Source organism: Episyrphus balteatus, chromosome 4, assembly GCF_945859705.1.
Source record: "Episyrphus balteatus chromosome 4, idEpiBalt1.1, whole genome shotgun sequence".
In the NCBI taxonomy this organism is placed as follows: domain Eukaryota; kingdom Metazoa; phylum Arthropoda; class Insecta; order Diptera; family Syrphidae; genus Episyrphus; species Episyrphus balteatus.
The window spans coordinates 75,529,142-75,817,499 of record NC_079137.1 but is presented as its reverse complement, the minus strand read 5'-3'; the positions used below and the strand labels follow the sequence as shown (position 1 = coordinate 75,817,499).

The window sequence follows — 288,358 nt, the reverse complement described above, 5'->3', positions numbered from 1 at the left end:
CAAAGTGCATTACATATCGTCACCCCAGAATTGTTTTGTTCTATATGACATTGACACTTTTTCGAGAAAAATGCATTTAAAAGTTTGCGTATTTGCGTACCTACTTAGAACTCCGAAACCGTGCGATAGGAGTTTTTGAAGTGAAAACTTCTTTAGTATCGTAGTGATTTCAAACACGATAAAACGAAAAAGCGATAATAAAATTCAGTTTATTATAACTTTTTTGTTTTAATAGATAGATGAATGAATATATACTGTAGATATGTAATAGAATACTGTACAAAATTTCAATCAATTTCATATTCAAAATCCTGAGATAACAGTGAAAATATGTTCTTTTCCTAAACACGTTATATCTCTTGATCAAGCCCACATACAAATTTGATTTAACTTTAATACGCATGCTGGTAATATAACCTTTCATTTGATATATCACACATAACTGTACGTGCTTTAGAAATTACACAATCTAAAATTGAAAAACTTGAAAAATATCTCAAAGGACATGTGGAGATCTGTTGCCGATCTCAGTTTGAAATTTGGACTTTAAACAAATTCTTACTTTTTTCGTAGACATCGTAGAAATATGATTGAAGCATCATATTAAAGATGAAATAATAAGCTTTAAGATGATATTATGGGTTATCATTTAAAAAATGGATCTTATCGTGTTAGAAGGAAAAAAGATTGAATTTTTTTATGAAAACTGACTGGGTTCAAATAATTCTAGCTTTATTTGTAGAAATGTTGTATAGACATGGTCGATATAAATTTTTTGAGCTGGAACAATAAGCTTTCAGATGATATAAAATTTATTATAAGTTGTCATACAAAAATGGATATAATGGTGTTAGAAGAAAAAAACGATTTTTTGTTTGCTTTTTTCATGAAAAATGATCGTTGTAAAAATTGAATCGTTTGTTTCAGAAACGACATAAGTCCATGAGCATAAACTTTTCAGGAGCAACAAAAAACTGTTTTTTACTTAAAATTCTACAACACTTCAAATTTAGAGTATGCCGAGTTATAATCTAGCCTAAGATGCATTTAGAAACCTTTAAAATATAAACTTTTTTTTAGGTCTTTGCGGGTTTTTAAGCCTTTAAAGTCGGTGGACTTATGTCGTTTCTGAAATAAACGAAATTTTTTGCGTGTCAAGATTGCTGCCAAAATAATTTAAAACTGGTAAAAAGTCATGTATTTAACAGTCAAAAATGTTGTCACCGGGTGAAAATTTTCCATATATTTTGAACCCTTTTCTTTCAGTTTTCGTATTTTGGGGGGTCTGACGTCTGACATACTTAATTTTTTTTTCAGAAGATGAATAACTATACATAAATGAGAAATTACCAAAAAAAAAATTTTTTGGAAAAAGTGGACTTATGCTGTTTCTAAAATAAACGATTCAATTAAAGTATGGCTTTATGCTTTAGGGAAATTTGCAAGCTTTTTAATTGTGTATTTTTTTTTTCAAGAAAAATGATTTTTAAAAAATTGCCAAAAATTAGTTGTCCCAAACGCCAAAGAATTGTCTAAAAGCGAAAGAAATTCATCCTCCATAGCACAAGTTAATAGGTCAAAATGTAAACATTTATTTTCCTTTTTAAATTGCAACATAAACACTGGACATTTCCTTGGCCAAGGGTAAATTGTCCGTATTCATTTCCAAATCGATATACGACTTAAGTCTTAAACAAGGACATAAATAAATATCCTCGAGATATATGTATATATATTTATTTCCTTTTGACCCGTACTTTTGGCGATTTAATGGTTAATCCATCACGAGCATCACGTAAACTCTATCGAATTAAGTGGAAGAACATAAAAATAAAACAATATTCTTAGATCCTTTCCATTAATAGCATCCGACGAAAACAGAACAAAAATGAAAAAAAAAGAAAAAAATACGCACGTAGTATTTCTTCGCATTGTTGTTATACGTTCTTTCGGCATTCAAGCGCATTCTTTCAGTAAAGTCTGAAATTCTTTTTTCGTCAATTTATCTTCGATGAGTTTAACTGGATTAAGTGCTTGAATATATACAAAAAAATATATATTATATTAAAATATACAACAGTATGTTGCAGGATATAATATTAAAATAAATATTTTGCCGGGGATATTTTTCAAGGTTGTTTTCCTTTTTCGCATAAATACACAAACATATTATGATTCTGTCGCAACCAACATCGAAGCCACAGGAGGAATTCCTTTCCTATGAAAAAGCCAGATACTCTTCAGAAGAGTTTACCTTCGTTTTTAACAGAACCATCAGATAAACGAAAATATAAAGAATTTAATTTGCAATTCAAACCAAAAACATAGAAATCACGACGACAACGACTGGGTTGAATGCGGTTGCTCTTAAGTTTTTCGAACGAAAAATCTTCAATTTTTCAAATCACCATAACTCAAAGTTTGCTATTAGTGCAGACTCTAGCTAAAGTGTGATTTCTTATAAATTTTCGATTGAATACAAAAACGAAGAATTTTAAAAATTACCTTTACTAACGAATTGATCCAGAGTAGCAAGATTGATTTAATCTTTAATCATAGAAAATGCCGAAAAGTTTCACAATCATACAGGTTCATTAGCAACTCTGTCATCTACATCCTTGTTTCCAGGATCTAACTCATGCCATATTTGATTCCTCGAACTTCTGTATCCAAATAACAAGTTCGCAATTAATGTTGAACTTGCGAAGAAAATGTACTTCACACAAATTTTCATTCCTTAGCCTAAGTAGTTTCTAAAAAAAAGTAATGGATCCTTAAAAATAGTTTTTCACAATATCGTTGCACTTGAAAATTTTCCAAGTGGAATTTACAGAGTAAGGCAAAGTAGTAATGCATTCAAAGAAAAGGGCGCGAAGTTCTTTGCTACAATAAAGTAGTGAAATTTCGACAGAATTTTGGGTTATGCAAGGCTCACGGAAACAATCCTATTAGCGAATAAATATCAGAAAATTTTTTTGATCATACTTGAAAAACAATTTGTACATCACCGGGGTTGAACCTACGACTCTTTGCTTTTCGAGCTAGGCTTAATTCATTTTTGAGAGTGCAAGAGAAAGCATTGGCCTTCAAAAACTCCTTCCAAAATAGGACAAAATATGTAATTTCGTTATGACACTTTTAAATTAATTCTTCATAAGATGGTTTTAAATTTGAATGTAATTTATATAATGTAGCTTCTTTGTTCAGTATTCTTTATTAGGTATTCTTACTTATATCTTCTATTTGACCACCTTCTTCTTGCGCCTTATATTTAGGTACTTAATATGAACTTATAGTAGGAGAGCTGGGACCAATTTTTGGGTAGGTATTTTTATCAAGCTGAAAACTTGTCAGATAGCTCTTCTACTACAGCCTAACACGAAACTGCAGACCTGGTTGCGGGGTAGGGGGTCTAAATCAATATATAAATTTTTAAAAATAATTTTTTTTTTTTATTTTTACAAAAATGTATTTGAGGCAATGAGTAATTTATATATGTTGTAGTTTAAAGTATGAAGAATACGGGAAAAAATAAGCCAGACCATTTAGTCGGGACTTTATCGTCGCCAGGCCTCAGCGAAGATTTAAGAAAACGTTTACTTTGGTATACCTTTACTCATGTAAATGATCATTTCTCTGTTAATATTAATGGTAGAAACTTGGTAAAGGTCTTTATTTTTAGCAGAAATGTTATTCTTTATAAAAGCATTTCAAAAATGACAATATCTATTTCGGTTGATCAGATATTAATTTCGTAAGCTGTTCATTTTTTCTTACCCATGCTAATTTTTGACTTTCAGGCCAAGTTTCTTTGAAAATTGTGTAGTATACATATTTTTTTATTAACTTATTCTTATCAAAAAAGTAGTTATAAACAAAAAAATTGCTTCACAATAAAGTGATTATTGTTTTGGGAAAGGATATTTATTAAAATTCAAGTTTCTTTTTGTTTGAATCTTTTACGATTTTTTTCAGACTGCATCAAACCAAAAACTATACTTTTGACTTTATCTATCAACTGATCGTTTTATTGAAAATCTAAGGATACATTAATTTTAAATTTGCATTTAATTTTTTACAAAGAAATTAAGTTAACTTTGTAGACTTACAAATGACATATAAATTTAGAAAACACATCAAAAAAGTCCTTTTTAGGATTTTTTTTTACATAATTTACCGCCACTTTATAACTATGGACGATGAAATTTAGTTTGAAAGCTCAATATACCTGAATTAAATCTGCAAAAAAAAATTCTGTTTTGAGGGATAGAACTTTTGAGTTGAAATAAAATGCCATATTTGTACAGTTGTTAATGGTTTTTGTCTAATATCTATTTTATGAGCAAAATCAAATTTTTTTAAGTTTATTTGATCAAAATAAATGAAACAAAAATTAAAAGTTTTCAAAATAAAAGTAACATTTTAAAAAAAAAAAAATCTTATATATAAAAGAGAGTTCGTTTAGTGTGTGTGGCCGATAAACTCGCGTTTGGCTAGTCCGATTTTGGTAATTTTTTTTTATTTGAAAGGTATTATTATGAAGATGGTTTGTATAAAAAAAAATAATACCTTTTCTCGCACCTTTACATAGCTGCCAATTTGTACGAGTAAAAAAACACTCTCACTTTTTAAAAATTTTAACTAAGCTTAATTTGTAAGGCTTTCAAAATAATTAAAAAAGTCTGATTTTGAGTGAAACAAATAATTATTCTTCTTGTGACATTAAATTCACATTTGGACTGCACAAATAAAATGTATAATTGGACGCGGTAGGTGGCGCTGCTGTCAAGTTACATATATGCATATTTGCGATCGAATAACTGGACAGATTTTTGTGAAATTTTGTGTTAAGACAAGGTTCATTAGAGACAAGTTTTGTTTCATGATTGAACGCAGTAGTTGGCACTGCTGTCAAGTTTTAGGAAAATTGCATATTTTGAAGGAACGACTGGACAGATTTTTGTGAAATTTTTTGTGTCGGATAAAATTCATTCGAAAAATGTTTTGTTTCATAAATTGGACCCGGTAGGTGGCGCTGTTGCCGAAGTATGTATAGACAAATTTCATATTTGGAGTCCGAAAGACTTGACAGATTTTTGTGAAAGTTCGTTTGTGTGATAAGGTCCATCCATGTTTTGAAAATTATAATTGTATGCGGTAGGTGACGCTGTTGTCAAATTATAGGCAAATATTCCATATTTGGAGTTCGGAAGACTTGACGCTGTTGTCAAGTTATAGTTAAATTCCATATTTGGAATCCGAACGGCTGTATAGAATTTTATGAATTTTGTTGCGTTTGATAAGGTTCATTCGAGACAAGTTTTGTTTTATAGTTGGACCTGGTGTATGGCGCTGCTTCAAATGAGCAAATTCAATATATGGGGTTTAAAGAGCTCATATTTAAGGCTAATAAAAACAAACTCTTTAAAATGTTATTTCCACAAATAAAATTGTTTACCCAATTATTAATACGATTTCCGCATTAATTTAAAATGATTTAATTTTTTTAAGAAAATATTTTAATATTTAGACGTATGCATAGAATTAAGACGGAATCTTTTTTAAAATTTACAAAAAAAAGATCGCTACTTTTTGAATTTCCTAAATAGTCAAAAAATATCAAATTTTAGTAGCGATTGCAAGGAGCGATTGAAAGGAGTTCGAGGCACATAAGATTTTGTTTTTAAAAACATTTTTTTACTATTTGACGCAAAAAACCCGTGCCAATAACAGAAAAAAACAGTGGCATGCATACAACGTACATATCGCCTGGGAAAGCAAAATTATTGTAACTCCATAGGATCTGTTAAGGACATAGCACCATTTTGCTTTCCGCTGAAAATGTATGTTGTTATACCTTGATAATATTAATATTAATGAAACTTCGTACACATTCCAATCAAAATTATAATAGCTGTCAAACAAATGGTTTGCTTTTTTTAATACTTTATACAATTTTATGTTTGTGCTCCACATATCAAGTTGTGGCCCGATTTTTTGTATTGGAAAAGGTTAACACATTACAAAGCCAAAAATTGGAAATAAATACAAGAAAAATGAGGAACGAAGTCCGCCGGGTCAGGTAGTCTATTATATATATTAAAGTTTGGTTTTGTGTACGTTTGTTAACCGGCCATACCGACTGACTTATTTTCTTAATTTTTTTTGAATCAAAGAGGCATAAGAGGAGAAGGTTTAAGGCAAAAAAATTTAAGATTTTATAGGGTAAATAGGGGTAACACTGAAAAAAGAGGCTATTTTCTATACGTAAAGGCGTAAAGTGTTGACTTTTTTTTTAAATGATAGACAAATTTATTCAATAGTTAAAAAAGGTATTGAAAAAATTCAAAAAAATTTCAAAACCAAGTTGTGAAGGTTTTTTTTTGCAGACCTTCGACAAAAGACTAAAGGCTTGGCCACACCAGAGGGTACGCGGTAGCGGTACGGGTAGCGGCAACGATATTTGTATTAAAAAAATTCCACACCCGAACGTTGATGTGTCAGTTTGGAATTTTTTCCATACAAATACCCGTACCGTTACCTGTATCTCTACCGCGTACCCTCCGGTGTGGCCAAGCCTTAATTAGAAGTACGCAAAATTTTGCACAGTAATTTGAGTTACACCATTAGAAAGATATTAAAAAAAACGTCTAAAACGGATTTTTTTCATAGACCCTGTATTTTGAGTAGTTTTTTATTTTTTTTGGAATTTTTAAAAGTCTGCAAAAAATCTCAAACTTATAGGAAATATAGGTTTTAATCATGCGCCTGCATGAGTATTTTGCATAGGCTACTTTTGCTAAAAGTTTAAAAGTAAATATTTTTAAACTCATTTTATGAACTTTTCAAGTTTTGATCCTCTTTTTCATTTAAAAATTAAGTAATTACAGAGTCGAAAATAAGAAATAAATACAAGAAATGGCGGAACGAAGTCCGCCGGGTCAGCTAGTACTTTATAAAATTTGTGAACATTTGCCCTTTTTTTTGAAAACTTTAAATTTATTTTTAGCTCTATCTGAAATCTTAAGAATATTTATTTAATACAATGCTCAATAATCAGAAGAAAATTTGAATAGAAATAATAATGAAATTCCCTATAGGTATCACATACAAACCAACGAAAATGTCCACAACGGAAATAGCTGTAGTTGAAATGTAAGTAAGATTGTATGAGTTCGTAAAAAAACATACATAGAACATCAATTCTATAAATAAATGAATTGGTCAGCGATATAAAATTCATATTAGAGTCATTAAAAAAAAAATGTTACGTATACACCATAGTGAACCATTTTCACATTAAAGAGTTACCTACTTTTGTCTATGTGCTATATATTTGTGGGGTTGGTGTGTCTGTGCAACCGAAATCAAAGAATTAAACAATGACCACGTTAATTACATAGCAAGCTATTACGCTGAGCTATTAGTCTGAGGAGAAAAAAATATGGCCACTCAGTCGTATAATTGCCCTGGTTTGTTTTGTGTAAAGTATTTTATATTATTTCTTTATTTTCTTTTTAAAATTTAATTGGCCTTCAAAAGACAATTTGTTTCTAAGATAAATCTTTATTTGAAAATTACATATTGGTGCCCTCCAAATGGCCAGTGAGAAAATGTTTTCGAATCCAATACCTTTCCCTTAAATATCAAGGTATTTTACAATTGGAAAAAAAAAAAATATATCTCATTTTACGTTAAAAAAAAAATATATGTATCGTATATCACTCAAACTGTATGATTTTAACAAAGAAGAATTTCTTGTTTTTTTTTTCCAGGAAATCAAATACTCCATTGCTTCTGATGCAATTCACTTTGTGATGTTGTGTTGATATAGTGGAAAGGACGGTACACACGGACATGGCAAAATAATATCCTTCAGAGAGATGCACTACCATAACGCAATGACTTATACTGATGTAATAAATTTGTTGCAAAAGAACCAACATCAGAAAAGACGACACAGTCTTCGTGAATTGTGATGCTTTTTCGTCCTGGATATGGTGTTTGTTTGGTTCTCCGTGCTGAAAATTGGTGCAATGGATATATTCTTCCTTTGGCGACCATTGTACTATTTATTTCTAGCAAAATGAAAACTGAAATAAAATATCATTTTTCCTGGAATGTAACACCGCACAGAGAAAAAGAAAAAAATACTCAAAGAATATCGTTGTGTTGTGATGGTGTGAAATATAGTGTTGAATATAGCACATTTGGGTGTGAATTTTATACTCTCTGTGTGATATCCGGGTCTCATCTCCCATCGCCCAATGAAGCCAACAAATAAAAATATACATATCCTCCAGAGATTTTCTACGCTTTCTTTATTTCTTTTTTTAATTTTATTATTTTTTTTTTTTTTTTGTCGTATATAAGCCTTGATCATAGGGATGGATTTCAAAAACACATAAATCTAGAGGCCCGGAATGGTCTTAAGTGGAATTTTATTCAATTTAAGAATAAAGTGCGATATTTATTTTGAATTGTGTATAATAATATATAGCTGAAGGGCGTGTTGCAATGTTGCACAAGATGCATAAGAGACTTTGAATAGGTATATTGGAATGCATATTCAAGGAATGAGAATTTTACGGCTTAACTGTTTGAAGTTAAGCTAAGAAGATATAGGAAAAGTAATTTTACTGCACAACTTGTAGCAGTTGGGATTGAAATTATTGCTTTGCAGAGAAAGATAAAGTGATTTAGTTGAATTTGAAATACAAATTTGTACTGTTTTTGTGAGTTTGGACTCATTTAAAAAGTCTTCTTAACAATTTTTTTTTTAAAGGAAACATATTGGAGACAAGTTCGTCCTGGGAATCTTTATTATGGTTTCAAAATTGCTCTTTTATGTGGCTAAGATTATTTTAAAGTCTTTCAATTTCAAATAAAAAAAAAGAATCAAACGAAAAGCCATTAACGGATTAAAAAAAAATCGATGAGTCTATTAGTGATAGTCCTTTATTACTTAAAAAAAAAATACATTAACAATCAGACAGTAAATTTTCCTTAAAATTGATGTCAATGACCTCCTTTATTAAATAAATTCCTAGTATAACTTATCTTTATTGTCTTTTCTCTATACGGAGACAAAAAAAAAAAAACTACAAACAAATTAACTGAAAAACACGCAGTTAGAGGGTTTTTTGTTTTTGTAATTTTCCCTAGAAAGTATGAATAAATTATAGTTTCAACTTCATACATGTACATTTATGTACATACTCCATATTTTTAGTCAATTAGATTATTCGAAAAAGGAAATTACTGCGCATTTACAAAATTAAGGATTTATTATTTAAATTACGAAATAATTTACCCAGTTTTTTTGTATCGATTTCCAATTTATGATTTTTAGAAATATTGTTAGGCACAAATAATGTACATAAGCTCGTAATATGTAATTGGATTTTGTTCTTTATTCCATTTATAAATTGGACTATTTTATTGATTTGTAGAAAAAACTTAATTTAAGTTTTTAATCGAAATGATAAACCAATATTTTTCTACTCTGAGTGCTTGCTTCTTAATGATATATTGGAGCATAATTACTACTTTATGTAGCTCTGTTTCAAGAATCATGAACAAGCGGTTGATCCAAGAGGATCCAAATTCTTTTTGGAATATATCAGGAAAATACTAAGTACCCATAAAACACAGCAGTTAAAAGAAAACAAATCTTAAATCAAACCTTAAACGGGACGAACGAGCACGTACTTACCTATGCTATTATGTGAAAAGTAGCTAGCTTTAAAAATTCGTAAAAGATTTTTTTTTAAGAAAATTTAAAAAAAAATAAATTTAAAATACTAGTTCATAGTATGTATAAAGTTTGGCAAAAATTTACAAAAACCATCTCCATAAATGATTTAAAGTAGGAGTAGGAGCTTGGCATTTAATTTCTTGTATTGCAAAGAATTTTTAGAATTTTTTTTTTAAATCGTTAGATCCATTTAAATACATACCTACACATTTTTTTTTATATATACAAATTTCAAAAATAAAAAAAAAACTAATATAATAGGTATCTTCCTTTGTGCCATTAAAAAGGAAAAATTAATTGACTCATCAAAACAAAGTTTCAATAAAATTCATTCATCCGTTTTCAAATAAAATGCACGACTGGGGTCGCACGTACTTGCTCTTGCAGTTTAAAACACTTTTATGTTAGTTAACTTGTATATTTTAAGATCTGCCTCTATATAAATTTACAGAAATTTTGTTGATGTTGGGGAAGAGCCGACATTTAGGGCAAAATTTTGAAAAATTTGTGTGGGAGGTATACTTTTTTGACTTTTTTGAGAAAAACTAACGATGCAGTTTTATTGCAATTGCTTCAAATATTACGTCTGCACATTTTATTAAAATCGTTAGAGCCGTTTTTGAGTTATTTGGTTTGAATTGAAAAATTTGTATGGGAGGTACACTTTCTAAGCGAGATATAAAAAAAAAAACAAAAAAAAACCAACTTTCAGAATTCCATAAAAATCATCTGTACCAAATTTGAAGAAAATCCGTCCACCCGTTTAGGCTGTGGAAATGTGTACAGATGGACGTACAGACGCACAGACGCACGGACGGAATTGCGAGACCCACTTTTTTGGAATTCTCCATTATCGTAATGTTGGTTTTGACTAAAACCTCAAAATTTTTTAAAAATACCACAAATCACGTTGTTGCATTTATAGAAAACAACAATTCCTGCTTTTGTTGAATTAGGTACACAGAAAAAAGACATGCTTAAAAACAATTAGAATTTGTATTAAATCAATTGAATGCTTTTTTGTAAAAAAAAAAAAGACAGTCGTCTTAAAACAATCATCTACGGTGCAAAATGTATGCCAACAAAATTGAAAGTTTGTTTATTATTTACATTTTAATAAGAATGCACATAAAATTAATGAAAAATCATTTCAATCTTAGCAGGTATCTACACTTAAATTTTCTTAAGAAGAAAATTCTTGTTAAAATGAAGTTCACATTGATTTTTACAAAGTTTAAACAAATTTTACTTATTTTTATTAGAAATCTTATTAATTTAAGAGGATTGGAGGATTTGTCTCCATAAGTTAATTTGCTTCAAGTTAAAAAAAAAAGTTTTATTTAATGAAACTATTAATAGAAATAAACTAATATAATTGTAAAGATGAATAACGAAGAGTTCACTTCGGTTAGTAGAGTAAATAAATAAATACTCAATTTTCCAACTAAGTATTAAAAAAAAATAGTTAATTTTTGTTTAATATTTTTGTTTTTTGGGTACTAAGGTGAAAGCTGAATCTCGTTTGCAGTTGCTTTATCGTAGTATATCTTGCCATCGGATTTAGGTTTGTCCGAAGGTACCTTTTAGGTACTTTTTGAGTTTAAACTTCTTTTGTTTTAAGTTAAGGAATCTAAGTGTTTCTTTAACTTTTGCTTTATTTATACGAACTATGAAATTCCCAACCTCAATTATGAAAAAAAAAAGTTTTCAAAAAATCACTTCCAATTCTTGGTACACAAAAAACATTACTCTAATTTAATTATGATGTAAGAATATCTAGGTTAGGTAACCCGAATGAATTATTGCAAAAGTTAAGGTTGGATAGTACATATTTTGGTTTAAAGAGTACAGAACGAGATAAAAAAATTCTTTGCTGTTAAGCAAAAGCCCTGGAGTGAAATCCGCTAACTTGATAGTCGATAGTTGTCAGTCAAAAACGACGAATTATGGAGCAAAGTCGTCGTTTTTGACTGTCAAGTTAGCCGTTTCCACCCCTGTTGTTCAATACCAGCAAAAACATCAAAAGAGCTTTTATTTTTACTTTAGTTAAAAAAAAAAGATCATTTCCATAAGATTTCATTTTGAAAAATTTTGCGTAAAAAAGTTCTATGTAACTTAAATCAATGTACTTTTTTGTTTGAAATAAATCAGTAAAAGGGTTCTATGTAGCAATTTGAATAACATAGAACCTTATTATATTAATACATTTATGTGAAATCATGAAAGTTGTATGTCTTTTTTTACCTGTACCGTCGCCATTAATTTCTTTCTAATTTTTTTTTTTATCTGAAAGCCGTTGAAATTACGAAAATTTTGGTGTATAAAACTCATTTTTTGTATTTTGTATGAAATACACCCTTATAATTCTCAGCCAGCGATATGTATTTGACTGTTCTGTCTTTAAATCTTGTATCAATCTTATAAGTCCTTCTAATGTATTGTACATCTCAAGAAGCCCTATCGCAGTTGATAGTTCTCTTTTATAAAATGGTTCTCCTATGCCAATCATATTTTTCCTCCTGTAGTTTATTGATGATAGTTTAGGCATCATGACATTGAAAGGAATAGATACAATATTCGTCTCTAATTTACTTGTTCAATTTCTCAAATAAACTGCCCCAACTAAAAAAGTAAAAATTAAAAGCACTTTGAATTCAATACTATTCCCTCAAAAATTATATTGAAAGGCTGTCAAGCATGTCCTCAAAAGATCATTTTTCTTGGTGAGCCTTTCAAAAAAAAAAAAAAAGCAAAACAAAAAACAAAAAAACATCCTAACAGCACTTAAATCATTTCAGTCGGCTCCCTCACTTTTTAACATATTGATTCTTCTTGTCTATCTTGTTGTTTATATATTCTCTGTACCTACAAATATTTTATGTCCTTCAAATCCTTGAGTCTTCAAAAGACCTTTTGAAAGAAGGAAGATAGGTATAATTATATTGCTTCTGGGTTTTTCAATTTGAACTTTCTTTACGATATTTTAAGAGTGATTTTCAAAACTTATCCTCTTGAGTTAGATTCCATATTACTTTTCAAAACACACATTTAATTTCAATATTTACTAAATGTTTGCGATTAAATCCTATATTCTTGAAAGAATCTAATATATATTTTTGGCAAATTCCCTTTGTGGCACTTGCATCAATAAAATTTAAATTGTGGTTCTGATTACAAAATTTCCCTTAACCTAAAACCATCATTCAATAAATAATGTATAGATTGATTTCTCTTCTGAAATTCTTCTTCTGAGAATTTCTTATTTTGCCTTTTCCATATAAACGAGAGTAACTCTGCATAAAACTCATATCATATGCCATCCCTTTTATCAATAAATTTCATTTCCTTGTAAGTACTTTATATATCCTTGTTCAATCATTACAAAAACGAAGACACCAATATGCAAACATGGTGTAACCCCAATGTGTTAACATCAGTCAATATTTATACTCCCTCTTCTTCTTATACACACACAAATTCCACCTACGTAAAGGATAAGAATGCTTATCCAACATTGATGAACCATTTGTAATTTTAGGCATAAAGGGAAATGCGATTTGATCCTTTTTTAATTAACCCCCAAGAACGTGTCGTCATAACAAAATCCTCAAACAATGATGGCGGTAAAATTTGTTTTTGTTACCTTTTTTTTTAATACACACACGACATACACAACAACCCCACACACAACAAAACATATACAAAATACACAAACAAGAAAAACATAAACACACGCATTGCGGATTGTGTATGTTCGTACATATTATGTCGATAAATCCTTTTATCCATTTTTTTTTTTGCATTTTCCTTTCGTTCATGGTTAACCTTTCTTTGTGGCATGTAGAAGAGAGATATCTCAACAAAAAAAAAAAAGCTTGTAAGAAAAAGTATATAACGACAACATAGCTAAAGACTTAACTCAAACTTGTTGTGGATCTCTGGGGTTTTTCTTCTTCTTCTTTGGTTTTGATGTAGAGTAGAGATGTTGTGTTAGGGAGCTTATGCTGTACCTAACCCAGCCATCAGAGCCCTGGAGACATTATACGGCATTGCACAATGACAACACACTAACAAGTGCAAGGTTTCTTTGCATTAACGAAGACATATTGCAACAAATCCTGTACAAACACAAACGTGCAACTTAAAAAAAAAAAAAAAAAACAGAAACAAACAAGCAAACATTGAAGAAAAGTTTATTGGAAAGACGGATGGTTACGGTGAATATTACAAACACAATGCATCCGTAGAAAGGGAGACGCATTTTTATACAGGGTGTATATTAGACTTTTAAGACGGTGTTTTGAAGGTGTTGTAGTGGTGTTGTTACGGTGTTGTGACGGTGCTGTGATGGTGTTGTGAAGGTCTGTGATGGTAAAGTGACGGTGTTGTAATGATATTGTGGCGGTGTTGACACGGTGCTGTGACTGTGTTGTGAACTTGTTGTGGTTGTTTTGTGATGGTGTTGTGACTTGTGTTGTGACGATGTTGTGAAGGTGTTTTGATGGTAAAGTGACCGTGTTGTGACGATATTATGACGGTGTTGTGACATTGTTGTTGCGGTGTTGTGATAGTGTTGTGCAGGTGTTGCGATGGTAAAGTGTTGTGACGATATTGTGGCGGTTTTGTGAAGGTGCTGTGACGGTGTTGTGACGTTGCTGTACCGGTATTTTGGTCGTGTGGTGATGGTATTTTTAAGGTGTTGTGACGATTAAGTGACTTTATTGTGACGATGTTGTAACACTTTTCATATATTTTTAATGTGTTATCATTTTTGTTTTGTTTGTTTGCGATCCTTTTTAACATATATATGTATGTATTTTTGCATTGTAAAAAGTAATTTGAAATGGACTTATTTACAAAAAAAACGAATGTTTAGTCTTAAAAATAGACGAAAACGTGTGTGACATATTCAATCAGGAACACCCCGTGTGACAAAATGCCTCCTGAGGTTATTCAATGTGTAAAAATGTCTTAGAGAGAACACAAGTTGTCTACTGCACTCTCACTAAGACGTAGAAAATCACAAGTAAAGGTAAGAATGCTTGTTTGTTTCTATGTCTATCGTCAATAGTTTTTTTTTTTTGTATCCTGTGGCAACAACTGCGGTAGTAATGATATTAAGGTATCCTTTTCTTGTAGTTTTCAAAATCGATTTATAGATCCCTGACCATGTGCCCTAAGGAAGGTTAAGGTGCAGGTATTTTCTTAATATTCTTGCATAGGTACATACCGATTGAGATTAGGGGAATTAAATTGCATATTATTGGAGGAAGTTCTGCACAGAATTATACTCGACAGTAAGAATATTATAGTGTCCAGAAAAAAACTTTGCAGAGTATCAAGAGAGAGAATATCAGGTGCATGCCACCTGAGGTGATATCACAGTGGGTTGTAAGTATATAAGGATAATGCACAATAGAGATTGAGCAATTTTCTATTTTCTTGCTAAATGCAGAATAGTTGCCCTCTTTCGATGGAAATGGTTTTTCCTTAGCTATAAAAATGTGATTATAGATTGGTCATTTGAGATTAAGAAAATATTGGCAAGATATCTATAAAGTGGGAAATGGGACTATCAATTGAATCAGGGAGGGAAAACTTGCAATTTGTCAATGAAAATAAGGATAAGAAGGATTGTTATCAGATAATTGGCCTGTAGCTTATAAAACTACGTTTGAATTTCAAGTAAGTAAATGAATTAAAGTGGAAATTCAAAATCAGTGGCCTGAAGGTATGTATTTCCGCAAGTATTTGAGCAAAACAAAAATTTACATTATTGGAATTTAATGACATTCGCATATTTCACCCATAAAACACTTTCTTAAGCACATTTAATTAAAATTGGCATTCGTTTTTTTTTTCACTTACCTGAAGGCTAAAAGAAACGAAATTTTGTTTGGAACTTAAAACGAGCTTAACTAAAATTCATTAGAGATTATTTTTGACATTATATTGGCCAATATTGAAATATTTTAATTTCTTAAAAAGGATTGAGTTAAATAAGGCTTGAATATTCAAAGACAGACAAAAATAAACACTTGGAGCTTTCAGATTAAGGTGGGTCACGGTGACGTATACGTAACTTTTTTTTTAAGGAATACATTATACAGAAATATTGATAATATAGAACTTCTTTCGTTATTATCTTTGAACAACATCAAAAACTTGAAGGCACTTCCACCAAGTCTAATAGTTAGATTAAAAGTTTTTCACAGATGCCAATCCAATATTAGACTTCTTAATTCCATTTATTTGTGGTACTTTTTCTAATGCTTTTTCTAGTAATTTTTCATTTTATTTGAAAAACTTTTTCCGTCCCACATGAGTATTGAACCTAGACATAGCGAATTCAAAGGCTGTTTATTCTCATTTCAAAAATATTGAATTGTTTTTTTATTTAATAAGTATAAAAAATAACATTTGATTACACATCTGTAAAATAATAAATAAAACCTACTGAAAAAAAATTGTTTTTTTTTTGTCAAGGCAAAAAATAATTCTAGTCATCAGACAAAATCTTTTCTTCTACTCCGTCTAAAAATCAGTTCTTTCTCTTCTTGAAAAAAGAGAAGAACAAAGATACTATTTAGAAAACCCAAATTGATTTTAAGTAGATACATCCAAATCTAGAGCAAACTTGTTTCACAATTCAAGTTTTGAGTGATTTTATCGACTAGTCTTTTATGAAAACCTGCAGCTAAACAACATTACTTTTCTCTAGTTCCTTTTGTAAGCTTTTGAAGGGCCTTTTTCAATACCTTAAATTTTTGCATTAAGGGACAAAAAACTATTTTCAGACCTTCGTCAACTTCCAGCTGATTTTCATTTTTAAACCAGTTTTTAAAAGAAGAGATTTAGACCTTCGCAACAATGTACAGTGTACAAGTACATATACAATGTATGGGGTTGCGAACCAAAGATTTTTTTTAATGACGGAATGTCTAAATCCAGGTTTTGGGAAGTGTATGGAAAAAAAGAACAAAGTATTCAAAATAATCAAAATAATCAAAAAGCCCAACAAAACCTAATTAGGTTCTTAAAAAAGTATTTTAAAATTTTTGAAAAAGTTTTATATTTTGAAAAGAAGTAAAAAAAAGTTAAATTAAAAATTTGACAGATACGTGCCAGTTATTTTAAATTAAATTGGAATAATTTTCATTCTGATTTTTGTTGACCTTAAAAACGTCTAATAAATGCAGTTTGTAGATTTTTAACATTTTTACTTGCTCTATAGGGCAAGTATTGGTTTCGTGTAGAAAAAAAGATTTTAAATTTTAATCAAAGCCAACATTACGATGATGGAGAAGATCTAAAAAGTGGTTTTCGTCATGCCGTCCGTCGGTCTGTGCGTCTGTGCGTCCATCTGTACATCGAGCTAGGGCCTAAACGGATGAATGGATTTGCTTGAAACTTATTACAGATGCTTTTTAGGTTATTCCCTAGGACCGTTTTTTTTTATTTTTTTAATATCTCCTTTATAACGAAAACGGCTCTAACGATTTTGATTAAATTTGGTATACGTAATAGACTTATTGATTCTAACAAAACTGCGTTTTTAGTTTTTCTCAAAAAATGCGGAGAACGGAAATATGGCGTTGCCGTTTTTCAAAAATTGACATGTTTTTTAAGTTCATATATTTCACCAAAGCATAAGTCAATTTTATTAAAAATTTACAGACATCATTTTGAAGTATAAAATTAAAAAAAAAAAATATATTTTTAAAAACATTTTTGAAAAAATAAATTTTTAATTTAATTTTTAAACTTTCGATTTTTTTTTTTCTCGACACTAAATAAAATCTTAAATTTCCAATAGACATTTAAGATAAAGATACTGTGAACTACAAGAGCAAGTACGTGGGACCCAGTCGTGTATTTTATTTTTTTTTTGTATGTGTGACTTTCATATATTTATTCGATTCCAGAACCAATCTATCTTGATTAATTAAAAAAAAAAAAAGAATAGTTTTTTTTATCCTTTTACCTACTCAGATAAAAAATTTCTAATAATCCTGAGTATTGAAATTCTTAGTTAGTTGCTGCTAAAATATTTATACAAATCGCTACATCTGACAATTTAAAGCTGTCATCACCACATTTTAACGATTTCACTTGAGCAGAGAAAATTGTACCTATTTGTTCACAATACCCTTTAAAGCCCGAAAAAGGTTAAATGAGTACGAAATCAAAATGTAACTTCTTTAATACCTTATCGAACTTAGAATGATTGTTGGGATATGTGGCCTAAAAGTAATTCCATAATAGAAATTCGCTTAAATGTTTTTAAATAACGTCAAATATCATTGTGCTTTCTATCTATTTTTTTAGACAGATAGCCAATAAGTAGTGTAGGTACATGAATACGATCTAGTAGTCTCTTGAACTTTGGATCTCGATTGTTAGGATGCACATGACTCGTGAATAATTTTGAACCTACAATTGTAAATAATTCATATCACAGTGTTGTTTTTACGGTACGTGATCACGTGTTATATTCCTTGACATGTATTCAGTTTAAAAGAAAAAACCTTCTAAAAGAACAAACTTTCTTGATAACTACATCCTTTCAAGTACATATTTCCCTTTTCTTTTAGAAATACTGCAAGTCTTTGAAGTAAATGTAAAATTTATAAGGTAAAGTGGATATAAACGAAACACGTAAGTAATATCTTAAAAGAAAATAGAGGGCAAAAAAGAAAAAACAAAACCCAATAGACTAACGCTATATCTACCCGCATCCCTTACATTTGCATTTTTCTCTAATCCCTAGACGACAGAACATATCTCTCAAAAGGAGAAAAAGTTCCAACAAGCTACCTACTCAAAAACTTTTCAAACCTTCAAGGAATGACAACTCCTTGTCGAAATCCCATTGCACCCAATTTGACAATACACCTTATACTGCAACTGGAATGTTTTTTTTTTTCCTCTAAGCAAATAACAAAGAGGAAAAAAATGAAAAACAGATGTAAAGGATAGCAAATAGGAAAAATACATCATCAACAAAAACAACAACAACGACACAAATTTGAAAAGTGCATATCCCACAGGAAATTTTCCTGGTGGAAAAAAAATGCTAAAAAAATAACACAGCAAAGTTTGATAAAAAAAGACGAAGGAATTTTCCTCAAAAACTTGAAATAAAAGTTTTGCTCGTCGAGGTAAACAAGTGTGTGAGTTTCCTTTTAGAAAATGTTCTCATCCTTAAAAAATCTATCCTTAGATATATGCATATATGGTGGCTCTTTATACCCAAATAAAAGTGATTGAATTTTTTGTACTGGTATTTATGATGAAAGTATTGGTGACACAAAAATAAGTATTATGATGGTTGGGACCTCCAAAATATTAGAACAGATGTTCCTCACTTAAAATTAAAAAATCTTGTTTTAGCCTATATCTTGAAAAGGACTTTATAAAAAAAATTGTGAAAATTATTCTAATGTCCAATTTGTCAGTATGAAAACAGCCTGGTTCCGGCGCTAAACCAGAGTTAAATCGAATTTTTAAAGAAAAAACAAAAACAAATTCTTGACCGCCGCGCCGCACCATACTCGCACCACAGCCGCACCACCGCCGTTTAGCGAAAAATTTCGCCGTACCACGTCCGCACCCTTTCATTTTACATGAATAATTTGGCATGATAATTTTGAATTGAAAAATACAAAAAAGGCCACCGACGAGAAGTAGATTCGAACCTGAGTGTGCAGATCACTTTCAATTAGCAACCCAACGCCTTAACTGCTCGACCACCGAATCATGTTTGTACGAATTGGCAGTTTGTTGTTTAAGTAAAAATTACTTCGAAATTTTTGTTCATGGTGCGGACCTGGTGCGGCGGATTTTTTCATACAAAGTGAAATGGTGCGGTGGTGGTGCAGCTGTTAAAAAATGTTTGATCATGGTGCGGACGTGGTGCGGCGTTTAAGAAATTTTTAAAATTGTGCTCACGTGGTGCGACGGTGGTGCGCCGTTTTAGAAATGTTTGATCATAGTGCGGACGGTGTGCGGCGGTGGTGCGGTGCAATAGAAATTTCTGGCAATGGTGCGGGCGTGGTGCGGTTGTGGTGCGGCGGTTAAAAAGCCGTGCGGACGTGGTGCAGCGGTGGTGTGGTGGAATTCCATTTTTACCCGGGATTCAAACCAATTTTCAACGACTTTGTGCAACCTAGAAGTTCACCTTTGTTATCACATTTAACTTTATTTCCCTACATACAAAACCAACAAAAAAATGACTAGCTGCAATTTTGTTAGTAAATTTTTCATAAGCACCTGCCTCGCAGGACCGTTTTCTCTTCTAGCTGGCTTGTTTCGTTCGTTTTACTCCTATTCGTTCTCCGCAATATATTTTAAAGATACTTTTGCTTTTGGAGAAGCCTTTTTTGTGGTTTGGAGCATCTTCTTTTTATTCGTCCTGTGTGAGTTTTAATTTTTTTTTTTTTTGTATTATTTTGTTGATTCAAATAAAATATACTGCAACCGCAACAGCTGCATAGACAACTTACGACCATCAAAAAGGTAGGCTGGCCCCATCCATGGAAGCAGCACTCACAAGAAGATACAGGATCTCCCATATACTCAACTCATACCATACATCAACAACTAAACCACTCAACTAGAAGAAGGATATACCATGGTTAAGCTTTGAAGTATCGATTTTTTATCCTTAAATGTGAAATAAATCCACATCTTTATGGAGTCGACGGAGATGGAGAGACACACAGGATGAGAATATCGAAGGAAAAAAAAAGTACATTTTGAAAGTACAGAGTACAGACCCATGATGATGATGAGGAGACGGAAATGGGAACGTCGACGACTATACTACGACAACCGACGAACGTGACGTGAAGCAATAAATTTATCAACCAAACTAAACTATTCAGGAGGATGTTGTTGTATACGATATAATGTTTCCTGGTAAAACAGTTTTTCCCTGTGGTCTTACCAGTGTGTTTTGAAAAAAAAAATAAAGATAAAAACAAATCTCAAATACATCGACACATATGGGAACAAATTGAAAATAATGTTGTTGATATAAGAAACTACTTATATTCTTAAAAAACAATTTTTTGCTATAAGGGAGCATAATCTTTGCTAAGGTGATGCTGAAAAGATCTAAATTGATTCTTTAAAGTTTAAACCAAAAACTTTTCTATTAAAACTGCAAGCAGTATTTTTTAGGGAACGTTTTTTAGTTCAACTTTTAGTCGTTTACTTAGCTTGTATGTTTAAGACTCTTAAATAATAAAGGGAGTTTTGAAACTTTGGTCTAACTTTTTTTAAAATTTTAAATGTCTTTTTTTAAGTTAAACCAAATCATTCAAAGTGGCACCCAAGTGGAATGATTTTTTAGAACCAATATAGTACCGATGGCGAAACGAAGGACAATATGCTTACCGGCTACCGTTTTTACTTACTAGCCACACCCATTCCGACTTCCGATAACGATAAACCTAAAGCCTTTAGAAAGTTTCACAGTACTTACGTCCCATAACAAGTCCCATGTCTACTCTGCCTATGTTTTCAAGCGCAAATTTTGCTTCTTCACATGAAATTATGACATCTCACAAATTGGCGCCCGAGCAGGGAACTTTTCAACCGAACTCCAACCACCAATGGACCTGGAATCTTAAAGGCAATGTCGAAAAATTCATTTAAAAAAGAGTTTGTCTGTAAAGCCGGTTTACGGACGATGATTTTACGTGATAACGTCGTAAGAAAACAGGTTGTGTGCTTTTAAAATGAGCCATTTGAAGGGTTTGTTTATTTCAAACAATCATAATTTACAAGAAGAAGCTAAAAAAAATACCTTTTTTCTTTTCTCATTATATTAATTTTTTTATTTTAAAAGCTCATGTGGAATTTCCAGACTGAGATTACGGTACTTCCCACACTGGTGGCTGTTCATGGCGCAACAGATCTCCACTGGTGGTATGATGTTTTTCGCAAGTTCCTTGATTTAACATTGTGTGGCTTGTAGTTAGTCTAGCGTTATGTGTGATATACCAATTGAAAGGTAATTTTATCAGGATGCTCATTAATGTTTAATCAAATTTCAATCTGCTCTTGGTAAAAAGTTATAACCTGTTGAATTCTAAAATTTTATTTTACCGTTATCTCAAAATTGTGTTCACGAAATTGATTAAAATTTCGCACACATATAGTCGTAGTCATGGTCTATCATTACTCCATATATAATATTCCTCTATCTATTAAAGAAAAAAAGGTAAAAATAAAAAACGATGAAAATCGTTTAAAAACGGCCAAAAAACCTGTTTTTTAAAACTTATTTTTCTCCGTATTCAGTCAAAACTCTTTTTTAACAATTCCAATTTTTTGCACATGTATGCGCATTTATCAGCCCTACATGTCCCATATAACTTGATTTTTTGAACTCTCCAAAAAAAAACTAATAATCAAAAACTACCCAAAAATACCTCTAAAAAAGTAGGTATTTTTCAAAAATTCATATTTCGAAACACAGAGTGTTGGAAAAAAATCCGTATGAGACGTCTAATTTTTTTTTCTTTCATCTTCCACCTGGCACCTTTAGAATTGTCAAAAAAAATGTCCCCTACACATAATCAACATTTTGTCATACCCACAACACCTGATCAACGTTCAAACAAAACGTTATAGCGGAGTTCCAGATTTTTTTAGAATTTTTTCTTAAATGCAGTTATCCTTAAATCAGTCTCCTCTATCTATAACAAAGTCAACTCTCTACGACCACGCGTTTAGATTTTAGAACAAATTTCATCTTTCCGTTTTACCCCTGTTTACCCTTTTAAATGACGGAATTTTTTAAAATCCTTCATTTGGATTAGGCTTTACATTATTATCTTTCAAATAAGCTTTAGGAGATTTTTGTATCTCTAATAGTTTATTTTTAATTTTGAATTTAAATTTTTGCCGCACTGCGAAAGTGCGAGAGTGTAACGCTAGAAAATGGCGTCACTTTTTGGTGGTGGCTACCATGCTTCATCGATTTATAAGACGTTATCACGTCAAAAAAATCATCAGCTACCGGTATATTTATTCCAAAAAGCTGAACAAAAGTCGAAAATTAAAAATGAAGTATAACATGAAAGTTTAGCAGTTAGATATGTTATAGATAAATAGGCACTGCATCATATTGTGAAAACCTTATTTAACACGCCATGTCGATCCATTTGATCATTTAAGGTGAGAGTTAGAAAGTTTTTCAACGAAAGCTGACAAAGAAGAATTAAAAAATAGTAATATAGTAGCCCTTGGGCCTTGGTACGTAAAAACTAAGTACATACTACATAATTTTCACAATATTTTTTCCTATCAGGCAAGAAAATAAAAAGTTCCGCAAAATTCCATCATTTTGTTTTATGATTTGTTTTCTGCATGGGTTAGTGGGTAAAAAATATTTTACCCATTTTCGCTAGCGATAGGTACTTAATTGGTCCGAAATCTTAGCATCCCGTATGAAAAATTTTGACATTTATTGAATGGTCAACAAAGGCGAACTGATGTAATTGTTTAGTCAGCTATAAATTTGTTTTCATTATTTTGTTTGCGTCCTAACATCGGGTCACTGTGGCGTATGTGTAACTTTTTTATATTGTAAATATCTTATTGGTTAATAAAAATTATTGTAAAAATATTAAAAATGGTAAGAGAATTTTGAATTTATTAATTATACTTTTGTAAGAACCTTTTTAATTTAAAAATACAAACAAATAATAACTTTGATCACTTTTTTGGGCCATTTTGCATAGAAGAATTGACACCGGTTTAACGAAGGTGATTGCTTTGGTAGCTATAACGGAGTGCTCTGATTATCTTCTGAGATTTATCTGAAAAGTACCTATAAGTTCCAATAAAAACATATTTCATTTATATTACTTCTAATTTGTATGTTTTTCCTCTCATTCACAAATCAAACTTCTTTCTATGCCCGCACGTTCTTTTTTCTTAAATCACATACTCGTCTAAATTAAAGAAAAGTGCCACTAGCTAAAATGCATTTAATCACCTTTTCATTAATTTAGATACATATATTTTCTACGCCTCATTACGACATTATTTGACATTAAACTACTTTACGTGGTAGGCTCAAGAGACTATACACTTACTCATTAAGGATTCCACAAGGTCCATCAAAAGCAACCACAGAAATTTCCACCAACAACGTGATGCCAATTAAGATACCATCTTTGGATGCCCTCAAAATTACACACACTTCTGCTCATTAAACCAACACGTTCTTGATAAGCGTCTCGTATATAAAAGTACTTTCATCAGACATATGAATAAAACACACGAAAGAACTGAAGGACCTGGAAGACTGAAGGACTTGTTGAGGTACTTGACTTGTTATTTCAACAAGACGCAAACTATACGTGGGTAGCTCTGAAAGCACCAGTAGCACTCATTGCTTGGAAAGAAAAACTTTCTTAGCTATTGCCGACCGGCTTTCAAATGCTTTTTCATATAATTATATCCTTAACCCCGCAACTCTTGTCTTTTGAGAGCGCAGCGCAAGATTCAAAAAATGCATGGGAAAAGAAAAAAATCTTAGAACTTTTTTGTAAGTACCATATAAAGCTACTTGCATATGTATGAGTGAGTGAATGAGTATGATGCTTGTGTGAATTTCAATAAAGTGTCCTTAATATTCACCATATTCATCGTCATCATTTCAGGAGATAATCCTTGTGACTTTGTTAAAAAAAAAACATTAAAAAAAAACTTGAATGAAATTTAAAATTAATTTGCGGGATACGAATTTTGTCCCCCTTTGAATCTGGGGATCTGTGATATCCTTCCTTCAACGTAGACGTAGAGGATAATGATTTATCTTTTTTTTTCTTTCTTTTCAGTGCAAGAATATTCAATGAGGACGATCATATCATTATGATGAGTCGTCCTATATTGAAATGGATTTATTGGAATTTTTTTTATTCCTTTTTTTATTTTAATTTCTTTGCGTTCATCTCGTAAAGCGGTTGAATGGGTTTTCTTAGAGATTATTATCACAAAAGGACACGGCAAGGATTTATTTTGGGGAAGTATTCAATCTGTTTTTTTTTTTTTGTATCCATGTATTCTTCACAAAATCAAGCAATGAAAGGAAAAAACCTTTAACAAATTCAATTGGAAAAAGGTGTACATTTCTTCTAAGAAGATTTTTGTTTTTTTTTTTTTGTTAATAAAAAATAAAGGTAAATTTCCGTCTTTTATTCTGAATAAGAGAATTAATTAAGTTAAGTAAGTTACAAAAAAGAAAAACAACAAAAATATTAATTTGTAAGAGCCACCTCTTTGAATTCACCAAGATTAATGGTTAGTAATTAGATAAGTTTTGTATGGGTGCTAAAACTGAAGAATTCTGTCGGGATATTTTATTATAATAATGATTCTTTGATGGGGTAATTATTATTTGAATAAATTGTTTTCGTGAAAACCTTTTTTCTTTAATTAGGTAAGTTAAAAAATGAAGTGAAAGGAATTTTTCCCTTTTGCAGAAATTGTATTGCGTGTTTAATAATATCAAAAAGAAATTTCAAGGAAGAAAGGATTCGGTAGATATTTGTTGTGTTTTTTTCTTCGGTTTGATAATGGTAGTAATATTTGGGAGCATATTGTTTTTAAATATCGATGGGAGTTTTCAGAACTTAAGATAAATCCATATTTTCCTTTTTATTTTAAAATCAATTTCAATTTTTAACAGTTTTTCAAATACAAAGGTACGAATTTCTTTAAAACCCGTTGTAAAATAAGGATCATTATGAGTTTTTTTTACTCCTTTTAAAATCCAAAAATGCTTCTTATCAACTTTGAACAACACTTCTAATAAGAAAACAATTTTTTTGACTTCTACTATACATTTTGTTTCAGTAGGCGTTATATGAATAATACCAGGAGAAATAAAAAAACCAGGAACCGCTTGAATACCCCGAGTAAAAATGGAATTCTGATTGACGTCCACACCATTATCAGAAATTTCTATGGCGCCACACCACCACCGCTGCACCACGTCCGCACCATTTCATTTAAAAAAAAAATGGAAAATATAAAAAAATTCACTGCACCACCGCCGAAATACGACTGCCCCACGTTCGCACCATTTCATTTTGAATGAAAAATTCAGTGCACCACCGTCGCACCACGATTGCACCATGATCAAAAATTCTATTCTCGTACTTATACAAATGCTAATGTCGTCTTCAAAGTCATTTTAACTTAAACAACAAATTGCCAGTTCGTAGGTACAAACATGACTTGGTGGTCGAGTGGTTGGACTTCTAATTGAAAGTGCTCTGGATACTAGGGTTCGAATCTACTTCTCGAAATGGTGCGGACGTGGTGCAGTCGTGGTGCGGCGTTTGTGCACCGAATTTTTCATTCAAAATGAAATGGTGTAGCTGTGGTGCGCTGAAATTTTCTGCCAAACGGCGGCGGTGGTGCAGCTGTGGTGCGGCGGTCAAGATTTTTTTTATTTTTTTCTTAAAAAATTCAATTATAACACATTTTATAGTACAAATCACAAAAATGCTTTATTTTTTGAATAACTTAAAGAGCATTTAAATCTACTTGGTATTTAAATTCAAGTCCGGAAATGACAACAAATGGCTTTTGGCTATTAGAAAATTGCGGTTTAATTTTAAATATTTATCTCTAAACTGGATGTTAAATTATATCGCACTGTCAAATACTGTCATTCTAATTTAACAAAAAAAGAGTCAATTAATTTGATTGATTGATAGACTTTTATCTTTCACACAATTTTTATTTGGTATTTTTAAATTTTTAATCTACCTTAATCAGTGTCAATCTGATAACCATCTTCATCATCACAGCTACCTATCCATTAAATGTCAACATCAACAAAAAAAAACTTAAACTGTCAAAAGTTATATTTGTTATATTTAGACGATTTCTTCTTATAAATTGGAAAACGCCTATACCCACAAGAGACCACTATAACAATAAGTCAACAAAATTCATGAAAACATTTTTCAAGTTCAAGAGTCTATCTATCTAATGTTTTCTTCATCTTTACACTGGTTTATTGTTGTCTTATCTTATTTGGGTGATGAAAATAAAACAAATAGGACATTATCGATTTGTTTATTTAGAAGAAACAAAAGTTTTCTTCAAAATACCTACTAACTTGGCCTTGAAATGTGAAATATTTACAAGAAGTATTTAATTTAACTCTAGAGAGTAATAAATTCTCTTACTTAAGGAAATTAAATGTCTACCGTCTGTTTTGTGTACAGCAGAGTGTCGAATAGAATTACGAAGAAAATATACCTAGGGAATAGCAAGTGGAATTATACTAAAACAGAATATAATGTTTGAGTGAATGGAGATAAAGCAATTAAAAAAAAAAGAGTGAAAAAGGACTGTGGAAATGGAATGTGGAATCAGTGGCGTATTGAGGGAGGGGGCTCGGGGGGCTGAAGCCCCCCCAAGCCTTCAAGATCATGTTATTATTTAGCTCATTTCATCAAAATGTACATGATTAACTGAATCTTTTTCGTAAATCTTAGAGATTAAGAGGTCGCTCAGATGCTCAAGCCCCCTCCAAATTCTGAATCGTCTGTTTTGTTTGAGTAAGAAGCTTAGCTGACTCTGAGGGTTGGGGTACATTTTTTTCGGATTTAAGTCCAATTCGGAGTTTTTCACATCATATTTTTAGTCGCGTCGATTTAAATCACCGTTGAATTTTACAAAACTTCTTATGCAATCTCAAAACGCCGTATTTTATCGTCTTAAGTATATTTATTTTTATTTTTTCAAAAATAATATTTTTCTCAAAATTATTGCAAATAGAAATTTTTGATATCTTAAAATCTTAGTTGACAACAAACTAATTGTTTTTTTAAGCAGTTCGCGCTTCTGATTTGGATTAAAAAAGCAGCACATTGCGAAAAAATATATATTTCGTATTAATCATCAAAAAAAAATTTATCTAAAATTCGTTTTTTCACTCATTTAGATTTTCTGATCGAATTCAATTTGGAATTTGGTGCTTTTCCAAAGAATGTGCAAATTTTGGGAAAACTATTTTATTGTTTTGTAATGTTTACTTGTTGCTAATTTAATACATATAATATAAATAAAACACATGAGGCATGAAAAATCATAATTCTCTGTGTTTCCAACCTCATTCGCATATCGTCCATGTTTTGCATTTCACTTACATATTTGATTTGTCTCGCAAAATGTGTCTTCTTATTTTTTCTTTTAACTTCTGCTTTTTTTCCATTAAAGTTACCAATAAAATTGCATCCATGTTCAAAGCAGCAGTAATTTTACTTTAGAAACTTAACAAAAATGGGTGATCCTTCAGTTTTGACATTTCGAAGCAATTTCGAAGTTTTCGAAATCGATCGAAATGAAGAAAATGATATTTCATTTCACGTGAAATTGAAAAGTGATTTCAATTCACTTTCGGTCAAATTGCGGAACATGGGCGTTTATATTGAATTAAGTTATGAGTTTAACTCAAAAACTAGACGTGATAGGAATAAATCTGTAAACTGTTTTGAATTCAGCACATGACAAAGTTCTAACGAAATAAAGCGATCATTTAACGATGACTCAACACCTTGCTGTTTGTGTAAAATGTTTGGGATACAAGAACTTTGAAAAAAACAATACTTTAAATATTAAAGGAGGAGACAGTAGTACGAAGCTGTCGATCGAGAGCAGTAAAATCCTACTATACCACTTTCAGTACCGCAGCACAGCGCTTCACTCTCGATTAAAGATTTATGAAGAAGAAAGAAAAAAATTTCGTAGGTACCCTCTAACAAATTTTTGAAATATTTTTCAGCCCCCTCCAAATTTTTTTCTGGATACGCCCCTGTGTGGAATTGGAAAGTTTGTTTTTAGGGATTAATTTTCAGAAACATGCTCTTACAGTTCTGAAAATTCTGAAGCTTAAATCATTTGATAGAAATAGAATTTATAAATGATAAAATAAACAAATAAACTTGTGGTGCAGCACGGAGCAAGTAATAGTGACTAATAACACTAACCATTCTTGAGTGCGTGTAATTAATTTGAAGGGATCTACAATTTACGGCCAAGTCTGAATGGCTAGGCAGAGATGAACTTTTGCATAACATAGATACTCCTAGAAACTTCGTCAATTCCTTGAAATAGTTCATACCCCTGAAAAATATATTTGTTTTAGACGTGATAACGTCTTATAAATCGATGAACCATGGCAGCCACCACAAAAAAGTGACGCCATTTTCTAGCGTTACACTCTCGCACTTTCGCAGTGCGGCAAAAAATTTCAATTCAAAATTAAAAATAAACTAGGTATTAGAGATACAAAAATCTTCTATAGCTTTTTTGAAAGATAATAACCTAAAGCTTAATCCAAATGAAGGATTTTTAAAAATTCCGTCATTTAATAGGGTAAACAGGGGTAAAACGGAAAGATGAAATTTGGGCTAAAATCTAAACGCGAAGTCGTAGAGAATTAATTTTTTTTCCTATAGATAGATGAGATTAATTTAAGAATAACTGCATTTAAGAAAAAATTCTAAAAAAAATTGAAACTTAGCTATAAAGTTTTGTTTGAATGTTGTGCACGTGTTGGGGCTATGACAAAATGATGATTTTGACTAAAGGAAATTTTTTTGACAATTCTAAATATGACAGGTGAAAGACGAAACACTCTGCGTTTTGAAATATGAATTTTTGAAAAACACCTTGTTTTTTAGGGGTATTTTTGGGTAGTTTTTGATTTTTAGCTTTTTTTTTTGAGCGTTCAAAAAATCTCAAACTTATAGGACATGTAGGTTTTATTTTTATGCATACATGTGCAAGAATTTAGAATCGTTTAGTGAGTTTTGACTGAAAAACGGAAGAAACAAATTTCTAAAAAACACGTTTTTTGACCGTTTTTAAACGAATTTCATCGTTTTTTATTTTTATCTTTTTTTCTTTAATAGATACAGGAATAAAGTATATGGAGTAATGATAGACCATGACTACGACTATATGTGTGCGAAGTTTCAATCATTTTTGGAAACACAATTTTGAGATAACGGTAAAATAAAATTTTAGAATTCAACAGGATATAACTTTTGACCAAGAGCAGATAGAAATTTTATTAAACTTTTATGAGCATCCTGATACAATTACATTTCATTTGGTATATCACAAATAACGGTAGACCAACTACAAGCTACACAATGTTAAAACAAGAAACTTGCGAAAAACCTCAAAACACCAGTGGAGATCTGTTGCCCCCCGAACAGCCACCAGTGTGGGAAGTACTGTAATCTCAGTCTGGAAATTCGACATGGTTGACTTTAAAAAATTCTAACTTCTCTTGTAGGCATCTTTGAAATGAGATTGATACGTCATATGAAATAAAAGCTTTCACATGGTATATATTTTTTATAGGTTGTCAAACAAAAAAATTGATTCCATAGCGTGAAAACATAATCATAAATGTTTTTTTTTTTGCTTTTTTTTAATGAAATTTGATCGAGTTCAAAAAATTCTAGCTCTTTTTGTAGATGTCTCATAGACCTGATCGATATATATATTTTGAGCTAAGACAATAAGCTTTCATGGTATAACATTTTTTATAGGTTGTTAGGAAAAAAAATGGAATTAATGACATGAGAAGATAAAAATTCATGTTTTTTTTTGCTTTTTTGATGAAAATGATTGTTTTCAATAAATTATTTTTATACTTTTTGCGCATTGTAAAAATTTAAAAATGGTTTTATTCTTAAGAAGAAATACTTGGCTTTTAAATTGCAATTTTTTTTTTAAGCTTTTAAAATAAAAAAATAATATAATGAGAAAATAAAAAAGGTATTTTTTTTTAGCTTTTTCTTGTAAATTATGATTGTTTGAAAAAAGTAAACGCTTCAATTGACTCATTTTAAACAAAAGCACACAACCTGTTTTCTGACGACGTTATCACGTAAAATCATCGTCCGTAAACCGGCTTTACAGACAAAGTCTTTTTTAGTAATAGAGGCTGGGATTCGAATCCAGAACCCTGGATTCATATTCCACAGCACTCTCCTTCGCGCAAAAATAACCATGTCATCAATTACATCAACGAATCGCTGTACTTAAGAGGTTTCTGTTCGTTGTTACCTACCACATGCCATTTGCCACTTGAAACTTACTCGTCACTGTCACTTTTTTCTTGTCAATTGCTACTTGTGTGCTGAAATTTTAAACTTGACAATTTTTGAACTTTTCACTTGGAAATTAGCAATTGCTATTTATAATTTGCCATTTATCACTTGGCTTTTACTTGCCACTATCCCAATTGCTAATACAACTTGAAAATTTCCACTTACCACTTACTTGTAAATTTCATGTCATTTGCCACTTATTACTTTCCAATTGTCATTTACTAATTATAATAAGCATAAATAGAACAAATAGAACAATAAGGCTGTATATAAAAAAAAAATTCAAAACACAAAATGTAGCTTAAAACGTTCTCCGAACTCTAAAAAAAAAACGTTGAAAAAAATGTTATACTTTGAGACTCAGCCCATACAATCTACACCCAATTTGGTTCTTGAGCATTATAAAAAAATATTTTCAAAAAGAACAAGTACTCCTCTGTTTAAAATTCTGAAATTGACCGAAAAATGGCTGTGTAAAAAATCGTTAAAATCTGAAAACATTAAAAACGAACGATAACTTGAAATTTTTAGGGTCTACGAAAAATTTCAAGTGCCGAAATATGATGTACTGAGTACATCATATTTTACCTACAACCTTAGCTTGTTCACTTCCAAAGTAATTGACATGATTTTTATTTTGTAACACAGTATTATCACTTGTCATTAGTTACTTTCAACTTGTCACTTGCCAATTGCAACCGACCATTTGAAAGTTGCCAGTTACGATTTGTAAGTTAAAACGTACGTAGTTAAATAGAAATCAAGACTCATATTTTACCAAAAAGTAAATCTAAGAAATAAAAACAAATAAAATAAACTCATAGGTATACGAACATAAGTTAAATCCTATTTGAGCTATACATATATCTAAATAAAAATCAACGAGCTTTTCATGGAATGTGGTTGAAAACAAGATGTGTAATTTTTTCCTCAAGAGGGTTTTCCCAGAGCAAAATTCAAATTAAGAAATGGACTGGAAAGTAAAATAAATCCAAGAAATCTCACGTTGGGCGCCATTAGAATTAAAACCATTAATAACCAAAAGTCTTATACATTATCTAATATAATATAAAAACTAAAACAATGTGACCAACATTGGGCGCCATTTAATGTTTAACTGAAAGCTTTAATGTATCTCTAAAAATTTTATTTAATTTACATTTGTGCTAACTTAGTTTGAGATCTAAAGAAGATAATATAAAAAATTGTTTTTTTTACCTATTTATATAGCTATTTGCTTATTTTAAAACTTGCCACTTGCAACATGTTCCTAGTAACTTGTAACTTGTCACTATCTCAGGAAAAAACTGAAGATTATTCAATTGCAAAACAAATCACATTAGTTTAAGACTAAGCACTTGCCAAACTTTAATATAATTTTCTCAGTAAATAAAAACAAACTTAAGTTGAATGGGATAGACACAAACCAATTAAAAAAAGTCCCATGAATAAACATTTTACACACAAAACATTTTACCCACAAAACGAAGCCAGTAAAAATTTTTTCCCAAATGTTATAGTCCTTGAATAAATCTTTTATTACTCCAGTTCGAGCTCAATTTCATCTCATAAAAAATGTGCTGAAAAAAAAAAATATGTAAATTGCATTAAGTAAAAATTCTCTATATTTCCATAATCTAACCACTCGTAAGTGTATAACGTTCCTTGAACTCACCCAAAATGCGGTCATTAGTCGGAAATACATATCTCGTTTTTATTTGTTTGTCGGGACTCTATTCGACTCGACTGAAATGATACCTTCACACAACACATCTCAATTTGTAAAGATATTTATCTAAATTTAGTATTGGAAGTATTTTATATTGAAACGTGCCAGAAATTGTAAGCCCTTTATTTTGATGGCTTCCAGCCCACATATAAAAACCCCATATTGCCATCGCTATATGGTGCGCGTCAATGCACCCCATCAGTCATCGCACCAAATCGCACACACAAAACGTGATGCTTGCGAGCTTGACGAACATCATATACATCATTGTCGCGTGATTCCAACATTCACATGTCACACGCGCCTTTGTTTTTGAAACATTGTTTTCGAAGACATTTTGTCGTAATGGAAACCGTCATGTAGTCAAGTCATATCGTTTTTGTTTGTGTGTGTCCTTGTGTTTTTTCAGCACATACAGAAACAGAGCATTGATGGTTGATCCTTGGATGGTTGATTGCTGGCTGGATGGTTGGTGGCATTTTGATTTGATTGAGGAATAAAGAAACTCGTCGTATCGTCATCGTCATTGTGTGTTGCTGTTTCCAACTATTGTTACTGAATTCATTTATGTGTGCAGAGTGGTGTTGCAAAGCCTTTTTGGATCCCAAACAATACCACCTTCGGTTTTGTCCTTTTTGCTAGCTGATGGCTTACAAAGAATTTTTGGTATTTTCTTCTTTTTTTTCGTTAAAAATATTTCACAAGCAAAAGGATGAATTTCTTCCTTTAGTTTACGAGGTTTTGATGGAGCATTTTCCTTATTGAAGCTTATCTTGTTGGTATTGGTAGAAGAAGGTGCCATTTGGTTTTTATGTGATGGTTTCACTAACAAAGATTTCCTGATTCGTATCATATGGTGACACCTATAAGACGAATTATGTGTGATATAGGATCGTAAATTTTGTAAAGGACTTTTTTCTTGGTTAAGTGAGGACCATATTTATTGATGGGAAAAAGTTATTCTACTCAGACTGAAAATGTATGGACAGCAGCAGGTGGTGGTAATATTGTTTGGATAACTTACTCTCTCGTGTGTCCATTGAATGATTTTGAAACTTGAAAAAAGTTTTTTTTTTGTAAAAAAGATTTTTTTTTTTTTTTTTTTTTTTTTTTTTTTTTCATAAAAATGAAAGAAAAATAAATATTGGAAAATCATTTTACTTCTTGGGGGCCACGATTGATGGTTGTTTGTAGATGCTGTTTTGAGAAGATAAATGTCATGGTTTATCAATCTTTTATATACTTTTTTCAAGGTTCTGTTTGTTCATTTATCTTTGTAGGATCTATAGGTAGAAATACACTTTGACACTTAACTTTCTTACAATGATACCAATTTAATAAAGTGAAGTTTACAAAAGGGCAATAAAATAAAGGTTTGGGTCTATATTTCAAACCATTATGTTGTTTTCTAAAATGTGTTTTTGCGAACGCAATGGTTTAAGTGGTCCTATTAAATATGTTTATATATATTTATAATTCTTACCCCTTACCCGAGTAAAAATAGATTTAACTGAGTGTTTTTGATTTTTTCAAATACATATATTTTAAAAAAATTGAATTAGGGTGTACCAAATTGTATTTTTGCGCAAAGCATTTTAAATTATTTTTCTTTTTGCTTCGGTAGAAAAAGTTTATTTATAAAAAAAAATTTAATTTACCAAATGTTTTGCTTATTTCTGCAATAATCAATTGGAAATAAACCCAAAATTAAGAAAATAATAAATTTTATCATATTTGTGCACATAAATACGGAGATAGGCAAAGCTAAAGTTAAATGTACTTTAAAAAGTACAATGGGATCATACGTACATTTTTCTTTCAAGTACTTTGAATGGATTTTATAACTATCCCCAGTATAAATTTTTATGGAATTTTTTTTCCAAAACTTTGGTGCTGCCCTAGAACAAGTTGATAACAATTGGGAAGTAGTCAACGCTTATATAGTTGGCTCAGATAAATAAGGCTCAAGGGCATTATGCCCACTTTTATGGGGCTTATGACCCACTCAAGTGGAACATTAGTCCCAAATAAAATTTCGATTTTGGTACTTATGTCCCACCATATTGGGACATCAGTCCATACCAGAATTTTATGGAGCTATACCCCACCTGGCAAATTTGTTTTCAAAAGGTATCCAACAAAAGGATTCTTTAAATCCAGATTCCTCAAATGCAACTTCGCACCTACCCCATATCCAATAGTGTGTCCAAGCAGGGGGTTGCGGGAAAGCAGTATGCCCTCCTTCCCCTCCTAAACATATTTCACTAATACTGAGTGCAAGCACTGTATAATATGTAAGCTGGTAATAATGGTGTGTAAACAATGGTGGACACACTATAGGATTTGTGGACGTGCGGGGTTATGTCCCCAGGCCTTATATCCCTAATTTCTTGACCATTGGACAGTATGACAGATAAAGAAGACACCGATATTGGCAACATAAAATAATAGAGCTACCATAATGTTCGACTTAAAATTACAACACCACTAACACTCCAATATCTCAAAAATCGCATTACCTATAGAGAGCGCTAGACAACAGTTTCTTAAAAAAAAAAACTGCCTAATCAACTAAAGTGTCGCAAATGTCATTTATGTATGGTAAAAATGTTGCTGTGAAATGTGTAATGTTACACTATGCATTGCGGAAGATTGTTTTGAAAATTTTCATACATATGTATTTATTAAAAATAATATGGTATCCATGATCCCATTGTACTAAAAAAAGTACACCCCCATAACTCCTTACCAACAATTTTTAAAAATAATTTTTCTTTCTGTATACATATTTTAACTTTTATCTAAATAAACAGAAAATATCATAAAAATATATTATTTTTCATTTTTACTATACTTGGGTGCTAATGGGTTAAGTCAAAATAACTTTGAAGTCGACTTAAGCATTTGTATAAGTACGAGAATAGAATTTTTGATCATGGTGCAATCATGGTGGGGCGGTGGTGCACCTTTTCATTCAAAATGAAATGGTGCGGACGAGGTGCAGTCGGTGGTGCACCGAATTTTTCATTCAAAATGAAATGGTGCAGACGTGAAGAGTCGTGTTGCGGCTGTGGTGCACCGAATTCTTAATTTAAAATTAAATGGTGTGGACGTGGTGCAGTAATGATGCGGCGGTGGTGCACCGAATTTTTCATTTAAAATGAAATGATGCGGACGTGGTGCGGCAATGGTGCACCGAAATTTGTATTCAAAATGAAATGGTGCGGCGGTGATGCATCGAATTTTTGTTTCATATTGTTTTTCATTTTTTCAAAATGAAATGGTGCAGACGTGATGCAGCGATGGTGGTGCAGAGAAATTCCATTTTTACTCTGGTATCGAGGAGGAAGTCTTCGGTATAAAGTCTTTTTCGCGAGAATTGCAAATAACTCAGCAATTAAACCTCAAAAATAATCTTTTAAAAAATATCTTAAAGAAAATATCTTAAAGAGACCTTTTTTTTTATGTATCACTTGATTTATTTGGAGGATTTTTTTTTAAATGCATTTTCTTCGGCAAGGGGTTAGTCTTGGATATTTTTCAAAAATCCAAAAAAAAAATTATTTTTTATTTTTTGAACCTAAATGCATTGCATAGGTCTGTTCACCTTTAAGTCGTATCTTTGAAAGTATACATACAGAATACAGCAACCAGACCTCAAAGAAACTTTTGGGCTTTATTTTTTTTAAATAAAAGAGTTGCCAAGTTTTTCGGATTGATATCTTTTAGTATGCTATATTTCATTAATTTTTGTCGGGAAATTTCGTTCATATTTTAGAGATACTAAATTCAGAGAAAGCTTCACTGACCCAATTATCAATATATCTGATATCTTGAGTAGCTCAAAACTCATTGTCTTGATACAATCAATTATGAGAAATAAAAATATATTTCCTTGCTTTAATAACTACTTCAACACCTCATTGAGTGATAAATGTTTGCATCCTCTTTCCTTCATTTAAATCCAAAACAAAACAGACCAGAGGAAAGTGTATATAATTCACACCGCAAGTTCAAGGATTTAATAAAATGGATTTTTTAAAAAAGTTAGTACCTACACCTAGCAGCGAAATCCAGTGTGAAACAATTTGTTTCACTATTTTTGTATTTCTTATATACTCTTTTTTTTTCCTGAGAATACAAATAAAAAATTATCCTGCTGAAAAGAAAAACACTATTTTGTTTTATTTATCTATTTAAAAAAAAATCCTTAACCTCTTTATAGAAGTACCACACGGCCGGGTTGATTCTTACTTTTTTATCCTTTTTTTTGCCCCATTTTTTTGTTAATGTTGGTTTAGATGAAGTACTTAGTCTGGCGTTGCATTATTTACGGTCCATTCCAGGTGAAGGACATTAGAAAAAGCAGGCAAAATGTTGGGATATATTTTTTAAGAAGCGCAACAAACACATGAACAAATCTGTATTCATCCTCATCCTCATCGCAGGCATAAAAATAAACTATAAATAGATGTGGTTTTCAAACTTGTAGGGTGAATTATATATTTTTGGATCCTTTTCATTTATAAAAAAAAAAACTCAACGATGAGAAACAGAAATAAACATAAAGTAGCGAATTTTTTCAGCTTTCATGATTTCTTTTTTTATATTCCTCGTAAATAGGGTGGAATGAGATGAGGATGATGATAATAATTTACCAGAAATCCGTCACCAACAACATCCTCTTCTTTCTCTGATGGACCACCACAATCCTTAATCCTTAAATTCGTCCAAACATTTCCTTTTTTGTTTTGTGAAACTTTTTTTTAATGTCTCACTTCAGGGAAAGAATTTTCAAAAATCATTGAAATTTCTCCTGAACGAACACCCCCCAAACTACTTTAACAAAAGAGTAATTTTGTAACTTGAAAAAGTTTATCCAAAAGATGAAGAAGTCATTAGTAAAAGTCTCTGTACCCTAAAGACATTTTTGATTAATGTTATTTCTCTCATCTAATTTTATAATTTACTTAAAGGAAACGACAACGATTATGTCTTGTCATCTCCTGTATCTACCTATTTCGAGTTCGAGGAAAAGCCAGTGACCTATTGAAAAAGATGATTTCAACAAAGGTATGATGATGCTTTAAGGATAAATATAAATTTCTTACAAAGCTATCATGAATTTAAAAGGGAAGATAACCTAAAAATGGTTTAGATCTTTTAAAGTTTGGTCTAGACGAACACCCGTGTTTGATAAACCTATACAACACGTGGGTCGTTTTTCATTTTTGAAGTTTTCCAACTGGCTTTTCACCTATCAAATAAAGTTAAGCCAGAAATTTAACACACGACACGTTTCGTGATGAAAAGTTAGAATATAAAGGATAAAAAAGGTAGTGAGTTTATTTGTTGCCATTAGTTTTTGAGGATATTTATGCAAAAACTTATGGCTGGAGGATGAATTTATAATTTTTTGAATCCTTATAAATTTTGTGTGGGGTTGCGAATGATTGACGATGAACTTGTTGATATACGGATATTTTTTTTAGTATATTTTGAAGAGTTTTAAGTTTGAGAAGAAATGATGCTGAACTCTTGTGTTTTAGGAATAATAAATTAAATATTATTTCTAAGAGTTCGTGGGAATGTGGACTCGTGTCAAAGTTTTAAGTAGGATATATAAAAGTGGGTGTTAGGAAAACGCCTTGACACACTACCTTATTTTTCAAACCATAAGCACGTGGCCCATTTTGTTTACTTTTTGTAGCAGATATCTTTGGATGAAAGGTTACACAAGTTAAGGTTCAAAGATATGAGTTTATCGTCAATTTTCTATGCATTTGGGTAAAAAAAATAAAAGTTTAATTTTTTTACTCAAAAAAAAAAAATACAAGGGTAACCCCGTTGAGGTATGGCTGCTACGTTATTTCCAAATTGTAAACGATGTAAAAGTAAATGATATTAGGTACATACATACGACTTCCAGCAAAAAATAGTAGTGCATTGAAAAATATTAAAGCGGTCGTGATACAGTAGGATGGGTCAAAAATCCACTTTTTCGAATTTCAATTCCTAATAGCGCGGAAAAGTGGCGAATGGTGATGACTAAGAAGGGTTTAAAAAATAATCAAAATCAGTTAATATCTTCTGCCTCCAATTTGACCTTGAAACTTGAAAAAAAAAAAAATTTAAAAAACTCTATTTTTAGAAAAAAAAATTTGACCACCTTAACGCCTTATTTTTTTTAATATAATAGCTTTAGGCAACTCTTTTATGAGCTAAATATTAAGTAGAAAGAAAAATTGTTCAAATTGGGTAAGGGATTTCAGACTTCTGGCGTTTTGAGATTTGTCGAAATAATGCAAAATCCCTATTTTTACGATATTTTTTTCATTTTTATGGACCATTTATGGTAAATTATTATTTTTATCAAAAAAGAGGTAAAAATGAAGTTGACACCATCAGGGAAAGTCATGAACTCGCTGAAAATTTAAAAATCTGGCACTCAAGCTGGCTTTGAGCACTTATCAGCAGGGATGAGAATGCTAAGCCCGAAAAGTGAAACATATTGCCCAAAAAAACGAAGTAGATTTGGAAAATATGTAGCAGATAATGAAAAAAAAAAATATACATATAAAACAAAGGAGAATGCCCATAAAATAAATATATTTTTAAAAAAGTCCAGCACCGATTTAAATGAGACCTATGTGGCTTGAAAGCGCATCACACGTACATAAAAAATATGAACTTTTTTTTCAAAAAGCCATCCCCGTAATTGCTGTAATGATTTTGAATTTCAAATTATAAAGTGTTTTTTATTGCAAAACTATTTTCGTTCAGGGAAGTCAGATTGACTTGGTCTTAGTTCCATGAGCAAAGATGTGCCATCTGCCATATAATAACCTAAAATTGTTTTTTTAATGCCGCTGTCTGCTTTATTTTATGCAAAATGCATGACCGGACCCACAGCCATTATGTGGATCTGGGCGGTTACATAAAATAATTGATATCTTGGATGGGTCTTTGATTTGGATGTATAAGATGTGAAATTCTTGCAGAGCCTAGTGAGCTAATTCAAAAATAAAGTGCACTAACAATGCATTTTTTAAATGACTTTTTCGATGAACAAAAAATGAAACAAGACGACACATCTTAAATGAAATTTTGATCGTTCGAAAAAATTTGTCAAACGAAGTAGAAATAGGTTGCTACGTAGCAGATACATCAAAATAAATTAATGAAGTAGATCTGCTACATATGAAGTAAATACTCATCTCTGCTTATCAGTGTCCTCGCCACACCAGTGGTGAATTTGGTGCTTTATGGCGTCAAAAATCATTTGCAAGGCCATTTCTTGACGAAAAGTCATGAAATTTGGTACACTGAAGCATATTAGTATAAGAATTACGAAAAATATTCCAACTTTTATTTTTTCAAAGTGGTGCGGTTCCAAAATGGCGGACAGAATAAGTGTTAATAGAATTTTCTTTTTCAAAACCGTACATAACCTAGAAATTTTGCTAAATGAATGTAAAATAGACGTTTGCTCTTGGATTTATGTAGAACTGTTCATATTCAATGAAAAAGAAATTTAAAAAAATTAAAACAAAGACCACAAAGTACCATAGTAGTAAAACACAATTTCTCACCTAATTATTTTAATAAAAAACATAGTTGGCAACAATGTTACACCAATAAAATCAATTTTGTATGAAGATAAATAGAAACGAAGTAAAAACGCTTCAATCATATTTCTACCGTGCCTACAAAATAAAGTAAGAATTTTTTAAAGCCAACCATGTCGAAATTTCAAACTGAGATTCTCTTCTGCTGGCTGGTCATATCGGCAACAAATGGGCACGTTCAAACAGCTTTCGGATAGGCTATCTGGGATACCCGTATCTGGAATATCTCTTTGAACGAAAAGCAGCTACAAAAAAAATGAAAATATTGAAAAGAGGAAATTGTTTCTTTTGAGCAAATTCCTGTTTTTTTTTATTGTTGCATAGTACTTGCACAATCGATTTAACTTTAATTCTTGCAAATTTATTTTATTTATAAGCTGAATAATCGCGCGAATAGAAATCAAAATAAATAAAATGCACGACTGGGTCGCACGTACTTGCTCTTGTAGTTCAAAGCATCTTTATCTTAAATATCTATTGGAAATTTAAGATTTTGTGAAGAAAAAAAAAAAATAAAAACAAAAAAAAATCGAAAGTTAAAAAAATTCAATTTTTTAAAAATTTTTTGAAAAACTTTGTTTTTTAATTTTTTTTTACATTTTACACTTCAATCCCTATGATGTCTGTAAATTTTGAAAAAATTGACTTATGCTTTGATGAAATATATGGACTTAAAAAACATGTCAATTTTTGAAAAACGGCAACGCCATATTTCCGCTCTTGGCATTTTTTGAGAAAAACTAAAAACGCAGTTTTGTTGGAATCAATAAGAGTACTGCGCACACCAAATTTAAACGAAATCGTTAGAGCCGTTTTCGAGAAATTTGAAATACCTCGAAAACGTTATATGGGAGATATGCGTTAAATTGGAGATATTAAAAAAATAAAAAAAACGGACATAGGGAATTACGTAAAAATCATCTGTACCAAGTTTCAAGCAAATCCATCCACCCGTTTAGGCGCTAGCTCGATGTACAGATGGACGCACAGACGCACAGACCGACGGACGGCATGACGAAAACCACTTTTTTGATCTTCTCCATCATCGATGGTTTTGATTAAAACCTCGATTTTTTTTTCTACACGAAACCAATACTTGCCCTATAGAGCAAGTAAAAATAGCCAAATCAAGGGGCACGGTAGTGCCCAGCCAAGTTCTCTAGCAACTTTGGCACTACACCCTTATTTACAGGAAACAACTCAGGCCATTTTCGACCCCCCTCTAACTTCCACACCAAAGATGCTAGAAATTTCAAACTCACTACATTTGTTGAGCTCGTAAAAACCAAACTCCTCACAAAATTTCAGCCTCCTACGATGAGTAGTTTCTGAGATATAGGGCTTCAAAAATCGCAAAAACCGTAACTGACTCACTGACTCACTGACAGATCATCAAAATTATGGAGAACTTCCCGATATCGTAGAAACTTGAAATTTTACACGGTGATAGGACTTGTGGTGTATACAAAGGAAAAAATCGAAAATTTGAGATTTTCAATTCAGGGGGCGTGGCATCCGCCCATTTCCGCTGAATTTTCATAAATTATTATAGAGCACTTCTGAATGTCGTAGAATCTTGAAATTTGGTAGAATAGTAGAGCTGGTAGTTAATACAAAGGAAAAAATTTAAAACTTGAGAATTTCAGCCAGGGGGCGTGGCAACCGGCATTCCCGCTGAATTTTCATAAATTATTATAGAGCACTTCTGATTGTTGTAGAATCTTGAAATTTGGTAGAATGGTAGAGCTGGTAGTTTATACAAAGGAAAAAATTTTAAATTTGAGAATTTCAGCCAGGGGACGTGGCAACCGGCCATTTCCGCTGAATTTTCATAAATTATTATAGAGCACTTCTGATTGTTGTAGAATCTTGAAATTTGGTAGAATGGTAGAGCTGGTAGTTTATACAAAGGAAAAAATTTAAAATTTGAGAATTTCAGCCAGGGGGCGTGGCAACCGCCCATTTCCGCTGAATTTTCATAAATTATTATAGAGCACTTCTGATTGTTGTAGAATCTTGAAATTTGGTAGAATGGTAGAGCTGGTAGTTTATACAAAGGAAAAAATTTAAAATTTGAGAATTTCAGCCAGGGGACGTGGCAACCGCCCATTTCCGCTGAATTTTCATAAATTATTATAGAGCACTTCTGATTGTTGTAGAATCTTGAAATTTGGTAGAATGGTAGAGCTGGTAGTTTATACAAAGGAAAAAATTTAAAATTTGAGAATTTCAGCCAGGGGACGTGGCAACCGCCCATTTCCGCTGAATTTTCATAAATTATTATAGAGCACTTCTGATTGTTGTAGAATCTTGAAATTTGGTAGAATGGTAGAGCTGGTAGTTTATACAAAGGAAAAAATTTAAAATTTGAGAATTTCAGCCAGGGGGCGTGGCAACCGCCCATTTCCGCTGAATTTTCATAAATTATTATAGAGCACTTCTGATTGTCGTAGAATCTTGTAATTTGGTAGAATGGTGGAGCTGGTAGTTTACACAAAGGAAAAAATTTAAAGTTTGAGAATTTCAGGCAGGGGGCGTGGCAACCACCCATTTTCACTGAATTTTCATCAAATATAGAGATTTTATATTCTACAGCCATACCTTGCAAAAAGTAGTGAAATCACAACAAAAACATTACTGTTAAAAAAAGAGCCAAGTTCTCCTATGTTGAAATTATGCTGGCACAAAAAGTACTGAGATGTAAAAGTGTACCAAGTTCTAAAGTTTGGGTGCAAATTCGTATCAATAAAATTTTGATTGTTTACTTGGCAATTTTTGAAATAACTTTAAAAATCGATAATTAAGAAAAATTGTCAAGAGAACAATCAAAATTGTATTGATACGAATTTGCACCCAAACTTTAGAACTTGGTACACTTTTACATCTCAGTACTTTTTGTGCCAGCATAATTTCAACATAGGAGAACTTGGCTCTTTTTTTAACAGTAATGTTTTTGTTGTGATATTTATCAGCTGATCACTCGAATACCTGAGGTATACCAAAAATTCTCGGATACCTTCAGATTATTTTTTGGCAGAAAATGGTTCGTTTCTTTGCTATTTTTTAACATTGTTTACAACAACAAAATGCTATCCGATAGCTTTATGTTAACTGTTTGAACGTGCCCAATCACAGGTATTTTGAGGTATTTTTAAATTTTTCAATTAAAGATTATAAAACTTGTAGAGCACGTACCGTTATGTGTGATATATTAAATGAAAGGTAATATTATCAGCATGCGTATTACAATTAAATAAATTTGTTATGTGCTCTAGATCAAAAGATATAAGTGTTTAGAAAAAGAAAATCTTTTCACCCACCGTTATCTCAGAATTTTGAATATGAAATTAATTGAAATTTTGCACAATCACAGTTTATTTAATTACCTATCAACTGTATAAATATCATTCATCTATCTATTAAAACAAAAAAGTTATGATCAATTGATTTTTCGTGTCGCTAAAAAATGTTTACAATTTCAGAAGATCTTATGGATTTATAGACACAGCAAGGCGTCTTATTTATCGAATATTCCTAGGTGCTAACTTTGGTTTCCTACCTGTACTTCGCTGAACTCCATTACTTTCCTTTAGATTTAAGTAATTTGCTATCATTGTTTTACTGCTTTGTAGAATAGCTTCAATTTGTCTAATTTTTTCCCCTGTTCCCTGTAAACTACTCGTGTTGCAGTTGCAGCTCCTCTCCGCTAAATGGCTTTTCACGGTACATTATAATTTAACAGTGTTAAATCATATATAGAATTGAAATTTCTTTTGATAAATTAATGAGCTATTTTTTACCGTTTTTCAGATTTTTTTTTAGTTTAATATGGTTTTTTTCGTTCAACAATGAAAATCACTCAAGCTAGAAGTAAATTTTGCACGAATGACATCAACATTATCATATTTTTGGACTTTTGTAATCTATTAAATCACAATCATAAACGGTAATAGGTACCTTGATAAAAAAGTTCAACGACTTTCTTAACAAAATCTTGGATAAACTGAAAAACCAAAATCTTTGCAAAGGACTTTTTTGAGCCCATTTTTCAGTTAAAATGTTGTGACCATTTCTAGTAGCAAAATCACGTTTTTAAAATAAAAATACCTCAATTTTATTCTAATGGTTGTCATTGTCATTTTTGTTTCCGCACCATAACTATCCAAGGCCCTTTCGTGTCATCTATTCTATTATTTGAAAATTCCAATCTGCATAAAGGTCATTTATTTAAACAAATCGCATTTTCACTGAACAAAATAATCACCCTGCACCACACAATATTACCCTAAAACATAATTTCTAAATCCAGATAGCTCTTTCAATTTGCTCTATATAATACAATATTGCCCTTTCCGCATAATCTGGCTCTTCTATCTCTCTAACATGAAACGCAAAAGTTTTAGTTATCCCTTAAATAAATTATATCCTTTTCCTCTTCACGCACTTTATCATTGTGTATACTTATACGTTGTCTGGCATAATCTACCCTTTCTCCAAAAAGCCTTAACACACCATCGCACACCAGAACCACCCAACTTTACCCCCCTTTTACACTATTTGTAACTGTACAACAGCTCTGTGTCCATAAAACATGTGTTGCATTTATTTAGACTGTAAAATTCTTGTTGTACACTTCCTATTCAACTAAAACACAACAGCTCATTGCTTCCTATACCTACTTTGTTATCCTGTTTCCCAGAGTCTTTTTCATTGGGTCTCTTTCCATTAGAAAATGGACGGGGTTACACAAGTAAAACACAGAGCGAAACAAAGTACGTAGTCGCATTAATTTCAAAAACTCACATGAATATTTCAAAAGCTTTGAAACTTAGAAGAACAAGCATCATCATGACTTGAGAATGAGGCAAAATGCTGGAGGTTTTGTATAGGTAGGAGGAAGAAAGTTAAAGTCGAATGTATATATCACTTGGTTAGAGACTAAACTACGTTTCGGAAAAGTTTTTTGAGTTGCTCGTAAAGTGTGTTGTGTGTTGAAGATTGTAGGAAGCAGAAGAAATTGATGTTAAGTGATGAAAAAAAGGGGTTTCGACAAAAAAAAACTAAGGAAGTAATCGCCCTGAAGTGTGTTTTGTTGGTGTACAATAGTACTTCATTTTTGTTAAAGGCCCCACTGATGGATAGTGTTGTAAAGGATGATGATTATCTTGATCCCCTAACGAAAATTCCTTAGCTGATTGAATGTAATTGAGTTAAATATTTATAAAACTCTTCACAGCCAAAAGGGATTTTCTCACTCGCACTCATTTATTACTGTTTTTTACCACACTTAACTTATACAAGTGCCTTGAGGTTTTAGTATACACTGATGAGACAAAATGGATTTTAATTAAATGTTATACTCAAATCCACTCAAGCTTCTTTAATTTAGCTGTGGGACATAAAAAAAAAGAAAAGTCAAACTACAAAACAAAAAGTGAAAAAAAAAGGTTACGTATACACCCCGTTGATCTAGAAATAAAGACAAAATGTACATTGAAACTTTTGTGTTTATATTCAGCCTTCAATTTCAACTTAACTTTTGAAAAATATTTTATTGTGATTTATTGTCACGCACAAAGCATTGAATTTAGAAAGTCTACGGAAATTCTTTTCAAAAGTGATTGTGATTAAAAAAAAGTTTGTTTTTTTTTCACTTTTTGTTAGAGGTTTTCTCTATCTCTTCAACAGTTACCTCTTTAATTTTTAAGACAATTAAATAATAGAAGTTTCTTTGTGAAAAATTATCTTTCAGTTCAAAAGGCAAATATCAAAATGTGAAACAGTAAAAGGGTCTTTATTTTATAGTTGCGGGTTGCAACTCATATCCGATGACTTTTAAAACTTAGAAAAGGCATTTATGTCCAGGCCGCAGTTTTATTAAAAAATAAATCATAACTAGGGATTAATTTGGCAGCAATACAACTTGAGAAAAGTGGTCATAATTCATTTTGGTATGCGGTAAAAAATTCTTTCGTAGTTTTTGAGACAACCTTTGGAATAAGGCCTTTTTCATTATATACAAAAGAAATTAGTTTTTAATATTGCAGTTTTAGTACACAGTTTTCAAATAAATTTTGTAATAATTTCAAATATTAACAAATAAAAAAGCTTATTTGGAAAAATATTAAAATGTAATGAAAAGTTTAAAAATATAAGAAATTTGAATTAAAAACTATTCTTCTAGCCATATCCCAGAGACTATATCTAATATGTTTGCTGATTATTTTAAAAGTGCCTTCGAAGATTTCTCTTCAACAAGCACTTCTTTTATCTCTCCTAACACACTAGAATATACACATCTTAATTCAATTAATTTTTCTATTTCTGAGGCTGCTATACGTGAAAATATTTTAAAACTAGATGAATGTTTTAGTCCTGGTCCAGATGGTATACCATCATTTATGTTAAAAAAAATGTGTGTCTTATATTTCTTATCCATTGTTTATTCTTTTCAACTAGTCTTTAAAATGTTGTAAATTCCCAAGTATTTGGAAATATTCTTATCTAGTACCAGTTCATAAAAAAGGCCCTATGAACTTAATAACAAATTATCGTCCTATAGCGAAACTTTCAGCTATTCCTAAACTGTTCGAGTCTCTTGTCTGTGAAATAATGTCTTTTAATTGTTCGTCAGTTATATGTGAAAATCAACATGGTTTCGTGAAGAAAAAATCAACGGTTACTAATTTATTACAGTTATCTACTTTTTGTTTGGATTCATTCGAAAATCATTCCCAAGTAGATTGCATCTTCACAGATTCTTCTTTTGAGTAAATTAAATAAAATTGGACTCAATGATCATTTTGTTATGTGGATTTCGTCTTACCTTAAAGATAGATATTATAGTGTTATGTTTAGAAGAAACCGTTCTTGTCAATTTAAAGTTAATTCTGGTGTTCCTCAAGGAAGTCACCTTGGCCCTTTGTTGTTCATTTTATTTATAAATGATCTTCCATCTGTATTGAAACATTCAATGACATTAATCTATGCTGATGATGTAAAAATATTTACAAAAATTAATTCCATTACGGACTGTGAACAACTACAAAATGATCTAAATACATTTTGGGAATGGTGCAACAACAATCGTTTAATTTTAAATATAGACAAGTGTAAGACAATGAGTTTTACACGCAAACGCAATTTAATTAATTATGACTATCGTTTAAATTCAACGCGTTTACATCGTGAATCTAGTTTTTCTGATCTCGGAATCGTATTAGACTCAAAATTAACATTTATTGACCACTTTAATTATATTATAAAGAAAGCTAATAAAATGCTTGGCTTTGTGTAAAGGTTTTCCCGTGATTTCCGTGATCCTTATGTAATTAAAATCCTTTATGTTTCTCTTGTCAGACCAATTCTTGAATACGGGTGCGTTATATGGGCGCCATACTACTCTATACACATAAATAGAATTGAAAGTATACAGCGTAAATTTTTAAGATTTTCTCTTCGCTTTTTGCCATGGACAGATAGGGTTATTTTGCCTCCATACACTTCAAGACTTCAATTGTTAAACTTGCCATCTCTTTCTGGTCACAGAGAGTACTTGCAGTTCTGCTTCATAACAGGTGTTATAAATGGATCTATTTCATGTCCATCAATTCTCCATCGAATATGTTTCAATGTGAGTCAGACTAACTTAAGAAGGAACTTACCACTTCGAACTATTTTCAGCAGATCAAACTACGGCACGAATAGTCCTCTTAATCAGTTAATTAAAATTTTTAATAAATTCTTTATTCTCATTGGTTCTACAAATGATAACTGTAAATCTGAAAGCTTTAGATGTAAATTTTTTGCTCTGAGTAGTTAAAATTTTGTTGTATTTATGTTTAGTTTTAAGTATTTTTTTTGTAATTTGTAACGTTAGTATTTAACGTATTAAATAAACAACTAATTCCTGGCCACGTAAAATATAACTTTATCTTGATTAGAATTAAAATTAATCACTCGTCTTTTTTTAACACTAGAATATTAAATTTTAATCAAATTGTATTATAAACTCCAGATAATTAGCCGGAGTTTACTTTTGCATCGACAAAAACAGTTGCTTAAGAATATACAAAGTTTTTTTTTTTAAATATAGCTACCTTCAAACTCTTATAACATGAAAACGCCGCAACTAATTTAAATTGTATGGCCTTAAAATGTAGCGTGTAGACTATACAAATTGTTTCGGCTTTTCTCAACAAAAAAAAATTTCTACTCATCATAGTCATCATAGTAAACGTACGAAACATACTGAAAGTGCCAAACATGCGAAACATACGAAATACACGAAATGTACGGAACATACGAAGCGTGCGAAAGTAACGTAACATACGAGTTACGATATTATTGATGCCAAAATAAGTAACTTATACATGCGGGTACTCATTTTGTCGTTACTTTTACAGCCTTATATCTATGAACCGTTTTTTGGAAACTCTCCAGAAGAGTTTTTGGAATAATTTTTATAAGACCAAAAGAACGGTATATACATACTTGCCTTACTTTGGCTTACACTTTGTGGTGGAATCAAAAAAAGTAATCTCATTGAATGTAGCTAATTAAATGCTACGTGGGTTGCCAAATTAATAGGGACAAACGAAATTTTTTTTTTGGTTTACTTTGCTCAATTTTTTTCGTTTTTGTCAAGGTACCTGAATTTTTATTTGTCTTATTTAGTTATACTAATCAAGTAGATATGAATTGACATAAAAAAAGTAAATAAATCATAATTTTGGTAAACAAAAATAGGGGAAATAGGGCAGAAGCACAAAAAGACCTTTCCTATGGAATTCATGCCCGGAAAATTGCCAGACCGGTTCAATACTTATTTTTTCTTATCGAGGAATAACATAATATTTTGAACGGTTTGGCAAGTACCCCATCTTGCATAAAAAAAATTAAGTATTGGATTGACGATCTGGCAATTTTCTGGGCATGAATTCCATGGGAACATCTTTTTGTGCTTCTGTCCTATTCTCCCCTATTTTTTAACCAAGATTATAATTTTTTTACTTTTTTTAAGTCGTTTCATATCTACTTAATAAGTATAACTGAATGAGACAAAAAAAATTTCAGGTACTTCGAAAAAAACGAACAAAATTGAGCAAAGTAAACCAAAAAAAAACGAAAAAAATTGAGCAAAGTAAACCAAAAAAAAATTTCGCTTGTCCCTATTAATTTGGCAACCCACTGTAATTTGATTCGCAGACCAAAAATTTGTAGCTCGCATGGGTTTTGAGTTATTGAATTTTCTGCCAAAAAAAAGTCTGAAGTTAGCGGCCAAAATCTGAAATGATTAAAAATAATAGGTTTGGCTGAGATACTTTGTAGCTTTAAGAGCTTTTCAATTCCATAAACTTCGTTTTCAACAGTTTTTTGTTTTTCAAAATTCCGCTAAAATAGTAATAGGGTTAACGATCTAAAAGAGAAATCATTATTGTGTTGATGTCTTAAATTGTAGCACAACCTAGTTATTTATCTTTTCAACTTAAAGTTTCAAAGAGCACTTCTGGTTTGAATTCTTTTCTTTTGCCAGTAATTGTAGCTTTTGAAAACAAATTTTTGTATGCAAACCTCAATTTTGTAGCTCCAACGCTTATAAAAATATTCAAGGTTTTCTTTAAAAAATTAAGTTACCTACCTCAAAAACCTTCCAAATAAAAAAAAAATGATAAACTAAAATTTTGTTTGCAGAAATTTAAAGTAACCTAGACTCAGATAAAACGCTAACACTTTGAGTTTATAGCTCGATCAGTTTTCTTGGTATTCGAAATTCCGCTAAAATAAGAGGAAACCTCATCAGTCATCATATAACGGTCACAATTTCAAAAAAAGCTGCGAATTCAAATTATTATCTTTTCTAGAAATTTTAGCTATACAAAACAAAATTAGTTACGAAAAAATGTGTAGCTCCCGTCAGTAATTTTCTATTTTAAATTGCAATTTTAAAAAGTCCACTTTTATTAGATCTCAAGAAAATGATCTGAAAAAATGCGAAAAAAGAGCACAATAATTTATTATTGAAGTAATATTATATCATCATAATGAATTAATAGACGCTTAGGTTTGAGAATGTAATATAATTACGTTTAAATTTTATATTAGTCTTAATAGAAAGTAATTATCTATTTATAACAAATTAAACACTATAAAAGCCATTCAACCATGCTATAAGCATTCTTATACTACTCATACCCTCATATTACAGTCCTAGCCTTACCCAAGGTAATTCACTTTACTATGTACCTACTGTATTTGTATATATTTTTATTTCCTTAATGACTTTGATTTGATTAAGCACTTTACGTATGTGTGCATGCCCGAGAGGGTATTTGCATACATTAAATTTGTCCGCTTGCATTGCGCTTCAATAAAATGGAAATTTCTAATTAGTTATTCACGTGAGTGTTAATTATTGTAACGAGAGTGCGTGCTTATAGGACATTTTAGAACATTTCAGCTCTTTGTTAACAAAATAATCATAATAATAATATGCAACGCATCAAGAAAAGGCTTTAGGGAATACCCACCACACTCCACACACATGTCTATACTAACTACCTACATTTGAATGTTAATTCCAGAGAATAGTTAGCTTTTCAAATGGATTTATTGATCATAATTCAAAATGTGCCTCAGAGTTAATATACCTATAGTGATTGCGTTGTCAAAGGAGGTAATGGTCATGGTCATATATCTACTATGTTGCCAAGAAGTAGTTTTAGTTATTGTCAAGGACAGTTAGTAGTTCTTTTGCATAAGGGTTCGTTTTGGAAAACGTTATAGTTTTCATTAAAATTATTTAATCTTGCCCACATACTTTTGTTGTTATTTAATTCTTTAAAGAATAAAGTCGAATATCCCTCCCACAGAATAAATGCTCGTGTGCCCCAGGGCTCCGTTTTGTCTCCCACCCTCTTCATTCCAAAACTATTATTTCTCTAAACTGTTCCGCTGACCACAGAAATCTCAGTTTTTTATATTCGTTTGTAATAGATTCTCACCCATGCGCTTCAGAACACTGATCTCCAACGCCAATGTATGATCCGAACATTAAATTCGAATCTTGAGGAATAAGAAACCGTGTGGAATTTATTGCTTCAAAAACTCAATGCTTTTTTTTTGTCGGCTAAGCCTAACTTACCTCTCTTGCCACTGGTCAATGAATAGCACTTGCATCGGGCAAACTGAACAACTCATGATTCTCGGTATGTACATACATCTTGGATGTTGCCAAAAATGACGGAAAGTGTTAAGATTTTCTCAGACGATGCAAGAAATTCTTTTCCCCTTCTGATCTGGCCACTATCTTTAAAATATATATCCGTACTTAGCTGGAGAAGGTTCAACTCCGATATTATTATGGATGGTATACAAAAAAGATAATTCAAAATGATTGGAGATGTGGTTAAATCTCTTACTTCGTTTAAACACTGCCCTACTAAAATTTCTTGTGTCGGACGTATAGTTGAGAAGAGAGATTCTATCTTGAGCCTTACAACAAGAATGTGGAACGCTTTAAGCAGCTCTGTTCATATGTTTAAAATCAATGCGCACCGATATCTCCTTTTTTTCTTCCCTAATTTCATAATGCAGGCACTGTGTTCCGAAACATTTAAAGGTAGTATATGCATTACGCAAAGTATAAAAAACAAATTCCCATGCAATGCCGAAACGTTTTTGCTGGCCAAACACCTGTATTCTAATATTCCATTCACGTGAATCGAAAGATTTCCTTCCTTTACCACGTCAACATGGGCTTTGAAAAAACCCTTAATTTCGAAAGCAAAACGTTGTTTCCGTCTGTTTTAGAAATTTTAACCCCCATTTAAACGCTTCTTTTTTTAGACTTTCTCGTGAATCGAATAGCAGAATACGGCCGAAAAGTTTGGTCCACTCTTGATTTTTAGAATGAAAGCCAAACACAATAACCAAAAAAAAAGATTTCAGAACACAAAAAATCTTCTATGTAAAATTTAAGACTAACATGTATAAAACCTAAGTAGTCACATAGGAAACTATTTACTAAAAGGGGAAAAAATGCCTTGAACCGATTTTTGGTTCAAAAAGTCTGCTTATAATCGTCTCGTCATACTTGACAACGGAACCATACACTCGGGAAGAATCTTTTGTTCACCGCTTCGACGAACGAAAAATCTCCGTTTTGTACCAAATACCTCGAATTTGGATTCATTGCTCCATAAGACTCTGCTTAAGTTTTCTTCCCTTTAATTTGTACACCTTCAGGCATACTCTAACCTATTCACCTTGTTTTGTGGTCGAAGAAAAGGTTTTCGAACAGAAACTCTTCCACTCTCAAAAATGATATAATGGCTTTCTGGCCTTAAAACAAGATATTCAAGGATATTTCATGCAATTCTACATAATATCTGCAGTCATGCGTAAATTTTTTGTAATAGTCTTTGATGAGCAAGATGAGCTTATCAAATCAAACTCCCTTGCAAAACTTTGTCTCAAATAAAACAAAACAACTTCATTGTACAGAATTATTTTTATTTAACAATAATTTTTGTGTATATTTCTTGCGACAAAAACCAAAAGTCCTGTCGTACCTAAAATTTTTAATATCTATGTATATAATAATGATTTTACTTTCTTTACAAAAACAAAAGAAAATATAGTATAGAATAATATCTTTTCTCTCTTTTACTAGATTAAAAATCAACAAAAAAAAAAATAAAAACAAAACTCAAAAAAAAAGTTTAATAGGCTGCATTCTTTTTTTAAAATTAATCACTCTTATTGCTTATTTTAAATGTTATTTCATAAAAATTAAAATTAAAAAAGAAAAAAGATACAACAAAATGTATTGAAAAAAAAAACAAAATAAACCTCTAAACTACATAATAATAAAATAATTATTATTTTGTACAAAGATATTGTTTTTTTTTTTTTTGCAGAAAATAAAAATAAATGTTTAATTTTGTTCTTTTTCTTTTTTAGTTATATACATACAAGCAATATAACTCGATTTCAATTACATATTTTTATACAATTAAAAATAAATATAGTAATTTGATTTTTATTTTGTATTTTACCTAACTATCAAGTAAAATATAATATTCAATTTCTTGTTTTTACTTTGAACTACCCGCTCTGTACAAAAAATATAATTCTATGTAAATCTAATTAAAAAAAAAATTATAAGAATAAAATTAAATGGAGCTTGGGATTGTTGGAAGAAAAAAGTGGCGGGTGGGTACGAGCGAGCTAAGCTTTGTTTTCGAAAAATATAAATGGTCTTCTTAGATTCTCTAATGACTTTAATGCTAAATAGTCTCTTTTACATTGTTGTTTTGTCATTCAAAATGTATGTCTCTTGATGGGTTTTTGTTTATGTTTTCAATTTTCGTTTTTGTTCTTTCATATCTTTATGATATAAATGCTTATAAAATAAAACTGCTTCCATCTCTTGTTGGATACTATTTTGATATCATTCAATCTTTTTTTGGTGAGCTCTTTGGTGATAGTTTTCCTAAATAAAATAAACAAAAAAGATTGAAAAAAAAAATCAAAAATTTTGGCAAAAATAAAGTTTTTATAAAAAATACAACACAACAGAAAACACACACATGCAAACGGAAAATATAGAATTCACACAGAATTTTTGTTTTTCTAATAAAGAAACTTTTCCGAAACGTTGTATACCTATATGTATAAAATTTTAGCACCAAAAAAATTGTTTCAACTAAATTTTCTATACAAAAATCGAATTTACGTATTAATTTTTCGGTTTTTGAAGAGGAATAAATAAAATATACATAAATCAATAGAAAAAAAATTAATTAATATTTACAATCTACTTCTTAATTCTTAATGTTAAAAATATTATTGTTATTTAGCTTTTTTTCTTTTTAATATAAAAAAATGTATTTATAATTGGTATAAAACTTTGTTGCTGTTTGCTAGACGATTTTTATTTTAATATCATACGATGTATCAACAACATCAACACGTGGTTTATTTAATTTTCCATGTGCATGTGCTATAATTTTAGGATGAACATAATAGATAGGACCTTTAAATGAAACACAAAAAAGAAAAAAACAAGAGAAATGATGTTTATTTAGTTTTTTTTTTTTCTTCTTTTATATTTTTTTTTATTTATAAGGGGCAAACAAATGAGGGCAAATTATATTTCAAACAAAAGAAACATTTTTGGCAAAAAAAGCAAATTTGGTAAAACTAAATTTTAAAATATAACGAGAAAAATTAATTCGTATTTTTCGCAATTATCCGACTCAAGAATTACGACACGGACACCTGAATCTTAACACTCAAACACTTAAATCTGTTCTCTCACTCCAAAAAGGAGATATAAATGCAGTCGAGGAACTGCACAGGATAGGATCCGATATTAAAAAGAAAATAACACTCGAGATAAGCTACCAAAAAAAAATCAATATGCGTCGATCCACATCGATGCAACTTTCCAGAGAATAAGTTTTAAATGTATACAAGGTTTACACCAACCGACGAGGCTCAATGCTCTATTACGGAAGATTCTGTTTAGAGTACGATGTAAAAATTGAGCTCGGGGATTTTAGTGCTCAAGTCTGAAAGAATACAACTTTGGTGGACAAGTACAGCGAAAAAGAAGACATATGAAGATGCAGCACTATTTAATAACAGTAGTAAAGGAAGGATAGGAAGGATATCGAGCCAGAAGAAATGAAGAAAAGTTTACAGTTTCCTACTTCAAAAATATTGAAAATTCTCACTCGAAGTGATCATGAAAAAATAAGATCGCGCTGCAGAATCTTAAACCAGAACGTAAGCTCTTAGAAAAATTGAATGTATGCTAGTAACTGAAAAAGTAGAGAAAAGAAGAAGTATTCAATATAAATTTCTGTCAACTGCTTAGTGCTTAGGGGAATCATGTAAAAAAGAGGAGTAAGAACAATAGTGTCCCCTAAATTCAAAAACAATCTATTCCACTTTTTCTTTTATTGAGTTATTTGAAAAAAAAAAACGTTCCTAAGCACTTTGCCCCGTTTTATTAAAAAAACAACTTCTGAATCGAATTAAACATGTATTTTTGATTTTAAACTGACTATGCTTTTCTTTGTCACCCAACGAGTTCCAAAAGTATTTAACAATTCATTTTAGAATAGAGTTGTTTTAAAAGTCATGCATAGGAATAGTTTAGTTTTGAAACTAAGCAATAAAATTATTTTGCTTTATATCAGGAATAGTGTTGTTTTGATTCTCAAAGAATATGGAATACATTCGTTTTGATGCAAACCATAATATTTTTATAATGTATAACTCTGGAACAAGTTGGCTTTGAAAGTGTTCAACCACACTCAAAGAAAGAGGTTGAAAAATTGAGATAAACTGCGTTTCTAACTCATTTTTCGCAAAAAATGGAATAGATTGTTTTTGATTCTAGGGGACACTTATATATTCCCATACAGCATACTGTGTAAACGTCTTAAACCACCATATCATTCCTCCAATCTGTCTTATGAGTAGCTACACTCATATGTATATACTATACATAGACTTCAGATCTTTAAGCTTAAGCGAATCTTGCAAAAGACCATCGACTTCAAAGCCGCTTGGACATACATATGATTAGAAACTTCTTATCATGGCTATGGATGAACTCCTGATTCCAGTAAAAACTGATAAGATGTCTTTTGTTATATTAACAACCTCGTAGTACGTAGTGTAATGTGCAACTGAAATAAAAGGCCGTATTCCCATCTAAGCAAATTTTTCAGAAATCGACAAAAATTGTGACAAATTCAAATAGCTTTGTATGAAATTAAGTTTTTGTAGGGTGGTTTTATATAATAAATAAGGCGTTTTAGCAGTTTTCAATGAAGGCAACATATGTAGTTCTGCCTTAAAAAGGCGATTCGAATAATTTTTTTTTTTTTTTTTTGAAAGAAAATATCTTCGACGAATATTTCGAATAATGAACTTCAATGATAGAATGATGAATTTCAATGATAGAATAATGAACTTCAAGAGCCTTATTGAGATGTGGATTTAATCCAAAATTTAAAACACGTATAAACTGCATGGAGCGACTGGACAAACAAAAAACAAGCGATAGCGAATCCTAGGGCACTTGTATTACACGACTGGAGGCAGCACGCCTTCATGTCTTACGCAGGTATCTTTCTTTAAGAGGAAATTAATAAAACACATTTTTTAAACAAAATATGAGCAAATGCAACTTGCTGTAACCCAGCAAACATTTTTGTGAATGTTCACTAAACGTCCAGTTTATGTGAAGAATATTCATTAGAAAAACATTCACTTTTCTGGATCAAATATGAATGTATGAACAAAGAATCAATTTTCCTTCACATAATGTGAATGCGCACATGTAAAACCTCAAAAAAGGAAGGTACATCTTGGATGCGTTCACATTTATTCACATTCAGTGAATTTTCTATTTACGTTCACTTAAGTGGAGAAATCCCTGATCATTTATGAACCATAAAAATGATTCGAATGTGTTGCCACGCTACTGAACTGAATTCATAAATGAAGGTTTTGTTCACTTATGTGAACGAATTATGATTGAGTTCTGAAGGGAAATGATTGCTGGGACATGATAGAATTGGGATAGAAATGTTGTCGATCTTTTTTTTTTAATTCCAGTTTGTCAGGCTTCTCTGTTAACTAACGTTTTGCCCTAAGAGACTATGGAAGTACTGGAAATGCCAAATCATTATATAATTTTTATTTCATTACAGTTTTCTTAAATGACTTTTCAAAATGTGTTTTATAAACATGGTTGAAATGTAGAACAAGTTACTGAAACTTATTCTCCAAAGCAATGCAATTTAAATTTCTCAGCAAACTAATGAAAATGAAAATAAATAAAAGATAAAATAAATAAAATATAAAATAAATAATATAAATATGCACCAATTAAGTGCATTAAAAATAAAATACAAAATAAAATATTTACACAAGACATCGAAACAAGAAATACAATAAATTACTCATTCGTATTTGCACATACCTTTTGAATCCCCTCTGAGGACAGCAGAATCTCTGAACTCTACATTTGCCTTCTTAGTTGGAGAATTTTGTTGTTTATTCTTTGCAGTTGTTTTCTAAAATAAAATCCAAATCAAATAAAAATGTAGACAAAATAAATTGAAAAAACAAACTCACCTGCCATAGTACACATCCATAAACGAATCCAATTGAAATGAAAACTTGTATCGACAGCCAAATAATAATGTTTGTTGCTTGTGTTCTTTCAAATAGCTCTCGGCCATTCTTAATGCAAAGAATTGCCTCAGAAACCATAATGGCACCATAAACCCAACATTGAGTACCTACTCGCTTACAACGAGAATCAGTTGCGTATGTATAATATTGCCTTTAAATAACAATAAAAAACCATTTAAATTTTCAATTAAAAAATTGAGTAATTCTTAATCTCACCTCACAGAGGGTGCAACAAATAATCCAACAAACATCAACCGTCCAATCACAATATAATGATCGGGTGGCATTTCGAAGATATGCTTCAAAAAGAACGTATTCAATTCTGTTACCTGTTAAAATGCATACAAAACTCAATTAGCTTATTCTCAACTTAAAATTAAATGAAAATGTCAACGCAAATTTAGAATGAATCCCTTGCCTACCTGCCAGAATATAACTAGTTGACACACAGCAGCAAATCTCATATATGTCGAATTCGGATCCAACCATCGAATGCTAGTCCAACTCTCTGGAGTAAATTGCAACACAGCCCTCTTTATCTTGCCACTTGTCGACGAGATGTCACGTATACTCGCCCATTTGTACTCGCGCATTTCAAGTATTTTACAAATTTTCAAACCCACCCAAATGCCCAAGCCATTGCACACAAGCACATCCAATATCAGAGCATCCCACCAGCATTCGATGAAGTTGGGCAACAAATGTGCGAATGTGATTTCTGTGATTTCCCACATAACTGAAATGGCCCACAATATTCCCATGTGTCGGACGAGAATTGCCTTGAAAGCCCAACCCAAGAAATGACCCCAGGCAAAGACATCCAGATGGCTTTTGATACGTTCAAATGAGATGTCCGAACAGTTGACTCCATATTCCTGGAAGAGATGATGGGAATGATGAATATTTTATAAGGGATTTTTGATTTTTTTTTTTGTGTGGTTTTATACCTTATCCATATTTATGTGAAAATCTTTTAGCTTTGGATCCAGCCAATAGAAGATATTCATGATTGTTTTGTAATTTTGGAACATAAGGAATTGCAACGCCAGCAGATAGAGCACAGAACATCCAAATAGGATTCGCCAAACGGCCGGATGCGGTCGTGTGAATGGTCCATTCGGGAATGCTAGCACTGAGATAATGAGGAAGAAGAATATAACACATAGCATGCCAGCCCAAATGTTGTCCTCGAAATTTGCTTCGTCCCTGGAAAAAATATTAATAAATGCAATTAAATTTTGATATTTGGAAAAATGGTAAGAATTTAGAAGGAGTCGATTAAGAATGTTGGAGAAATCAGAGTATTTGAACATTTTTCAATTTTTCATTAAGTCCGTTGTTCCTTACAATCTAAATTTGAGGCCTTGAAATTCCCGTTCACTTCACTTCGCTCCTGGTAATAATTTAAAAATTCATACATTTTGAGTGAAACTCATGAAATTGAGTGAAATATTAAAGAGATAATAGTTCATTCCTCTCCTTTATAAATCTACATCCATGAGCAGAGAAGTGGTGTGATATGTTACTACATCAAGAGTGGGTATATGATTCGGGGGTATTGGGTAATTCCAATGAAAATATTTTATTTATTAAAGCAAAAGAAACGCATACAAAACAATTGCAAACGAGAGATAAAGCCTTTACGAGAAATTTGTTTTGTTTTTGGTTTTTTGTTTATAAATGGCCGGCAGCAGAGGGGACTGGAAAGTCTTCTGCCATTGTTGTTATTTTCTTGTTCGAAATGATTTTTTTCGTTTTTTCTACTGACGTGTATGAACTTTAACCATAATAAGCTTAGTAATAAAAAAAAAAAGTAAATTCGTGTGAAAAATGTTGTGAGGGTAAAAACGTAAATTTTAAATAGAATGTTTCATCACTTTAGGTTATTATTATCACATTTTATACCTGCGATTAAATATGAAATGAAAGTTATGCACACATAGAAATCGAACTCAGGATAACAAGCAATTATGTCGGTATGATAATAGAGAGTGTAAAAATTTCGATCTAGACTTTGTTTCGACTATCAATTGAATTTTTAAAATTATCAGGCAATCCACTTTTGCTTTTACTTTTGCATTTAATTGTATGTTAAGAAGATCCCTAAGTATTTTAAACAGGTATAAATTGAATGAAGTGTTTTTGAAAAAAGAAAATGAATACAAAAAAAATTACAAAAATTCTGCTTTATCAAAAGAATTCAATAAAATGAAGTAATTTTTTATAATTGTTCTTAAACAATTCGACAACAAAGGCAATTTTTAAACTTAAAGAAGTTAAAGTTTTTTTTGTTGAATTTTCCGACGTTTAAACATAAAAAATATAATCAAAATCGGAGCTTTTCGTTCAAGTTCCCTCTTATTGCCTTTTTTTGAATTTTAGTTAGGAGTAACTAATTTGTGTAACCTCTTTTTTATCTTATACAATTCTATCACATTTTTAAGTTCGTAAATTTTTTGATTTTGTTTTTTTTTTTCATTGCATTACAGGCTTTCAAGATTAAGGTAGTTTTTTCGAAAAATGAAAATTTCTAAGAAAAATACTGAATCGTGATGAAAAAAAATAGTGAGTTTAATAAATTAACATAAAAATACTTAACTACAACAAAAACTTAGAGCTCCTATCACATTTTATTTTCACAGTCTTAATTTTTAAACTTTATAAGGACCGGTCTAATGTAAATACATACATATGTGCGTTCTAAATTTCCATTTATTTAATCTAAAAATGTAAAAAAAATTAAATAAATAAATTTAAGATAAATGACATTAACTCTTTTCGGGGCAGTGGTATGAAAATCTTACCACTTTTTTTTTAGCATTTTTTCAAGCTTTAATGTGCAATGGCATTAAATTAATACCACGTTTCTATTTAAGTTTAAACCAATGTCTTTAAGAAAAAAGAAATATATACAAATGTGGTATTAATTTAAAAAAAGGTGGTAGGATTTTCATACCACTGCCCCGGAAACAGTTAAATCACCCATCAAAAAAGTTATTCTGTTATTCTACCGTTAAAATAAAAACCATCATAAGTGGAAATCCATGAATCTTGTAAAGAACAATCATCAAACGCAATCGTTTGCAAAATTTGTTCTTTTGTGCATATATTAGGTTACTTTTCATGCAAATATTTTTTCCAGTCACTGTGAGCAAAGCAGCTCTGTATGGTACTGTATTTAAAGTTCGTTCATCAGTTAATTAAAGTTTGCTTTCGTAAGCTCTCGACTCGAAATGTGCTGAAGTTTATGAATCTTTGGTGAAATGAGATAAGATATTCACCTTAAGCTTATATCAATCAATTTCTTACATTTTGTGAAAAGAGAACATCACAGCAAGTTGTTTATTTTGGAAAGTTTCAAGTAAAATCTAACATTTTTTAATTTATTATCATCTTTACACTAAATATTTCCTTTGTTAGGTAAAAACATTGAAGCTAGTGTTAACACTCTAAATCTATTTAATTGTTTTTTCTATTATTAACTTCAATGCAATAAGTCAAAGTTTATTTTTCTACTTTTTGCTTTGTGACAAAACAGTAAAAAAAAAAATCCATGAAAAACACGATTTTCCTAATTACAACGTGCCTCAAGCTTTATCTTCTCTTAAAAAAAAAATGTCTATTTTTATGCATTTACCTTGCCTAACACCAGGTAGTATTAAATTTATTTACCTACCTATTTCTGGAAAACGAGAATTGCTATTGTTTGTTAACCCCAGCCAAAACAAACATTTTACCCAGCAATTTAAATTAATTTTATTGATAGATTTAGAATTATATCATCTACTTCCAAATAAACTTGGCACAAAATCAATTCAAATAAAACCCCATACAAACGAGTATAATAACGTTAGTTGACTTCCTCATAAACCATAAATGGCTAATCAATTTAAATCACAACAAGTTGCAATAATCATCACATCGCATCGCACCAACAATCAATTCATTACTAAACTCATTTTTGTTATTAGAAACACAAATCAAATTGAAATATAAAATAATTTATGCACTCTTTTGGTGTCTCTCTTCTAATTCTAACTCAAAACTAAATAACTCCCAATAAGACAAGACAAAAACAACAAAAAACACGTGTAGATTAGCTAAGAATTCTATGAGTCAGGGGGGGAAAGAACAGAGATGAAACCGAAGTAGATAAATATAAAAGAGGAGTATAAAAAGTAAAAGAAACACACGAGAATAACCACGAGAGAGAACAAAAATAAGAAAACAAATTCTTTAAAAAAAAAAAAATCGAAGAAAAAAATAAAAAGATGACACCCTCATTCTCTCTCCCCAATCGTGTATTCTATCATCATCCAGCCTAACAGCATGTTAAATCGATAATCCACAATGTGAAATCAAAGAAAACCACTTTTGGTCAAAGTGAGGAAGAAAAAATCCAAATACTATCAATGACTTACTCCTCCATTTGTTTAACGATCCAATTACAATCCGCATTCCCAATTAGTTGCAATTTAATAAAAAAAATCAAGCCTCCCCACGTTGTTTTTTTGTGTGTATAGTTTTACTTTCGGAGCATTTTCAGGCAATTCATTGTCAAAGGACCCTTCCTAGAAACTTTTACCACAACACTGAACAAATCGATTTCCATTCACTTCTCATTTAAACTAACGCCGCTGTCTTTGTACTTTGTCAAGGTTTTTTGTTTGTTATTTTACTAAATAAAATAAAGAAAATTAGAAAGAAAATAGAAAAAACGCCGCTAAATTAAAAGAGGGAGGTTATTCTTCTTGCATAACCAAATTCGCAGTTGTTTTTCTTAAATTGGAAAAAATTTTGTTTAGAGACAAATTACATTTAACCAAAACACGAGACAGACACAAAGTAAAAAGCTCGCACCGCGACGATCTTTATGGAAGACCAGAGTACAATTAATGTGGAGAAGAACCAAACTGATGGCGATGACAAAGGCAAAGAAAAAAAAAAAAAAGGACAACCAACGACGAGAGACAAAAAAGAGATGTGCCCCAATTTCCGGTGGATTTGAAATCCTGCGCAAAATCTATTCCTTCCCTGATAAATGTCAGTGTCAAGATTTTGTTTATAATGAATGTTCTCAGCTCCTGCTCCTGTTGTCTTCCTCCTAGATACATGATTTGTCATCATAAAACAGAAAAAAAAAATAGGCAAACACTCACCTGACAAAAGCAAAATACATCACACTGATAACGGAGACAGCAAACAAAGTTATTGTGTGTGGTTTGTAGAAAAAGTCCAATGAAATATCATCGACTGGACGTTCATTGACAATCACAAAGGTGTCAGTGATGTTGTCGCGATATGAGGACGATTTGGTTTTCATTTCGGATGGAGTTGATTTTGTTTGTGATGAAGATGATTCTTGTTGTTGGGAGGATGCTGTTGGTAATGGAGCTGGAATTGATGATGACGATTCTCCTGTTGTTTCTGTGGTAGTGTCATGTTCATCCTCGGCGGTGCCACTGCCCGGCGTACGCGCACTAATGCGTTTTTTCATGATTTCCGAACCAACAAAAAAGTTGGTTATAAATCTTTTATAAGCTAAGTTGAACTCTTTTTCTATTCGGAGGTGTTTTCTTTGTAAGAAATCAAAAGTGGACGGGTAGTAAGTGTTTACACTTTACACTATTATATTGATTTTAATTGAAAAATTTAAATTTTTTTCTTTTTCTCTACAAATAATTATGCAAAAACCAAACCGTACTGTGCAAATGATGGGGGGAAAATGATATGAAAAATGAGAAAAGTCAAAAATTGACGTTTGGGGAAAGAAAAAAAATGTGGGTGTGGTGAATTTCGAACAAAGAGTGCGTTCAGTAAAGAGAAATGTTTCGGAACAAAATTTTTTAAATGGAATGGTTTGGTCAGAGATTTCTATCGATTACGGCGTGATTTGTACATCTCGAATTTGTAGTAAAAAAAAGACGTGATGTGCTGAAAATATTAAGGCCCAGTTGTAGCAACTTTTACCTTATTTAATCGTTGATAAAGCTTAGGTTTAGCACTGGTTCAAGACCCATTTATGTATGTTTAAATATAGCCAAATCCATGATTGAACCAAAGTTGAACCACAGTTACTCCACCGAAGTTGGCAAGTTAATTTAATCTGAATTTAAAGAATTTAAAGATCTGCATTGAAAGGAGACACAGTATTTAAGAACCACAGATGTTGGATAGAGAGAGTAGATTAAAATGCAGATATCTTCACAAAATGCAGATTATAGGAAGATTATGGTGAAGACGAATATGTTCGTCTTCATGAATATCTCTCCTTCATACCTACGGATTGCTAATATTGTATCTATCACCCTTACTTTTCTGCATGCAGACGTATGTAAATCCAGCATAAATCATAACTACAACGGCCACTTTTAGGCTTAATTACATACACCACTTTTTGAAAAAGTACAAAAGTGAAAATGTTTTTTTTTCTGCTTAGCGACATTGTTTTGTGAAAAAGAGTATACAATTTGTTTTTTTTATACCAAAAAATAAGCTTTCTGCATCATTTGTTTTAATTTTCTAGCCCGAAAAACTATTCAAAAATGCGTTTGAAAATTTACACTTTTGTACTTTTTCACTTTTTAAGCCAATGTAGTTAAGGCTTTTTGCAAAAAGTCAAAAAGTGAAAATTTTCAAACTCATTTTGTGACAGTTTTTCCTACCAGAAAATTAAAAATAATGATGCAGAAAGCTTATTTTTTCATTCTAAAAACAGTTTTTTTTTTAGTTTTTTCCAAAAATAAATAGCGCTAGAGAGAAATAAAATTTTTTTACTTTTGTAAATTTCCCACTTTTTCACTTTTTAGGCTATTGTAGTTAAGGCTTAAGTTTAAAAAAATGTTACACTTTTGCAATGATACAAGACCATTTGCATCGAATCGTGAATACCCCTAATAAAACTGTTACCTTTAGGGCCAGTTGTACAAATTTTTAATCCGTGGTTCAGCAACTTTTATCTTCGGAGATCGGTGGTAAGGTTCCGGTTTAGCACTGGTGCAAGGTCCACATATGTAAAAATAGCCACATACATGCTTGAACCGAAGTTGACCCGCAGCTAATCCGCCGAAATCGGTAGGTTAAATTCCTGATCCGAGGTTGAACCACCTTTGTACAACTGGTAGGGATGCAAAAGATACATCAATGTTTTCAAAACATCGATGTTTTTGTTAAAAACATCGATGTATACATCGATGTTTCTTAAGCCCATACATCGCCGATACATCGACGTTATATCTGCAAAACATCGACATCGTTCATTTTGTTACTCGTTTTTCTTTTTTTGCATAATAACAGAACTTGAACTCTCAAACTCAATCTTTTTTGTCTAGTGTTCAAAGCTTCAATGTTTTTTTTAATGTTTTCATTCAAAAGACTGTTTCTGTGTGTTCAGAAATCAGAACGCGACCATCAGAGGTGTACGTTGAGTTGCCGGGACTCCGGGACAATATTAATTTTAAGGGGCCATTCCGATATAGACATTTTTTTAAAAAGGATATGTATACGCCTTTCCCTTTTTTTGGGGGCCCCAGAAGTATTGTTTGTTGGTCGCTTAGATTATTTTAGTAGCATTTTTTGAGGTCCCTGAGGTAATATTTGTTCTACTTTATTTATAATAACAGTTTCCTTCTCTGCATTGTCTCCAGTCAGGGCCCTAGCGTCAGTTGGGGCCTCGGGGCACCGCCCCGCTTGGCCTAATGGTGTGTACGGCTATGGCGACCATTATTGACATGCTTGTGAGTTCCGTTCAGAGCTCTGAACGTTAAAAAAATTGATTCCATTTGATTAGAATTGATGGTATTTATATATAAATAAAAACGAAAATCGTATTGAGAAAATATGTTTCATTTTGTTGATAAATTTGTCTGTTTTGTGGTACCTAAAAATTGAATTCAACTTAGGTTTTTGGGTTTTAAACAGATAAGACATAAAAATATTTTGTTCTTTAGATACAGTAGAACGTATTTATGTCCAACAAAAATACATCGGGAAAACATCGATGTATCGAAGATAGAACCGATGTTTTTTTAACATCGATGTTGTAAATAAAACATCGATGTATTCAAACATCGATGTTTTTTTTAACGATGTTGCATCCCTAACAACTGGGCACTTACAAAAACACGCTGTTTTGAGAATTTTCAAAGGTTTGTTGTTTGGTTTAATGCGGGTAGTAGTTTTCAAACGTGTTCAAAGTCTTTTCTTTATTTTATTTTATATTATTTTATTTTATTTTATTTTATTTTATTTTATTCACTGTACAAGTCCATTTCACATCAAAACGTTCCATTATTTTTTTTATTCACCACGAATGACATTTCTCAAAACAGCTGATTCAAACTGTCAATTTTGACATTTCCCCCAAAAACCAAAAATTAAAAATTTAAAAAAATATCCCGACAAAAATGCTTTTTCTACGAATTTTCCGAAATATCTCCAAACTATCCAATCCACAAATAAATCTAAACTTCTCACAATGTCGTCAACTTCGTAAAATAACAAGACCCATAATAAAACCCGAACAATATGCTGTCACTACACAAAAACCAATTAAATCCACTGAAATCCAATCAGAAAGTTACACAAATCATCTTGAAAAGGTTCACGAACCGGAAGATCAATTACCGGCTCTTCCAAAAGCTGAAAAAGATTACGTACCAACATTTAATCTAGCTGCCTATGTAAATAAATCCGAATGTCTTCAACAGCTATTGAAATTAGGAGTCAATCTAAATAGCATTGAAAAACGTAAAGGTTTGGCCGAGTTTGTATTGAAATTAGATTTTGAGAAGAACATTAAACCACATTTAATGTTTCTTCATGATTTGGGTGTTCCACCAAAGCAATTTGGTGAATTAATCACAAAGAATCCTTTGATATTTAAAGAAAATTTAGATGATTTACAAGTTCGTGTGAATTATTTGCAAGCAAAGAAATTCAATGATCATCAAATCACTCGAATTGTTACTAAGAATCCTTATTGGCTAATGTTCTCGACAAAGAGAATAGATAAAAGGCTAGGTTATTTTCAAGAGAATTTTAAACTTAGCGGAGATGATGTTAGGTTTTTAGCAGCCAAACAACCGAGATTAATTACCTACAGTATGGAACACATTAGGAAGAATATGTTTTGTATAACCGAAGAAATGGGTTTTGAATTGGAAGAGTTGAGATGTCTTCTGTTGAATAAACCAAAGTTGTGGATGTTGAGTGAGTTGCTAGTCGGTTGTCATGATCATTTTTTTTTCTAATTCTCTTTTTCTTATTTTAGATTCTGATGAATTGATTGAACGCTTTGCATATGCCCACAATGAAATGAAGCTATCTCATGAGATGATTGTTCAATTTCCTGAAATTCTTTTATCACGGGAATTTAGGATACGAGAACGACATGAATTTTTGAAGACACTTGGTCGTGCTCAATATGATCCGCATAAAGATTTATATGTATCGCCAAAGACACTTGTCGAGGGTAATGATAGGGATTTTGTTGTTAATGTAGCTAAATGTGATATGGAAATGTATGAAATGTTTTTGAAGACAAGATAAAGTTTTGTTTTTTTAGAAAAATAAATAAAAATAAGTAAACGTGTTGTTATTCTTTTTATATGACCTTAAGAAAGAATTACGATGATATGCAATCAAGCTTACGCAAAGAGGAGTTATGGAGTCGAAAATAGTAGAAGGTCATTAAATCCCATTTAGGGAGGATTAAAAAAAAAAATATATTTTCAGTCGCCATAATTCTATTAAGGGCGTTCGGTATTAATCTAGTAAAAAAAATTCGAAATGTACTAACTGTTTCACTTTTTGAATATTTTTCCTCAACTACAACCGTTACAGGTCATCCCGCTCGGGGTAATCAACACTATGCTTGAAGGCTATGGTGTCTAAAAATTTTAATGTTTTCAAAAAAAAATTAGGAGCTTTTCTTTTTTATTTGAGTTATTTTATCCTTTTTCCCTTATTAAGAGGTTCAATGAATGGAATTTTCATTTTTGGGTCAATTTACCCAAATAAAGAATTTATCTATTTATAATAGCTTAGACCGTTACACCTAATTTAATCGAAATCTTTAGAGCGGTTCTCGAGAAAACTGTAATAACTCGAAAAGTACAAGTTCCTAGCGAAACATTAAAAAACAAAAAAAAAAAAAACATTGAAATTAAAAAAAAAATATCTATACAAAATTTCAAGCAAATCCATCCATTTATCTAATAGACTCTAGTTCGTTGTACGATCGGTATGATGAAAACCACGTTTTTAGACTTGCCCAACACCGTAAACCAATAATTGCCTTTTGTAGAGCATGTAAACAAAAACTACGTTAAAATTTTAATTTTCCTAGCACCTAAAATGTATGTCAATTTTAGTTGTGTACAACACGGCTGAAATTTTTGGATACATTTTAGGTCGGCCTAATTTTGGAAAGAAATTTGTATATAAGCTTAAATTAAGCTGGATCTGTATACAGGGCTTAAAAAACAAGAACAAGTGATAACAGTTCGACGTTGAACGGCATGAAGTCCGATAAATTGTATTTTTATAATATAGGCCGTGTGTGAATTGCGTTAAATAGTTAACACCGTGTAAAATTTTTGATACTATTGAGGTGAACAAAAAAATTTCAGCTGTATGGCTTATTGTTTAATACTTTTCTCTGCCTCTTTTCTTCCATAAAACTCCTTTTTATTATTTCCTTCTAATGATTTTATCTCAACTCTCTGAAAATTCACAGTTCCTAAATTCAGTGCAAAACATGTGTCATAACCAGACTTTGAAAAACATCAATGCAAAAGAAGAAAAAAGGACTTACTTTTACTTTTTACAATTCCAAGGCATTCTTTTCAGAATATTTCCAGTATTCTACCCTATTACAAGGAGCCAAAAATAAGTGCTTCTCATGTAAGCCTATCGCACTTGTTAAAAAATTGTAGGTCCCCAGAATTCGATAATGTGGTGATTGCAGCAGCTACGTAATGATTTTTAAGATTCCGGCATCTTGCATCTGCAAATCCTGGGAGTTTTAAAGATAAAATGGCTAAGGTGATATTGTTTTTGTAAGTATCAGCGTTTTTCCATTTTAACGAGCTATTAACTTGAGGTGAAGAAAATTCAAATATTGATTACAAAACGATTCTATAGTATCAAATTTTTAGGTGGGACCCATCCTCTAATTTTGATTCGTGATTATCTATCTCATTAATTAATCAACGGGAAATTGATTCAGTGTTCTTCTGTCAGTAAAAGGAAATTATCAAAATAGTAAATTAAAAAATCCAAATTTGTACTTTTAGTTCGATTCCTATAATAATTTATTTATACATTTTTTTTTTTGTTTTTAATGTTTTATATAGTAAAAACCTGTAATAATTATAACAAAAGCAAACAAAAAAAAATACTTAAAACGAACAATTCACAATATTTTTTTTTTGTTTAAATAAAAAATTCCTAAAACATCAATTTTTCATATATAAGAAGCTTATACATTTTCAGATCTCTTTTAACATCTTTCCATCATAAAAATTCAATTAATTTATTTATTTTTGTTTGTTTTTTTTTTTTCATGTAGGTATAAAAAAGAAGTAAATAGAATTTCAGTTAATTTTTTTTTTCTTTTCAAAAATCAAATAAAATACATCTATATATTTTTTTATATCATGTATTTTATTGATTTTTGTCTAATTTCTTTATATAATATTTTTGTATTATTATTCTATCGATTTGTTATTTATTGTTATATTTATATATCAAAAGTAATAAAATAGAAATGTAAGTTGGTATCCGATATTTCCGGTTTACTCATGGAACCATACAAATGCTCTTTTTCTCCTTCGAGCTTTCCTTATAATTATTCACTAAAAAAAAATTATAATTTTTTTTTTGTTTTTCTTTTTTTTTTTTAAAGAGAATAATAAAAAAAATTTAGTAAATAATTATTATTATATTATTATTTCTGATAATATGCATATTAATGTATGTGTTTTGTTTATAAATTGTTTATTTTTTTTCTTTCGAATATAATTTTTTTGTTTTAATTCATTCGTTTTTAAAAAATTCAGTCAATTACAACTCTTGTGAAGAGAATGCCGCGTTTGCTAAGCCACAATCTGTAAAAAGAAAACAAATATAAAGTTTAAAATTCTTGTGGATATTGATATTGATTTTAACTTACCCTAAACCAGCTCCCAAAAGGAGCGAAAGGACATTGCTCAATATAAGCGAATAAAGGATTTCCCTAGAGAATAGAGAATTTTTACCCAAACGAGTCAAACGAATAGAATAGCCAGCGCTCTTCTTCTTTGGATGTTCGAATTTCCAATCTCTGAAAAAAAGATAAACAAAATCATAATAACGAAGTTCCAATACAAATGTGAACGAAAGATATTGATTTATGAAGTTTAAAAAGTACAAAAATGAATTATGATTTTTATTGATGAATAATTCTTTGGCATACTAGATTTAGACATGATGGTTAGAACGTCGACACAGAGTCAAAAGCGCCCTCTGTTTGACGAGAAATTTCAAACAAAAAGATCAAGATCTATTTCTAGTCGAGCTTCATTTGTTACATCAGCTACATCAACGACTTAATACTTCTATATTTGTATGTCCTAACGCACTTAGCCGATAAAATTTCAGTATTACTGAATTATTCCGAGCACAAACAATAGTTCCCAGCTTCAATGGAGCTTTACTATACATTTTTAGGGTCGTTGGTTTAGTAAATGTAGCTTGATGAGAAATAGGCCCCAGATCACTGAAAAGAGCTGAACGCTACAATACCACGAATTTACAGAGAGCAGAGCTTCTTTGCCTTTTCGGAACGTTTTCCCTATGAAAGACTATAATCTAAGCTTTTTTTTTTTATAAAAATGAGCCCTAGAGTAATTTTCTATTTAGAACTCATTTGATGGAATGGAAGATAAAATAATAGTACTAAGGATAAAATAACTGCAAAGCTTTACGTCTAAATGACCGAACAGAATTGGAAGGTTCATATTTAACAATCCACGCAGTAATCTTTGCAAAACAATGTTAATACTTCTTACTCACATTTCGATGAAATCAATACATATTCATCAGATTTTTATTACTTCACTTAAATACTAATCGGTAGCTGTGTTTTATTTTCCTCTTGATCCAGATCAGAACATTGTACTTATTTGCGAAAAAAAAACAAAACAAAATCCTGGGGTCGAACTACGGCATACGGTCGTTAACATATGGTTGCTATGTGTCCCTATCTTTTTCTACTGATTAAATAGAGAGAGCAATAGTCAAAACGTAAACGTATGATCGTAATCGTGTGCGGTGATTCGACCCCTTCTTTTGTTGTAAAGCTAATAAAAACAATGATCTGATCTGGATCATGAGGAAAATAAAACACAGCTGGTATTTTTAATAAAAAACACCTCGGAAATAAAGTGTATAAAGTTGTTTTATCACCTTGGAATAGCAACTCATTTAAACAATGCGACATCATCTTTGAGAAATTTTAGCCTCAAATTCAGAAAAATTCATAAAACTATGACGAATAGAAAAGTTTTCTAACAACCGATTTCTTCACAAAGTCCTATCGCAAATACCAGTAAGAACCGTTTGATGAATCGAAACTTAAGCATTTAAGTTCAACATAAATCCTTATGTGACAATTTACGCAGAGGTAAAAGTAGATAATAAGAGTTTATGTTCAACATAAATTATTTAAGTTTCGATTCATCAAATAGCCCTAATAGACCCTAATAGCTTATTCCTACGAATAAAAGTTTTTTTTTTATTGAAAATTATTCTTCTAACTGACGATTGAAAAATCAGGGCTTAAAATAAGTACTCAAATCAGTGTCAACTCATTTCTTCACCCAAGTATTAGGTCTCCATCCTCGCAAACTCCTCAAAATCGATACCAAAAACTGAGTCAAATATGTTTTCAGAGCGTTTGTTAACCAGCTATTCCTACGTTCTTAGCAAGTGTTTTTAGCAAGTACAGATTATGCCATGATTTGGAATTAATTTGCAATAATTTTGTTTTTTATTTGCTTTCATGAAAGTATTGTTCAGGCTATCATTAAATAACTGGCATTGAATTGTAATCTTTTTTAAAATACTTTTGCTTATTTTTGTATATAACTGACTACCTTTTAAAGGCATTTGCAACTCTCTCTGTTATCTTTATAAAATGAAACAAGGGATTTGTCAATATTGGAATTACCTAAATATACATTATATGTATTATTAAAGTGCCGATAACAATAACAACGTATGCAATAATGCATTAATTGGATTTCCTTGTAATGTGTTGGATGAATCTATTTACCCAATCACATACCAAAAAATTAATGAATCTTTATTAATCCCTAAGCAAAGAGAAATGTAAGTAAATTATACTTACTTTGGTGGTTGTTGATCAGGTCGACTACTCCATTCACCAAACCAATCTGTGTCTTTTTGCGCTTCGCCCTCCTGCACAAAACAAAAAATGATTAAAATAAATTATTGCATTTTTGATAAGAGAGAAAAAATAAATAACAAAATGTATTTACTTTGCTCCAATAATTTATGTATACATGTTTGAGATCTTCATCAGGACAAAGTTCTGTATTTGGACTGTTTGGTGGTGATTTTGGACTAAAAAAAAAAATAACAATTTAATGAATATTATATTTAAATGGATATCAAATGTTGAATTTACCTATCCCTTGGGGTATCACGTCTAGAACTGGCAAGCGACACAACACGACTCGATTGATTCGATTCTCTTTGTGCTTCACGCAAAAGTCTCAAATATTCTTCGCCAGATGAAAATGGTAATGGGGTAATTCTATCGGGACTCTTGACACCAGCCATTGCGGCAGCAGTACTTAATTCAATCCATGATTCTGAAAAAATAAAAAACAAGAAAAATAAAATTTATTTAATATTCTCGGGAGGGGAAAGATTGAAAAACAAACAAAGAAAAATCATCAAAGCCACTTAACGAAAGCCTAAATAAACAGATTTGTATTTTAATTATGTTAAAAGGAGAAGACTTTTGTTTATGAAACGGAAATTAAGAAACCATATAGAAATGTGCACAAGCGTACATATGTAGCGATCTCTAGATCAAAGAAATTATAATCTAACTGATCATGTTGTTACTGGCGATAGTTATTCTTTCAGAATTCTGGACGTCTGCATATTACGATTCAGATTTACAAAATACCGAAACAATGAAAGTACGTGTAAGGAATATTAATTGTCAGTAAGCTTTCGTTAGAAGAGACTCCTCTATGTGTTCTCCGTCTCCGACCACGTTTGAGTCAATCTCCTCTCTGAGAGCCAGTGGAAACACTCTTAAGGGAACATCAGATCGATACTGATGGGCTGGGTTTCACAAGGATACTTGGTTCGGTGAAGAATGCAAATGGGTGCAAGTAACATAAGATGAAACCTTTAAATCGAGAGTTAAGGCTAGCATTAGAACTGCTGAGAGGGCAGAATGTGATATTAACGTGGAAAAAAAAGAAGAGCAGGAATCAAGCTGTGTGTTCGAAAGTGCTGAAATGCGATACCCAAGAAGATTTTAAAATGCAAAATCTAATCTAAATCTAATCAATACCGAAGAATACCACTTCAGAAAAGAAATTTTCCATCTGAGAAAACAAAAACACGGTAGAAAAGACGTAGTTATTACTGAGGATATACCAAATTGAAACCTATGAGAGCCTAAATAGGGACGAGCTATATAGAGCAATAACGCGTCTCGGCATCCCTGCCAAACCCATTTGCTTGTGCAGGATGGCCAGGGATAATTCTCGCTGCACCGTTAAACTCGGCCAATACATCACCGAAGTCCTTAATATCGAGAAAGGTCTGAATGCAGCTATATAGAAAAATCTGCTGGGTTAACAGATGACAAACTCTACGGGTCTTACATCGACGTCTTGCTGATCTAAAAATTTAAAAAAGTTTAACAGCTGCTGAGTTGAAGCAGGTGGAGTGTATAGACATCTAGGAACGTGTCGGAGAGTCTTGAATCCAACTCCAATTGGCAAAGGAAATCTTTTTTAGAAAAAATCCTAATCTTGGGTGAAGCGCAGATACCTAGAAACCAAGTTGACTGGAAAAAATTGTTTGAGGAAAAATAAACATCAACTCCCAGTATTTTTTTACCTACCCCGAAGCAAACAAGGTGAACAAAGAGCATAATACTCATAACACCTTCATTATTGATATTATTTGTTAAGATGATAACAACAAGAAAATCATTGTCAATAAGAATCAATGAACTCTTTCCATTCAGTAAGCAAAAGTTTTTATTATGTTTTTATTTTTGTGTGATATAAAAAATCAACAACAATAAGATTAACATCAACAAAAACAATTAACACCAGTTAAATTATATAAAAAAAAAACCCCTAAGTCGCATTTCCGGCAAGGTACGCCTTCTTTTTTTACGGTTTTTTAATGCGTTTCTTTTTTGTTATTCTTTCATTGCTGTCATCAATACAAAACAAAACAAAACTATACTCATGTTAACATAAACAAATTCAAAATGTTTACATAGTTTTTTTTAATATTTTCATTTTGAAAGTGGAATACATTCATCATGAGTCACACAAAATGATTATTTCTCCGGAATTGTTTTCAAAAACATTTTTCAACACGTGCTCTGTTCAAAAATGAAAGTATTTTTCTATCAAGTGTAAAAAAAATAACAAATATTTTTTTAACACCATGAGATTGATTTTGTTTTTGAATGAATGGCATGATCCACAAGTACAAGTATGAGTAAGGGGATACCCTTTTTATACAAAATTAAAAACATGTGCTCTTATCAAAAAACAAAAAAAAAAAAAAAAGAAATACCCTTGACGATTTTTTTTTAACAGGAAGTGGTAAACTTGTAAATGGAAACAAAATCCTCTACCTACGAGTAAAAATTAGTTGCACATTGCGCAATTTGAATTTCATTCTTTGTTATCATTTTTGTTTGATGTCGTAGTTGAGATACGAAAAACCTTTGATAAAATTGATTCTCTTGTAAATATTATTATTTAATGTTTACAATTATTATTATATTCATCTTATTGAAAGTCCTATGAAAGTGCAGTAAAATGTATTGCGTAGTTATTGAAAAATGTACGTTACGTGCATTTACTCATCTAGAAGAAAATAAAATAGACCTATGAATGAGTCAGGCACCATACTGTCTAGCAGAGGTTTAACATTCAGGTATCTGACATTGTTCGACCATGATGTTTTTCTTTGCCAAGAAGGTGGTGAAAGACCATTAGACCACACCGCCTACAACATAATCCATCGTAATCGGATTAAAATGGTTGTTCTGAAGAAATGGTTTGGAAATTTTGAGGAAAATTGTTTTGATTTTAGTTTTGCGAATGAGTGCGAACTAAGAATAAGGAATTGTGGATGGTGGCACTTTATACGATGTTGTTTTCGGTCGACCGGCTCGGTTTAACGGTTACTGAGAACACATTCTTAAAAAAACGAATGTATAGAAAACCGTTCGCCGGTGCCTGGCTTCGTATGAAATGGGCCTAAGGGTGAAGTAGGAAAAGTTATGCTCCCGGTCAGAATTATCATAATAATTGTCGAATTGATAAGTCGCTTCTTGATTGAGTTCTACCGTTGTCGGTCAAAGAAAAGACCGGTGTAGAAGTTCCTCTTCTTTTTTTTTTGGATTAGGGGATAAATGCGATGAAAGGCAAAGTTATATTTTCTGAGGACCAAACGAGATTGATTGTTAAATCTCAGGAGCTCGTTAGAATTGATTCCTAGATACTTTGCGTTGCGTTAAGTTGCCAATCTATTTTCATCTGAAAGTGCCAATGCGGTTGTTTTGGCATTCAAATCCACTGTTTTATTTATGATAGCGGAACTTTGTTACACTGGCAATCAAAGAGCTTACGCTGTCACCAAGCGTTTTATGGCAGCAAGCAAACAGCTTACAGTAAAAAAAAAAAATACTCCAGCATATACCGGCAAACAGTTAACTATATTCAAAGGCAATCAAACAGTTTTCATTAGCAATCAAACAGCTTACGCGGACTTCAAAGCCGCCAATCAAACAGTTAATGCTTCCATCAAACGGCTAAGGCCGGCAGTCAAACGATATACATACATATGTACACCGGCATTCAAACACCATGTGCTGACATTAAACGGCTCACACCGACAATCAAACAGTCTACACTGATAATCAAAAAGGTAACGCAGGTTTCAAACAGCGCAGCGTGAACTGGCGTGTAACACTTTGTTACTCATTGTTCAATTAAAAATGACGAAAATTGGCAATCATTAGTAATACAGTCAAATAAGGAGAACAAAGGGGTAAATCTCGGAATGAATGTTAATAGATTTTTGACATAAGATATAGAATATCCAAACAAAGATAGAAACAAAAAAATTAGCCTATTAGCACTAATTCCAAGATTGTACCAGGATGTTTTTAGTGCATATCCCAAAATTTCCCCTTTTTTCAAAAAATACCAATTTTTCATAGATATGAATGTTTTTTTCTTTGCATTTTTTTGATTCCTAATAATAATGAATATGAAAACCTTCATGCAAAATTTGGTTCCTCTACCATAACTTTTAAGGGTTTTTCGGTAGTAAGTTTGCAACTGTTATAATAATATGGGTTGACAAATGAAAAACTGGTATAACTTTTTTCAGAGACGTCAGATTGTCTAGATTTTAGATTTAGATTTTGGCATCAGCATTAAAAAATACCTAGAAAACATGTATCATATGTGTATATAATACCATAGCCTATTTTTGCTAATTTAGAAAATCTCCATTTCGCGATTTTACCTTGAAATCGCGACAAGCGGACATGAGATTTTTCTAGACTTTTGAAATATGTTATAGAATGGCAAAAGGAAGATATTGAGCAAAAAAAAATTTCTATTAACATTCATTCCGAGGTTAAACCCTTATTCGACTGGATTATAGGTCTGTTTGGGTATTGCCAAAAACAGAAATGTTTTTAAACTCCTTCAAATTTGACAGGTTTCATATTTTTGTCCAAAAAGAACCCAAACAGATGTATTTACTTCAAAACATAAACATGTGTCATAAGAAAACAGCTTCATGATGCAAGTAAAAACGAAGGTTTGAATACAATGCTGCAAAGTATATGTCAGAGTTTTACACACATTGAACATTAAGTTTATTTTAATACAAATAAAATGAAAAATATTTACTTTCGAAAAAAAAAAACAAAAATTATAAACTTTGCGTTTTCGCACATCAGCATCGTACCATTGACAGCTAAGCAAACAATAATTTCATTAACAATAAACGCAAGATCTAAGCAAAAAGCAAAATCATGTTCATAGAATATCTGTCAATGAACCGGTAGTGAAGTTTGCCTAAATTTCTTTGTCTATCTAACGAATTAACAGAATTTAAGATTCAAATATGAAGTGTCAGTTAAAGAGCAACACTTGAACAATCAAATTACGTCAATTCAAAGAGTATTTTTGAAACTTACTTAAATTCATTCAACTGTTTGTTTATCTTATATTTTTTGTATTAACACATTATGAAAACACATAACTTCGTTTGATACGTTTTAAACTTCATAATCTCATAAGTTGTGTTTGATTTAAAACCACGAAAAACTGCTGTCAAAACTAATTTATCAAAACTGGCTTTGAAATAGTTTCCAGTATATTAATTTACCACACAAATGACGTTGTGGTTAAAAAGAAAAAAAAAAAAAAAACAAAACAAAAAAAAAAAAATAAACTACTGATTAGCGAGTTGATTAATTCAAACATTTTTCACAATTTGCTCGTGTGTATCCATCCATATTTTAAAAAGGTGTGTGTACTCATGTAAAAGCCTTAGAACTTAGAAGTCATACTTCTTTATCAATGACTTATGTGAACGAAAGTATAGACGAACAGAACTTATTAACTACTAGGAATAATAAAAAAACAACAAACCTTATGTCTAAGTGTCAAATGGAAATTGACACAGCAAAAATAAGTCCATATTAGGTCTGTTCCAGACCATTTGTGCACTAAATTAGGCAGTCTGTCAAATTAATGAGAGTTGGAAGAGAATTCTCTCAGTAGGAAATAAAACTACGAAAAACTGCCAAAAAGTCTGGAACAAGTTGAACACCATTATACAACACAATTTCATATTTTATACTTAATTCGATAAACATTAACACTTTTTTAATGCAAAAAACACGTAAACGCGATTCAATTTAAAAATCACTACAATTTTATTTGTTTTCTTCTTTATTTATTTGTTTGACATACGTCAACTTTTCATTTGACAGAACTCATATTTCTGCCGGAAGAAATTCTTTGGGCTACATTTGTCAGGGTGGGGAAATTTTTTACTCTCTCGTGGGCGCTCTCTTCTACACAATTTTTGAAGTTGGGAACAGACTCTGACCAAAAATAACCAAATATTACTAAATTCGGCAGTTGCAAACTGAGTATGGAACGGACCTATTGAAAATTAAAAATGGCCTCTCAAATGTTAACTTCACTCGTGTATAACGCGCCAAAAGGAGTTTAACTTCAAAAGAAATTAGGCAATATTCATAGACACTGTCTAAGTCGCTTCTAAGAAAGACTGGAGTTTTTTCTATTCAAATAACATATAGGATAACCCCAGTCTAAGATAAACTGAAGTCTAAAAATGACTTTGAATTTTAACAAATGAAACTTTCAATTTTAAAGAACGACAGCTCATCAGTTTGTTAGATCGTTTAGAAAGCGTTTCGCCAAGGTACGACAGATCTAACTGATGAGCCCACTGTATGTCGGTCGTACCTGGGCGAAACACTTTTGGAGTTGAGGTCACTTGGACTTTAAAATTGAATTATATTGAATCGCTCCATTTAAAACATAAAGATTTAGATCAGGGTGAGAGTTGGGAATAATTCCCTTATCACTGCGGCATTTGATGGGCCTTTTATGATTTCACTATAATGGGTGAGAAAATGCGTGTTTTTAAAATAAGAATTTACGCAACTAGGAATATAATTTAAATAAATGCGCTTGCACTTCGTTACTTCCATTATTACCTGTTGAAAGGTGTTCTTTGAATTCTAATGAATGAGACGGTTAATTAATTTATTTCTTTACTTAAAACTGCTTTCAAATGAATATAATTCTAAAACATGACGTAAAAGTGTTTTTGACAGCACAAATATTTAGCGAACAAGTTAGTCTGTGAGTGGATTTTTGTTCCCAAACCTAAGAGCTTGCATAGAAAATATTATTCAACAACACTCAACACGTGTACCACCCACAAGTCAAGTGCTTTCGGGTATTTCAATTTTTTGTTAGTATATACAAGTACCAACACACTCGACACAATTTAAGTGGTTTTAAAATTTTCCATTTCATCAACTCGAGTCTGTTTGTTGTTAGTTCTATGGAAAATGAATGTCATGTCAATGCGTCAACCACAAAATAAACTGCATCCAATAACGAATTAATTTCAAACCCCTTTAATGATAATATAATTATTTTTCCATTATACCAATCTATTATTTCAAAATAATGTGCAATAAAATTTTAAAAATCAATAACTGACAGTTTAACCATATACAAATTGCACTATGACTGAGGTTGACTCATTGGCAACGAATATACGACAGGTCGTATACAACGATGGGGGATTAATAGAGGTTCTTGACCGTGCAATAAAAAAAGAAGAAAATAAAAGCAATCAATTAACAAATGACTATGAAAGTCAACAGTTTGTTTTTTTTTTTTTTATTTATTTCTTTCTCTTCTTCTTTTCATTTTTTGCCAAGTTTATACGGGTAAATTATTTTTCTTTGTTTTGATAGATTGCAATATTTAGAACTATGGTGAACTTTAGTCAATGAAAAAGGTAAATAAATAAACCATACAAATGATTAAAAGTGTCCATTCTGGTCTATTATCTAAAACGAAAGAACCAACAAAAGAAAATGATGACTTATAATAAAGTCACTGTTTTGGTCGCAATCACTTGTTCTTATAACGTGAGGAACAAACAACGGTTCTTGAGTAAACATGGGTTAAGGTAATTTTATTGACATTTAAAACGTTATGTAACGCTACGTTACTAACAAACTGTCAACTTAAGTTCAGATTTTTAAAAGGCTCAGATTGGGTAGTTATCATAAAAAAGCTAGAAGGCCATACAGTTTTTATGAACTCTAATTCAGATCCCTTTTTTACGAAAAAGATTACTTGAAAAATAATGAAAATGATACGTTACCTACGTAACGTTAAAAACTTTGTAAAGCTTAAATTTTTTTGTCAGTACACAATTTCCCTTTAAAACTCCCATATTATCCCCCAACCTCCAATAAAAAGAATGAGGATGACAATGTTATGTCTGCGTTTGTGGGTCTTTTATATTTATTCAGAGTCTAATGAACATTATAATCTTTTATTTGTTTGGGTGAGACAAGAAAATGACCTTTTTAAGAGGATTAAAATGAAGAAGAGAATTGGATGAGATAAGCAGTTTTTCTTGCACAAAGAAAATAGTAATAATAATGAAATGAGGTTTTTGTGTCTATGCCGCGGGAAAAAACCCTTAAAACCACTAGTTGGTTATATTTGTTGGATTGGAATAAGACAAGGACGTGAAATATGCCACGTATCTTCAGATAATTAAATATCGATTAGAAGAAAGTTTAATAAAATGCCATAAAGCACATCAATACAGGGCTAACCTCATCGACTAATAAGTTAATGTAAAATCATCGTATGAATAGCGCCAATCTTCTGTAACGCTATGGCCACATGTGCAAGTTCTCGTTTGCAAGTAGCCTACATGTATTACTTTTCAAGATTATATTTGTGAACATTTACATGCCAACTTGCACGGAAATTTCCAAACCACATGCAAGTAAGCCCAACAAAAAATTTCTTAAAATTTTAACTGACAATTAAGTTCATGCAAGTTTATTTGCAAGAAGGCAGTTATCCCAAAAAAAGTTTTAAAAATATAAACTTGCAAGTAATTTCACTTGCAAGTTTGTCTGGAAGTAGGCAGTTACCTCTAAAAAACACTGAAATTTAGACTTCCAAGCAAGGTCAAGTTACCTAGGGAACGTACTTGCAAGTTTAAATTCTTAAAACTTTTTTTATTTGTGATAAGTCTCTACTTTCTGGTTAACTTGGATGCGAACTTTCTTAAATTTGCAAGTAAGTTCAAATGCAAGTTTACCTGCAAGTAGGTAATTATTCCTAAAAAAAGTTGTTTCATGTTTTTCACATGCAAGTTTACAAGTTTTTCATATGCAACTTTATTTTCAAATACTTTTTTTTGGGGGCTTATTTGCTTGCGGTTTCAAAATTTGAATGCGAAAAGTATTTGCTTGCAAATCTTGAACTTGTAGAGTAACGAACTGAAAATCGATTGAAAAGAATAAAGAACTACAACTCGCAATGTTTTTTCTATAGTCTGTGCCAATTGGCTATTGGTTTTCATAATAATCGAGAAGAACGGGACATATGTCACTCATCTATTCAAATATTGATTTATACAAAGTTCACTTACATTTCATAAAGTGCATTAGTCATTTATGGTGTTAAGACATACATACAATAGCTTCTATAAAGCTTTAAAGAAGTTACAGTCGCATCTGTAAAATCTTATAGAAGCAAAATTCTTAGTTGGGGAGTGTGCATCGAATGTTTCAGCTTGAATAACGCAAATAACGTCAAGTGTAACGCTTCGCACCAAACAGAAATAGAAAAAAAAAATAATTTAAGTAATGACCTTATAGTATATAGGTTTTCTTTTGAATAGCTCAAAACCCCTTTTTGTTGAAAAGTTTTACTTTGCAAGCTCATAAGACTTTTAAGAATCCATATTTATTCTAAAATATTGATTGTTTTCGTAATTGAAATACAAATATCATTGAAAAAAAAAACTGTGAATCGAGTTTTCTTCATTTCACATCACCGAAAAGGCTTTTTACTCAAGGCCTACAAATAAATAAATTAAATTCCATAATGATGATATCTGTCTGAACCGTTAAACAACAATCATAAAAAAGCGCATCAATCACCTAACCCTCGAGAGTTTTGTTTGCAAAAATAAGACAACTTCACCTTGAACTGAGATGAGATTCTTTTTCTGTTCCATTAATTTTGCAATGAAACGATGTCAACAACACAAACCGGGATAGACAAGTTCTCAAAAAAAAAAATACAAAACAAAAACCGGCAAATGTGCCAGCCTCTCTTATCCATTTCCAAATAAAAAAATATAACCGTTGACGTTGCACGTCATTCAACAAAAATTAAATAAAGAAACACACAAAAAAAAACTGCGAATATAAACGCAACAGCAGTGCCAAATTTAGTAGCAATTTCGTCGCAATAACAACAAGCAACAGTTCATTCGCCTTTTATTTTATTTTTTAATGGGGAGGAAATTTCAATAATATAATAATCAAACAAAAACATCATCATCACTACAATTGCCGTCTGCGTTTGAAAGAATTTTTTTGTTTATCAATTTAATTTTAAAAATAGAGACAAGTTTTTTTTTTTAGGTTGCCTTTTTTTTTTCTTTTAATATTTTGATAATGAATTTAACTTTTGTGATAACAAAAGTTGTTATAAAAGAACAAAAAAAAAGTCATTAAACTTGGAATACAAGCAACATAAATAAACCTTTGTAAATCAATTTATTTATGGTTAGGTTTTAGCTCAAAGAAAAGCTAACATCCTCTGTCGTCAGAGGGCGCCCACGCAAGTAGTTTCAATTATGTGTATATTGTCTGGTTAAATTTAGCCTCGGTACATTTTAAATTGCTTTTTTTTTGTATTTACTCTAGTGGGAGGATATTGGTTTCGTGAGAGAAATTCAAGGTTTGACTCAAACAGGTTTATCAGTTTACACATCTGTCACGGATTCGGAGAGGTTATTTACATGCGATTGAAATTATCCTTCTCACTCACAGAAAATCACTTTCATCAAAACTTTTTTCGTGCTCGTGTCAACATGCCTTTTAAAATTCTATGTAATAGCTGTGCTGTATAATTCCCGCATTCAAAGAAGGCCATCTGAACTTAAGTTCTGAATTTTTAGAGACTCTGATTGGTCAGAACCAAATGTCAAATAAATGTCAGGTTTTTATGACATCTGACTAATGAGAGCCACTAAAAATTCAAAACTTAAGTTAAAAGTTGACCGCGGGAAATATAGGTAAATGCCATTTGACATTTGTGTCTAATGGCGTTTTTAATTGGCAATCTGGAACTAAAAAAAGCAATCTGAATGCGTTCAATTGGGCAAAACTGACAGTTCTGATTCTGAAAAAAAGAGAACACTCAAACTCAACCAATACATTCACACCAAACTTCAGATTCTTCGGAATAAAAAAAAAAAACTGTTCAATTGGGATTCCGAACCGAAGAACAATTCCGGATTGCCAATTAAAAATGCCATAAAGCACTATTCACATGAGCACGACCAACGAACGACGAATGAATGACACGTTTCAAGCCCTATTTCCTCACAAATTCTCAACAAATCAATAGAAATTTGATTTTATAATGCATTTATTCACTCTCATGTGAAAGAAATGTCAAAATCAATTAATTTTCGTTCATTCGTTGTTCGCTGGTCGTGCGCATGTGAATAGTGCTTAAAAGTAAATTTTCAAATTCGTAGAACGCACTTTTTCATGACTTTGTCAAATCTTTGCAAAGGTAGTATGTACCCTGAAAAAATGTTTACGTGGTGATAAACTGGAATTGAACCCAGACCCTCTGGGTGGTTACTACTTGGCTTTTATATAATTTAGGAAAGTCCGAAAATTAATTTTATTTGGCATCACTATTTGTTTCTTTAACAAATTTACAGTAAACAAGTTTATTTAATGCATGTGTAGACTACCCCAGAACATTCAAATGGTTTTACATATTTTGAGTTTTCATCAGAAATCAAAATTAGCCCATAACCTCTAATTTTTGAATGTCATTCCAAATTTTCGGGACTCAATTTTTTTTCTAATGATATTCATTCCTTTGCAAATCAAATTCACCTTCTTAATTTTTAAATGACATGACGTGGCTTTTGACAGCTAAGTTTTGTTCGTTTAAATATTTGTTCGGTCTGTTTGTTTACTTTTTTTATAAACAAAACTAATAAAAATCAGTATATTTTAATATAATACGCAGATTTGAATTCAATTTCGTTGAATTTGAAAACATTTTCAAATTGCTATGAGAATTGACGCATTTAAAAAATTATTCTCTGAAACTGCGTAATTTTCTGGATACTTTTACCTTTTTTCTTTTGCACTTATGATATGAGTAAAAAAAAAAATAGAGCTCAGTAAAACTTTATTTAAAATAAATAAGAAATTTAAATATTGTTTATTTCAAGACCTTACAACCCTTGCATGACATTTACTTTCTATACCTATCATTTGACAAAACTAGTTTGTTCCAATTCATTTCTTCCCCCCAAGCAAATGTTGCACTCATTGCTAAAAGATTTTTTACATACATATCACTTCCATCTTAGTTATTACAGAAATCACCTTATCACATCGTGAATAGAATTGCGTCGGACATGTTTTTTGTGTGCGCTGCTGGCGTGACGTGTCTGCCATATTTGATTATTATAATAAGTCTGAAGCGTAGACCCATTGAATCAGATTTAAGAATCTGATGAAAACTATACTACTCTATTATACCTTGCACCAGACAACTTATTATTTAGTTAAGTAATTCGTAAATTAGGTGCGATAAGGAAAATTTTACCTTAACGTGTCGTATGTCATTAGAACGAAAAAAAAAAAAATGACATCTAGACACGATGGTTTGTGTAATAATTGTAAATCATTATACAAATGTAAATAAATTTAATACGAAGCAAAAGTAATTGAACAGACAGAGAAAGATAAAGAGAGAAAGTCATCGTTGTAATTAATAACCAAAACTCTTTGTCTTGTCTTGAGCTTAAGTGGATTATTAAGTTTCCAGGTCAAGTTTGTATTTGTGTACATACGACGTTATTATTTATGCTTCTTTTTTGTTATTGTTTATTTTCCTAAGTATGAGCAGATTGTATGTATACAAAAAGAGACTCAACTCAAGGCCAATTTTGATATAGGAATTCCAGTTTTAATTAATGGAACTGACGATATAGAAATAAAAACAAAAATAGATATCGGACGATGCCATTTATACACAAATAGAGTAAATAAATATATTTAAATGAGGCAACTAATATGCGAAGTAAACAGATTTATCGACGCTTCGTTGCTCACACAAACACACACGTGTTGTGTATATATATTTTTTTATTTTTGCAGGAAGTTTGACTTTTAGTTATGGGCATTTGGAAATTATTGTTAGGCTTATTATGAGAATTTGAAAAATAGTTGGGTACAATGTTTTGCTATGCAGTTTCCATAATGGTATGATGTTATAAATGGACACCTGGAAAGTTATTAGAAACAAAAACAAAAATGCAAAATTATGACGCACAGATAGAACGGCCGGTAAAATGCAATTTAAGATCTGTGGCCTCATGATAATTATGGGTGGAACCAAATAATTGACAAAAGAAGAACTAAATTATCAAACATTGATAAGATAAGAGAGGTGGAATAAAATTCCTTTTTATTTTGTTTAAAAATCGATAATGTAATCGAAATGGCAGAGTTTGAATTCAATACTGTTAACATAAAAAATAAACATAATTTGTTGATGCCTTCTTTTATTTTTTTATTCCACCCCTCTCCCCTCTTTAAGTTACTACCAAAGAAATAGATCAAACAGAAGTCGTTAAGATTTCATATTTATACATATTTCAACTTACTTGTATATTTTAAAGACTTTTCTTCGACCAACAGAGGCAGAAATACTATAGCAACAAGCGACTCTACGAGGAAGCAAAAATCATACCATGGGACAAGTATCTACTGCAATGGGCAAAGAAACTTGTAGGAAATATTGCCAACCACCCCAATATTGCTGAGAAGGATGACTACCCAACAACGACTCCCCGAACCTAGGTACCTTTGTGCTTTGGATATCATGGATGAGTACATAATTTCAGTGGACAACAAGGAAGCAGTTAACTTTTACGCCGAAAACCATTTGACTTACTATACCGTGGCTAAACGCCAACGTAGCCAACCTAATATTGAAAAGAAATAATTTAGACACATAAAAAACAGTGTTTCAAAAAACTTAAAATCAAATAAAATTTTGATACCTCATTCCTCTAAAAAAAAGCACAATTTTTTATATTTGGAGGAACATCACAGTTGATAATTATCATACTTTTATTTCTTTAAGCCCTGATATTTCAATCGTCAGACTATCAGAAGAATAAATGTTAAAATAAATATAAAAAAAACTTTTAGCCTTAACTGGGGTTTATCTGGCTATTGAAAAATCGGCTCTTAAACCATAATTTTATGAAATTATAATCTTTGTGTTCAATTAATGGAAAAATTTGAATTTTCTAGTTTATTTAAAGACGACAAATGAAACCAATTAGAGCTACAGAAATTCTTAAAGTGCGTTGAACTTGTTAAAGCAATGTTATCCAATCAATTGCTTTTGAAATTTCAACTGCATCTGCTTTCCATGTTTTTTTCTACGAATCTCATTTATAGAATAAAGATGCAAATCGTCATGATATATGTAGTTCCATAAGCTTCGTGTGTAACATTTGTAATGTCAAACACGACATATATTTACGTCATTGATAGTAGAAATACGTTTCCATGTTCCAGATGTTTCATAACACTGTTGCACCCTAAAATCCTAAACGTCTAAATCTTTACAATTATATTTACCCAAATATCTACCTAAATAAAATTTTGAGCAGCTGCATAATGTTAAGTTTTCCCATACTATCTTTTTATCGAAAAAAGTTGCAACCGTTGAGATATTGTTCAAAAAAGATGCTTACAAGAACTACCATCTGTTTAAAAGAATAAAATGAAATCTGTTAATCTTCAAATGACAAAATCCAAATACAATGCGGTTTATCCATGATGATTCGTCTACCTTAACATTCATTCAAAAACCTGTTCCAAGTACATACGCAAGTTCTTAAAGTTCATTCAGGTCATCACAGATTTATTATTCAAACGCGGTTGGTTTTTTTTAATTAGCACTCATGTCATATGCATGACTTTTCAATAGAATACTACAGTCCACTAGAGATATTATTCGTACTACCTGACCATATCACCGTACGTAGATATTTGCAAAAAACTATTCATTCCAGTTCATTAAAAAAAATTCCCACAGATTAGTTCTCTAATTGTAAAACTTTGAGAAAGACAGAATAGTTCCATTCCATGTACCTCCACGCTCCACCACTAAACATCTGTGTTGATGTTTGCGGTCACGTCAGCACTTGACTTACGTCGTCGTCGTTTCTTGTCAACGTCAATCGAGCCTCTATGTACTCATTCTGTGCCTATATTACACAGTTGAATCCGTCGATCCGGTGGCGTTTTATATATTTATTCATTTTTCTTCAAATACAATCGATTGCATTATAGGTACTTACGTTCAATTCTTTGTGCATATGACAAAAATACAAGTTCACCTTCGTCTCTGTCTCTCACTCTGTGGGATGTATCTTAATTTTATTCAAGAAATTTATTTTTAGGCCTCACAATCATACAATGAGTGGGATTCAATTTAAAAATGGATTGAATGGATGGCTTTTTTAAATTCCTAGCGATCTCTGTTGACTCTCTTGTCAAGTATTTGCATAAAATGCGAAATTACATTTCTGTGAGTTGAGTGGTCCGATCTTTCTTTGCTTTATAGAGCGTAATTTTATTGTTCTCGTGTACATATATACGAAAGATGCGTCGTCTTGCATTCGACGATGTCGTGTCGTAAAACCTTGGAAAGAATTATCTTGATGGCAATATACCCACTTTTGTGGCTCAAACAAAGAAACTCGAACTAGCTGAATAAATATTTAAAGAATTCACATTTTTTTTTAATGCGAAAAAAAGCGGAAATTAAACAAAAAAAAAAATAAATAAAGAGTCCATTTCCGACCAGACAAGGAATTCCTGATGGAAACTTATTTTTTTATATTTTTGTGTTCTACTTTCATGTCTCTCCAAAGTGACCTCAATATTTTGCCATATTTAGGTGTACTCGTATGTGCCTTATCCCCTTGTCATTTTTGATATCTGATTTCTGTTTCAAGAGAACATTATAAAATATATCATGCAATTCCCCTGCGCGTTATGAAGCAAGCAAAAACCGAATCGAAACCATGCAATCAACCACATGGATGTCAATCACTTAGAACGCAGCTTTATTGTTGTTGTTCTGTTCTGTTTGGTTGGTTGGTTTGATTCAAATTTGCAAAAATAAAACCAACAAAATAAGAACAATAATAAAATTCAGTGGCAACAATAACAATAACCATGTATAAAGTACTTTTACTGTCTGTTTCAGCTGGAAGCCCAGATAATATAGAATCAGAAAAAAAAATTAATTATGAAAAAGGGGTGATAAAGAATTATATGACATTCGTACCTACGAGTAGAATATGATGATTGCCACATTGCATGCCGTCTGACCGTCTGACCCGATAAGGATTTTTTTTTTCAGCTAAATTGTAAAAGTTGAATATCTTTTAATATGCATATACTAAAAAAAAGGGGAAGATTTTCATAGATAAGCTTTTTATGGGTCACTGGGGCAATGAAATGGAAACAGAGCTTATTTGCCAAACACTCAAAATGTTATTTTTCTATTATTTGGTCAATGAAAACTAGAAGTGCTTAAATAAACACATAAAAATAAAATTTGTGGTAAGAACTTTTGGAGTAAGTTCATCGTTTTAAAATCGAAATGATAAATAACTTGTCATTTATCCGTAGTTGGGTGCTTAGTCTATTTAAAAAATTCTATATTTTTTCATTTTCAATTTTCCAGTCTTCTCATTTATTTTACAATTTCAGAGACAAAAAGGATCAGTTGATAAAAATTGTCTATTTTTTTCTAGATTGTCAAATTTAATTTCAGCAACATTTTCTTTCAAAGAAATTTCAAACTAAGGGCCATTTCACAAATCGCTGAAAACCGGCCCGGTACTTGGTAAACTTCGCTTTTAGATGGTGGCAAGGTACAAATTTAGCTGAAAGGGGCGTTTACCCGGTTCCGAGCCGGTTTTCACCGATGTGTGAAATGGCCCTAAAGGGTCATGGGAAATAGTTAGAAATGGCGGCCTTTAAAACACCTTCTCAGAACAGCCCAATTAGCGCTGACTTACGCTCTTTGAATACCATTGTTCTTCTGATCTTAATTGCCTGTGAAATGGTTAAATGTGGTTCTGGCCAAGGAAGACAAAAACTGGAATCATTGATCGTTTTGATTATGAGAGACGTCTGATCTGAACCTAACCAAACCTTTACTATTGTAAAGTTTTGTAAAGTTGTGTTTACATGCAAGTAGGATGCTGAATGTGTGTGTCAAAACGGCCGATATGCTTGGTTTCGACTCTTATTCAGCAATGCAGAACTCAAGTCCAAGTTCATCTATCATGGGACCCAGAGAGCATGTCTTTTGCTCGCAAGGGTACCTGTGAATGTCGCTCACTTTGAGCCTTACTGCTTCATTACAGTTATTGGACCTATTTCTGGAATAGCGCTGACATGTGGCGATGTTAAGTTACATCCATTGCCCAATATCCAGTGATATCCAGTGTACAAATCTCTTACTCAAAAGTGTTTTCATGAATTTCACTCGCTCATATCCTTTTTCCCGTTACGTTATGTAAAAGTTATTGAGTTTTGTATAGAAAAATGATTAGGTATTTAATTCTTTTATCTTGGGTCGTCTAGGAATGGATCACCTAAAGCATGGTGTCTTGATTCGAATAGTTCCAAGCAATTTTTTAGTGCGTCTTTCTCCTGTGTAGCCTTACAACTTCGACAATGGCCATCGTACAGTCTAGTTGTTTGAGCACCTTTCATGCATAGTCAGTTAAATCAAGGCCTTACATAGGCAAAATAATAGCTGTAATTATTTTGCCTATAGCTTCATAAATCTGCTTTTGTCATGGGTGAACCATATCTTCTTTGTAATTTTACAGTTTGTCCCAATATTTCAAATTCGATTTTATGGAGAAAGGTAGGTGGTCTTTCCAACCCTTAGGAGGAGTTCGGCTCTTTCTGCCTTGGAGACATGTAGGGCTCAACCTTGCCTTTGCCTGACACATTTGTAGCCTTGAATTTCAATGACGGGTCATATTTTATAAAAAAAAAAAAAACATTAAAACGTAAAGAAAAATATCTTTTGTGACAAATACATAACAAACAACATGTGACGTACACCGAAATTCCCCAGGGCTCCCGGGAACTGCAAATGAAAATTATCGAACAAATCTAATCTCTCAAAAGTTTTCGTTCTAAAATTTGAAATTGAAAATTGGGTCGCATTTGTTATTTTTTTTTTGTCTCGAATTCCCATAAACATATATGTATGTAATGTATAGACAATAAACATAAACAATAATAATTATTTTGTCATAAATGTTATCTAAATTACGTTTTGCTAATTTTTTGGCAGCAACAATTTATAAACAAATAATTTTAATAAACTAATCAAGCTTTTAATATATTACTCATAAAATAATATTGCGGTAAATGAATGAGTACAAGCACAAAGTGAAACCTCATTTTGTTTACTTTGTGGCTGAGGCAATATTATCAATATTATCGCAATCAAAATAAAATTTTAAAAAATTCAAGTTCTAATTTTAAGTAATACGATAAACAAACTTTATTAAATACGTAGGCAAGAAACCTACTTGAAAAACGCAAATGATAATTTTGTAATTGTGTCGATGTTAATTATTGTACCTTAGAAATGCATAACTAATACGTACGTGATGATTAACATGTCTACTAGCTCACAAGTTTAAATAAACTCGCAAATAATGGGAGATTTTATTTTGTTTTTTTTTTTTTTTTTTTTTAATTTTTAACGTAATCCCAGACAAATTCGTTTCCTTGGTTTACACGTTTGATGTTGACTAAAATACATAAATACATAAATAATTCCTTATTGGTAATTCCTGACCAGGGACACGCCAGTAATAGCTCTAAAGCAAGTATACACGATTGCAAGATCTTCCAATATTAGCCGATTTTTCCCAACAAATTTTAACCAATTTTTTATAAACCATGTAAACATCTTAATTTAATATGTCAAAAGTGACAAACAATTGGAAGGCAATCTTTTGCCAATTTTCCATCAAAAAATTGGGCGACTTCTTACAATCGTATGAAATCGTCTTAACACACAATTTTTCTTATTTTTTAAATAATTGGACGATTGTTGACTAATTGGTCGTTGGATAATGTTCTTATTAAAAACATAGTCCAATTTTAATTGGGAGATAATTTTGTATTCATTATTGAGAAATAATTTAAAAAGGAGTTTTGTTTTCTTTTTTAATTTCTTAAAAATGACAAAACATTTTCGCATCCGGTTTCTGTTTTTTGAATAAAAACTAATGAGAGCATTGAAAACAGCGTTAATACTCAATTGCATAAAAATAATTTTTATTTCAAAATATTGAAATTGAAAATAAATTTTTCAAGCACTATTCCATAAAACAGCTTTATTTAAAAATAATATAAAGGAAAAATGTATTGGCTTTTAATACAGTCAAATACGGTGATAACACTGTTCAACAAGGTTTTTGCCACAAGAACCAAAATATACTTTTCTAGTAGTTTTTGGGGTGCTGAATCCGAATCCACAATCAGAAAAATTCTATTAGCCTTCGTTCTTAAAATATTACCGTTATAAAATGCAAAAAAGGGTTTTTTTTATAACGGTTATATTTCAAGAACGGAGGCTAATAGAATTTTTCCGATTGCGGATTTGAGTTCAGCAACTCAAAAACCTTCAGAAAAGTATATTTTGGTTCTTGTGGCAAAAATTCTGTGGCCAGTGACTTAAACTTTAGATTGAGTTTAGTTTCTCTTTGACTTATTAAATGAAACTAAAGATATCTCGAGCAATAAAAGAGATATCGGGAAAATTAAACAGTTTTTGAAAGAAGAATATCTGTTCTTATAATAACCATTACAAATTTGTTTATAATGAATTACCCCACATAAAAACAGAACCTCGAAAACAGCCAAAAATACGTTTTTTGACATCTTCTAATGGTAATATTTCAAAAACGAAGGCCAATCAAATTTTTCTGACTTCAGATTCGGGTTCAGCACCCCAAAAACTACTAGAAAAGTATATTTGGGTTCTTGTGGCAAAAAAAAAGTTAAATTTTGTTGACCAGTGTAATTTTTAATTGGATGACAAAAAATTGGCGGCAGATGGCAGCAGATTTTCTCCCAATTATTTGTCTTATATTTGAATAAAATGATTCTACCGTATAAACAGAAAATTTTCACTTAGTAGAAAATTTATAATTGGCATCTAATTGGTTGCTATTGGAAGACTTTTGACAGTTCGGCCAATATTGGAAGATCTTCAAATCGTGTATACTTAGCTTAAGTTTGTGAGCTCTTTTTTGATTTAAAAATAGTGTATGTTTCTACATTTTAGAGCAAGGCCGGCATGAAGAGTAAAAATCTGTATTTATTTGGTACGCTACGTTTTTAGGTACTTGGTATTGATAGAAACTTAACCGGTGAAAGAGCTTTCCCAATTTCTTAGGTAGATAAAGAGTTTCCAAAAATGTTAATTCTTTCCAAAAGACTTTCTTTTGTTTAGGGATCTATGAATATTGCCAATTTGGGCTAAATTGGTCGTCTTCACATTTTTGTCATGAAAATTATTTTCGGTATTTATATTTTTATGAAAAGACAGATATCACAAAAATATCCTGATTCATTTCAAAGGCTTTGAACTTCTTCCACAAAAAAAAAATAACATTTTCTACAGCCCACTGATTTTCAAATGAAACAGTTCCAGTTTTATTGTGTTTCTTCTCCTTGTTTATTAATCATCTTTTGCATTCATTGAAATCCCAACAACGAGCAAAATTATTATATACCAGAGGTGCGTTCTTTTTCTAACAATAGTCAACTATCGTTGTTATGTCAAAAAATATTGTTGATGTGTCATTGTTAGAAATTGTTGGGTTTTTTACAAATTATTTAGGAACGATTTATTGTTAGATATTGTTAAACTGTCAAACACCAAAAAAAAATTGTTTTGAAAATATTTTTATTTGCATAATTATAACAAAAATAATGTTTTTTAGTCAAAATAAATTCTCTTGCTTCATAAAATTGCAAAACTCTGTTTTTATTTTCATTTTATTCCGCTTATTTCCAAAAGAAAAAAATCCTTAAGTTGGTTTTGTAAACAAAACATCCACTTTGACACATCAACAATCTCATGAGTCTTCAACTCATATCATGGAGGTGAGTTGGAAATAGTTACGATTTGTAACTATTTGACACTTCAAAACGAGTTTAGGAACGATGTTCATCTGTCAAATAGTTACAAATCGTAACTATTTTGTAGTTTAGGAACGACAAAAGTTAACGATAGTTAACAAAAGTTAACTATTGTTAGAAAAAGAACGCACCTCAGGGCAAACAATAATCACCTATGCGTGAACAAACACGTTCCTCAGCATCATCATCATCATTCCAATGAAATAGAAATCCGGTCTCGTGTATCTGTTTATATACATTTTTCTGCCATTCATACCAAAATATTTTTATATTCAGCAAACGTGACAACACTGGTTTGGAGAGAGAAAAATATCAATGTGGTGCTGAAGCTGGGAATGGAGGCAAACCAAAAAACATCCACATCCACACACAAACCAAAACCAAGAAAAATTTCATGGGCTACGTGACCTTTTGCATGACGCCCCTCGGACAAAGAGACGAAGAACTGGATAAACAAAAACAACAACACCAAGTCATTGAAGGGAAACTTAAGTTTGCTTACTGCCTTTTATACTAACAAACCTACCCACCCTAACCCTACCACTCTTTAACTCAAGCAAAGCAAAAATGGCCTTAAAAATGAACCTTCTTGGTTAACCTGTCTTATAGCTTGCCTTCATGTCTGGCACTGACTTTTTTTGTTTATAAATAAAGAAGAAACATGTTGACGTAGATATATCTACAATACAAACATGTTAGCTCCCTTTTGTGCATCAATAACATGGTGCAATGAAGCTAGAGAGTGAGTTGAATTGAAACCGAATATGCATTGCATTCCGAGGATTGATTACTAAACAATGATCTACATAATTTTTTGAAGAATAAAGTAGATTTTGTTTGAAAAACAGCCGGTCTTGAATAGAGAAACTGAAACAAGTCGAAAAAAAAACCCTAGTTGCATGTCTAAAAATGCATATCAGAGTAGAGAAGAGAAACAAACAATAATTACAAAAGATAATAAAATAATAAAGAAGCTCTAGCTTAGTGTAGTTGAGTATAATCCATAAAAATATTTCCAAACAATGAATTGTATATTTTTTTTATGAAAAAATAAAAAAAAATTACAACAACTTTGTGTGTTTGCATTTTGCGCAGGAAATAAACAGAAATAATTCATGCAAATAGTTAAGTACACACTTCTTTGTTGTTGTTGTTGTTAAATTGTGTGACTATGAGAAGAAGATGCATTCGAGAATGAACAATGATGGTGGTACAAAGAGTAGTGTACCTAGTTGGTAGAAATAATAAAAAATAATTGCTATTTGTCTATGAGAAAAAAAAAATAAACAATGGTCGTCATAATCAAAAGATGGAAAATAATGATGGTTTTGAAAAAAAAAATCTCTGCAAAATGAGAGGAACAAAAAAAGAGAAAAGAAATGCAAACGGAGAGGTAAAAAATAGATAAACATAATAAAATAGGTGAGAATGTGGTAGCAGATTACGAAGAATGGCAAGGTTTATTGCAGGTGTAAAGAGATTTACAATAGAGGTTAGATAGAACCTATCCTCTGTATAACAATGAATAACAAACAAAACCCAACAAAATTGGTTATTTCATTTTTTGCAGTTTATAGCAGCTGTTTACATACTGTAGTTGTGTCCAGAGTTCGAATTTTAAGATTGAATAGTTTAAACATAGAAAAAGGTTCAAAAACATCATTTTTCTAAAGAAATATGTAAGACACTCACTTTTTTTATTGTTATCTGTCATCTGTCACCTCTCATCTGTCGCCTGTCATGTCCCCTGTCATATGTCAACTGTCACTTGTTATCTGTCACCTTTCAGTCATGTCACCTTTCAGTCATGTCACCTGTCAGTCATGTCACCTGTCAGTCATGTCCTCTGTCAGTCATGTCACATGTCAGTCATGTCCTCTGTCAGTCATGTCCTCTGTCAGTCATGTCCTCTGTCAGTCATGTCCTCTGTCAGTCATGTCCTCTGTCAGTCATGTCACCTATCAGTCATGTCACCTATCAGTCATGTCACCTGTCAGTCATGTCACTTGTCAGTCATGTCCTCTGTCAGTCATATTCTCTGTCAGTCATGTTCTGTCAGTCATGTCCTCTGTCAATCATGCCATCTGTCACCTGTCATTGGTCACTTGCTATCGGTCATCTGTAACTTGTCATGCCACCTCCCAACTTTTGTTACCTCCCAACTGTTGTCCACTATCACTTCACTTGGTAAAAAAATGTTCCAATAAAAAGAAAAAACAAAGCATGCGTTATAATTCACATTCACTTATTGCAAAAAAGTTTACTTAAGTAATGAAATCGACGAGAAATTTTAGTGTCGATTGACTATAAAAAAGCAAAAAAATATTCTACAAAAAAAAAAAAAAATAGAAAATAGAAAAAATTTCAAGAAAAAATAAGAATTGAACTAAAAAATGAATAATTTGTTGGAGAATGCGTTTTTTAGAAACGTAAGTTTTGAAAATTCATGTTGGTAAACTTTTATAAAATAAAAGAATTTTGTTTTAGTTTGGATTCGGAGCGTGGACCAATCCAAGAAACTGGTTCAGGAGGCAAAATAATTTGGTAAGCTAAATTAGATTAAATTTTGTTATAAATATATTTAATTTTTAAATATTTAAATGGATAGCAAATTACCACACCAGAATTACCACAATTGATTCCAATAGAACTTATTGGCGATGGACCCCATGTCTTCGTAAGTTGAAAAAAAATTTGTCTTTAATCTTGAATTTATTTTCTTTTTTTTTTTCAGCCAAACCTTGGCTTTTTATATGTTCCACAAGAACATGTAATAATGACGAGGAGAACTGCTTTCCAATTGTCCAGAAGACGTGAGAGAAGAAGAGTCCAATTTTCCGTAAGAATGAAATTTAATTTTTAATTTTTATAATATTTTTTTTTTTTATTGACTTATCAAATATTGATTGCTTTGTTTTTTTCTTTTATTTTCAGAAATTCAATTTATTCCTACAGTGGATAAAATTGAAATTTTGGAAAATACAAAAGAGAATAAAGAGATATAAGGATGTGGTGTGGAATTTTGTTTGTAATTTGTTTTATTACATTGTTATTATTTTAACAATGTATTTGATTGTTATATTTAATTAATTTAATTTTGTTTCTATTTTCAGGTTTAATATTTTTTAATAATAAAGATAATTATTTATTTTCCAGCTTTTTTTGGACCTAAAAATTGTTGTTTTATTTTTGCACTTTTAGCTGAATCGATGAGTTGTTGTTTTTTCTGGTTTAGAGGTTTGGTTCAGGATTCTGTTTTACTTTCGGAAAAGGTGAAAATAAATATTAAATAAATAATCTATTTAGATTTAGGGAACCCGGCCGATACTTAATTAGTATGAAAAATGTATGAAAGTTCCCATTAGGAACGATTAAGTATCGGCTGGCAAAGCAAATAGGTAGAGGAAAAAATTATTCTCAGACACCTGCATTCCAACGAGTAGAAATTGGTACTTAAATGGGTTGGCGTGCTGTATTGGTGGAAGAACCGTTGTTTTTCTTTTTAGATTTTAAGGTTTGTTATAGGATTCCGTTTTGGTGTTTTGGCTCTTGGAAAAGGTAAAAATAAATGTTAAAGAAATAATTTATTTAGATTTAGGGAACCCGGCCGATACTTAATTAGTATGAAAAATGTATGAAAGTTCCTATTAGGAACGATTAAGTATCGGCCGATAAATGACACAAAGCAGTATTTAGAGCAAACAACTATTCAGTCAAACCCACCTGCATTTCTAGCTACAATAAAACTTAACCAAGATTGAAAGGTTGTATCAAAATCACAATATTAGATAAAAAATACATGTTGATGGTAAATAAATCCCTTTTTATCTTTTATGATTGCAGAGATAAAATGGAGTGGAAATTGCTACTTAAATGGACGTGCTTTTTTGGTTTAAGAAGGGTTGTTTTTTAGGTTTGTTACAGGTTTCTGTTTTGTCGTTTTGGATCTCGGAAAAGGTTAAAATAAATATTAAATAAATAATTTATTTTGAGTTAAGGGCAGCCGGCCGATACTTAATAAGTTTGAAAATGTATGAAAGTTCTTAACAGGAACGATAAGTATCGCCCGATAAAGCAATAGTTAGAGCAAAAAATTAAACTCTATCTAGAGCGGGGTTCACATTGACCAACTTAACGGACAGACCAGCTGCCATTTGACCTGATCGGATGGTATTTTGATAATGTGAACACTCAACCGACGGCCAACACTATGGTTAAAATACTTCACCAAGTTTTTCAAAATCCGAATTTTGTACAATATTTTCCATTTTATTAGAACAAGTGAATGTCGATAAAGATTTTATTATCGTTGGTGATTTTAATATCGATTGGTTTAGTGTCAGAACTTACAGAAGCAGAATGCATTCTATATGTTTTGAAAATAATTTGTGGGTCATTAATGATCAACCGACCAGAATAACGAGCAGTTCTTCCACACTTAGGTCCAATTTATTCACACTCCATTAAATTTAAAGTCACCATTAAAAAAGGAAAATTTTAAAATTTGTATGCGATTTGACAGTTTTATAATTTTTAATGGAGCCTTTAAAAATAATGGAGAGTGAATAAATTGGACCTTATAGATTATGTGATATCAAATTCAAAGAAAATTATGGCAGGAACTAATTCTAAGCTTTAAAAAACAGACTATTAATAATAAAGACATACATAATTGAAATTTTAAAGACTATGGGCAAAAAGAAACACTATAAATTTATGAGTGCGAATATGATTTTAGACGATTTTGAAATCCTTGGTTCCTTGATATTAAGGGAAATTTTCAATAAATCCATGTTGACGGGCTGTTTTCCAAGTAAATGGATTTAGACGTTGGTAATACAAATCCAAAAATTTGAAAAACTTGTGGAAAAACAATTTAGGAATTATATGGAAAATAATAATTTAACAACAACCGGGTTTTGGAAAGGGTTATTCGTGTGAAACGGCTAAATTTTATGATAGAGAGTTGAAAGAATGAATGGAATGGACAGTAAAAATTTTGTCATTGCAGTTTTCTTGGATTTGAAGAGAGCTTTTGAGACTGTAGACCGCGGGATAAAAGCTCTCCAAATATGGAATCAAAAATAATCAATTGAAATGGTTGGAACACAACGAACCTACATATATGTAAACAATAATGTATTTAGAGCGAATGAAGTTAAAACAAGTGTGCTTCAGGGTTCGGTGTTAGCAGTTTTAAAGTTCTTAATCCATTTTCTGGATATAAAAGTATTTAAAACTCGCTATTATTTTCGATTTTTAAAAGTTGAAAGTAAAGTACATCTGGCAATACTTTTCCTCTGTCATCGTACCATTTCATTTGTTTTGCAACGTCATTCATCGCATCAAATGGAGTGGTTTTGCTTTGCTTTTCTTGGTTTTGGTTGATGATGTTGTTGGCTTTTGGGTGGGATGTAAATGTGGGCAGAAAAATCCATACCAAAATCGCCCTCTTTTTGTTTTCCTTTCTTTCTTTTTCTTCAAAGAAGTTATTTGTTGAACAAAAAAAAGAAAACAAACACATCTTTTTTACTTTCAACCCACCAGAGAATAAACAAAAAGTAATAAGAACGCAGAAAAAAAAGAAAACGAAGAAAAAAACATGCCTACATAAAAAGTATGTTTACTTTTTTTTTGTATCATGTTTATACGCTCTGTGCATAAAAACACAAACTATTATACATACACACGTCATACAATCAAAAAAATCAACAATACCAACATCTTTCCCCTCATGCGTATTTATTATCGAAATTTCGAATCAAAATCGAAAAACCCAAAACAAAAACAAAAACAATTGAGAAAAAAAGTACCTACTTACAAATTTTGGAGAAAAACAAAAACACAAAGGAAATAAATATACGCTTCAATTTTTACCTACCTATAAAATGGGTGGCATGATTTTTCTTTATTTTTCCATACAAAATAAAAATAAATTTTTTTCTTAATAAAAATTACTCACTGATGCATTTTTAAACTTTTAAACTTACCGCCAAGCAAATCTTCACCAGTCTTTGGTGGTGTTGAGGTCATTTTGCCTGATTGAACCTGTTTTCTTTCTTTCACAGAAAAAAATATCTCTTCACTCCTTTTTACTTGTGTGTGATAAAAAAAACGAGTTTTTCTACCTCTTAGTTATAAATACAGTTCGTGTTGACAAAATAAGAAAAAAAAAACTCGTCTATCTGCAACAGCAATTAGTTTTAATTCCTTTTTGCGAGAGAGACTAGAGGAAAAAAACAAATTGCAATCGGAATTTATTCCAATAAAGGGTTACACCGACTGACCAAAAGGGGGCGGGTTGGTGGTGTTGGGGTTTTTTCGATAAAGAGAAATGAAAAACGTAAATAAATATGAAAAATGTGTTGTTTTTGCTTTTGCGTTTTTAATGAAAAATTGCACTTTTTCACACGGTAAATAGGGAGAACAAATTACTGTAAAATAGAGATAACTTTACAGATGTTTTTTTTCCTTCTTTTCTTTGTATTTAAATGTACCGTTTTTTTTATGGAATTTCCAAATGAAATTCAATTCAAAATTGGGTAGTCAATAATTTAATTGAATTTTATTGGTCTTTTTGGGAGAAAATGTACACAAATTTTAACAAAGACAACGAACAAACGGCAACAGGATACTCTTTTTCTTCTTTAACTTTTTTTTTGTTCAAAGCTACTGAACGAGCAGACAAGCGATAAACTCGCGAACAGAATGAAAACTGCGTATATTTTTTGAATTCGTCAACAAAGCAAAAGTAGGCACCTCTCGACTAAGGCAAATAGGTAAATTTTTCCTGTGCGTTTTGTTGTTGGTTTCGCGGCACAAAAGTGGGTGGTTTTTTGTTGTTTCTTTTGAATGTTGGCTGCATTGTGAATCGCTCTTAAGTTAACCGAGTGCCATCTATCTGTGAAAATTTAAGTTGTATATTTGTAAGGCCTTTAACTCACTTTCCAAATAGGCAATACAAGCAGCGACAACAAGAACAAAATGTTTTTACAGCGTTTTTGTATAAAAAAAACATAAGTTAATTAATTTTTATAGCGTTAATATGTTAACAGCCCTATTCTGGCAAACCTCACAATTTATGAGAACCTCACAAGATGAGCCGAATTTGATTTTTTAAGGTTCTCGTGTCATAAAAACTTTCGAATTTGTGATCTGCTCTGAAGGAGGTCACAACTCACATGTTGGATTTTTGCTAGTAATAAGTTTGTGAGAAATAAATTCTCAAAAAATCGAGTTATGATCACCTTGTGAGGTGTTTGTGACTTGTGAGGTTAGCCAGAATATTGGAGTAAAATGAATTTATCAGACTTATAAACTGACGTTTCTTGAATATTTAAAAGGGCTTTGGCCATTGTTTATTTATTATTTGAAAGGTAGACAGGTTATTTTTGTCACAAAAATAGAATGTTATATATAATTTCAGTTAAAAGATAAAATTCATGATATAAAATCAGATCAAAACTAATCAAAAATCCAAAAGAGAATAGGGGTATTCACGATCCGATGCAACTGGTCTTGTATCATTGCAAAAGTGTAAAATCTTTTTTTTTTTTAATTTCGATAATACTTGTATTAAAGAGCTATACAAGCTCTTTCGAAGCCATCTATAAAAATTCAAAGATTCGATAGGGCTTCGGTAAAGCTTCTAAACTATCACAAAATGAGCTTGAAAATTTTCAATTTTTGACTTTTTACAAAAAGTTATACCTTTGCCAAACATGTTTGCACATACCTTACAAAAATGAAGAAGAATTCCTACCAACCTACACTTTCGCCATCTGCTTCTCAAACACTACCAACTGTTCTGACACAACAGACAACAAAAAATCCTTTTTTTTTTGTTCATCTCGCGATAAAACAAAAAAAAAAGAATATTTTTTATTTATTTATCTTGACCAAATCCTAGTTATACACACACATATTTTACACAAATGTAATCCCTTTAAAACACCTGACAATACGATCCAACAAAAAAAAACACGTGCCAATTATAATTATTTTATAATTTTATTCTTGTTTTATCGAAAAAAAAACACGTCGCCACCAAAGACAAAAAATCTAAAGTTTTTTGTTGACATGTCAAATCCACAAAATTGAATAGACAACGAGAAGATTACGACGAGCGAAAAGCCAAATATTTTTTTACTAATTTCTTACAATTTTTATGCTTATTTTTAACTAAAAAAATAGCACTTTTATGTTCAATTTAATGTTTGTGGCACAATAAATTAATAAACATGAGAGTTGCGGATATTTTACGTCGGCTAGACGCTTACCCGCGTACACTTGAAGATTTCAGTGTTAGAACTGTTAGCGGTGCAGCCGGTAAATATTTATAACCTTTTCTATCATTACAGACCTTGTAATTAATTTGTTTTCATGTTTTTTAGTTACAATTATTAGCACAAGCATTGTATTTTTCCTAATATGTTTGGAATTGTATGCGTACCTAACGCCGAATCTCACCGAAGAGCTATTTGTCGATACGACAAGAGGGCACAAACTTCGCATTAATTTAGACTTAACTGTAGCCAATTTAGCGTGCAATTGTAAGTTAGGGATAAAGTTGTTTAATTCGAATGATTGTTTGCAAGTCTTTTTGTTTAAGATCTTTCTCTCGATGCAATGGACTCTTCGGGTGATCAACATTTGAGAGTTGATCATCATGTTTTGAAGCATCGCTTGGATTTGCAAGGCAATCCAATAAGCGAAGCTGAACCAATTAAAGAAATAATCTCAGTTTCCACGTCACCGGTTAATAAGACTTGTGGCAGTTGTTATGGAGCCGAACATAATTCAACTCAGTAGGTTCTACATTATCTTCTTCGTCTTCCGTCGGTCTCTTATCTTAATTGTTTAATTATAGATGCTGTAATACTTGTGACGAAGTTATGGAGGCGTATCGCTTGAAAAAATGGAATGTTCAACTTGATAAGATTGAACAGTGTAAAGATAAATTCAAGAGATCGGACAAGGATGCTTTGAAAGAAGGATGTAGAGTTCAGGGACATTTGGAAGTTAATCGGGTAGGTTTCTGTTTTATTGTAAATTTTTTATCATTAGTGTTTTACCTATTATAAATGTTGTTCTATTTGGTTTTTAGATGGCTGGCAGTTTTCATATTGCACCTGGAAATAGCTTTTCTATTCGACAATTCCATATTCATGATTTTCAACTGACCGATGTTAAACTAACGCATACTATTAATCATTTATCGTTTGGTGATAAAATTGAATTTGCCAATACACATCCACTGGATGGACTTAAGGTCGAGAGTGATGAAGGTAAATTATAAAAATTTAATTGTTGGTTAAGCACTAGATTTTTTCCATTTTTCCAAAGAGAATTAGGACATTTTGCCTAATTTAATTAATAAATTTATGGCCTAGCGACTAACAAACCCTCAACCATTTTTGCAATAGAAAGAATCTCACGAAAGGTGGAATTAATTATGAAAGAACCTTCAATTTATCGCCGAGTCTTAACGAGGGAATCTAAAAATAGCCAAAGATTCCTACGGTACGGTTGGATAATGGCCTCACTGCAACAAAATCTGCCCTCTCGAGATGTCAATAGCACGGTGCGACACTGAAAATACACCCGAGAAATAACATAGTGTAGGCTGTTCGTATGGTCGAATAATGCTTAAAAATATTTTTTTTATATTTTTGGAACCCTCCATTTTTTTTTTTTATTTACGAAAAACCGTTTTTACAGACCTTACGATGTAATCTATCAATATTTCAGTCATTTTTCTAACAACTCTCAATATGTTATATGTTTTTGGAAAAAGGATTTCCAGACCTTTTGAATGATGTATATAAGTCTATTGTTTAAACAAATTAAGTGTAGGTTTTTATCCCACAAATCTTGAAAAAGTGATTTTTTTCCCAATTTTTTCAACTTTACCCATTTTTTTTTGCAAAATAAAACAAACAACAAAATAAAGTAAGGTTATATTCTGAAAGAATATACATTTAGGCACAAATTGGCGTTTTTTTTTATTGAATTTGACCAAAACTGCGGAATCTATGCTATTTTTTCGTAAATAGAAAATGTGGCTTTTCATGATGTGAATTGCAAGGTACACAATAGGGTGTTCATTATTTTAAAATAATAAGAATTTCTATGCTCCTAGAATCTTATATGGTTGGAAATAAACTAAAAAAAATATTTTCCAAGTTTCAAGTCTCTAACTTAATTCTAACCTGTGCCGCCAAGCGGTTGAAGTTTCTTATGGGAATAACATGGGGTTTCTTGGACCTTGTTCGATCAATTTTAAATTCCAGCCAAACCATTCGTTCAAAAAACTTAAAACTTTACAGACTCAAATTTAATAAGTGTAGCTATCACGTGAAAATTTTTCAGAATTTTAATTGTTATAATTTTAGAGATTTAGCTTGGTAAAAAAAGTCATTTTTTCAGACTTTTTCAAAAATCGCTTTTTACACGTTTAATGCCAAAAAATTAAAAAAACATACATTTTTAGTCACAAATAAGCGTAGTATGTATATTTAAAATCTATATTCAATTCAAAGTTATATAATTAAATAGTTTTTTATTTATTTACTACAGTACTTTTTCTTAAACCGGGAACACGTTTTTTGAATATCGATGTGATTTGAGAATGAATACAAAACTAATTTTTTATATAACTATGAACTATATTTGCATTTTAAATATACATGCTATGCTTATTTGTGAATAAAAATGTATGTTTTTTAAATTTTTGGCATTAAACGTGTAAAAAGCGATTTTTGAAAAAGTCTGAAAAAATGACTTTTTTTACCAAGCTAAATCTCTAAAATTATAACAATTAAAAATCTTAAAAATTTTCACATGATAGCTACACTTATTAAATTTGAGTCTGTAAAGTTTTAAATTTTTTGAACGAATGGTTTGGCTGGAATTTAAAATTGATCGAACAAGGTCCAAGAAACCCCATGTTATTCCCATAAGAAACTTCAACCGCTTGGCGGCACAGGTTAGAATTAAGTTAGAGACTTGAAACTTGGAAAATATTTTTTTTAGTTTATTTCCAACCATATAAGATCCTAGGAGCATAGATATTCTTATTATTTTAAAATAATGAACACCCTATTGTGCACCTTGCAATTCACATCATGAAAAGCCACATTTTCTATTTACGAAAAAATAACATAGATTCCGCAGTTTTGGTCAATTTTAATAAAAAAAATACGCCAATTTGTGCCTAAATGTATATTCTTTCAGAATATAACCTTACTTTATTTTTTTGTTAGTTTTATTTTGCAAAAAAAATTGGGTAAAGTTGAAAAAATTGGGAAAAAATCACTTTTTCAAGATTTGTGGGATAAAAACCTACACTTAATTTGTTTAAACAATAGACTTATATACATCATTCAAAAGGTCTGGAAATCCTCTTTCCAAAAACATATAACATATTGAGAGTTGTTAGAAAAATGACTGAAATATTGATAGATTACATCGTAAGGTCTGTAAAAACGGTTTTTCGTAAATTAAAAAAAAAATGGAGGGTTCCAAAAATATAGCAAAAATATTTTTATGCATTATTCGACCATACGAACAGCCTACACTATGTTATTTCTCGGGTGTATTTCTTTTTTTTTATTTTGTAGCACAGTGTAGTCTTTCCGATTTCTCTAGTCCGACAATTTTGTTGTGTTGTAATTTCCTCTCCTGATTTATGTTTTTGTCTACAGGAGTAGTTAAGGGAAAAAATCCCCCTCCCCTCCCGACGAGATAGCGCTATTCATCGCTGGCAGGTCACGTCATCAAAACTTTACATTCCCTCTGATTTTCTAACACTTCATTTTTCAATTTCCTACCTCATATTTTTTCTTATCCATCTACCATATCGATACCTTATCCGCCCTTCTTGCTTCGCAATAGAGATGTACTTTTTCATGACAAACGTAAGAGGCAGTACTCTAGGCTGGGATTTGAACCCAGACGTCTGGCATCATATTCCGTCGGACTAACCATTGCCCCACAGGGTACTTCGTTGAATAGATTATTTGGTAAACTAATTATCGAGCTTTAGTTTTCAGGAAATTAAAGGAATTTTTTGTAATAGAAAGTGAGTAGAGAATCAAATTTGGTCTATCGTGCTAATTCTGTAGCTGGGTTCACACCTTACTTTGTATAAGTGAGGGTGGTCGATACAAGCGAGTGGTTTTAGCACCAATGTGAATCAATCAAAAGTTTTCAATGGATGGAGTTCATTAAGTGCACCGGGGTTCCAAATTAAAGATTGCAGTTGCTTGATTAAATAGAGTTAGCCCAATTTAACTTCTAGAGACTTGAACTTGAAATAAGAAGCAAAATAGTATTTTAAAATATTTTTTATAGTTATTGTGGTGTACATAGAACAAAATTAATAACAACAAAATTTAAAAAAAAAAATAAAAAAAAAAATAAAAAAAAAAAACAATTTAATTTTCAGCTTTAAAAAGAAAAACAAAATGTACTAGAAAATTATATTTCAAATGAATCTATGGATTTATTTACAAAAAAAAAACAGAACAATAATGTATCTAATTTTAATACAATTCAATTATAGGTCGATTTTCAAGTCGCGATTTTCATACAAAATTTTGAATTTTAGCGCCTTCCTTTCAATTAAAAAGGCAGATACCTCTCAATGACTTCAGTTGGATATCTATCTTAAGTCACCTCCATCATTCAATTCCATAACTATCCGATCCATTTTCAGAGATCAATTAACACGATATGCTCTAAGAGGCAATGTTTTTCAAACTTTTTGAGTTCGCGACCCCTTTGATAAGAAAAACTATTTTGGCGACCCCCGCACTATATTGTGTAAGTTATTAAAAAAAACTATACAACATATACAAATTTTGCATTGCAACTAGATGAGTCTACAGATGTTTCTAAGTGTGCTCAGTTTGTGGTATTTTTTCGTTTTGACACAGATGAAACCATTGAAGAAGATATTTTATTTTATAAAGTCTTCCTGGTAACACTACTAGCCAGTGTTTATAAGACATGTATTTTGTAATTTGTCGCTACTACGAATTGGATTGGCCAATATGTGTTTTTTTTTTTTTTTTGTAGTTGTGTTGCCAAAAATTTGACCGAAAAAAGGGGACTAATTGCAATATTGAAACTCAAAATTTATGTGCTTAAAGATCAAAGTAGTGAATGGAAAGTTGACTGACTATTTAAAACTGTATGCAATGAAATGAGTTCACTCTTCTTCTTCTTATTCACACGGAGGTTATAGATTCCCTGGTGTAAGAGAGAAAAGTATTCATAGAAGTTTTAGAATTAAGAGCTGTGATTTTTCATAAAACAAAAAATTCTTTTTTATAAATTTGCAGATTTTTTAAGATTTGACCTTGTCCTATCCTACAAAATGTTGAAACTTTTGAAAGTTAGCAAAAGGTATTATACAAACTTTGCAATTCCGCTAACCAAAATACATATTACAATTAAAAATTCTGCTATATTTTCTAAACATTTTTCAAAAGCGTAACCAGTATGTAAAAAATGCCATAAAAGTAAGCATTATGCTGGATCCCGCATACTTTGTGCCGTACTCTTTTCTTCCTTATAAACTTGTTATATAGAATTTGAAATTGAAGCTTCACCCTTTTCCCTATCCAAAATACAATTTTACTCTCCCAAAACTTTTTGTGTATTCGCTCTTACAAACTTCTATGAAGAGCAAGTAGAATTTCTGGGATATGGTCTATCGAAATATCACTTTTTAATATTTAATGCGAGATTTCATGAAACAAAATAATAATACACACATGTTCATACTTAAGACGTCAAAGTAATGAAATTTCATTTTTTGTTGTTTATTTCTCAATTTTAAGTTTTTAAAATATGCACAAACTTTAAACTATGTATATTGAAATAAAGTGAAGAAAACAAAAAAAATAAAATGCACGACTGGGGTCGCACGAACTTGCTCTTAGAGTTAAAGTTGCTTAAATTTTTAAGACTTTTTATATAGAAATTTGGAAAAAAGATAAAATTCGTTTAAAAAAAAAAAAATAAAATAAAATCTGAAATTAAATTGCCCTCCAAAACAAGTATGCAGTTTTGATTGATATATTAACATGCATTTTTAGAAAAAAATTTTTCAAAATCGTTAGAGCCGTTTTTTAAAAAACTAATTTTTTATAAATAATTTTTTGGAAAAAAAGTTTAAAAATAAAATTGGTATGCCATTTTGTAGAAATCACTAATCAACATCTAAAAACAAAATTTCAAAAAAATTAAATGTCCCGTTTTCGAAAATTTGATTTTTCAAAAAAAAAATTTCAAAATTTTTTTAAAAATCCAAAAACTATTTTTTTCAAAATTTTATTTTTGGCTTATATTAAAATTATATAAATGCTTCTTCACAAAAAGTTTCGTTGAAATCGAATAAGCACTTTCGGAGATAATCGGATTTTAAAAAAACGGTTCTATGGCAGGTACCGTTAATAATGATTTTCAAAAAAAAAATTTTTTATTAGAAGATAGACCTTAACTTTAAACTAACTCTTGAATTTTTTAAACAAAATCGTTAGAGCCGTTTTTGAGATATTTCAATTTTACTAAAATCGGTATATGACAAGTACCGTTATTTTTGGTCCAAAAAAATTAATTCCAAAAACCCCTCTGGAGAGTCGCCAAATAACGCTGCATACCAGGTTTGACATCAATCGGTCCATCCGTTTAGGCTCTAGTTCCTTATACAGACAGACAGACTGACAGACAGACAGACGGACTTCCGGGACCCACTTTTTTGGCATTGTCTACCATCGTAATGTCATGGAAAAATGTTATCTCAACTTTTTTTTTGTACGAATGCATAACTTGATATATAGTACCTATATCGCAAGTAAAAATAGATAACTTAATAATAATAAAAAAAAAAATAAACAAAACAAAAGTTTCATCAGACGTTCGCATTTGACGTTTCACAAATACAAAAAGAAACCCAAACTTCAGAATCAAAAAAAGTATCCAACTCTGATCGTTTGGCATTCCGGATCGGACAGTTCTAAGAATTCCCAAACGAAAACGCTATAACTTTCCTTTAATCATCAATTTAAGGACATCAAACGGTCTCTAGATTTCGAAATGGTCAACACGATGCCTAAAAGCTCTTCCACAATGATTATATCGATTCCATTTATAAGAACCCTTTTCCGTTCCATTGAAGAATATCTTTTTGGCTTTTGTAAAGTAACCATAAAATTAACTGTTTCCTTTGTTCGATCTTTTCGTTTCTTGGACATCCAAAATGTTCACTCACATTCTTTCAATCATTTCTTCAAGCTCTGAACTTCGACTTCCATTCCAACAATAAAATTCAAACAAATATAACTTTTCTAACTCCTACTTAAACTTTTATTAGCTTCAAATAAAAAATCCTAAATAATTATAAGTGGGAGAAAAAATCAAAGTCCAAAATAAAGCCGCACTAGGTACATAGTAATATAATTCTTCTTAGTTTCTCTTACATCTTCTGATTTAAGTGTGTTTCTCAAAATATAACAACATTTCTCGAATAAGAAATAACTCGCTAGCATCGAATTCCAGTTCCGATTGCCATAAACGTACCAAAAGTACCACCACCTTGCAACATTACTTTGCCAACATTATTGATTAGTTCTCGTCCACGGAGACCATATCTAAAAAATATAAAATAAATAAATTCAATGTGTCAAGAGATAAGAATCCAATTGCAATTAATTTCTTATGTTTACCCCATGCCGGGTAAATGTTACATAATTAAAACACGCAAAATGATACAGATTCGTCATTTGCAAAGTATTTACTTCTATAATTACCTCAATGCAGAGAAGCCACCAAATAATGCTCCACTGGCCATGCCAACACAAAATCCAATTGTAAATCCAGTCTTCATTTTATCAAAACATGATGGACCTTGATGGCCATAAACTCCACTTGGCATTGGCATTTTGTCGTTTGAATTTAATAAACAATTACCTACAAATAGAATTAAATGATTATTGTTATCGAATTGATGTATATTTAATAGAAAACACACCGTTTTACAAAAGAAAACAATTGGAATTTTGTATTTATAAAATTCCACGAACTTGCTTGCAATCACAAATGGATTCGATGTAATTTTTTTCTTTCCACGAAAATTTTTACATTTGACAGCTCAAAAAAAAATGTGACAGATGACAGTTTAGTATGTCTTTTATTCGATTTGATGGCCATCTGGATGTAGAATATATGAACTAATTGGGTATTGTTGATTTGTTGGAATTTGGGTGGATGAAATGCAAGCGGCTCAATGGTCTAGGGGTATGATTCTCGCTTTGGGTGCGAGAGGTCCCGGGTTCAAATCCCGGTTGAGCCCAATTTTTTTTTTTATTTTTATTTTTTTTTATTAATGAATTTAAATTGTAAAGAGAAGCAAACAATTTTCTTTCAATATCGAAGGCACAGCTATTCCATTGAAACAAAATTATAAAGTAGTAAAGGAGTATCATTGGACGAGAAACTTAAAGCTAACAAACATACTAGACAAGGAATTTTGAAAGGAAAGGCATCTGCAGCCCTTCTTAAACGCTTACGGCCAATTTCTTCACATGAGTACTAAGCGAGCTTAGTACCCGGTCTAGCTAGACCAGGTCCTAGCACTGGTACTCGGTCCTAACGAAAAGTTAGTACCTGAGCATTTCTTCACATTTATAGGACCTGATCTAAGTTCACAACGCGGTCCTAAGAATTTAATCGTATAAAACTGGTCTAACTGTCATTTTGACAATATTTTGATGTTTGAAATTATTTTATTTTGAAATTTCAACAAATAAAAGAAAACAAATAGACATAAAACGTTAAATTAATGGTATCACTGATTTTCTCATTAAAAAAATTATAATAAATTTTAAGAAGACCCAACAAAAAAATGAAATTTAAGTTCAATCAAGAAGTTTCACAATCAAAAATAGAATGTTATGATCTAAATAAAATTGGCAAATGACGAGGGATTTCTTTAATAATCTGGGCTGGCAAAGGATGAACCACCAGTCCACCAACATTAAGAAATAACATAAACAGTGTAACAGATGTGTAAATCAACATATTTCAATAAAAATAACAGTTTTTTAAGGCGCATTTTTTTTTTTTTTTTTTGTGTTTCTCATAGAAGTCATCGGTGCAAGTCGCATTATTTTAACATTACTTGTAGACGAGCTTGCACATAGCCTTCAAAAAAATTTGTTAATGGAACGAACATATTAGTTTGTGTTCGAAACAAGAACATTGATGTCGAACATCCATCTGTGATACTGTGGTTCAAAACTTGTTCCACCCAAAAAAATGGAGTCGAAAGATCATACTTTGAGTAGTCGTAGGCTACTATTTTCCAAGTCTAAGTATAACCTTAATCGTAAATGGTTTCAGCATTGTCGGGCGTCTAGAAATGTAAATGCAGAGTGCCTACGCAAAGATCATCTTTTTTGACTTAGTTTTCACTTTTAGAAAGTTCAATATACATTTTTGTTACTTTTTCATCCAGAAGTATTCTTTTCTTCATTCTTCGCGTTCTAGGATTGCATTTCTCATTTCAGGTGTTTTTGGTGAATTTTAAAAAATCATTAATTTCACTAAAATCAACATAAAAAGCCGGAAATAACACCCAAGAAATTAAAAAATCTGTAAGATATTTCTTAAAAAGCATGAAATTCATTGCTTTGTTTCAAGTACTAACCGCTAGACTACCGATTTCGAGGTCCTAACAAATACCGAGTCCTAACTAATACTCGGTACCAATTTGACAGTACTAAGGCTTAGGACTTTTGTGAAGAAATCACTTGGTACCGATTTGAGTACTAACGATTGGTATAATAACGGTACCATCCGATTTTGAGGAGCTAGCTAGGACCTAGTCCTAACTAGTACTCGGTCCTAAATTGACAGTTTTAGGACCTAGTACTTGGGTGAAGAAATGAGTTGATACCGATTTGAGTACTAACTTTAGGACTAGGACCGGTACTAGCGCTAGGACTCTGTGAAGAAATCGGCCGTTATTTAATTCATCTGAAATAATGACACTAAATTATACTGGTCTGCATGGAAATCCACCTTTTAATGTGAGGTGTTAAGAATCCGATGTCAAAATTGGCCTACCACTTCACGTTTTTTATTCCCGTTAGAAAATCTCGAAAACCCAATTTTTTGCTGTTTTCGAAACAATATTTTGGGGTAATGTTTTCAACTAAACTTGTCACGGTTTATGAAAGAACTTGTTTTTTTTTTTTCTTTCAAATTCAGTTTCAATCTTCTCAATATCTCTTTTCTTCTCCGAGATATTTAAATTTAAGTATGTTAAGTAGGTTTGGCATATCTTACCATAAAGAAACTGATTACACTGGTCGGCAAAAAACAAAAAAAAAGTCGGGAGCAAAAACTCTGTAAGTTGATTTTGATTAACTTGAATGTGCAGAATTCAAAACTGTTTACAGATTCATTTCATCACGTCTAGTTTTTGAGCTCTGCTCATCACTATTTTCGCTATAAGGTCCCAAAAAACTTATTTTAAATGAAACATTTTTTGACATTTGATTTAAAATATATATTTTTAGGTAATATTTTACTTTTTTTTCATCCAAATCAGGAGTCGAAAACTTGAATTGACTTAAAATCTGTTTCAAAAAACAATAAGTTACCTTAACCACCAAGATTTTCAGATATCATACATTTCTATATCAAATAACTTTTAGAGCCAATTTTTCAATCTTCTAATAAATGGTCAGTTAACTGTTCGACGAATAAAGTTATTAGACTCATAAACAATCAGATAAAAACATTGAATTTTTCAATCGAGAATAATTTATTCTACAGAATAACAAAAAAAAATTGTCAAATTCAAAAATATTTAAAATTAAACGTCATTTTTATTCAAGATTGTTTTTGTTTTCTTGTGTTCCACTGTATTTTTTTTTAAATTCTTTCAAAACAGCTTTGACAACTGACACAATATTTTTTTTGAGATTATTCCTTAGAATAATTTTTATTCGTCTCTGAAAGAAGCAGATAGTTTTATTTTAAGGAATAAGCTACATCTGCTGGTTGAAAAATTGATTTTTTCTCTATCCTTAGGAATAAGTACTAACTGACTGTTTAACTGACTATTGAAAAATTGGCCCTTAGAAAAATATTATTTTGAAAAAAAAATTTAAATATTTAAGACGATAAAATATGGCTTTTGGAGATTGCATAAGTAGTTTTGCAGAAAAAATTTTTACGGTAATGAAATTCAACGTCAAAAGTACCAAAAAACGCGTTTTTGACCTGTTTATATTAAAATATTTCGAAAACGTGCCAGTGAAATTTGGATTTTGTATTCGGAATCAGCACACAAAAATCCTTTAGAAAAGTATGGTTTGGTTCAAGCTCTATTTTCGTTGCCGACCAGTGTTATTAAAAAATCATATTTCTTTCTCCCAAGAACAAAAGTATACTTTTCTAATGGATTTTAGTATGCTGATTCTGAATTTTAAAAAATTTCGATCAGCTCTGGCCTTTGAGATATAGTAGTTTTTTTGAGATTTTCTAAAGAAAAACTTAATTTTGTGATCCTCTTACGCGTATATCTCAAAATCCTGACGTGCTAGAATTTTTTTGATTTCGGATTCGAACTCAGCACATTAAAAACCGTAAAAAAAAGTATACTTTTGTTCCTAGGAGAAACAAATCTGAAGCTTTACTAGGTTTATCACAAATAACATATTTCTTAATAGCAAAATGCATAGTATATAAAATTACAAAACACGTACAAATTTGTTTTAATGTATTTTATTATAGTTTTCTTTACATATTCGACTTTTTAAATATAACGGGCCTTGAGATTTTACATTTCCCTTAATTAAGATGTTTTTATTCATGTGGGATTTACTAAAAACTGCAGGATTTCAATATTTTCGATTTTTTTGTGAATTATTATCTTAAAATGTGTGTAAACTTTGATTAATCAATACAAATTTGGTCTCATATGATAGATCATGTTATGAGAAATAATTCCTCCGAATTTGAGCTGAATACGAATAATACTTTTATACAAGGTCAACCGAATCTAAAAAAGGTTATTTTCTAGAAACTTCTCATATTTTCAAAAATCATTTAAAAAAAATGGTACGTGCTAGAATTTTTCTGAAACCAGACTTAGATTCAGGAAAGTCAAATCTTTCACATTTTCAAAAAAATATTTGAAGGAGAAAAAAAAGATAAACTTTGCAGACCCTGAAGACATCAATCTTGACAATGGGATGAATAGAAAACAAAAAATTTAACAGGAAAGTCTCCAAAACATAGCCGTTTAAAAAGCTTATCAGCCCTATTCTGCTATTCGATTCACGTGGATCGAAAAATTTATCTTGAGTTCTATTCATCGCATCGTCAAGATTGATATCTTCATGGGGTCTATTATCAACGATACTGAAGTAAACGATAGTCACGACAAAGAGCGATTATGTAAAACGAGAAAGTCGTTTGGCCAAACTAAACTGAAAAAAATATTTTTTTTAGACTCACATGAATTCTACCAGCAAACGCAATAATATTGTGACAGCTGAACGAAAACGAAAGTTAAACGATAGGTAAATGGCAGTCGTAAAGATTAACGAATATCGTTGAAGTAAAACGATTATCGTAATACGTAGTCGCATTTCAACGAAAACGAAGTAGTTTTAACGATAATCGTTTTACAAAATAGGGCCCCAGGGTTAGGGGAAATGACATAGCATCAATCAGAATGGAATTTTGTGTTAATTTAGCCAAATCACATTAATTGGAAAACTCGCGATATTTAACCCGTCGGAAACCATATAAAGCCGCGATTTAAAGCTACCAGACTTTTGAATTCGTTATTAGAATGCATAAGGCTATAAAACTGCATACTCACATTTTGGTTATACCTCCACTCCCAAAATCTGCTGTAGGCTCTTAGACTACTAGTTTTAAGTATTAATTTCTACGAATGTGAAATTTATGTGTTAATATTGAGCAAACACTTGTCTTACTAATTTATTTTGTATGTTATTTGAGAATTAATATCTATATATGTTTTATCTCCTGAATATTATACAAAAATATTATACCAGACCAATTCTAAGTCGGTAATTTTATTAACTTAGAATTTTTGTACAAAATGAAAAATTCTTATTTTTTTTTGTTTTGTTATTTAAGCCTTACTAAAATTTATTCATTCATTCATTTATTTTTTTCAGCAACGAAAAGTGAAATGTACAATTATTATTTAAAAATCGTTCCAACTATGTATGTGAAATTGAATCAAACATCCATCCATACAAATCAATTTTCGGTTACTCGGTACAGGAAAGACCTAACCGATAAGGAACGTGGAATGCCTGGTATATTCTTTTCCTATGAACTCTCTCCACTTATGGTTAAATATGAAGAAAAATCACGGTAATTTTGTTTGGTTTTCTTAATTTTGAACTTTTGAACTGATAAAAATTTATTTTTTTACAGATCCTTTGGTCATTTTGCAACAAATTGTTGTTCAATTATTGGTGGAGTATTTACTGTTGCTGGTATAATAGCTGTCTTCCTTAATAATTCACTCGAGGTGATAAAAAGAAAATTTGAAATTGGTAAATTAAGTTAACAAACAAAAAGAAGATGAAGAGAAAAGTCTGTTCTATTGCTCGCGTGCCTCATTCCATGATTAGAATTAGAATTTCAGCTCAAAGACAAAAAATACAAACAAAAAAAAAACGACAAAAGAGAAGACAAATAGAAGACAAATGGGAAAGAAAAGAGAGAGTATTTATTAAAAAAAAAAAAATATTGAAGAAAAACGAAAAATCTCAAAGTTAAAAATATGTAATGTAAAGTGTATTTTTCTTGTTTTTTATAATTTTTTTATTTAAATTTTATTTGCGAGTCTGTGGCTTTTTTTTACATAAACAAAATGCGTAATTGTGTAATTTCTTTTTAGAAGAAAATTAAAAATTTTAAAAATAAATTAAAAACGATATTTTATTTAAGTTGTTCTTTTGCCAACAGATAAGAATCCAGAAGTATTTGAGAAATATTTAGCATTCATTTCAGAGATTGATCTTTCAGCTGCTTGTGGATTTACAATCTCAAGACCTTGCAGAGGAGTGAAAGCAACACTTGAAGCAGTACCGGAAATTTGTCGTTTGACTGTAGTACTGCCTCCGTAGACTTGTTGTTTTTGCAGGTTCTTTTGGAGAGTTTTGCTAATTCGTACTTTGGTTTTTTCATCAACTTGGGGTAGACGAATTCGGCCAGTTCCAGTTTTGCCAATTGTACCACGGGTGTAGCCTAAATCACCTTGGTAAGCGTCTTCTTCGATCTAATAGAGAAATATTTATAAAATTGATTTTTATTGAATTCATTATAATTTAAACTTACATCACCGAAATTCATTCGATTTGCATGTTTTCTAAATTCAGTCAGAGCATAGCGTTCCTTCATTTTTCGCACTCGTTTACCACCACGTTTCTTTTTGCTACCTTCAATCGGCTTGGGTAGGGGTTTGATGAATTTTACTGGCGGTGGTTCTTGAAGTTTGTCGAGTTTCTTTTCGATGTCTTCTTTGAATCGAAGACCGATTTCTCCATGAACCGATTCGTGACAAGCATCAACACGGGCTGCGAGGACGCTTTTGGCAGCAACTAATCGGGCTGCTTTGCGCCGAACGTCCTGAGAATGAAGAATTTATAAAATTTGTAATGAAAGGGGTTTGTTAATGCAAATTTTTTTAAGGGTAGAAATAAGATTCTTCCTATGGTGTAAATATTAAAGTAGAGATTAAAAAAATATATTTTTTTTTATAAATAAATTCAACAATTTTTTAATGACGAAAATTTCACAAATAAAACCCTCTTTATAACTTAGACACAATGCTAGTATAGATACATATCTACGCTGAACCCTAGAAGGCCGAGACCCTGAGCAGCAAGCGGCTGAAATGCAATCTTGGTATTGAACTAACACTTACATTTTTGAACCTGCTATATAGGACGATTCGTCTGTGCGTCCATCTGTACATGAAGCTGCAGATTAAACGATTTGACAGATTTTTTTGAAATTTCCAACGTTGTTTTTTTTTTTGTTTTTTAATATCTCCCATACAAATTTTCAATCTATTGCAGTGTTTTCAATCATTGTGTGCGAAAAAGAGGAACGAAATTTTTCGTTTACGATTTTATTGCATCATTTTTGTTTGGGATTTCCCGTTTCGCATCAGCAGCGTAAAAGGCTTTTTAATAAAGAATATTCCCCACAATTTGAAAAAAAAAGTTAAATAGTGTCTTAGTAGACAAAAATCTAGTGAATACGACTGTAAGGGTTATTGTTATCACTGAAGTGCATCATTCTAACATACTTAAGCAAGAATAATGTTTATTTATGTTTATTGACATTGGATAAACAACATTAACGTAAAAAATAATAGAATATTTCTCCTAAAAAAAGAAAATTCAATTTGATTGAGACTTTTCTTGAAATAAAAATTATATTTTAAAAACAATGTTTATCAAAATCGAAGAATATTTTAGTTACAGTATTCTATTTTCTATTACCTTCATGTTACCCAATTAAAACCATTTTTGCTTAAAAGCGGAAACAAAAATTTTCAATGATGCATTTCAATGACAGCTATAACTGACAAAAATTGGCACCGACAGGAATCGAAACTAGGACTCCAGCGTGAGAGTCGCGAACTCATCGGATTTTTAAAATTAGTAATGTTGCCGCTAAGAAAACGGGGCACCTTTTCGCTCGAAATTGCCGCTCATAAGACTGTGATAAATGAACGGGAAAGGGGCAGTTGAGATTTACTGATCTATGCGACATTCTTCCCTAGATTTTATAAAGTACATTATGTATATGATATAAATTCACACAGGTGTCGTCAGTAAAAGGTTGTTTGGTAAAGGATTATATTGACATCTTTAATTTTCATTTATTTAGGTCTCGTTATTCAAAGAAAGGAAGTGAAGAAAATTTTCTTTCGCCGAGAGAGTGCAACTTGCAATTATACAAAGGTGGGAAAAATAGTCTTAAATCGTAAAGAGAGGGTACCAAGATAAATAGAATTAATTATACCTTATCTTCAAAGTGGAAAGGAACTCTATTTAGATATTCATAAATTTGCGGTAAATTCACTTTATGGTTAGGTAAATTTAGGTAAATTTCCTAGCATTTGGAAACAAGCGTTTATTACTCCTTTTATTAAAAAAGGAGATAAATCCAATATAGTCAATTACAGACCCATATCTAAGCTGTCTTGTATTCCAAAGCTTTTTGAGCAAGTTGTTTGCGATAGCTTGGCGTTCCACTGTAAAAGAATTATATGAAGTTCAGAGACGCTCTCTCAAAATCGTTCATCGCAAAATCAGGTGTTTCGCAAGGAAGTCATTTAGGACCTCTTCTTTTTATTCTAGCTATAAATGATGCCCCATTATGTATTCAACATAGCGAAATTCTCATTTTTGCAGATGACATGAAAATTTATAAAAGTATCAAATCGGTTAATGATCGGAGGCTTCTGCAAGAGGACATTAATCATTTTTCTATATGGTTTAGTAAGAATAGCTTACGTGTTCCTAGTTTGTATGAATATAAAATATCCCAACACACATTACAGCGTGTTCAGAGCTTTAAAGACCTAGGGGTTAATTTTAGTTATAATCTTGATTTTTCCAACCATATCAACGTCATAGTGAATAAGGCCTTCTCTATGCTAGGTTTTGTGAAGCGTTGGTCAAAAGAATTTCAAGATCCTTATGTGACTCTTTCCCTATACAATTGTTTAGTACGCCCCCACCTTAAGTACGCATCGCAAGTCTGGACTCCTTTTTACGATACCCATAATGTAAGACTGGAATCAGTACAATGTAATTTAATTCGTTTCGCTTTAAAAGGACTGCCATGGTCTGATCCTTATAATCTTCCTCCTTATGAACATCGGATTAATCTCCTTCAGATTCAAACTTTGGCTCAAAGGAGGGTTAACAATGACATAATCTTCATTCACCAGTTAATCACAGGCGTAATTGATGCACCAAATTTACTTAATTCTGTTAGTTTTAACTATAGAGGGGGTGCTTATAGCCTCCGATGCTTGGACTTAATGAATATTCCACCACACCGAACAAATTATGGCTTGCTTGAACCTTTTACACGCATGTGCAAACTTTTAAATTTAAATTCAAACCTTTTTGATTTAAACTTTAATAAAAATAGATTAAAAACTGTCTTAAAAACCAGTGTAACACGCTCATAAATGTTTGTGTTTATTTTCATGTCTTTTTTTGTTTGTATTTCTTTAATGTATGTTTCATTTAATATTGAATTCAATGTTTTTTTCTTAGTGTACGTTTTTTGTAGTTATTATTTGCTTACTAACTGCTAACACTGCACTAAGTGATGAGCCGGATAACACAGTTTTGTGTTGGCCAATGGTCGCAAGACGGTACTTGCTATAAGCGCTCTTCGGCTATGAAAAAATGATAAAAAGGTATAACCACTGGAGAAAAGGTATATTAGAGTGATGGAAGAATAAGAAACAGAAAGGAAGATAATTAACCAGCTGATTGTTTACACCCTAATAGAGGAGAAAGATTACGTAACCTCAAGCATCCTACTATCTTGTAAAGAAGGCTTATGGAAGCTGCTTCAAATATGATATTATCATTAGCTCAAAGGGCAACGACCAACCATCTGCTTTAAGGAAAAAAAATTCGCTAAAGGCCCAACCGACAAGGAGTTAAAAGCGATACCCAGACCTAAGTCGCACAAGCGTGCTGGTAGGGATGGACTACTGTTTGAGACAGCGAGCGAATGAAAGCTTAGGGACGTGAATCGCATTTATACATATATTGTTACGTTACACATATCCGTAAACAGTTAACTAAGTTAGAAATTTATGGCACCATAGATGACGGTTGAAAAGCTTAAAAAAATGAAATTTATATAAAAGTATATTGTTTTATACTAACCGGTGGATTGTCCTGAACAATTTGTGAATAATAAATGTATCCAGTGTGTGGTAACATTTGTGTCTTTGAGAATCCTGAGAGTGTTTTCTTCTCCGACCCAAGAACTTGTACATTACAAGCCGGCATTTTGGAGAGTTTAGTAAGTCCACCAGCAATTCCAAGAATTTTAGCAGCAGTTGATGCACCTAACAAAAATAAAGATGTTTTAATGTAATAATAAAAAATACTACCAAAATCCTCACCAATAATCATAGACAAGTTGGGTGCAATAAATGTCATGCGACTTTCGACATATTCATAGATCTTCGATTTATAGTTGTTGAGTTGAAATGCCATCTCACAAGCTTCATCAATTTGTGCCTTTTCCGCTGGAGTTAAATTTGTTCTGAAAATTCAACATAAATCAAAGGAACCTGTTGAAAGAACTAAATTAAGGAATAACTTACCCTTGCGTAGTTGAAGCTGTAACTGAGACAATCATAATAGTTGCTTGAGTCAATATAGCTTGAAGTTTTTCATTATTTTTAACTTGATCAAGTTCATTGCCAAGTTCTCTCACAGCCAACAAATATTCCATTTCACCAACAATCAAAGAATCTAATTCAGGGAATCTTTTCTGATATTTGTCTTTGGTGAATTTATGAATAATAGCTAAAAAAGAAATTAAGTGTGTCATTGACCAAACTAATTGGAAACTTGCTCGCTTACATATTTCATTATCAATTTCAACAGCAATTGCATTTGCTTCAACAATTAGCCGATATTCTGGATCAGATTCAACATTTCCAATCATCTCGGCAGCAGATCTTTGTCTCGATGCATAATCTTCAATTTGTTTTAGGATAGTCTGTAGTCTTTCGGAATCACGAAGTTTGCATAATTCACGAACTGATTGAACTTTAACATCGACTTCCATAAGATTTATCGAAGGTTTTAGGAATTTTTCAGATAATTCAGCTGTAGCCTCATCATCTTCATCCATTTCTTCTTTGATAGTGTCATTTAGATCTTCGTTATCATTTTCTTCTAAATCAGCTAAAAGTTCATCGGCTAGAGACATTTTTATTGAAGATTATTGGAGTTTTTTTTTTTGTTTTTAAAATGAAATATTTTTTTCTTTAATCGTTTACAAGACGGGCATGAAAACAAATTTTTTGTGATAAATGTCAAAAATGACAGGAGGGTTTTTTTGTTGACATCATAAAGTGACAGAAGTTGGTAGTTCTACTATTCAACACCAGGGAACCGAAATAGAAAAACAACATCCGGTTGATGAAAGTTTAAGGGGGCGAACACACTAGAAAGGTAGATCATAAACAAAAAATACCAAGACTGGAAACTCGGCGGTCAACTGACGTTTGCCTACAAGCTGCGAGGTGTGGTGAATGTCGTGAACCTATCGTTGTGTTCGTGTCCGATGTGTGGTGAATGTCGTGAATCTATAAATGTGTGCGTGTTAACGTCATTTACCAACGTGGTGGCTTTCACATATATTCACAGACAACACTGTACACAAAAGGGTTTTGGGGGGAAAGACGTACGAAATTTTCCAGTCTTGGTATTTTTTGTTTATGAGGTAGATTGTAACGGTGTTGGAGGTGAAAATAGTCGAGAAAAATTGTGAATTGGAACGAGTCGGGGAAAGTGGCCTAAAATGGCACCCCAAGGTAAAATGGCCCCCTTGCTGTAAATCGTAGAATTGAACATAATTAGAAGGTTTCATGAATGCGATTCTATAGTTTATCTGGCAAAACCGACATATACGAAACTGTAGCAACTTTAAGCAATTATTTTCAATTTGACAGGTACAACTGTATCTAGCCACCTCAAAAAGTACACTCCTTAAAATTTCGTGAAATTTTTTTGCGAAAAAAGTATATAAAACATTGTATATTGGAAAAAGAAGTTATGGGCATGAAGTATTTCTTATTAATTTACTGAAATGAGTTGGCTTAGAACGATTTTTCGGTATAAAACTTAAATTCAAAAAAAACCTAAAATGGACAAAATGGCCTACTTAGTACTCGGATAAAATGGCATACTTACACTTTCACATTTTCATTTTTTTTATAGTTAAAATGGTTGCTTAAATATAAACGATCTACAGAGAGGCAGTCCTGGACTGAGGAAAGCCCTTGAATCCGTCCAAAATCTGGAAAAAAAAAAAATATCCAAAACATTCAAAATTGCAAAAACTACAGTAAGAATGGAAAAGGAGCCCTTTGACTCTATTTTGCATTTAAAATCACTACATGTTTGGACAGTATGTGCAATTTTCCCGGGTAAATTTGATCAGTGAAATTTGAAAATTAAAAAATTTAAATACTTTTAGGAATTTTTTTAACTCGCAAAGCAAAAAAATGTGATAGCAATATATTGAACTTTGAAAAGTGTATAGCATTTAGTATAACGTTACTTTTTTTTCGAGGTATGGGACATTTTCCTTAAAATTTTTTTATTGTTCTTCCGGCTCGAAAACTTACAAAATAATGCTGAAAGCATAAAATTTTTGTTTGAAAAATAATTTGTAAACTCATTTTTTAAAACCAAATGCGTTATCGAGAACATTTTTTTGACTTTTGTGCTTTTGCAAAAGTAAAATTTATACTGATATACGAAGATCGAAATAAATTTTAGGTCCCATACAAATTTTTGAAAAAAATTATCCGAACTAAAATTTATTTGAGCATCTTAAGCCTTGTACGCAACTGAATCGAAGAAGGCCCTACTAACAATTTTGCTTCTATAATGCTTTACAGAAGCAACAATTGCATCTGTAAAGCTTTATAGAACCAAAATTGTTTGTCGGGGGGAGTAACATACCCGCTGTTAACTAAATAATTCGATAAATAGGCGGTTATTTTGTGAATAACAAATTTGAGCCACTCTTCCATTTTCGTTTTTCTCATTAAGTTTTAACCCATGAAAAATGACAATCCCTTGTATCTTTCTTCTCATTTGTTGCAAACCCAAAAACCACATGTCTCCCATTTTTATAGCTTTGCTATTCAGAACTTCTGTTTTTAATATCTTTGACGAGCAATATTAAACTTGAGCCGTTTCCCGATAAAAAAAAAAACATAATTTCTCACGCTTTTAAATTTGTTTATGGCATTCTCAAAAGCCTTATAGTCGCTCCTGTAAAGCTTTATTGTAGTAAAATTGTTAGTCGATTTTATACTCAACTTTATCCTTTAGTAACCTTTAGTAAACTTCACCTTCCATAAAATGTCTGCACAAGTAAATATAAAAAAGAGAAAAATTTGCAACAACCCTAAGTAGTCTTGTAAGATTTTTATTTTTAAATTCTCAATTACATAGGTACATTAAAAATATAAATTTTTTGGTAAGTGTTGTTTTACTTTTATTTTATTTTTATCTTTAAATTAATGTTTAAGAGAGAATTTGTAATTTTATTTTATTATGAAAATTTACGAAACATATATTTTGATTTTATTTTCTCATACATCAATACAAATATGAAAAAAAAAAAATACATTTAAAAACAACACTTTGAATAATACACTAGCAACAATACAAATATGTATTATTTAAATATATATGCATTGCATATAGTTTATTATAAGACTAAATTTGTTGAAAAAATATTTGTTCATATTTCTTTTTACATTCAAAAGAGTTATGAAATATTTAAATTATTTGAACATACATACATATGTATATATTTATTGGAAAAGACTCCAAGCAATCAAGTCAGGTCCTGACACCTTCAAGAAAATCAACAGTGTTATCGGGAAGAAGCCTCCTATGCCAGTCATCATCACAACACCTAATGGCGAAGTTACAACTAGCGAAGATAAAGCGAAAGCGTTTGCCGACTATTTTGAAAATCACTTCAAGCCGAACCCGCCTTTGGACCCTGAGTTTTTAGAAAAAGTCAACACTTCAGTGCAACGCGCCAAAACTGTCACTGAGACCAGGCAATTCAGCGACAACAATATTGCCAGCGACCCCACAGACAACTCCGAGCTTACCAACCCAGATGAAATAAAGGAAATTCTACAAAGAAGCCATCAAAAGAAGTCAACAGGACCAGATAACATCTCTAATTTTATTCTTAAAAGAATACCTCATTCAGCGATAATTTTCTTGGCAATTATCTTAAACAACTGTGTTGTCAATTGCTACTTTCCCAGCAAATGGAAAAAAGCTAAAGTCGTGGCCATACCAAAGAAGGAAAACAACAAGGACGTCTCTGGATATAGGCCCATTTCACTTCTAAGCAATATGAGCAAGATACTCGAGGAGCTAATACTTAGGCGGCTGAAATCTTTTTGCAGCGACAACTGCATAGTGCCAGATATGCAGTTTGGATTCCGTCAAAAGCACTCTACACTCCATCCACTCCTAAAACTCCAACACGATGTTGCCGCCTCCCTAAACGGAAACCAAGTCACTGTCGGATGTTTTCTCGACATAGAAAAAGCATTTGACAGTGTCTGGATTGAAGGACTTATTCACAAACTATTCCAGCTGAGATTTCCAATTTCACTAATCAAAATTATTTACAGCTTTCTTCATTCCAGATCGTTCTTTGTACAATTAGGAAACAGCCAATCAACAATGAGGACAATCAATGCCGGAGTTGCACAAGGATCGAAGCTAGGACCATTCCTCTTCAACATTTACACATCCGATCAGCCCCAACCAGAATTAGCTCAGAATCTCTTGTTTGCAGACGACTCTCTCACGTACGCGAAGTCGAAGTCACCCATATTAGCCGCAAGGAAAGTGGAAGCCCACATAAGACAACTTTACGAGTTTTATAAGCGCTGGGGCTTCAAAATCAACACAGCCAAATCGGAACTAATATGCTTTAGACGACCAGCCACCCCAGGAAATCCTAGAATACGCTCAGCCAGGAACTGCAGGAACATCAAGATAAGCCTTCCCGATGGAACACAAATTTCAGCAAAAAATAACGTCAAATATCTGGGAATACAATTCGATGAGAAGAACCGATTTAACCCTCAAGCAGCAGCCGTTTTGAAAAAAGCCAATTTCGCCTTTCATCGCATTCATCCGCTTATGCGGAAAAGAAACGGACTCAGCCAAAAGACAAAGCTTCTCCTGTACAAGCAGCTCATCAGGCCTATCATCACCTACTGTTTTCCTATCTGGTTCACGGTGACAAAATCCCATCTAAACAAGTTAGCAATACTGGAGAGGAAGATCTTAAGGATCTGTACAGGCATGCACTACGACAGGATACGCAAGAAACACGTCAGCAACAAGAGACTGTATGAAGAAGCCAAAATTATAAAACTCGACAAATATCTTATCCAATCAAGCAGAAGATGCCTACAGAACCTGAGCAATCATCCAAACCCAATAATAGGAAGAGTAATAAACCAGCCAAGACATCCTAACCAGCGGTACCTAGAAGCTAAGGAACTTTTGGATGAGGATCTTATATCAACCAACGACGAAGAGAACATCCCCTTCTACGCTGATCCTGGATCAGCTCACTATCGTGGCTGAAAGCCTCACCTCTCCCTAATCCAACCTTTACAATGACAACCGGACCTGAACAACCCGAGTTAAGAAGCTGCCAACAGAATTAATATTTAAAACAAACACAATGACAATTAACTGTAAATTTAGCTTAAAAAAAAAACAATGTAAAAACGTTAGGCCCCTTTTGTGCCAACATATTACTAATATAATCAATGTACATTTTTAGATTACTAGCTTTAAGCAAATTGTATATATAATAACTGTTCAATAAAAATATCGTTATATCGTTATATGATGTTATATCGTTATTGGAAAAATATATAAATTTCTTAAAAATAATTATATTTCTTATTAAAACTTAAAATTATATTTATTTGTGAATTGTTACATTCTGTACAAGTAACAATTTCTTTCAAATAAATGTCTAAACTATTACGGTATTTCCTTCGTCGATTTGTATTTTCTGTTTTAACAGCAGCGTTTAAAAGCTCTGAATATGTCACAACTCAAAGATCTAATGTTTGTGCGAAATAGTTTTTGGTTTAAATTTAAAATTATTGTCCAATACTAAAAAATTACATTTTGTAAAAATTATAATATAATTACTCTCAAAAATATTTTTTTTTAGTTTTTGTTTTTTAAACAATAAAGTTTTGTTATCAAATGCATACAATAATAATAGGTTTATTTATGTATTTGGTATTTTATTTATTATTTATTTAAATAAAAGTAAAAAATTAAAAAAAAAATTAGTAATTTTAATTTATTAATAATATTTTTAAGCCATAAATGAAGCTTTTTAAAATATATATAAATTAAATGAAATTAATTTTCTTTTTGTAATCTCTTTCATTTATTATTTTTGGTTTATGTTTATCTTAAGTATACTTATACTTTAAATGAATATTATAAATCTCTTAACCTTTCCTTTAATTTTTTATAAATTTTTAAGTATTGCCTTAAATATTTTTTTTTTTTCACTTGATGAAATTTTACTACACTAGAATGATCCCTTAATCATGATTTGTTCTTACAAAATATTTTTACAAATATTTATCCTTACAGAGTACTATAAGTTTAATATTGCCTTTTATAAATATTTACTGGGCAAAGTTATTATGTAAGGTAATAATTGATAAGATGAACATTTATTTTTTACCACAACCATGTAAGCTTTTTGGCTGTATTAATTTAAATACATTTATTTAATGTTACTTACAAAACAATATATAATTAAACAAAATATTTTTTTTTTTATCTACGAATTTAAACAATCATGAAATATTTTTATTCCACATTTTTGTTTATAGGTAATTATCAACAAAACTTAAAAGGATAGCTTAACATAAAAAGTTTAGCTTAGCTCTTAAACATTTTTTTTTTGTTTTTTTTTTGTAAAATAGAAATAAAAAGTTAACATTAAACTTTTAAAAATTAATTTTAATGAAAAAAAAAAAAATAATTTTATCACATTGGTTGCAATGAGCCCAAAAATAAAATTTAATAACTTTTAAGATATTTGGTAATCTCATTTCTTATTTTATAATTTAAAACATTCTTGAGCATTAAACAAAGAAATATGTAAAATTTGTATATTTTTATACAAGAAACTATGAAAAATATAATATTTTTTTTAAATAGATTTCAAATACTTTTATTTTATAAAATATACAACCAACGTAATATTTTTTTTAATTGGACTTTAATATTATGTATAATTAAATATAAGTTTGCTTATGCCTATAACTACAATGATAGAAAATATTAAAAATATTTTTTTAAATATTTAAATTTGTGTTTATATTTTTATGTATTTTTATACATGTGAATTTAAACAACATTATATATTAATATTATAGACAAAAATAATTTGTATATTGTTGTTTTATTTGGTATCAAAAGAATGAACATACATTTACGATAAGGATAAAGCTTACATTGAAATTACTCTGGTTTGAGAAAAAATCTGTGATCTTCACAATGAAACTTCTTCCACAAAAACTTAATTAACTTTAAAAAAAAGTTGTATGAGGCTGTAGAGTTGGTATTTTTATATGAAATCTGTAAGTCTCTAAGGGTATTTTTGATGTAACGAAACTGAAATATTTAAGTTTAACATAAATTGCTTATACCTATTCTACTTATTTCTCCAGCGTAAACTGTCACATATGGACTTAAGTTGATGCTAACTAAACATTAAAGCTTCGATTAAGCAAAAGCCAAACGCCTCTGAGACTCTTGAAACAAAACCTTTCAGAATAACTTCTTTTTTAGGTAGATTTGGGCAACAATTTATTAATTATAATAGAAACGTATTCATTCTTTGAACTTGTAACTTAGGCTGGAAAAAAAGGTGAAGTAGTTTCTAGTAAGTTGTTATATTGTTGAAATCTGTGTCAAATTTTTGCTGACTGAATTTCAAGCTGAGTATTGTTTTTGTAATAGGTAGGGGAGAGGTGCGGACAGTGAGACACCCTTGGTATATCTTAGAATGTTTTCAAGATAGCTTAACGAAACTTTGAAGACAGTTTAAGACATATTTTATCTTAATGTTGCAAAAAAAATTGTAGTTAAAGAATGAATGAGAGCATCACATTGGACTAAAATGTAGAAAAAGTCAAAACGTCTCACTGTTTGCAAGGGGTGCGATCAGTGAGACATTCTTAGGTGAAAAAATAAATTAATAAATTTACGAAAACGTCAAATAATTAGGTAATTGACAAGTATGTAATTAATTAATTTATGTTACTGTAACCCATTTTTTCAAAAAAAAATAACAAAAAGCCAAAAAAAAAACGAAAGAAAAAATACTACGAAATCATATTGAAGTCATGCTAAAATAATAGATTTTTTTTTTAAATCTATATGTCTCACTGTTTGCTTTTACATAATGTCTCACTGTTTACTTTTTGCCATTTTTCGGAAAAATATAAATTACAAAAAACGAGAAGGAATTATAATTACATGATATTTTTTTATGAAAGAACATATAAATATAATACATATGTAAAAAAAAGTTCTGTCCACTAATCAGATTTTTTTGTGTTATACACTGTTTTTATAACACTCCAAAAACTACTTTCACCTGATTTTGTGTGATATTTTACGGTGTAGGAAAATGGACAGCTTTAATTAAGTCGGGACAAAATTAAAAGACGCAGACAGGGAAATAAACGTTTTGACCCAAACTAGAGTTACTGTGCTTATTTTCAGAAAAGAGAAAAATGGATTGTCTCACTGTTTGCACTGTCTCACTGTTCGCACCTTTCCCCTACATGCAATTTTTTTACTGGGGATACGAATAGCTATGCAATAAAAACACAGAGAATCGCTTTAAATTTTTGTTGTTGGAATCTGTGTTAGATTTTTACTGACTGAACTTCAAAGTTTCACAAAAACACAGCTAATATCTGTTTCTTGTTTGGGTTTTTGATGGTGAGAAATGCAATTGAAAATCAACATTAACACCCTCAAATAAGAAACCGTTTTCGACGAAATATGAAAAGCAAAAGCATTTTTTCAAAACTTTCAAACACTATTAAGATTTGTTTTAAAAATTGTCTTTTATTGAGACAATGCAGTAAAGTCAGTAAAAATCTAATAGGAAGCCAAAACACCAGGAATTACTGGAATTTTGCCGAAAAAAGTAATATGAGAGGTTGTTTCATAATATTGTTTGTTAAAAAAATTATATACCTACTATAAAAATATGTAATGAGAAATAATACCTATATAAAAAATAATAAAAATAATAATTAATTATATCATACAAAAATATGTATGTTATACTTAAGATTAAATTAATACAAATTATTATAGTGTTCTGGTAGTGGCGGAAAAGGATTTGATTGTTCATTATTAAAATGCTGATTTGATCGAAATGATCTTAATGGATTGAATTCTAATGAATTTGAGTTTCCACCAGTTGTAGAGTCTGCAGCATTAATTTGATGTGTATAAATATGTTGTTGTAAACGTTGTTGTTGGTTTACTGAAATAAAATGTTTTTATATTATAATTTATTGAGAAATAGTCTTTTAGAAAGAGCACAATATTTGGTTTAGCCAAGGTGCAAAAAATCTAATATAGAACTAGTGAGTTAAAAAAGGCCGAACCTCTCCAACAAACAATATTGCTTCTATAAAGCTTTACAGATGCTTATATAGATTCTATAGAGCTTTATAGAAGCAACATTTGTTAGTTGGGTAATTTTGATAACTGGCTCTTAATCAAAATGAAGTAAAAACTAAAAAAAAAAAGCTTTTCTTACCTAGGTTGTTTTCCATCCTCGTAGAGTGCTGTTGTAGGTTAACATTGTTCCTTTGATAACCTGTTTTGAAATCAAACATTAACCAAGTTTAATCTAACTATAAAAACTTTAGACTCTTACCTGTATTTCCCTCCATTTCCCTTTGATGATTATATTGTCCCCAACCCATACCTTTAAAAAATATGTCGTATTTAAAAGCTTGGTTAACTTAAAAACATCAATAAAATTCTTACCCGAATTTGTTGGATGTTGCATTGGATTATTTCCAATTGTTGGTTGTTGTTGGACATTATTTGTCATTTGTTGCCATGGTTGATAAGGCTGAGAATTTTGTCTAGGTATCGGTTCTGAAGGCTGCTGATTGCCCTTCAACATAAACTCTTTAAGATTACATAGCACTAAATCAATACTCCTTTCATTATATGCATATGGAGGTGGAGCAGGTCTAGTTGCTTGTTCAGCTCTTGCTCTCATCCAGGCGTCCGTATTAACTGCACCTGTTCCACTTGTTCCCACATTTGCCTCTTGAGGTCTTGGCTGATTAGAAACCGTTTCATTTCTATCACCACCGCCGCCGGTTTTCAAATAGTTTTGATATCTAGCATTTATCCATTGATTAGTTTCAACACCACGATGTTGTTGTTGTTGTTCATTTGATGATTGATGATGATGATTTCGTGATGGCTCAGCTATTAACGAATTATACTGACTCAAGTAAGGATTTTGATTATTCAAATTATATCTCGAAAGGTTATTGTTAATTGAGTTAGGACATTGGTAGTTTCTAGAATCTTGAAAAACTTGTCCATTTCCTGTTCCTTGATAACCAAATGGATGTTGATGGTTTTGGTGATATTGATGAGAAGATTGATGATGTTGATGATTTCCATAAATATTAGAAGATTCATTATTTTGTGAATAACCATAATATTCTGATTGACCATTATATGGATTATTATTTGGAAACATATTCTGTTGCTGAATTGTTGGATAGGGAGCAAATCGATGTTGATTTCTTGAATTAGAAGGACTTATAAACACATTAGGTTGAGGCGAATGATTGGGCCTACGAAAAGATTGATTGTTGTTGATATTTGGTGTCATTGGACGAGAATCTGGTTTAGGACTTTCTGATGTTGCTGTTGATGTGGATACATTTGTTTTACTTTTTCTATTTCGCCTACGACGTTTTGGTGTTGGTTCTATTTCTGGAGGAGGTGGAGGAGTATTATTGAGAGCATTGGCGTGGTTGATTGTAAGTTTAGTTAAACAACATTTAGTTGGATCGACACAAGCATGTAAATTATGATGTGGACAACCTATTCCACAAGCTCTCGGGGCATCAATTTGTGGTGCTTCTTCTTGAAAACTTCTTGGTGGTGTTAGTTGCTGTCTACTTTGATGTGCTTCATTTGTTGCAACTTGAATTGGTTCTCTTGGTTGTTGATTAATGATTGAAGGTCGCATTGGCTGTGGTGACCTTATATTGGTTTCATTATTTGTAACTTGCATGGACGGTTTTCCGAAATGATGTCCAAAAGTTTCAACTTGCATGTTTGGTGGTTCTCTAACATGCTGTCTAATAGTTGCAACTTGCGATTGCGATGGTTCCCTAAAATGCTGCCCAAATGTAGCAAGTTGCATGGAATTTGGTGGTTCATTTGTTGCAACTTGCATAGATTGTGATGGTTTCCTTAGATGCTGTCGAATCGTTGCAAGTTGCAAGCCAAAGTGTGGTGGTTCCCTTGGAACTGTTTCATTGGTTGCATCTTGCATGGATTGTATTGGCTGCCTAAAATACATATCATTACTTGCAACTTGCACGGTTCGGTGTAGGCTCCTTAGATGGGATTCATTGCTACCAACTTGCATGGATTGTTCAGTTGTAACTTGCACCGGTGGATTCTGTTGAATATACTGCCTATTCCACAAAGTTTGTGGCTGAACACCTGCACCATTGCCAGCAACTGGCATGGATTGTGGACTTGCAACTTGCACCGGTGGTTTTTCTTGAGCAACTTGCATGTGTTGTGCAATTGGAACTTGCATCTGTGAATTCTGTTGAACATACTGCCTATTGAACGAAGTTGATTTATTAACATTTGCATCATTGCTAGCCACTTGCATGGATTGTTGAGTTGGAACTTGCCTATTCCACAAAGTTTGTGACTTAACATCTGCCCCAATAACTTGTGATCTTTGCAAGTAAAACGGTTCAAAATATCTGTTAGTACTTGGTAGAGTGTTCATTCTTCTTTCGAAATTCTGTAGTTTAGATTGTTGTTGAATTTCAGAGCTTTGATTTGTAGAAGCACTTGAACTCTGAAGTGAATTATATTCTACTTTGGAGGAGGCTTCGTTACCATTTTTAGTAACTGAATTTTTCGTATCAGTGTTCATTCGATGTAATCCTGCAAGATGAGACCTTCCTTTTTCAGGACTTGGCCTGTGAAATGATGTTGATGCTTGACTGACATCTTGGCCATTCGAAACATTAGATTCGTCATGATGACGGATTTGAGGTATTGAACCTGAAGTTGTTTGTTGTTCAGCAGTCCATCTAAACATAGTTGTTGCTGATGAAGTTCCTGACCCCGATGTGTTACTAGTTGAACTTTTCTGAGAAAATGAAGCAAAAAATCTGCTAAAATTAGGCATATCTGGGGTTTCAGAAGACTTCGATTCAATGGGAGTTGAAGTTCCTCGATTCAATGCAAAATTTTCACTGACCTTTGTGGGTGTTTGCAACACAGATTGTTGCTGAGTGTTCGAAACTGATCTTCTGGCTTCTTCTTGCTTAGACATATCAAGTGGTTCGTTGTTATTATACCGAACATTTGTCGATGGAGTAGTACTTTGAATATAAGAATCTTGGAGTAAAAGAGACCTTCTTGGTGTAAATTTGTTAGGCAAAATTTCACTGCGTACAACGTAACCAAATGGTTCCGGAGCTGTTGCTCTCAATAGTTCGACTCTCTTTGGCTCTATTGGATGTTGAACTTTTGGGGTATTTATATTCACATTGTTAGCGATGTTGGAAACTATTTTTGGAGGCTCTGCTGGTGTTTCCAAACATTCAGACGATACCGAAGCGCATTGACTGTTTTCAGCAGATTGCATTAAAAATTCCATGCTATTGGAATAATTTGATGGTAAGCTTGGAGAACTACTGTGAATGGTTATTACTGAAGCTGATCGAGCTAACAACTTTGAGTAAGCGTTTGAAATTATTTTCGGTTCAGATGAGGCTTGAGGTTTTTCCAAAACGAATTCTACTGTGGACGGTGTAGATGTTTCGATAGATCGTAAATCATCTTCTTTTTCGGTAATGGATTCTGGTGTTGATGATGTTAAAACTTCTGTCAAATCAATTATTTCGTCTGCTAATGAAATTTGATTTTGATCATTTGTCAGAACCGCAGCACTTTTACTTCCACTTGGTTTCGATGATGACTCATCAGGGACTTCATCGGAATTTTCTGAAGAAAATGATGAAACATTGAATTTATCTAGTTCCTGACTCGTAGATTTTAACTCTTCTGATGATTGTTCAAGTTCGCTAGAGCTAGTTGATTCATTAGTTTTTTTATCAGACTTATTTTGCACAAGTTTGATTGTATTTCCTTTAGTTCGAAATGAAACATAGCTGGGAAATGGATTGTCATCAGTTGATTTTTTTAAAGAAGTTTTCTTGTTTTCTATGATTTTTTCTTTAATTTCTTTGATTTTTTCTTCAACTCTTTCTTTTTTTTCTAATGCAACAATTTCTTTGTTGCATTTTTCTGAATTCACAGAATTTTTGTCCTTCATTGAAGAGCTTTTATCAGCTTTATCAGAAGTTTTTGATAAAGAATCAGTTTGTTTGGTAGTTGATTGATTTTGTACAGGTAGTTTATTTAATGATTTGGTAACAAATTTTGGCACAGTTTTTTTTGCATACGATTTGGTTTTTGTGTTGAATTTTTTTAGAACGTCTTTGCGTTTTTTGTTGTTCTGAAATGATATTGGTTTTGTAAAATTTTTGTACTTAAAAATATGAGTTTGCTTCATAAGTTCTCTAAGAAAAACGTTCTCACAAAAAACGACTTTTTTATTTTTAATGTTTAACTTAGTTTTCAGTTTATTTAGAGCCAATTTTTCAATCTTCTAATAAACAGTCAGTTAACTGTTCGACGAATAAAGTTATTAGGCTCATAAACAATCAGATAAAAACATTGAATTTTTCAATCAAGAATTATTTATTCTACAGAATAACAAAAAAAAATTGTCAAATTCAAAAATATTTAAAATAAAACGTCATTTTTATTCATGATTGTTTTTGTTTTCTTGAGTTCCACTGTACTTTTTTCAAAATTCTTTCAAAACAGCTTTGACAACTGACACAATATTTTTATTGAGATTATTCCTTAGAATAATTTTTATTCGTCTCTGAAAGAAGCAGATAGTTTTATTCTTAGGAATAAGCTTTATCTGCCTGTTGAAAAATTGATTTTTTCTCTATCCTTAGGAATAAGTACTAACTGACTGTTTAACTGACTATTGAAAAATTGGCCCTTAATGGAAAATAATAGTTAAAAAAATTAAAACTTTTCTTGCAAGAATATTATTTGTTATATCGGTTTCAAAAAAAACAAGTTCAAATACTTACTGGCAAAAATAGACTATTTTCAAATTGTTGTCGTTTCTTTTTGGATTGTTCTCTGAAAACAGTAAAACATATTTTTTTAAATTAAAAACTAAATTTTTAAGTAATTTTTTGAACAATTTATTTAATTACATTTCGGTGTTAGTAAAACTAAATAAATTAACCACTTGTAGAGCTGAACAATTAAAGAAATATTTTTGATAATTTAAAAATTCTCTTTTGGGCCTGGGGTTAGAGTAGAATCATACTTTTTAATAACAAGACAGATAAGACAGAACATTAAACTTACAGACTTTTTTATAAAATTACAAAACAGACAACACATGTAACTTACAGACTTAGTGTATGCCTGGCTTCAATTGTAAGATTTTTCATTTGCCGGATTGGCGAAATTTCCATGTTCAACTTGTCCCTATAGAAAACATTTTTATATTAACTTAAATTTAAAAGAATATATTTTTTTCAATTTTAAATTTAAGAGGAAAACATCGAAATTTGGTGCATATTTTTATGAGTATGAGGATGACTTTTCGATGAGGACATAAAGAGTAGCTGATAAAAAATGTGAGAAAATTTAAATCTAAAAAAGTTTCACAGCTAAAAGAAAATAAATTCTGTTTTTTTAACAAAAAGATAGAATGTGAAATATAAAAGTAGGTACTATCACTCATAACAGTAAAAGTTAACTAATTTTTTACCATTTATTTTATATATCTTGAAAAATAAGAAAACAATTAATAATAACACATTTTTTCTTTGCACAATAATTACATATATGTATGTGTGTTCGAACATGAATTCATTCATTGTTTACAGAAACAGATTTTACAGAGAAAAGGACAATTTTCTAAATGTTTTTTTTGTATACACAATTTTGTATTTTGGGCAATATAAATTAATAGCAAGATTTTGAACAAAAATCGATTCAAACCGATTTTACAACCGTTTTTTTTTTGTATTTGACTTTAAAAACAAATTTCTTCAAAAAAAAAAAACAATCCATAAAAAAAATTCATTTGGTAAGGTTAAATAATTGAGGCCTAATAATGTAAGTGTTGCCGTTGAATATTAATCCTTTTTTCATATATTTTCCCTTTTATAAAACTACGCCCTCACCCCCTAAATGGGAAACATATCCCTTTCTCATGGGATTGTTTTCGAGTTTTGATTCAAAACAGGCTCTAATCAATCATTTTGTTTAAACAATATAAATAAAAGTTTCCATGCTTCAAAAGTTTCGTATTTTAATAAACATAAAACAAAAATTTAGAAAAAAGCAAAATCCTATCAGTTTCTGAAGTTAAACTTTATTGAGACAAAAATTACATTATTATTATTTAATTTTTATATAATGAAATAAAAAAATAATTAAAAAAAAAAAAAACATTTTAAAAAATGTTAAAATAATTAATTGTTAATTAATTTTTAAAAAAGTTCCAAATGCCCAACGAAAAGCATGAGACAAATCCTCTTATAACAAGAAACAATGAAAACAACCCCTCTCACTGAGAACTATTATTCTACTTATAAACAAGGGAAATTTTTTTAAATTTTCTTACGGAATGATGCTTTCTTAAAATTATAATAACTCGGCTCGTGTGGGTCGTAGTGAGCTAATTTTTTTTTTGTAGATAATTTAAAGGACTTCAACAGTATTTTATTTTATTAGCCAATACTTGCACTTTTTACAAAATAATAAGGCAAGAGTTTGCTAAACAAAAAAACGTTTTTGACTTAATATAACTTATTTTTTATTTGTTTCAACAAAAATAATGTGCACCATATCGATAGAAAATGTTGTAACGAACAATTAATAGCTTTATTTTTTGTCGTAGGACATTCTAAACCGAGTTATTCCCAAAAAACGATATTTTTGGGTGTTTTCGTACCGGTTTTGCATGCGTTCATTTATCAATTGCTCGGCCATCTTTGGTGATAAAGAGCTGATTTTTTCTGTAAAATGCAGGACATAAATAGGGCTACAAAATAGATTAGAAAAATGTCAATCATGATATAAGCTTTTTTCGAAATAATGACAAAAATGTGTTTTTTAACAACAAGAATTTGACTTTAAATGGCTGCCATTTTGTATTTACTCACTTAAATACAATGAAATTACATACAACGATCGAAAATATTATAAGGAAGAGAATGTATGTTTATGTTTTGGTCTGCAACAATCTGGAGCAAAGATATTAGCTTAGAAATAAAATATCCCAAAAAATGCATTTTTGTGAATAACTCCGCTAAAAAGAATGATCAGGTGGTGAGAAATTGGGTTTAAGCCTTTTAAATATACCCCTATCGATCCATGAAATAAAAACCTCTCTTCGCAAGGTGAGGCCCTTTTTTCCGACGCTTTGACTGGAGTATATTATGGGTTACAAATATTTTTATTTCTTGGGCTTTGGTAACCTTCAGCATTATTTTTAATTTTGGAAATACCAAACATTATATATATTAATGAATTTCATTCGAACTAAAATGCAATCCCTTCCAATCAGATAAAAAATGGAGATATTATTTTTCGCAAGCCTTCGCAGATAAATGTAAAAAATCATCATAATCATCCTGAAACATTGGGAATCATTTGGGAATATAGCTTCCAATACCTACATATAGAAACATTCTTTCAAAGAAACTTAATATTCACGAATTGTTATTTTGGAATACATTTTTTAATAAAAAACAAATTAATTGATGAAAATGAGATTTCTCCCTTGTTTTCCTCAATTTTTAACTCGCATATACCTATTAGCAAAAGCCTCATAGTTATATGATATGAGATCTGAAATGTTCTTTTTATTTTATTTTAGTCCTTGTATGCATTTTGTTTCCTTGGCAGCGTTTTTTTCGCTGGACACAATGTCGCGGGTGGTGTACAATATTGAGAACGGGATGACCGTGAAATACCTAGTCGAAATATTTTGCAAAGGTACCTATACAATCCGTTTACTTTTTGCTTAATTAAGTGATGGTATATGCATGGGCATAATGCATATGTGTACACAGATGTACGCCGAATGGAAAAATGTAAAATTACATTTCGCTTCTGTCTAGAAATGCAACTAGATATTGATTGAGTTTGAATTGATTCATATAGAAATGCCTAAAAGCTCAGTAAACGGTGTATAGGTGTTAAGCGGCTTAAGTTAAAGCTCTTAACATGAGGTTTCATATGGTTGATGAGTGATTGATATTGAACAAATTTCAAATTGGGCTCTAATGAGATCGAAATGTATGTAAAGGTATTCATTCCTGGATTTACTTATCATCCTTAATATTTACTGAACTGTTGTTAAAAGAGTTTCTTTTTTTTTATCAATACAATAAAAGTTAAAAAAAAAAATAACATAACAAGACTCTGATTTTTTCTTGGGAAATACAATAAAAATGTGAGTCGAATGAAGGTGAAGCGTTATTAAAATGAAGCCATTTCAAGTTGAAATTCCTTTGGAATAAAGGACAAATACCAACTATTGCTCTGCTTCTTGAAGAATTCTTTACTTCACCATAATTTTAGTTCTTTTTTACTTGCTCTATAGGGCAAGTATTGGTTTCGTGTCAAAAAAAAATTCGAGGTTTTAATTGAAACTAACATTACGATGATGGAGAGGTCCGAAAAAGTGGTTTTCGTCATGACGTCCGTCGGTCTGTGCGTCGGTGCGTCTGTGCGTCTGTGCGTCGTCAAAAAAAGGTGTACATGAAGCTGCAGCCTAAACGGGTGAACGGTTTTTCTTGAAATTTGGTACAGATGATTTTTTCGTAATTTCCAAGGTTAGTTTTTTTTGTTTTGTAATATCTTGCTTAGAACATATACCTCCCATTCAAAATGTTCGAGGTATTGCAATTTTCTCGAAAACGGCTCTAACGATTTTGATTAAATTTGACCCACGTAATACTGTACGTAAATCTAACAAAACTGCGTTTTTAGTTTTTCTCAAAAAATACGTATATTGAAAATATGATATTAAAATTTTTTTTTAAATCACCGATGTCGGCTCTTCCCGTGCATCGTTAATGAGTTATTCCAATTTTCTCGAAAACGACTCTAACGATTTTGATTAAATTTAACACACGTAATTTTGTACGTAAATCTAACATAATTGCGTTTTTAGTGTTTCTCAAAAAATACGGATAACGGAAATATGGCTTAAGAAATTATAAAAAAAATTACATATTTTTGCATTTCTTATGAAATTCCTTAAAAAATCAAATAATAACCAATTCAAAATATTTTTACAAAAAAGCTTTGACATAAAAGGTATGATAACATAAGAGCAAGTACGTGCGGCCCCAGTCGTGCATTTTATTTTATTCTGTAGAGTAGATAGTTATAAAATATTTGAGATGAGGCTATTTTAAATAGATTTATTTTTATTATTTTGTAGCAAAGCCCATGGATTTTTTTAGATTTTTAATTTTTTTATTTATTTTTTTTCTCTTGAATTCTGTTCGTAGTATTATAAAAAAAAAGTCTTTAAAATGCAAAAGAGCAGAAGTATTAAGAAAAACAACAATACACCTAGAAGCTAAAAATGGGATAAGAAAAGGTTTTTTCCTCTGAAAATAAATGAACAGCGACAGATTAATATCCTTTAAAAATGATTAAGATGAACAATAAATCGTTTTTTTTACTGGCTTATAATATAATATATATAAAATAAAATATATAAAATAATATATAAATATAAAAAAATAATAAAACTAAATAATGAATAAAAAATGATAATTTCCATTTTATTTCCTAGGTGTGAATTCATTTTTCTTAATGAATAAATTAAATAAGAAATTATTGTCTAATATTTGTTTCAATTTAATAGAAGTAGTGTATAGTAATTAAACGTGATTCCGAAAAAACTGGCTTGATTTAAATAAATATAACACAATTTCAAAACTTTTTTAGGTATGTAAATTCGCAGGAAAAAATTAAATATGTACTTTTTTAATGACCAAAACGTCACTACCCGAAATACTCTGGAGCAACGAATTATAAAAAGTGAGGTAAGTGTATATGTACTTGAACTTTTGAGTAGGTATTAAAAAAATAGGCAAATCTCAAAAACGCAAAAACAACACTGTTTTTAATATTTTTTAAAAATTTTATATTTTAATTAAATACATTAATAGACATAAAACTAATAAATGTATTTAGCTAAAATTATAAATACCTTTATTAGCAGTCTTTGGGTACTCTTTTAGGCCTATTTATTGAAAATCGGTTTCAAAAAATTGTAAATCTTTCCCAAATTTGATCTTAGTTTTATGTAACCATCTCTTACCTTGAGCTTTATTGTTTTTCCATTAGCATTGGCATCAAGTTGTTTTCGAGACTTATGTTACTTTATCAATAAAAATAATTTATTATTTCATGAAATAAGTTTTGTTTTTTTTTTTTTTCGTACTAAATAATCCATAAGAGATTGTAATAACTTGAAAACTCGACAATACAGCTCCGATTTTGATTATCTTTTTTTTCAAAGTTGTCGGTTATTAAAAATACTTAAACCCATATTAGATAAATATTGCCGCTCTAATCCAATGTTTTTTTAAACTTATGATTCCATCTATCATGATGGATTCTTACACAAACTGATGCTGATGCAAAATTTTTACTTGCGTGAAACCATTAAAACTATAGATATTGTCGCCTTATAAACACAATGCCCATTTTCAAATAAAATTATATCTTCATTTCCAGGAAAAATAACTAAGTTTAAAACATAATTGAATCAACAAACAAATAATTTTTAAAGCGAAATCTAAATAGTGTAAACAAAACCTCTTGTTTACACTGAATACCCAATTCCTAGATAAAATTGATACATGTGAACAGATTCAGAATTTTCAGAAATTGTCAACTCGAATTCGGCGGTGTCCATATTGTTTACATAAAGTTGACAAATAAAATGTATCAAATTTATTTATCTTAACTGCGAATATATGAAACTTAATTCCTTGGGTATCAGCGTTTCAACGGAAACGCTGTTTATACATATACGTTTTTAATAAAATAGTTATTCGGTGGCTGTTTAAATAAACCGCAAAGTCAAGAATTGTTTATGTTCAAAGACAACAACCATTAACAAAAATGTATCGAATATCGAATAATTTTTAAATCTGCAATTCCCCATTTAAAAGTATTTTACCAGAATACCAATAAAAAGTCTAACGACCGAAGCAAATTTTATTTTCTTTAAAGGAAAACATTTTTTTTTAAATTTTTTCCATGACGACTCGTGCAAAATACCAAGAAACTATTCATAATTTTACGTACATATATGACATTATGCATATGACAATTAAATAATATAGGTGCTATTAGTTTCCCTTGACGTTAGCATGATGAAATGTCAACGACCAGAGTTATGATCTCGTGTGTTTTGCGAAAACTGCATTCGTCGAACATGAATTCGACACCGAATTCGATACTCTTGAAGATTCTTTTCTCTTGATTGACTTTTATGTGTTTTTTGTTTGTTTAACTGGTTCATTTTTTACGATTTATGGAGTCAGACTTATGGAGTCTTGAGGTATACTAAAATTTGTGGACCAAATAAAGGTTTTACGACTTGAAGTCACATTAATAAGTAAAATAAGCCGACGCAAGTGGCTGCAAATAATAACTAAACATGTTTTTAGCACGACTCCAAATTCAAACAGACCGCTAAAAAGCCTTTAGACAGACTTGTTCATAAGTTGGTTATCTAGACGAGACATTAGACAGGTTCAAGTATTTAAAACCATTCGTCTCGCTGCCTGTTTTTTGAGAAACTAAAAAAAAACATTTGCAAACAGGGAGATAGATAAATTACCTATTAAATTGTTTAGAAACCCCACAATATAAATAAGTACCTGCGGTCAATCAAATAATGTGATGAATTTTATTAATTAGTGCAATGATGGGTTGTTAATGGGTGCAATAACGAAAAGAAGGGCAAAAACATTGATTTAAATTTTAATTTTCCAATACCTTTTAAAAAATTTTTGTTGCTTGGTTACGAGTTTCCTTTGAATAGAAATTGTCACGTATTTTCTTTTAAGTAGAAAGGTAATAAGGTAATTAAATCTTTGATTTTTTTTTTAAGCCTATGAACCCTTTGTTGTTTTGGAGGCAAAGTGCAATGACAAAGAAGCTCATCTTCAATGTGTATTTGCATTTGACAGGATTATGCCACTAGGCATATTATTGCGAATTCGTATACTACAATGTGACATAAGTCTAATTGTTTTGCTACGAGTATTGTTCATTAGTGTACCTTACCTACTGCATTACACAGATATCTATTTTGGTGGTCAATTTTTTTTTTGTGTGTTCCTGAATGTGGGAATTAATTTAATTGGTTGTGGGCATCATAATTGGGTGGTTGAAGGGTGGAAATGTATTAACTATTATGTGGCTAACAGGGGTGCAGATGCAGAATGCAATTGCAATAGGTTTCGTATTTAAAAGCGTGGTACCCCTAGGCTAGGATTTTACTTTGCAGGTAAGGTATAAGGTAATTAATTGCATATATGTAGACCAGATATAAGAATTCAAAGTTAGCCTTTTGGCTTGCGTGATTTTCTTTTTTTTTTTAAGATGGGATATGTATTCGATTCCTCAAGATATTGTACATTTAAGATTTCATAAACAGAAATAAATACAATAGTACAGGAATGTGGGTAAAAGGCAGGCATTTTGTGAAACGAAATACAGGAAGGCTGATTTTTTCAAATCTGAAAGAAGGGTATTAGAAAAGCTTAAGTTCTGGTTTTCGGGACGTCAACCCCCTGGCGAAATCCACCATTAAAAAAAAAAAACGGGAATTGGTCTATATCTTCCAAAATATTGGCTTGACGAATAAGTTACTCTACCAAAGTTGTAGGTAATATAAATATTTTTTCTTTTGGATTTGCTGTTTTTGTACGAGGACAACACTTTTGAGGTTATGTCGTTTTTACTGAGAACATTTAAAAAAAAAATTTTTCAGTACCTATGATAGTTATATAATTTTTAATCATTATAAAAGTTGTAGAACATCAAATTTCCATTAATTTGGTATACTTTTGAAAATTATGCGATTTTTTAAACCAAAGATACGGAACTTGAGCAATCCCTCAAAAACAAGTACGAATATGAATTTTATAGCGTTTCGTTTAAAAACAATTATGAGGATCGAAATGTACCAATATTTATGAACCATCCAATTTTTATAAAAATAAAAAAAAAAAAAAACAGAATTGTAGGCTACATGCTTTAAATAGATAAACATAAATATTTTTTAGATTTATTCTTATAATAAAGAAGATTTTTAAACAAATTGGTTGAATAGAAGTTTTACAAATTATTTACCTTTCTATTGGTTTGGGTACTCGTTGACTTTTGATAATGCAAATTTTAAATTTCAACCCTTCAGTATCATCATTTGATTTTATTATTTTGTATTTATTTCCTTTCTCTCCATTCAATGATTTTTCTTGCATGATTTTATAATGCCTTTGGACTAAAATATGATTTTTATCTTATATTAAATAATATTTTGAATGATTCACTACTATCTATAACAATTTTACTCGGGATAAACCAATTTTTTGATCCTTTCAAAATGTTGCATTCAAAATTATATGAAAATTGGAAATCTCAACAACCAATCATGCAAAAATCATTTTACATTATGTAATATGTATAATTAACTACTTAATAAAAATTTAAATAAAAGTTATAATATTCGTTAATTTAATTTATGGTCTTAAGTTCGCACTTCTATTTGGTAAAAGTTATTATCTAATTGAAAAATCATAATCCGTTAAAGTCGTCCAAAACTCAAATCAAATTAAAATTCGTAAGGACTTTTTTTCTTTTCAAAACAGGTTACAATATTCTGCTTAGCAAAATATCAACAACAAAAATTCCACCTGTCAGAATACCAAAAATCGAAATTTTGCAAAACTAAATACGTTGTCCCTCGATAATGTGAATTATCGATAATGCGAATTTCTCTAAAATTAATGTGAATCGCCAAAAATTTTCATTGTCATCTCTATAATGTGAATTTCGAAAATTTTTAGATTCTATAATGTGAATTTCCTTTGTAAAAGCTTGCATGTTTTTCTCGTTCGTGCACGCAATTTTTGTATAGGTCTGAAAAATGCATAACTGTTATTTGTCTAGACATATCTTAAGATATATGGAATGCAGCTGCAGGCTGGAGATTTTTGTGCTAGCATTTTACATCTTTTTATGAAGTACGTTTACGTTTTTTTTTATGAAGAATTGATTTTAAAGATTCTTATGATTTTTTTCAGTTTTTGAAATTACTTGTATTTTATTGATTTTTTTATGAGTTCCATAAATGTTTAAAATGAGCTTTAAATAAATATTTTCTGTGATATTCATTGGTTATAACGATAATCCGAAAAATCCGAAAACGCCTTGTTTTAATTAGTTCACATTATCACTGTACAAGTGTACATACAATGCAATGAAATTCCGGCAAAAACGAAAAACTAATAATATTTAATTTATTTACATGATTCATCATTTGAAATAAACTGACACGAATTTGTAGTTCAATTAAAAATAAAATGCACATTTAAAGAAGAGTTTTTACACGAACAATTAAATAAAAATGCAATTAAAAGTAATATTTTTTTATCTTCCTAAAAATCATTTTTAGTTATTAAAAGTACCTACCAAACTAAATAAATTTAAGAAGTGCTCATTTTATGTGTTTTGCGTTAATTAAAAATAGTACTGTAGAAAGTAGCAAGTTGAATGTCTGCCAAAAGCAGTGCGAATTCACTCTGGTATTTTAATCTCACTTTTTTTAATTACTATATTTTTTTATTTAATTTTTTAATTTTTCCTTTCGGGATTTAAGATTTTGTTTCGATTGTGATATTCATTCAAATTACAGTTTTCTCTGAAGGAGTAGGCATTTTGTCTGTACGTGACAGTAAAATACACTTACATAATATCGATGCACTTGAAATATTTTTTTTTTTGTTTATCAAATGAAATTTTGACTGTTATAGGCACAGTTTTTTTCAAATTATGTCTCGGTGATAAGGCGGATTAAACGCTAAATATTTCAACCATTTTCGAAACTTATGTTTTAAATTTCTATAGAACCTTCCAAAACACCAAATTCTTTGATGACTAGAATTTTTAATATAAATATCAAATTATTTTAACATTAATTCCGTGAGGACCAGCAATTAATGCCTTTTGTAAGAGGATTCCTAGACTTTGTTTTTTTTTTTTTTTTTTTATATAATTATGTAGTTCCGACGGGAAGTCGTTCACAATTGATGATTGCCTGTATTGAAGGAACTAACTAATAATAAATAATAATAAAGATAATAATTTTAAATATTAAATGCTTGCTCTTCATCTGATAATCAAAAATACTTAGTTGTAATTAAAGTGTCCTTGGAAATAATAGTTAGTTTGGTATGATTTGAACCCTTAATTTAAGCTAAAGAACCTAGCTATCTTCCTAATCTTTCAACCTAAATAAAACTTATAACAGATATTGAAAGCTATTTAAATAAATTAATAAATAAATGTTTTATTATTTAAATTAAGAACAGTAATCTTTTCAAAACTGGACTAATGCACATCAATTTCCTGAATTTTAAGACACATATTATTCATGCTAAAATAAAATTGCAAATCTAGCACAAAACGACAAAAATATTCAATTTCAAAAAGTGCTAGAAAGAATAATTTACATATATTTAAAAATTAAGTTAAACTAAAAATAAATATTTCTAAAAAATCAATATACTAATTCAAAACAAAACACTCTTATTTTATTGAATTTCCATTAAAAAAAAAAAACTAGAACAAGTAAACATCAACACAAATATTAAATCAATTTTAATTATACATTATTACTTACGTCTTTTTCATTATATCTTTTTTAAATATCATAAAAAGATTAATTTGTTTTATGCATTTGCTAAACATACCATCATTTTTCTATTAAAAATAATCATACGAAATGACAAAAATAAAAAAAAAAAACTATTTATCATTCAATCTTAAAACACACACAGAGAAATTAGTGTGCCACAGGAAAAATTAAACTTATTCACTTGCACTCTGCAATTAGATTAATTAGTTTTAATTAAATAATTATTTTTTCTCGGTTGAATGTACCAAGACCTTTTCTTTTTTATCATAAAACACCGTTGAGAATGTTTGGTTATTTCAAAAAATCCAATTAAAATGGATATTTCAATAATTATTATCAAAATCAACATAATTCAATATTTCTGATCAATTTCGAAAATAAAATTCACTGATAACAATTTTTTTTTTTTTTTTTTTTTTTGTGCACTGAATGCACAAATATGAATCAACTTAGAAGGTCCAAAACGCACTAACAGCACTCAAAAAAATACAAAACGGAAATAAATAACAAAATACAGGAGTGAGCATTAATCGGAATCGGAAGCAGTCAATGCAACTTGTTGCAATGGAAAACCGACACGTCAGTGTTTTGTCTTCAATACCAAACGGTTGCCATCAGTATCGTCCTGATAAGCTTCTTCAAAACATGTTTTCTTTACAAAAAAAAAATTATACGAAGACAAATAAACAAAACAAAATAACCTCCGACAACATATTCACCACCCTTCAACAACATTTTTACTATAACCCAATCGGAGGCGAGGAAATACAACCAAGGACTCTATTAAGCTTAAACCCTATATCGTTTGCCATATCAAGCGGAATAATAACCATCTCTGATGTGCTTGCTATGTTGAATGCAATGCTACCCCTGCTTTCAACACTTTTTTTTTGTTAAGCCCGGTAAACGAGTACGTTCGAACATTAGATAGAAAAAAGCTTTTCCTTCAATCATCAGAATGCAAAGTTCAGAACCTATGAATTCAACACCGGTGGTAAAATAAAGGTATGGTTAAAGCCACAAGGATATTTTTAACCACCCAAAAGTCTTGCATATTCTCCTGGTTAGGGTATATAAACTGATGGAAATATATGCTTTTATTGTCGTCATCGTCATCCTTGTGTTTCGTCGGTTCATCCAACAAGTGTATTAACACGGACCGGGACGAAGCTAAAACATGAATAGCATGTGCGTTTCTATTGTTTTTGTTGTGTTATTTATTGTTGGAAGTTATAGAACCAAAATAACCCCCATGATATTATTTCATTGAAACAACTTTTGAAGCATTATGATGAGTGAAGTCGAAAACTTTTTAATTGGAGAGAGTTAGAGTTTTATAATAATAAGCTATTTCACACCACTTCATATGGATTAGTATCATTTGATTTAAAAAAAAAAATAAAACAAAACAAAAAGAGATAAGTAAAATATCTAATGCTTTATTCGCGCGGCTTTTTGTTATATATTTCTCAATGCGGACAAAACTGGGGTTTACCGTGTTCGGTATTATTATGGTGTGTCCTTGTGAAATTGAGGAATTCATCTGTTTTATGAAGTGGATTTTACTTTTAACCTAAGCCAGATATTTGTAGGATGAAAATCAGTTGATTTCAATGAGATTTGCTAAATAATGAAGAGCGATGGTAGAAATTTGTACACTTAACGAAATGGGAATAATTTTGATTTAAAAATATAGAATGGACTTTTCAATGTCGCTACAAAAATCGATAACCTATATTAAATTTACATATATGAATACAAATCGGATTTCAGAAAAATTCTAGCACGTAATATTATTTTTTTATCATTTTTGAAAAATATTAGTAGTTTTTAGAAAATAACCCTTTTGTTGACTTTGTACCAAAATAAAACTATTTTTCGTATTGAGCTTATATTTTTTTTTTTTTGGAATTCATTACATAGCATGAAATTTGTTCTCATTCATTGACACTTTAAAATAGTGATTAACAAAAACAGCAAAAATATTGAAATCCATGCAGTTTATTAGAAGTCAAAGATGTAAAGTAAACTCTTATTAAATATATGTATTAAACAATTAATACGCATAGAAATTATTAATATGCTAAACTAAATTTAAGATATTTTAGAAAAGATTGAGATGATTGAAACTAGATTAAAAAGAGAAAAAAAAATTCTTTCATAAATCGTACTAAATTTAGTTGAAAAATATTACCTTACCTCAAAATATTGAGAAAAAAAAATGGGTTGGGGTCGAAATTCTGTATGTTGCAAAATTCTGTATTCAAAATACTGTATGCCAAAATACTGTATGTCAAAATTCTGTATGTGCAAAATGCTGTACGAACAAAATTCTGAAAGTCAAAATTCTGTACAGCAAAATTCTGGTTGGTCAAATCACTGTATTTCAAAATTCTGTACATCAAAATTCTGTAAAAATGCTGTAAAAAATATCGTTTTGATAATGTAAAAAAGTGCGCGCGCACTTTTTTACATTATCAAAACTATATTTTTTACAGCATTTTTACAGAATTTTGAAACACAGATATATTTAAAAGAGGGTTTACTATGAATTTCTAAGAGATCAACTATATAAAGAGGCAAGCTTCTAATGCTGATTAATCTAGGTACTTTATTAGGAGCTACGGAAAAAAAAGAGAGAAAACAAAACTACACTTATTAAAAAAAAAAAAAAAAACAATCTGAATTAAACCACGTTGCATACCTAAAACGGATTGAAAAAAAAAATTAAATTTATATTGATTTTTATATTTTTTTTGTAAAATGTATTTTGTATGTTTAAGAAAAGTTTGATTTGTGTTCCTAGAATTGATTTACTTTTTTACTTTAATAATTATGTTTGTATAAAATTACAACTTTACTGTCAATAATTATATTTAAAGCTAGTATTTAGTGTTTTTTATCAAAGGAAATTTCTTGCCGTACAGAATTTTACAAAACAGAATTTTGCAAGTCAGTATTTTGTAAATACAGTATTTTGACGTACAGAATTTTGTATTTACAGTATAATGACGTACAGAATTATGGTCTTACAGTATTTTGACCCCACAGAATTTTGTCGTACAGAATTTTGACAAGCAGAATTATGACCCGCTCCCAAAAAAAATAACAAAAAGTGTTTATCAAAAAGTTCGTCAAAATAAAAAAAAAATTATTTAAAATTCTTACAAAACGATAAATAAATTTTTCCCAACATTTTAAAATTTTTTGTAGAATAGCCCTCTCACTTATTTAAGCAAAAATATAAGCAGAATCCGAGTAACAATTTACTATACTTATTTGTTACTTACCTATTAACTTTTTTTATTTGATAAACTAATAAATTTAAAAAAGTTTTATAATATTTTTGCGAAAAGTAATTAAAAATCTACTTCTAAATAAAATTTTGTTATTCTCATACATATAAATTTATTGTTGGTTAAAACAAACGTTTTCGAGAATTTTTCTCGTCTTCAGGTTGAAGCAAATGAAAAATATTATTTTGAATTTGAATTTAAATTTATACAAAAGTCAATTTATACAAATTTTAAATTTTAAGAAATTAAAGTTATTTTGAAAAAAAAAAAATGAAGATGAGAACAATTCTCGAAAGTGTTTGTTTAAATAAACAATCAATTTATGAGAATAAGAAAATATTCTTTATCTATGAATTTAATGAAACTAATATAGTTTCCTACAAAGTAATTTATTACTAAGCTCTAACTGAGGTTTATCTGACAATTGAAAAATTGGTGCTAATTCAAAAAATTAATTGTTTATTTTTGGAATAAAAATGAATATTCAAAAAATTGAATAAGAGTAGGATAAATGACAAATGATGTAAATTTCACCAAAATTTTAAGAATTTCGTTGGCCAAGCTGCGTACTGTGCAACGAAAAGAATAACAAAGTTCTCATTTACGATTTCGTTGCGTTGGTTTTAAATGAAAATTTTGATTTCGCTTCAGCAGCATTTAAGGCTTAAGCGTATTTATTACAGAATAATCAGATTTTTTTTTTGTTCAAATACATACATATATGTTTACAGTATTTTGAAAAGCAGAAGAAAAATAGCTGAATTAATTTGTTTATTATTCTCTATACTTTTACTTTTTCCTTCCTGTTTAAAATTCATCAAAATCACCCCGATCAATGTTCTCTATATCAACAAAATTCAAATAACTACTTAAACAATTTAAATGATCAGAAAATGGACGTAAGAAATAATAGAAAATGTGGTCTTTACTATTGTAATTTTAAAATAAAAATTAAAGTTGCGTATACACCACAGTGACCCAAGTAGAATTTATTTAATAGGCAACCGCATTTATCTTTCATATTCGTCTTTTTTGGTTTTACAGATAAATGTAGATTAAAAATGAATTTAACAACTATATTATTTCTACCTATAGAGAAGTTATTTAAAATGTTGATTTGATTCAAGAAAAAGTATTTAAAGATTGTTATTATTAAATCAATATGTACCTTAAATTAATATCGATGCGCTTAATCCGAATCCAAGGTCCGTTGTTTCAATTTTTGTTAGCAAACAATTTATAAATGCATACAAAAAATTAAAAAAAAATATTGTATAATGTTTCTTATTAAATATGTATATAAATCATTTTGTATCAAAATATCTAATACTCGGACGACAATAATATCAGAAAAATTTTAAAAAAAGTACGCATACACCACAGTCACCCACTTCAAAAACAAAAATAACAAAAAGATACATATATCCTTGATAAATTTCATCTTTTTTTTATATAAATATTTTTCGTGTTTTAAAAATATATGTAGACAGGTTTCTCAGAAGTACATAATCCTATTTAGTGCGAATAAACTAAGTCTTTTTTTCTCAAAGTGTACGCACTCTTTGTTGAGATAAATTTTAATCCTTTTTGCAAATTTTCCAAGGTGAAGAATCATTTAAACTAATTATAATGATGAGAAGATTGTTATATACCCACCTGCTGTTTCTAAGAACACTCTTGCATACAATTTTAAAACTCTCTGCACATATGTAAAAGCAGAAATGTATTCAATTAAATTTGAAATTGTGTTGTCCTGGGTAACCATCATCATCATCATCATCATCATACCCACACAAAAAGTGGTGCATATGTGTGGTTTTGAAATTCATTCAAACACAGTTTAATTGATACCGCTGAAAAGAAATGGTTATGAGATGACCATAGAGATGGTTGCGGAATATGAACCCCTAAATAATGACACTAAATCCAATGTATTGATTCGATTTTGTGTTCCTCTCTTTTTGGGAAAGTCAATGTTTTTGTGATTTGTCAATGCAAAGTTTTGCTTGATATGCGATTTTACAGACATCATTATTATGGGGAATGCAGAAAGTGATTTCACAGGTGTTTGTAATTAATTTCATACATGCCAGTGATTTTTTTTTTTTCAAAGTTTGGAATGCATATTAAACGTAGGTGGTTTGCTTTTGTGGTTTCGTGGTTGAAAAAAAAATATTGATATTTAATAACCTTTAAATTTCATGCCCTTTTCATTTACGTTTTATCAACCCTATCAATACCCTTTATATGCATTGAAAACATGATGTCTTTATTAATATGACACGATGGATGATGTGATGATAAACTGTAACGCAGAGATGTGTAATAATTTCATTGTTATCAAAATGAATTAAACCACATGATAGGTCTATTTTCTAGGGAATGTAACCATAGTATTTCAGGAGAGCTTAATATTTTCTGAGTAAAAGATACATATTTTGAGACACATTACTAGGGCAATATGGATTAAAATATTAATTGGTTTTTGAATTATGTTACAGTTTCTGGTTGAAAACAATTGACCTTTGGAAAATGAAAACGAAATATCATATTCAATACAATTTCTTTTTCATACAGGTTTGATTTGCATTTAAAATGCATACATAAAATGCAATATTTCAATTTCATCAAAATTATTTAAAACACTCTTCAAGGTCTATGAGTACCAATTATTCTTACGTGTTCAATAGAAAAATTCAAGAATATCAAAATGGGACACAAAAAGAAACAAAAATGTGAAACATTATGCCTGTGAAAAGTACGCTCTAGAAGTACCAATCAGAAGTACTAAACTATATATTAGCATTCTAATCTTTTTTGAGAGTTTCGGATACCAACACAGGAGGGTGTAAGCGACAAACTCAATGCTGAAACTCCTATGAAAAATCTTTGCACAAGATTGCAAATATATAGTTCCTTGTACTGATTTTGTTTAACATTGTCTATGTACTGAACTTAATGAATCAAATTTTCTATCTAACAAATATTAGGTATACAAATTATTCCTAACAACAAATTGGATCTTAACAAGTACAAGACTATCACTTATTTATGTAAAAAACAACCTGCTATATATATTTCACGTACATTTCGTGCTTGTTGAAAACGTACTGTACAAATAAATAAATTATTCGTACACTAAATTTTTAACTTGTGCGTTTACACATTTATTGTGATTAAAAAGTCATAATATGTACCTACATTTAAAACATATTAATATCTCAGTACAGCATACATAAGTTACTGAGTACAGTCTTTTATGTTTTTAGTTTAGTCTTTGATGTACTGAATATAGATTGTTTTGTACTCAACTCCATTTTATTATTGGTTTTTGTTTCGAATAGATGAGTTTATAACTCACATATTATTCTGAGTACAAACTTTTATAAATTGATTACAGTCTTTTATGTACTGCATCACTTAACATATTTGTACTGAATAAAATTTTAGCAAAGGCCCCGAATGTAAATCGGTACATAAGACTAGATAATATCTAGCTTACATATTATACATTATGTAATGTACATTGTACAGTACATTATACTCTACAAAATTCGTAATGTAAATGCAAGCAAAGTGTCAAATCAATGTAATATCGTCAGCATTAAAAGCAAACCTGCAACTTGACTTTTACACTCCTGACAAAAATATTAAAAACTAAAACTATTCAGTCGAAGTTGAATATAACTTTAGGATTTTTAGTTTCAACTTGAGAATTTGGTTTTATTCACTGAAAGTTGAAGTTATCAAATGTCAAAGACTGAATCTAGAGTTTGGGCAGGTTCAGAAACGTTAGGGACTAAATATTTAGGTAATTTCTCGTGCTCTGATTGGTTAGCTGTCAAAAAATATCTTTCAAATTTAGGTAATTTTATTGGAAAGCTGACTGGAAAATTAGGCAAGAAATTTTTCCCTAAAAAATTAGGAAAGTTTTTTTGTCAACATGACAGCTGATTGTTTTAAATACAGAATTATTTTAGCAAAATTAAATCTATTTGTGTGAAAAACGAGTATAAAAATGCAGTATCGGTTATAATTAATATTATTTATTTATTAAAGTGATGTGAAATTTGTTGCCTGCCCCATGAGATCTCTAAAATTCTCAAGTAAATTTCGAAATTTGACAATAATGGCGTATCCAAACTAATTTAGTCAATTTACTCAAATTTCCGTTCAGAAAATGACGTTACCTAAATATCAAGTCCCTGAACGTGCCCTTTGTCAACTTTCTATTTTCTCAACTCTCGAAAATATGAGAAGTTTGCCCAGCAAACTTGAGATTTAAGTTTAATATGTCATTTATTTATATTTATTTTTGTGTCAAAAGTTTTTTCAAATTAAAAAAAAATACCTAAAAATTATTGTTGTCAACATTCCATTACCTACCTAATGTTTTGGATATTGAAGATGAGGAAACTGATGGGTTTTAAGTGTTTTAAAGAAAGCCAACAAATATTTTGTGTCCCTAAAAACGTGTCGTGAATCTCTTTTTTTATTGTTTTGAAAGTATTAAAAAAAAGAATCGCATAATATTTTCTCATTGGTATATAATGTACTGTACATATGTGCAGTATGTACGTATGTGTTTTGATTAAAGATTAAAAATAAATAAAATTGTGTGACAAAAATTGATGTTTATCTCTTGTTGAGTTTTTATTTTACTCCCCAAAAGAAAGTTTGGTTTGGATATCTTCTTGTGGTCTTGGAAAATCTTCATTTTTCCCAAAAAAAATTTAAACTTCAATTGGAATGACCTAGTATTCAAAATGCAATTGACATTGGCAGATTTTTTTATTAATTGTCACAAATATCCTAGGAATATTTTTAAAACGACAAGTTTTCCAACTTTTGGTTTGAAACTGGGATGTTGAGAAAAAAACTATTGAATAAAACAAGCATTCAACTTAAGATTCAAATATCGAGTTGGGGTCAACTCTGAAGCTTGCGAATTTCAGAGTTTTTCCAAAGTTGAGTTATAGTGAATAAAATCGCCCTTAATCAATTGATAAATCTATTTGTTTGTGAAGTTATCAAGTAGCAGTTAGCAGGTTTTAAACTAGGGTTGTAAAAATATGAAATTAAAAAATGCGTTTGAAAATGAAAAAACAAAAAAAAAATTCAGGCATTGTAAATAAAAAAAACTTATTGTAAATAAAAAAAAATTTGCACTTAAAAAAAATGTCATTCCAAATAATTTTTTTTTTTTGGCATACAAAAAAAATGTGAAATAGGCATGTGCCTCTTTTATAATTTGTAGTGGAAAGCAAATGCATTAAAAAGAAAATGATTTTTTACAACGTTTCTGAAGTTGAGTACACAATCAATAAAATTATTTTAAATAAAATAAATTAATAAAATACAATTTAAAACTATAACTATAAAATTTAATTTTTTTAATTTCAATTTTCATTAAAGTTACAAATTTTAATGAATCTGTTTTTTTTTTTTGTTTCAACTAACTAGGTACCTTTGTATGGTATCCTTGCTCAAAACCGACTTTTCAGATGTCTCCATGTTTTTATCATCAATTAAATTTTTCGATGCGCTCACTTCATCAATATCTTGAAGTTTCTTTTTTATTGCCACCATTGATCGCGTTACTATTGTTGAAACCAAAGTTGCTATTGGCTTATAAGTCGGCGAATAGGTTTTATCTTCCACTTTAGACACTTTAGATTTTTTCAAAATTTCACATTTATTTTTGAATTTAAATATTTTCGATTTGTTTTCCATGTTAAATATTAATGTTTATTTAAAATGTTAGTATAGGTATTGAGTTAATTTTGTTATTATCATCAGCATATGTATGAACCGATCACCACCTAGAATATTGAAAGAAAAAAAAACTTATATTCCTAATCCAACATTAAGGGCCCTAATACTAATTGTATACTTTTAAAGTCTTAAAAAAATAAATATTTATGATAAAACAATAATTTTAAATTAATTTTTATAATAAATTTTTTACATATATGTATTATACATTTATAAAAAAAAAAAAACAACAACTAAAAATAACTAAATTTGCAATCAAATTGTCATTTGTAACCGATTAGAAGGAATCGGAAGCAATTTCGAAAACCTAAGAAGCTATAGTATTCAAATTAATCCGAAACCGTTAAAACTTTTCAAACATTAACTTCTAAAGTCATAAAGCCTTTAGGTAATAGGTTTAATAAAATGTAATTAAAACAAATATATACCACCCATTCGATAATTATGAACGAATTTTTCTGGCGGTAAATCCTGTAGAGCCTTGCAAGTTGTATTCATGCGTTACTAACGAGCACTCAAATGTTATAAATGGGTTCAAATTATATACATACATAATAAAGTGAATTATTTTGATTATTATTTTGATCATTTCTATCAGCAATGTTTACAAAATTTTCTTTTTACTTACATTTATTTCATGCATCATCGATAGATACTCTATTAGAAATACAAAAACACCATCGGCATATTTTATTTTTGCATTCCTTGCATTTATTCTACAGACTAGGCAATGACCAGTCAACATTCATTCAATGCAAACATTTTATCTTTTAATCTCATAAGCCCTTCACCTTCATTCGTTCATACACTCGAATGTATTTTTCTCTCACGAGCGAGCCATTAAAAATCCCTAGGTCAGAAAAATCAGGAATCATCTATACATTCTTCATAATAAAAACAAAAAAATCCACTTCCATATAAACCTTTAAAATGTTAAATTGAACGTAATTCTCAAAATATTTACTGCTTGAATTCATCCACCTGAAGTGGTCATTCATATATCCTTCAGAAGAAGTTCTGAATCCTGGGCACTGGGATGTGTTCAATTCTCATGTTTTTTTTTTGTTGTTGCTACCTTCATCATCTATTAGCAGATTGTTGCATGGAATGCAACAAATTGTAACACCAAATGCCAAATATAAACCGTACCTTGATTTTTAAATGTTGCCTTTCTCAAAAAAAAAAAAATGGTTCTCTAGTTAAAAAGCATTGGATGGCAGAAAAAAGAGTAGGATTTTATTTAAAATTTGTCAAGCTTAATTTAATTTCAAGTTGAGAAACAAAACATAGTTTTTTTTTTATGGCCAGAAAGGCAGATTTTTTTTTTGCTGACAATCAATCTGCCTTTTTCATGAGTAAAAAAACTCAAATTGGAGATTTTTAATAAAACTAACATTCAACTCGTGATAGTTGGAGAATAGAACAAGTTTCTAAGCATTCAGGATAAGCCTTATGGGTTTTACAATTTAGATGATATTTCAACTTTCTTTTACAATTTTGAGAAAAAATTCTTGCTTTTTTATGCAAAATATACTTTCATCTTCCATGAATTTGTTATTGGAAGGTAATGGATACTATCAGATTCTGTTCGAATAATCTACTATGTCTCATCTAGGAAAATATCATTTTAATAGGCTTGAAACCGTCTGGCGTAGATTGTTGATTGAAAAAAAAAAAAAAAATTGTTATAAAGTCTGTTGTGAATCTAAAATTTTTTTAACTGATTGGTATTTGAGCTGTTAATCAGATTTAACTGTTAGCTGCCTTTTACCAAGAATTTAAAATGAAGCACTTTGCACCATTGTATTTGATTTTATTATTAAAAGTCAATTAGAGGAGTATAAATATTCAATCAGAAGGGAAAGGTGTGTTTTATAGTCAATTATTATGGTTGCCCTTTATTATTTCTTGCACCCAGTACCTATTAATTTTATCCATTTCTTATCTACATACATAACATATACTATAGAGCCCTATTAATAAACTCATCATAGACAGTGCATAGCATTATGTACTCTTTATAATGTCTTTAAACAGAAAATTGTTATTTATAAACTTTATGCAACGTTAAATAGAGATTGTATAAGCTAAACGCGTTTTTAGGTTGTTTAAAGCCTGAATAAGAATACATTTTGTTTAAATGTCATTTGAACATCACATAATTTTCAGAAAAAGAAAACATAGCAATGATTTGTATATATGTATATATATTTTTTTTTTCATTAAAGAATTTATTTTTTGGATTACATTTGCAATTAAGTGAACAATTTGAAATAAACTAAAACAAAAAATAAGAAATTTGGAAATTTTTTCTTGATATGTATGATTTATATATATGTATGTATATGACATCGGGAACTTTCGCTCACGACCTCACGTTTTGTTTTTTTTTTGTTTTTTTTTTTTTTTTTGTTAATTTTCGAATAAGATCGAGTTGTTTTATCGACAGATGGAGTTGTTTGTCGTGATTAAAAGTAATAATTTTCTATTTTAAGTACTTATTTGGACACAAACCTAGCATAGCTAAAATCGCTAAGAAAATGTTTTATAAATAGAAATTTATGTAACGTTGCATAAAGGCTACATAAAACTTTATGAATTCTATAACTAGGTACGCAGCCGTTTAGAGCTGTTTAGTGAAATCTAATAAAATAAAAAAGGCTGATATAGTTTGTCTTTAATTATAGTAAATACTAGTTTGAAGCTGAAAGTGAAATTAATTTGTCATTTTTGTTAATTTAAAAACACGTTTATTTTCTGTAGGTAAAAATCTCAAAAACCTGAATTTATGTTTTTTAAAACATTTCGCAAACTAATATTTTAACTTAGAATAAACTCGTCTTCAATGCTGCATCAAAATATCATAACTTTTTTAAAAAGTTTTTCCCATTGACTGAACTAAATGTGAGTTAATCCAGGAATTTTAATGTTAAATCTACGATGATAAAAAAAAACCAACAGAAAAAAAATCTCTTCCATACACTTTCACTCATGGAAATAATTCGAAAACAATCAATAAATTCATTATTAATTCATATTTTTGATTTAAGACAATGATTCCAATTCACCCACGTATTTCATGAATTCTTTTTTTTTATTTATTTTTAATTTTCATTACTAAAATAAAAAAAAAAATTACTGCAAAAACTAAAAGGGGCGGGATAATCTATTCAAAAGAACAAAAGTTTTAAATATATAGTAGATGGAAAGGATATATTAATTTGTGAATGGAATGTCTGCTATTGCACGCAATTTTTAAATTAATGTAAAACAGCGTTAACATAAGTTCAACACCGTAGATTACACTGGTCAACAAAATTTGACTTTTTTTTTGCCACAAGAACCAAAATATACTTTTCTAGTATTTTTCGGGGTGCTGAATCCGAATCTGAAGTCAGAAAAATTTGATTGGCCTCCGTTTTTGAAATATTACCATTATAAAATGCTGAAAAACGTCATTTTGCCTGTTTTCGAGGTTCTGTTTTTATGTGGGGTAATTCATTAGAAACAAATTTGTAACGGTTATTATAAGAACTGATATTCTACTTTCAAAAACTGTTTAAATTTTCCCGATATCTCTTTTATTGCTCGAGATATCTTAAGTTTCAGTTAATAAGCCAAAGAGAAAATAAACTTAATTTAAAGATTAAGTCACTGGTCACAGAATTTTTGCCACAAGAACCAAAATATACTTTTCTGAAGGTTTTTGGGTTGCTGAGCACGAATCCGCAATCAGAAAAATTCTATTAGCCTCCGTTCTTGAAATATAACCGTTATAAAAAAAACCTTTTTTTTGCATTTTATAACGGTAATATTTCAAGAACTAAGGCTAATAAAATTTTTCTGACTGCGGATTCGAGCTCAGCAACCCAAAAACCTTCAGAAAAGTATATGTTGGTTCTTGTGGCAAAAAAAGTTTAATTTGGTTGGCCAGTGTTGTTTCTGATTCAAAGACCGCTGCTTAAATTTTAAATATCTCGGGCAGTAAAACAGATATCGGAAAGATTTAAACATTTTTTGAAAGAATAAAATCATTTCTTATAGCCACCGTTACAAATTTATTCATAATGTATTACCCCACATAAAAACATAACCTCGAAAGCCGCCAAAATGACGTTTTTTTTACATTTTCTAACGGTAATATTTAAAAAACGGAGGCCAATAACAATTTTCTGACTTCAGATTCGAGTTCAGCACATCAAAAACTACTGGAAAAGTATATTTTGGTTCTTGTGGCAAAAACCTTGTTGACCAGTGTTATTTGTTTATTAAATTTTGATTACTTATTTTTTTTTTTAATTACTGGATTATTAAATATTAAGCTAATAAATTAATATGGGTACTTGTATTGTTTCTCTTTAATTTGATTTGATTTTGTTATACAGAGAACAATGCATTTTTTAAGGCTTTCAATAATTTTTGTTCACATTTTGTTGTGTTTTATTTTAGTTAAAACTAGAAACCTATAAAATTTTAATTTTTTTAATATATTATATTATATAAACTGACAAGTTTTTTTTAGTTTTTTAAGCCCTAATTTTTCAATCGTCAGTTAGACTCTATCAGAGGAATAAATGTCAATATAAAAGAACTTTTATTCCTAGGAATAAGCTCTAACTAAGGTTTATCTGACTATTGAAAAATTGGCTCTTATTAAAATAAATTTAAAAAAAACTAGACTTTCTAAGAAACAGAAAAAACAAGGATTTTTTCGCCAAACTGAAACTAAAACATTATAAGTGTTATAGATCTTTAAAAAATCAAAGAGTAGATGTTATAAGGAACAATTGACCGGAATTTGAAAATAATGGTTGAAGGAGCAGTTTGGTTGGATCATCAATATTAAATCGTATCGAATAGGTTTTTGGTGATCACTTAACTCATCTACTGACATAATAAAACGATATTTGTTTTAGTTCTTTAACAGGTATACAGTGCATAAGGCTGGGTCAAAAATGTTTGAACAAAAATTTTGTTCGAATTTCAAAATAGCGCGGAAAAATTGCGAATGGTGAAGGCTAAGAAAGGTTTAAAAATAATCGAAATCGGTTAATATCTTCTGCCTCCGGATTGGCCTTAAAACTTGAACAAAATTTAAAACTTGTATTTTTAGAAAAAATAATTGATCACCATAATGCCTTATTCTCTTGGATTTATGTGGAAACGTTTATATACAACAAAAAAAAATTAAATAAAAAAAAGAACAAATAGTATTAAAGTAGGAAAACACAATTTTAGACCTTTTTGTTATGTTATTTATTGGATTTTTTGTTTAAGTTTGCCCAATTTAAACCATTTTTTTCTACTTAATATTTAGCTCATAAAAGAGTTATCCAATGCTATTATATTAAAAAAAAATAAGGCGTTAGTTCGATACAATTTTGTTTTCTAAAAATACAAGTTTTCAAATTTTTTTCAAGTTTCAAGGCCAATCCGGAGGCAGAAGATATTCACCGATTTCGATTATTTTTTTTAAATCCTTCTTAGTCTTCACCATTCACAACTCTCAAAAAGTGTTTTTTTGACCCACTTTAGACTGCATATAGTAAAAAATTGAGTTGAAATAAATTTATACTTATTCAAATCAAAAATATATATTATAGAATTCTTATGCAAATAAATTAATTTTTTGTATACAAGAATTCTTTTTTTTTCAAGTTTTCTTTTTAATTTAATTACCTCATTGTGTACAAAAAAGATGTCCTGTAATAAATTGACAAATCAAAGTAAATTCTAATACTCAAAAAAATAATAATTTTAACAAAATTGAATTGAATTCCATTATTGTTGTACTATTATTGTTTTAATTAAACGAATTAATTTTGAACAAACACTTTTTTTTGGTCTCTATAATATTTATGAATTTAAAGACTACAAATGAAAATAATGGTTGAAATCACAAATCACTGCCTTTGCATCACAACATAAATCTTTACCAGATTTATTTTTTGATGCAAAAGCATCACTGCATTAATGAATTCGGCCGATATTTGGAAAATTAAAACAATGCAGCTTTTTTACTATTTTCAATTCTGTGACTAAAACGAAACACACACTTCACCCGTACCCAAACCGATATCCACGCCGTCACACAAAGAAGTGTGAAAATATTTTTCATTTGAATTGCGTGATGCTGAAAAATGAGATTTGTTTTTTAAAATGCACTTATGTCTGCACAAAAAAAAAACACACACGACACTTTAAGTATAAAGGATGTCATAAAATTTTTTGAAGAGTGGTCAAACCATAAATTAGTTCATCTCAAGTGGAACTCAAGTCGTAAATTTATACAAATTTAATACTCAGTACCTATAGTTTTTTGTATGTTCTGTTTATAAATTGGTGTATAGTAAGGAAACCTTATTTCTATACAGAGTTTTAATTATTTATTTAATGAACAAAACCCTAAACCACTTGTTGAAATATTGACGGTTCGTCATTAATACTCTTTGATATTAAAAACTGAGAAGTCAACGATCATACATATAACTAATAGCAAATGCAATTATAATTTTTTTCACTTGAAACATTCATTAGATTTATTTAAGAGAATTATTAGAAATAGACAATTTTTTAAAAGAAAGAAAAAGGAGCATTTTTAAATAAGATAGAATTTCATATAAATAAAACTGATATTATTGTAGTTGAGCTATCTTGAATTTACTATAAAGGAGAATGGGCAAGTTTGTATGAAACGTGGACGTTACGCGGCCAGGAATGAATTTTTTATTTTTTGATGTAATTAAGGTTTACATATATTGTGCAGAAGTTTTATCCCTGTGATGTATTTCAATAACAAATAAAATGCATTTTTGCATTTAACACTTTATATATGTCTCAATGTTATAACTCGATTGTGTATTTTAAGTGCAAAATATTATTTTCTGTCATTTTCCCTGAGTCTGAAGACCTTTATCTTGAATATCCAACCACTAGAACCCACACTATAAGCATTTTTAAACAACAAATTCAAGCCTATTTTTAGAGTTTTTTTGTTCAATTTTTTGTTACTTTGAATTGTTTGAAAACTTTCGAACCTGAAATGGTTGTCTTAAAAATCTTATATTATGAGTTCTATTGGTCGGATTTTCAAGATTAATGTCTTCATGCTCGGGGAAAATGACAGAGCATCATATTTTAAATTCCATATAAAAATATAAATCAGTTTTTCCTTCATACATTGAACAATGCATTAACAATACTAATACTGCATTATCTTGCATTCTTAACGCAATACAGCGAAACGTCCATAGTAAAAGTTTTTCCTGGGCTATTATTCTTTCATTTGATACCAATTTTATTGATGGCCGCTCAACGTCCAAAATGCCCATTCTCCTTTAATATTTTTTTAATAGTTGTTTAAACATGTCAGAAGTACATGGGTAAGTTTATTTTTGAAATTGAAATTCTATTGGTCATATAAAAAAAAAAACAGAAAATAATTATTGAATTAATGTAGTAGGGACCATTTAATATCCTATATTACACAGGTCAAATTTGTGCTTGGGTTGTGACTATGAAATTATGATAGATATATTGATACTCATCTGGAAAATATTTTTTTTTTTTTTTTAATTTGCTTTTGAGGTCAGCAGAGCAATTTCCAGTTTTCAAGTAAATCTGTCTTTTACAAAAATTGTGGGTGCGTAATTTTGGCAAAAACTCGAGAACGTCTTAACCGATTTCGCTGATTTTTGTTTTGTTTTCTTCATTTTAATGCTGTTTTTATATTCATAAAAATAAAAAAAAAAAGGGAAATTTAAGAAAAAAAAAAGAAAAATTAAATCGAAATTTTCGTTTTGTTCGAATTTTTATCAAATGGGATGCCTCATCATTTGATACCTTCTATTTTCAATATTTATGGTAAAAGTAATTCACTCTGATGGTATTTTTACCATACAAAAATAACTGTTTACACAAATAACTGTATCCAAACTGTAGCCAAACTTGTTCATATTGAAATTCTTTATTTATTGAAAAGTTATATTAATTTGTTTGCATAGTTTTTTTTTTTTTTATTATTTTGTTGCATATACAGGGTGTCTAAAAAGTAATGGATTAAACGAAATGGGCTGATAGGCTAACTTAAGATCTCTCAGAATTGGGTAACTTGTTCATCCCAAATACTTACAGTTCTTGTGAAATTTCGAAAAATCCCTACTTTGCAACAGTGTTTTGCTTCCTCTGCCTATAATTGATTTTTGTTTTTTACAATTCTTTCACCAAAACATTGCCTAACAATAAGAAACAATTAATTAATACAAATATGTTTTATTTCATACGCCATTTTTCTGCAACAGTTCCGAGTTTCATAAAACTCAATTTCTTACTTTTATTTCAGAGCAACAGGACGACAGAAATTTGTACTGTGTGACTCTGGTTTATTATTTTTGAAACTTGTCCCAGTATTGCAGTTTTCAAAAAAGTATAAAAGTTTCCAAAGTTGAAGTTAGATAAAAAAAATATAACAGTTTGAACTCAACAAAACAGGGTTTTTCGAAGCAAAAAACCCTTGTATTCATCATAACTTTTTACTTGCGATATAGGTACTATATATTACTTGCGATATAGGTACTATATATCAAGTTATGCATTCGTACAAAAAAAAAAGTTGAGATAACATTTTTCCATGACATTACGATGGTAGACAATGCCAAAAAAGTGGGTCCCGGAAGTCCGTCTGTGTGTCTGTCTGTCTGTCAGTCTGTCAGTCTGTCAGTCTGTCTGTCTGTCTGTCTGTATAAGGAGCTACAGCCTAAACGGATGGACCGATTAATGTCAAACTTGGTATGTAGCGTTATTTGGCGACTCTCCAGAGGGGTTTTTGGAATTAATTTTTTTGGACCAAAAATAACGGTACTTGTCATATACCGATTTTAGTAAAATTGAAATATCTCGAAAACGGCTCCAACGATTTTGTTTAAAAAATTCAAATGTTAGTTTTAAGCTAAAGTACGATTTTGAAATTTTTTTTTCTAAAAATGCATCTTAATATATCAATCAAAACTGCATACTTGTTTTGGAGGGCAATTTGATTTCAGATTTTATTTTATTTTTTTAAAAAGCGAATTTTATTTTTTATTTCTTTATAAAAAGTCTTAAAAATTTAAGCAACTTTAACCCTAAGAGCAAGTTCGTGCGACCCAGTCGTGCATTTTATTTCTTATAATTTAAGTCGAATAAAGTGCTTTGGCAAAAATGTAGAGGTTTAAATTATCTACATTTTATACTTTAACAGTTTTTTTTTGTACAATGCACGGTTCTAGCACTATAGCTCATAAGACTCGAGTTAGGCTCACAGGGTTTGAAAATTGTAATTTTGCTCCCAAGACTATAAAAGCAAATCTTAGGAGGGGAAAGGTTGATTATCTATTGTTTTGGTTTACCATGAACCCAAAAAGTGCCAATTAAACCCAAGCACAAAAAATCTTTTTATTTTTGTCAATATTAAAATTATAAATTTTTTGGATACTTTTCAAAAAGTTCAAATTCATTCATAATAATTAACATAGCATAATCAAATAATTTGAATTTTCGATTTTGGTGGAATTCTTTTAAGTTTTCAAATACTTGTATAGTACTTGTATAGTGGAGTAACTTAAGCAAATTATTGGGGAAGTGGGGCGAACAACACCTGTTTTCATGATTTTTTTTTTAACGTTTGTATTTACAATTTGTTCCTCTATGGGTAAAAAACTGCCGCTCTAATCGTATTTTTTTTTATCTAAACCAATTTTTTCCAAAAGATTTCTGCCAATTTGGTAAAGTAAAAAATACCAAAATTCTGACTAAAGTTTGTAAAGAAAATAATTGCAAAGAAGTAAACAACTTTTAATTATTTAAGTGGTAGGTGCAATTTTCTCACAAATTTTCTGACAAACAGAAAAAAAAAACTTTGAACATAACGGCAAAACCTAAAATATCATGATAAACATTTTTGAAACGCTTGTAGTTTATTCTTCTATTTCAATTTAAAACGAAGTTAATTTAATGAGTGTTTTTTTTAAGTATTGAAAATTTGCTTTACTCCACCTATTCTCTTATTCTCCACTTCCTCTCTTATTTAAAAAAAAAAAACATATTTTTCAAAATGATGATGTTTTTTTTTTTTAATTTGTCTCAAAAATCAATGAAAGTATCTTAAAATGAAAGTTGTGTTGTATTCTATTATTTTAATGGCTCTAATATTTTAAGAAATATTTTATAGAAAAAATAGCATTTCATAATTTGGGACTCAAAACCGGTTTTTGATAGTTTTTGGAACCAATTTTACCCATGTTTTTTTTTTTTCATTTTCCTAAAAAAGTTTTGTTTTCAATAATGCAACAACTACATTACTTTTTTTTTATATTTGTTTTGCAGAAATAATTCATTAGGAACAAAATTTATGTAATTTAAATGTTTGAAACAGTGTGAATCAACCTGTCTACAAATACAAATTTAATCCTTCCACTTCAGCCTAAGGATTATATTGAAACAAATGAGAATTAAATCAGAATTCATAATTTCCTTTTTCAAGAGTTCTCTTTGTAAGTAGTTGAGTTTCAACTATGCAGGGTGTCCTACAATTAAAATTCAACTGATTTTTAAAAAATCAGTTTTATTCGAAAAAAAAAACTAATAACGATTGAAATCTCTTAAAACTTTTTCCCATTTCATCTGGCGGTTTTCCCTGAATTTGTTATCGAAGAAGATTTTAATCATCTGTGTAAGACACCCTGTTTAAAAAAAAACAACATTTTTCAATTAGAAAATGAAAACAGACGAGTATGTAATTTTTAAAAAAATTTTTTAGAACTGGACTTTTAAACATTTTGAGTTTCTGAAGGCAAGTTCAGATTCAGAGAGAAAAAAATACTGCATTTCCCTCAGCATTTCAGCAAATGTGTCCCTCTAGTGTGTTAAGTATATTTTGCCCTGTCTTGTATGGAAAAACTTTTACTTAGTTAGAACATTACTACCCTTGAACTCTTGTAGCTGCTGACTAAAGAAATATTTTGCGAAAATCAGTTTCAAAAAAATAAAATTGCGAAAATAAGTTTCTTTTGTTTAAATAAATAAAAAAAAAAATAACCTCTACAATTAAAATTAAAACAAAAACAAATTGTTGATATTAATGCTACATAAATATATAAATAGCAAATCTAGACAAAATTTAATATTTTAAAGTTTTTTTTTTTTTTAATTGGTTTAGTATTTTCAAAGATAGTGTTTTAAATTTTAACTTATATTATAAAGAAGTCGCATTTTAAGTATATTATATAAATAAATTACTTACCAACTGTAATCACTTCAAAATTATTTTCTAATATTTCAAAATTGTTACACAATACACATAACTTTACATAATAACACTTAACAATTAAAGTTTAAAAAACACCTTTTATATTTGACGGTCAAAACTTATCTGATCACTAATGTTTGCCAAAATCCTTCACATCAAATAAATTTCACAAATAAAACCGTTTCAACATTTTTAATGACCATATGAATACCATCCAAGTCAATGTTGAACCAGATGATATTTATGATTGTATTAGTGTATACGATATCATTCCAGTATTCCAAATTCCCTTCCACGAAAATCTTTGGAGCTTTGGGGGCTTACGGTTGGATGATAATTTTAATCATGAATATTGGCATGGGTCGACTATTCAATACATCGATACAAGATTTGTCTGTCCAATCAAAAAACGGTCAAAAAAGATCGCAAATTGTGTACGAGTATGTGAGGACGTATTTAATTCCTTCTATTACCGTTTTACCTTATATGGAAATACCATTTTTGTGTTTATACAATACAAATGCATACCGGATGTGGTAAGTATTTTAAATTAAATGTTTATAGTTTTTATTTTTGCTTATAATGGTTTTGTTTTTCAATATTATTGAACAATGAACATGTATAATTTTTTTTTGATTGGGCATGCCAATATCTTAGGCATACAATTCAGAGAAAAGGTCAATGCATTAAACCACATCTGTTTTTAGAGAAAATCTGTTCTTAAAGAACACTTAATTTAAAATTTTTTGCACGTAATAAGATATTAATAGGTAATCACTATAAGGGGCCTTCATTTGTTTGAATATTTAACTTAATTAAGAGTCGTATCAAGAGAGTACCTTTGTTAAACTGTACTCTTTTGATATATTACCTCCATTCAGAAAATATGACAAATGATGCCTGATAACTTATCCTCAAATCCTTTTGAATCGTTTTCAAAAGAAGAGATTTAATTTAACCTTCAAAAACCCCCCCCAAAAAAAAAAAAAAAAACGCTTTCTAAGACAACAGCAGACATAAAAATAAAAAGAATATCAATCTGTATCAAACCATAAAAAAGTCGTAGGATATGAAATTAAACAAAAAACGCTTGAGGCTACTGAAAAAAAAAAATTCTCTCAAAAGTGCGTACCTACAGGTAAAGTCTTTGATAAATAATACACAAAATGTTGCAGGGACAAGACAAGAAAACAATATTCGATAAGTGTCAAATGCAGTTTCCATATACTACAAAGGACATATCAAATAATATACCTATCATAAACCAGTTGGTGACCATTTGAAATTTATCAACTTCCTTTCCATGAAGGAGAGAGATTAAGCACCTACATATACATGCCTTTTGGCTTTTTATTCCTTCTATTGGTCAAGTATTGGTTTTGTGTAAAAATAAAATATTGAGGTTTTAATATATTTAAACTAGGGTTGTAAGAAATCATATTTTTTAATGCATTGGTTTTCCATTACAAATAAAAAAATTATTTATTGCAAATAAACAATTTTTGCATTAAAAAAAATATTCATCGCCACTAAAAAAATATGTGCATTAAAAATTTTTTTTACTGCAACTGAAAAATATATGCATTACAAAATTATTTATTGCAAATGAAAGCATTTTGTATTAAAAAAAATGTTATTGCAACTGAAAAATATTTGCATTGAAAATTAAAATTTTTGCTGCAAATAAAAATATTTTGATTGAAAAAAAAATTATTACATACAATTAAAAAATTGACTGCATTGAAAAAAATTCAATGCAAAATGTGGCCATTAAATATTTTTTTTAATATTGTTTTTATTTAAGAAACCCGGGTTTTTATTTAAGAAATCTGGGACGTATACATAAGTGTCCCATGATTGTCCCGTATTTCCACATTCTCTGAATTTTGTATTCAAAATTCTAAATACCTACTTTGTAAAGAAAACAGTGGTGTTAAAAAACAGCTCTCACTATTTTATTTAAAAATTATTCTTTTAGAAGTTATTAACGAAATGGTAACGAAGTTACGAATAACAGAGTTACGCGCGACAGAGTTACGGCCGTCAAAGTTACGCGAAACCGAAGTTACGAAAAACTAGAGTTACGAATTCTAAAGTTATGTTAAGATATGTATGACATGTGATTTTTGGGTTGGCAACAATTGCGAGGAACGATAATTAATTATGGAAATACAAACAAGAGATTAACATTTTTCTCATTGGTCAGAACTAAATGAGTTAAGCGAAAATGGGTGTTATTTAATCTTGTAAAATTTTGATTGGATAGGTATAGATATACAAAGTGGGTATTACAAAATACGCTATGAATAATTATATTAATTAATAGAAAAAAAAATACGTAGGTGCAATATTAGTTAGACAAATAAGAAGTTAATTTCAATTATGTCCCCCAAACTTACATAAGTATACTTATGTTTTTTTTTTATATATATAGGTATGTATTAATATATGTATATCTATACCTATCCAATCAAAATTTTACAAGATTAAATAACACCCATTTTCGCTTAACTCATTTAGTTCTGACCAATGAGAAAAATGTTAATCTCTTGTTTGTATTTCCATAATTAAATATCGTTCCTCGCAATTGTTGCCAACCCAAAAATCATATGTCATAGCTTAACATAACTCTAGAATTCGTAACTCTAGTTTTTCGTAACTTCGTTATCGCGTAACTTTGACGCTCGTAACTCTGTCGCCCGTAACTCTGGTATTCGTAATTTCGTCGGTTTCCCGTTGTTAACAATACCTATTATAAAACCGTTTTCTTGATTTCTGACTTCCTCGTAAACAACTTAAATGACCAATGTTTTCAAAACAATCCAACGAATTTTGTATCTGTCCCAGGTTTTGCCGCTAGAAATATGGTCACCAAATATATGGGCAAATGGCCAAAATTGTAAGAAATTCGACGAATATTAAAAAAATATTTAATGCTCACATTTTGCATTGATTTTTTTTTTTTTCAATGCAAACAATTTTTATTTTGCAATAAAATTTTTTTTTATGCAAAATATTTTCATTTGCAATCAAAATTTAATTTTCAATGCAATAACATTTTTATTTAAAGTTGCAATAAAATTTTTTTTTTATTTCAAAAAAATATTTTTTTTAATGCAACTATTTTACACTAAATATTTCTGTTTTTTTTTTTTTAATTTCAAATGTATTTCAATTGATATTTTAACTATTCTAACTAACTAAGATGCTACGAGAAGTTTATGTTTATATTTCGAGAACGGTTAAGCTGATTTTATTAAAAATTGGCCATCAACTAGAACTAAAAAATTATAAGGACTTGGAACTTTGATTAAAACGTTTTGTAATCTCAAAATACAGGGTGTCGTGTCCGGTAAAAAATGGATAAGCCTGAAATGGCTGATAGCTAAACTTATGACTCTACTAAAACCAAATAAAAAAAATTTCTTTCACAACCAGTTTAGAAAATATTAGCTTTTTTTCGTTCAGTTTATTTTAAATTTCATCATCTTACGTTTTCGTTCACCACAACCACGAATGAATGATTTTTTTAATTTCTTTTTTTTTTTTATAATTTTCTACAATAATTGAATAAAACCATAAGCACTTAAAAAATTTTATAGCCCGTGTACTTTTTCTTTGAAAAAATATTGAAATTCGTTTTTCGATGCAAAATGTAAAAAAAAATATTTTATAAAAAATTTTAAACACCTGTGGTATAAAAAAAATCTATAGGAATGTGCGCGTCTAAAGGGGATTGCAGAAATGGTAATAGTTTTTATCAAATCTAGAGTTACTAGGAAGTTATTGGTACCAAAGTGCAAAAAAGCCTATTAATTTAATAAATTATTTTTAACTGTATAATCTTAAGTTTTTTCACATTGCTGCGACAAATGCATGAATTCCATAAATTTTTTTGATCAGTCATATTTTACAATAATTCTTCTAATACATTACCATACAAAAAAAAATGAATAACCGTTGAATAGTGGCTACAAAAAAGTAATTTAACTTTAGACAAAAATGATTTGTTTGCTAATTTGGCAAATATCAGTTTAAAAAGATAAAATAAAAATGGGGTTATTATATCTCTTAATAAAATTGCATCTAACAAAAATTTTTCATGTTTTTCGAAGCCCAATAAGATTGGGAACTCAACATAAATTCGAAAACGTACCAACATTTTTGATAAGATTGCATTAGGCCAACGGGAAAGAAAATCTCAATATTTTTTTAAAAAGAGATCATTTACTCAAAATTGAGAAAAAGCTATTGCGATGCACAATTATATGCCCATGCTTAAACTGAGCAAACAAATGTTTTTTTGTTCTACTTTGCATTTAAAAAAAAGTTAAATTATAGCCACTATTCAACGGTTATAACTTTTTTTTTTTGGTAATGTATTAGAAAAATTATTTCAAAATACCTATGACTGATTAAAAAAAACTAATAGAATCCACGCATTTAACGCAGCAATGTGAAAAAAAAAACTTAAGATTATACAGTTAAAATAATTTATTAAATTAATAGGCTTTTTTTGCACTTTGGTACCAATAACTTCCTAGTAACTCTAAATTTGATAAAAACTATTACCACTCTGCAATCCCCCTTGGACGCGCACATTCCTATAGATTTTTTTATACCACAGGTGTTTAAAATTTTTTATAAAATATTTTTTTTTACATTTTGCATCGAAAAACGAATTTCAATATTTTTTCAAAGAAAAAGTGCAACAGCTATACAAATTTTTAAGTGCTTATGGTTTTAGTCAATTATTGTAGAAAAATATTTAAAAAAAAAGAAATTTAAAAAATCCATTCATTCGTGGTTGTGGTGAACGAAAACGTAAGATAATGAAATTTAAAATACACTGCACGAAAAAAAGCTAATATTTTTTAAACTGGTTGCGAAAGAAATTTTTTCTATTTGGCTTTAGTACAGTCATAAGTTTAGCTATCAGCCATTTCAGGCTTATCCATTTTTTACCGGACACCCTGTATATTAAATTGAAAAAATTTACTGCTTTTTTGTTTGGACTTGGACGACACTTAATGTATCTCGTATTTTTTTTTTTTGTACAATTATAAATCTAGACTTTTGTTAAAAAAGTTGTGAAAACATACGGAACCAAAAGAATTAAATTCGAAGGTTTTTCTTGTAGCTTTTCCTTCCTTCTTTTAACTTGAATTCTGTGATAATTGTAATAAAAATTTTATTATTTTTCAGTAGTAAGGTAGAGTTGCACCATATCTCTGTAAATTGTGCAATATAGGTTTAAGAAATGAACAAATGGTAATAATTTCAGCTACAATAAAATACAATACAATACAATGCATTTCATTAACTTTTCAGGCAGGCATATTTTTTTATGTTTTCATTTACCTCATTTTTTCAGCCAAGTCACCTATTTCGGCAGACACAAAACATATAAAAATTATAAGCTTATGCCAATAACCACGAATCCCTTTTCAGAAATCCAAAAACCCTGTAAACAACCCAACTACACATGTAAACTTACATAAATCATAGGTAATAAGCATATATGCATTTTATAAGCTACCCACATGATTATAAAAGCTGTTTCTATAAGATACAACACCATTCAAGTCAATGATGGTTTGGCCAATCGGATGAGGGGTACACCATAAAACAATACAAATATATACACATCTATGAAAATATAAAGCTAAGTAAATCGACATTATAGCACGTTCTTCTTTCCTATAATATCAACCCCCAATAAAAGCCTCATCTCACTTTCGAGAGGTACTCGTATTTTTTTTAACAACCCCTATCCTCAGCAAAAAGCTTTTTCATCTCTATGGACATTTTGGTGCATCTCATAGAAAAATCGAAAATAGATCATTTCCTTTGAAATCGCAATCTCTGTATCATCCCCACTTTAGTATACATCCCTATGAGTTTTGATTGTGTGCAGAGGTACACAACATGTTGATAGATATTTTAAAAACACACAGCATCCAAAAAAGATACTTTCCAGTGTCATAGAAGTGGGGGTGGCTGCTGCCGGTAGAATATACTCAACCTGCAACAGGCTAATTCTGGAATATTGCATGAGTTCGAAACAAGACTGAACCGATTCGTTGGAATTGGAATATATATTTTGTTTCTGTACCATCAAACTGAGATGGATAGTTAGAGTTCATCATTGCATCGACTACAGCGATCAGATCATTGTGAATCTTTGTGGCAATCGAGTGTGTTTTATTTAGTCTCCTGCGTTTTTTAGACTGAAACTCTGTTCAATTTTAAAAAAATATAATTTTAAGGGTTGAAGTGAAATAAATTTAAGAAAATCTTTATTCTTTAAAAAGGATACTAAAAAATAGGTGGGTTTTATAATTTTTAATTAATTTAGTGATAAAATTTAAAATTATTTAAATTGATTTAATTAATTAAACAATTTTTTGAAAATTTAAAATTTAGCCAAAAAATGTTTAAAAAATATATATATTTATATTTAAAAATTAAATTTAAAATAAAATAAAATTTATGATGATGAATGATTTGAAATTTCTTTTAACTACGTTGTTAGTAAAGCTTGAGTACATTTTGTATGTGGGAGTTGAAAATTGAATGAAAGAAAAACCGGGTAGTTTTGTGCGCAGCTTCTTGGTGTAAGCTGTACCTTGGCATTAGAGAAAAACAATGTACATAAAGTGAATACTCAAACCAATAGGTACATATATTTTCGTAACTTGGTATACCTACAAATAAAATTGAAATAATTTCGATATAGCCATTTTAAAATGGAGGCTTTCAAAGTACTTTGATTTTTTTTTATAAATGTTAAAATAAAATGTTAATTTAAATTAAATTTGTGCAGATATGGTACAGTTTAATTTTTTTTTCTTTAGTTATGGTGATTTTTTTTTTTTTAAATATTCTATTTTAAAACACGAACATAGTAGAAGAATATAGCGAATTGATTTATATTTTAAATACTTTTATGGGGCTTGGGCCAATGTAACCAAACTAGAATTTAAAACTAAAAATTATAAGTTTTTAATATATTTGCAATTTTGTGTATGTATTTAAAAATTGGTACAACAGACCGCTGGTATTAATTCTATGTGAAAAAAAAATCTTACCAAGCAAAGAGGATATCTTCTTTGGTAACTCTTAATACATATGAGATTATAAATTTTTCTGTAAGTGCCAAAATTCGGTTTCTTAAATAGTAGAGTAACTAAAGCAAATTATTAGGGAACCCGGCCGAACAGCTCTGATTTTGACGATTTTTTTTCAAACGTAGGTAATTAAAAATACTTTAAGGTCTATAGATTAAAAATTGCCGGTGTTGCCGTATTGTTTTTAAAATTAAAATTAATTTTTTTTTACAAAACCATTTTTTTTTTTTTGCTTAAATTTCATAAAACAAATGATAGCAAAAGATTCTCTAGGTAATTTAAGGAAAATATATAAAAGGCAGTAAGGGACAATCTTCCATCGTTTAAGCGATAAATGCAATTTTCTAACATTCTGACCTCAAACACAAAAAAAAATATTTTGAAAACAACAAATTTTTAAAAAGCCAGAAGCTTATTCTTTTCTCTTAAATTTAAATCCACTAAATTTAATCAAGACTTTTTGAAAAAATGGTCCTCAAACTCAGAATTAAAAAAAAAAATGTTATTAGAAAAATTTAAAATGACTTTTTTCCAAACTTTTTCTAATAAAATATGAATTTATTTAAAAAAAAATTTTGCCCATAAATATTATCAGTTGAATTTCGAAGCAAAAAAGGTAAAATATATCACACTTTTGAAAAAAAAAAAAAATGAAAAATTACTTCAATTTCAATGTTTTTTTTTTTATTAAAACTGAATTTTTGCATTGAAATAATTAATTTTCTCAAAGACTGTGGTAAATAAGAACTTTAAATTTTTGCTATTTAACTTTCAACAGTAAGGGTTATTAAATGAATAAAAAATAATTTTATGTTTAGATGTTGAACTTTAAAAAAAAAATAAGTTACATTTTTTTTTTCAAAACTTTTATTAAAAAAAGTTCTTCGAAAATGAAATACTTTTTAATTTTTTTCATAAACCGTAATACATATTGACATTTCCTTTTATAATTTGAAAACATAATAAATGCGGCCAAAAAAAATTGAAAATAAATGCATTTTATATTACGACCAAGTTTAAAAAACGACATGTTAAAATTTTTTCATTAATTTTTTTTTTTTAATCTGAGTTCAATTACCATTCTTTCAAAAGCCGTTCATTCAATTAACTTAATTTTAATTTTACATATATGACTAAGCTTCTAGCTTTTAAAAAATGTATATTTGAATATTGTAGGTGTTGCCGTTGTGTTTGAAGTCAACTAATAAGAAAATTGCATCAATCGCTTGAACTATGGAAGATTGTCCCTCACTCCCATATATTTTTTTTCCTTGAATTTCCTAGACAATCTTTTGGCATCAATTAATTTATGAAATTTAAGAAAAATTTTTGAAAAAAATTTGTTTTTGTTCACAAAAATCTTCAATTAAATTTAAAAAATCAAAATGGCAACACCGGCAATTTTTAATCTATAGACTTTAAAGTATTTTAAATTACCGACGTTTGGAAAAAAAGCATCATCAAAATCTAAGCTGTTCGGCCGGGTTCCCTAATATTGCCAATTTTTGAGCTTTAGTTACTCCACTAAGGGCCGGTTTGTTGATACTCGATTATCTTTTAATCAAGGATTTTTGTATGGAATAATCCTTGATTAAAAGATAATCGAGTGTCAACAAACCGGTCCTAAAACTTATTCAAATATTCTTTGTTTTAAAATTCTGTGAATTCAAATTTTTGTAAATACAAAATTCTGTTTTCCAAAATTCTGGAAATCCATAGCTATCTATTCCAAAGTTCTTTAATGGATAAAAGAAATATTGGTTTCATAATGAAAAAAAAGTGCACACTTTTTTACAGATTTTTCGAATATAGAATTTCGAAGTCCAGAAAAATTGTTTGTTATGTAAGTGTAAAAAGGTGTGAATTTTAATTTGCAATTGTAATGCATTTACAGAATTTTTAAAAATCAGTATTTTGGATTCGAAGAATTTTGAAACAACTCTGAATCTACTAATTTTAGAAAGTATATAATAGAAAAGCTGTATAATGAATTTTGAAATGAAATTGAGATTGTTTTTTTTTTTTTTTGTTACTTGCATTATTTTAATAAAAATTAATCTAATTTTCCAAAAAAAAAAATCGAAGCATTGTGAACTGCCTAACGATTAAAAATTAGTTTTTTTTATAAATGAAAAACGTTGTGAATCAGGCAACAAGCTCCTAATAAACTTTTATGTAATAGCTTCCATGAAAAAAATATGTGTTTGTTCCCTCGTGTTAAGACCTTTTTTGCAATTATTTCTCGTTGTTTAAATTAAAAATTAAATTTATATATTTTTTTCCATTAGAATATTGATGTGGGACTTAAATGGATAAATGCTTCGTGGAAGTCTTTGAATTTTTAACGCCAATTATTCGGGCATATTTTTGTATATTTTATTGAAAATGCATATTTTCTCTTAAAAATTTTATAAAATTTCATGTTTTTCAAAAAAAAAAATTCAGTGCTCTCAACGAAAATTGAGGAGTAAAACAATATGTCTTCGCTGTTTTAGAAAACCGGCATAACTCAAAAATACTAGTTTTGAGTTATTAATGCCAATAGGTATACTGGAAACAATACATTCTTAATTTTTTAAACTCAGTATAAATTTAAAGGATTTGCATCCTATCACACAGCTGATTCCTTTTCTTCAAAATTATGAAAATAGTATGGAAAATTTACCAACTTGAAAATTTAAAACAGCTTTTCTGAAGAATTAAGGTTTTTTAGTTATGCCAGTTTTTGAAAACAGCAACGATGTGGATGGAGTCTATAGTATTAACCTATTAACAATTATTCAGAATTTCAAGACTTCTGAATGTATTTAAGGTTGTTTTACCTTTCTTTTCTGCTTCTTTTTTTTAGCATTTTTATGAGTATTTTAAACATTTTCTTTAAAAGTAAATTGTTAGTTTTCATAGCTCATAATATTAATACGTACTACATTTAAATTTACTAAATCTTAGTTTATTCACACTCCATTAAATTTAAAGTTGCAATTTAAAAAGGGAAGTTTTAAAATATGTACGTGGTTTGACATTAGTTTTCCAATTGTTAATGGGGACTTTAAATATAATCTAAAGTGAATAAATTGGGACTTAATGATTTATAATATAAACACTAAAATTAAAACATTTATCTAATAGGAGAATTCAGTAATTTATATTAAATTTTTTAAAATAAATTTAATTTAATTTTGCAATATTTTTTTTAATTTGCATTGTGTATCCAGGCTTAAACCCCGAAAAAAATTTTTTTATTTGAATTTGGTCATTTACAAAATTAGTTGTGTTTTTTTACCAATGGCTGTTTTCAGAATTTGAGCTTAATATATACATGCATAGGTATTTAAATGTGTATGCATATTTAATCTCTTATCTTAACTTGGCCTATATCAACATAAATACACACTAATTTTTGCATGAAAAATGAATGAAATCCACTTTAAAAAAAGCTTAACTCTTCATTCATATAAGAGCTTAACTTATTCAAGTATATTGTGTTTTTTTTTCAACTATGTACTTATATACCACCATTTGATACAGGAGTAAGCATGAATTTTAATCTTTCATTTTCTGATATTTATTTATTCGCTCATTAATTCGAATAAAACTGAATAATAAAAAAAAAATATTATTACTTTTTGAAGATTAGGATTTGTATACACTTAAAAAAAAAACAATGGCCTTTAGTTTATGTTAATTAATAATTTATTCCAGATATGTTTCATTGCATGAATGAAATTATGTATTTCTTCAAAATTAATTATTTATTTTTCTTTAAGGGCCAATTTTTCAATAGTCAGATAAACCTCAGATAGAGCTTATTCCTAGGAATAAAAGTTTTTTTTATATTGACATTTATTCCTATGATAGTCTAACTGACGATTGAAAAATCAGGGCTAAATCAACGAAATTAATTGTTTTAAGTATATTTAAAAAAAAAAAAATTTTTTAACAGACTAACTTGTTAATAAAAAAAATTTTTTGTTTTGTTTTAAGTTATTGGCATTTTAAAAAATGAGAAAAATCAAAACAAATGGTCTCATTTTGAAATTATAAAACATTATCTATAGATTAAAATAAAACTTTTCGGGTCACTATGGTGTATGTGTAACATTTTATTTTCATATTGAATGCAATAACCAGTTTTTCTTTTTTTTTTAATTTTTCTGCATAATTATTTTATATTTTTGTTTAATCGGTCATTTTAATAGGAAATTCAACTTGTTTTCTTTTTTTCATAAAAAGTAAGCTCAGTGAAACTGTTAAATTTTGTGTGGGTTTGATTGAATTCATTTGAGTATTATTTCTTTAGTAAGTATTTTTTAATCTGGTTTCAACTATGTACATATTATTATTTAAAGTACGCAATTTTTAAAAGAAAATAAATATATCTAGGTACTTTGATAATAAAAAAAAAATAACAAAAGATGGATTACGTGCGGATTTGCGAATGACTAATTAGTTCGTTTGGAACATAAGCTCCATGAACTGCAACCACACATTATGGTTTTTATTTATTTATTTATTTTTTTGCCAACGAAATCTGAAACATTAATGTGTATTTGAACGGTCTACATAGAATTGAAGCTGATCAAGGCGTCTTCGCTTGACGCCTTGTCGCAACAGAAGCCTGTTGATGTTAAGGAAGTGTTTATGGCTTGTTTTTGTTTTCTTTTCTAAAATCTCAACTCTTTGTTGTCGATGGTCTTCAAAAGAAAACAAATATTATTTGTTTTGTGGTGGTGCCACTTCATTAAAGAACATCGTCGAGTAAATTATTGTGTCTTGATGAATTGTTTGTATACACGTTTGAAAAAAATATACATATTTTATTACTTATTAATGTATCTATTAGAGATGGACGGTTGGATGTTGAAATGAAAGCAAGTGCGATGCCGTGATGAATAAGTACACAACATTTGTTTCAATTGTCTTTCAATTTGGCGGTGTTAAAAATCTTAGAATTCTTACACAAATACCAATGAACTATAAAAATATGAAAATTAATGACGTTCTATTTACGTCATTCTTATTTCAAAGTGTTTTATTAAAGCAAAGGAATGTGCATTGTGTATATTTCCATCAAGAGTTGTATGTATTTTTTCCAATAATTTTGGGATGTTTGTATTTATTTTTTAATAATGTATTTCATGAAAAGTTGGATTCATGCAAAAACAATTTCGATTATTGTGACAGAAATTATTTTTCCTTTTTTTTTTATTGTTACTAAGAGCAAAATAATGAATAGCGTTAAATGACTAACGATTTCAACGAATTGTAAACATCAATAAAATTATTTTTTTCTAGTTGCGATATACACAATAAATGTATTGGCGATAACTTCATTTTTAATGAAAAATAATTTTATTTACAATAAAAATTTTCTTGTTAATGAAAATAATGTATTTTTTATTTACATCAACTTTTTTTAATGTAGGGTAAGCGGGGGTACATTTGACACCGGGGCACATTTGACTTTGCGTTTTCGGTATGCTCGTGCCCTTAATTAACAATAGTTTGGACGAAGAAAGAAGCTTAGTTTGATTTAAAGAAATTTTGCGAAATTTCGCAGTCTTTCATTAACTTTTTGCGGAGTACCACGTGTTTTCGTGTTTTCTGTATTTCTGATCTAATTTTTGACCACCGGTATGTAAGCGATTTCTGAACCTAATAAAACAGTAAAACAGTTTTTTTAATGGTGAATCAATATTTTGATAGCACTAAGCTTAAAATTAAGTAAATTAAAACCAGCATTGTAAAAAAATAGTATTAGTTATTGAAAAAAAAGAAAAACAGTTCTGTGGCTAATTCGGGGCACCTTTGACTTTTGCAATGTGGGCACAGTTTTACGTTGATTTTGGGGAATTATATATTAAATAGATTATTTAAAAATAAATCGACATCGATTAATTTTGATTAAGATTTAAATGGAGAGATTTTTTGAAATATTTTATGGTTTTTTGTTTTTTCTTCTTCTTTTTAGAAAATAAATTTTTTAATTTTTTTTTTCGTTATATTGTTTAGTAGATTGTTTAAAACCAAAGATTTTTTTTTTCTAATTAAACAATAGACAAGCAAGATTCGCTGATAGTTTTAAAAATATAATGCTCACGATGTGGGGTTTAATCCACCATTGTCAAATGTACCCCTTTTAAAGTCAAGTGTGCCCCGGTCCCGGGGCACTTTTGACAAAATGACTTTTTTTAGAAAACATTATTTTTTTAAATGTTGTAATATGGTAAAACAAAAAAAATTACTGTTAGTATAATCTTAAATAGTCAATAAATCAAATACAAAACAAAACATTGGAAAAAATTAACAGTTTTCGAAAATACAGACCTTTAAAAACTAAGTGTCAAATGTACCGCCTTCTCCCCTACCTGCAATCTACATTATAATATATTTTTATTTGCAATAATGTTTTTAATGTAATTTTTTTTTATTGTTTGCAATACATTTTTTGTTTTCTTTTTAATGTATTGGAAAGCAAATGCTTAAAAAAAATTATTTTTTACAATCCTCAAGGTAAGGGCACGCCGCGCCGCACTTTGGAACATTTCATGCTTTTCGATATACAAATCCAATCAATCGCATGCTATTTCTTAGATTTTTTTAAATAAAAAACAATTTTGACAACTTTCGAATCGGTTTAAAAAAAACTATGATTAGGGAAGATTTAAAAACTTGATATAATAAAAATTGTGAACCTTACATCAAAAGTGGACAAGTCTAAATTTAACCTTTTGTGAGAAATTAAAAAAAAAAAAACTCTTTGCAAAATTAATGATATCGCGAATGCATTCGAATATGCTTTAAAATGATACCTATGCTATTTATAAAATTAGTATAATTTTCACTTTTTTTCATTTTGGACCTTTTCTTGAACATATTAACAGATTTCAACGAAAATTTTGGAGAAGATACATTTATTAAGCTGTAATTTTAAAATCTACGAAAATTTACAAAATAACAATTTTCAAACGCATTTTTTGACTCTAAAAAAAAAAATTTTTTTTTTTTGTAAAATAAATTTTTCGAAAATGGATTGATACTTGAATTTGAAATTCTGGTTTAATCTCTTTAATAATAAGGAATGACATCTCAATTTGTTTTTGAAAAATGTTGCAAAATTTCGATTTATAAAAAATAATTTAAAAAAAGAATTGATTGTCAAAAAAAAAATCTTGAAATAAGAATTTTATTATTATTTACCATTTAAAAATCTGTTATAGTAATTTTAAAATCCAATTTTTAATTATTTTAAATTTTTTCTTTATAAAATGAAATTAAAAATATATCTTTTAAGTATAGTTTATAGTTACTACTATTTGCAAAGCAGAAAGTCGTTTAAATTTCATCATAATTTCTTTTGAATTTTAAACGCCTTGTCGTAATTTGGAAATGGCGGTTATGCTAAATGGTGAATCAAGTTCACATTCGATGTACAAAAATTGCAGTTTACATAAGTGAATAGTATTCCGACTAAATTTCCTTCACCGGGCTTCTTATGTTAAAAACAATACTGGAACAAATTTTATTCGATTTCGAAATTAATGACACATATTTAAATAGCAATACTTTGGAAACCATTAAACCTACAAAGAAGGCTTCAGGGTCAAATTGTTAAGAGAAAATTTTGTATCTCATAAATATTTTTTATCGTTTTTTAAAATTTCTAATGCATGAAAATCGGTTTTTTAATCAATAAGATTTTGAATTTTTTCAACAAAAACTTTCTAATTTTTGGCATTCAGTAGATAGCATAAAAACCAATTTTTTAGTCGAGCTTCAAGATTCTTGAACACGATAAATTGAAAAAAAAAAAAACAAAAAAGTTTAAACAGAAAAGGAAATAAAAGGAATCAAATTATTTGTACTAAACAACGTCAATTAAAAAAAATTATCAAAAAGACAAAACAGAAATATATTTTCATGTTTTGAAATGGCCAAACCATCAGTACTAATAAACTGATTTAATTATAAACGAATTGCCTGTTTTTACTAAATTTGTAGGGCAGCATTAAACAAATAGCTTTGATAGCTTCCATTTTCCTACAAATTGTTCTTCAATTGGAAATAACAATTAACATAATATTTATCCCTACTTTTATTTACAACAAGTTGTTTGATTGGTGAATGCTCAAAATCAACACTAATTTGTTTAATTAACAGGGAGGCCATTATTGAAACCCAAACACACTTCAACGATCATCAGAAATCCAAATTCAAACAAAACCCAGAGAATCAATTTTATATGAATAAACTTGTTCCGCCTCTTTTTTATTCGTCATGCGCTTGTGGTTGATTTATGTTGATATTCCGATCGTTCGACATCTTTTATGGCAACGTTTTGTGTTATATAGAGATATGGGTATATCGGGGGTTTAAATTGTTTTCGATCGATCCATTCTTTGGAGGGTATGAGAGAGAATTAATGTATGCTTTGTATGGAAATTATTGGAGTCAAGCCAAAAAATTTTATATTTTCTAAATTAAAAGCCAATAAAAGTTTCTTATTCATTTCTGTTTCAGTTTAATTATTGTTTCATTTTTTCTCTTTTTTAAGGTTCACACTATCCCCCATCCCTGAATGAAATGGTTCAATATTTAACAACATCTTTTGATAAATTTGAAACATTTGCTCTATCAGAAATGCCTAAACAACAAGTAAAAATCGACTCTGAAACGGCATTTATTCCCAAATATTGGGGTAACTTTTTTAAATATGAGCCAAATGATTTTGAAACATCAGCAACTGGCAGTTTTTGTGACATCTACTCAGCTAGAAGACGATCTTTTCGAATAGCTAATCAAATACAACCAAGTTATAATGAAAATCCGCCAAGGAAAGTTAGAAAAACTGAGAAAAAAGTGTTTCCAAGAAAGACAAAAACTAGTGGTTTTTTATCGAAGAGTGAAATTAGTAGTTGCAGTTCGAAGCTGAGTGAAGCATCTTCACTTAATAAAGCTTTATTAATAAAAAACCTTTTTAAGAAGCCAATTAAAGGTAAGGTAACTAAGTCGAAGGCAAAGCCTAAACCTAGAAAGGCTTCTGCAAGAAAAAGGACACAAAAATCATGCAAAGTGGAAGAAAACAAATTACTACTTACGAAAGCCAGTTTAAAACAATTTGAAGATGGTTTTAATCTGAAAAATGAAAAATTGGAATTCGAAGACCAAAGTAATTTCTCTGAGGTCGAAGATTTTGAAGAAGAAAAAAAGATAGTTCCTAGTTTCAAAATATTGAATCAAAATAAGATTATGCCTCAGAATAAATTTGGTAATCTACTAAAAATCAATAAAAATGATACCAAATCAACTATTTTAAAACCATCCAAAGAAATTAAATTAAAAAAGAATTTAGCTTTGAAGACTATTGAAAATACAGAACTTACTTCTGATTTTGTATCATTGCAAGTTTCTGACACGGAATTACCTAATAAAGCCTTAAAACATGCTTCCAATGACAATTCTATTGAAAATAAACCAAACAAAATCATAAAACTTGAACCAAACAGCAAGAATGGAGGGGTTAAAAAGAAATCCACCAAAGAAGTAACAATAATAGAAGATTCAGACGATGAACCGCTGATATCGATGTTTAAAAAAGTTGCAAACGATGATGGTGAAGATGTTTTAATGAAGGACGTATCAAATGAAAGTTATCAGGTTTTGGAGAAGAAACCTAATATCAGTGAAATCAATAAAAATTCGAAAAAATCAATTATTTCTGAATCGAAATCTGTTGAAAAGACTTTCGAAGATGTAAAAAATCAAGCTTTAAACTTAATCATTTTGGATGAATCAGAAGATGAAAGGCAGAAGTCTGTCCAAAAAATAGTTGAAAACTTGACTGTTCATATAGAAGAGATCAGGGATTTTTCTGACAAATCCGCAGTAAAGGAAATATCAAACGAAGAGCCTTCTTCGCAGAAGAAATCAACAATTTCTGAACCGAAATCTGTTGACAAAACTTCTGAAGATGTAAAAAATCAAGCTTTAAACTTAATTATTTTGGATGAATCAGAAGATGAAAGGCAGAAGTCTGTCCAAAAAGTAGTTGAAAACTTGACTGTTCATATAGAAGAAATCAGGGATTTTTCTGACAAATCCGCAGTGAAGGAAATATCAAGCGAAGAACCTTCTTCGCAGAAGAAATCAACTATTTCTGAGCCGAAATCTGTTGAAAAAATTTCTGAAGACGTAAAGAGTCAAGTTATAAACTTAACCAATTTGGATGAATCAGAAGATGAAAGTGAGAAGCCTGTCCAAGAAGAGGCTAAAAACTTTACCGGTCACATTGATGAAATCAGGGATTCTTCTGACAAATCAAATGAAATATCTTCTTTGCAGAAGAATTCCACTAAAATTGATCCAATATTTGATTTTACAAAGAAAAAAAGTAAATCTGAACAGAACTCTGTAGAGGACGAAGAAAAATGCGAGGGAAAAATTTCAATTCCTAAAGAACAACCAAGAAACGATAAGTCAGTTTTACCAGTAATTCAAATCGATGAAGAGATATCATTGATTGTTGATAAGTTATCAACTATGAACACAACAGATACAATTAATAAAAAGACCTTGAATAATAAACAAACCTTTAAAGAAAACAAGTTCTTTGGTTCATCAATAATAGATATTACAGATGAAACTCCAACTGAGAGACCCATTAAAAACGGCAAGAAAAAATATAGTAACTCTAAGACTTGCTATGACGATGATGAGGTTATAATTATTGAAAACAAGCCTCTTGGAAAATATCAAGGACCATCATTAAATTCAATAAAGACTAAAGAAGTTAACAATAACTTCGATGAAGTTATCATAATAGAAGACAACAATATTAAAGAACATGAAAAAGTAATAGAAACCGATTGGGAGAAAATCATCAAGAACGCTGAAAATGTTGAAAAAATGCCTTCTAACAATCGTGAGAAATATCAAGTTCAACAAAATAAAACAATCTCAAAGCAACCTAATACCAATCAAACAGAAATGGAAGTAGATGAAATTAAAATTGATCAACTATCGCATGCAAACAAAAACAATCAAAGTGTTATTATTGAGGAATTACATTTATTGACTGACAGAAAATTGCAAGCAGATGCAAGAAAATTAGTACCTGAGTTAACTTTAACGGAAATAATTGATGATGACGAAGTCTATGCTGAAAGCAATGGCAGTGACACAGAAATTCAGGAAGAAAATGAAAATTTAGCTGATGACAGAAATGAGGACGAAAATCAGGAGGAATTTAATAGAAACTCTGTAAGTATAAAGAGGTGTGGGCGTTTCGAAGAGGGCTCATCTTCTAAATTACCAAATGAATTTAAATTTCTGTTAAACTTTAAATACTTGATAAATTTGAACTACCTAAAAACATTGGTCATATAAGTTCCATTTTCTTCACTCGGAGTTGAACATAACTTGAGAATTTTTAATATAAAAATTCTCAAGTTTTGTTCAACTCCGAGTGAAGAAAATGGACCTAAATATACTGTACGTTATGATTAAAAATCTCATTTTGGATTGCGATGATGATCCCTTTTAGCAATTTGGAATTACATAAGGCTCAGGGTACACTGTACACGTTGATTGTTGGACAACTTTCAAATTTTTCCAAACTATTTCTATACTATTTCTATTTGGTGAAAACCTTGAATTTGGAATAGAAAGCAAGAATATAGAGTTTCGATGACAAATTGAACGTTTATGCTTAAGTTCTTATAAGACGTTTTACACGAATTATTGGCTTTTTGGGACCAACGATTTAATTTGGGACCAATAATAGATTTTACTGTCTCTTCGAAAAAAACACTTTTTCACCAAAATTTTTTTATGAAAACTCTTTATTCTTGCTTTCTATCCCAAATTCAAAGTTTTCACCAATTTTCATTAGGGTGGCCTATTATTTTTGTTTTCACTCAAAAAACATCACCCTTTTAACCATGATATTCTTATAGATACTTTAGATTCTTGTTTCTTATCTCAAAAGTAACATCATTACTGAATTTCAATAGGGTACCATTAGTATTACTTACTTTTTTCAATATACTTACCCACATTTTCTCTACACCTACAAAAAAACACCCTTTCACATGAAAAAAAATGTATAAACCATTTTTTTCGGAATTCCCATGGGAAAGACAACGTTTTTAATAAATCTCGTAAGGGTACCCACAACCTACCTTTTATACCATTGATTTTATCGGACTTATCGCGGATTTCCCTTGTTACCCAAAAAAAAACACCCTTTTACCTAAAATGTTTTTTTAGGCTGCTTCGATTCTTGGTTTCTGTTATAAATGAAACATTTTTATTTTTTTCCCAGTTTTTGAATTCCGAATTTCATTCTTTCTTAAAAAAAAAACACTCTTTCACTCAAAATAAATTTGAAGGCTTTATTGATTCTTAGTTCTTATAACAAACAAAACTTTTTCACCAAGTTTGAAAAATTAACAAAATTTATGTCAGCTGTTATGATACCTTTCTCACACATAACTCAACCCATAAAAAAAAAACACCCTTTCACCAAAAATATTTTTAGAAATTCTAAGAATCCTTTATCTCTGCTTTATCCAGAACCTTCATCCCAAATTTTATCAGTGTAGCATGTTTTTCACATGGGTTTCGGTTATATTTTACCTGTTGAGGTAAAAATACAAGTACCCTAGTTTTAAATCGGCAATAACTTTTCTTAGAGCAATCGTATTGACTTTATTTTTATGTCATTAGATTCAGCAAAAAATATCAAAAAATACCTTAAAAACATGTGTCATATGATGATATTCCCTTCCTCTTGTCCGCGAAAAAACACCCTTCCACCTAACTTTTTTATAGACTTTTTTATCCTTGATTCTCATCTCAAAAGCAAACATTTTGCCAAGTTTCATGAGTGTAACAATTTTTTTTTTATTTCTTGATTTTATGTACTATTTTACCTGTACTAATTTAGATTATTTATTGAATTTAAATGTGCTTTTTGTTAATTTTTTTTACCGAGATTGGTCAGTCAGAACTCAGAAACCGTACAAAAAAAAATGAATCGATGTCTTAATATCAAAATATTTTGTCCGTTGCTATGCGTCGATCCAAAGTTTGAAAATTAGGAGTTTCAGTTAAATAACTGTAGAACCACATCAATATGATCAATTTGAAAAGAGTTCAATTTAGAAAAATGTATTATCACTACCTAAACGGGTGATGTTGTAAAAAAATTGCAATATAAAAAGGAATAAATTAAAAAAGTTCCAAATTCTAAATGGGTTTTTTATCATTTTTTTTAATGAGTGTAAGCTCATACGAGCTTAAAGTTTGAAAATGTTGAAATTTGTCCATCAATCCATTTTGTTGAAAAATTTCTGAATTTTGAAATTAACTAAAATTTTTAGGACGATGTAGAAATGGAATATCCTCAAGAAGGTCAAGGAAACTATCAACAAGATTATATTGAGGTATAACAAAAAAATAAAAAATAAAAAAACAATATGTATGGATAAAATTACAATATCTAAATTTCTAAAATTACCTACAGGTTCATGGATATAATTATTTACCACAGCAAAACTATCTATATCCTGGATTTAACTGTCCAGTAGGACTTGATTATAGATCAATTAACTTGCCATATCTTGGTCAACGTTATGGTGACTTTAATCCTCAAATGCCTCAAATTTATTTGGGTTACAATAACTTTTCAATGCCAACAAATAATCCATATGCCAATAATGGACCACAAATAGAAGAAATAACAGAATGTTATGATACCGAAGAAGGAGAAGAAGACGAAAATGAAAAAAATAAAGCAAATTTGAATAAGAATCAAAATGATTCTCCAAAGAACACATTTCAAGATCAACCTCAGAGTTGTTCGGGTGTTCGCAATCAACAACCAATATTAAGTCAACCACCTCCGATAAGTTGCAGTCATGAACAACGACGTCCACAAGTACAAAAAGTCATTCCTCAAAGGGTTGAGAAAAATACAAATCCACAAAGTAATTGCACATCGGAAAATAACAATCAATGGAAAATAACTTCATCTCAAAATGTTGTTCAACAAACTCGTTTCGACGAACCAAAAGGTGTTCAATTGTATGAGATCGATGATCCGCCCAACAACACTGAAAAAAATAATCCTTCAGAATGCCAGATTCAACAGGTTCGTCAAGGTCCTGTAAAGAATAGTCATCAATTACAGGCTGTTCAAGAGCAAGAATCGGTATCGGAAATAGCGCGAATTGTTAGAAACAATTGTCGCATACATGACATCGAATTTAAGGGCGACATCAAACCTTTAGAAGGACGACTGGTAAGTTTTTAAATGGCCAAAGTTGTCACATTGAAAAGTAGCTTCATTGTCACAAAGTATACACACGAGAAAAAAAAATGTTCAAAAATCGGTCAGAAATCGGTCAAATTTTGTCTCCACACTATTTTTAATGGTTTTCACCACACATTTTTCCATTTGTTTATACTTTGTGATAAAGTATGGAAGAGGGTTGTAAAAAATCATTTTATTTTTAATTGCTTTCCATTAAAATTAAAAAAAAAAATATTTATTGCAAATAAAAAAAATTTTCATGGAAAAAAATGAAAAATATTTGCATTAAAAAAAAAATTATTGGAACCGAAAAGAATTTGCATTTTGGATTAAAAAGAAAAATTAATTGCAACTGAAAAAAAATTGCATTGAAAATAAAATTTTTATTGCAAATAAAAATATTTTGCATTGAAAAAAAAAAATTCAATCGGAAATTTGTGAATTAAATTTGTAATTCTGTTCGAATTTCTTACAATTTTGGCAATTTTTGACTATACAACTTTTTCAACTATGTATACATAACGTCGGTCTCATGAGAAAACCTCGTAACTCCACTTTTTTTCAAAAATGACTTTTGAATGCAATTTTTTAGAAAATATGTCAGCGGAGCAATCCAGAAAATTTGGGGTCATTCCGAAAACTCTAAATAGACTTAAATTCAAATTTTGCACAGCGCGTTTCTTCCCAACTACTCTGTTGTTTGTTTACTCTTTCGTCTCTAATGTAAAATTTTGATTTTGGGAGTAACGAGGTTTTCTCATGAGACCGACGATATGTAATATTGAAGGGTCAAAGGTCAAAAAGTCAAATTTGTAAGAAATTCAACGAATATTAAAAAAATTTTTTATTTGCAATAAAATTTTATTTTCAATGCAAAATATTTTTATTTGCAACAAAAATTTTATTTTCAATGCAATTTTTTTTTTTCATTTGCAAAAAAATTTTTTTTAATGCAATATATTTTTAGTTGCAATAAATATTTTTTTTTTTTCAATGCAAATACTACTTTTCGGTTGCAATAAAATTTTATTTTTAATGAAAATATTTTTCAGTTTCAATACCAAAATATTTTTATTTCAATGCAAATTTTTTTATTTTTTTTAAATTGATATTTTTACAACCCTGGTATAAAGACACTTTTATTCAAAAATGTTCCCAAAAATTTTATCCTAAAGCTCAAACCTTTCTTTACTTTCAATCCTATACAGTACCGAACTGCGAATTTCTTCATTGCTTTTGGGGATCACTATAGGGTCCAAATTGTTGGGGATGTTATTGTCAATACTATAGACGATTACATAGCTTTTGAAGCATTTTTTGGTCCAGAAAATCCCATTTTTAGAAAATAGAATAATCTTCAACATCAGTTTCAACTTATAGGTATGTAATATGTGTCTTAATGTATGATTATAAATATTTTGTTTTCCCAATTTTTTTTTTAATCTTGTTAACATTTTTCTAAACATTATGCTTCTTTTTTGTTCTAACCAACAAAATTTATTCTAAAAATTAATCTAATATCTATTTCGATCTTGTACCTATTTGTTATATTTTATTTTATTTAAATTCAATTTTCTTTTTTCTTTGTTTATCAGGATAATTTTGAGCCCCATGGACGAGTTTGCATTATGACAGCAGCTTCCATTCTTATTTTTATTGATTTTAATTTTTTTTTTTAAGTTTAATCAAACAAAATTAAATCTAGAGTTAAATATATACTATGTACAATGTACTTTAGTACCTTTATCTATTAAGCTTTATTTTCAAAATAAATGTTACTGTTTTTTTTCTCTCTTGAAGAAAACAATAGTAATAATTTAAATTTCAAATAATATAAATGCATAGCATAGCTTATTTTTTGACAAAAGTATTTACATGTAGCTATTGATCATAATATTCTGTAATAAAATAAATATTTTGATGTACCAGAACCTATTTGTGTTCTGAAATTGTAAAATAAATAAATTTTCAATCAAATTTGCATTAAACAAATTTATTAAAATCGGAATTGAACCTGCCTTTCTAAACATTTAAATGAGAAGTAGGCAAATAAACACATTTTACAAGAACTTTTGCGGTTAATGACTTGAGACATACATATACCTTAAAGATATGCGCAATTTTCTCTATTACAATGTACTTACAGCCTTGGCCAAAAGTATTAGGAACCCCAAAAAAATGCTTTTTTTTTATATGTATTAAGGAACTGATGCTTCTTCTTCATCACCGAATTTCTTTGGAATATTTTGCTACAAAAAATAGGTAGAAAGATTTGAACACAAGTAGTTTTTTCTCAAAGCACTCTCACTATATCTTGAAGGAAATTACTGCAACTTCTTGTGCTCAGGTGAATGAGACCATGACGGTAGCATTATACTGAAGTCTTCTAACTAGGAATACTTAACTCCTAGACTCTTGAAGTGTCTTTTTGTTTGCAGTTTGCGAAGCCGTAAAATATCTTTCTAGATGAGAAATGAATGACTAAAATATTGATATCTTTATAGAAAGCCAGACTGCAATCAAAGGCATTCCTTCAATTGTCACGAAGTTAAATTAGTGTGTTGTACAATTTGCTTCAGTAACATATTTGTAAACCTTTTAAAATCAGTGTTATTTGAACAATTAACAAGTTTTTGTTAATCTGTGCACAGATTTCTTGGACTGAAATATTGTAAACAATTATATAGTCCTGAAGAAGAAGCATCATTTCCTTAATACTTAATAGGAAAAATTAAGACTTGGGGTTTCATTCTTCCCGACATGATTAAAAAATTAATGATCAAAAATAGTAAAATCGGCCCAAAACCGTATACAAATAATTTGAGCACCAATGGATAAATTGTTAAAGTTGTAAATATTTATGACACTCACATGCATTACGACTAATTTCAGTAAAAAAAAAAACAAAAAATGGAACCTGAAACAAATCCGCGTTTCCAGTAAGCAGATATATCAAAAAAAAGGAGCATTTTTTGGGGTGCCTAATACTTTTGGCCAAGACTGTACATTATGTACATAAACGGTCGAAATAGAGCGCATTTTATTTAAGATCCACAGAATTTTTAATTATTTTGTAAGTTGTGTCTTTGTGGAACTTTGAAACCTAGTCAGTATAATAAACAAATAGGTATTAATATCTATTTTTAATATAAATTAAGAAATTTGTAATTACAACCTAATTTGGGAAATTTGAAAACCCAAACAAAATAAAAAAGTTAATAAACCATTTTTATGGTAAAGGCCTTATGATTTAAAAAAAAAATATAATAATAATATACATATAAAAAAAATAATACATACAAAAAATTTGTATCTTAAGGTCTCTAGTTTAGTTGATGTGCATAGAGTTAACCTAATAAAAATGTTCAACTTGTTTTAACACTTTAAATGCGGACACTGTTTAATTTTATGATAAATTTCAAAAATTTTTTTACAAAGAAAAGGTCATTTGAAAAATCGCTAAAAATTTGGATTATATTGTATCCTTTATTTTTTTCCAGTGGTGCATGATTTGTTGTGAACTTTTTCTATGTTTTTGAACTCATTTACCGTATATTTATAAAACTGAAAAAAATTATATTAGTGACATGAATCGATTATGAATAAAGATAAATGGATCTATTAAAGTTTTGCCTTGTTTTTACATTACTTATCCCTTACAAGCCAATACAGTTATAACTTATAAATACAAAATGTAAGAAATAAATGACATATTACTACTACAAAAAAAAAACAGTGTTAACAGGTACCAAAGCAAAGAAACAATTCTTAACCTCTTTTAAAAATTATTTCGCCTTAGATTTTGGCGCCAACACTTAATCCAATGGGAACAAAATTTTGAAAATGAGTTCTTAGGTAATGTATCCGTAAAATTACACAACAACAACTTTCACATATTCTTAAAAAGTGAAAAGCGTTACTTCATCATCTGTCTTCTACCTTGTCAATTTTACTTGCTTGGATTTTCTTCAAATTTGGTATTTTTATAAAAAATTAAAGAACCTGTTTTAAGAAAATAAAAACAAACAATTTTAAATTACACTTCATTTAGTTTTCATATTTATTTGTTTTGTATTTTATGTATTATGTATCTTACATGATATATGTTTTCTTTTTGTTTAATATATCTTTCATAGGACAAATTTATTTGTAATAATAATGTATCTTTTTTTTTTGTTTTGTAATATGAGTTGAAATTTTACCAACAAAATGCTAAAAAGAGGATATATTTTTTTTGTTTTTATCATTCTCACTTAGAAGTTAAAATTAAAAATATATTATAGAATTTCTATATAATGTTTTTGGGTAATTAATTTGTATTTTTTTGTTTTTCATATTTAACTTTATTTTTCATTTTTTGTTTTATTTTTCCATCTTAATTATTATTATCTTCTACATGATTTTTTTTTTGTTATATGTAAAATTAAAAATTAAACAATTTCATTCACTTTTTTTTTATTCAACATACATTTATGTACCTACTTATACTCGTATAACATTCGTTATCATTTTTTTTTTTTTTTCAACTTGTCCAACTTATTATATTTCTAACATTCATACATTATAAAAATATCATAAACACAAGAATATGAAATAATATTGCGCGGGAAATATAAATATTTCATTTTTTTTTATTGTTTTTTATAGAGACGAAAAATTAAAATAGTTTATAGTTTTTCTTATAAATGATGTGGTTTATGCTTTAAATTGTTGTGAATTATTTTATGTTGTAAATTTTTTTTGTAGTATGAATATGATTTTAAAAACTTACTCCGAAATCCATTTCCTTTTTTTAATTCTTTTATGTTATAATAATATTTGTAAGAATTATTATTTTGTTATTCATAAACTTAAATTTATTATTTATAACTAAGGACTAAATCAAAGACAGGTTTTTTTCTTTCTTTCTTTTTTTTTTTTTTTCTTGTAAGGAAAAGAGGATTCATAACTATATTATTATTTCTTCATAGTTTGTGTTTTTATTTTGTGTGTGTGTTTTTTTTGTGTATTTGTTTTATATATTAATATTTTTTGTATTCATAATATTTATATATATAATCTTTTATTTACATTTTTAGGGGGTTATAAATATAAGTTGGGAATACGTTTTTTTTTCATGCATTTGCCATATTTTCTTTTTTTTTCTAATAGTTATTAAATATAAATTTAATAAAATAACCATAATCACATTTTTTTTTTTATATTTTTTACTCTTTTTTTTTATGTTGCAATTGATTGCAATGCAAGATGAAATAAAAAATTATATTGGTTGGCTCTTGCACTATTTTATGAATTTTCATCCGTGACATAGATGAATCCTTGCTGCTGAAGTATGTTGAGCCGTTTTTCGACAGCGTCACGGTCTGCAAAGAAAAGAATAAAATCGATATTAATTAAATACTTAAAAATTCGGAAAAATACCAAATTGTACATAATTTCTCAAATATAAGTCAATAGGAATATATCAATCTGTCAAAAACCAGAATTGCCTGATTGGGGTGGTATGTCTCACTCAATTGAGACAAAAATCGCAAAAAACAAAAATTATGCGTATTGCCCCTGAGTTTAATGAACATTTCTTTATTCAGGCAAATGAAGAACAAAAAGTGTACATGGTATTATTAATTGTACAAGGGAATTTCTTTGGCGTGAATAAAAGGAAAATAAATATATATGTAATTACAACCAAAAATCAATTTTTGCTCGGATAATTGGAAAATTGTTTTCGAAACACCATCGAAAACTCAACAAATCAGCTGACGAAAAGTTATTTCTTGCTTAAAACGAATATATACATATGTATTAACAAGTTAAAGGTATCAAGATACAAAAAATGTTTCTTACTTTTCCACCAGAAAATCTGATTCGTCTGTCGTATGGTAAATGGATTCGCCAAAAAAGTACAAAAAAGTCGCTTATTTTTAGTACCGTCCCGTCCCGAGACACGGCTTCAAAAACCTTGTAAACTACTGGAGCCATAGTAGGACTATATTCCTATGTTCACAAGATACAAAATCCATGGTTTTGTATGACAATATTAACAAGGCTCAAATAACTCATTGCAAATTACTCAGCAACCAGACTTCAAAAGAGCTTTTGGTTTTTATTTATTAATATGCCTTAAAAAAGGCCAATCATTTGATGTTTCATTTAATGGGTTTGGTTGAATTTTTTAAAAATTGATTCGCATGTTGGGTGTCTTAATGCATGGACTTGTTCACTGTGAACTCATATCTCTTAACCAAAATTTATTTCGAGACTTATCCAAAAAGATATCCTTTTGAACAGAAGAAAAAAAAATATTTTGATAGCAAATAAATAAATAAAGTAACCCGACTTTAAAGACTCATTATGGTTTCATTCATTTTTGGAGTCAATTTTTTTTAAATGCAAAGATTTAACCTTGAATTTTCCTCGAAAATAAAAAAAAAATAGATTTGTAATTTTTGTACCTAAATTTAAAGACATTTTCACTATGAACTCATATTTTTATTTCAAAACTCATTTTGATATTTTGATCCGAAGATATCCGCTTTTAAAATTCAAATGTAATTAAAAAATAAAACACACTTCGATAAGCAAAATAAAATTAAACGTTTTTACTTCCGATATAGGGACTATATATCAAGTTATGCATTCGTACAAAAAAAAAAGTTGAAATAACATTTTTCCATGATGCCAAAAAAGTGGGTCCCGGAAGTACATATGTATGTCTGTCGGTCTGTCTGTCAATCTGTCTGTATAAGGCGCTACAGCCTAAGCGGATGGACCGATTGACTTCAAATTTGGTATGTAGCATTTTTTGGAGACTCTCCAGAGGGGTTTTTGGAATTAATTTTTTTGGACCAAAAATAACGGTACTTGTCATACAATCGAATTTAGTAAAGTTGAAATTGGTCGAAAACGGGTCCAACGATTTTCTTTAAAAAATTCAAATGTAAGTTTTAAGACAAGGTCTATCTTTAAATGAAAAAAAAATTTTTGAAAATCATTATTAACGGTACCTGCCATAGAACCGTTTTTTTTTATTAATCCGATATTCTCTGAAACGGAGAATATCAAATAGATTAGATTAGATTAGATTCTTCCTTTATTCATTAGATAAATTACAATTTTTTTTCTATTGGAAATACGGACATGACAATGCTGCCGTCTGCCGGAAATGACATTTCAGTATAATAAATAAAATTATATAAAGAGAAGATGTATCAAAAAGATTTACAATAAATTTGAAATAATAAATTACATAAATAAATATTACACAAAATATTAGACAAAAGTTTATATTAACATAGATATGAGGAGTAAATTTGTATATAATTTTAAATTTTAAGTATTAAATATTAATTTTTTAATTTTAAAATTTTAAATTTTTTAAATTTTCAATTATTTTAAATTTTTAATATTTTTTAAAATTTTTTAAGTTTTTTTTTTTTTTTTTTTTTTTAAATAAATTTTTTTTTTTTTTTTTTTTTTTAATTAAATTATGGGAGAGCGAGAAACGTTTGAGCAATTTTAATGATTTGCAACATAAAAACTAGTAATTTTAATGATTTAAAACATAAAAAGAATATCAATTTTAATGATTTGAAACATAAAGATTTGATTAAAAGCAATAATTTGCAGCCCTTAAATTGAATAGAGACTTGTTGTGAGAACTAATTTAACAAAAAACTATTACGATAAGTCATAGCATGATTGCAATATTTGTACAAGGTGAGCCAACCACGGGCGCCATTTAATATTTCGTAAAGACTATCTACGGACAGAAAACTTTCTTGGAAATGTAATCTTCGGATTTCTTGTAGAATTGGGCATACAGCAATGAAGTGGTAAATATTTTCAGACTCTCTCCTGTTACATAGATCACAAGTCTGCTGAAGATCGACTCTATGTGGCATGAAATTCAAATTTAATAATTCAACTCTAGCTCTGAATATGGTGCTTATAACTTTTGACGAAAATTTTGTGTTGAAATAGCATTCAATGGTTAACATTTGGTGGTTAAGGTTGCGGTAAATAAATCTGGAAGGTGATGAGGACGCTCTTGTTAAAAACTGGTCGTATATTTTGTCATCTTCTTTAGCTATGACCCTTGCGAACATATTTTGCCAGTCGCTAACGTTATTTTCCGATAAAGATAAATCGATATCATGAGATAACGCCAGCTGTTGCCAATTTCTGAAAGGATAAGCATTTGTTTGCAATAGCCTAGTTAACACTGCCCTATGTAAACTATTTTCACTTCTCTTCATTACTTTTATTAAAAATACAGAATGAGCTTTCAGATTTTGCAAATAAATGGGTGGCAAACCTGATTCCACATGAATTGCGTAGGTAGGAGTAGCGTTTGGTAGACGGAATAAACGCTTGAAAAAGTACCTTTGTACAGTTTCGAAATCTTCAAAGGGGTCTACTCCAAATGCCTGCACCCCATAGCACATACAAGTGTTGACTGTGGCATTGAATACATTATACTTTGAGGACAGATCAATGTTTTGGTTTGCGAAGAATTTTGGCCACATTATGTTGAGTGCCAGTTTTGCTTCTCTACTTTTTTCTTTCACATGATTTCGAAAGTTTAAGTTGCTAGACAACAGTACGCCAAGGTACTTGAACTCAGGAACTACTTCTATCGACTGGTTATTGAGTCTCCAAGTCTCCACTCTTCTACTCCTTCGGTTCTCGAAAACCATAACTTTTGTTTTCAAGACGTTGATATGTAGATCCCATGTCTCACAGAAAGCCTGAAGTTTGTTTATTTGCAGTTGCAGAGTTGAAGGATTCTCAGCCAGCAACACCAAGTCATCAGCATAAAGGAGAACCTTTATTAGCTGACCAGCGAAGCTAACGCCACCCGGAAGAATTTCAGAAATGGAGTCAATGTATAGTGCGAAGAGTATAGGGCTTAAAATGCAACCCTGAGGAACACCTGCAGAAGTTGGGAACCATTCAGACAACTTGGATCCATCCCACACGGTTGCACTAGAGGAAGATAATAATTTCGCATATACTTCCAAGAACTTTCTGGATATTCCAAGCGACGCCAGTTTGTAGATCAAAGCTTGCCTGTTGACTGTGTCAAAGGCTGCTTTGAAGTCTACAAAACAAACATATAACTTTTTATTAATTTCAATATATTTTCTGGCTATGCTAGTTAGTGCGAAAATGTGGTCAATTGTTGAAAACCCGGAACGAAACCCTGCTTGAAAAATGCTGAGACGATTAAAATTTTCTATCCACGTAGAAAGCCTAACATAAAGAGTTGTGGCAAAGATCTTTCTGAGAGAATTTAGAATGGAGATTCCCCTATAATTTTCTGCTTGGGAAGCATCGCCTTTTTTAAATATTGCAAAAATAAGCGATTTGTTAAAACCAGAAGGAACGCAAGCATTATTATATATCTTGTTGAAATAATCCACAATATAATTTTTCAGTTGTACTGTTCCGTTTTTAAAGAATTCGACTGGAATGCCATCACAACCCGGGGCCTTATTGTTTTTCATAACCAGCAGAACTGAATCAAGCTCTTCACAAGAAATCGGACAGTCTAGTTCAGATACAACTTCATTTTGTAGCGCAAAGCTCAAAGTATGAAGATTCTCCTCCGCTAACAATAGAGTTTTAAAATGAGCAGCTAGAGTCTCAGCTTCGAGAGAAATCTTCATACTTCTACTTTGCCCACCTAACTCTCTTACATTATTCCAAAATGCTTTGGAATTTTTGGAGTGCTGCAAGTTCATTGCAAGATTTTTTAGATAAAGCCTTTTTTTCTCGTGACATAATTGTTTGAATTCTTTGTTTGAGTGTAAGTACATATTTTTAAACGCAACCGAGTTAGTTCTTCTAAAAAGTTTCAAGTACTTGAATGAGAGCTTACGAAGTTTAACACAGTCTTTATCAAACCATTTATTTTTAAAATTGAGCGTAGAGCTAGTGCTTGTAGATACAGCTGAAGCGTAAATTACTCTAGTAATGCTTTCCTCAATTTGTTCAACATTGCTCTCATCTTGAAGAGGGAGAAGATTGCAATGCTGATTCAAAAGAGATTTGTACCGTGAAGCTTTATTTTCAAAACCATCTGAGTTTTCGAGGGATATCTACGTTCGTCTGCTGTATGTTCTCGTGGAAGCGTATTTTGACAAATAGTGGCAAGTGAGCTGAAAAATTAGACAAGTGCACCTGGAAGTCTTCAACTGAGTTGCACCACTCTCCAGATATTGCACAATAGTCGATTACTGATTGCCCTTGACCGCTGATAAAAGTAAGTTCGCCATATTTGTCACCGCTTGTTACCCCATTTAATACAAACAACCCAATATCAAATATCAAATATAAATATATATAAATAATATAAATATAAACCAAAAATTAAATTTCGAAAAAAATAATTTTTATAAAAATTTTGAAAATTTTTTTTTGAAAAATAAAATTTTCGAAAACGGGACATTGTATTGTTTTGAAGTTTTGTTCTTAGATGTTGATAAGTGATTTCTACAATATGGCATACCAATTTTATTTTAAAACTTATTTTAAAACCAAACAATTATTTATAAAAAATTAGTTTTTTTAAAAAACGGCTCTAACGATTTTGAAATTTTTTTTCTAAAAATGCATCTTAATATATCAATCAAAACTGCATACTTGTTTTGGAGGGCAATTTGATTTCAGATTTTGTGTTATTTAAAAAAAAAAAACGAATTTTATGTTCTTTTTTTTTATTGTACATAGTATCTACATTTTCCAAATTTCGATATAAAAAGTCTTAAAAATTTAACCAACTTGAACTCTGAGAGCAAGTTCGTGCGACTGAGTCGTGCATTTTTTTTGTGGATTAGGCCTACAGGGGATACCACTCAATAAAAAAAACGCGCCATTTACTCTACCTCTTGGGTGGTGTGGAAATGAGTAAATTTCATAACAAGCGGATGGCTACAAATTTTACAGCTAGTGCTGTGTCTGTATTTTTATTTCCTATACATCCCTTTACATTAAAAACTCTTTTTGTAGCTCTAGTTCGTCCTATTTTGGAATATTGTTCTGTAGTTTGGTCCCCACTTTTCAAAAAATATTATAATCGCATTGAACAAATTAAAAAACGATTTACTAAATTTGCTCTTCGAAAGTTGAATCATGCCATCTTATGATAGTAGATGCCTACTAATTGCTTGAAAGCCTTTATCTAATAGAATAACATATAACATTAACGAACTATATTGAATGTCTTCCTCTTTAAGCCTTGTTCGGTATAATTGCACCTTCGAGAGCCTTAAAACCTACAAGTATTTTTTTCTTATATATTTCTTGACATGCAATAAATTATGGCCAAAATGAGCCTTGCGTTAAATTCAACCAATATGCAAATGTATTCGATTTTAATCGAAACAGAAATAATTTCAAATCACTTTTTATGTTAATGATAATCTAATTGTTTAAATTTTTTATTAATTTTTATTATATTATTAAGAAATATCTTTGAGAGTTGAAATACTGATAGACGTGAATAAATAAATAAATAAATAAATGTATAATAATAATATAAATAATAAATGTAAACCTTTTGTGTGTATGTATATAAAAATGTATTAATAAATAATTTTTCTTTGAAATGAGTAAATTTATAGCAAGCGGACGGCTACAAAAAATGTTATTCTATATTACTTTAATAAATGTATAATATTAATAAAATTATATATTTAAACCTTTATTTTTATAAGGTCTTGAATGAAGAGTGATTTCACATTTTGTTTATTTTATTTAAAAAAAATTATTTTAAAAACTGATAACTTTTCTAAGAAAACCTATTTTTTCTTTTAGGAATTCAATCACAAAAACCATCAAAATGCGTAAAGAACTTTGTTTAACTTGTAATCGACAAATTTTGAAAAACTTTGAACCAGAATTAATCATGGATCAAGAAAATACAAATCGAGTTCAACCTGGAGAAGCACAAAATCAACAACCAGCAGCCACCATTCCAAAGCCAAACAGTTCATTTGTAAATTACATATCGGAAAAACTAGAAACCTACACAAATTATGTCAAGTGCCAAGTTGAATTTGAAATTTCAAAAATTATTTACAAAGCCGATATGGGAGAGTTTAATGATAGTGATCCATCTGTGTCAGTCTTGCAACCACAACAATCACCAATTCAGTCAATGGATCAACAACAAACAAACTCTTCCAATCCTCTTGGTATGAGTATAGAATTGACTTTCGAAACATCACAGCCATAACAATGTGAAAAGTAATGTGAAACCATTTCTATTTGTAGCTCACAAGCAATAAGTTGTGATGACTAAAATATCTATATGACGATTAATTAAGTCATCAATTAATGAAACGCACAAAATCTTATCGAAGGAATTCATAGTCATCACATAAAACAAAATTTTACTCAAGTAAACGTCTGAGTAGAATTTTTGATGAAATTCTCAAGTATTTACTTGAGGATTTCCTCAGTTAATACTCTAATTAAAGCGTCGAAAAAAAGTGCCTAACCTCTGGCGCAGGTTTTTATTTCATCAATCGGAACGGGGGTAAGGGAATGAAATAAAAACTGACAATGCCTCTGCGCATAAGGTCAAAAATGACTCTTTGATTGGAGTATAGTATGTATAATCTAAAATGTAAGCAAACGCCTTGGTTTTCTCTATGTTAAGAGTAGTTTAAGTGACAAAAAGCTATCTCAAACGTTCACTTGAGTGACGACTATGAATTCGAATATGAAATTTAAAAGTTAACATTTAAATGCTGTTTTATTCTATATATTTTTAATTTTGTTTGCCGGAACAATCGCCCACGCCTTCTTATGCTCACATACAACTAAGAATTTCTATAAATACATACATTAAGGACCAATTTGTTTAATTATGTTTTTAAAGCCATAATCAAAAATTAGAGAATTATCAAATCACATACAAATTTTAAAATTCTATCTTTTTAATGGGGACTTTAAATTAAATGACATGTTTAACAAATTGGATCTAAGATACAAAACTAAAAAACTAGGAGTTAACCAACAGCCATTTGTTCAGACGAATTTTAAAAAGGGTTATATCCACTTGTAATCATCAAAATCACGATTTTTTTTGCATTATTTGAATGCACATTGCAAATACCTTTAAAACTATTTTTCGAATTTGTGTAATGTTTGAAAAATAGTTTCGAAGAAGTAAGCATATGTTTAAAGACAATATTAATTTTTTAAATGGATCCCAAAACTTTGAAAACATTTTTGTCAATAGGTCGGATTGGTGTTTTCAAAGTTGTTGAGGAAAATTTCTCCGAGATGGCTTGAAATTTTCATATGATCTTCTCAATAAAGCTTTACAGTGAGTCAGTTTATCATTGAAAGGGGCTCTATCGTGCACTTTGTGATAGAAGCATGAAATAAGCATGATTTCTGTGTTGCACATTTTTTTTTTTTTTGAGTATATTGAGCATTACCAATCATGCAAATTTCATGTTTTATTACAAAGTGCACGATTTTGAAGATAAGCCGCCTCACTAATATATTATGTATTTTTTTTTTTTTTTTTTTTTTTCAATAAAAAACCTAATTATAAAATATTCATTGGATATAACCTCTTAATGATTTAAGTTCAACATAAAATCTTATACATATGTATGTGTTTAAAAGTGGAGAATAGGAGTTTATGTTCTACTTTATGTTTCGTTTCAGCAAATGGCGATAAAACTGATGTCGAATTCCTTTCAACCACTTGCAGTCGCTAATAAAATCGCTCCTAAAGTCGATACTTTGCTGTTTAAGAATTTAAAAAAAATGAACCGAACTCTTTTTGTAAATGTATGTGTGTCCAAGTGACCAATGAATATACATAACTTCATAGTAAGAATAAAAGAACGTAAAATTTGTTTGTGTTAATTCAAAATGATTTATATAAAAAAAAAAATAAACACAAAATGGCTCTGGTTCTTCATTTCTTTAAAAAAATTTAGTTTGGTTGGACGTTTTGCATTTTTCAAAATTATAATGATTGTGAAAATCTGTGTAAATCCGTCTCAAAAAAGAGATTTCAAGAGGATGGATTTCAGGGGGGAAAGTAGCGAATTTTTTTTCATTGGAATTCATTTAATGGAAATGTAGCGACTTTTTGGTTGTTTGGAATTCGACATGAGATAAGGAAAGGATTTTGAAATATATATACCAACTGAAATTTTGAATTACTGAATTGTTGAATAGTTGTAATTATTATTATAGTTATTGAATGTTATGCAATGATACCTTAACCTAAAAATGTTCATATTTAATTAAGTTTGAGTCAATAAAATCCTGTAATGTATTTTCTATAGTTTTCTTTTTCGTATTATTATAAATCAAGTGTCTCTTATAAACAATCTTCGCTTTGAACGAATAAAGGCAAAGGGTTCACGAAATACAGGGATACTTAATCTCTGATCATGAAACCAGGTTGAAAGTGGTATCCAAGGACTTGAGGTACAAAATTGCAGAGATCGAACTGGCTGTAAGCAGCATTAGGATAGGGATTTGATGGACATGGAAACTGAGCTATTGACACATGGAACAACGGCACCAGGCGGCCTGCGCGGGAACTCGCTTAGCAGAAAACAATAGCAAATGCTTTATTTTGTATTTGTTGTTGTTTTCTTACGATATGCCTACACATTTTGAAGACAAATTACACAGGAATAATAATTTTTTTTTTTTGATATTTGTATCTTGATTGTAACTTGATTTAGATATAAACACATATTAATATCATTTTACAATCATAATATTGATACCCATTCATATAAAGTTAATTCATAAAATAAATGTCTTTCGAGGTCTTTTTTTTTCTTATGGGAAATACATTGAACGTGAAATCGAAAAAAAAATCTATCCCCAATTGAGAGTTCCGCGCCAAATACTAGATGGCGTTTAAAACAACTTACCAGGTGCCAAAAGAATGTTTTTTTTTTAATAAACGCAATCAAGAGTAATAAATAACTATCCTTTGTATGGTTAGTTTTTCCCACAGTGCAAGAGTTTGAGAAATAGATATAGGCTTAAATCTTATATGCTTGAACATAGAAATAGGAACAACAAATAGAGTTGGATAGGTTAGGTTTTATGGGGTGATAATACGACAGGGCGAGTCATCGCACTTACATTGTGCTCCCCAGGGTTTGAGTGTAAATAATTTGGGTGAATAGAAAAGGGTTCAGTCGAATTCTTTAGTAGCAAGTTTTCATCTTTAGCTCGTCAAATGAGTATTCTTCGCGAGCTGTTTTGTTTGGTTCTAAATAAGATGAGGCATTCGCAGATGACCTCTTAGTCTTAACAACTACACAAGTCAGATGAGACAATACCCATTCTGCTCATATGGGTTCTCCAAAAGCTTCAACCAAAAGCGACAATTGGGGTCTGCTAAGCTCAAGTCGGGAGTCGGTTGAAGATTACGACAGGTTTCAAGTGTCTATTTTTTCATATTCCAGTAGCATAAGTAACCAAGATAAAGACAGTTTGGCTCGTTTCAAGTGTTGATCCATTTTTGGCCATTTCATTTGCTTATTCAATAATAATGAAAATTATTTATATTTAAAAAAATTACAAACAAAACAAATCTTTATTAAATGAATGATAAAATTAGAATGAACAAATTATTATATATTTTACACAAATCATGAAATCGAATTCTACTATTTGTTTTTATAGAACTGAGTGTTTACTGAAACAAGTTAATTCTATAACAATATCAATGTGTCCTGGCACCCAACGAAAGGTAACAGTGTCAGAAGAACGTAACTACATTTTGTAAAATCTTGAGATGGATATTAAGTTTTAGAAATATATAAGAAATTTTATAATTACACCTACAAATTTTAATGGTATGATTTTTGAGAAATATTTAGCCTATCCATTGCAGTATTTTTATGAAAGTAAGGAAGTTTATAATATATATAAACAAAAATCATCAAAAAAAGTTTCTTCGGAACATCAAAATGTAGATACGTTCTTCTGGCTCGTTTTCGTTGTGCTTAGAACTCTTAGTTCATTACGACACCCATCAACTAATATGGACTTCGTGACAATTGAGGGAATGCCTTTGATTGCCGCCTAACGGTTTATAAAGATTTCAATATTCTAGTCATTAATATCTCGTTTAGAAAAAGAAAGACACTTCAAAAGTCCGCGAGTTTTATTGATCTTTTAATGGAAAGGTTATCTGAAAAGATACCTAACCCTATACTTGACTTCTTATTCTGAACAATTAGAGTACTATAACATCTTGGTCGAAACTTGTACATGCCATTGTATAAAAGTAAACCATGCTCCAACAGAACACCTTTTGTTGTTGTTGTTACTCTAAGCATTGGGGACGAGCAAGCGATATTTTTAGTTTATCGGATGTCACTTTCCCATTAAACAGTGATTTTTTATGACAGCAAACAAGACTCAAATAACCCAGCCTTGTTAATAAGCAGACCTCAAAAGAACTTTTAATATTATTAGAGCTTAAAGAGACCTTTCGTTTTTTATTTTTGCAAGGGATTAACCAAACCTTTTCGAAAATCTAAAGATAAAAGTAATTTTAGTACCTAAATTTAACTATAAACTCATATCTTTAATTCAAAACTCATTTTGAGATTTTAATCCGAACCTATCCGCTTTCTAATGTACATAATATGTAGGAAAAAAAAAAACACATTTCGATAAGCAAAATAAAATGAAACGTTTTTTGTGGATTAGGCCTAAAAGGGGATACCACTTAATAAAAAAAACGCGCCGTTTACTCTACCTCTTGGGTGGTGTGGAAATGAGTAAATTTTAACAATGTACCGAGAACGATTACTCTTTTTCACTATTTCTCCTAATTGACTAATAGCAATAAATTAACTAGAACATATCAACTTACATTTATTCAAAAGCATTTTATCCTGTGGATGATTGCACTTCTGTACGAGCGAATGCAATAAAATATGTGCTGTATTGTATCGCTCAAAGCAATTTTTAGTATTGCTTAAAAGTTCGTCCAAAGCAGCAGCTTGACACTGAAAAAAAAAAACAGAAAAATATATTTATTTTACTCCAAATCATATTGGCCAAAAATTCTTACCATATCTATTGCATAATCGTATAGAATTTTGTCAGCTGTAATATTAAATGCACTTGCTTTCTGTAATAAGCCAGTTCCGTTCAGCCTCTTTGACTCATAAAGAATACTGCGATATTTCGAGTTCATTTGTAGAAGTGCTAAAAAGAAAACGATGTATTTAAATGATCCTTTTGGTACTTTAAGATCTTTCTTACCATTTTTAACATTTGAAGACGGTTTCAAATTACCACTATGCAACTGCTGCGACGCCAAATTTAACCCGGAAGACAACAATTGTAACGCCCTCACCAGCAGCACCAGTCGCTCAACGCGCTTACAATGCTCTGGAGCATGCGGTGGGATTTGTTGTTCAGTGGCCGACATAAGCGCCGACAATGGAGCACATCTAGAGTCGGCTACTTCCTGTATGCAATCGGTGAGGGCGAGGACGAAGTTCAATTTGGACAGTGTTTCATTATGCTCACGGTCCATGAGTGTCTCTTCAGACAGTTCGGGTGCATGGAATGGAATAGTCTGTCCATCACAATTATTTGTGTCCAACAGACTCGGCAGCCCACCAGTGGGGCCCAACTCGGGCAAAGTGAAGGCCCGCTGTCCCAACATATGAGGATGATTGTTGTTCTCGCTGCTGCCGCCACTGCCAGCACTCCCACCACTGCCACTATTAATCACCAGAGTTGGGCTGCCCAAAGTTGGAAGTTTAGTCAGAGTCGATGGAAGGACGGGTGAACTGTTGCCTGATCGTCGCAGTGGTGATTGTGTCAGAGCACCGGGACTCACCTGCCACGTGCATGGTGCCGTTGGAGGTGGTGTCTCTGAGAGTGAGCCCCCAGAGGCCGATCTAAGGCGGCTGGGAGGTGTTCCAATGGCAAATTGCACAGCTGGTGGCGAGATCGAATTGATATCGCTACTCACCGAGCTGCGATGTTCGGGTCGCTTGACACTTATCGGCTGCGAACGTGGAATCGGATTTGGAGTTGTTGCGGCAGCAGCAGCTGCTGCAGTTGTAGCAGCTGCTGCAGCAGCAACAGCTTGAAGATTCTTCGACGCTGGAGCTGAATCTTGACGTCGCAGCTTATCAACAGTGTTGTTGGTAGTGGTGGTGGTGTTGTTGGTTGTGTTGGTGTTGTTTGTGTTGTTAGCATTGGCCGTCGATTGTCTACGAACTGGTGTTGGAACCGGTTTGGGCTCTGAAATGGGTAGACTGCTTGGTCGTGGAGGACTGGATTGAGGATTCTGGGGCTGCATACGTGTATTGTGCCTAGAAAAGTAAAGAAACAAAAATATATCATGTGGGACGTAATAGAAGATTTGAATTCCAAGGTTTGCATAAACAACCAAGGTCAAATTGCTGCTGAGGAAAGAATACGGTATTAGGACTTGAATAAATAGTATTTAATGCAAATAGATAAATAATCTCCTAAAAAATTGACCAGATAACGATTAGTCGAAGTTTTATAATTACATAGTTATCTACATCAGGAACAGAAGCAGAGTGAACAATGGGGATCGCGCAACCGCTCAAGCGATACAAGCTAGACCCTACCCACTGCATGAAGATGATAGGAGTGTGATAGGAGGTTGATGGGAGAAACGTAATTGAATAGTTTATTTTGAAAATGGCATAAGTCCACTTTATAAAATTTTTAAGGAGAAACAAAAATGTTTAGTATTTCGCATAAAGAATCTTCATCCATTTTTTCTTGACGTTTGATTTACTAGACCCACAATATATTCAAATCTAAGTCGGTTTCATTAAAATTATTATAGAAAAATTGTTATGTTTTGTAAGCGGACTTTTCCCTTTTTCAAATAGAACTTAATATCTTTTTTAAATAAATTTGATCACAACATCAACTGGAATAAGGGTTCATAGGGGTACGGAGTTGACATAGACAGGCCTAAAACCGTTGTTAACTCAATTTCGCCAAAGAGTTGAATTTTCAAACTAAGCGATTCAATTACATAAAGCATTTCCTGAAGGAACAATAGCAGATTTGTCTAAAGGATAATGAAGGAGCTTACAGATGTTCAATCGGAATAATAAAGGTGGACTCTCATTCAAGCCCAGTTCGTTCATCAGAGGATTTAGTGAGCAAGCCTTTTGCTCAAAAGGGTATCTGTGAATATCGCTCACTTTTGGCCTTATTGCTGGAATAGCTTCGATATGAAGGCACGCTGAATTGTACCCATCACTCCAGGCATAACATAACAGTCTCATTCTTAGGCTTCACTTCACATTCAGCGTGGAAGGATCTAAAGCGAGTTCATTCAGCACAAAACCTGATGTGCAAGTCCCTTACTAAAACGGATTTCTGTGAATGTCAGTTAGTGACGTTGCTTAATGTGTGGGGTTTTGAATTGAAAATTAAGACGGACAAATCAAAATTGCTCATAATTTCAAATAAATATCTCTAGACATCAATATCAACAGCCTTATCAGGAAGAGAAAGTTTGTTTTGGAATTCTTCCAACCCGTATGTCGGTTGCAGTGATGGCGCCTAAGAGTAGACAACAAATTTTAAAATTTTATCAACTTACTTCTTTTCATATTCTACGACATTCTGATCTTCTGGAAGATTTTTCGGCACTAAAACAAAATCATCAGAATCTTCAGGACTGCTAGATGAACCGCTATTTGCTTCACTATCGCATAATATACCAACATTTGTTATTGTTGCTATAATGGCTGGATTTTCCACCTGTGATTCTGTAAAAAAATAACAAACAGAAAGTTAATTAATTTCAATTGAACAAAAATGAAAACAAATATTAAATGCTTTATTTCATTTAAGAATTTAATGAGACGCTTGGAAGTTCATTAAGTTCATGGTCTAAAGAGTTCTTACGTAAAAAAAAAAGAAAATACAAATTTTTGTAATAAAATCAAGAGTAGCTCTCAATAAAAATTTATAAATTATGAAACCAAATAAATTTTGAAATACATTTTTTCTACGTCCGACAACAACAAGCGTTTTCAATCAAAGAAGAGAAACAAAAAAAAAATGTAAACAACGAATAAAACCACTTTCTTAGAATCTTAGACAGATAGTTGCCAAAAACATCTAAAAGATCGAGAGGGCACAAAGAGTAAATTTTATTCTTTTTTCTGCCTCTTGCTACAAAAATGATGATGATGCAGACTATCTTAAAATAGTCTTACAACAACAAAAAACCAATAGAAAATCTATTTATTTTTGTATATGAATTTGCGTCTCATTACAATATTCTTAAAAGTCAATAAAACAAACAAAAAAAAAATACAAACCTGAACTTGGAGATTTTTCCAATTTATTTTGTAGAGGACTTGGAGTTTTGGGCGGTGTTAAATTGGTTCCCAATGGTGGCATATCAACTGTAGAAAAATAAAAAAAAAAAATTGCATATGTAAATAAATATATTGTATTTTTAAATTTATATAGTATTTTCAATTTTACCTGCTGCCTGCTGTGCTTGCCTAAGTCCCTGCAAGAATCGATGATTGAAAAAGCTTTCAAATGAAATACGGTCCTTGGCATTGCGGCGCAACAAACCCAATAGTAAATCACTCAATTCCGGTGAAATACCATTTGGCATTCTTTTTTACATCACACAACAACGACATCATGATGAATGAGATGAGTTTGGTTTTATTTGAATGAGAGAAGAATTGAAAAAAAAAAAATAGGTATTTACATTAAAATGTAAATAAAATTTGGTTTAATTTTTTTTTTTTCTGAAATTTACTCACTTTGGTGCCAAATTTGAATTTTGCTCGTAATAGAATTTCAATTCATTTGGTGTTTGAGCATAAAATGGTGCCTTTCCGGTTAAGCATTGATATACAATTGTTCCCAGAGACCAGAGATCTGCTTTGGCATCATATTGTAAAGACATAATAACCTCGGGAGCCTATTGAGATTTTTTAAGAGAGAAAAGAAGGTATAAATTAGAATGTGGAAACATCAGGATTTATAAATTGAACTAATGAGTTAATTTTCCATAAAACCGTTAAGTACTAAAATTGAAAAAAGTTCATTACCATGTACATTGGAGATCCACAAAGTGTAGCTGCCATAACACCATCATGAAGGAATCGAGCAAATCCAAAATCGGCTAAAATAAGACAAGAATTTTTTTTGTTTCAGTTTTAAATATATTAAAATGTATTTTTTATTAAATTTACCAATTTTAAGCGTAATTTTCGAGGGCTGTGGCAATGATTTTCCATAACTATGCGAGAGTAATATATTTTGTGGTTTGAGATCACGATGAACGATTCCCTTGGTGTAGAGGGCTTTCATAGCACCAGCTGTAAAAAAAAAAAACAATATTATTATTAATAAAATTTTATAGATTTAAATTTTGCACAATTTGAGCACAATTAAAAAATAAAAATACCAACCAATTTAGGGCATAAGAGTTAAAAAGGATGCGAGGAATATTGCGGAAAAATACATTTTTTCTTAGAATTCGATAAAGAAATGCTTCCGGAAGGATTTTGTACTTTAAGGTATCTGCCAAAAATATTTATTTCAATTAAATTTTGAAAAAATTGTTGATAGAGTCAAGATTTTGACTGGTAAAACTGTGTGTTAATGGGTTATTCAGCCCATAGACACCATTCTCTGATGCTCATCAATTCTTTCGAGTGCGTGATAAGACTTTAACTCGGCAAAGTCAAGGCATCGTAGGAATTGGAAGGTTACATTTTCTTGTAATTCAACAACATCAAGAGAAATAAAACCTCCTTCTCTAGTTGTGGTAAAATTTGTACGTTATCAAATGCTTTTAGTGTGCATTCCAAAATTAAACAAAAATAGAACCGAGCCATCCTAATAAAAATGGGTCCATACGCTGAGTGTGGCTCCATAAAAGAACTGTAGCCTCCTATTTAATAACTCTCTACTCTACACTGATGGTTCAAAAACCAATAAAGGTGTAGGAAGTAGAATATTTTTGAGAAAACTGAATCTGTCTTTTTTTTACTTACACACCGTTGTAGAGTCTTCCAAGCGGAAATTCTAACGATTAGGGAAGTTCTATTTTGGCTCACAGAAAACGTGATATTAAACACGGATATTTTCGGACAGTCAGTCAGGCGGCAATTGAATCTCTTGCCTTTTTCTTTTCAATATCACTCACGGTACTAGACTGTAAAATATCTCTTAAGGAGATGTCTGAACAGTTCAACATTCACCTTCCATGGGTCATAGAGCCATTTTGGGTAAATGTAAGGTGGACAAACTGGCCAGAAAAGGAAATTATAAAAACACGTATCGCTATATGAAAATTTATCCTATAACATGATGGACTCAGAAGAACTTCCTTGGCAACCAAACGAATGTATAGACTTGAAACGTAAAAAGTTTTGTTAAATTTAAATCGACTGGATATTAGCTCCACTATACTATAGCTAACAGGACGGTCTTTAACAGGAAGACACGTCCAACGACTGGGCTGGGCGTATTCTATAATGATTACTGCAGGAGTTGCACGGATGAAAATGAAGAGGAAACTGATTTTCTTTAAACATGCCCTGTTCTCTTTAATAAAATAAAACTAAATCTAGTAGAATTATTCTATTAAGATACTAGTGATCTAATGAAAACAGATGTAAAAATGTGGTTACTAATTCGATTGTCTTTTGTGGTACGCAATAAGTAAATCACGGACAACATTCTTTAAATAACGAAACGAAAACGATCATTCGTTTTTGAAAAACGAAAGAAAATGTGCGACAGATTCATAATATTTTAATAATTTTTTGTGATGGCAAAACCTTACTGACTATACTTCCTTGGAATTTTATAAAAACCCCGGTAAGTTAGGTAAGATCAGTGATTACAAAAGTGATTATAAAACAAGGAAAACAAAAGTGCATAAGAAAATTTATTAAATTAATTAAAACAAACGCTTGTTAGTTTATAAAAATATTCAACATTCTATTCAACTTACCCAATTGTATTAGAAATAATCGTACAGTGTCCTCACTTAGAGTGCCTTGTACACTTAGATAATCAGCCAAGTCTCCTCCATTGCAATACTGAAATAAGGACAAAAAAAATGAAGAGAGAAAAAAAGAAAAGATTAATAAAATATTTAAATTCTTCTGATTGCAGTAAGCTCATGACCTATAAAAAAATATCTTAATCTACATTCTAAGATATATAACCTACAAAAAAAAATTACCACTTAAGCTCTATAATAATCTCACATGCATATCATCCGCATTAGAGATGATCTTCTGGATTTATTCTTCTATCATTTTTTTTAACCCTATTCAAAGTAACTTGTATTACCTATTAGATTTTTTGGGGTGACCAGCTGTTTATTTTTAGAATAAACCCCCGACTTAACTCCTTAATAATGTTTTGCAGTTAATTTTGATCCCGGAGTTAACTTAGAGTTAAGAAAAGACTTATTTTGGACTGATGCATTTGCAGAAGCTATTGAAATGAAAGAGATCTTGTCAAAATAAGCCTTTTAACTTCGAAAAAAGGGATGCGAAATTTCAATACAACAGTTTTTTTTTATAAAATGAGAAATAAAATAACTCTTTCACTGGGAAACTACTTCCGAGTTAGCTCGAGATCAATGTATTTCGGAAAATAAACTTATTCCGAGTTAAATAAGGCACAATTTGCCAAAAATTTACTATCGACTAGAATTTCCAACAAAAATTTGGTATGGTCACCATAATTACGAGTGCATTAGGGGGCGCGACTGGTTGTCTCACGCACTTATCATAATAATCTTCTATTTTGCCAACAAGTATCAGCGGAATTGTTTTAAATTAACTATTTACATGAGTATAGTGAACATTTGTGCGCGCCATAAGTGTAAACAATTCATCCGGTGGCCTTCAAAAAAAAAAAAATCAGCCATCAACGCCCCCTACCTCACATGGAAGTTCCCAACAATGAAATAAAATAGAGAGGTAGTGTGTTGTTAGAGTAGAGGTATGTCATGTCTAGAGTGTGAGGAGAAGCATCATCATTGCCCTCGAGTTGGTATTAGATTTGCAGATTGAAGATTAAATACTTGCATACATATGTGATAGTTTAACTTTATACCTAGCCAACAACTGACTGATCGGCAGCTTGGTCTACTAAACCCGTGTCGACGCGCCGCCGACATTTATTTATTTAAATTAGAAACAAGACCGTTATTTATTATATGTGGACCTTTTGAATAGTTTTTTTTTTATATTGTATTGTTAGCTGATTGAGGTTTCTATTCAAATCTGAATAAAAGGATTGACAAAAAAACGATCCCCTTTTTTGGTTTGTCACATCGAGCTTATTTTTTGGCACTTTTTTTTGTGTATACGATTAGTTTTGCAATATAAAAGGGGAAAGAGTAAAAAAGGAAATTAATTTTTTTCTCTTTTGTATCAAATGAATTGCAAACTAATGCGGGACTTGCTTTTTTATAAATAAATCATAGGGGATCAGAATCCATATAAATTGAGGAAGAGATTTTTTTTTTGGGAGAAGATTAAGAAGTGGATTTTGAAGTTTTTGAAAATAAGTAATCGTAGTGACATGTTACTTGCATGCCCACTTGCATGCAAGCCAGCGACCCGTCTGCCAAAATTTGTACGTGTGGTGGCAGAGGAAAGAGGGCATTCAAATAAATAACGATAAGTTTGCGGTAACAGATGCCCTGCGTCCATTTCTGTTTCTAATGCTATATTATATTGACATGCGAATCGCCTGAAAATCTCGTTCAATAGCATTTTTTACATTTTTATTTTTTTGTCTGGCCCAGGCCAATGTTGTGATTTTATCTCAAAACCACCACGTGAGTGTTTGTCAAATTGTTGGAATTGAGTAGAAAATTCGACTCGCGAGCCATAATAAAGCCAGAACTATAATTGTCGGATGAAAACGGAGGGGAACAGCGCTCGCAACCGCACTCGACGGATGAAAACTTGTCGAAAATACAAAGAAAACAACAACAATTGACAGTAGCTTCCGACTCCATCCGCCAATTATGGTTCTGGCTTAAGGCCCATAAATTAAGGGCCCGACCCATAGAATCCGTTGCGTCCGTTGCGTCGAAGTTTTTGACTGACAGCTCGATAAAATACACACGTTCTTATGGGAAGCGACCCATAAGCGACGGATCGGATGGAGACGGATGGATTCGACGGAAGAAGTAGCCCAACTTTCTACTTTTTCATCCGTCGTATCCTTTGACATTGGTTGTCGCGCATTTTATTTTATTAAAAAAAAGAACAATTATAGTTAAAAATTTCTTGCATCAGAACTTCCTTAGTGCACATTCAGCGATAAAATATCGAACACACCTTGGAATTTGAAGTGAGCTGTCAAAAAGCAATCCGTCATACGACGTATTCTATGGGTCACCCCTTTCTGTCCCATCCTTCAACTTCAACGGATGGATTGACGGAACGGACGCAACGGATTCTATGGGTTGGGGCCTTTAATATTTCTTGTTCTAAACAAACATACCTAAACTAATGGAAACTATATTCGTATCAAACAAGACTTTTTTTCAAATAACTATATGTAGTTCTGTTCGAAGAAATAGTTAGGTCAGAACAGAACAGTCTTTGAAAAACGTCATAATAGAAAACAACAACATTTGACAGTTTTTACAAATGTTCTAACCTTTCCTGACTTTAAAAAGAAACAGAAAAACTTCTTCAAAACTGTTCCAGACAGCGTCATTGAACAGAAAAAAAAAACACTTTAGAAAATAAAAACTTTATTGAACAAAAAAGCTGTTCTTTTCTGTTCGGAACAGTCCAGAACAACGTCATTGAACACACATAATGAACACGTTAAAATGAGTCCGTCCAGTGCTTAAGGTAATTTTGATTTGAAAATTGTTAAACTAATGTCCCGTCTTCACTGACACTAAATCTAGATTTAGCATACGAGATTAATATGGTGTTTCCACCGGCATGAGATGATTTATTAGAAGATTTGTTTTGACAATTCTACAAAAATCGGATTCGAATTTCAATATTTCAGGATGAAAAAAATTCTCTTTTTTGTGTATTTTTAGCTAAGTAACTGGTTCTTTCACTTCGTTAAACTTTTATTTAATTTATTTAACGCAAAGAATTTCCAGTATTAAAAATAATAAAATAATAAAATTTTAAAAATTACAAAATGATTAGAGGAGAGTTATTCTAAATCTTGTTTTGAGGATATTTATACTCGTATGGTAAATCACGTGATTCAGAGGAGGATTTAGGTAAATCACCCTAAATCTAGATTTAGGTGTCAGTGGAGATGGGGCATGAGAAAATAAAAACCTCATTGAACAACTGTACAGCTGTAGTACAGCTGTACAGCTGTACATTGTCATTGAACACATATAATGAAAACGTTCAAATGAGTCCGTACAGTGCATTAGGTAAATTTGATTTGAAAATTGTTAGACTAAAGGAGATTAAAATAAATAATTTCCTATTTGTCACAAAATTTCCATAAAATTGCGATTGAATTAACATTTCAATCTTGACAGTCATTTTGGATGTGTTCATTTTAATGAAATGAGTGCGCACTCAAATGACTAAAACTACTAAACTAAATTAGATTGTTATCACACAGATTTGTACTAAATTTTACAAGTAAATTTGTATGATCAATTTAGAGATTTGTACCTATTTTTTAGAAGAAAAAATCTTACTATAACAAATTTGTAGTAGCTAAAAAATAGAAACACGGCAACTTTGGTTACTTTTGTGTTCAATACAATTATTTAAGAAAAAGTTAAGAGAACATAAAAAGCTGTTTTTGTTGTTTTATGAATTGCGAGCTTTTAAAAACAAAACACAATCTACTGCACATGTCCGAAGTCCGAGCTTAAATTTAATATACAATCTCCAGTCCATATTTCTCTTTAAAGTAAGATGTCAAAAAATGACATTTATTTAATGGCATATCATAATAACCGGCAATTGCTTAGAAAAATACAGTAACTATAGTAAAGCCGCTATTTTAAGTACCATTTGTCTTCAGTGATGTCACAAATGCAAAACCAGTTTTTTTGTTAACAATAAAAAATGTTTATAAGTGCAATATAGTCACCATCGAACCACTCACAATTTCATTGAGTGAAAGAACCAACACCATAACATGATAGGTACCAAGTTGAAATGGAATTGCTATATGAAAAACAATAAAAATAAAACCCCTACCTACCTACTCAAACATCTTTACCTTAAAACACAATTTACACATCAGACAAACAGACTGTGTGTTAAAAGTTTATTCCATATGTTCGTCGCCTCAGCTAGAGCGCTAGCCTGCAAAATCGCCACAACGATTGAGTAGAATTAAAAAACTGAAAATCAGTTTTTCGTATTCTCTCATTTGTGACGGTTCGTTCGGTTCGTAGGATCCGGTTGGTGTTTTATTTTTGTGTGTAAACTTTCTCTTGTCTTGCCGCCGCATTCGTTTTGTTTATGTCGTTACACCAAAAAGTTGACCAACCCCATAATATTGTACAAAACCGAGCATCATTAAATAGATAAAATCTAAAAATATTGTGTTGTCACCATAAAAAAGGTCAACCAACCTAAACACTAAAAAAAAACATAATAAATTTCTAGTACACATTCTAAATTTGACACAAAAATGACATATAAATAAATATTGAAACGTCACATTTTTTGATGAAACGAAACGGAAATGTCATTTTATTGCAACAAATAATAAACAAACTCGGCGAATTCAATTGCAAAATTATTCATATTTAACAAAATGTAAAAGTTTTCTAGGGTTTCTCAATCTCACATGCATATAATTGACATTATTAGTGACATTATTTATAAGTTAAGTCATAGGTTGATATTCAAATTGATATGAAAAAAAGGGGTCAACAATTCATTGATAAATTCATGCACAGCAAATTTAATTGCGGTATTCTTTTGATGGAGAAGTTTTGATATTTAAATTTATAGAAACGGTTAATTAGTGCATGACGGGGATTAGGAGATAATATGCAACATATGTAAATTTTCACTTAACTGTCAAAAGCAATGAATGAAATTTAAGGAAAGAAACATATTTAAGCATTTGTAAATTTTATATTCTACGCTTTGTGAATAAAAAATAAAAGTTAAATGTCCGAACAGTGCGATCTCAAATATATGAACTTAGCTAATTTATGGATTTGACATTTGAATTGAATTGATTTTTATTGAGACTTTTTTTTAAGATTTTACAAAGTGATTACAATTCAAAGATAATTATTGCTTAACTAAGTTATGTTGTCGCGGCTATCAAGTATTGCCTGCACTATCTAGTTACAAAGAATGCCTCTTGGCTGTCAATTGAAAACTGAATCTGCTCATGCTCAGGAGCAGTTGTAGTAGAATGTGACGTGTGACGTTTGGTCGCATATATACATATATACATAAATACAAAATACTTAAAACTATAGAACTAAAATGAGTATACACAGTATACGTCAAATACAAGTTCTCCAGGTACGAATACGCCAGAGTATGATATTTTCATTTTTGGATGGATTGTTTTGTTTTGTTTGTTTTTTTTTTTTTTTTTTTTTTGCGAATACCTATGAGGTAGTTTTGTTTTGATATATAAAATTGTATCAAAGACTTTAAGATTATTGAATCTGTACATTTAAAGTGTAATTTACAGTATAAAATATTATAATTTATATTGAATTATAAATTTATATTTAAATATTTTTGAGAATATAATCGATAGTATTGTAAGTTCTTGTTGAATTTTTTTTTTTAGTTATTTTGAGATCAATTATTAATGATTAGAAAAGATGTAATCTTATCCGTTTTGGCAATTAAACATAAGTATAAAATAATCTAAAAAAACACGAAAATACAATATTGTTAGTATAGAATAAAAGAATAATAAATAAATAAAGAGTAAGTTCTGTCCAACTTTTGATGTGAAGAAAAAAAACAAATATATGTGATAAGAAAACGGTAATTACAAGCTGGTGCGTCGCAGGCCCACCTGCCGGTGCAATATGGCTGTAAGAGAACATAGTTCAGCCACGATTTTGACCTGATACGGTCTTAGAATAAAAAGGCAAAGCTGATACGACGGATGTTGAGTCCAGATCCATTGAGGACATGTCAGCCACCGTTAAATACCTCTCCGAGTCCCAAGGGGCATCAGACTGAGTGGAGACGATTTCCTTGACGAGGTCATTATTTGAGAAACTTAGCTTTGAGATCGTGTTTTTCAATGCAATCATGACATATCTCATAAACGGAATGGTGTTGGATTTGACATATTAAAATAAAATGTATGTCACTTATTTTTGACACACAACAAGATTATTGATTTAGATGTATCTAGTCAAAATCAAACAGAACGACTTGTTAAATGTTTTTTTAATTTCTTCTAATTGACCAGTTCAAATTACTGAAATCTCCAAGATCTGAACTGGCTAAATAACAAAGAAAAAAAAAAAAACATCTTAATAAATTCATTCTTGACAGATAACAATCATAAAATAATAACAAAATTTCAATATAGTTTTGTTAAACACAAAACACGATTAAAAGTTACAAACAAAAAAAAAATAACAAAAAATGAAAAACTATACGAAACAAAATTGATAAGATAAAGCTAATGAGTAGTGACGAACGGGACATAATTTTTTTTTTGTTTTGTTTTCACATACACATACGCAAATGTTTAAAAGTTCTCTTTTATTTATGAAAAAAAAGTAACTTTGAAAATGAATGAGTGAGAATTTACAATGACTTTATTTGACACATGTGAGTTGTTTGCCTGTATAACGATGTCGGCCACTTTGTGAGGATTCGACAGCGGTTATTGAGGCCGGTGGAGGCAACCGAAGCGGTTCTTGCGATTGTGATTTAATTTTTTGTTTTGTTTCTCTGTTTTCACAATTCGTATGTTTTTCTTTTTATTCAAATTAAAGATGGCATTTATTATAAGTTCGTATTGTAAAGGTGTGTTTGATTGCAATTAAAATAAAATAAACAAATAAAACGCAATGCTTTTCCTACAACAAGTGACAGTTCAGAGTTCAATTTAATTGAATTCATTATTAATGCAAAAAAGAGTGTTTTTATAAAGTGACAAGTAGTGCATATTTATTACGTAAATTCAATTCTAACAAGTCAGTATTCAACAATTGTGAGAAGTGACACGAACAACAACAGCAGTTGCAGCAAATAGAAAAACATCAACAACAAAACATCATAATCATGCATGTCTACTACAAATTTGGATTATTTCTTATATTTATTCTTTCTGTGAGGTAATAATCTGACAGCACAGTTTATCAATGGTTCTTATCAAAAAGTGTCATTGTTTCTAAAAGAGAGAGAGCAACTGTCAAAATTAAAAAAAGTTTTGAAAGTGCACACTAAGTGAAGCGATAATGTTTATTAAAATCTTTTTGTTTCATTTTTTGTATGAATAGAGAGAGGATTTATTTTATTTTGTTTTGTTCTAGCATTTAACATCTGTTGGAATAACAATTATTATTATAGCGACCTTCAAAACGTCAACGTAATCAAGAATATAACACTTAAAACATGACCCATAAGGCCATCAATGTGGACATTGAACTTTGAATGTGGATATCATAAACAAGTTGAAAAAAAAATAATGCACGAGTATAAATGAATAGAAATTAAAAAAACAAAAAATCGGAAGATAAGAAAAATTAATAAGTGTGTGTGTGTCTTTTGGGCTTAAGAATTGCATTTGGAATCAGTTTTCAATTACAAAAGATTTTAAAACCTGAAAATTTAGCTTCTCTAAATCATGGGAAAATATAAAAATGACAGGTAGGCATAGTAAAATGCCATTAACCCTAGAATATGTCAATTCTGCGAATTAATATATTTGACAGGAAGAGATTTTGTTTTAAAGAAAAACAAACAAAACTAGATTTGTTCATGTTTTTTTTTTTGTTTCAGAAAAAGAAAAGAGGTAAAATAAATATTTGATTTGTCACACAACCTGTTTTATAAATGTACTTCGAACTTTTAAGTGTCTCATCACTTTTTCCGGAACATAAAGCAATAAAAGGTACCTAGAAATACCTACTTAAAAAAAACAACAATACTAATTTGTTAAGTCACTTGATTTAGTAATAATTGCGGTACCTTACACTGACTACACGATATGACTTTTAATTGCGTTAGTAATGACAGTTATTAAATATATAAAATTGTAATAGCTTTAAATAGGTAGAAATGTATTTGTGTTCGTTAATCATCAGGTAGTTAAATATATTGCATTTCAATGAAGTTTGTCATTTTGAAAGAATTTTTGTAGGGAATATTTTAAAGATTATATTTTATTAAATAAGAGGATAAAATTGAGTAAGTATTTAATCTATGTTTGGAATAAGCAAAGAGCACTTATTCCATTAACCACACCATGATAAAAAAATTCAATGTCAATACCAGCGAACTTTTTTTATTTTAGGTTGCCTTCAACTTAAGGGGAAAATGATTAAGAATTTACTTATTATTTTGATGTTATGAAAATTGCAAGAATGGAATCCGGATATTTTCTTTTTAACGTCAGTCTAACATTGAAGAGTATGAACACAGCTTTTTTTTTGAAAAATCTGTCAGGAATTGAAACATGACTTTTTTATGACAAAAATTGCAGTCAAAAGGGGGGGATGATGGCCAAATTATATTTTTCGTTCACGCTCATCAGACAATTTTCATCAAAACCCATTTTTCAGCTTATTTTTAATATAATATACCCTATTCTGCTCTCAAATTAGAGAGAATGGATTATCACTGTCTGCCGGACAGACATGTCGTTCAATTGACTAACATGTCCGTCCGACCACCAAAATATCAAAATTTTTTGAAAACCATCCGGCAAACCGGACAGGCCGTCGGATGAGTGTTCACACTATCAAAACAGCATCAGATCAAACCAAATGGCGGCTGGTCTGTCCGGTGAGTTAGTCAATGTGAAAACCCCTAAAGTTTAGGGATCAAAATTTGTATACGGGATTTCCGCCAGATGTGAGTTCAAAATGGGTCAGTACAGTTAAACAATAATAAGATATTTGGTGTTGTTTATCGCACTGAATGCAACATTCCGTGACGTAATCGCTAGTGCAATGGACTGTCACACGTTGACAGCTTCAAGTCAAACAACGAAGTACCGAACAGTTCTGTATGATTACTATCTTATGGAAATATTGTTATAAGATATACATTGGTACTTTCACCCAATTCAGGCTTTGTTTTTGAAAATTGTGCGATTTTTTAAGGTGTAAGCACACAATAAAAGATACTTTGACATTTCCCTCATTGCCAAGTTAAAACAAATAAAAACTCTAACTTCATTTAAAATTCTTTGAAACTATGCCAAGAAAATCCCAAGTTGTCTTTTCCATTTAATACAAAAGAAATACGTCATGAGTCCAAGAAATCACTTTTACTGCCAAAAGAACGAATTGCGTGATCAGATATTATTATTGTTTCAGCATTTCAAAGCAAAAACAAAAAACTAGCCCTTTTTTAACTCCGCAGACCCATTCACATGTGTGATGGAAACTTCTTCATATATAAAATGAGTTAAAAAAAAAAATAATCAATAAAACTAGTTTCCAGCATAAAATAAAATCAACTTTAATCAACAACAAATCACTCTTCAACGAACGATGGATACATAATATGGGTCAAGAGCAACAAAAAAAAAAACGAATTCATTTGAATTCACTTTTGTTTCACCAGGGGGTATTTTTTATGTAGCTAGCTATAGTCAGCTGAGTATGATGAATAATAGTTTTTTCACACGTCAGAGAATAAAATGACAGCAGCAAGCAATTGATTTTTTTTTCTTCGAAAAAGCATGATATGGTATGATAAGATTGTGGTTAATTTAATCTTTATATTACCAATGTTATCGTAGCATTAAGCTCTACACACATTGAATGCGTGTTGTTTTACAAAAAATTCAAGTAACCAATAATGCCACACGCAAACCAATTTTGACGTGTCTGTCATTCTTATATTTAAAACTGTAATTATCGACTTAAAAGTGCAAAAGGAGCCTGATTTAATTACAGAGTTCAAGATTCAAGGCAATTGGTATTTGAGTTTAACGCTTTTAAACTAAAATTAAATGTGACATAATAAGAAGGACTTTGAACTGTTTGTTTTTTATCATTCATGTACGACACGATTACTGAAGTATTTTAAATACTTTAAAGCTTAATCGCATTTGAAATAGCACAATCAATTCCTTTTTTAATGTTATTTTTTTTTGTTTTTTTTTTTTATTTTTACATTTTTAATCAAGTTTGTATGACTGGAAGACCGTCATTTACAATACACAAAACGTCTCAAATATTCACTCTCTCTCTCTCTATCTTTGCTTTGTAGGGCGGCTTTGGTGAACTTTGATTTCCCAGATGGGGGAATATAGGTTTGTTTTTTTAATTGTTTTATTAATAATTTATTGTTCTGATTTTGTAATCGGGCGTCAAGAAATGATTCACTACAAAAAAAAATATACAAAACAAGGGTGAGTGGGTGTGATGTGGTACAAAGTACATTGATATGTGTAGTTGCAATGATTAAGGGATTAAAATAGATATACGATACATAGGTAGTTGAAATAGAAACAGGAAATTCTATGGCCATGACAACGTAAATGTACACAGTTGAATGGCTTTTTGTGTCGCTTTAAATACTTCTTTCAATATATTCTGCAGATTTCCGGGTTTAAGCGCAATCACTTTTGTTTTGTTTTACTGTAGCGCTTGAACTTGAAGGGATTTCGTTTGTCTGTTGGGTTTATGGTTGTCAAATGAAAGTCAAATAGAAGACCCTTTTGGGCTTGGTACATAGGGAAACTCACAAAGTGCCAACTTAAAGGATTTTATTTTCTTCTTCGAAACAATTCTTCCAAGTCATTAGCTTTAAGTAATTACTTCTCAAATGTTTCTTAGACAGATGGGCATTTAAAAAAAGTAATGCTCATTTTATTTGACATTTAAATTGTAAAATAACTAAGTGTTGAACACGCCTATTTTTTTTTTTTTTTTTTTTTCAAATTAACGAGGATGTTAACAAATGTCAAAATGGAAGATTGAGAATTTCCAAGAGATGTCAGTGTCAACTGTCAAATAAATTTGACACTTTTTGACAAATTGTATAAAATGAATACAAAACAGCCCAAAGTGACAATTTTGAGTGAATTATTTTATACTTAAAATCATAGTTCGATGTTTAATATGCAATTTTTTAATAGAACTCCATTAGTTTTTATTTTTTTTACTTTTTCACTTATCATATATGGATGCTTTAAGACCACTTGTCTGATTAAAAAAATAAAGTTCAAATTATTGTAACGCATGAGAACCAGTTTTTAGTCCCATTAAACTGAACTGAACTTGGCCTTCACCATTCGTCGTCATCGTAGTAGTTTCGCGGTTAAGATAATTGCTTTTAATTCCAGTTCAAACAATGCCCTTGAAATAGTTGTATACTTAAAAAAAAAAACATCTGCGTCGATTGATTAACTAATCGTAGTTTGCGCAAAATAATCGTTAACAAACCTTAACAAAATATACGATTTACATAAATGTCAAAGTAAAATATATAGACAAGGAAGTCTTGTTGGAATTTTTTACAAAATAAAAAATGAACTCATCAGCTACAGTTACAGGTTATGAACTAGCTTTGGGTTGGACACACTCCAACGACTGTTTTTGATGTAAATCTGGACTTTAAATGTTCTTAAACACACAAAGTAGGAACCTTACTTCAGCGAGCACACTGAACTCACTTTGACGTCAGAATGCCGCCACATTAAAAACAAGAACCTGCTAATGGAATAGTAAATTACAAATTTGAAATTCCACAAAAATTTTTTTGAGTTGTTTTTGTTTGCTAATAGAAAAATCAAAATGATAAAAAGTATTCAGGTATGATATTATATCAAAACGGAACATAAAATCATAACCCAAAAAGTTACCAAACAGATCAAATTGTTTTGTCAAAATTTAGTTTGACGGAAAACCATACGTCAAGTCAAATTGCGGTTCTTGGGTTTTGGTCTGTTTGATGACTTTATTTTTTGTTTAATGTCAACATGTTTTGTGAAGTGTAGCTACAACACTTTAATGACTCCTCCTTATAAAAATAAACCCCAATGACTTAAGAAATAAGGTTAATCCTTGGAAGTCGTTTTATTTATTTGCATTTAATCTGTTTCACAAAAGGTACTTCAATAGACTTACTGCCATTAAAAATAGAAGCCTTTTTTAAGCTGTGTATCACTTCAAACAGCTGCAAGATAAATAATGATAGCCAATTAAAAATAAAATGAAACCACTTTATGAAAGTTATCAATATACTATAGTGCAGTGGTGTTAAATATATATTTTTAGCAAACGCAAACAATCTTTTTAACACCAACTGAAGCGGCAAATCCTCTTAGAAAAGAAAATCAATAAAACTGTAAATGCACATTTAGGTCGAATTTTGCTATTGTGGGCAGGGCAGATACCTACATAAATATTCGTATAAATAGTGAGTGTAACTTTTTTTCCTAGAAATTTACTTTGCATGTGATTTTATTGTTTTTGGAATGTATTAGTTTCCTCATTTGAAAAAATAATATGACTTATTGATTTCTGATCAATTAACGATAAATACTAAAAAAATATTGTAATCTTATCGTTATCGGAGATATTATTTTCCTTTTAAGCATATTTTCAGATTTTGTATAGCTACTTCAAAGCAAAATTTAATTTTTATATTAGTTACCATGGTATTTTATGAATTTTGTTTTTAAATTTAAAATTTAATATCAAAAAAGCTCGCTGGGGGTCAGTACTTCAAATTGGCACTTAGTTATGAAATAAAAGCAATAAATTAAGATTAGATTATGGATTCTGTTACATTATAATGATTATTGTGAGGAATCTCTGAGACTACACCATTTGTTAACAGGACAAAAAATCAAATTAAAAAAAGAAGTCTTTCAATTCTGAGCACTAGGTGGCGCTATATAACAAATTATGTCAGTTCTTTTTTTAAATTAAGTAAACGAACAGTACATTGAGTAAATACTTAAACTAGTCAAGTTAAAACTGGGAGTATTCATGCAACTCAACGGTAAACCTGATAAAATGGTAAATATGGTAAACAGACAGGTCTACCCTATATAAAATATTGACACATTTACCGCTTTACCAGGTTTACCACCGTTTCATGAACACCGCTATTATTTCAACTGGGCTCAAAAATTTTGGCACTTATTTCAAATAAGTAATTATTCTACAGCCAAAAGCTGTCAAAGGGATATCATAATTTTTGTATGAGATTTGACAACAATCTCAACTTATGTACATATGCCAAAAATGAATGTTCTGTCAAATATGTTTTGTACTTTAAAAAAAATCAAATTCAGTTCTACTGATCATACTCAACTACTGTAAAATCAAAAATAATGAGTACATTACGTGAAGCACAGTTCCTTTTATTTTATATACACCTTAATAAAGGATAAGAGGATATACTTATGGCGCCGCAGTGGTCAAAACTTGAACTGAGTTGTTAAGGCGGAAAAAACGAAAGGCTGAAGTTGTCTGAAAAATTTACTTGACATACATAAATCCGAACCAGCCAATTTTGAACGCTTGTCATAGGTCAATAAGTTCTGTTTGTTTATAAATTTTCTGCAACATTCGAAGTATCACAGAAATGTACATTCATATTGCGATGGTCAACTATCAATTGATAGTTGATAAATACTGAAATTCGGTATTTTAAAACTTAATTTATGGGAAAATGGCCAAATTTTTAATGGAATTTTTCAATAACATTCCTGTTAATAATGGTTGGCATCATTTTCTGTTTTTCAAGACTTTTGTTAATATAAATAAGGTATAGAAAATTAACTTTTATCAACTATCAATTGATAAATCGAAATAATGCTGCTAGATATTTTGTACAAAATTTTGCAAAACATCAACTTGTTTGACATACTGATAAGCAGAAAATTATTAGTTTATCATGGGTGCACGTGACTGATAATTAAATATTTAAAACACTTAATAAACGATTTTTTAATATTATATTTTATAAACAAACTAATTAGATCTCAATGACACTTTTTAGAGGCTACTTTTAATTTCTATTTAAACACAAATATGTAGACACTTAATGATATATTTATATAATTATTTCACTTTCAGTCAAAACTACAGCAAAGCATTTCCATCATCAAATCAAACAAATAGCTCCGATTATAATTACGATGATTATTATGATGAAGATGATAAAATAATAACACCTCCACCAAGTACAACTAAAAAACCAACAAGTAAAAATTTCCTAACCGAATTATTCGATAGTGCATTAAGTGAATCCAATCAATCATTGGATAGAGAAGAAGGTAAAACAAAATTGTATTCCTTTTAAAAATCTTATAATTCACATCCAACATTGTCATTTTCTCAAAAAAAAAAAAGATCTCCTTACAAAAAGTAATGAAACACCAAAATGCCCAAATGATTGCATTTGCCGCAATGACAACAAAAACATCAGCTGTTCTGGTATGGATCTAACATCCATACCAACAGACATTCCCCCAACAGCTGTAATTTTAGATTTAAGTCACAATAAAATAAGTGAAATCCCTGTGGGAGTATTTAGCAGTAATAAAAAATTGATGGAAATTAATTTGGATTCAAATATGATAACACATATTGACAAGGAGGTAAATCAAATTCCATCTTCTAATAATGTAAACAACAAAAAAAACTTTCTTTATTTTAGGTCTTCAATAGTCTATCTAATCTAGACCGTCTATCTCTAGCTAATAACAAACTCACTGATATCTCAGCGGATACATTCAGTGATGCCACTGAACTGAGAGTACTAAATTTGAGTAATAATTCAATTATTTTGCCCAAAGAGGGTTCATTTTTAAATCAGCCGGCATTAAGAGAGCTTTTACTCAGAAATTCAAGTCTGACAGAAATATACGATGAGACATTTGCCAATTTGAGTGGTTTACATACACTCAAAATGGATGGAAACTTTTTTGATAAGGTAAGAGTGCATCACGGCAATACTTATACTCTCTTTCATTACCAATACAATCAAAGAAGAGAAAAAAAAAAAACTTTTAATCTCTTTTGAAAAAAAAAACTTAAAGCTTTTTCTCTTATCTTCATTATCATTTGACAGAAAATCAATACAAAGGCTTTTCAACCTTTGAAAGAACTCATCAAACTAAAACTACCCGAACTGAAAGAAGATAACATCCAAGAGCTCTGCAATATTTTAAAAGCAATTGACAATATAAGCCTTAAAAGGTTTGATATTAGCTGTTACCAGCTGGTTAATGGAGACACCTTTAATCAGAGCTTAATTGCTGTCACAGATGCGCCATCTTTAAAACCAAGCACAAGTAAGTTCGCTTTTTTCTATTGTTCACCTCTTTTTTTTTCCTGCCCACTCAGTGACTGTGTCGGAATGAGAGACAGGGGGGGATATAACCAGTTCAATTGTTTTAAACTTTTGTTCTTATTTCTTCGCTATGACAGCTACTTCCAAGCCAACCCCGACAAAGTCAGTCATCGCATCAGCTGTGATGACGAATGCCAATTTAACCGAGTTGGACAGTGCCAGTGACGGAGACACAGCAGCCATGGAAGGAACTAAGTTGCCAGACATTATCGCTACGACGACGTCAACGTCAACTGAGAAGGCAGCATATCAAGTGCCGATTTCGCAAGAGGCTATCAATTACGCTTTGATAAGTGAGTGGACATTATTTCAAATATTTACCACAACAATGTATTTTAATTTTTTGTTTATTTTCAAAAGGTATCATCATAATTGCAATTATTGGTCTAATTATTGGATTCATATGTCGCAAAGATGTTGGAGGCATAAAGACAAAATGTTGCAGAACGCGGAAACCTCCGCCGGGGGACCAAGTGAGGCCAGCTGAAGAGATTCCATTAAATAAAATTGGATAAATGCAGTCTGGCCGAGAGAAAAAAGAAAGCAACTACAAGTCTATTGTCCAAATGGGACACAAATATTCAATTTAAATCAATTAAATTTTGCAAAAAAAGGACCAACATTTGCAACAACAACAACAAAAACTATATTTAATGTTAATGTATTTATTAAATTAAAAAATTTTGTTAAGTATTTTTCTTGTCTTTATAAGTTTCTTGTTTAAGAAGAATCAATCAATCATCTTTTTTTATACAAACTTCTAATAAATTTCCAAAAACAAAGCTGATAAATTGCCAATAAATAAAATTATTTTTTTTAGTTGCAAGAGAATATTATATAAATTTATGTTTAGTAATTTAAGAATGTTCTTTACAAAAAAAAAGCCAATTTTATTGTGTTCCATAAAAAATGAAAGAAAAATATTAGCATATAATAGCATATCGAGCAATTTATTATTTTCTTTTTTTTTTTTATTTAAATTATAATTTTAGAATATAAAGAGAAAAAAACAAATTTAACTTTATAGTTAAAATATTCTTATTAAGTATAAGATTGCTAGTCTTAAATAAGTTATCAATAGAATGTGCTCGCAGTATATACTTCCACTCAAATTGTTACAAAAAAAACTAAATCTTAATCAAAAAACAAAGCAAAACAAATATAATTACATAATTCCTTTCTGGGATGCACAACATTTTAACATTTAAAAATATAAAATAATAAATATTAAAATGGTAGAATGAATTTTAGTGTTATTTAATGGAACGAATTTTGCTTTGTTGTAAAATACTCGTAATGTACTATGTATGCACAATTTTATTGACAAAATCAAAAAGTTTGTCGGAGTCGACAATAAGTTGATATCTGATAGAAATTATGCATCATGAAATAAACATTTAAATAATGTATTAGTTATTAGTGAAATTTGATCTTTAAAGAAATTTTGGAATTTGATTTTTTGGTAAAAAAATATATTAGATACTCCTAGAACAGAATGTAGAATTCTTTAGACATATTAAACTACTTCAAAATAAGCTGTCACGGAAGTGACTTTTTTAGACCACATTTGCTAATATAGAAAAACGGCTATATAATAAAACCCTTTAGAACGTTCAAATTGAATTTCAAACGAAATGTTCTTCATTCGAAAAATTTCCCATATTGAAACAATTTACTTAGGGTATGGATATAATGGATATAAATTGACAGCTCTCTTTCACTAAAATTTTGGAAGCGAAGAATATCAGTTAAGTGGAAAGTACAATTTCATTTACATATATTCGGAAACCAGAAATGAAATCGATACTAAGACAGTGATAGTAGACTAATTTTTATTGATACACTTTCCATTTTCTGTACCGTAGTTGTCTTCATAAGGTTTTGGAAGTTTTTTAGAACAATAACTTTTTTAAGAGTAAAGATAATTGAAATCTGTAACAGCCAAAAGTTTAGGAATAGTAAACTTAAGTTCAGAACAATTTTTAAAAAAATTTTCAATCAGCTAAATAAATTTTGAACGCCAAGTCGTGAAACTATCGTAAATTTATCGCGAAAAAGTTATTAACGGCCAATTTCTTCACAAAAGTACAAGACTGGCTTGGTTTAATGTCTAGCTTGGACAGCTTCTAGCACTGGTACTCGGTTCTAAGGAAAAGTTAGTACCGACCATTTAATCACATATGTAAATATAAGCAGGACTGGAAGAAATGACTTGGTTTTTTTGAGTACTAACTTTAGAACTAGGACCGTTATTAACGCTAATCCTCTGTGAAGAATTTGGCTGGTATGTAGTGATAGAAAAATATTTAATATTTCTAAAATTAAGGCTAATCAAATTTAGTGTAAGCGACAAAGATATTTCAGCTATGTTTATGATGGATTTATTAAATTCGGGTTTGGTGGTCTTGTAATCATACTTTGTTTTAGAACATTCTGAAGCAACTCCCAATGATTCAGGAAATATTTCTTACTATTATAACATTGGTTTCTAATTCACGTTTCACAGACAAAGTCTGAAATACAGTCTGACGAATCATAAGCAACTGCTGGACTCGTTTCACTAGTACCCAACGAAATCAAAGACTTATTAACTTTGGGTTTTCATGTCCATTATTTTGCAAACCAGTATATGACATTCTGGGTAAAGACTTAATAGAATTTGAATTTTTTTTAAGTTCAGGCTTTTGTATAGGAGATTGTATGAAATTATTGTAATTGTTGAAATTATTGTATGCAATCTCTGTCCTATAACAGAAGTCTTGTTAAGAGGGTGCTCTCGCTACTTCAAAAATCAAGACTTATAACAGAAACGCTGAAAAGTTGTAATAGTTTGAGAAAAAAAATAAAACGTAGAAATTGCAAACATTTCATACAGATTTGTGTTAAAAGTCTTAGAAAAAACATTGGGCCACCTCAAAATGTTGTCGGCGATTCACAATATTTAGGGTATTTTATGTCCCTACATTGTACGCACTTTTTTAAACATCTCTGACGATTTTTTAATCTTTAATCCAAAAATTTTTATTGGACAAATCAGATGACATGTCTAGCTAAATATAAGTCAACAACAAGCTATTGTTAATCGACAAAACGACAAATAGATTACAAACAAAATCGAGAGTTTGCTCCTTAAGCAACTATTCTACTAACTATTGGTGGTAAACTTTTGCACTTTCAACCGCAAATAAATTCAAATTGAGAACATCAACTATTTTACTTGGAATTATTCACTAAGAGTTGATTTGTTGAATTAAAAATAACGATTTCACAAAACTTCCTTATCTCCCGGAACAAGACAAAGTAAACTTTCTACCCTCATGATTTTTATGTTAAACTTTAGTGAACATTTCATAGGAAAAATTTAGTTTTTTTTTTCGTTACGACGAAAAAAGATACAAAGGAATATAACTTTTTTTTTTGTAGGAAGAACAATTTTCATAGACAAATATACAAATCAAAGAGGGGAGTTTGGTGACCTAAATAAAAAATGAAAAAGGATATTTTTTTCCGAGTAATTCTTTCAACAGTTTGTTTTTTTTTTTTTTGTTCACTTCTTCGTGATGTAGGGTTTAACGAATATGCCGGCATTTCAGCTCGAACTGAAAATTACAACTTGAAACCCATAGCTACAGGCTTTTCTATTAGGGTTTTATGCGGCTTTAAAAATAAATAAAAAGAAATTAAGTTCGTGGGTGTGAGGGGAAGTTTCTCTGAACTTGTTTTCATTTAATTTAGTTTTTTTTTTTTTTAATAAAAATGCTAATCGATTCGGTTCACCCCATTTAAATAGATGAAATGTAATTATTTTTGTTTACATAACTATGCCACCAAAATTAATATTCTTTTTTAGACACACACACTAAAGTCTAAATTTTAAAAGAAAACGAAAGTACATAATAAAAGCCAAAAAATAAAAACAACATGACGCAATATTTAAAATTTTTTACTAGTAGTTTATTTTTTTGTTTTTTAATTTAGTTTTGCATAAATAGTTTAAACTGTGTGATCAAAATATGCGGAACAATGTTTCTTAATTTACAATCGAGTCAATATTTGTTTTGCAAATGAAGTTTTAATATCTTATTTTTGTGTGAAAACAAAAAATTTACGAATAGTTGAGTTTATTTAAACTTGCGAATTTGTGTTATTTGTGTGTTAAATGATTAGACAAGTCTGTTTTATTTTTTCTTCAATGAATCTATTGTTTCTTTGGCTTTTTTTTTAATTTGCTTATAATTAAACCTTTTTCTCAAGAGAAACTTAGGTAAGAAAGTCATGCATGAAAAATAATAAGATAATAGAAAAGAAAAAGAAATGTTCTCAAATTAAGTCTTTTTTTTATGTTTAGTAAAGACAGCTCAAATATTGTACTCGTAGGTGATCTAAGTACATGAATTGTTTTATCAGCAAGGAGACATGCTCAATATTTGTTATCCTATCTTAGGAATGAAAATGTAATTGTAAACTTTTAAAAGCCTTTGAAATTTTGAATAAAAAAAGCGCTTATGGAGAAGATGAGATAACGATGAACATTTGCCTAGATAAAAAAAGGATCGAAAAAGGAATTTGGTTGAAGGATTTCCTATTCAATGTGTCAATAAAAGTACATATCTTTAAACTTTTTTATAAATTCGAAGATAGGCAATAAAAACTGATGGGAATGTCTATTAAAGTGGGTATTATGTAGGTACTATGGAAGTTCTTGAACTGAAAGTGTATATTAGGTTTTTTCACTAGAGTAGGAATGGCACGCGACAAAATATTATGGGCAAGTCATCTATATATGAATATAATTATTGAATCCAATAGCACCTTTGAGCTGTCTTTATTGAGTTAAGTTTTCTTATTTTTTTCCTCTCATCGAAGCTTAATTGGTTGGAAATAATGAGATAATGAATTGCAGCTAAAACAATTTTAATCGTAGCTGAAATAAGTAAATCTCTGCTGAAACTGGTATATCTAAGCCAAAACTAATAAATTTCTGTAGAAATTCAACAGGTATTAATGTCTAAAAATCGAAAATTTTACAATTTAGCTCAAAATTGGTAAAATTTTGCCAAAACTGGAATGTTACACTAAAAATTTGAAAACCAAAGTTAAAACTCTGCAGAAAGTGTTAAAATTACATCGAAACTCGAAGTATCGGTTGAACAAGAAATATAAGTTTGTAAATTTGTACCGAAATTCGAAATCTCAGACGAACTCGAAATTGAGAAAACGTCGGCGTAAAGCAAAATTGTTCTAAGTACATAGGATTTCTTAAGGACTTAGAACAATTTTGCTTTACGCCGACGAAATGTCGAGAAGAAATAAAAGTTAGGAGTCTCAGTCGAATCTGGAAAATCTCAACGTAAACGGGTAAACCTCTGATGAAAAAGATAAAATTTTATCGAAACTCGATATGCAAATAAAAAATTCCAACCGATAGCTGAAATTTCATAGAATCTGTTAAGTCTTCGCTAAACCTTGTTAATGCTATCAGAAATCCGAAAATTTTTATGAAACTGGTAAAATATTACTCTTACTGGTATATTTCTACCGAAAATAAAAATCTTAGTCGAAATTTGTATATCTGTAAAAAATTTCTTCTGAGACTTCGAAAAACAGGTATTTCTAAAGTTTGAAATTCCTGTCGAAACTGGCTAATCTTTGCTGAAACTAGTTAGTTAGTAAAAATTGGTTAACTCCGCTGAAACTGGAAAATTTGTACCGAAATTCTAAAACTCTATCGAAAATAATACAATCACTGTTGGAAGTGGTAAATGTCTACCAAAATTGGTAAATCACAGTCCAACGTGATAAATATTTAGCGAAAACTGGAAAATCTCACTTGAAACTTTTCTAGCAACTTTCTACCGATATTCGAAATTTTTGTTAAAACTGGTGAAGCTCTGCTGAAACTGGTCAATTTCTATTTCGAAATAAGAAGACAACTCGGCTAAAAATGGCAAAAGTCCACCAAAATTGGAAATCTCTGTCGAAGTTACTTCATCACTATAGAAACGTTTAACAAAATTGGTAAATCTTTCTCAAAAGTTGAATCTCTTTCGAAAATGGTATATTTCTTCTGAAATTTCAAATCTAGTGAGCCTTTTAAAATTTCTATCGAAATTGGAAATCTTAGTTAGAATTGTTAAATATTAGTCGAAATTGGTAAAAACTGGTTAACTCTACTGAAACTGGTAAATTTCAGTCAAAATAGAAAATTTCTTCTAAAACTAGTAAATTGTTTGTACATTTCATGAAATTGGTAAACTTCAATCAAGACTAGAAAGGTAAAAATTTTATTTTTTAAATACTTTTCACAAAAGCTTGGTTTTCATTATGTTTAAAATTAAATTAAATGACAACAACTTTTTAAGTTGTCTGTCAGGTCAAAGTAAAGACAAAAATATCTTAGCTTAAAGTGCTAGATCTTATTGCAAACTTTCTTTTTTCTCTCATTTCGCCAATTTGAAGGTGGTGGAGTGATCGTTTTTGTTTTTTTGTTTGTCTGATTAAGGCTAACTTTCGTGAAGTGATCTTGTTATACTGCGGCATTATTAAAAATTTATTTACCAATTAAAAAAGACTTTTTTTTACCGAAATAGAATTTGCACATTGCAGACATACATAAATCAAAGTCTACTTCTTTTTTCATATACAAAAACAAACTTTAAACGCATTAAAACATTGCTTCCTAGATCTACACTTTTCTTCAAAGTAAACAAAAAACGCTCTTAATCTAAACACAATTTCGAAGAATTCTCAATTTTCTCGCTCTTAAGAAGAAATTTAAAATGTACATTTGCTTTGCCAAAAAAATAAAAATATAAAAATGTAAAAATTTATAAATACTTTCTGGAAGAGCATTATACACCAAAGAAAGACAAATCTATATGATTTTTTTTTTTTTTTCAATCTATTTTAAGAAACACCTGCTTGCATTATTTTAAGGACATTGCTCCCCAGAAATATCTACTATATCTGAAAGGGCAAACCCATACAAAATATAAAAAAGAGATCTAATTATGTACTTTGCATTTTAAGTGCATTCTACTATTGATTTAATATTCAAAATGCAAAGGTAAGTAAAGAAGAATAAAGGATTTCAAAAATTTATATTAAGATAAATATTTGATTTTTTTTTTTTCTAAATTAAAAAATTAAAAAGGAAATGAAAATTAATTCATTCAAATTCACTCTTCCGTTTCAAGTAGATTTCAGAAAAATTATCCTTTGGGATAGCGCAAAAAAAACTACTTCTTTATTCTAAAATGTCAAATATTGAAATAAGTATGCAACAGAGACGTCATTCAGGATTTACTTCATCATTCCCAGACAAGACAACACCCGCCCTAGAGCATTAGGATAAACGAAAGTTTTTTTGCCTGCAGGCTCTCACACAGCACACATACATAAGCATTATATCTTTGTGTGTGGAGGAAATAGTTTCCTGCTCGAATCCAGTGGGGTAAATCCTTTGTTTTTTATTGGTATAAGCTTAGTCCCTGAGGTTAACGAACGGTATGTTTCGTTTATATTTATATTTCAAATAAAAAAAAATAAAATTTCACTACAAAATAGGAAAAAAAAATAAATTCTGGCAAGAAGAACTTTTTTTTTATAGATTCGCTCAAGTTAGCGAAATTTCAACCCACTGGCAATAGACTATCCTGGAACTATTTTTGTTTATCTTTTTGCCAAACTACTTCCTCATTTCATGTGTATTTCATGGATTGCATGCAAATTTCTATTTGACCTGCAGTAACTTAAGTAATTTCAACTCGGCGAAAAAAAAAGAAAAACTTGCAAAAATAAACAACAATTTGTCGCATTGCATAATTTTATTTTTTTTTTTTTTTTTGCCATAAGAGGGTGATTGCAAGTGTGTAGGATATAACAAAAAGAAATCACATAACACCCGTTGTCGTACATGAAAGCAAAACCCAAAAGAAAAACAATGAAAAATCAATAAAGGACCTTCCTTTTATATCCTTAAAGTGTTGCTAGTTATATAGATACTTTTGTTTCTTTAGATTTTTCGCTTACCTCCATAACAAGATTGACACAGTCCTGTGACTCCTTGCAGTCCAACAAAGCAACAACATTCTCATGATGGAGCTCGGTTAATTCCTTAAGGATTTTTATCTCTTTGCCAAGGAGATTTTGTGTCTTGATTAGACCTTTCTTTGTGATGCATTTTATGGCCACTGGGAAGCTGGATTTCTGTAAAGACAAAATTGACAAGTGACAATCTTAATTAATTTAATTTTTTTTTTTTTATAATTATTTTAAGTTCGTGTGCAATCTATCACGCCTACTCTCGTAAGCAGCTTTAGTATATTGTAGGGGAAATAAGAGTGTGAATAAAGATGAACTCATTTTATCATCATCATGATTTTTCAATTTAATTGTTGATAATTTTTTCGCGTGTACTCATTCAATATGGGTTAGGTGGTCAGAAGGGAAAGTGGTGGGTCTTAATCAGGCAAAGTTGAAAATATATAAAATGTAATTCTCAGAGAGTTTGTGAGAAATTGTTGTTTGTTTTGTATTTTATTTTTTCTGTAGGTCTATCAAATCGGAACCACGTGCAATAAACGATGATGAAACACAAGTAACGAACATAATATTATTATTTTATAGAAACTGCTGAGTGCTGTTGATTATATTGAGGGTGTGGGCTGTTGAGCTGTGGGGTTAAAATAATTCCTAATCAAGAGAATATATGCTTAGCAATTTGTTTATTTCAAACACGTTTCAGTGTTATGCAAAATGCGAACGTTTTAGTTCTCGAATGTCGCAGGTTTTTTTTTTTAGAAGAGAGTTTCATTCCATAAGCCACACAAATTACAATAAAGTGTCTGAAAATTTTGTTTGGTTTCCTATAGTTTACATCAAAACAAAACAAAACAAAAAAAAAAGTATGCCAAAGCCGGATAACTAATTTGCCAAGGGCAATTAATTTGTCGATGAATAGAATTTATTTTCCCTTTCGTGTTGAATGTTATTTATTGGGTTTTTTTTTTCTTCTCATGAGAATATAATCTAGATAATAGAAAAAAATTAATAATAGAGTAAAATCATATTTATCTAAACGTAATTAGCTTCCGAGAATATGCAATAATTTGAGGATAAACATTTTATTGGATTTGAGCTTTAATTTGAGAATAAAAGTTTTTCACTAAACAATTTCAGTGGGTTCAATTCGATATAATAGAATTAGGTATATTATTGGGGAATGTTACGTTGGTTGGAGATTAACCATAAATGCTAGATATATCTACATTCTTAAATTGCTATTCCTAACGTGAATAATTGAGTGTTTAAGGCCCTCATTATGAAAAGCGAATTGGGCTTAAAATTTAGCGTATTCAATAAATTAATATTAAGAATATCGATTGTCTAAAATTAAAATAACGAATATTCGTTAACTCGTGAAATATTTAGATTATTCGATAGATATCGAGGTATTTGTCCCATTTCATAAGAATCGGAGAGTTTTTACCTGTCGGATCGGAAGCACACCTTGAAATATGATTCGTAAGAAATTGGAGATATCTCGATATATACCGAATATTCTTTTTTTGGTACAAATTACCGACTAAAATAGATTTAGGTATATAAATTGTGATTTTTTGCTTAAAAAATAGAGTAGATATTACAATATTAGGGTAATTTTACACAAGTTGACCACCAATAAGCAAAAAATAAAAATATGCATAAGAAATTTAATTATGCGATTAAAATACTTTTGTATTTTTTTAAATAATTTCATATTACTTTCATTTTTTACTTGCGATATACCTAGGTACTATACATACAGTGCTGCTAAAAACAATCCGTATTTTTTTGTGATTTTCATCAATTGAAATGTTATAATACAAAACTGGTACCAAATATTGTTTTAATATTTTTTCTAGGTCGTTAATATATCAGTTAAGCAATTTCAACAGAAAAAAATGATCTTTAATACATACAAAAAATTAAAAAATTGAAAAATGAAGTAGAGTCAGAATTTCAGCTGTGAAAAACTAACCGGATTTTTCAAGGATTTCGATTCCCGTTGTTGAGGTAACGGTTTTAAGCGTGACTTCAATACAATTTTTGTTTACAGTGACAAACAAAGTTGTTAGCTTTGTGAATTGTATAAATTATTAAATGGAATAACGGAAAAAACGCATTATAGTCATCAAATTCGTTATTGAGTTGTAGAACATTTTCAAGCCAAAATAAAACAAAATATTATCCCTTTGGGATGTTGAAAATTGCAACGTCAAGTGAGTTTGATATCGTCAAAATGTAAAAAAGTGAAAAATTAGTTGAAGTAGATCAATTGGGTGGATGCCATTACAAAATATCCCTAAAAACTGATAGGCGAATAAAGAGTTTTTTGATAAAAAAATCCTTTTGCGGCTTCTAAAACGATTTGTGAGGAGCTTAATCTGCTTTCAACATCAAGTACAGTTAGAAAGGATTTGAGAGATTTGGTCTTTATGACTTTCGGCTCGGAAAAAGACCATTTCTTTATACTAAGCATTGTCTAAAAAGGTAGGCAATGAAAGGATCTTAAGGAACACTTAAAATTTGAAAATAAAAATACTTCATCATGGTTGTATTTCCAAAAAAACATCTGAGTTGCTCGATAACAAAACGCAAAAATATGCTTTTCAGTGATAAAAGCAATTTTAGCTTGTTTTATTCCGATTTTGAAATGGTTCAAACATGGACATGTTTGAAACCAAAAAAATATGCTCCCTATCGTGAAGCACAGCAGAGGATCAGTGATGGTTTTTGTTTTTTCAGCTGCAGGCTTTAGCCCGTTTCACAAAATCAACGGAATTATGGATCATTTCCAAAATAGAGAGATGTTGGAGTCGATAATGGCTCCATTAAAGGAGAAATAAATGCCTTTACGTCGCCTCTTTCTGCAAGTTATGATGCCCATTAAACAGAAGTTTGGGGCAGACAATACTCCTTGCTTAGAATAACCGTAAAAATTAGCCGACTTGAACCCGAATAAAAATTTGTGGGCCATCTTTAAGTTACGGGTAGAAAAGAAAAAGCCCATTTCAGCAACTAACGTACTTGTAGCTTTGAAAAATGACTGGGAGCATATTTCTAGTTCTATTTTATTTTATTTGGCCTAGTCCAAGTCTCGTTGGTGCCAAGCAGTCTTCAAAAAAAAAGGTTACTGAGCAAAATTTTCACTTTGAAAATTAACTTTAAAAAATCCTGTTAGTTTTTCACAGCTGAAATTCTGACTTTACTTCATTTTAAAATTTCTAAAATTTTTGTATGTATTAAAGATCATTTTTTTTTGTTGAAATTGCTTAACTAATATATTAACGACCTAGAAAAAATATTAAAACAATATTTTGTACCAGTTTTGTATTATAACATTTCAATTGATGAAAATCCCAAAAAAATCCGGAATGTTTTTAGCAGCACTGTATATCAAGTAATGCATTCGTACAAAAAAAAAAGTTGAGATAACATTTTTCCATGACATTATGATAGTAGAGAATGAAAAAAAAGTGGGTCCCGGAAGTCAGTGTGTCTGTCTGTCTGTCTGTATACGGAGCTACATCCTAAACGGATGGACCGATTGACTTCAAATTTTTGGAGACTCTCCAGAGGGATTTTTGAAATTAATTTTTTTTGACCAAAAATAACGGTACTTGTCATATACCGATTTTAGTAGTTGAAATTGCTCAAAAACGGCTCCAACGATTTTGTTTAAAAAATTCGAATAATAGTTTTAAGACAAGGTCTATCTTCTAATGAAAATATTTTTTTTTTTGAAAATCATTATTAACGGTACCTGCCATAGAACCGTTTTTTTTATTCAAATCCGATTATCTCCGAAACTGCTTATTCGATTTTAACGAAACTTTTTGTGAAGAAGCATTTATATAATTTTAATATAAACCAAAAATAAAATTTTCAAAAAAATAATTTTTGGATTTTGAAACATCAAATTTTCGAAAACGGGACCTTGAATTTTTTTGAAATTTTGTTATAAGATGTTGATTAGTGATTTCTAGAAAATGGCATACAAATTTTATTTTAAAACTTTTTTTCCAAAAAATTATTTATAAAAAATTAGTTTTTAAAAATTTTAATTTTAAAATTTTTTTTCTAAAAATGCATCTTAATATGTATATCAATGAAAACTTCATACTTGTTTTGGAGGGCATTTTGATTTCAGATTTTATTTTTTTTTTCAAAAACGAATTTTTTTTTTTTAGGTCTAAGAGCAAGTTCGTTCGACCCAGTCGTGCATTTTATTTTTATATTCCTCAATTTAAAAATTAAAAAAAATGAGAAATTTTTTGGCAAAAAATGGGAAAAATTAACATTCTAAAGGTTTCAAATTTTAAAAAGCCTAGAATAAACTGTATTGACGGTTGACGCGCATTTTTATTCAAAATTGAAATAATTTGATCAAAAAAATCTCGAGTCAATTGTTCTGATAAATACTGAGATTCTGACCCTAAAAAATGATTTATTGTGTAAATAGTGCTTAACATTTTTGAATTGTTATAAAACCACATTGTTTCTATTAATTCCTTTGATATATATGCTTACTGGCAACGTTATTACGTAATTAAATCTCCTCTCTTATTGAATACGATATCCACGGCTTTTCATTCAAAAATCTAGAATATGGCTTTAAAGAGTAACCGAAGTAGACTGAATCTAAAGTCACACCCGTAACATCTTATCTGAAGAGTCTATAAAAATGAAGTAACTGTGTTACACCCGTTACAATGAAATTACCCATTAGTCAAGGACTAAAGGATTGTTGAAAGAGTTCCTAGTAGATTTTAACTTTATTGGCCTTTCAACTTTAAATTCGACGTCAACAGTACCCCAAAAAACAGCGTTGTTGGCCTATTCAAGTATTTCAAAAACATGACTATGTAGAATAATATTGACTTCGGTATTGGCTCAAAAATCTTTTAGAACAGTATATTTTAACGGCTAAAAACGATTAAAATAACAAAACTTAAATAAAGTGAAGAAGTATAAAAGAAACTGAAAATGATAACAAAATAGAATACCTATGTAGACTAACAAACTATCGACGAAAATATTTAACGTGAAAGAAAGATCAATGCAATTGATAATTTGCTTTGTTTTTCGTATTAACTTCCTATTAATTTCGTATTAATTTATTTTAAGGCGTGTGGTCACTCTGGAATTTTTTTTTAATAATCACTGTAATGAACATTTTAAGACCTGTTGCGTTTATCGAAATACTTAAAATTGTCAAAGTTACATGCATTTTTCTACTTGAAGGTTGAACAACTGCGAGCGATTGACTTTCTTTTTTTTACAATTATCTCGAAACTATATTTTTTGACTTGGTACCTTCACAATCTCGGAATCTATCCGTCTATTTATGTTTTTTTAATTTTGATAATTTGATTAAATTTTGTTTTAATTAATGTTTTCACTTGAAAATTTTCAGATTGAAGATTTTTTAGACTTCACATAATTTTTCTAATGGTCGAAAAAAATGGTTACGATACATTGTAGTCACACTATGTATTTAGGAATAATCCGAATTTTTTAATTTTTGTTCAGATGTACCATAATCGAGTACCAGATGGGAGCACGGAACGAGACCTCCACGGCAACAAATATCGGCGCCATTTTTTAATATATTCAAATAAAATTTCACAATGTTATTCTTCAAACCCTTTATGATATATTGATAAAAATACATGTTCCGATCCCTAGTATCGAATTTATATTTAAAAAAACAAGTGCATTTTTCAGTCCACCACCGGGGTGAAAAATTGGTGACCAGACGCCTTAACTCTTTAACTGCCAAGTTTTTTAATGCCTTGATATTTCACATATGTAAGGTGTTCAAAAATGATCGACATGGCAGCCAAAGGCTTAATTAAAAACATATAACATTAAAAAAAATTTAAACCTGTGGCCGAATGGTAAGGTGATTGTTGATAGTTTTATTATTTGTTTCCTCTACATCCCTTAAAGGAAGTATAACTTTCAATTAAGTAAAAAAGTGCTCCCAATAAGGATGATTTTATTTTATACTTTTAAACAAAGAGAAAGAGAAGAGATAAAAGAAATATCACTTAAGTGTTAATGGTTGAATCGATAATTTAAAAACAGTATAAAAATAAACAATATAAAACAAAGTTGTGTAAATGATAACATCAAACAGTTGCCAATTCCATTAGCAATTCATTGACACATGAAACAAAACCAGCAGTCGATTTTGCACTTTGTGAAAAAAAAAAACAAACATAAACAAAACCGTAAAACATAAAAGGTTAAGTACCCACAGTGTAAACACAAAACTAGGTTATTTCTCTGGGTTTCTCTGTATCCTAACTCAAAAAGCTTACTTTTGAAAAAGGTCAACAATTCTGTTAAATGGAAGTCCACTTTCTAACTTCGTGCAGAAAAACAAAAAAGATTTATCTAATTTTAAAAATGTTTGCCAAATGAAATCATGATAGGTCACCGACTTTTGTCAGGCAAAACCCCATTAACACACATTTCTATATCAGCCGTTGGCAAATCAGACAAAATAATTAAAGTTGCAAAGCCCACCCCACACAATATACCACTTAACGCGTCGTTTATTGTATTATTTTGTGTTCCTTTGTGTAAAAATGGAGCATATGACTGATTTGAAGTTCAACAAACAGCCGTGACAGAAACCATGCGGATCTGACAGTATAATCACCTATCAGAGAGTTCGTATAAAGCCGGTATACAGATAAATATAACAGTTTACCGATAATAACAAAACCTACATTTTTATACTTTCCCGGCAGCGCCAATTAAAGTAAACAAAAATAACATATTTGTTTTTATTTTTATTATTCTCCTTCCGCTTCTCTTTATTTTCTTTCATTTTCGTTCATTTCTTTCTGCGATAAGATAATTTTGCAACAATAAATTCATTATTCATTATTTTAAGTCAGTTCTTGTATTTGTATAGTTATAAATACAAACAACTTTCGAAACGGAGTTCAAACAGGTTTCCGAGACAAGAGACAAACAGATCTACACTGTGAATGCTGTGACATTTGTCACGAACTTTTCAATCGATCTTAATGACATTTGCAATTATTAGCTGTGTTCATTCAAACCACAAAACTAATGAATGCACCGTTAATCAATGTTTTGTTTGTAAGAAAATGTTAAACATTCTTATCGGAGTATTATATAGTTGTTATGACTTAAGTGGCTAGACAGAGCCATCAAATTGATTATAAATTACTACTCTATCAGTAAAATATATGTATATTATTTGTTTGGCAAATACCTTTTAAATCGCAAGCAGTTTGTTGAAAATGACTTTCTAATGTTTTTGTATCTACTATACAAAGTAGGTTAGGGTCATTCACAAATATAAACTGCGTCGCGTTCTAAACTGTCTGGGCTGGGCTAAGGGGAATTTTAATGATTTGTTTTTCTTTTATAAATTCCGCCACTCCACCTATACTAATTAAGCACAGCCAAGGCGTGTGTATGGTGCCGAACTTATTATTATTTGCGTTTAACTAGATTATATTTGTATATGACAAAATGTGACATAAGGAAAACAGAAAAACAAAGGGCTTGGAAGGTTTTTTTTCATGCACAAACAAAAAATCAGAGTTGGGAAGTAATGATTCGAAAAAATTTTAATTACAATTACATGTAATGGAAATGTGCAACATTTTTTTCAATTACATGTAATGAGTAATTGAAGTTCTTCAATTACCCATTACATGTAATTGAAAATTGTCGATTACTTGTAATTCAATTACTTTTATGTAATTGAAAACAAAAGTAATTATCAAAAAAACAGTAATGATTACTTTTTAAAGTAATCATTACACGAAAATGTAATTAATTGTATGTTTTTTTCAATTACATTTTACGAGATAATTTGTAAATGGTACGGAATTAATATGTTTTGTCATCAAATGCCATGAATAGTGTTAGAGTGGCTTCAAAATATCTTCAAGAGGTTATTACTTATTACTTGGGGCCTATTTCAGAGCTTACTTCATTGTTTACATTAGCTACATCAATGACTTTAAACATTAATTGCGGCGGCCTGTTGGACTTTTCGAAGCAATTTTAGACCATAACAAATATTTTCTGACGGTCAATCGGACTCAACTAATGATTTTTGAGGTTGCTGATGTAGTGAATGTAGTTGAGATAATAAGCTCCGAAACACGCCCTGGTAAATAATGAAAATTAATAAAATACTGCACTGAAAGAAGATTCGTAGAATATTTAACAAGACCTTCAAAACTTAATTCATGGTATGAAATGACGACTCCAAATTGTCATATCGTTACCCGAGAATTGTTTTGTCTTAATGGCCAATTTTGGTATTCTGGAAAATGGCATTTTAAAAACATGTAATGAATTACAATTTAAGTAATCAATTACAGAAAAATGTAATTAAAACTGTTTTTCATTTCAATTACTTTCGAATCCATTACTTTTTTTAATTACATCTGTATAGTAATTGAACTTTTTCGATTACAATTACAAGTAATGGGAGTATGTTTTTTTTTCAATTACAATTACCTGTAATTGTAATTGAAAAAGTTCAATTACTAATTACATGTAATTGAAATGAAATCTGTAATTAATTACAAAAAGAAATCATTATTTCCCAACTCTGCAAAAAATGATATGAATGTATTCATCTTTTTTGAACAAAGCAATCTAACAAATAGATGGTGGTATGATATTGTGGTGTAATTTTGTGGAATGAGTAATTCAATATCGGTGTTGATGTTGACTTCATCGTTTCAGACAAAAAAAAAAAAAAAAAAAAAAAAAAAAACAACGTGTAAGAACAAGTTGGGTTTTGAGATATTTTTTTTGTCTTACGTGAAATTAAGTGGAATGGTGAATTAAATTGCTGGTTTAAGGCAGGTTTCTTTTTTTTTGTTGATGGCAATGTGCTTTAAATTGAGAGTGGCATTGGTGAACAGAACTTTAGGATTATTTGTTTAAAGCAAATAATTGTCGATTAGCCTACATTTAATTTAGATTCGATGACAACACGATCATATGACATAACAACCTTGGGACAGATTTTGACACCAAAAAATATATCGAGTCTAATATGTCACTTACGGTACTAGACGATCTATTCAATTTCGTCAACTTTTGCAAAATTAACCAAGAGCCATTAAAACGGCCATTAAATGGTAAATGTCAAATGTATTTCAAATCAAACTCAACGAAGATTTAGGTGCATGTTGTTTTCTCTTATTAAATTGTTGTTTTTTGTCAATTTTACGCGTTTACTTTTAGCAAACAAAATTAAATAATTATTAGGTAGTAATAAATATATTTGCACACAATAGAATTTAAATCAATATTATTGAAGTCGAAGTGTCTTTTTGTTTTAACGATAACTTCTGGAAAATTTTCGTTGGGTTTGACACTTTTTCGTTAAAGTCTTTTATGGGTCCCTAGCTTTCTTGATGGAAATAATATTCCTGTCTAAGGAACTGAGTTTCATAAAATAAGCATTATTTTTGCTACCACTATTTCCACACTCTCAAAAATCATACGTTACATTCCACGGAAAAGCTTTACGTACGTGACAATCAACATATTTTTTTTTGTAGATATCACTCCTTACAAAACGATCAAATCCAGTCTAAAAATAGTTATTTTTTAAGGGGTAAAACTTATTTGAAAGCTAAATTGCAGTAAATACACTTCTTTATTGCTCCTTTTGTGATTTCAAAAAAGAAATACAAATAAATCGCTATACGAAAATTAGTAAGGTTTTCCTTAAATAATGCAAAAAGTGACTTAGTCCACTTTCATAATCATGGGCAAATATAAGTAACCATATTTTTTGTATCCACTTTTCAAAATATACATAAAATGCATGCTTAGATTTGTTGAACTATTAAGTCTTCAACATGCATTTATTTTTGTTTTAATCTTACTTTAAAAAGTAGACAGTTCAATATTTTTTTGTTTGTCAAAGATGAATAATGTATTCTCTAAATACTGTCTATAGGAGTTATTTGAACGAAAAAGCCAATATGAAAATAATAAGACAGATTTGTCTGTACATGATTTTGGAATGGGCTTAATAACGAATGATCCGAAAAATTACAAGAAATAAAATAAATCATTGAATTTAAAAATTTAAAGAGCTGAAGAAAATACAACCTCAAATTATCCTTGCATTGCAGTATTATAACGTGCCTGACAATTTTAAAAGTCTTCGCTTAGCCTTCTCGCACCCTGTTAAAAAATATGTAAAATTCACTGATGGTCTTAATTTGCAAGATCTTATTTTTAACGATTAAAATACAATTCACAATCCCAAAAATGCAGGCCTAAGACCTTTAGGGAGAGGTGATCAAACAAAAAAGGGAAACGGTTTCTTTGCAAACAGGATGGGAGAAATTTAAGGAAGACAAAATTTTAAATAAGACACAAAGGCAAATTTAGTCCCAAAAATGGATAATGCGAAATCTAAAGCTTTCTGACAGAAGCTTATACCATTGAAATATAAACTTTCAATTTTCCACATTTTCATATCTGCTTCTATACATATTTCTGAAAAAATACACTGTGAATTTTATGAAAGGCAGAAAATCAACCAAAAGAAACAATTATTTTTATGACGTCAGTTGAGTCACATTAATTGTGTTAAGTTACGATGGTTTGTTACTGGTAGACGACCAACGACGCATGCGGTTGCAGGTGACTTAGTAGCATTGGCTACAGTGCATGACGATTCGGTAGCTTGGTGAGTGATTGCATTTTATGAGGTGATGGTAGGTTATATGGTGACGGCACATACACATAATGTACATTGTACAAACATACATCGGTGCGGTAACTGGTTAGATGGCTCCGGTATATGATTATCTAATGGTGGATATATAGTGTTGCAGGGCATTAAATGAATTTTCAGCATGTGGTATTTGCTATTCATCCATCAAAAATTCAAAAAAACTATTTCAAATATAAACGATATATTTTTATAAAAATATATTTTATTACTATTTTATTAGAAAAAGAAACGTTAATTAAATCAAATAAAGAAATAGCTTATTTTATATCAGACTTATCAGAGCACGACTCGTCTTATCTACCAAACTCTTCTCAATGTGCCTATTCCAATTCGTAATCATCGGCTGGCGACTTTGGCCTGAAACGATCTGGAATTGGGCATCCAGAGTTGTTACACAAAGTGTGACATCTACCGAAAAATCTGTAGAACAAAAACCACAACATCTGAAAAGTTATCAGATTTCATAAATGAATCCGTTTTTTTTTTGTTTGAGATTCGCACCAAACAGATATTCAAACCATCAGCAGATCTTACAAAAAAAAAAAGATTGATAATTAATGTGATAATGCTAACGTTTTTATAAATCCCCGTAATCTTAAGTAAAAAAGTATAATAAAAAATACCAAAAACGTAGATCCACTTCTATAAAAATCATTATAATGTTCTCAAAGTATCTCCTAGGTCAGAAATAGCAAAGCATTTTTATTACTAATCTTCAAATCTTCTAACAGCAAGCAAACTGGTGTGATTTATTCGACTCCATCAAATTTTAAATACTTTCCATTTTCTACGTCTCATTATTATTAACTTGTAAAATAGGTATTCATCAGCACCAACCGCACCACAGTGATAACTTTTCCCTTAAATACCTACTTTACGAAAGTAATAAACCTTCATATTAAAATCTACAACAAAATACAGCGCGTGTTCGGATTCAGAGAGATGGTATATAGAACGCTATCTTCCCATTTCATTCCAGAATTTCTACACCCCATCATCAAATATGTAACAAAATTGTCTTCCCCCAGAATTCGAATCAAAATGATCATTATTATCATCATCATCAACAGAAGCAGTAAAATTATTGCCGAGGGGATGCATTTTATTTTTATTTTATGGTGTTCTCCTTCATATTGTAGCTATAGAGAATGAGTGCGAGAGCCTATACATTTTAAAAATTAAAACAAAACTCGAGTTGGAGAGAATATTAAAAAAAAAATGAACTTTATACAATGCTTATAGTACCTTCCGGTGTGCACTTAAGTACAAAGAACATAATCTTCCAAGTTATATTCAAAGTAGAAAAGTCCGGAAAGGGTTAAGAAAAATGCAACTGACGGCATTTTTTGTTTTCTGTCCAACTTCAGACCTTCGGTTCTAAGAAATCAATAAGAAAGAAATGCTTGTAACTTTCCTTGGAATATAATGCAATTGTTTTTTTTTAATGTGAAATATAAATAAACGATTACATCAGAAAATAAAATAACTATGGTCTTCGCAAGTCTTATATAGAAATGATCACACACGTCAGTAGCTATTGAACTGTTTTATAATGGGAGTCAGTTTGTGCAAAAATATGGCAAACGAAATATTTTACCCACCGTTTATCTGGGTTCGCATAAACTGACTCCAAAAGGAGAAGAGGAGAATACAAAAAAACGAAGTAAGGAGGAAACACGACCAGACTGCGTGGCGACTCCAACAGAAAATACACATTTTTGCCACTTTCACTTGGTTGATTTTTCGTGTTGTTTACTGTACCTAAGCTTGTAACTACTGTTGTTTGTGGTACTTAATACGTAAGGCCAACAACTCTTTTGGTGGTAGGTTTGGATAACCATTTAAAAAAGCTTTTGTTGTCCCGAGGAACATAAGACGAATTATATATTTTTTTTGTTTTAGTTTGAAGAAAAATATTGTTAACACGCAAAGTGAAAGGTGTGATTAGCTTTAGCAGACTTTCCTTGTTTAGGTCCTGCAAAAATTCGTCATATTATTCTTTCTTTTGTTTTGACTGCATTTGAGACGTCCGTCGTTGTTAGTCGGACGTCCAGCAGAGTCCTTAAAGGTTAATGGATCACTTTTTCTAAATTTGCTGTTCTGTCATCATATAGTCGTGACTAAAAAAATTGAGTAAGTATAGCGTGAGTGATGTTTTGTTGGTAATGAAACATGTTAATGAACCTTCTAAAAATGCAAGCACAAAATAGTATAAGCAAGTCACAAGTAATGGTTTAGTTACGTGAATAATATCATAATGATAGCGTGACATGACTAGCAAATGCAGATAGGTAAATATAATTACAAAATCGATTTGTATTTAAATATTGTAAGAATCTGAAAAAAAAAATGTTATCAACTATTGACCGCTTTGCATAGCTTAGATTTGCTTTTGTTAGCTATGAATTATGCATGTATTATTGCACAGAAATATGATTGTTGATTGCAATAAATTTGAATTGTTTATTAGCAAATTGTAAAAGGGGCGAAGGTATATATTGATACGTGTAAGGTAAGGTATTTGACTTTGTAATCCATTTTTCAAGCCTATTTGGTTTATCAGATCACCAATGGTCTTTGAACTTAATGAGAATAAGTATCACTTTAGGTTCCATTACCTTACTTTAATTAGCCCGCACAATGTGTATTCATTCAGGATTCACTGTTTTCATAATCTAATTCTTAAACTCTAGATTTAAACTGTCGTTGATTTACCCAAATCAAAACCAAGCTGTATTATTTTTCGAAAGTGACTCTCCAATATCCTCTCAACGATCATCATGTCGTGTAATATCAGCATAATCGAGCGGTAATTATCGAAATTTCTGGTTTCATCCTTGCGCTTCTGGATTGAGAGAAGGTGACTTTCCCTCCACTGATTAGCCATTTGGTCACCCACACTTTTTTTTCTTTCTTTTGTTCTGGACCTTTTTTTTGTACCTGGACCTTTTTTTTGTTGGCCATGAGCAATAGTGAATATAGTGTGGTGAGCATTCTTCCTTATTTTGAAGAGAATTTAGTAATTCTCACCTAACAAGCCACTCCAGTGAGTTCGGACACTGGCGAAATTAGCCGTCTCCGGTTGTCAACATCTCAACCTTTTCCATTTTGTCCATCTGGGTCAAATTAGAAGAATCTGCTGGTGAGTCAGTGTTTATTTCCGATGTCGCAGTAATGCCTCAAAGATCGATCGTTCTTTTAAAGCAACCAAAAAAATTTTCATCCGCTTTTTCAATGTTTTTATACAGGATTTCTTTAATTCGCTAAGAGAAAAGAAACCTTGCTTAAATGACAAATGTGTTGAATGTTGAATATTTGGTCGATATTTAACACTGATTGATTGAAATTTGGGGTGTAAGATGCACTGCGACCTATAAGATCTATTGTACCTCCTTAACACTGATAGAGAGCAATCAGATCCCTGGCAAGACTATTATAAAAAAAGGGAGCAAAACTTATGCAATTTATATTTGGCGATGAAACGAACTACCACGGCTGTTCTTATTTCCATTCGAAATCTATTTTTTCCCGTTATCGATTTTTAGCTGCTCCAAATTCCTTATTCGAAAACATTTTGCGGATTCATAGGTGTTTCAAAAAACAAACGGGTCTACAGTCCGACAAATTTTTGCCGTTTTCAATCCGGGTAGCAATTTGCTACCGGAAAACAATATTCTCCAACAAAAAAGTCGAATGGAAATCAGAACAACCGTTTTCAAATTTCAACTAATATTAAAACAGCCGTGTATGTCGAGTTTTCATTTATCGAACTAATTGTACAAATGAATTGGTGTATACCAGCCTCTGGCCAATACTTCTTCCAGCTACTTTTAGCAGCTTCCCATTGAGAGGATCCATTCCCATAATTTTAAGCGACTTGAGTTTTCGTATTGTCTCTTAGAATTCGAATTTCCTCTATTTTGTTTTTGAAGCTAGATCTACCGGCTGCTTTATCAGCAGTTCCGGAGTTATAGGCCTTTTTGATTTGTTTAAACGCAAAAGCATTCGTTTGTGACAGTACACATAGTATTGGTAATTTTGTCCCTTTTCGAATTTATTAACAATTTATGGTTTCTAACCTTTTTCCTAAAAATAGAATGTCTGATAGATAAACATATTTACAGACACATGTATGTTTTATCCTTCATCAGTGTGATGAAATCTTCATTTCCTTCATTGCCTTTGTATATTTTGAAATATGTAAACAATCAAAACCCCAAAAATGCACTCCGGGGGTAGAAATTTATTTCAAAAAGCAAACTTTTCTAATTATGTCCACCGTCCCTTTCTCCGAAGACAATTCCTTTGCGTAGAGAAATGTATCTAGATAACATATTTAAAATCTAACAAACGAAAAAATGACACACTCAATGAATGACTCAAGGGTATTTTCTTTTTACATACCAACAACAATCATCAAAAACGCATGTAAGAGAAAGAAAAATAAAAACTAATGAAAAATTGTTTACAAAAAAAAAAAAAAATCTATTTTTGGCACTCTCTCTCTTGTAGGCATATTATTTCTCATTACGTACATAACCTGCTAGTCTCATTTTTGTATTTTAGCATCTGCTAGAGATTTTACAAAGAAATAAAACACACAATAAGGTAGGCGAAGTCGCTATGATCTCTGTGTGGCCTCTTATCACTTTTTTTCTATATAAAATCGTATTCGTATATTTTCATTTGTTTGACCTAATTACTCTGCTAGTGCTCTATTTTTTCTTTTATAAAAATTATTTTCCCGATTCAGTTTTTTGATATGCCGAGGAGATAAGTAGGAAGAACTATTAAAACGAGTATAATGGGTTAGTCAATACTCAAGGTTTTTACGCCTTCTTATACATTTTTTTGTTTTGCTTTGCCAATACAAACAACAAAAAGTGGATTTAATTTTTTTCAATAAACAAAAAACTCATTACAACTTCTACACTATACAATTTAATTATAGGAATACAATGTTGGTATTCATGTATTTATTACAAATCCTTGAACTGAGATTTATTCAAATTCAATTACTATTTATCATTGATGTATAGTTTGGACAGGTCTTTTAAGATACAATCTCATTTCGTTCTCATTCTTAAACAAAGTTGTTTATTGGTTGTTGACATGAATTGAAAACGAATGTGACACTCGTCCTTGCAGTTGACGTGCTCAAGTGAATCAAAAAAAGCTTTACTTGGGAGGGAATTATCAAGTCGAAATATTAGAAAAAAAACAGATGTAAGGTGTTTAGTGTTTATGCTTCGGACTTACTTAGTTAAAAGAAATTTTTGGTTAAGCTTTGAAAAACCATCCGGTATAGATTCCGCCTGGGGATTCCCATTACCTCTTACATCATTTAAACGACTCTACAATCATCAATTGATAAGCTCAATACTACTGTAAAAGAACCTTTACTATTTCCAACTATCTCAATGGGAAATAGATTCTTTAAGCAACAGCGTATGGATCTAATGATATCTGCAGGAATTGAAAAATGGGACTCTAACAAGCTTGAACTTGCACCGACTGAAAAGTATGCTTTTCGACTTTGCTTCCAGATGGCTTTTCTTCCTAGCTTAGCATTAACATCACGCATACAAATATTTATATCGCTAAGAATTTGCCCGTATCGTTTTTCTCCTCCATGGTAGCGTGCGCCCAAATCAGGCTTATTTTGGCGAATTTCATCTTGATGCGGATCGTAGTGAATGGCTCGTTGACGCAATTAAACTCAGGACATTCTACCTGAGTCTGCCTTCAACGACAAATCTGCATGCAAAAATGTTTAAGGAAAAATAGTAATTTCTCCTTGAATGCAAGATATTGGTCATGCCTGGAATCAAGTCACTTAAACCAGCTGGGATGGAGGTGTAAAAATCAGCGGACGATGATTTAATCAGGATCGGGCAAACACCAATTAATTTGTTCAATGGGTACAGAAAAAAACATCTTACTTGAATACTGTCAAAACTAAAAAATCACGAATTTTGAGTTATTAATGCAGAAGTTATTGGATAAAGAAATTTGTAATCCTGCAGAAGGGCACTAGTTTTATTTTAGAAACTTAATGTTTACATACAAAAATAGATCGATGCTAAATTAAAAAATCGTTTCCTGAGTTTGAATTATGACAGTTTTCAAGTAATTGAGCGATATGTTCAATAAATTAAAAGCCGGAATAGTGTGTTGTATCCACAAGTTGCGCAAACTACAAAGGAACAACGTTGTATGCAAAGTTTTGTTGGCTATATTTTGTAATCATCAAGGACCTTTAGACAGGTACCTGTTTGTCCGCTAGCAGTGCGATTTAAGGTGAGGAAAATAAAGCATCAGCCAAAACTTCAACACAATTTCAAAGTCACAAATGATGCATACATAAAATAGAAACGAGCTATCAAGGGTGCATTTTCTGGGTATTGAAACAGAAGCATTGAAAATGTTTTAGGATTTTAATAAGACGAAAACGAAGTGTATGTTATCATTGGAAACATTAGCCCAAAATATACGAATCGGATAGAACAGGAAAATACATAGAAAGATTAAGTTATGAGATAGGGCTTTTACAAGATAATCGGCAGTAAAACTTCGATCTGATAGGTTATTTAAGCAGTAAAGGTAGGAAGAAATCACCCCAGTGCCCGGAAGCTGTTCTATAGCACTTTGTCGCATTGAGAAATGAGATCAAGGGCGAGTTCATAAATCCAGGACTGCAGCAGTTCTGCAAAATAAAACTTCCATTAATTCAGGCAAGGACTGTCTGTTCAAAAATGTATCCAACTTAATAGAACTATTTGTCCTTGTTTCTAAGATCTAGCACTAATTTAATCAAAATTCACTCGTTATTATAACAATATTATCAATTCTTTTTTGCCCCACTGCTGCAGTACTGGATTTATGAACTCGCACAAGTCTTTGAATTTAAGTGCAGAAAAAGTGCTCTGTTTTTAACCAGGGCAGGACATCAATATAGAAAGTGAAAGAACTTTCAGTATTGTTGAGTACTATAATAGGTGCCCAACTTTGCCGCATGTTCCTTTATCGGCATAAAACAATGCATTTCTCTTTTGTTGCCTATTTTTAGTGCTGATTTTTTGGTTTCTGTACTTGCTTCATTTCGACGACTGAACTCTTCCAACAACTTAGACTGGACTATATCATAAGTCAAGTCTGCCTCCGGACGTGTCTCGAGTGCAGTAATCAGAGTATCATAGCTTCTTGGCAAGCTGCTAAGAAGCATAGCAACTTTCCAAGTTTCAGAAAGCAGTTCTTCACCGATGTCTCGCAATTTATCAAATAACTACGTCATTTGATTTATGTGATTCTGAACATCACCACCTTCTTCTAATTTCAAGTTGCAAATCTTGCGCATCAAATGGACCTTATGACTAAGAGTGCTCTTTTGATGGTAAGTCTTCAGAGCCAATCAAGCATCTCTTGCGGAAGACGCTCTTCTAATATGAACAAGCTGTACATCTTCCACCAGCAAACCGATAAGTGCCTTCGCCTGGTTGTTTCCCTTTTCCCATTCTGATTCAGCAGCAACATTTTCCGCAGCAAAAGTTGGCTTCGCTTCATTGACAAAATCCCACAGACCTTCTTTTATAAGCAAAAGTTCAAGCTTGAACTTCCATATTGAATAATTTGCATTATTCAATTTCGTCAGATTGAATTTCGTCCCTTCAGCCATTATAAAATCAAATTGCAAATAAACAAAACTTCTTATATGTATTTTAAAACGTGATTCCTGGGCCAATAACCTATAGAAATTATAACTAGCTCAATTCGAAACAAGAAGAAATCAATAACAATTAGAAGAATGAAAATATCAAATACATAAAATTCAAATTACGTATGCAAATTTTATTATACTTTTCAAAAATTCAATTTGAGAAGTGTTTCTAAAAATACCGTGTGTAAATGTTTTTCCAACAAGAATATCGTCCTTGCTCTAGTAACTTCTTATCAAAATAGGGCCAGGAAGGTTTAGAGATAAAAATATGAAAATAATAGGGTATTTTTTTTTTTTTTTTCATGATTTGGAACCAATCTAGGGGGCGCACATAGGGGTATTTACCAATTTTACGCGGACAAAATTATTTTTTCGGTTTATCTTCATCAACAAGGTAAAAGCTTGTATTTAGTACTGGAATAAAGTGTTTTAAGTGTTGATTTCAATGAAAACATTTTTCTTCCTAAACCACTATTTGATCAAACAAAAAAGTGTCAAAAATGGATCCCAATGGTTTGTTAGAACTCTTATAAATGGAGTTCTATTAATGGTATCGCTAAGATAAAGGTCTTAAAATTTAGGAAAAATCATACCTAAGGATTCAGGTTCTGTAATTCAAAAAGTTGAATCTTTAAAAAAACTTAAAATATGGATGCTGAATACAAGGTAACCATTTTTCAAAACCTCAAACCTTTAAGAAGGGCAAATGTGTCGAAGTTGCACTTAGTTGCACTTATTTTTTACAGATTCAATTAGATAAGAGTTTAACCTTTAGAAAACATTAAATTTTATCACACAATAATGTGAAATTGTATAACTTATCTCCTTACCAACACAGAAATTTACTTTTTTTATGATTAATTTATATTAAAATTCAACATATCACTTTTTTATTTATAAAGTAATATAACATTTAGATACAACATCTTGTAGACAGTTTCGTATCTCCTTATCAATATTCCATAAAAACTTTTTTTCTAAATCCACTTAAGAAAAAAGTACTTACTTAAGCACAGTCGCTAAATTACAAAAAAAAATTAATTTTATCTTTGGGCTGAAAACTTGAACTCTAGACCGCTGCTGTTAGTCACCTGAAGTGATAATCAATTTTAAAACTATAAGAAAATGCTAAGCAAGTTATCTACTTTTAGTAGGATGTTGATTTTTTACATTTGGATCAGTTTAAAATTTCGTGTTTTGTCCGCCTAAATTGACTAAATACCCCTATGTGGGGCGTCGCACTCAATTTTTGCAAAAGATTAAAATAAGGACCACCCTAATATACATATAAAACGCAGTTAGCCAAGCTCTGCCACCTATAATTAGGTTCTGTTAAGCTTGCATGGCCAGTTCGTCCGACTTTTCGTTCCCTTCAAAACCACTGTGATCTGTGACCTGTTGTGAGAATGATTGTGTTACTCAGTCAACACATTCCGGCATCGAGTGCTTCTTTGAGATGTTTTTTTGTATCGTGTTATTCAGCGTTTCGTTTTCTTTTGAGCATTATCTTTTCCACTAGACTCCTTAAATGTGAGACTTCAATAGAAGTGATGAACTTAGCAGATTTGGGTATATGTAGTTGGAAACACTGCAAAAAATATTCTTAAAAAATGTCAAACACCTTTGGTCCGTTCTTTTATTGAACAATGTTAACTATTGTTGTTATGTCAAAAAAATCGTTGTATTTGTTTTTGTTACATTTTGTTACAAAATGTTAACTTTGATTTAGGAACGACTAAATGTTACATTTTGTTGATCTGTCAAAAAAAAAATTTTTGAGATTAATTTTATTAATGAATAAACAAGAAAAAATTAATTTGGTACTGAAATAATTCTTTTTAATTGAATTATAAGCAAATTGAAACAAAAATATGTATTCAATAATTTCAAATATGGAAACAAACAAGAAATTCTCTTCTCACATCATCCCCTCTCTTCCCCATTTAGTTGTGTTTGACAGATTAACATTGAAACTCAAGTCCAGAAGCTGAGTTGGAAAAAGTAACAAAATGTAACTATTTGACACTTCAACACTGGATTTAGGAACGATGTTGTGACGTCACGATGTTACACTTTGTAACTTTTTTCTCATTTAGGAACGATGAAAGTTAACTATTGTTAACAATAGTTAACATCGTCGAATAAAAGAACGCATCACTTTCTTGTTTCAAATGGCAAGTGCGTATTTCCAATAAACTCCTATACCCACCCAACGCAAACACAAGGCCGAACAATAGCAAAAAACTGTCGTCATAGTTTAAGAATATTGAAACATCAAACAATTTTGCGAAAATCGAAGGACAGCACAACAAAAACTATCAACACCTATTCTAATAACAATATTGAAAAAAACTGAATCGAGAGAGGTTAGAAAAAGTGTTCCAAGTTATTTCTTTTTTAACTTACCTTGCGATGTCGACCTTTGTAGACGACAGCAAAGGCACCATGGCCAAGCATATCTTTTGTACTGTATTCATAGTCTCCGACAATATTCATTGCATCGATCCGTGCTTAATTTTCATGCGAATCCTTGGTTTTTTTTTTTGCGACAACAACGACAATGGCTTATCTTCTATTTGCCACTCCCCTGCCCCTTTTTGCAAAAATTTTTCTTATATAAAATAAAAAAAAAAACAACGAAGACGAAGAATATGAAGAAAAACTCTTCTTCTGGCAACGATAAAGATAAACAAAAAAAAAACTGATTGAAAAAAAAAACTATTTCACTTGTGAAAATTCTTCATCAGAAAATAGCACTAAAAAAACAATTCTTTTCACTCGAAACTGGCGACGATTTCTTCCTTGATTCGAAAATGCATACAAATTCTTTTATTAAATGTTTTATTCTTCCTGAATTTTAATATAATTCATTTTATTTATTTCTTTTTTTTTCTGTTGATCTAATTTAAAAGGAATTAAAAGAGAGAAACTTAATTTTCTTCTTTCTTTCTTTTTGCTTTAATTTCTGCTGACCGTCTTCGAATTCTACTCTTTTTTTCTCGCTTTTTCGCCTTTCAACAACAACAATACAAAAAAAAAAAACGCGTTTTGTTTGACGTTTTGTTTTACGACTGACGTTTGTTTTTGTTTTTCCCCCCACATACACACATACGCAATGGGTGTTCGTTTTTTTTTTCCACTCGATCGATATTTAATTCAAGAGCGCTTGAGTTGAGTGGATTTGTTTTTATTTTCTTTTGCTTTTTTCCTGTTATGGGCTGGGAAGAGTTGCGTAGTTTTTTTTTTTTATTTTAATATAAAATGTTTTATATTTGTAATTTTCATGTGATTTGTAATGGCTTTTGTATGTTTTTTGTTTAGTTGGAATACCGAACACTCGATTGAGAAATTTATGTATGCGAGAGAAGAAACTTGATTTTTTCTTTTGTTACAGATGTTCCACTTGAAAATATAATAATTTTTTTTTCTTCTGTTTTTTTTTTCGAGAGAGAGAAATTCCGCGATGGACTTCTCACCACGGCGAACAATTTAGTTGTGTTTGAATTTAAATGGTGTTTGTATAAAAAAAAATGGTTGAATTTGGATGGAATGGTGTGTGAAGTGGAATAGATGTTGAGTGGAATTTTGGGGACAGAAATGGAGGAAATGAATGGAGTGAAGTTGGTTGTGGTTGAACATTTAAGGGTGAGTTTTGAGAAAATTTATTAAAATATTTTATTTACTTACCTACGTTTAAAAAATTACCTACGTAAAAAGTTATTTTTTTTCCAAGGTGTTTTTTATTTGAGAAAACGTATGGGGCGACTTTCCATTGAGGGCGCACACCTAGAATTCTGATTTTATTTTTTACAGTGAACTTAGGGTCTCAATAAAATACCTTTAAAATATTAAAGTTAGGAAAAACCCTAAGGGCTAGTTGTACAAATATTTAATCCGTGGTTCAGCAACTTTTATCTTCCGAATTCAGTGGTAAAATTGATTTTTAGCACTGGTTCTAGGTCCATATAGGTTGAAATAGCTAAATCGTGGTTCAGCCTCGGATCAGGAATTTAACTCGCCGATTTCGGTGGATCAGCAGTGGATCAACTTTGGTTCAAGAATGGATTTAGCTATTTCAACCTATATGAACCTAGAACCACTGCTAAAAATCAATTTTACCACCGAATTCAGAAGATAAAAGTTACTGAACCACGGATTAAATATTTGTACAACTGGCCCTAAGTATGATTAAAAAATAAATATTTAAATTTTTCATACAAAATGTATGCAAATGACGACAACGAAGAATTTTAAGTTTGAGGCGTATGTGTGAGATGGGTATGGGGCGGCATGACCGCCATCAACTTAGCAGCACTTAGTGGGGATTTTCAAAATTTTTTATGCAAATAATTAGGTGAGAATTAGGTGAAATTTAGTGAATCAATTTTACAATTTGGTGAATCATAGTTTAAAAGTTATTAACAAATTACGTAAGGCGTAAAGTTAGCAGCACTTGGTCATGAAATTCAAAAAAAATTTCTCCATAATTCAGTGTCAATTTAGTGAATCGTATTTCATCAGTTTCATAATTTGGTGAATCATAGTTTATTAAATAATAACTAAAATAGAAAAATTAACAAACGTGACGTAACGTAAAAAAAGCATTTGTTAATCATGGACACAAACCTCACGAATGAGAATGGCAGAGTTCAACACACCAAAACTGAACCTAAATTCAGATTTTTTCACATTGAACGCACTTAATATAAATGTATACTATGACAATGCGTTCAGGTGACGTTTTTAATTTACAAGATACACTTTGATTTGAAAATTTCCAATGCGAGTTACAACAAAAATGCTATTTTATAATACAAAAAAAGTTTGTTTACATCTTCACTAGCCCAGAACTAACATTCAGTGGAAGTTACTCACAAGAAAGATTTTGTTTTTTTTTTCGCATGAGTCTTGGACACTGATCTGTCTTGGAACATTTTTGAACTTCCGCAGATGATTGCTTCAAAAGTATGATTCACCAAATTCTGAAATTTGGAACATTTATTCAGAAAAAGACCACAAGCATTTTGGTACATAATTCATAATTTGGTGAATCTTAATTCAAGAGTTACATGCGATTTTCTTTTTTTCGCGTGCGTCTTGGAACATTTTTGAACTTCCGCAGATGATTACTTCAAAAGTATGATTCACCAAATTCTGAAATTTGGAACATTTATTCAGAAAAAGACCACAAGCATTTTGGTACATAATTCATAATTTGGTGAATCTTAATTAAAGAGTTACATGCGATTTTCTTTTTTTCGCGTGCGTCTTGGAACATTTTTGAACTTCCGCAGATGATTACTTCAAAAGTATGATTCACCAAATTCTGAAATTTGGAGCATTTATTCAGAAAAATACCACAAGCATTTTGGTACATAATTCATAATTTGATGAATCTTAATTCAAGAGTTACATGCGATTTTCTTTTTTTCGCGTGCGTCTTGGAACATTTTTGAACTTCCGCAGATGATTACTTCAAAAGTATGATTCACCAAATTCTGAAATTTGGAACATTTATTCAGAAAAAGACCACAAGCATTTTGGTACATAATTCATAATTTGGTGAATCTTAATTCAAGAGTTACATGCGATTTTCTTTTTTTCGCGTGCGTCTTGGAACATTTTTGAACTTCCGCAGATGATTACTTCAAAAGTATGATTCACCAAATTCTGAAATTTGGAACATTTATTCAGAAAAAGACCACAAGCATTTTGGTACATAATTCATAATTTGATGAATCTTAATTCAAGAGTTACATGCGATTTTCTTTTTTTCGCGTGCGTCTTGGAACATTTTTGAACTTCCGCAGATGATTACTTCAAAAGTATGATTCACCAAATTCTGAAATTTGGAACATTTATTCAGAAAAAGACCACAAGCATTTTGGTACATAATTCATAATTTGGTGAATCTTAATTCAAGAGTTACATGCGATTTTTTTTTTTTCGCGTGCGTCTTGGAACATTTTTGAACTTCCGCAGATGATTACTTCAAAAGTATGATTCACCAAATTCTGAAATTTGGAACATTTATTCAGAAAAAGACCACAAGCATTTTGGTAGATAATTCATAATTTGATGAATCTTAATTCAAGAGTTACATGCGATTTTCTTTTTTTCGCGTGCGTCTTGGAACATTTTTGAACTTCCGCAGATGATTACTTCAAAAGTATGATTCACCAAATTCTGAAATTTGGAACATTTATTCAGAAAAAGACCACAAGCATTTTGGTAGATAATTCATAATTTGATGAATCTTAATTCAAGAGTTACATGCGATTTTCTTTTTTTCGCGTGCGTCTTGGAACATTTTTGAACTTCCGCAGATGATTACTTCAAAAGTATGATTCACCAAATTCTGAAATTTGGAACATTTATTCAGAAAAAGACCACAAGCATTTTGGTACATAATTCATAATTTGGTGAATCTTAATTCAAGAGTTACATCCGATTTTTTTTTTTTCGCGTGCGTCTTGGAACATTTTTGAACTTCCGCAGATGATTACTTCAAAAGTATGATTCACCAAATTCTGAAATTTGGAACATTTATTCAGAAAAAGACCACAAGCATTTTGGTAGATAATTCATAATTTGATGAATCTTAATTCAAGAGTTACATGCGATTTTCTTTTTTTCGCGTGCGTCTTGGAACATTTTTGAACTTCCGCAGATGATTACTTCAAAAGTATGATTCACCAAATTCTGAAATTTGGAACATTTATTCAGAAAAAGACCACAAGCATTTTGGTACATAATTCATAATTTGGTGAATCTTAATTCAAGAGTTACATGCGATTTTCTTTTTTTCGCGTGCGTCTTGGAACATTTTTGAACTTCCGCAGATGATTACTTCAAAAGTATGATTCACCCAATTCTGAAATTTGGAACATTTATTCAGAAAAAGACCACAAGCATTTTGGTACATAATTCATAATTTGATGAATCTTAATTCAAGAGTTACATGCGATTTTCTTTTTTTCGCGTGCGTCTTGGAACATTTTTGAACTTCCGCAGATGATTACTTCAAAAGTATGATTCACCAAATTCTGAAATTTGGAACATTTATTCAGAAAAAGACCACAAGCATTTTGGTACATAATTCATAATTTGGTGAATCTTAATTCAAGAGTTACATGCGATTTTCTTTTTTTCGCGTGCGTCTTGGAACATTTTTGAACTTCCGCAGATGATTACTTCAAAAGTATGATTCACCAAATTCTGAAATTTGGAACATTTATTCAGAAAAAGACCACAAGCATTTTGGTACATAATTCATAATTTGATGAATCTTAATTCAAGAGTTACATGCGATTTTCTTTTTTTCGCGTGCGTCTTGGAACATTTTTGAACTTCCGCAGATGATTACTTCAAAAGTATGATTCACCAAATTCTGAAATTTGGAACATTTATTCAGAAAAAGACCACAAGCATTTTGGTACATAATTCATAATTTGATGAATCTTAATTCAAGAGTTACATGCGATTTTCTTTTTTTCGCGTGCGTCTTGGAACATTTTTGAACTTCCGCAGATGATTACTTCAAAAGTATGATTCACCAAATTCTGAAATTTGGAACATTTATTCAGAAAAAGACCACAAGCATTTTGGTACATAATTCATAATTTGGTGAATCTTAATTCAAGAGTTACATGCGATTTTCTTTTTTTCGCGTGCGTCTTGGAACATTTTTGAACTTCCGCAGATGATTACTTCAAAAGTATGATTCACCCAATTCTGAAATTTGGAACATTTATTCAGAAAAAGACCACAAGCATTTTGGTACATAATTCATAATTTGATGAATCTTAATTCAAGAGTTACATGCGATTTTCTTTTTTTCGCGTGCGTCTTGGAACATTTTTTTGAACTTCCGCAGATGATTACTTCAAAAGTATGATTCACCAAATTCTGAAATTTGGAACATTTATTCAGAAAAAGACCACAAGCATTTTGGTACATAATTCATAATTTGGTGAATCTTAATTCAAGAGTTACATGCGATTTTCTTTTTTTCGCGTGCGTCTTGGAACATTTTTGAACTTCCGCAGATGATTACTTCAAAAGTATGATTCACCGAATTCTGAAATTTGGAACATTTATTCAGAAAAAGACCACAAGCATTTTGGTACATAATTCATAATTTGGTGAATCTTAATTCAAGAGTTACATGCGATTTTGTCTTGGAACACGATACATGTGTCCAAAGGTATACAAATAGCTGTGTTCCTTTGGCCTTAAGTATCTACTGCTAAGTACTTTTGGTTGTAAACAACTCCATTTCTTCTATAGAAAAAATAGCCGTTTTTTATTATCACTTGATCCATATAGATCATTAATTAAAATGTATTACAACAACTACATGAGATCTTGCAAGATTGCGATTCGTGATCCTGATGAAAAGCAAGATCACGATTCGTGATCCTGATGAAAAGCAAGATCTCATGTAGTTGTTGTAATACATTTTAATTAATGATCTATATGGATCAAGTGATAATAAAAAACGGCTATTTTTTCTATAGAAGAAATGGAGTTGTTTACAACCAAAAGTACTTAGCAGTAGATACTTAAGGCCAAAGGAACACAGCTATTTGTATACCTTTGGACACATGTATCGTGTTCCAAGACAAAATCGCATGTAACTCTTGAATTAAGATTCACCAAATTATGAATTATGTACCAAAATGCTTGTGGTCTTTTTCTGAATAAATGTTCCAAATTTCAGAATTTGGTGAATCATACTTTTGAAGTAATCATCTGCGGAAGTTCAAAAATGTTCCAAGACGCACGCGAAAAAAAGAAAATCGCATGTAACTCTTGAATTAAGATTCATCAAATTATGAATTATCTACCAAAATGCTTGTGGTCTTTTTCTGAATAAATGTTCCAAATTTCAGAATTTGGTGAATCATACTTTTGAAGTAATCATCTGCGGAAGTTCAAAAATGTTCCAAGACGCACGCGAAAAAAAAAAAATCGCATGTAACTCTTGAATTAAGATTCACCAAATTATGAATTATGTACCAAAATGCTTGTGGTCTTTTTCTGAATAAATGTTCCAAATTTCAGAATTTGGTGAATCATACTTTTGAAGTAATCATCTGCGGAAGTTCAAAAATGTTCCAAGACGCACGCGAAAAAAAGAAAATCGCATGTAACTCTTGAATTAAGATTCATCAAATTATGAATTATGTACCAAAATGCTTGTGGTCTTTTTCTGAATAAATGTTCCAAATTTCAGAATTGGGTGAATCATACTTTTGAAGTAATCATCTGCGGAAGTTCAAAAATGTTCCAAGACGCACGCGAAAAAAAGAAAATCGCATGTAACTCTTGAATTAAGATTCACCAAATTATGAATTATGTACCAAAATGCTTGTGGTCTTTTTCTGAATAAATGTTCCAAATTTCAGAATTTGGTGAATCATACTTTTGAAGTAATCATCTGCGGAAGTTCAAAAATGTTCCAAGACGCACGCGAAAAAAAGAAAATCGCATGTAACTCTTGAATTAAGATTCATCAAATTATGAATTATCTACCAAAATGCTTGTGGTCTTTTTCTGAATAAATGTTCCAAATTTCAGAATTTGGTGAATCATACTTTTGAAGTAATCATCTGCGGAAGTTCAAAAATGTTCCAAGACGCACGCGAAAAAAAAAAAATCGGATGTAACTCTTGAATTAAGATTCACCAAATTATGAATTATGTACCAAAATGCTTGTGGTCTTTTTCTGAATAAATGTTCCAAATTTCAGAATTTGGTGAATCATACTTTTGAAGTAATCATCTGCGGAAGTTCAAAAATGTTCCAAGACGCACGCGAAAAAAAGAAAATCGCATGTAACTCTTGAATTAAGATTCATCAAATTATGAATTATCTACCAAAATGCTTGTGGTCTTTTTCTGAATAAATGTTCCAAATTTCAGAATTTGGTGAATCATACTTTTGAAGTAATCATCTGCGGAAGTTCAAAAATGTTCCAAGACGCACGCGAAAAAAAAAAAATCGCATGTAACTCTTGAATTAAGATTCACCAAATTATGAATTATGTACCAAAATGCTTGTGGTCTTTTTCTGAATAAATGTTCCAAATTTCAGAATTTGGTGAATCATACTTTTGAAGTAATCATCTGCGGAAGTTCAAAAATGTTCCAAGACGCACGCGAAAAAAAGAAAATCGCATGTAACTCTTGAATTAAGATTCATCAAATTATGAATTATGTACCAAAATGCTTGTGGTCTTTTTCTGAATAAATGTTCCAAATTTCAGAATTTGGTGAATCATACTTTTGAAGTAATCATCTGCGGAAGTTCAAAAATGTTCCAAGACGCACGCGAAAAAAAGAAAATCGCATGTAACTCTTGAATTAAGATTCACCAAATTATGAATTATGTACCAAAATGCTTGTGGTCTTTTTCTGAATAAATGTTCCAAATTTCAGAATTTGGTGAATCATACTTTTGAAGTAATCATCTGCGGAAGTTCAAAAATGTTCCAAGACGCACGCGAAAAAAAGAAAATCGCATGTAACTCTTGAATTAAGATTCATCAAATTATGAATTATGTACCAAAATGCTTGTGGTATTTTTCTGAATAAATGCTCCAAATTTCAGAATTTGGTGAATCATACTTTTGAAGTAATCATCTGCGGAAGTTCAAAAATGTTCCAAGACGCACGCGAAAAAAAGAAAATCGCATGTAACTCTTTAATTAAGATTCACCAAATTATGAATTATGTACCAAAATGCTTGTGGTCTTTTTCTGAATAAATGTTCCAAATTTCAGAATTTGGTGAATCATACTTTTGAAGTAATCATCTGCGGAAGTTCAAAAATGTTCCAAGACGCACGCGAAAAAAAGAAAATCGCATGTAACTCTTGAATTAAGATTCACCAAATTATGAATTATGTACCAAAATGCTTGTGGTCTTTTTCTGAATAAATGTTCCAAATTTCAGAATTTGGTGAATCATACTTTTGAAGTAATCATCTGCGGAAGTTCAAAAATGTTCCAAGACGCACGCGAAAAAAAAAAAATCGGATGTAACTCTTGAATTAAGATTCACCAAATTATGAATTATGTACCAAAATGCTTGTGGTCTTTTTCTGAATAAATGTTCCAAATTTCAGAATTTGGTGAATCATACTTTTGAAGTAATCATCTGCGGAAGTTCAAAAATGTTCCAAGACGCACGCGAAAAAAAGAAAATCGCATGTAACTCTTGAATTAAGATTCATCAAATTATGAATTATCTACCAAAATGCTTGTGGTCTTTTTCTGAATAAATGTTCCAAATTTCAGAATTTGGTGAATCATACTTTTGAAGTAATCATCTGCGGAAGTTCAAAAATGTTCCAAGACGCACGCGAAAAAAAAAAAATCGCATGTAACTCTTGAATTAAGATTCACCAAATTATGAATTATGTACCAAAATGCTTGTGGTCTTTTTCTGAATAAATGTTCCAAATTTCAGAATTGGGTGAATCATACTTTTGAAGTAATCATCTGCGGAAGTTCAAAAATGTTCCAAGACGCACGCGAAAAAAAGAAAATCGCATGTAACTCTTGAATTAAGATTCATCAAATTATGAATTATGTACCAAAATGCTTGTGGTCTTTTTCTGAATAAATGTTCCAAATTTCAGAATTTGGTGAATCATACTTTTGAAGTAATCATCTGCGGAAGTTCAAAAATGTTCCAAGACGCACGCGAAAAAAAGAAAATCGCATGTAACTCTTGAATTAAGATTCACCAAATTATGAATTATGTACCAAAATGCTTGTGGTCTTTTTCTGAATAAATGTTCCAAATTTCAGAATTTGGTGAATCATACTTTTGAAGTAATCATCTGCGGAAGTTCAAAAATGTTCCAAGACGCACGCGAAAAAAAGAAAATCGCATGTAACTCTTGAATTAAGATTCATCAAATTATGAATTATGTACCAAAATGCTTGTGGTATTTTTCTGAATAAATGCTCCAAATTTCAGAATTTGGTGAATCATACTTTTGAAGTAATCATCTGCGGAAGTTCAAAAATGTTCCAAGACGCACGCGAAAAAAAGAAAATCGCATGTAACTCTTTAATTAAGATTCACCAAATTATGAATTATGTACCAAAATGCTTGTGGTCTTTTTCTGAATAAATGTTCCAAATTTCAGAATTTGGTGAATCATACTTTTGAAGTAATCATCTGCGGAAGTTCAAAAATGTTCCAAGACGCACGCGAAAAAAAGAAAATCGCATGTAACTCTTGAATTAAGATTCACCAAATTATGAATTATGTACCAAAATGCTTGTGGTCTTTTTCTGAATAAATGTTCCAAATTTCAGAATTTGGTGAATCATACTTTTGAAGCAATCATCTGCGGAAGTTCAAAAATGTTCCAAGACAGATCAGTGTCCAAGACTCATGCGAAAAAAAAAACAAAATCTTTCTTGTGAGTAACTTCCACTGAATGTTAGTTCTGGGCTAGTGAAGATGTAAACAAACTTTTTTTGTATTATAAAATAGCATTTTTGTTGTAACTCGCATTGGAAATTTTCAAATCAAAGTGTATCTTGTAAATTAAAAACGTCACCTGAACGCATTGTCATAGTATACATTTATATTAAGTGCGTTCAATGTGAAAAAATCTGAATTTAGGTTCAGTTTTGGTGTGTTGAACTCTGCCATTCTCATTCGTGAGGTTTGTGTCCATGATTAACAAATGCTTTTTTTACGTTACGTCACGTTTGTTAATTTTTCTATTTTAGTTATTATTTAATAAACTATGATTCACCAAATTATGAAACTGATGAAATACGATTCACTAAATTGACACTGAATTATGGAGAAATTTTTTTTGAATTTCATGACCAAGTGCTGCTAACTTTACGCCTTACGTAATTTGTTAATAACTTTTAAACTATGATTCACCAAATTGTAAAATTGATTCACTAAATTTCACCTAATTCTCACCTAATTATTTGCATAAAAAATTTTGAAAATCCCCACTAAGTGCTGCTAAGTTGATGGCGGTGGCGGCATGCTGCCCCCCTGCAACTCCCCTGTATATTTTTCATACAAAAACGCAGTCGTTGTCATTTTTTGTCGTTAAACATCGTTAGTTTATTTTGGCAACAGATAGCGCAACGATGACTGAGGATAAAAAACGCTGCTGATAGCTTTTTTGTATAAAAAAAATTCCGCCACTGAACGCCAACATTTTTGTCGTCTTTGGTGTGGGAAAGCCCTTAAAATTTCCCAATTGAAAAACAGCCGAAAAATAAAATAAAAACTTTATGAATCACCCTGTACCACTACACGCTGCGGCCATTTTTGTTATCTGTCAAAAAAGTTTTGTTTCAAATGGCAATGCCTTTTCAGTAAATAAAAACAAGAAATTACATTCCACCTGTTAGTTTTTCTTTAAACAAATTTAATTTTTCTTAAGTAATTTTATATGTGAAACTAGCATTAAAAATGTCCGACCAAGGTATATAAATTTCCCATAAAAAATCAAATCCACCTTTTTAACTAAATAATCACCCTTTAGAACTTGACTACGACGAACACCATTCCAATGAATCTAAAAACTTACAACTCACCAACCAAGCAACAAATCACTGGGAGCGCATCATGAGCGTTCTAGCCACTCAATTAATGTCATTTCGTCGAACAATCCTTTGGAATCGTCGTCAAACTATTCAACGAATTCGTAATCGTCAAAGAATACACAGAAATCAATATTTACATCAAATGATGAGCATTCAAAATGAATTTCTAATGCAATTACCAATTACTGCCACAAATTCTTTCATTCATGAATCCGATTCACGTTTCTGGGAAGGTGTTGTTCCAAATTACACTGACGAACAATGGCTTCAAACATTCCGCATGTCTCGCAAGACTTTTCAATGGATTTGTGATCGATTGGACGAAACAATGCGTCCAAATGGAGCTTCTGTTCCTTTGAAGAATTTAATTAATCTTCAGAAAAGAGTTGCTCTTTCAGTATACACTTTAGCTACTGGAGATGATTATCGAGTTGTTGCCGAAATCTTTGGTGTTTCACGAACTTCTGTATGCAAATTTATGAAACGATTTGCCGATTCTATTATCGAAGAAATGAGCTCGTTTTTGTTGGTCATGCCTCAGGACGAAAACGAGTACGATGTGATTAGACAGACATTCCAAGCGGCTTCGTCGTTGCCAAATGTTGTAGGTTGTTTGGGATTCTGTTTGATTCCGATAAATGCTTCGGCAAACAATGCCGAGATGTATGCAAAACCTAATGGCGGGACATCACTCACAATGCAGGCGTTGATAGATGACAAACTTTTGTATGATTCGAGTTTCTTTTGTTTGATTTAAATGTACTTATAGGTTGTTTCTTTATAGATTTAGGAAAGTCAGTATGGTTCCTAATGCCCCAACTATGTTTATGGATTCACCACAGGAACTCATTATGGTATGTTGAATAGAGTAGGTTTTTTATTTTATACTCCAATTGCTAGACACCTCTAGAATATACTCACCAAATATGAGCTCTTAATATTAACGGGAAGATCCTCTGCTTCGCAGTTTTTCATTTTTACACCAATCTTCTATTAAAAAAAATCATTTTTTTATTAATCGACTTATATGCCTTTACATATTCTTGTAGGAAATTGAACGCTCTACAAAAAAGGCCTTATACACTTTTTTCGTTCATCAAACAGTTTAAAAGATATTTGTCGTCCAAGGTTTAAGAAAATCTTTAAAAATTCGTTTTTTGTTCTTAATTTTGTAACAAATTGAACATTTATAATAATCAAAGGGACATGGCATATTCTTATAGGAAACAGGTAAAAAAGGTCTTGTGTACTTTTTTCAATAATCTAATCATTGGAAAGATATTCAAGGTCAATTTAAAAAAAAAATTATAAAAGCATTTTTTTACTTTTTTAAAAATTTTCTAATTCACTGAAAAGTCTTAATTAAACTAGTAAGTCCTTGGTGTTAAATCGATAGCTTTAACTGTTTTGAAGATATTCGTATCCAAACCCTAATGAAACTTATTTCGATAGTTTTTTTATGACCACTGTTTATTGGGATTTAAATACGAATATCTTATAAACGGTTAAAGCAATCGAATATGTTACGTGGCCATTAATGAATTTGTTATTTTATGTTGTAATTAAGTCTTTTATTTATGTTGTGCAGAGGTTTTATACTAGTGTCGTACTTCCGAAACATAAAATACATTTTTGCATTTTATATGATGCTCTGTCATTTTCCCTGAGCTTGAAGACCTTTATCTTGAATATGCAACCAATTGAATTCAAACTAAACGCTTTTTAAAACAACAATTTCGATTCAATTTTGAGAGTTTTGTTATTCAGTTTTTTCTTAGTTTAAGTTGAGGGTCCTCGATCAAGTAAAATTTGTTCTCAAGCCCAAGTCTGAGATGAGTTTTCTGAGTGTTTGGTCACGCATTTATTTCAAAATTTCCTCAGTTGGTATCCATAAGCTAAAATCAAAGAAACCCTTTAGGGTTTCTTAACGTAACGAGTAGCTTAAATGGGCCAAACGCTCTAAATCGTTTAAAAACTCTCGAACTAAATCCCGAAGTTGTTAGCTTCAAAATCTTGTATTATGAGTTCTTTTTGTCGGATATTCAAGAATTATGTCTTAAGACTCATGTAAAAGGACAGAGCATCATATTTTATATTTAAAATAAAAATAAAATTCAATTTGGCCTTCACACATTAAACGATGCATTAACAATACTAATATTGCAATATCTCACATTTTTTATGCAAAACCTTCAAAGCAAGTTTTTCCAAGCTATAGCTCTTTAATTTGATAATTGACACCAATTTCATTAATGGCCAACGAACGTTGAAAATGCCTATTCTCCTTTGAGAAGAAGTCGATTGAGAAGAAAATGATTTTTTTTAATATAAGAATGAATGAATGAATAAATTTTATTGAGGCTTAATTAACAAAAATTCTTAAAATTAATAAAATTACCGACTTAGGATTGGTCTGGTATAATATTTTAGTATATTATTCAATAGATAACACATGAATATTAAGAACTCATATTTGGTGATTATGTTCTAGAGCTATCTTATCTAGCAATCGATTTTTTTTTAAATAAAAAGAAGATATTCGATTTTTTTTTTACCCACCCTAATACAGATACTTTGGTTCAATGAACTCTTTTTTACTATTGTCAATCTTTTTCAATTTCAGACAAAATCCCAACCAGTTGGTGACCGCCTCGTTCCCAGTTTTGTCATATCTCCCAACCAATACTACCCTCTCAACTCCTGGCTCATGCAGAAGTACCCCAATCCACAAACCCCTCAACAACACGCCTTCAATGAAGCCGTCGACAATGTATTAGATTTTAAGGAAAATGCCTACATGCGCCTTTTCGCCCGCTGGCGAATCCTCCAACGCAAGCATGATTTGGAAGCACGCACAATCGAAGCCATTGCAACAGCTTGCTGCGCTTTGCACAACCTTTTGGAAGAAAACGAAGACGGATACCGTGAAGAATGGGGCGACTCAGTCGACACTTCCAAATGCAACCCCACCTTCGACACTGAGAGAAGGAAAGACTCCAAACAAGCCTTAAAGACAAGAGACTATCTAACTCAAACAATTTACAATTCTAGCGAATCTCAAACTTAGAAAATAAAAAATTACAAAAAAGACAAGTTTTTTGTTAGTCTTTATCTTAAGGTCGTTTTATGTGAATAAGGGCGAAATAAAAAATGCAGGACTGCAGCAGTGCTGCAAACAAAAATTGATAATATTGTTATAATTACGAGTGAATTTTGACTAAATTTAGTACTCGTTCTTAGAAACAAAGACAAATACTTCTAATTAATTAGATAATTTTTTCAACAGACTGAATAAATGGAAGTTCTATTTGCAGAACTGCTGCAGTCCTGCATTTTTTAACTCGCCCTAAGTTTTAAGTTCAGCCCTATTAGGAGAAGGCCTTCCAATCAAAAATGTTTCGCTTTTTTTTGCTTTTTCTTCATTATTAACGACAAGGGAACAAAAATAAAACAAAAAAGGAATGATATTCTTGGAATTTTTCGATTCGGAGTTCTTCTCCCGAACATATTTCCCCGAGAGTTTTCATTCAGAATCGGACTGAGTATTTATTTACATCTTCTCATCTAAATATTATTATTTTTTTTAATAATTTTAAAAAGAATGTAGTGATATTCCTTTTTGAAATGACACTTAACAGCCTAAATGGATGGACCGAAAAACATCAAACTTGGTATATAGCACTTTTTGGAGACTCTAGAGAGAGGGATTTTTGTAATTAATTTTTTTGGACAAAAAACGGTAACTGCCATATACAAATAATAAAATTGCCTACTTGTTTTAGAGCTCAATTTGATTTTAGATTTTGTTTTGTTCCTTTGAAAAACGAATTTTTTTATATTTTTTTATTTTATTCGAAAAACAATAAAAATAAATAATTACTTGTGTAATTTTTATTATTGTTTTGCGAATAAAACTAAAAATGAGTAGCTACTGAGTATTAGAAAACACACGCCTTATATGAACTCAAATTCAATCCTAAAGCCTAGTACGCAGCTAAAGCGGAACAAAAAAATTTGAAGTCTCCAAAGTCAACAGCAAACATGTAAACGAAAAAATACCATCGGGTATTATAGCAAAGTAATAAAAAATAATAAAAACACGAGTAAAAGAATATAAATAAGTTTAAAAGCAAAAACAAAACAAATTTAATTTCGTTATCGAATTTTTGTATGAAAAATTTCGTTTCCCTTCAGCTGCGTACTAGGCTTAAGTGGGCTTCAGGTCTTGTTAATTATATCTTTTGCCTATCTTTTATTCCGACTGTGTTTACAGTCTTCTTCATGGAGAGTATTCTGTCTTCTAATCTTAAGAATTTAATCTTATGCTATGGTTTTAAATATTTTAAGAATTCAAAAAATTCGAAGTCTTGAAAAAGACGTTTCAAATTATCGAAATTTCAGAATACTCTCCCTGAAGAAGAGTGTAAACACAATCGAAACGTCAGAGTAAAAGATATTAAACAAGAAACAACACCTCAAGCCCACATAGGATTGAATTTGAATTCAAAAGAAAAAGGTCACGAAGATAGGAATAATTTTAGCAACTTGAATCCTAAGAGCAAGTTCGTGCCCCCCAGTCGTGAATTTTATTTTTTAACTACGATACATTTTTAAAACAAAAATCTATAAAATAAAACATGAAATTTTGCTACGCAAAATCTCGTTTTCTTGCCCACTTCTACTTTTTCCGGAAGTTGATCAATTTCGAGTTGAAAACGTCAACTTTGAGTGAACAAAAACAAATTCGAAAGTTGAAGATAAAAATCCTCAAGTTATATTCAACTTCGAGTGAACAAAATGACCCTTACAATTCTAGCGAATCTCAAACCTGGAAAACAAAATAAAAATAATAAAAAAGCCAAATTTGTTGTTAGTCAATAAAAAACAGTTTTGTATTTCATCTTTATATACAAATCAAATCTTAGTACAATCGCTGTGGTGGTCCCATGGATGACTTAATGTGCAGAGACCTCACGTTCTGCCAATGTTTCTTCAACAAAGAAACCAAGAAATTGATAGACAAATGAATATTCTGTACCAACTCATCGGGTTTCATGTTGACATGACCGACAGCAACAGACAAACACAAGACTTTCTTCATCTGGAACTTGATGGTGGCCTTAACTTCATCAATCTTGCCCATCATCGATTCCTGATGCGACAAAAGACCAGGGAACTTGCCAGCCTTATTCAAACCGGGTCCCAACAAACGTGGAATCTGTTTGATCAACGACTCGGAAGCCAAGAAAGCATCATAAGATTTGGCTAGCTTCTTGACAAGCTTCTTATTCTTGTTCAACTTCTTCAAAGCTTCAGCGTCCATGCATTCAACATTGTTGGCTTTGGCTTCATCGCAATGCTGTTGATCTCCCAACACACAAACCTTCATTTTTGGACGGGGAATGTGCTTCAATCTGTTTTTTAAAAAGAATATAAAAGAGGAAAATACTTAAGAGAAAATCCTTGAGATTGTAAAGGGAGAAAAGTGGCTAGATGATGGATTAATCAGTAAAAAGTTGATCCACATGATTTATTTAAGATAATACATGCAATTTTTTAACATCATTTTGAGTCCTTTTTTTATCAGGAGGAGAGGATTATGAGAAACAAGAACTTACCGCCATTGGATTGGCAGCTGCACTTGTGAAATTTTAAAGCAAAAAATTAATGAGGGGCGGTATCTAACAAATGGTCAAGACCAAAAGAAAGAAACCTGCTCAATTTGATTTAAAGACCCTGAGTGAAGGTCCGCCAAGAGAGTGAACACACTCTTGACTTCCTGATAGAGCTCGTTTGAAAGTCCTAGAGAAATCCCAGAAACAAGAGGTCTTTTTTGCCATTCTTGGTTTTGGTATTTTTCAATGGATTTATTCTCATGATACTTCTATCAGGTATAAATTAATTGATGAGACACGTACTTGACGGTTCCAGAGAAACGCTTGTCCTTTTGGGGATCGTAGTTCTTCAAACCAATTTGGAGTTCCACAGTTTCCAAGAACTTACGCTTCTTTTTTAATGAAGCTTCAATTGTGGCATTTACAGCCTCGTACAGGGTATCACGAGATACCTTTGATCTAAAATTTAAAAAAAAGAGAAAAAAGGATTTTTAGTATAAATTCACTTTACTACAAATAACTAAAATGAATTCATGATTGAAATGTATGGATTTTATTCAGAATTTAATGCACATATAATTGTAATTATTAAATCTCCCGTAAAGGATTATTGAACAAAAAACTTGATTAATTTTGCAATCATTTCCAAACCAAATTAGGATATTGAAAAATCCATATGGCTGGTTTATGAGTGCTGGGTTTTAATACAATTTTACGAATATTTTCAAAAAAAAATTCTTAAATACACTTTTAATTTAATATATTTACTTTGATTTAACATTATTTAATTTAAATTTTATTAAAGGATTTTTATGAAAATGTTGGATATAAAAAATATTTTAATTTTTTTACTTACGCCATTTTAACAGAGTCCGCACTGTTTGACGGCTATTTTACGAAAGAGAAAAATGTGTTGGAAATGATTTGTGAAGTTGGTTTTGGTTGGGGGAAAAAAAATGGCGGATGACATTTACAAAAACAGTGATGCCAGTAATTACATTTTTTTAATTTAAAGGTAGGTGCACATTGAAGTGGGTTTGCGACAAGAGTTTTTTTTTTTTATTTAAAACGCCGCGCATCGTCAGCGATTTATCTCAACACTTAAAAAAACTACTGATACGATATTATTTTAGCTGATTTCTTTTGGGCTTTAGTATCTAAAATAAAGCACTTTTAAGTACTTCTGAATGCATTTAACCCTCTGTAGGCACAACTTTTTTTTGTGACGTGATAGGCACACGGGTGTAAATTTGGCTTCCACTTTTTCGTATCGGAAGAATCTTTTTATGTCTCATATTTTATAGGAAATACATATATGAAATTTGAATATTGTATTCTCAATTCCAAAAATATGTCACCATTATAAAGGGACTATTTTGAACCCACCTTTTTTAAAAATTATTGTTTTTTTTTATTTTTGTCGTGTTAAATTCGCACCTATATGTGCAGACAGAGGGTTAAAGACAGTTTTTTTCTATTGAAGAAAAAAAAAAAATTGAATGCAGTAGATACTTGAGCCCAAAGGAACACACCCCTACTAACAATTTTGCTTCTATAAAGCTTTACAGAAGCAACAATTACATTTCTGTAAAGCTTTATAGAACCAAAATTGTTTGTCGGGACGCTTCATGTCACGTTGTGTTGTTGTTTCACGTCATGTCACGTCAAGTCACGTTGTGTCGCATTCTATCGCGTATCGCATTGTGTTGCGTCTTGTTGGGTTTGTCGCGTCTTGCCCCCTTGTGTCACGTTGTTTCGCTTCTTGTTGCGTCGCGTAGCTTTGTGTCGCGTAGTGTCCGTACGTTTCGTGTTTTGCGCGTTGTCTTGCGTTGTGTCACGTCTTGATTTTTAGGCATGAAATTCGACTGATTTTCAGCGAGATAATTACGCGAATTATCTCATTTCGAATATCAAATCGTATAGAAAAAAAAAATTAATTTTTAATTTAAAATTGTTTCATTTGGGCTCTAACATTTAGTTCGATCTGGGTGCTAGGCGTTACCACTACCAGTACCGCTACCGCATACCCTCCGGTGTGGCCAAGCCTTTAACTTGCCCAAACAATGGAGGTGTCCAATCACGTTGCAATTTACATGTTCTAGGAACAAACGTCAAAAAAAACACATCCCTGAGTTTCTGTTCCATCTGTACACAGACCCTTATTTCAAAGAATAAATATTTTGGCATCACTTGCAAATATAAAAAATTATTCTTCATAGCTATTCATGTGCTACCTACCATTTCAGACTAACAACATTGATCTGTCAAATTTCTTAAACTTGACGAAAAAAAAGTAAAACAACAAAAATTAAAACCCAACAAAAATTCAAAACCCCACCAAATCATACAAAAAAAAACACATTTCAACAAAAAACTATTATTTAAAACATAAATAAAAAAATTGTTAATAAATTAACAAAAATATAATAATCCGATATTTACCTTCTAATAGAGAATCAGCTGATTGTAGCTTCTTCTCATCATGCGCCGCCTTTTTAATTTCTATTTTTTTTTTTTTCAGATCAGCAGGTGCTTTTAACGAAACATATTTCTCTGCTCCAAAGAGCATCATCAAAATTAAAAACAACAACAAAAAACTTAAAATATTCCCTACTCGTATAAAAGATACATAAATCGTTTTTGCATTTCAATTCTATTATAAAACTGCGTCTTCTATCGAAATAATATACATTCCCTCCTAGAAAAGAAACTCCCCCACTTGGGTGAGAATCTATACAAAAATTCTAAAAATTACGTCACCTTGTGTCAGTCAGGAAAAGAATTTCAATTTTTGTATAATTTTCAATCTTAAAAATCATTTCTTTTTGATTTCTGTTTCGTGCGGTTGGTGGTTGTTTCTTGTGTTTTACCCGTTGCTTAGTATTCTTGTTTGTAGATAGACGACACCAACGAGAAATCAAGAATCCAAAAAAATTACATAATTTTTTTTTTAATTGAAATTCGATTTTTTGTGACTGCGCGCCGCTGTCGATCTCGATTTTATTTTTTATCAAACGAAAACGAAAGTCTTTGTAAAAAGGACCTCACTCAGTTTCAATCCAGCCAGCAGAAGTGGAAGAAGGCAAAAAAACGATTCCAGAGAATCTTTGCAACCATGATAAATCAATCGCATGTGAGTTCTTTGCTTAAAGTTTGTTGTTTGTTAAAAGGTTCCCTCTCTTTGATTCTCATATTATTTCATTTGTTTGTGAGCTATAGCACCTTTATTAGACAAATGAGAATGACCAATCACTCTTCTATTCCCTCCCCACCAAAAAAAAAAAAAACTGTGTGTTTTTTGTGCTTATCAATTCTCAAACTGTTTGTGTTCCGCTTGTCGACAGCTGAGCTCTGTCGTTATAATCTGAATAGCTTTATGAGAAAAATCTACCTTCATTTTTATGTGGACGAATGACGGTCGTAGTTTTGAGAGTTTTTCAGTTTATATTCGCGTTTCTAGTTGGGAAGTGCTGCTTTCGTTGCGATTAAGCGAACTTAATTAGTTCGATAGTAGCTTGAACACCGGGCCTTGAATTCATACAAAACTGGTTATTAAGTTCAAATTCCACATAATCCATACTTAACTTTCCCATAATATGACATCCTTTGATGTAAGTATGTGTATATTTTGCATATAAGAAAGTCTCTTTTTTGGGATCACAAAATCGATAGAAATAGGAATGAGGAAGGTATATTTCCGTGCTAAAAACAACATAGGTACCTTCGTGTCTTTCAATGTGGAGTGAGAGTAACTTTGGAATTATATTATTGAGGGTGTCAGAAGAAGGTCAGGGTCGATTGGGAAGGGGGGTTATTATTAATGTGAGTTGGTTTTCAATTTATGTGTTGGTTTTTCTTCGTTTTAGGGAATTTAATTTAATGATAAAATAACTAGTTAAGTTGCATAATCATATTATTATTTTGTTGATAAGATTGGTTAGTAGATTGTTTAAATTTTTTAATTATTGATGAAATTCTCAAGTAGATAGAGTAGGTACCTACCTCTACCTATTTAAAATAATAATAATAATATGACGAAGTAAAACTTTTAACCTAATCACGTACACAAATTGATTACACTTTTTTATAAATAAAAATGCCGGGCTATCCCAAGCAAAACCTATTGAGTGAAATGAAACGCATGATCATGCCATGATGATGATTGTGTTTGATTAATAAATTTAGAATCAACAACAACAACTGCGTTTGAGTTTACTGCTGTTGTTGCTGTTTTTTGTTTAAGTAAAAATTGGCGATGAACGTCATTTTGTTGATAATTGTTTTTTTTTTTCATAAAATGGGTTTTGCTTTTTATTATTATTGCTAGCCGGCAAAATGTATTTTTGTTGTTGTATGGAATTAATGAAGTTTGCTAAAGAAAATAAAAGATCTTTTGACACACGTAACGTATAGGGTGACTCACAATTTAAGTTCGATTAGGAGGGTACGTGGAAGAGGAGCAAATGATTGTTTATAATACTGCCCATAATCTCGTAAAGACCATAACTACAAAATTTTCGATTTTAATTTTTTTGCATATTTGGAGTTAGGGCATTGTCTCTGATTTATTCTCATTTATTTTTTAACCAATTCCTTCAAATAAGTCAGAAAATTCAAAATGTACTTTTAAATTTTTTTCATTTTTATATGCAAATTGCGATATTAGATTTAGTGTTTCCCTCTATAGCTCTGAAGTAAGAAAAATGTAGTTAGGGCCTTTACGAGATTATGGGCAGAATAGTTCTGTTAATCTAGAATCCATTTCGATCTTTGTTATCAATTTTTGACTTATACTGTGGCTCTGAAGCAATTTATATTAATAGAGTTATAAGTTAAACCACGGCGTCCTCTCAATTGGTCTATAAGTGACGATATGAGTTCGCCACTTTGAATTTCAACAAAAATATCACTTTCATCTGGGCGTCTGGACTATTACTCCAACAGAACTGCAAAAAATCTAAAGCCAATTTAAGATTCTTTTAATTTTAACATTAACATTCCTAAAATACAGCTATGGACAAAGAAATAGAACTTTTCATGATTTTGTTTTTTACAAAAATTGAACCTATGAACTTTAATATTTTAATTTTTAATGTTCTTTAATCTTTTTTAATGATGCCAGTCGAGCTGACTGCTAAGCCAAAGCTTACAAATTCATATAAATCTATGTAAATGGTACAAACCTAAAATGTCAATAAATGAATTATTTACTTTACTCTACAACATATTTTAATTTTTATTTCAGAACATTAAAAGTTAATGAGTATTCATTATGTTAATAATTAGAAATTATTTCTCTTCAATTCAATTTTTGTAATATTATAGTTTGTATTCTATTTCTTTTGGAAATCGTAAAAAAAACATTTCTAAGCAAAGTAGTTTGTTAGTTGACCAAGATTTTTTAACATTAACATCATTCATAAATGTTCTATGGGGTTATGATCAGGTCTTTGAGCTGGTCTGGTGCAAACATCGAATTGTTCATCCAAAAACCAATCTTTTAATATTATTGGTGTATTTTTGGGATCATTGTTATGAGTGAATATCATTTACCTATGAAAAAACTGCTTCTACAATATTCTGCTTTATATAAGGATAGGAAATTGCTTCCGTTCTGCGATCATACCAACAGGCCCTTTCCATGGCGGAAAAATGCCATTTTCCAAAACACAAAACTGCATGTTTTTATTCTAAGCAAATGTTAGGCGATCTTTGATGTTTTTTTTTCTTTTTTATATTATGGACATTTTTTTTTTGCTTCACAACAGTCCATATACCTTAGCATCATTAAACCTCCTTGTTATAAATCTGCGTGACACGTTCAAACCGAATTCTTTGTTTCCCTCAGAGATAATCGTACAATATGACTTAAATAACCCACATTTACATTTTCTTGTTATCACTCTATCGGAAAAAAATAGTTCCGACTTTAAACACACTCTTATTGAAGTTTGGCGAGGAGAAAGCCAGTATTTTAATCTATTCATAGATTTTAAATGCGTTAATTAAATAGTAGCTGTACAAAAATGCATTTTCTTTATTCTTGCAAGGTCATTTTACTTCTTATAATACTCCCGAACCTCATTTAATCAATAACACCCTTTCAATTGCTCGACCGCTCGTTTTTCAAGTTGTTTTTTTTGCTTTCAAAAAAAAAAAAACATGTTGTTCTCTTTGGGTTGGTGATGAATGACCAAAACCCATAATCCCAAAGAGAAAATCCCCAAAGCCAAAATCCCCAAGACAAACCTGGGTATAGACAAAATCTCCAGGAAAAAATCTCAAAAAAAAAAAAATCTCCGAGCGAAAATCCCAAAATTTCAGATGCGCAAGTTGTGTATCAAGCAATCAAATCGCGCTAGCGATTTGATTGCTTGATACACAACTTGCGCATCTTCATTTTGGAAAGACCTATTTTTACTCATATTTAATTGTATGCTGTTATAACTTGCCTCAAAAGATTATGCTTTAGAATCAAAAGATTATGCTTAGTTCAACTCGCTGTATCCTTCCAGTATATTAGAATCATTGTTAAGGCACACGAATGGTAGGTCAAACAAGGAAGGTTCAAGTCACGGTTGTTTACACAATTTATTTTTTCTATTCCGTTTTAAAAGAAGAACCTTTATGATTTTAAAATTGTCGTGTTTAGTTCTGATTTTACTTTGACTTACAGTGTTTTTTTTTATCATTCTATTACGTTTTTGTTTTTGCTAATTGGAGATTTTTGGGGATTTGGAGTAAATGGGAGAAAAAATTATTTATTGGAGATTTTGTCCATTGGATGCCTTTCCCCATGGAGATTTTGTCCATGGGGTCAAAAATTTTCTGGAGATTTTATCGGATTGAGATTTTTTTTTTTTGGAGATAGTGTAGGTTTCCCGTTCTCTTTCGATTTGTAAGCTCACTAGCAGCTTTGGAAAGAGAGTATTCCAAACTCGATCGACCGATATGTCGAACTTCATCAAAGTACATTATGTATTTCCTTTTTTTGGTGATGGCTCCTAAGTATTGTTCGTCTTATGACTCTTTTTTCTGAAGATACCTTCACTTCCCAGCTTGTCATTGCAATCATGCAACCCAATTTTAATATAGCTTGGAATCTTACCGGAATCCAATCCATACTCACCAAGTGAAGTATGTAGAAAAATTCGATAAAAGTTTATTTTGATATACATTTTTTTAAACCATGGTAAAATGTACCTATAAAATCCTTTATCAAAATTAAAATTTAAGTAACATTTTATTGGTATCAACCGATGCTTATGGACGTTATTGAAAAAATTTGACGATGACTATTAATCTTTCAATGGATTAGTTAGATGCTACTGAAATTCTATTATCTAACACTTATTCGAATAAAAAAAATGTATGTCACCAATTAATAGATTTTTATTGGAAATAGGTAACGTCTTTTTTCAAACAATTCTGGAATTCATAATAAATAATTAAATCTTATTTATGTAATGATTTCTTCCAATCGAAAAATAATCCTTTATTTTAGTTACTAAGGGTATTTATTTATGATATTGAAAAGGTGAAAACCCCCATCTGTTATTCCTTTTAGTTAAGCAAATCACCCACCAATCTCATTTTAATTTAACAATGATATTAAATATCTTCCCACTTATCTATACGACTCTGATAAGTATTTTAATTATAACCAAATCCATTACCTTCAAAAAAAAAATTAATTAACTTGCAAATATTAGCAATTCATCCTTAGCAACACCAAAGTTTTCAAATCAAATTATAATAACTTATGATATCTCATTTTTTTTAGATCGTCCCAATTGCCGTTGGCATTGTAGCAGTAATTGCTGGAGCAGCCTTAGTACACTATTTTCTAAATAAACAATCAAAAAAATCTGGCAAATCAAAACCAAATAAATCGGCTCGTCTAAAGACACTGCAGGATCCAAATGATAAATATCTCCTGCCATTGATTGAAAAAGAAAATCTCAGTCATGATACCCGGCGATTTAGATTCGGATTGCCATCCAATCAACATATCCTTGGTTTGCCTGTAGGTCAACATATTCATTTGATATCAACAATCAACGATGAACTGGTCATTCGGCCCTATACACCAATATCGTGTGATGATGATCAGGGATACGTTGATTTAGTTGTTAAGGTTTATTTCAAAGACATCCATCCAAAGTTTCCGGATGGTGGAAAGATGACACAATATTTGGAATCAATGAAAATTGGCGATAAGATTGCTTTCCGAGGACCATCTGGTCGATTACAGTATTTGGGATCGGGAGAGTTTTCGATTAAGAAATTGCGAAAGGACCCACCAAAGACTGTTAGAGCTAAGAAGGTCAATATGATTGCTGGAGGAACTGGAATTACCCCAATGTTGCAACTTGTAAGAGATGTATTGAAGAACAAAGACAAAGACACAACAGAATGCGCACTATTATTTGCAAATCAGGTATAAAGACTATTTCAATTCTCTCAATTTTTTGAATAATCTCAATAATACTTTTTTATTTTCCATTACTTTAGACCGAAAATGATATTCTGTGCCGTGCTGAACTTGATAAATTGGCTCAGGAGCACCCGGATCAGTTTAAGGTCTGGTACACCGTAGATAGAGCTGCTGAAGGTAAGAGATTTATGTTACCAATTAAATTAAATATTCATTTGTTATTTAGAAATTGTGTGGGTTTACTTTATTATTTTCGTTTAATTTCCTAATTCTAACGCACACTTTTGGCCAAAATCCAAATAATTTTTATTTATATTTTAAATATTTCCCAGTTTAATTGTTTTACGTAATTTGTAAATTCGTTTACCCCCTTGTTTCTATAAACATGTCAGATTCTCTTTCATGATTCATGATTTATTTTATACACAAATTGTCCATCTGTTCTAGTTTTTTTTTTTTTTATTAATTTTGTTGCTATTCGACTTGACCTGTTGAAATTTGTAAACGATTTGTTAAGACACTTTGTGAGACTCACGTTTCATTCAAACGAATATATGAATAAATTTTTTGTGTAAGGTTTTTTTTTTTTGAATGCATGAATGATGGATGAATTAGATTATTGGGGTAGGTAAGGGATTCTTTTGTAAATCGGATGGAAGTTTTCAGACAGAATGTAAATTAGGTATTATTGGGGATGGATGACAAGTTGTGAGAGGCCTCCAGACTGTCTGGGGTTTTGAAATGCAAAAATAATAAAAGAAGATGTTTTCGAAATTTGTTCAATGTTATTGATGGTTTTTATATAAGTCTAAAATATCTTACAATTGGTGGACATAAATTTGAGAAAAATCAATGCATACAAATAATTGTTTGTTACTTCTTAAGCTGAGGTATTAAAAAATAAGAAAATGTAGATTTCGACCAATTATTTATTCACAGGTTTATAGTATTGTTACCAACTACATAATACAGGATGTATCAAAAGTATTGGTTCCAACAAAATATTCTGAAAGACCAACTTAAGGGTTCTCAGAATTTGGTAACATGTTCTTCCACAAATTTTACAATCTTCAATTAAATGCAATGTTTGTGCAGTTTCTGAAAAACCCTAATTTAAATTATTTTGATTGTAATTGATTTTTATTTTTACTATCTCTATAAGGCAAGTAATTGGTTTCGTGTGGGAAAAAAAAAATTGAGATTTTAATCACAACTAACGTTACGATGATAGAGAAGGCCAAAAAAGTGGGTCCCGTAATTCCGACCGTCCGGTCCGTCTGTGCGTCCATCACATTTCCACAGCCTAAACGGGTGGACGGATTTCTTTTCAAATTTATTTCAGATGATTTTTATGGAATTCTGAAAGTTGTTTTTTTTTTTTCTTTATATTTTATATCCCGCTTAGAATGTGTACCTCCCATACAAATATTTCAAGTTATAGCAAATTACTCGAAAACGGTTCTAAAAACTTTGATTAAACTTTACATACGTATTATTCAAAGCAATTGCAATAAAACTGCATTTTTAATTTCGGTCTTTCCCCAACATCAACAAAATTTCTTTAAAATTTATATAGAGGCAGCTCTTAGAATCTACAAGTTAACTAACATAAGAGTGCTCTGAACTGCAAGAGCAAGTACGTGCGACAAATTTTAGTTTTTTTACAATTCCTTTATTTAAACATTGATTAAAAGTTGAGAAAAATTTGTTTATCACATTTTTAATTTCGTACGCCATTTTTCAAAAAATTAATTAACAGTTCAAAGTTTTAATAAAACTCAATAATAAAAATAATTTATTATTATTATTGCCCTATTATTTTAGTTTTCAAAAAACTATATAAGTTTCTAAAGTTGAACTTAGAACGAAAGATATTGCAAATTGAATTCAACAGAACAGGGTTTTTCACAGAAAAAAACAAACAAAAAATAAATACATAAATATGTATATTTTGTTGTTTGCTTATTTCTTTTTCAAGGTTTTTTTTTTTCTGAAAACCCCTGTTTTGTTTAATTCAAAATATCTTTCGTTCTAAGTCCAACCTTGAAATTTGTTAATACTTTCTTTTGAAACAACAATAACAAGGCAAGTTTTTAAAATAATAAACAATTGTCAAGGAGAGTCCTGAGGATCCCGTAAAAAAGCAACATCATACAGCGTTCCGATACGACAACGGACTTAGAAAAAAAAAAATAGTCCTACAAACCTGTTATAATTTGAGTTGACCTCAGAAACGGAACAACACAAAACTTGGCAAACCGGTGAACACGCGGATCACTAGTGTAGACCAGTAACGTGGGATAGTTATGATCTTATCGAAATCGAAATTAAGCTTTGAAAGGCTCGCAAACCTAGATTTCTTTACTGAACACTGTCTAATGCCAAGAAATTTAACAACATTTGCAAAAGCCCTATAGTTGAAGCAATTTACATATGTATATTCCCTGCACATAATCTAGTCTTTCTTAAATGATAACTTCCACTTAAAAAATGGTACGGCGAACGGTTATCTTGACGCTAGAGGTGTGGGTCTATCCCTACGGCCTTACTATATGTAGGTCTAACGGGCATATAGTGACAAAACTTAACCAGAAAAGAATTTTCCTTATAGAACTTTTGAAAGCAGTTTAAGTTTTTCCGCCGCTTTCCTGATAATTTAATCTAACTTCGGCTTGTTCGGCTAATGAAGTTCATTATTTCCGAAATGATACAATGCAAAAGTAGAATAGAAAAAGAAAAGAGTATCATAAATAAAATGTTTTCTAAGCTACCCAGTGGCGAAATGTTAAGTGTGATGCACTGTCACATCAATGTTTCTGCCTTCAAATTCCGCATTAATCACCTTCCAATTTTTTGTTTTTTGTAAACAAGTTTCTAATATTTGAAATATGTTTGCTAGATTTTTGTACTCTTTTTTTGTTGATTTTATGTACTGTATTTAGTTTCTGCACCAAATTATATTTTGTAGAGTTATCTGTGTTCTTTAGTATATTTTACTTCTACATAATTCCTGATATCAATAATTAAATTCTAGGTTGGTCATTTAGTCAAGGCTATGTGACCGATGACATGATGAAAGATCATCTTTTCCCACCCGACAGTGAGACACTAGTTCTTCTATGCGGTCCACCACCAATGGTTAATTACACATGTATACCGGGCTTGGAACGATTAGGCTATGATGCTAATATGCGTTTTAGCTATTAAAATAAAATACAACAAACAAAATTATAAAACAAAAAACGAGTGATAACTCTTGTAAACTGTACCTAGAATCGCTGTCTTGTTATAAACTACTATGTGTTGTGTCTTAGTTGGACATTTATTTTTTGTTGTTAATTTTAAAGAGGCTTTTTAGAGTTAATCTTATTATTATTGAAGTAAATAAACTTTATTCCATGTCTGCTTATGTTCCTGAGAGGACTTAATATAATAAAGGTACTTTAGTGTATGTAGTTCAAAATTAGTTTTAGTTTGAAGTAATTTTTGTCTTCTTTTTTCGAACTTTGTACATATTTGATAACATTGTCATGAAAATGTCTTAATATAATTTTGTTAATTTTTTCAGGCTGGAACTTTGGCGTTGGTTTTATCAGTGAAGATATGATTAAATCTCATCTCTTCCCAGCTGATGAAAACACAATAGTGCTTATGTGTGGACCACCTCCAATGATTAATTTTGCTTGCAATCCAGCATTGGATAAACTAGGATATCATCCTGATCAAAGATTTGCTTATTAAAAAATTTGCAAAAAAACAAAAAGTTGTAAGATAAAATATTCAAGTTATAGAAAAAACTAAAAAAAAAAACAAATAACTTTTCTTTACGGGAAAGACTATTAGGGAATATAAATGGCAAATCAAAAAAACATTTTATTTCAAAAAGGCATTAAATCTCTTATTAAATAAGAAAAATTTGCTATAAAAAACTTAAAACTATACAAATCAAAATATCAAAATAAAAGTATAATTGTATATTTTAGAAAAAAAAAAAAAAATAAAACTAAACAAAAAACACTACTTAACAACGAGATGCATTTTGTAATAAATAATTTGCATTATTTTAGTTGACTTGTGAATATTGCAAATATTGTAGATAAATACATACAATACATACAAATAAATGGAAAACAAAACAAATTGTTATTATTTTTATATTCAACTTTGAATTTAGGTAATTGCGTGAATGTTTTGGATTGATTTGAAAGCTTTTATCTAAATGATTTCATGCAATTAGAGAGGAAAATCAGAAATTACAACACAAAATTGTTTGTGAAAAAAAATTTAGGTTAACAAAAGTCATAAAACTACCAAACATTTAATTGAGTCATTTATTTTCAAAACATGATAAGTCCATAAAATTTTCAGGAGAAGAAAAAAACGTTCTATATTCTTTTGATGTGTGTAGCTAAATTTATAAAAAATATATTATTCTGTAAAACTTTTGCCTAGCTACAGAATACCGTTTCGTTTTTTATTTTTTTAGCGATAGTTCAAAAGATAAAAACTAAAAACGCTTTTGGACTTATCATACTTTGAAAATAAACGGATGTTGAATTAGTTTTAAAATGGATATACAATTTTGCTTTTAGCCCCAGTCTATCAAACAATTGTATTTGAGATTAAAATACAATGTTCAGAGTACTTATTTAACTTTAAAGACGTTTTAAACTTAAGATTTTCGCCCAGTAGTCTAATATAGCATTTACACATAAAGAAGCTGTTGTTTATTTTCAAAAGATGATAAGTCCGGGAGTGATCCTGTTTTTGATACTAAAAAAATATTTCGCGTAGCTGTAAGATCGGATATAAGTTCATATTTTGAAGACAGACGTGGTTATCCCTAGAGTACAAATTTGGTCAAAAAAGCGAATTTTGAAAATAAATGATTCAATTTTTGTAATTAAAAAAAAGTTTACGAGACAATGTTAATTGTAGATTAATCTTGTGTGATTAAATTGTAGGTACTAATACTAATAGAATAAGAAAAACTTAATTGAGTCCAAAGTGAAAAAATTCATACGTATTCACGATTTAAAAAACCGGACATAGTAAAATTGATATTTTTTTTAGCAGATCGTGTACATTGTACGGTATTTTAAGTTATGCATTCCTTAACAAATTCGAAATCAGACATGACATAACGAAGATAGAGTGCGAAAAAACTGGGCCCCGTAAATCAGTCTGTGTGTCTGTATAGAGAGCTGTACAGTTTTTCGGAGACAAGTTTGGAATTAGGACCAAGCAAAAAAACGTTATTTGCCTTTAACCAATTTTGGAAAAGTTTAATAATCTCAAAAACGGCTTTTTTTTTAAAGTACCTTCTCCTCATTTTACCTCCTATGTACAGAGGCGTGTAAAATAATAGGTGCGAAAAAGCAATTTTGAAAAGGTTATGAATTTGGAATGAATTTAGTGCTTGAATGCTTAGGTAGAGGTTTTCATCTTATTCTCATCTTATCTTTCTTTTCCTTTTAACAAGTGCCGTGTAGATAGCATTTAAAAGACCTAAGATCTTACAGGCATAACGGTAAAATTATTAAAAATCAGTCAGTTTCTTGATGTTTCAATTTCATCCAGCAGTTGTTTTTACTTTATTGACCCATTAAGGGTTACAATGTCAATTTTTGCTGTGCAAAAAAAAGGGTGTATAGATCAAAGTCACAACCTCATTCAAGGTTTTGATTAGATAATGTGACTTATTAGTTTTCGTAGCATTTGTTTTTATTTTTGTATAAATTTTATTATTTTCCAATTGATGGAATAAGTAGAAAATGCTAATTGTCCTTAACGAATAAGAGAAATAACTAAAGCTAAGAGCTGAGGAAAACAACTATAAAACAATAGCGAGACAGGTTGGTTGTTTTCAAAACATGGTCAGGGTCACAAATGCCTTGAAAAGGATCATCCGTTCAAAAACACAAAGATGATCAAGAAAAACTGCTGTAACCGCAGAAACTAAGTTCTGAAATAATTCGGATTAATCAGGGATATAAGAATAGATCTAATCTTATTTAAACGCCAAAATAAACATTAATGTTTAATTCAAAAAAATATTTATTCTAGATCGAGAAATAGAAACTACCGTTCGTTGCCAATAAAAAGGAGTATTTTTTCTACGAGATTAAAACCCTAAAAGTATACTTCTCCTATCAGATAACAGCAATGGTTTTCAAACCACTGATTTAATTTGTGCAAAAACAATAATAAAATTGCTCACAGATTTGGTATCTTTTATTTGGGGACTCTTTAAGCTCAAGACTTTTGTCATCATCGAGCAAAGCGATCTCATTTTTTGTATTACATTATATCAAGTCAAGATAAGTAGGTACTAAACGCTTCTAGCAGAACAATCGTTAATCGTATTCGTAATCGATTATTACAAATCTTTTTGAACTTCTCTGTCAGCTTTGTAGTTTACTTAATATGTATTACCAACTAATTTAATTATTTACCCAATCAACAACCATGATTAGCATTTTTTTGTTTATTTATTTTTGAGTGAAACCGCAAGTGTATCACTTATCTATTACAAAGAGGTGTTTCCCATCGAGTTACGTTATGTTTATTTTGTGACTTTTATAAAATTAGTTCAGAATGTGTATCTTTTGATTCATCTGTTTGAATGTTTAACAATGTGCTAATGGCTTTTTTTTCGAAAGTCATACAAAATATTTCATTTGAAGTGTGATGTACTTGAACTTATAAGTGTTTAACTTGGAGTCAATAAAAATATACCTACCACACATATGATTTGTTGCTAAGATCATTTATCGAGTAGGTAATAAACGTGCCATTACTGAGTCACAAAAATAACTATTTTCGAAAGAAATATTTATTCAAATTATTTAAGATGGGAACAAGAAATGATTTCGGTTATTTTAATCACATTTGAAATTAAGAATTTTCCCACGATCGTTTAGATTTAAACTTTCTGATTTTATAGAAGGAAATATTAACTGAAAATACAAATTTGGAATCCACGTTGATGATAAAACAAAAAATCTTGTTTTGCAGAAAAATATTTTTTGCCAAAATTTGTCAGTATCCATGCCAGTAATTATATAGTGAATTTATAGCTTAAAAACAAACAAGTCTTGTGGCATTAATTTTTATGGACAGTTTTTGATTGATTGATTAAATACAAAAGACTTTACGACATTTTTGTTTTTGTCTTCAATTTAAATCTTTTATAATTCTACAACTTTCACTTTTATAGAATGCAAGCGATATTGTAGAATATACTAACTAATTGCCTTTAATTTAATTGTTTATTTCTTTTGCATACATATACTATAAAATAATACATATCCGTAACAAGTGATGAATTCTATTTTTGAAATGAAAACTTCTTAAGTATCGTAGTGATTTGAACCACGATGAAACGAAAAAGCGAGAGGAAAAATCAATTGATTATGACTTTGTTGTTTTATTAGATAGATAAATGAAATTTATACTGTAGATAGGTAGGTAATAAATTAAACTATAACTGTACAGAATGTCAATTCATTTTATATTCAAAGCCCTGAGATATCGACGAAAAGATGTTCTAAACACGTTAGGTAGGTATATATTTTGATCTAGAGCAGATACAAATTTGACACATGCTTTAACTTTAGAACGCATGCTGATAATATTATCTTTCATTAGATATATCACACATAACGGTACGTGCTCTTCAAGTTATACAATCTTAAATTGAAAAACTTGAAAAATACCTCAAAACCAACTGTGGAGATCTGTTGCCGATGACCAACCACCAGCATAGGAAGTACCGCGTAATTTCAGTTTCGTCGTGGTTGGCCTTAAAAATGCTTACTTTTTTTTGTAGGCATCGTAGAAAAATGATTGAAGCGTCATATTAAATGTGAAATTATAAGCTTTTAGATGATATATAATTTATTATAGGTTGTCATTTAAAAAAATGGATTTAATGGTGTAAGAACAGAAAAAAGATTGATTTTTGTTGCTTTTTTTTATGAAAACTGATTGGGCTAAAAAAAATTCAATTTTTTTTGTGAAATGCTTTAAACGTGGTCTATCTGGCAATATTTCTCTTGTTTCAAATCAGAGATAGCATAAATAACCCATAAAAGCTTCCCTCAGAGTACATATTCCAGGAAAATTTAGCTGGCATTTTAATAGGATTTTTCGTTCCTGAAAATATATTGGGAGGAATATTCACAGGAAAGGTCAGCAGGAAAAAACATTTTCAAATAAATTTCCACAGGGAAATAAAATTCCACTGCCTGAAAGCAGCCCTCCTACGAAATAATAGCTAAATTCCCCTGAACAAATTTATTACGATACCAATAATTACCTTAAAATTATTCTATTCATGAAAGCCCCAATATCTTTATTTGGAAATCTACAACTAACCTGACAAATTTTAGAAAACTATGCGTCCACGAAAATAATATTAAATTGAGATGGTTCACCAATATTCATTCGGCAGGAGAACCCCGTGTTAAAAAACTTTACAAAATCAGATCAAAAGAGAAAGATTTCATGTATCTAAAATTGTTATTACGAACAAAATTTTGTGATTTTTTTCGGGATTGCAGAATCGCAATTAAACTCTTATTTTCGACTTTACTTGACAAAATTTTCGATTTAGTCCAGTCCATCAATAATTTAATATATAAATCATTCGTGAGAAGTCGTAGTTTAGAAATGTTTAAATAAAATCATTCGGTGCTTTATTTAATCATGCAAACATAAGGAATACAAAATACCAACTTTCTTGCTAACCAGTTCGAATGTTTATTGGTAATGACGTCCGTATACCATATTGATACATACATTTTCAAAATAACGATCACGTCAATAAACGAAATTAAAGCGCAAATAAACTGATACAAAACAATTCAATTGGTCACTGTGGTGTATGCGCAACCTTTTTAAAAACAGATTTTATTTCAATTAATTAATCATTAACAAAAAGAATTATTTTGATTGTATTGTTTCTTTCGATAAATCATCAAATTTAAAACCGCCTTATGAGTTATGACATGACTTTCAACTTAAGACACAACACTTACGGAGTTTTTATCATAAGATAAAATAAAGCTAAATGTTAAGTAGTTTCTCTATATTTTTACTTATTTCATATTTTTTTGTTTGTTTTTGCAAAGAGGTGAAGGTAATCTGGTTTTAAAAAATACAAAAAAAAACAAACGATGACTCAAAATTGTTTGTCTTGGAATTCCCAGAAATTATTAATTTTCTGTCTGTAAACAAATATTTGAAAACTATTATTTTTTTGTGAAAGTAGCTATACAAGAACCAAATTTTTACAACATCATCCTTATGAATTTTTATTTCTTATGAATGAAATCTAAATTTCAAATATAGATAAGTTATGACAAATTTGTTTGTTTATGCAATCAAGAATGATTCACCAATGAATTTTGGCATTTAGTAATTCACTAAAACAATGAATTTGAAAAAGAATTTCAAAGCCCCTTGTGGTTAACTATTAGAATAACAATAGAAAGCAGTTGATGATGAAATCGGTTTGATAGTATTTAATTTATAATCAGAATATAAAAATGAAGAACTTTATATTCAAAATACGAAGTTTTTTTGTTAATCACTT

General features: G+C 30.4%; 14 protein-coding genes, 1 long non-coding RNA gene and 1 other non-coding gene across 33 annotated transcripts; 8 read left to right on the top strand and 8 right to left on the bottom strand.

Annotated features, from left to right (window-relative positions):
- Positions 1-53,628: 53,628 nt before the first annotated feature.
- On the bottom strand, positions 53,629-63,211 carry LOC129919665 (phosphatidylserine synthase). Of its 4 annotated transcripts, XM_056000631.1 has the most exons (8): positions 62,318-62,333; positions 61,923-62,179; positions 58,449-58,707; positions 57,924-58,376; positions 57,718-57,830; positions 57,442-57,652; positions 57,287-57,380; positions 54,183-54,319 (listed from the first exon to the last, which is right to left on the bottom strand). In XM_056000631.1, exons 2-8 carry the CDS (start codon positions 61,928-61,930, stop codon positions 54,207-54,209), a joined length of 1,251 nt encoding a protein of 416 aa, XP_055856606.1. In that variant the 5' UTR covers positions 61,931-62,179; positions 62,318-62,333; the 3' UTR covers positions 54,183-54,206. The 4 variants fall into 4 exon arrangements, with proteins under 4 accessions (XP_055856603.1, XP_055856606.1, XP_055856604.1 ...); XM_056000628.1 differs by lacking the exons at positions 54,183-54,319; positions 61,923-62,179; positions 62,318-62,333 and adding exons at positions 53,629-53,776; positions 62,661-63,211; XM_056000629.1 differs by having other exon boundaries at positions 61,923-62,603.
- Positions 63,212-65,855: 2,644 nt separating this feature from the next.
- On the top strand, positions 65,856-67,089 carry LOC129919668 (transcription termination factor 3, mitochondrial). Its single transcript, XM_056000634.1, has 2 exons — positions 65,856-66,711; positions 66,773-67,089. The coding sequence occupies exons 1-2, from the start codon at positions 65,907-65,909 to the stop codon at positions 67,048-67,050; spliced, it is 1,083 nt and encodes a 360-aa protein (XP_055856609.1). The 5' UTR covers positions 65,856-65,906; the 3' UTR covers positions 67,051-67,089.
- Positions 67,090-69,220: 2,131 nt separating this feature from the next.
- LOC129919669 (BCL2/adenovirus E1B 19 kDa protein-interacting protein 3) lies at positions 69,221-99,707 on the bottom strand. Its single transcript, XM_056000635.1, has 6 exons — positions 98,932-99,707; positions 72,194-72,380; positions 72,045-72,129; positions 71,894-71,964; positions 69,677-69,826; positions 69,221-69,611 (listed from the first exon to the last, which is right to left on the bottom strand). Exons 1-6 carry the CDS (start codon positions 98,972-98,974, stop codon positions 69,560-69,562), a joined length of 588 nt encoding a protein of 195 aa, XP_055856610.1. The 5' UTR covers positions 98,975-99,707; the 3' UTR covers positions 69,221-69,559.
- Positions 95,170-96,863, bottom strand: LOC129919670 (uncharacterized). The gene is made up of 2 exons (XR_008773100.1): positions 95,558-96,863; positions 95,170-95,490 (listed from the first exon to the last, which is right to left on the bottom strand). It is a non-coding gene; the product is annotated as an uncharacterized LOC129919670 (long non-coding RNA).
- A 1,140-nt stretch (positions 99,708-100,847) lies between the features above and the next one.
- Positions 100,848-114,693, top strand: LOC129919869 (endoplasmic reticulum-Golgi intermediate compartment protein 3). Its single transcript, XM_056000966.1, has 7 exons — positions 100,848-101,269; positions 101,335-101,493; positions 101,553-101,748; positions 101,811-101,970; positions 102,048-102,228; positions 114,175-114,376; positions 114,440-114,693. Exons 1-7 carry the CDS (start codon positions 101,182-101,184, stop codon positions 114,573-114,575), a joined length of 1,122 nt encoding a protein of 373 aa, XP_055856941.1. The 5' UTR covers positions 100,848-101,181; the 3' UTR covers positions 114,576-114,693.
- On the bottom strand, positions 108,290-109,116 carry LOC129919871 (reactive oxygen species modulator 1). Its single transcript, XM_056000968.1, has 3 exons — positions 108,981-109,116; positions 108,760-108,919; positions 108,290-108,600 (listed from the first exon to the last, which is right to left on the bottom strand). The coding sequence occupies exons 2-3, from the start codon at positions 108,888-108,890 to the stop codon at positions 108,492-108,494; spliced, it is 240 nt and encodes a 79-aa protein (XP_055856943.1). The 5' UTR covers positions 108,891-108,919; positions 108,981-109,116; the 3' UTR covers positions 108,290-108,491.
- Positions 109,230-109,301, top strand: Trnap-ugg (transfer RNA proline (anticodon UGG)). The gene has a single exon. It is a non-coding gene; the product is annotated as a tRNA-Pro (tRNA).
- Positions 114,694-114,743: 50 nt separating the features above from the next.
- LOC129919866 (U4/U6 small nuclear ribonucleoprotein Prp31) lies at positions 114,744-120,099 on the bottom strand. Its single transcript, XM_056000959.1, has 6 exons — positions 119,650-120,099; positions 119,388-119,592; positions 119,184-119,326; positions 118,942-119,126; positions 115,349-115,639; positions 114,744-115,289 (listed from the first exon to the last, which is right to left on the bottom strand). The coding sequence occupies exons 1-6, from the start codon at positions 119,999-120,001 to the stop codon at positions 114,954-114,956; spliced, it is 1,512 nt and encodes a 503-aa protein (XP_055856934.1). The 5' UTR covers positions 120,002-120,099; the 3' UTR covers positions 114,744-114,953.
- On the bottom strand, positions 119,885-164,785 carry LOC129919864 (uncharacterized). Of its 8 annotated transcripts, none has more exons than XM_056000950.1 (7): positions 164,585-164,785; positions 152,999-153,353; positions 133,669-133,746; positions 133,338-133,389; positions 128,923-132,682; positions 128,690-128,860; positions 119,885-119,991 (listed from the first exon to the last, which is right to left on the bottom strand). In XM_056000950.1, exons 2-6 carry the CDS (start codon positions 153,262-153,264, stop codon positions 128,787-128,789), a joined length of 4,230 nt encoding a protein of 1,409 aa, XP_055856925.1. In that variant the 5' UTR covers positions 153,265-153,353; positions 164,585-164,785; the 3' UTR covers positions 119,885-119,991; positions 128,690-128,786. The 8 variants fall into 8 exon arrangements, with proteins under 8 accessions (XP_055856925.1, XP_055856924.1, XP_055856926.1 ...); XM_056000949.1 differs by lacking the exon at positions 119,885-119,991 and adding an exon at positions 127,937-128,410; XM_056000951.1 differs by lacking the exons at positions 119,885-119,991; positions 133,669-133,746 and adding an exon at positions 127,937-128,410.
- On the top strand, positions 142,932-224,866 carry LOC129919867 (leucine-rich repeat protein SHOC-2). Of its 6 annotated transcripts, none has more exons than XM_056000964.1 (6): positions 142,932-142,935; positions 216,274-216,365; positions 223,299-223,498; positions 223,575-223,822; positions 223,882-224,157; positions 224,296-224,866. In XM_056000964.1, the coding sequence occupies exons 2-6, from the start codon at positions 216,313-216,315 to the stop codon at positions 224,740-224,742; spliced, it is 1,224 nt and encodes a 407-aa protein (XP_055856939.1). In that variant the 5' UTR covers positions 142,932-142,935; positions 216,274-216,312; the 3' UTR covers positions 224,743-224,866. The 6 variants fall into 6 exon arrangements, with proteins under 6 accessions (XP_055856939.1, XP_055856936.1, XP_055856935.1 ...); XM_056000961.1 differs by lacking the exon at positions 142,932-142,935 and adding an exon at positions 213,360-213,585 and having other exon boundaries at positions 216,024-216,365; XM_056000960.1 differs by lacking the exon at positions 142,932-142,935 and adding an exon at positions 213,360-213,846 and having other exon boundaries at positions 216,024-216,365.
- LOC129919371 (interaptin-like) lies at positions 170,609-187,755 on the top strand. The gene is made up of 6 exons (XM_056000229.1): positions 170,609-170,919; positions 180,275-182,979; positions 185,103-185,165; positions 185,246-186,022; positions 187,243-187,414; positions 187,630-187,755. Exons 2-5 carry the CDS (start codon positions 180,304-180,306, stop codon positions 187,381-187,383), a joined length of 3,657 nt encoding a protein of 1,218 aa, XP_055856204.1. The 5' UTR covers positions 170,609-170,919; positions 180,275-180,303; the 3' UTR covers positions 187,384-187,414; positions 187,630-187,755.
- LOC129919865 (serine/threonine-protein kinase unc-51) lies at positions 190,796-254,594 on the bottom strand. Its single transcript, XM_056000958.1, has 13 exons — positions 253,515-254,594; positions 232,609-232,785; positions 209,058-209,145; positions 207,286-207,411; positions 207,142-207,215; positions 206,851-207,011; positions 206,558-206,697; positions 206,389-206,475; positions 205,662-205,830; positions 203,315-204,381; positions 203,121-203,257; positions 202,920-203,055; positions 190,796-191,397 (listed from the first exon to the last, which is right to left on the bottom strand). The coding sequence occupies exons 1-13, from the start codon at positions 253,602-253,604 to the stop codon at positions 191,321-191,323; spliced, it is 2,529 nt and encodes an 842-aa protein (XP_055856933.1). The 5' UTR covers positions 253,605-254,594; the 3' UTR covers positions 190,796-191,320.
- LOC129919870 (uncharacterized) lies at positions 197,827-200,597 on the top strand. The gene is made up of 2 exons (XM_056000967.1): positions 197,827-198,231; positions 199,721-200,597. Exons 1-2 carry the CDS (start codon positions 197,877-197,879, stop codon positions 199,771-199,773), a joined length of 408 nt encoding a protein of 135 aa, XP_055856942.1. The 5' UTR covers positions 197,827-197,876; the 3' UTR covers positions 199,774-200,597.
- A 9,858-nt stretch (positions 254,595-264,452) lies between the features above and the next one.
- Positions 264,453-267,794, top strand: LOC129919716 (uncharacterized). Its single transcript, XM_056000692.1, has 4 exons — positions 264,453-264,587; positions 264,648-265,434; positions 265,493-265,562; positions 267,332-267,794. Exons 1-4 carry the CDS (start codon positions 264,575-264,577, stop codon positions 267,773-267,775), a joined length of 1,314 nt encoding a protein of 437 aa, XP_055856667.1. The 5' UTR covers positions 264,453-264,574; the 3' UTR covers positions 267,776-267,794.
- A 1,777-nt stretch (positions 267,795-269,571) lies between these two features.
- LOC129919480 (60S ribosomal protein L10a-2) lies at positions 269,572-271,315 on the bottom strand. Its single transcript, XM_056000364.1, has 3 exons — positions 271,180-271,315; positions 270,627-270,782; positions 269,572-270,122 (listed from the first exon to the last, which is right to left on the bottom strand). Exons 1-3 carry the CDS (start codon positions 271,182-271,184, stop codon positions 269,630-269,632), a joined length of 654 nt encoding a protein of 217 aa, XP_055856339.1. The 5' UTR covers positions 271,185-271,315; the 3' UTR covers positions 269,572-269,629.
- A 1,561-nt stretch (positions 271,316-272,876) lies between these two features.
- On the top strand, positions 272,877-282,523 carry LOC129918537 (NADH-cytochrome b5 reductase 3). 3 transcript variants are annotated; one of them, XR_008772969.1, is made up of 5 exons: positions 272,877-273,456; positions 278,107-278,763; positions 278,838-278,937; positions 281,795-282,198; positions 282,329-282,523. XR_008772969.1 is itself a non-coding variant. In XM_055999139.1 (4 exons), the coding sequence occupies exons 1-4, from the start codon at positions 273,439-273,441 to the stop codon at positions 282,499-282,501; spliced, it is 948 nt and encodes a 315-aa protein (XP_055855114.1). In that variant the 5' UTR covers positions 272,883-273,438; the 3' UTR covers positions 282,502-282,523. The 3 variants fall into 3 exon arrangements, 2 of the variants coding, with proteins under 2 accessions (XP_055855114.1, XP_055855115.1); XM_055999139.1 differs by lacking the exon at positions 281,795-282,198 and having other exon boundaries at positions 272,883-273,456; XM_055999140.1 differs by lacking the exons at positions 272,877-273,456; positions 281,795-282,198 and adding an exon at positions 273,754-273,934.
- Positions 282,524-288,358: the final 5,835 nt, after the last annotated feature.

Coding starts and splice junctions, on each gene's coding strand:
- LOC129919665 (XM_056000627.1), bottom strand. CDS start 62,998: ATGAAAAAACGCATTAGTGCGCGTACGCCGGGCAGTGGCACCGCCGAG. Junction 58,377..58,448: donor TTCACATAAATATGGATAAG/GTATAAAACCAC, acceptor CATCTCTTCCAG/GAATATGGAGTCAACTGTTC. Junction 57,653..57,717: donor TTTGTTGCACCCTCTGTGAG/GTGAGATTAAGA, acceptor TGTTATTTAAAG/GCAATATTATACATACGCAA.
- LOC129919668 (XM_056000634.1), top strand. CDS start 65,907: ATGCTTTTTCTACGAATTTTCCGAAATATCTCCAAACTATCCAATCCA. Junction 66,712..66,772: donor ACCAAAGTTGTGGATGTTGA/GTGAGTTGCTAG, acceptor TTCTTATTTTAG/ATTCTGATGAATTGATTGAA.
- LOC129919669 (XM_056000635.1), bottom strand. CDS start 98,974: ATGACCTCAACACCACCAAAGACTGGTGAAGATTTGCTTGGCG. Junction 72,381..98,931: donor TGGTGAAGATTTGCTTGGCG/GTAAGTTTAAAA, acceptor TTATTTTTTCAG/AATCATGGATTGAATTAAGT. Junction 72,130..72,193: donor CGTGATACCCCAAGGGATAG/GTAAATTCAACA, acceptor TTTTTTTTTTAG/TCCAAAATCACCACCAAACA.
- LOC129919869 (XM_056000966.1), top strand. CDS start 101,182: ATGAGAGTTGCGGATATTTTACGTCGGCTAGACGCTTACCCGCGTACA. Junction 101,971..102,047: donor GACATTTGGAAGTTAATCGG/GTAGGTTTCTGT, acceptor TTTGGTTTTTAG/ATGGCTGGCAGTTTTCATAT. Junction 114,377..114,439: donor AAATATGAAGAAAAATCACG/GTAATTTTGTTT, acceptor ATTTTTTTACAG/ATCCTTTGGTCATTTTGCAA.
- LOC129919871 (XM_056000968.1), bottom strand. CDS start 108,890: ATGCCAATGCCAAGTGGAGTTTATGGCCATCAAGGTCCATCATGTTTT. Junction 108,601..108,759: donor GGTGGCTTCTCTGCATTGAG/GTAATTATAGAA, acceptor TATATTTTTTAG/ATATGGTCTCCGTGGACGAG.
- LOC129919866 (XM_056000959.1), bottom strand. CDS start 120,001: ATGTCTCTAGCCGATGAACTTTTAGCTGATTTAGAAGAAAATGATAAC. Junction 119,593..119,649: donor TGAAATTGATAATGAAATAT/GTAAGCGAGCAA, acceptor TTTCTTTTTTAG/CTATTATTCATAAATTCACC. Junction 119,127..119,183: donor CAACTTGTCTATGATTATTG/GTGAGGATTTTG, acceptor TATTTTTGTTAG/GTGCATCAACTGCTGCTAAA.
- LOC129919864 (XM_056000950.1), bottom strand. CDS start 153,264: ATGGAAAACAAATCGAAAATATTTAAATTCAAAAATAAATGTGAAATT. Junction 133,390..133,668: donor GCCAGGCATACACTAAGTCT/GTAAGTTACATG, acceptor TACTGTTTTCAG/AGAACAATCCAAAAAGAAAC. Junction 128,861..128,922: donor GCAACATCCAACAAATTCGG/GTAAGAATTTTA, acceptor TATTTTTTAAAG/GTATGGGTTGGGGACAATAT.
- LOC129919371 (XM_056000229.1), top strand. CDS start 180,304: ATGGTTCAATATTTAACAACATCTTTTGATAAATTTGAAACATTTGCT. Junction 182,980..185,102: donor AGGAATTTAATAGAAACTCT/GTAAGTATAAAG, acceptor TAAAATTTTTAG/GACGATGTAGAAATGGAATA. Junction 185,166..185,245: donor ATCAACAAGATTATATTGAG/GTATAACAAAAA, acceptor AATTACCTACAG/GTTCATGGATATAATTATTT.
- LOC129919870 (XM_056000967.1), top strand. CDS start 197,877: ATGCGTAAAGAACTTTGTTTAACTTGTAATCGACAAATTTTGAAAAAC. Junction 198,232..199,720: donor AAACTCTTCCAATCCTCTTG/GTATGAGTATAG, acceptor GTTTCGTTTCAG/CAAATGGCGATAAAACTGAT.
- LOC129919867 (XM_056000964.1), top strand. CDS start 216,313: ATGCATGTCTACTACAAATTTGGATTATTTCTTATATTTATTCTTTCT. Junction 216,366..223,298: donor ATATTTATTCTTTCTGTGAG/GTAATAATCTGA, acceptor TTTCACTTTCAG/TCAAAACTACAGCAAAGCAT. Junction 223,499..223,574: donor ATCATTGGATAGAGAAGAAG/GTAAAACAAAAT, acceptor AAAAAAAAAAAG/ATCTCCTTACAAAAAGTAAT.
- LOC129919865 (XM_056000958.1), bottom strand. CDS start 253,604: ATGAATATTGTCGGAGACTATGAATACAGTACAAAAGATATGCTTGGC. Junction 209,146..232,608: donor GTGTCAATCTTGTTATGGAG/GTAAGCGAAAAA, acceptor TCCTTATTTCAG/TATTGCAATGGAGGAGACTT. Junction 205,831..206,388: donor GGAAAAATCTCCAAGTTCAG/GTTTGTATTTTT, acceptor ATTTTTTTACAG/AATCACAGGTGGAAAATCCA.
- LOC129919716 (XM_056000692.1), top strand. Junction 265,435..265,492: donor TTGATAGATGACAAACTTTT/GTATGATTCGAG, acceptor GTTTCTTTATAG/ATTTAGGAAAGTCAGTATGG. Junction 265,563..267,331: donor CACCACAGGAACTCATTATG/GTATGTTGAATA, acceptor TTTCAATTTCAG/ACAAAATCCCAACCAGTTGG.
- LOC129919480 (XM_056000364.1), bottom strand. Junction 270,123..270,626: donor CGTTTCTCTGGAACCGTCAA/GTACGTGTCTCA, acceptor TTTAAAAAACAG/ATTGAAGCACATTCCCCGTC.
- LOC129918537 (XM_055999139.1), top strand. Junction 278,764..278,837: donor CACTATTATTTGCAAATCAG/GTATAAAGACTA, acceptor CCATTACTTTAG/ACCGAAAATGATATTCTGTG. Junction 278,938..282,328: donor CGTAGATAGAGCTGCTGAAG/GTAAGAGATTTA, acceptor TAATTTTTTCAG/GCTGGAACTTTGGCGTTGGT.